The 288358-nt window shown below is 35.1% G+C and overlaps 4 protein-coding genes and 2 pseudogenes across 4 annotated transcripts; 1 reads left to right on the top strand and 5 right to left on the bottom strand.

The window, feature by feature from the left end:
- Positions 1–2960: 2960 nt before the first annotated feature.
- LOC149415830 (uncharacterized) lies at positions 2961–3599 on the bottom strand (annotated as a pseudogene).
- A 20150-nt stretch (positions 3600–23749) lies between these two features.
- On the bottom strand, positions 23750–33663 carry LOC149415829 (uncharacterized). Its single transcript, XM_089641731.1, has 5 exons — positions 33586–33663; positions 30713–30828; positions 29757–29900; positions 29508–29602; positions 23750–23779 (listed from the first exon to the last, which is right to left on the bottom strand). The coding sequence occupies exons 2-5, from the start codon at positions 30777–30779 to the stop codon at positions 23750–23752; spliced, it is 336 nt and encodes a 111-aa protein (XP_089497857.1). The 5' UTR covers positions 30780–30828; positions 33586–33663.
- A 34253-nt stretch (positions 33664–67916) lies between these two features.
- On the bottom strand, positions 67917–266857 carry LOC149415825 (uncharacterized). The gene is made up of 5 exons (XM_089641729.1): positions 266750–266857; positions 266275–266367; positions 256026–256175; positions 67975–68184; positions 67917–67921 (listed from the first exon to the last, which is right to left on the bottom strand). The coding sequence occupies exons 2-5, from the start codon at positions 266339–266341 to the stop codon at positions 67917–67919; spliced, it is 432 nt and encodes a 143-aa protein (XP_089497855.1). The 5' UTR covers positions 266342–266367; positions 266750–266857.
- On the bottom strand, positions 151674–171636 carry LOC149415828 (uncharacterized). Its single transcript, XM_089641633.1, has 6 exons — positions 171039–171636; positions 170693–170905; positions 170256–170408; positions 169449–169601; positions 169012–169274; positions 151674–151682 (listed from the first exon to the last, which is right to left on the bottom strand). The coding sequence occupies exons 2-6, from the start codon at positions 170844–170846 to the stop codon at positions 151674–151676; spliced, it is 732 nt and encodes a 243-aa protein (XP_089497759.1). The 5' UTR covers positions 170847–170905; positions 171039–171636.
- On the bottom strand, positions 209645–211035 carry LOC149415827 (ubiquitin carboxyl-terminal hydrolase isozyme L3 pseudogene; annotated as a pseudogene).
- LOC149415826 (uncharacterized) lies at positions 245451–246776 on the top strand. The gene is made up of 3 exons (XM_089641484.1): positions 245451–245546; positions 245974–246192; positions 246387–246776. The coding sequence occupies exons 1-3, from the start codon at positions 245466–245468 to the stop codon at positions 246774–246776; spliced, it is 690 nt and encodes a 229-aa protein (XP_089497610.1). The 5' UTR covers positions 245451–245465.
- Positions 266858–288358: the final 21501 nt, after the last annotated feature.

The raw sequence follows: 288358 nt of genomic DNA, 5'->3' as shown, positions 1-288358 counted from the left end.
TCAGGACATGGAAATGTGCAAGAAGTCGACTGTTCTCATAGTCTGATTGAAAAACATCTACGACACATATTTAGTCCGTTATCTTTGCTAAGATCGCTGATGAAAACAAAGTCCAAATCTTTCAATTTTGAATTCATTCAATTATAATGTTTCGATTTTTTGTCTTTTAGTCACATAAAAAACAATAAATAAATCCTTATCTAGGAACTACAATAAAACCAACTAGGCACACGACTAGCAATAATAAATGTATTGTTATAATAGCGCAGACCCATAACCCAAATCGCGTGAAAATATTTATAATTTTAGGATTTTAACAGATGAAAGTATTTAAATAAATAATATATTACTCACGATAATCAACATAAATAATAAACTCACGCAAATAAGATTTTCGAAATAAAAAAAAAATCTTTCTAAAATAAATAAATTTAAAAAATTACATTTCTCAAATGTAGGTAACGAAACAATAAAAATAAAAAAAAATCCCACACTCATTTCAAATAAAGAATTACTAATTAATTTATTAGATTTAATACCTACTGATCAGTTCCAATTTTCAACTGAAAATGAACTTGAATAATTTTACACAGCAGTCAGGATTTTTTTTAATGGAATACCGCACACTGTCTCAACTGCTCCCAACCATCTGGAGCCAGTGGGGTATCCACAAATGGGGTATATTAGTATATTGTGAGGTTGAAGGTAGTGCGGAGGGGAAGGAGATGGAGAGGAGAAGGAAAGGAAGAAGGGGGAAGGAGAGGAGATAAGGTAAGTATGTACCTATTCAGATCTGGTCACCAAACACGGCTAAAGCCATTTCAATTCTGATAGTGGTATTTACACCATATCTTCCTCTCTGGAACATGCCGCAAATAAACTATATGTTATTTTAAATGAATAATTTGTGAAATCACACAAATGAATCAAATAAACTTTACTTACGCACGCCGGGGTTTGAACCCGCGACCTCCGGATCTCTAGACAAGAGCGTTACCCCATGGACACGGAGGTCGTAATACGTACTATGTAAGAATATTTGACATCACGCATGCACCGACAACCGTAAGTAGTATATTAGCGGTAGGTATCTTTGTACTTTCTCGTTGTTTTCAAACTTACATAATATTTTAATGATTTATATAGAGCAGTTTTTGTAAAAAATCACCTCACGGGCGCTGTTTGTATCTTTGAAAATAATACTTTAAGTCAACCACTACCTAAGATAAAAGTAAAGTGTTTGAAATCTGAAAATCACCCTGTACTTACAATTTACCACTAAATGGCTAATTGAACAAAAAATACCTCAAACTTATGGGAGCCGAATTGTTCAATTTTGAGACGATATGTTATATATCAAATATATCAAAAATAATCATCGTCATTTTCAAGCCATTTCATCGTTCACCTTTAACCCTAGAGTGGGCGTGCTATGAGCATTTTGCCACCCTCTGCAAAAAACCGTTGATAATTCTTAAATCTATTGCGCGTAAACTTTGCGCTTCTTAGTAGCTGCCCCCGCTATCGTTCGCAACCCGTGCCGAAAGATTGGACGCCATCGGTACGCGGGGGGCTGCTTGACAAGGAAGTTGTTATAGGTCTCGCAAGTTAAGTTGGCTTCATCACAGTACTCACACAGATGCAAAACTTACATGCAGCGTGTTTCGATTTAAGATTGAAAAAAAAAACAATTGATGATTATTTCACAATTGAGAACTCTAAGGACGGGTTGTTTCGGAGAATTTGAACAATTCATCAAATTTCAACGTTCATTTACGGGTTCTGTGAAAGTCCTATTCAAATTCTGTTATTATATCATTATAGGCTAGTTGCTTGACAGAACTGAAATAAAAACAGAACTTAAAAATATCTTTCACAGAACTTGAAAATTAACTTTGAAATTTGAAGAATTGTTCGAGTTCTCCGAAACAACCCGTCCTAAGCCAAAGCGTGTTGAAGTCGGTCACATAAAACTTATTTTGTTTTACGACATCGTTATTGAAATATTGAAGTTTATCATTTTTTTTTCTAAACTAATGTGATAATTTTCAGGATTGAATTCAAATGGGTAGGTATTCTTAAAAAAGACAATGGTATTGCTAACAATTCTTAGTCATTTATGTAAGAATGCTGTACATAACAAACTTCCATCGATAATGACCCTAATTCACGGAAATTACGGCAATTGGAATTTATACCTAATTGTTTTTCGGGGAATAATTATTATTCTGACCAGAAATATTTATTTTACAAAGCATGTTTAATGTTAATTTGATATATTTCCTAGAAGTATAATTAACCCACATTTCCAAAATTTTATCGTTTCCTAGAAAATTTATTTATCTATTTTAACGAAGGGATGGTTTCTTTATGTCTTTGAAAGAATCGCAAAGATGTGATTTTTTTTACAGGGTCATTTCGGAAAACATCAATAATTGCATTCAGAGTGAATGAGTGGTTTCTTCAGTGAGATCATAAGTAGGAGATTCTTTCCATACCATTTTTTAGAGAACATTTATAATTGTATAATTAGAATGTACACATTTATAAACCAATATATTTATGACATATGAGTTCCCAATGTTTATATGACTAGATATTTAATTTTAAATAAAGTACTATAATTTTTAGAATTTCTTAAGTAGTAGATTTTACACATTTATAAACCAAGTATATGACAAATGATTTTTTTTTCAAGCTCGTTTTGGAGAACATTAATTTGTTAGTTGTTTCTTTATTTATTTTGTTTTGCGCCCAGAGGGCTTTTACATAAATAATAAAGGCAGTACATATTAACATGATAAAATACTTTAACATGAGAAAAAAATAGTATAAATAAAGTTATGATGGAGATAAAAAGTATATAAATGAAATGAAAATATAAGCAACAAAATTTTTAAGAACAGTGAGATAATATCAATAATTTACGATAAAAACTATCCCACTGGACCTTTAGCACATTACTCAGAATCATCTAAAAGTTCACCTATACCACTTATTTCCCCACTGATTGAAGATCCCAAAGATGATCCAACGGAGGTATCTTCATCTGATTCCCCAAGATGTATTGTGAATTCATCAGTGTAAGTATCGATCTTGGGTTCTAATTTTTCGTATTTATCCTCTTGTTCCTTGACCTTTCTAAAAATGTCTTTGAATGTCTGGGCATTAATTGCGACAACTTCTTCTCCAAGTAAAGTCTGGACGGAATCCACCGTAAAAGTAACATTCCTGACAGCTACGCGTCCTTTTATTATTCCCCAACAGAGTTCGATTGGGTTCAGTTCCGGGTGGTATGGTGGCAGACGCAATACTGAGTGACCATGCTTTTCCAGCAATTGGTCCAGAATGTATTTCTTGACTCGTATCTTGTGGAGCTTAATAATATCATACAATATTGGTATTGTGTTTTTAATCGGATACGGTATTCCATGCTTTTCCAACCAGGTCAGCATAACTCCTTTTCTTGAACTTGATATCGGGATCCTTTCGCATTATTCATTGTGGTATGACGCATTGTCTATAACAAGCACAGATTTTGGTTCCAGATTTGGCAAAACCTTTTCCGTGATCCATTTTCTGTAATTGGCAGAATTCATAGCACCATGGTAGTCGCCAGTCCTCTGATCAGATTTAAATGTTAACAGTGCGTTGGGTACAAAACCATTTTCACTGCATGCATGAAGTATTATTAGACGTTTGCCTTTAGACACAGGAACTTTAGCTCCTTTATTGGAGTTGTCAGTCCACGCACGCGGTGTTGTATGTGTACTATGAATGTATGTTTCATCAGAATACACAATTGGAAGTCCGTCATTCCTATATTCTTCTAATTTAGTGAGATATGTGGTACGTTTAAGTCGGATATCATTTTTTTCAATAGGCAACTTTCGGTTTGTTTCTGTTTTTCTCCATCGAAAACCCAAATTGTGAACAACTTTCCTTAACGTAGTTATACACCCTGCGTAGTCGATGTCCCCTTTCAGAACTCTATGAATCTTTTTCATCGTTGGCAAAGACTTATGAACTAAATGAAAATCATACACACATCTTCTAATAACTTCCTTATCGAAATCATCTACATCTGATTTGGTTGATAGTCTGCGTCGTTTCTTCCCTGGTGTGCTGAAGGTTGGTCGTTGAGTTGACGATGATGACGGTTGTGTTTCTGCTTCCTTTGCCACTCCAGTTACGATACGTCGAATACTAGTCTGCGATACTCCAGTTGCCTTAGACGTCAAATCATATAAGTCAGTCATGCTTAAAAATTGACCACCGTTTTTTATATGATGCATAAAATAATTAAACACGCGGAATAAAATTTCACGACTTTGTCCATTCAGTGATTTGCCACGTCCCGTTTTGTAACAGGACTCCATGATGTCGTAATAAATATTCACTTGCACACTTTAAAAACACTCTGTAAATCTACTAATTCGAATTAAAATGATGAAAACTATTTATTATTTCAAATTCAAAAATTGGTAATTATTTCACTTGCGATATGTAGGTGCACGTATGTTTAAATCAAATTACGAACTGAATGAATAGGACACCCCGTAAGTATACCCCGTAACGGTATTGTTAAAACTTGCCTCTCTTCTAACTAGTTACAATAAGTGAGCGTAAGCAAGACAGAGAGCCTTATCGCGTTAGTGGGCGGCGCTTGACGTTCACACAGATAGACCAATACATCAATTCTAAGCATTTTTATTGCTTCCTTCTTTCGTTGCGTTACCTATACCATCAAGTGTCGTCCGGCGGCGATTTGCTCACTGCGCGCCTACTCACAGAAGAAAAAAATGTGCTCTATATTATTTACGGTTTAATACATTTATATTCTCAAAATGAAAATTATTCACTTATTGTGAAAAATACAAGTGATACTTAAAACTAAATATAAGAATTACTTGTGAGTATTATAGTAGGTACTTCTATATACAGAAACTAATAAGTAGTCAGACACTCTTAGTTCACCAATAAATTACAGTGTTGTGGATATAATGAAAAGGTGAATGTTCTATTACGTATCATTATAATCGCAAGTCTATAGCAATTGGACATTATATTATGCTAAGAGTAAATAAGAGTTGTTTATTTACAAAGTTTAAATGTACACTATAACTTATGTTACTTTTATTGTAAAAACTAAGAAAGCTCTTTTATTTCAGTGTATCATACGTGTCCAGAAGCATGCTAGAATTTTCAATAAAATTCATATTTACGTAAATGAGTCCAATGATGTTGTTTTTTTCAATTATGAATATTGCCGGTTTAAATAGCCAAATAATTTACAAAGCCAATACTGAACACTTGATGCTACGCTGACAGTACTTGAGGAGATTGCGATGGTCCTGGTTAAGCCATATATGATCGCAAGGTCTTTTAGAGACACTTTAAATATTCCTGAGGAACCAAATTGCTCGCTTTGTTCGTTAGGTATAGAACAAACATCATCTTCAAAGAAGGAAGGCAAATGCAGTATATATCCTTCAAAGAAAAATAGGCACACGAAAAAAGGGTGTTGCAGATGCTCAAAATTGCTGTGCAATGAACATTGGCACATACTTATGTGAAGACTTTTTCGTCAAAGCATATCCTGTAGATTTAGAAAATATTTAATGTGGTTTTTTTTTCCATTTTTATAAATATTATAGAAGTATAATGTAGAATAACTTAAAAAAGTAAATTAAAATGTTAAATTTTATAAAGTCGACTGATAACCAAAGTTCCTTTGAACAGAGTTCAGTAAATATGTCGATTTATAATTCTTTATTTGTGTTTTACTTAAATCCTCAAAAAATAAATTAACTAAATTGCAGTATTCTTACTTAAAATAGTCCACAAAAACGAGCGGCAAAATGCTCCCCACGCTTCCACTAACGTTTTACGGAGAGACGCGCCCACTCTAGGGTTAAGTCATAATATGGGCATATTATAGCTTCAATTTTCGAAAAATGATCTCTAAACATTTCCTGTTACACATTATGTATAAAACGAAATTACCACAATCGAGAATTTTTTAGAATTTGCCTATAAATACAAAAAAAAACATCTCCTGTAAAATTTTCCAAATGGTCTATTGAAAATACAAGCATTAAGGCAGCAATTTGTCAAACTGAGACAGTGCACTTTTGTATCTGCATGTACCTACAGTAATAGATATAAAAATATTATATATCAAATTGAGACATTGCACTTTCACTAAGGAACTGGATAAAACTATTCATATTTTGGAATATATTTGTCCCACTGTAATTTATTGTAATAAAATCGTAGATAAAATACCAAATTCATTCTCAATTTAAATATCAGATTATTAAAACAAAACTTTAATCAATTTCTACAATTAATTCATTTGCTAAATCATAAAACGGATGTTTTTTTTTTATTTTTATTTTTTTATATTAACTCCACACAGGAGGCCCTGAAGAAAATAATTTCCCTCAGGGCCTATGTCATCTTTGGGGATGCTGTGTGGAGGGTCTTTTTGTGGAGAGGAAGGAGTGAACATGGGTCTTGAAGAGTCCCATGTTGTAGGAGGGAGGAAACACAGAGGCCGGCAGTTCGTTCCAAAGCCGAGTTAACCGAAGCATTCGCCAGTGAGAACAATAATTTTGTATTCAGAATTATAGCTACTTTTTAACGTCTTGTGCGATATACATAAACAGTGGTATTGTTGTATTTGTGAAATCGTGTTATTAAAACATCACAGTGGAAGAAGTACCTATGCACCGAGTTAATTGCCTACATTTTAATCTATGTGTAAATAAAAAATGTTTTAATATTATCGCCATTTACCGAACACACGGATTTAACGAATATACTTTTATGCATGAATTCAGACACATTATTTTTTCAAAAAAGAATTTACAAAAACATAAAAATAATTGCCAATTTTAACATTAACATATCAAACGAAAATAATAACGAAATAAAAACTGATTTCATTAATTTTATGTCCGAAATGAATTTTATATTATGAATAAAAATGTATTCTAGAGAAATGACGGGACAACGTCCATTTTTTATAGATCTCATATGGTGTAACACAAAAGATACCGACAAATTACAAACAATAATATCAACAAATAATATTACTGACCATCACACCTGAATCCATATACCTACAAAAACTGTATATTAGTAAGCGTTCAAAGATGGTTGGAAAGGGAGACATGCAAGTACGAATATTAGAGGGAGCGCGCTAATACCGGGTGTGGCAAAAGTAATCACCCTATTGGAAAACGCTATAACTTTTGAAAATGGCGCCAAATGTCAATTCGGTTTTGACATTTGTGAAGTCAACAAACACAGAGTACGAATCGACAAGACATGAATCGGTTTACTTCGCAAGAACGCGGAATAATAAGCAGTACCAAAGTTTAACATAAACAAAAAAAAATACAGCAAAAGAACATTGGTTGATTACTTTTGCCCCACCATGTATTAAAAAAAGAAAATAATTAAGCGAAAATATTTAATAAAACACGACTCGATGGAAAAACAGCAAAAATCCTTCGACAAATGCTTTAGTTTTAATATATCGGAACACGTGCTTATGCACTTGCGTACGTCTTGATAATATATAATGATGAAATGCGAATATGTAACGATTTCTATGAACACGTGTTCTGACATCTGATAATACATTGGTATTTTACTAATAGCTTATCAGGAAACCATCAATTCATTCATTAAGGGCCTGCAATCCCGTTCTAAACCGGATTTCGAATAATTTGAAGAGATTCTGATCCGTATAAGTAACCTGTTATAACCTTGTTTTTGATTCATCGCTTTTCATGGCTCTACATCACTTTTTAAATTTGTGTTGAGTTGTCATCTTTATGTGTTATACGGTCACCACATTTTGTTTGCCTGTCTTGTGCTCCCAAAAGTGTACGGAGTGTTGCGCGTATGTTTGAATAGTGGTTGCTTTGAGTGCCGATTAGAAATAAGTAGGTACTTATGTATTAATAGTAGTTGCTTTGAGTGACGATGAGAAATAGGTAGATAGGTATTTATCAATTTAATTTAAACGCCCCGATGGACGTTAACATTAAACATATTTTACTGCATAATACAGTGACAACAGAAGGTTTTATTATTAAAGCATCAACACAAAAATAACATTTTTTTAATGTATGAAAAGTGGTTGCTTTGAGTGCCGATTGGAAAAAGGCAGGAACTTTTGTAATTGTATGATTATTTGCGTAAGAAAATGAAAATTTCAGTTAGTTTAACATCAGAACACGCGTTCACACTTTATGTTGACTCCACGAGAACGGGTTGTTTCTTCGACTAAGTTTTGTAGTCATGTGAAAAGAGTTTCCGGCATCTGTTTTTTCTTCTTCATATAATTAAATCCTTCCTACAGCCCCTACCTTAAGCCGCCTCTTAACGCTGCCAAAATAAATGACGATATAGTTCCCCTGTCTTAACACTGTACAGACAAGGACGCTCTTGTGAGGTATAACATAAAAAATCATTTTTTTGTCTTAATTTAGTGACTTAATCTATATTATCATTTTACACAAAGAGTGTAAGTGAGCGGGTGGATTAAATAATTTATTAAGTGCGTATACATCTTTTCAGAGGTGTCATTTTTTTATTGTGTCGAGTAAAGTTTAATGTATTCACGTAATTGTTGATTATTTTTAGACGTCTTACATTTCTGAATTGCTTTATTCAAATAATTAATGTGTGTGTTTCTTCAAATCTCCTTTTCGAGAAGATAAATAGTGAATCTGGGTACATAAAAAATGTTTTTCTCCACTGTGAGTCAGCATTTGGCTCTGTAAAGTGCCTTTTAGAGAAAATGAATAATTGCACTCAGAACATAAACAAGAGTTTTACTCCACTGTGAACAAGCATGTGACTCTTTAAATTGCTCTTTTGAGAAAATGAATTATTACGCTGGAAACATGAAAAACGTTTAATTACACTGGAAACATGAAAAACGTTTAATTCCAATGTGTGTCAGCATGTGGCTCTTTAAATTGCCCATTCGAGAACATGTATAGTCGCACTCAGAACATGAAAAAGGTTTAATTCCACTGTGTGTCAGCATGTGGTTCTTTAAATTACTCTTTTGAGAACATGTATAGTTGCACTCAGAACATGAAAAAGGTTTTATTCCACTGTGAGTCAGCATGTGGCTCTTTAAATTGCTCTTTTGAGAACATGTACAGTTGCACTCAGAACATGAAAAAGGTTTTACTCCACTGTGAGTCAGCATGTGGCTCGTTAAAGTGGCCTTTTTAGAACATATATAGTTGCACTCAGAACATGAAAAATGTTTGACTCCACTGTGAGTCAACATGTGGCTCTTTAAAGTGCTTTTTTGAGAAAACGAATAATTGCACTCAGAACATGAAAAACTTTTTTCTCCACTGTGAGTGAGCATGTGTCGCTTTAAATTGCCCTTTAGAGAACATGAATAGTTGCACTCAGAACACAAAAAAGTTTTTACTCCACTGTGAGTAAGTATGTGTCTCTTTAAACCGCTCTTTTGAGAAAATGAATTATTGCACACGGAACATGAAAAAGGTTTTACTCCACTGTGAGTCAGCATGTGGCTCTTTAAATTGATCTTTTGAGAACATGTATAGTTGCACTCAAAACATGAAAAAGGTTTTACTCCACTGTGAGTCAGCATGTGGCTCTTTAAATTGCTCTTTTGAGAACATGTATAGTTGCACTCAGAACATGAAAAAGGTTTTACTCCACTGTGAGTCAGCATGTGGCTCTTTAAAGTGGCATTTTTAGAACATATATAGTTGCACTCAGAACATGAAAAAGGTTTGACTCCACTGTGAGTCAACATGTGGCTCTTTAAAGTGCTTTTTTGAGAAAACGAATAATTGCACTCAGAACATGAAAAACTTTTTTCTCCACTGTGAGTGAGCATGTGTCGCTTTAAATTGCCCTTTAGAGAACATGTATAGTTGCACTCAGAACATAAAAAAGGTTTTACTCCACTGTGAGTCAGCATGTGGTTCTTTAAATTGCTCCTTTGAGAACATGTATAGTTGCACTCAGGACATGAAAAAGGTTTTACTTCACTGTGGGTCAGCATGTGGCTCTTTAAAGTGGCCTTTTGAGAACATGTATAGATGCATTCAGAACATGAAAATCGTTTTTCTCCAATGTAAATCAGCACGTGGCTCTTTAAGGTGCTTTTTGTAAAGTGTACTTCCTTAGTGTGAAACGGCATGTGGCTCTTTAAATCGCTCTTTTGAGAACATGAATAGTTGCAGTCGGAACAGGAGTAGTTAGTATCGGGAGATACGAATAGCTTTTCCGCGAGATGCATCTTCAGCTCTGTAGACAAAATGAAAAATTTCTTTTTTAAATAAGGCTCAGTTAAGACTAATTAGATACACTAAGTATAGTTAAGCGCAGTTACTTCATAAATATGATAGGATACTCAAAAAATGGATATCATTTACATTATTTTCAGATTTTTTTAAATATTACTAGGAAAATCGGTTTTACTTGCTGTCTGGGTAATAGTTTCAATGCGTTCTAAGCATTCGTTTTTAAGATCAGGCAGGTCTATGTCTATTTCCATATAAGGAAAACCCCCCTTATCTTCTTCTCGTGGCGTAAGTTCTGCCTTTATGGTATCAGCCTCAACATTAACGCTACCTGAAAAAACAAATCAATAATACGTACAAGATAAACGACAAAATGCATTTTTTATTTAAAAGCTTTAAATTATTTTTCAACGACTGAGAACGCCTTTATAAACAATGAAAAGCGTGAATTTTGAGAAGAGACTGCATATTTTTGAGAAAAATAATAAATTGAGATGTCCGTTTCAGATCGTCAGATGCATGATTCAAGGAAAAATCTTTTAATCTTGAGAATCTTCAGTACGGAGTTTGGTTGTTTTCAGTCAATGGAAACTTTGTAACCTTGATCATGACCGTGACCGATATATAAGTTGTAAGAGTGTAGTTATTTGGCAGTTTTCTACAAATGTTCATTTAAAAATAAATAAACTTATAAACAAACAGAACGTAAATATGTCCTGTTAACACGATATTTCCAAACGGACATGGATTCCGAACACCCGAATTTAAAATTTAACATTTAATATGTATGGAATGCAACTAACTGACTGTCCGAGAACTCCCGCATATTGCAAGCATTCCTTCTTTACATCTGAGAGGTCGTAAACAATATCCGTATACGGCATTTCACCTCCGCCTTCTTTCTGGGGCCCTGGTTCCCTGATTTTGAAGACAATGTAAATACACCCAGGAATAGCTTGAAATGTTAAATATTTCATAGAAAACAGGTTTTACCTGATGTCTGGGTAGTTATTTCAAATCGTTCTAAGCATTCCTTTTTAACATCTGGCAGGTCTACGTCAATTTCCATGTAAGGATATCTCCCTTGAGCGTCTTCTCGGGGTTCAAGATCAGCCTTGAAAGTAACTGTCTCCACATTATTTCTACCTGCACAAACAATACATATATTGATAATTGATGTACAGTAAAATGTATATATACTATTTAAATATAAATATTAAAGATTGATGATACCATTGACTCACCACGTAGAAGCAGGAATTTGCGAAAGAGACTTTAAAGTTTATTTTATTAATGGAATGATGTTTTCTTCCATCAATATCTAGGTATCTTAAATGTATAAACAATTATGTCGAAAATAAGATAAGGTGAAACCTTATGTCCTGTCTGCACAACATTTCAAAACGGAAATGAATTTCAAACCTCCGAATTTGACATCCTACATACTTTTACAGGTGAAATTCAACTTACTGGCTGACCGAGTTCTCTCCGCATGTTGCAAACATTCCTTCTTTACATTTGGTAGGTCGATATCTATGTCTGTATACGGTTTTTCACTTCCGCCTTCTTTCCGGGGCTCTGGTTCCGTCTTGATGGAAACAGTATCTGGATTAAGTAGATCCATGGCACTGTTCTGTGGTAGCAATTTGTGATTGGTTCAAGCCCAAACAAATGTACCTGAAACTAAATATTGTGATAAAGGAACCTTTGAATATTTGGTTTACAATTCTTGGTTCACAATTTTAGGGAACAAGAATATAATTAGATTATAAAATTTACAACTAAATATATAAATATAAAGATAAAACAGTATTACCTTATATTAGATCCGCCATTCGGCTTTCAACAGAATATCGGAACTCCATATTTTTAAAATATGAGTATTTAAATCAATGCAAACTTAAAACTGTAATCCGCTAATATTATTGGGCGACGTATTTACAAAAACGGGCTACGCCAACGTTGTTCTTATTATTCAGAAAAGGGTTTAAAAAGTCTTCCGTACGCAACTGATTTATTCAGTGCGCGATATGATCAACAACGGAAATTAGTGTGACTGACGTCTCTGCTATCGGACATTTGGGATTAGAAGAAGAAAGTGTGAGCAATTGCTACTGCATATAAACCCTAGACTGTTGCTGGCTCACTCTAGTAAACTCAAGTCAAAGTACCAATTTAATTATTCCACAGAAACTCTGATCTAAAAATAAGTAAACGTCAGATTGACTTTTTTATCATTTTTCCCACCAAAGTTTTAGCATGACGTACCTAGCCCAAATTAAAGAAGGTGTTCGCTCAGTTTGATTCGGAATAACTGCCGGTACCAAAAGGGATACCGATGAATATACGTATTAGTACTTACCGACAACTATCATAAGAATGGGATGATAAAATGAACTGCGTAGGTTAAACAGAGTTTTGAAACAGGGTCAAACCATTTGCTTACATGCATAGTTGCAAGCGGAACATGAAAAAAGTTTTTCTCTACTGTGAGTCAGCATGTGCCCCTTCAGCTGACCCTTTCGACAACACGCATAGTTGCACACGGAACATGAAAATGGTTTTTCTCCACTGTGATTCATCATATGGCTCTTAAGTTGACCCTTTCTATAACATGCATAGTTGCAAGCGGAACATGAAAAAGGTTTTTCTCCCGTGTGAGTAACCATGTGGCTCTTTAAATCACCCTTTCTAGAAGATGAATAGTGGCAACCGGTACAGTAAAAATATTTTTCTCTTTCATGGGTGGGTACGTTTATTGCAAAATTTGACTTAGGAGAGGAGGAGTAGTTGCTATGTGGAGGAGTGAATCCTTTTTCGACAAAATGCGTCTGAAGATCTGTCGACAAATTTGAAAAATAACATGGGTGAAAATGACTCAGTTAAACACATTTTTTCTAAACTTAGAGTAAATAAGCGAAGTAAGTTCGTAGAAAGGTTAAAAAAATAGGAGAGTCCGAATCGTTCAAGTTTACAGTGAAAAATTGGTTTTACCTGCTGCCTTGGTAATTCTTCCAAAGCGTTCTAAGCATTCCTCTTTTACATCTGGCAGTTCTATGTCAATTTTCATATAAGTAAGCCCCGCTTCATCTTCTCGGGGTCCAAGATCCGCGTTTACGGTAACTGCCTCCACATAAATGCTTCCTGTAATAAAAATGACAATAAATAGAATGTATTTTTGCATGGCCAGCCCTGAACCAAACGGCGCCAGGCGCGAGTTAAATTTTGACTGCCCTAACAGTCTCAATTAGTACAAGCCAAAGCAGGATATCACTGTAATGAATAAAATGATGATTTGTGTTTTTTTGTAGCGCGGTATTTATCAAAAATAATATCAAAGGCGATGTGTTAGGTTGAGCACTCGACGCCCGGAGCGAACTGCTCCAATTGCGCCAGGATAGGGCCAGCCCTGTTTCTTCGTAAAATTGATATAAACGAGAATTTTTTTTAAATTGGTAAACAATAAACTATTTTTTACGAATAAAGATACCATTGATCAACGAGGTCAAAGTTAGATAAAAAAATAACCTCAGATGTCCGCTTCAGTGACCGATTCTTCAAAAAACAAAAACTTTCTCTAGAGCACCCGTAGTAGAGAGTTTGATTGTTTTCAGTCAATGGGATATTGTTTTTACAATCAATATTTATGTATTTTTAACGTATAATGAATACGTGTTATTTACATCATGTCCCAAATGAAATTAGGTGAAAATCGAGGAACAGACAACTTATTGTGAATTAATTTATGGTTCTTCAAAGTACAATCCCATTAAACCGCAATTAAGCAGTTTTTCAACCGGATGTTGATGTTTAATTACAATATAACATATTTTCATAATATTATGACTAATTACAATACAACTTATACCTCATATTTATCACCAACCACTGCCATAATCAAAAGTATTCCTAATACAGAGTATCTCTGCTTAGTAGCCATGTTTTCAGCATATATCTGAATCTCTGAGGTTATTCGCATTTTTTTATATTGCTTGTTAACATGTTGAATATTTTGGGCACGTTGTATTCCAGGTTTCACTGTCCGTATTTATTGTTATGTTTTGGTACAAGCATTCCTTCATTTTTTGTGAACCTAGTATTATGTTCATGTTCGACTTTCCTCTAATATTCAGAGTCAGATATATGCTGAATCAATATTTTGTGCCATAATAAGGCCTGTACCGGTGAGACAGTCAAGTTCCGATACAATAATGATATGTTTCGCCTCTGTGAAAATATCTGTTTTGGAACTTTTTTTTTTTTTTTTACAGTAATACCGCACAAGAGTCCCAACTGTTCCCGTCTGGAGCCAGTGAGACTATGGCATCCCCAATTGGGGTATGTTGTGAGGCTGAGGGTATTGGGAAGGGGAGGGAGATGGGGAAGAGGAAGGTGGGGAAGTACCTGGCTATTCAGATCTGGTCACCAAACACGGCTAAAGCCATTTCAAGCAACGTTTCAATTCTGAATGGTGGTCTTACACCAGGGCGATACTGAGAGTATCTTCCACTCTGGAACGTGCCGCAAATATACTATATATTATTTTAAATTAATTAATTGTGAAATAACACAAATTAATCAAATAAAATTTATTTGCGCACGCCGGGTTCGAACCCGCGACCTTCGGATCTGTAGTCAAAAGCGTATACCACTAGACCACGCCGGCCGTCAAAACTAGTAATTTAATCATAGAATTTTATACTAATTGTAGGTAATTTAGGTTAGTTTTGCAAGAGTGTCCCCATGTGGTTATTCCATATCGTAAAGTAGATTCTGCAAGTGATAAGTAAATTATTTTAAAAATATTCACAGGAACGAAACATTTCAATTTGTACAGTTTACCCACTAACGCACTCAGCCTTTTACAAATTTTGTTTATTTGCAAGTCCCATTTAAAGTTGCAATCAACAGTCACTCCCAAATAAAAATATTCATTAACAAGTTCAATACTATCGCATTTGAAGTTCTGCAAAATGTTTTGATGAATACATTAAAAATTGTGGGATATTATTTCAGGCTTATTCAGAACTGAAGCATGTGGAGATCGTATGTGCATCAATTTGTTTTTTTTTGGTATTTATGGTTAGGACTGCGTCGTGTGACCATTTTCATAAAGTCATTCTGCATATATTTAATAGCATTAGATAATTGATCATCAGATATAACAAGAGCAGGGTCGTCTGCGTATACAAAATGTTTTATGTATAACAAAAAGTTTTTTCATTATTGATACAAATATTATATAAAGCGTGGGTCCCAAAATTGAACCCTGAGGTACGCCAACGCTCACTTTTTTTCTTCCCACTCAGTTTTTCTAATATTTTTACACAGATATGTCTATTAAATAAATAATTTTTAAACAAATTAAGTAGGTTTCCTCTAATTCCAATTGCCTCTAAGATTTTTAATAATTTTTGTCGATCAATGGTATCAAATGCTTTGGAATTATCGATAAATAGTACTAATACATGTCTTTTACGGTTTAATTCTTTATGTATATAATTCGAGAAGTCCTGTAATAATTTTTCTGTGGTTTTTTTCTTTTGAAATCCGTATTGTTTGTTGTCTATAATGCAAAATTTATGTAGTAATTGTTTAATTTAAACAAAAAACATACTTTTCTAAAATTTTATCAAGTGCAGGCAAGATACTAATAGGTCGATAGTTGACTATTTCCGAGTTTTTTCCTCCTTTTTATATAGGTCTAACAATAGCACATTTAAGGTCATCAGGCATTTTCCCTTGTACAATAAGTCTATTTACAAAGTTAGTTGACAAATGACTCAAAAATAATAATATCCACTATCAAAAAAATTGATGACATACCAACACAAAATCTAAAAATATACAGACTTGGTGCTAAAAAACCTGGAGTCATCAGACCAATTAAAGTGGAATTTGAAGATTCTTTCCAAGTAAAATACATTCTTCGGAATAAATTAAAAATTACCGATGGAATAAAGATAAAACCGGACTTGATAATAACTCAGCGAAATCACATGAAGAATCTGATAATAGAATTAGAACAACGGAAAAATAGCGGTGAAACAAATCTCACGATAAAATATGTTCATTCTATTCCGAAAATCGTTCAACAGCATACACCAAAAAACTACACAATAAACTAAATCACTGTTACCTATATTATCAAAACGTCAGAGGAATTCGAACTAAGCTGGACACTCTCAGACTAGAAATAACTACTTCAATATTTGATGTGTTGATTTTCACAGAAACTTGGTTACATCCGGATATTCACACTGCAGAACTAGGAATGTCAAGATACAACGTTTTCCGCCAGGATAGAAATCAATATACAAACGATGACATTAAAAACAATAAAAGAAGAGGTGGTGGAGTTCTGATTGCAGTAGCGAAAAATATTTTCTCCAGACAGTTAAATACAAAAAACGTTGAAATAGAGCAATTATTTGTTATGATTAATACAGGTAAAAACATAATTTTATTGGGTAATGTGTACATTCCGCCTAAATCGGATTTAAGTATTTATACTAAGCATTTTGAAGATATTGAAATTTTACAATTAAAATATCCAAAAGTAAAAATAATTATAACTGGCGATTTTAATCTTCCGAACATCATTTGGAATCAAAACTTTATGGAATTGACAGGTATAGAAAACGCTGGCTTGTCAACTATAAACAAAGAAGTTATAAGCATGTCAAATTTTATAAATCTAACACTAACTAACTAACTAACTAACCATCACGCCGTTTCCCCGCAGGGGTAGGCAGAGAGGACGGACCGCCAAACAACTCGGTCTTGGCACACACTCCTTGCCTCATTCACATTCATACATCGTCTCATACATACTCTTCTATTGTTCTGACTCTTGACATGGCCCGACTCAAGTATCTGATTCACTTGGTCATGCCATGTCTTCCTCGGGCGTCCCCGACTTCTGCTTCCATTCACATTTGCATCGTATATTCTCCTTACACTCCTTTCTTCGCTCATTCGCTCTACATGCCCAAACCATCTAAGCGTCCCTTTCTTGATCTTACTCATTACGCTTACATCAGTCTTGCACTCTTTGCGGATATCCACATTCCTCACACGATCATACATGGTTTTACCACACATACGCCTCAGGGATCTCATTTCAACAGCATTCAATCTACTTTCATCCTTTCTTTGCCAGTTCCATGCCTCACTTCCATACATCAGGGTAGGTACCAGCACTCCATTGTGGACTGCTAACTTCGCTTCTTTGGACAATTTTTTGTTAGCGCCAACTGCGTTCAGTCCTCCATGAATGGAGTTACCTGCATTTACTCTTCTTTCAATATCTCTGTCAGCCTTCCCATCTCTCGTAAACATGCTTCCTAAATACACAAATTCATCCACCTGCTCCAAGTATTCCTCATTCACAGCTATATTGCACACTGTTTTCGTACTTTCTCTTTCAAACACCATTACTTTAGACTTACTTACATTCATCATTAACTCATTCTTCACGCATACTTCGTTCATCCTAGACACGAGAGACTGCAGATCATCCATACTATTAGCAATCAGCACCGTATCATCAGCATACAACAGGCAACATACTTTCAGATTACTCAAATTCGCGCCCAATCCCACCTCTTTCAATTCTTGCATACAATTATCCATGTATAGATTGAATAACCACGGTGACATTACGCAGCCTTGTTTAACACCTTTTGTGATATCAAACCACCCCGTAAAACCACCGTTCACCCTAACACATGCAACGCTTCCCTCATATAGAGACGCAATTGCCCGAGTCAGATTCGCATTCACTCCATACTTGGACCTCACCTTCCATAGCTTTTTCCTGTCGACTCGGTCGTATGCTTTTTGTAGATCTACAAAGGCACAGAAAAGTTTCTGTTTTTTTGCCAGAAACTTCTCGGTGAGCAAACGCAATGAGAAGATCTGGTCCATGCACCCCCTTCCACTCATAAAGGCACCTTGCACATCCCATATTTTATCCTTTGTTTCCTTTCTTACCCTTTCAATCAAAATTCTACCATACAGCTTGCCAACTCAACTTAGCAGGCTAATAGCCCTATGATTCCCACATTCCATACGTGACCCTTTACCTTTGTATAATGGCATGATCACTGCCCTTCTCCAATCTAAAGGCGTGTAACATTCCTTTAAACATTGGTTAAAAAGATTGCACAACCATGTGAGAATTATACGGCTACCTCCTTTAAAATATTCAGCAGCAATATTGTCGAAACCGACAGCCTTACCATTCTTCATACACTTAATTGATCTTTCTATCTCATCTATGCTAATTTCAGTAACATTCAGTCCATCATAATTCATATCTGATTCTCCGCTAGAATCACTGTCACTCACTTCGCTTTCAAAGACTTCCTCGAAATACTCCATCCATCTCTCTTTTATTTTTTCCTCATTCGTCAACATTTTTCCATCTTTCGATTTTATCACTTTCATGCTTCCGGTTTCAGGGCCACACCGGGACCTTTTGACTTCCTTCCAAAACAACTTAATGTTTTCTTGGAAATGGTTTGTCATTTTCATTCCTCCTTCCTCTTCCAGGCGTTTCTTTCGTTCTTTCACTCCAACTCTTACTTTTTTCTTACATTCCTTATATACTTCTTTCGCTCGATCCTTCTCTTCGCTGGAAGCACTGCCAGCCGCAATCAGACATAACCATGCTTTCTTCTTCTCTGAGACCAGTGCTTTGATATCATCATCCCACCATGCATCACCTTTCTTTCTACCTTGCGTACTTATTTCACACACCTCTCTAGCAGATTCACAAAGACTCACTTTTATGTGGTTCCATGTTTCGTCTATGCTTAGACCATCCATTTTTTTCTCATTCAATCTCATCTCTGCACAATTCACATACCTACTTACTTCTCTCATTATCGTTTTGTAGTTTTTCTATTTTGATTCTTGTTGGAGTTAGTACCGTTTTCACTTTAGAGCGCCAACCGCGAAAGAGGTTTACTCTCGACACCACCAGAAAGTGGTCAGTTTCAACCTCTGCCCCTCTGAAAACTCTCGTGTCCTCGGTAACGGCTCTCAACCTAGAGTCAATTACTACAAAATCGATAATTGACCTCTCATTTCCTCTTTCCCACGTATATTGGTGGATACCTTTATGATCGAAAAAAAGTATTGGACACAAACAGGTTCCACTCTAAACATACTTCAAGTATTCTGTTCCCGTTGTCATTCGTTCTTTTATCCCCAAACATACCTAAGGCCGATTCAAATCCGTCACGTCTAATTCCTACCCACCCATTCAAATCGCCTGCCATTATAATCCTTTCATTAATATTTTTCAGTCTCATCACATCATTCACACCAGTCCAAAAATCATCTTTCTCTTCGTCACTCTCAGAATTGACAGGGGCATAACAAACAACAAGAAACACCCTTGTCAAACCGATTTTGAACCTAATCCACATTATTCTCGGACTTACACATTCATACTGCAACATACATTCAATCATTCTGGGAGACAGTAGTGCTGCAACACCCTGACACGCCCTCTCTGTATCTGGTCTCCCAGACCAAATGACGAGCCTATCATTATGCTGCATTGTACCGCTCCCTTTTTTCATACTCTCTGTTACACAAAGTATGTCCAAATATTTGTTAACCATCGTGTCACACAATTCATTCATCTTTCTTTCCATACCTCCTCTAATATTCCACGTACCAATTCGACATTGTTCGAGTTCCTTCCTCCTCTTTGCGCCACCGAAGGGTTGGCGATGTGATGGATAGCGAGCCTCATCCACACCTGTGTCGGCCATTCCCTTCTACGAACGGCTTATCTAGTCTAACATACTGATACTTAGGTATAAATCACTAACATACAAATTAGTATAATATTTAACTTACTACATTTTGATTTTCTCATTGTTGCGGCGTGAATGGACTGTAATTTGCGATATTTTGTGAATTTGTTTGATTTGACTTACCAATATCTCCAAGCTGTCGGCACCTTCCACTTTTCTCTGCTTTAATCACCGGTAGGGTAATTTTTAGTATTGGAAGAGAGGTCAGGAAAGGGAAATGGTGATATCGGTTTTGCGAAATGGTCAATGCGTTAGAGATTGCTATTTTTATGCATTTTGTCACGGCGATCTTTTGCGGTATAACATTTGCTGTTTACAGCGCGGCGCGGTGGTTTTAATACCTAAAGATAGGTTATGCGGAAGCGGTAGGTCTGTTGAACCTTGCGGGCGGCGCGGTAATTTTAACACAACTGACTCATGTAGGTAAAATGCGCGGGACGCGGGCGGGAGACAACCGAACCAAAATATTATATGCAACAATTATAACTGGCCCGAGCATGCCCCCCGCCTTGAACAATGGTCAAAGTCACTAATATAACAAAGAAACACGTTATGAAAGGATTTAGTAAACAATTCTGAACCTGCGGTAGAACTAAATTGTAAATTAACTAAATCTAAGATAACAATACTAAACTTGTGGTAGATCTAAATTAACCAACTAAATCTAAGATTACGTTAAAGTTATTGTGAAGGCAGGGGACAGAGTTTAACGACTGCCCTGCGATATGTTCCGGAGTTAGTCTTAACGTCCGCAACGCGGATCACCCCATCTACGCCGGGGTGGACGTTTACCACTACGCCAATAGGCCATTGTAGTGGTGCGATATTGTCACTCGATATTGGATTCGAATTTGTATTCCATTTCTGACGCGATTGCAGCGTGTTCAGATACTCCATTCGCCATCGATTCCAGAAAGTCTGGACAAGATGATGTATTAGTGAATTACGAAAAAAATTTATTAAGCTATGATAATAATATTTTAAATGTTGTAGGTAAAATGTCGGTTAAGGTCGCGTTTAATTATAAATGTGTTGACACATACGATAAATACGATATACGCGGTAAATTAATTCTCTGATAGCGAGCCTATATACGTGCATTTATTTATAGACAACATTACGCTACGTTTTGTGGTCGACACAGGTGCTAGTGTAAATGCAATTTCTTACGAAACTTATATGGAAAACTTTGCTCATAAGGTATTAGTGAATTACGAAAAAAAATTATTAAGCTATGATAATAATATTTTAAATGTTGTAGGTAAAATGTCGGTTAAGGTCGCGTTTAATTATAAATTTGTTGACACGGAATTCATCATAATTAAAAACGGTAGTACAAGCATCGAGGGTAGAAATTTTTTGAGATGTTTTGGTGTTAAATTAAGTGGAATAAATCTAGTGAATAGTGAGGAAGTTGATCATAATATTCCAAGTGTTTTGAAGTTAAAATTTCCTAAAGTTTTTTCTGATAAGCCGGGACGTTTCAAAAACTACGAGGCAAATATTGAGGTTAGGTCAGACTTCAGGCCAAATTTTATTAACCCCAGACCGATTCCATATAGTTTACGTGATAAAGTCGAATGTGAATTGTGAAAAATGTTAAAGGAGGGTATTATTGAAAAAGTGGAAATTAGTGATATAGCTAGTCCGATTGTTATTGTTAAGAAAAAGGATGGTTCAATAAGAATATGTACTGATTTTAAAAATACGTTAAATCCAATGTTAGCACCTTTGAAATATCCTTTACCCAGAATTGAAGATTTAATCTCATCGTTAAATGGGGCGAAATATTTTGCAAAGATTGATTTGCGTAATGCTTTTACATAGATTTCGTTGAACGAAAAGTCGAGAAAACTGTCTGTAATTTCAACTCATATTGGTTTGTTTGCGTATAAGGTGTTACCTTTCGGACTATCAACAAGTCCGGCTATTTTTATGCAGATCTTTCATGTGTGGTTTTAAAAATGTTCGTGTATTTCTAGACGATATTTTCGGTAACTCGAAAGAGGAATTAAATTCTGTTTGCGAAACGGTACTAAAAAATTAAATGATTGTGGTTTGACCGTTAATGAACGTAAATGTTATTTTTATCAAACGGAAATTGAATATTTAGGCTTTAGAATTTCTCAGGAAGGAATTATTCCGTTGGATGACAAAATCAAGGCGATTAAGCATTTAGCCCTGCCGAGAAATGTCTCGGAACTACGAAGTCTATTAGGGGCAATATCATACTATAGAATGTTCATACGGAATATCTCAGATATTTTGTCACCTCTCTACAGTTTGTTAAAGAAAGGAACCGAGTTCATATGGTCGGAGGAATATAATATTGCTTTTAATTTAGTGAAAGAACATTTAGTGTCAGATAACATTTTAGTACATTTTAATCCTAGTTTACCTATCAAACTTATTTCTGACGTCAGCAATATAGGTATTTCAGCTATGCTGTGTCATGTATATGAGAACGGGATAGAACGCCCTATTGCTTTTGCTAGTAGGACACTATCGGATACGGAGCGAAAGTATTCGATATTAGACAAAGAAGCGTGTGCCATCATATTTGGTTTAAAGAGATTTTTCCAATTCCTATATGGAAAGAAATTTATTTTGTCATGCGACAATAAATCGTTGGTACATATTTTAGATACTAACAAGCAAGTACCTGTTTTGGCGGCTAACCGTTTGCAACGTTATGCGTTGATTTTACAGACATTTGATTATACTATTGAGTAAATTAGTTCGGGCGATAACAAAGCCGATTTTCTATCAAGATTGCCAATGCAGGGTTATTATTATTTTTTTAGTTTTAATTAGTGATTTAAATATTGAATGTATAGAATCTGATCATTTAAATACTATATCTACAGAAATGGAAATAAATGCGGAAGCCATAAAGATAAGTTCGGTAAAGGATATAATTATTTCAAGTATTATAAATTATTTAAATACAGAATGGCCAGAAAAGAAAAATTTAAATGCTGATTTATTAAAATTTTGATTAATGAGAGATAAATTGTCGGTTCATAATGCGTGTTTGTTTTATAATAACAAGCTAGTGATTCCAGTGGAATTGAAGGAATCAGTTTTGAAATTTATTCATCAGTCGCATTTAGGTACTTATAGTAAAATCGAAATGTTTGGCGAGAAATTACTGTTTCTGGTTCTTCGCCTTTTTTAAAAATAGGCGAAAGGAAGCTGAATTTTCATTTAGTAGGAAAACATCCTGTTCGTAAAGACCGATTAACAGCAAATATAAAGGATACGCCAGATTGGTAGCACAATTATTCAAAAATACAGGAGGTATTGTATGGTATCTGGTCCACCACTTTTGCTTTGATCTAGTAATTTTAGTTCAGTCAATATATCATTATATTCTATGTAGATAAAAGATAAATTAAGATTATGATCAGTAGTAAAATTTGATACTGTACTAGCAGAAACTGGTGTCTCACATTCATAAACGCTTTTAAAAAAATCAGCAAAAAGGTTAGCAATACTTTGAGTGTCTAGTGATTATATGTAAAAAACAAAAAATTACAGAAATTTAGATTTATTTATTTATTATTTTTATTTATACATATTCGGGCCAGCAGATCTTCAACCTGTTGACTTTGGGAAATCCGGAACCTTGAACACAAATCACAATAAAATATTTACACAAAATTAAAAAAACATTGTTTCTAAAATAAAATTTAGTGCAAGCGATTTGGACACTGACCTTTATACAGTTTTTTTATACATAAGGCTTAAAATCACTTTCAAAACTAAAGGCAAACACATAACTATCCTATTAGTTGTTAACCCTTAACTAGGCAAGGATATCAAAAATGAAATTTTAAAAGTTAAACCGTGTTATTAGGATTCTGGGTCTAAAACAGTTCTTGAAAAAAATAGAAATAAAATAAATAGGTTATTTAAATTTTCAGTAATATCAGAGTTCAAAAGGTAACTACGGTGAACAACGCTAAATGCGGTTGTTAAAGTTAGATTTGAATGAAAAATTGCAGCCAATAAGTAATTATCTGTATTAACTTCTAATAAGTTTCTGTTTTGTAGGGAGAAAAATACTTACATTTTAATGTATCTGAGAGGAAAATCGTCAAATCATTCGAATCAATGGAACTTTTTTCTGTCTGCCCAGGTAGTACATTCTCTGGCGGTTGAAGTGCCTAGGAGATGTGTTAACCAAATAATTCTTGTAGGTACAAGGTGCGATCTCCACAGGGTAAACAGAAAAGGAAATGTTCTAGAACGCACTAGTAGCTGCTGCTACAGTTCAACAGTTTTGACAGTGAATTTAGAAGTGTAAAAATATTATTTGAAAATAATTAAATACATTACTGTACACATATTCATATATATTTTTATATTCGTGTTAGTAGTATGACATAATTATCTTTTTTACACATACATTTACATTTAAGTTACACGTACATTTAAGATTTAAAAAAAATCAAATCTTTTCCAATGCGATTCAGAACAAATTCAACGTAATCGCAAGGTTATAAATATTGTGACCATTATAAAATTATATTAAATTTATATACTGGTAACTCTCTGGTGAAACATATCAGATCTAATACTAGAATTTATTCTGTAAATAGTTTTCGTGAAGGTGAATGTTAACCTTTCCCTTACTGTGCTAAAAAAATACACGCGTTCCGGTGCTGTGTAGTCAATGCACATCTCAAAATAAGCTATTTAATATCGGAAAAGTATGAATATTCATAGCTAATCGATTATTTTTATTATATTTTATATCAAAATTGATAATAATTGTAATTTAATTGCTGAAAACATGAAAAAACCATCGGCGGATGCTAAAGAAACGTGCGAGAGGTCCACATCTAACGACGGTTCGCGGCCAACTGGCTAGCGGCGCGGCTGGCGGCTGGCACAAACACAGCTGTGTGGTCGGTAGGTATCGATGGTCTAAATCAAAAACTACAACTGCAGAAGTGTGGATGTCTCATGTTCCCGCATAGCGAATTAAAGCGGGACATCAATAGCGTGTCATTTCCTCGCACACTCATCGAGTATTTAGTATCACACGGTTGATTGTATTGGTGTATTTGTTCCCGATTTTTAACAAAAAACTCTGATTTCTAATTAAATTTGAAAACTATGTAATATATTATTTTTTTAATTCAGTGTATAAATGTATAACGGAGGAATACCTAAAATCTGGACCCAGAATTTATTATATTTATACAGTTATTAAAGTTATTAGAAGCAATGTGTAGTAAATACACACCACAGATAAGGAAAGGTTAACACAAGGAACAAGAAAAGTGTCCAGTCAAAGAGTCTTTTCGAGAAAATGCATAATTCCATACGAAAAAAATAGTGAGTGCGCACGCGTTTTTTTCAATCTCTCGTCAGCCAGAAAACGGGAAAGTTTTTTTTCAGCTGTCAGTCAGTTTTTTCTATTCAAGGAACATAAAGGATAACTTGCATAGTTGCACTCGGAACCAGAAAAAGGGGTTTTTTCTCCAATCTGAGTGAGCATGTGTTCCAACAAATGTCCTATATGGGGGGTGAGGTGGCCTTTCCTAGAATCTGAATATGTGCACTTGGAAAGTAAAAAAGGTTTGTCGCCACTGTGAGTCAGCATGTGGCTTTTAAGATGTGCGTTTTGAGAATATGCATAGATAAACAAGAAAAAGTTTTCTCCGTAGTGACTCAACGTGCGCATCAGATTGCCTTTACAATAACATAAATATGTGCACTCTGGAACATAAAACAGGTTTTTCGCCACTGTGAGTCAATATGTGGGTATTAAGATGGGCATTTTGATAAAATTAATTGATTCACGGGGGTTGAAAAAGGTTTTTTTCCACCGTGAGTTAGCATGTTGCACTTCAGAAAACATGTATAATTGCACACGGAATATAAAAGAGGTTTTCCTACGATGTGAGAGAGCATATTGCTCTTGAGTTGGCTATTTTGATAACATGCATAGTTGCATACGGAACACGAAAAAGAGTTTTATCCACTGTGAGTCAGCATGTGGAACTTTAGTTGACCCTTACGATAGCACGCATAGTTGCACAGGGAACATGAAAAAGGTTTTTCTCCACTGTGAGTCAGCGTGTGTGCCTTCAGGTTACCCTGGTAATAACTTGTATAATCGCACTCCAAACATGGAAGAGGTTTTTCTCCACTGTGAATCAGCATGTGCCTCTTTAGCTGACCCTTTTTACAACACGCATATTTGCACACGGAACAAGAAAAAAGGTTTTTCTCCACTGTGAATCAGCATGTGGCTCTTTAAAAGACCCTTATGATTACATGCATAGGGCACACGGAACATGAAAAAGGTTTTTTTCCACTGTGAGTGAGCACGTGGCTCCTAAAATAACCCTTTTGAAAACACGCATAGTTGCACACAAAACATGAAAAAGGTTTTTCTCCACTGTGAGTGAGCATGTGGCCCGTTAGGTCGCTCTTTCGATAACATGCATAGTTGCACACGGAACATGAAAAAGGTTTTTCTCCACTGTGAGTCAGCATGTGGCTCTTTAAAAGACCCTTATGAATACATGCATAGTTGCACAAGGAACATGAAAAAGGTTTTTCTCCACTGTGATTCAGCATGTGCCTCTTCAACTGACCCTTTCGACCACACGCATAGTTGCACACGGAACATGAAAAAGGATTTGCTCCACTGTGAGTGAGCATGTGGCTCCTTAAATTACCCTTTTGAAAACACGCATAGTTGCACACGAAACATGAAAAGGGTTTTTCTCCACTGTGATCCGGATTTGCCTCTTCAGCTGACCCTTTTGACAACACGCATAGTTGCACTCTAAACATGAAAACGGTTTTTCTCCACTGTGAATCAGCATGTGCCTCTTTAGCTGACCCTTTCGATAGCACGCATAGTTGCACACGGAACACGAAAAAGGTTTTTCTCCACTGTGAGTCAGCATGTGGCTCGTTAGGTCACTCTTTCGACAACTTGCATAGTTGCACACGGAACATGAAAAAGGTATTTTTCCACTGTGAGTCAGCATGTGCCTCTTCAGCTGACTCTTTTGACGACACGCATAGTTGCACACGGAACATGAAAATGGTTTTTCTACACTGTGAGTCAGCATGTGGCTCTCTAAAAAACTCTTATGATTACATAAATAGTGTCACACGGAACATGAAAAAGGTTTTTCTCCACTGTGAGTGAGAATGTGCCTCTTCAACTGACCCTTTCGACCACACGCATAGTTGCACACGGAACATGAAAAAGGTTTTTCTCCACTGTGATTCAGCATGTGCCTCTTCAACTGACCCTTTCGACCACAGGCATAGTTGCACACGGAACATGAAAAAGGTTTTTCTCCACTGTGAGTGAGCATGTGGCTCCTTAAATTACCCTTTTGACAACACGCATAGTTGCACACAGAACATGAAAAAGGTTTTTCTCCACTGTGAGTGAGCATGTGGCTCGTTAGGTCGCTCTTTCGATAACATGCATAGTTGCACACGGAACATGAAAAAGGTTTTTCTCCACTGTGAGTCAGCATGTGGCTCTTTAAAAGACCCTTATGAATACATGCATAGTTGCACAAGGAACATGAAAAAGGTTTTTCTCCACTGTGATTCAGCATGTGCCTCTTCATCTGACCCTTTCGACCACACGCATAGTTGCACACGGAACATGAAAAAGGTTTTTCTCCACTGTGAGTGAGCATGTGGCCCGTTAGGTCGCTCTTTCGATAACATGCATAGTTGCACACGGAACATGAAAAAGGTTTTTCTCCACTGTGAGTCAGCATGTGGCTCTTTAAAAGACCCTTATGAATACATGCATAGTTGCACAAGGAACATGAAAAAGGTTTTTCTCCACTGTGATTCAGCATGTGCCTCTTCAACTGACCCTTTCGACCACACGCATAGTTGCACACGGAACATGAAAAAGGATTTGCTCCACTGTGAGTGAGCATGTGGCTCCTTAAATTACCCTTTTGAAAACACGCATAGTTGCACACGAAACATGAAAAGGGTTTTTCTCCACTGTGATCCGGATTTGCCTCTTCAGCTGACCCTTTTGACAACACGCATAGTTGCACTCTAAACATGAAAACGGTTTTTCTCCACTGTGAATCAGCATGTGCCTCTTTAGCTGACCCTTTCGATAGCACGCATAGTTGCACACGGAACACGAAAAAGGTTTTTCTCCACTGTGAGTCAGCATGTGGCTCGTTAGGTCACTCTTTCGACAACTTGCATAGTTGCACACGGAACATGAAAAAGGTATTTTTCCACTGTGAGTCAGCATGTGCCTCTTCAGCTGACTCTTTTGACGACACGCATAGTTGCACACGGAACATGAAAATGGTTTTTCTACACTGTGAGTCAGCATGTGGCTCTCTAAAAAACTCTTATGATTACATAAATAGTGTCACACGGAACATGAAAAAGGTTTTTCTCCACTGTGAGTGAGAATGTGCCTCTTCAACTGACCCTTTCGACCACACGCATAGTTGCACACGGAACATGAAAAAGGTTTTTCTCCACTGTGATTCAGCATGTGCCTCTTCAACTGACCCTTTCGACCACAGGCATAGTTGCACACGGAACATGAAAAAGGTTTTTCTCCACTGTGAGTGAGCATGTGGCTCCTTAAATTACCCTTTTGACAACACGCATAGTTGCACACAGAACATGAAAAAGGTTTTTCTCCACTGTGAGTGAGCATGTGGCTCGTTAGGTCGCTCTTTCGATAACATGCATAGTTGCACACGGAACATGAAAAAGGTTTTTCTCCACTGTGAGTCAGCATGTGGCTCTTTAAAAGACCCTTATGAATACATGCATAGTTGCACAAGGAACATGAAAAAGGTTTTTCTCCACTGTGATTCAGCATGTGCCTCTTCATCTGACCCTTTCGACCACACGCATAGTTGCACACGGAACATGAAAAAGGTTTTTCTCCACTGTGAGTGAGCATGTGGCTCGTTAGGTCGCTCTTTCGATAACATGCATAGTTGCACAAGGAACATGAAAAAGGTTTTTCTCCACTGTGAGTGAGCATGTGGCTCCTTAAATTACCCTTTTGACAACACGCATAGTTGCACTCGGATCATGAAAAAGGTTTTTCTCCACTGTGAGTCAGCATGTGGCTCTTTAAAAGACCCTTATGAATACATGCATAGTTGCACAAGGAACATGAAAAAGGTTTTTCTCCACTGTGATTCAGCATGTGCCTCTTCAACTGACCCTTTCGACCACACGCATAGTTGCACACGGAACATGAAAAAGGTTTTTTTCCACCATGAGTCAGCATGTGGCCCGTTAGGCGGCTCTTTTCATAACATGCATAGTTGCACACGGAACATGAAAAAGTTTTTTCTCTAACATGGGTGCGGACGTTTATTGCAAAATTTGACTTAGGAGAGGAGTAGTTGTGATGGGGAGGAGTGAATCCCTTTTCCACAAAATGCGTCTGAAGATCTGTCGACAAATTTGAAAAATAACATGGGTGAAAAAGACTCAGTTAAACTTATTTCCTAAACTTAGAGTAAATAAGCGAAGTAAGTTCGTAGAAAGGTTAAAAAAAATAGGAGAGTCCGAGTCGTTTAAGTTTACAGTGAAAAATTGGTTTTACCTGCTTCCTTGTTAATTCTTCCAAAGCGTTCTAAGCATTCCTCTTTAACATCCGGCAGGTCTATGTCAATTTTCATATAAGTAAGCCCCAACTGTCGGGGTAAGAGATCCGCGTTTATGGTAGCTGTCTCCACATGTATGCTTCCTGGAATAAAAAAGGACAATAAATATAATGAATCTTTGCATGGCCAGCCCTGAACCAAACGGCGCCTGGCGCGAGTTTAATATTGACTGCCCTAACAGTCTAAATTAGTACACGCCGAGGCAGTATATCACTTCAATCATTAAAATGATGATTTGTGTTTTTTTGTAGAGCGGTATTTATCAAAAATAATATCAAGGGCGATGTGTTAGGTTAAGTATTCGACGCCCGGAGTGAAATGCACTAATTGCGCCCACATAGTGCCAGCGCTGTATCTTCGTCAAATTGTTATAAACGAGAATTTTTTTTAATTGAAAAATTGCATTTTTATGTCCGCTTCAGGGACCGATTCTTCAAGAAGGAAAAACCTTTCTCTAGAGCACCTGTAGTAGAGAGTTTGGTAGTTTTCGGTCAAAGATATAATGTTTTTCCAATCAATATTTATTTATTTTTAACGTATAATACGTGTAATTCACATCATATCCCGGTGTAAATCGAGGAACCGACATCTTATTGTGAATAATATAATAAAGTTTAATGAGTGCTGTATTTTTGTATTTTCCGACAAGGACGCTGAGTAAGGTAAATACCCAATAAACCTCATATTTTATAAGAGAGGATGTTGTGCACAAGTGTGTATCCTGTTTGCATGACATTTCTAAAGAGACATTGATTCCGGACATCCGAATTTTTAGTTCTATATTTTACACGTATGCAATGCAACAAACTGGCTGTCTGAGTTTTCTACGCATATTGCGAGCATTCCTTCGTTACAGCTGGGTGGTCGAAATCTAAATCTGAAAATGCAATTTCACCTCCATCTTCTTCCTGGAGCCCTGGTTCCGTCTTGATGGATATAGTAGCTGGCTTCAGTAGATCCATGATCTGCTTTGGTAGAGTTTGGTTACTGGTTTAACCCCAAAAAATATATCTGAAACAGAACATTGTTAAAATAAAATAAAATAATAAAATTAAAAATTTAAATTAAAACAAATTCCTTCTTACGTATCCTTAAAAATTGAATATAACAACCTGCAAATCCTGATACGGGAGAATTATCTTGGGCTGTGCAATGATAAACACTTAACTTTTAATAAAATAAAATAAAATATTTTTTTGTTTTAAAACCACGATATTTATTAATTTAAGAACCGACCGGTTTCGCTTTACTTAAGCATCATCAGGGTACAAATTAATACTAAACAAGAAGTACATAATGTGTGTATATATATAACAAAATATAGAGAGAAAATTTTATCTAGTACCTCACATCTTATAAAAAATGTCTTGTACTGGAAAAGATACGTTGATGATGTTTTGTGTATATGGACAGGGACTAAGCGTCAACTGAATTCCTTCCTCAATCTTATAAACTCTTTTCATAATAAGATTAAATTCACATTAGAAATAGGCATAAATTCAACCTTAAATTTTTTAGACCTTACCTTATCGATCGTTAATAACAGAATTAATTTTAACATTTTTCGTAAACCCTCCTATACTGACGTTGTCATACACAGCACCTCCAATCACCCTATTTCACATAGGCACTCCGCATTCCATTCAATGGTCCATCGTTTAGTCACAATTTCAATGTCCGATAGTAATTTTGATAGTGAACTAAAACTAATTAAAAACATAGCAGTAAATAATGGCTATGAATCAAATTTTATAGATTTAATCTTAAATAAAAAGCTAAAATAAATCGCCATTAATCGCTTCCTCTTTGCTAGTCCTTGTCCTCAAATCAATGATAATAATATTAATTATCAATGGCGGCGAATTTTATTTATTAATCACTTTTCTACCTTAAGTGTAAAAAACCTTCCTTCTGAAGTCAAACCGGCCTTTTATACCAATAACAATATAGGTAAATTTCTAATTAATTCTAAAGATAAGGACGATAAATTAAGTCATTCGGGGATTTATAAATTAAATTGCAATAATTGTTCGGCTTTCTATATCGGTAAGACATCACGTAATGTTAATATTAGGATAAAGGAGCATCTTCGTTGCCTCAATAATAATGGGTTTTCCGAATTCGCAAATCATTTGATCGATAAAGATCATACATTCTGTCATAGCACCGGTGCTAACATCTTACATAAAAACGGGCATGGTAGCAGACTAAACAACTTAGAGGCACTTGAAATTAAAAAAGCTGTAAAAACCAAAAGTGAGATACTTAATAATCAATTAGACATATCAAGTAGTCCAATATTAGGTCTGTTTCCAATAAACCCATAAAAAAATCCCAGTTCTCCTTACCTCCTTACCACCATGCCAGTTGATGCTTTGTTTCTCCCGATTTATTGATATAACCCATTAGTCTACATAATTATCTAGCGGTTTTTCCATTACTTGTGCACTTATGTTAATGTATTTTATGACCGTCTTTGTGTTGCTTATATTTGTATCATGTTGTCTCCCTCTATATTTTGTTATATATATACACACATTATGTACTTCTTGTTTAGTATTAATTTGTACCCTGATGATGCTTAAGTAAAGCGAAACCGGTCGGTTCTTAAATTAATAAATATCGTGGTTTTAAAACAAAAAAAAAATATTTTATTTTATTTTATTAAATATGTCAAACCACAAAGTGATTGCTTTCTACAATAATACTTAACTTTTAAACAGCTTATTCAAGATATTAAAGATAAAATCACCCCTTTAATTAGCGTATTTAGCCGGATATCATATCTGTTACCAAATAAAATTAAAAAAGGTCTATATTACAGCCTCGTAAATTCAAATTTAAACTACTTGATTGAAATCTGGTTAAATGCATATGAAACATATATAAATGAACTACACGTAAAACAAAACAAAATAATCAAAAAGCTATTTCACTTCAAACTAGAACATCAACAGAAATATTATGTATGAAAACAAAACTATTTACATTAAGAAACTTTTTATGAATATAATACATGTCTCCTTATATGAAAAATAAATAATAAACTCATACATCCAAATACAGAAATCGTTAAAACGTACCAAGTACACACACACTTTACACGGCAACAAGAAAAAATACATTTAAACACCATACATACTCATTACGGCAAGCAATCCATTGGTTACGAGGGGAGCAACATACATAATTGCCTCCCAGACGAAATTAAAAATGAAAAAAGTGTAGGTAAATTTTAAAAAAAAGTTGTTCAGTTTTATGATCAATCAACAAAACAATGATCGTGAATAAAATCGTTCTGTAATATATTAATGTGTAATGTATTAGTTTTTTCTAGTTAAATAAGTGAAAATGAAATTTTCTTTTATCTAGAATAAAAAAAACATAAAAAAAAATAAAAAATAAAATGTGGTTTCGCTTGGAATATCCTGTCAAAATAACGTAGTCGTAGCCAAAATACATTTGAAAACCTTGAAGATATGACAACGGTTAATAGAAACGTTGTTTATCGTGGGAAAACTATATATATATATATATATATTTACAATGTTCACCGCCATTCCGCTTTTAACAAAATATCTGTTAACGATATGGTTTTTTTGTGTTCATTGTAATAAATGCCTTCTAAATACTAATCTAATAATAGGTAGACGTCAAATTGACAGTTTAAACATTCTACTGTGACAAAACGCCCAATGATTCCCTAACTAAACTGGAATAACGGCAGCTACCAAATAAATAGCGATGAATATAAGTATGAGTACTTACTTTACCAATAACCATCACAGGCGTGGGATAGTAAGTTTAACAGGAAGAAACGGAGAAGAAAGCACTTGTTAGCACTTGTCAAAAATATTTAAGAATTATGCATAGACAAGAATGAAGTCATAGACAATTATTGTTATTTTAATGGCGACCAGATAACTAAAAAAAAAAATCATTTTTATCGTGTGACCGTTGAACACATACATATTGTTTACATACATATTCATCATATGAAAATTAATCACGGTAATTAATAAGAATGGTTATTATTAAGAACGATCTTAACTAAGAATAATGATTTTAGAAAATTTCATATTCAGCACAATTTGCTAGTCATTCCACGCGAGTGATACCAACTAACAATATATAGGCGGAAAACAAGTTTAGCTATTATGTGTTTCAAAATTAGGAACAATTTTATCGATAGCCCATTCCTCTTGGGATGCTATGATCTATATGTACCAGACCACCACAGCCGATGTCGATACCATGACCTATTCAAAGTACCAAAAGGCAAAACCAACGTTTTGGCAAAGCATAGCATGACGTGGAGAGGTGTGCTGTTAAACGAACTTGCAAAGAATTTGGATGTAAGTGACTGTTCTCTGAATGACTTAAAACAATTATTGAATAGTCACCTAGCTAAATACTGACATATATAAAATTGTACTGTAATTGGACAAAATATTCTGTTGTGCAATAAAAAAAAATATGCCAAACAACACTAAACCAACTGTCACCTTCTTTATGGTCACGTCCGACTAAAGCCTTTTCCCCAAAATATGTTCTTCAATCAATTCATTTTCTAATTTTTTTATTAAAATGCTTAATTGGGACGATTCGATATTTTTGGCGCGATATAGGGGTATTTCAACATTTTTCACTTCAAATTCAAGATGTTATTACAACTGTATTTAGAAATGAATAAAACAAAGTTAGTGAACATTTCCGGTGAAAGAAACAATTTGAATATCGTTCCATATAGACACCTCTCCTGTGCTATTAACGAATTTACTTAAATCAAGTCAGTTACCTGGAAATATTGACATTTACCCTAATGACGTACCGAAATGTACAAGACATTTAGATCTGTTCTGGACATATTAGATATAGATTTAAATAACACGGTATATCACAATTTCATAACAAGAACATTAAGATTGATGCATGAAATACCTAAGTAAACTCTACAACTTTGACATATTTTCATTAATTCATTCAAAATCTCGTTACAAAGTATGGACGTTAATGAACTACGGTACATACTTTTGCAGGCTCGTTCGCATTGGTCGAGTAGTTTAGTCAAGTAGCTCGCTACTCGCCATTTGACTGACCAAAAAGCGTTCGCATTGGTCGAGTAGATTTCACGAGTGAAGTGTCAAATTGTAAGATGAACGGGCTGCAACGCAACAAAGTAAATAGGCTAATTAAGCTGATTGTAATGGATATTTTAGAAGAGGTGGAGGAAGAAATTAGTGAGACGAAAGTGAAAAAACTATAGATACGAAAATGGATTAATAGAAGAGATGCATTAGGAGCTACAAATTCTCTTCTGAAGGAAATGGCATTTGAAGATCCGAAAGAATACTTCGCGACTTTGAGAATGACTGAAAGCTGTTTTAATTTCCTTCTAATGAAAGTGCAGTCACAAATTCAACGCACGGATACCCTTTTCAGAAGTGCAATTCCCGCAAAAACCAAATTACAGGCAGTTCTCTACTTTTTTGCTACAGGATGTAGTTTAAGGACAATCACACATCTCTTTCGACTTGGAAAATCAACTGTTTCGGAATTCATTATAGAAGTTTGTGAAGCTATCTATGAATTATTAAAGGAATTTATCAAGGTAAGATTAAGAGCTGTTTCACACAGCTACAAATATAGTAGATGGCTTATTTCAGCATATCATTCGCCATAAATTCCCAATGGAACGACCACTGAAATAGCCACTAAAATAGGCCATCCCGCTATAATTATAGCTGTATCTAAAACGGTTCTAAATAAATTATAAATATAATTTGAGAAACATTTATTAATTTTCACATGGTTTAAATATTAAAATTTACATTAAAGTTATTCGATGTCATGGTTTTCATGTGTTTCAATTTCATAAGTGTCTTCTGGGGGCTCATCTAAATAAATTACATCATCATAATACGAAGTATTACTACATGGAGAGTCTTGCGAATCATTTGATACTGGTGTGACTATCCTGGTGAATCTATTTTGCTCAGTTGAATTTTGAAGGTGTTGGCGTCGAATTCTGTTCATGTACAGTTGAATATATTCCTGGGTTTCAAGTGCCAATAGCAAGGGCAAAGATTTCAGTTGTAAGCCGACGTGTCTGCCGAAGACCTCAAACTCGTCTTCTTCTGTAGAGTTGGCAACCTCAGTTATCTCCTTTAGTTGACTCACCATACTCGAAAGTTGGGAAAGCCGCTTTTTTTTTGTAGGGGGTTTAGATACGGGTTCACGAAAAGAATTCATAGTAATTCTGCTTTCCTCAGTATCTGTATCCGTGTGTATAATGTCTTCCTGAAAATAAAGTAGAATGTTGTTTATATCGAATGTATACATTATTATAAATCTTTTTTCAGGTTCCCGCCACCACAGACTGGAATATCATTGAGAACGGATTTCGAAAAGAATGGAACTTTCCTGGATGCTGTGGAGCAATCGACGGCAAACATGTCGTCATTAAAGCACCTCCTGAATCAGGAAGTTTATACTACAATTATAAAGAGACAAACAGCATTGTCTTAATGGCAGTTGTAGATCATAAATATTGCTTCAGTTATATAGACATTGGATGTAATGGGCGGGTTTCTGATGGAGGCGTATTTCGAAACTGTAGTTTGTATCAAGCATTAGAAAACGGTATTCTGCCAGAAGGGCATGTACTAGTTGGAGATAATGCATTTCCTTTGAAAGAATACCTTTTAAAACCTTTCCCAGGAAATCGATTAACATCAAAGCAAAAAAAATTTAATTATCGATTGTCTCGGGCCAGAAGAATAGTTGAAAATGCTTTCGGTATACTAGCTGCCAGATTCAGAGTGTTTGAGAAACCGATGCCCTACAGTCCTGAGAAGGTTGTTTGCATTGTAAAGGCGTGTTGCGCTTTACATAATTGGCTCAGAGAGACAAAATTACAGAACAAGCAGTTGGAATATACAGTAGACAAAGACAATTTTGATTCAGGAACTGTTATCCCTGGTAATTGGAGGGTGGAGCCAGAGCCTCAAGGATTGGAACCACTACCAAGTTGTCTGTCCAATCGTTCATCCCGAAGGTCTACAGATCTTCGAGAAAGATATGCAGATTACTTTGTGAACGATGGATCGGTACCTTGGCAGACAAGAATGGTACATTAAAAACTGATGTATAAACGATAGAATAGAATTGAAATGTACTTGCCAAGTTGCTTTCACTTTCTGTTAACATTGTATTAATGTTTCTGAGGGATCCATCTAATAGATTGAACCATTTGACTGATGGTGAATATACTGCGTCAGTTCCGGCACCGGAGGGTTTTGACTCCTTTATTTTTTTTAACTCCTGTGAGTAGGTAGATCTGAAAAGAAATTATTAATGATTAATGACTCTGCTACTACTTTAACATAAATTTATAATAATACAGGCACTTGTAATAAACCATATAAATAAAAAAAACTTCACTAACCTGATGCTTTTAATTTTCGCTCTTATCTCCCTATCACCAAATCCAGGAATATTCATCCCTTTTTCTAATTCAGCGTATGCTGATTCCCTGATTTGTTTGATCTTATATCGGGGCGACTTTATATTCCACAAGCATTCGTGTTGTAAATACAACGTCACGAATTTGACAGTAGCGTTTTCGCTCCAACGACAAGACATTTTGGCGTGTTTTGACGGCTACTAATGCTATACTCGCTATACTGATCACTGACTAATGCAGCCAGTGACAATAGACCATCGATAAACTCTATAAATCTGCCATAGACACATGATGAGGGACGCTACTCGCCCGAAAAAATAGAACAGAATGGATTGACTTGACTAAATCGCTGACTAAACTACTCTACTAAATTTATGGTGTTCGCACGTGTCCAGTTACTAAATTACTCGCTACTTGACTAAACTACTCGACCAATGCGAACGGGCCTTAAGGGCCCGTTCCCACTTCCGTTTTCAAATCGGAGGCGGGTCCCGTTTTAAAAACGGATGCCCTAGTGGCTGTAGTGGATGTATGGAGCTGTTCACACTTGTCCGACACCATTTGAAAACGGATCCGACATTTTTTGTCGGATAGCTCGCCTACGCAGCGCGTCCGTTTTCAAATCGTGTCGGAACACGCTCGCTCATAGTGTTGTATGAAGCTGTTCACACTTGTCGTCTACTCGTTCCGGCAGAGTCCCCGCCAAACCCCGACCCCTCCCCGCCCGCTCCCTGTCGCAAGGAAGCAAGCACGCTGCGTGCTTGTATTTGGTTATTTTGTTAAGTAAATAAATCAAAACTACAATAATGGATAAGGAAATAAATCCCGAAAATTTAATACCACTGGTCGAAGAAAGAGTATGGTAATATTTTATCTTTAACTAAATAAAAACAAAACACTTGGTGTACACAACTTTTGTACATCAAAATTTTTATTTTTTTAAGTTTACTTTTTTTAAATTTTAAAGCTTTAATGAGATGCACGGAAGAGCGTATTAGTTAAATAAACACATAATAAAAAATATTTGAGTGTTTATTGTTTTCTTACTTTAAAATATCGATAGCCTTTCTTCAGGACAAATGCACTTTCTCAATTTTGTATTTTGATATGTTAAGCTCTCTGAAACTCATTCCAGTAGATGGTTAAAGGAAGTGATAGACATTCTCTTAAGCCATTAAGCGCCCTTGAGGTGATTTTTCATGGTGAAAACGGCGCTATATAAATAATCCAATCTTTATTATTCTAAAATAATTAAAGAACTTTAGTTCATCACTTCTCAACTCACCAATTAACACTTGGAAAATTCCTACAGAAAATCATTCGGCTATGATTGGGTGTACCCAAAATTTTCTTTTCACTTTTTTCCTTCTTTTTAATAAGTACCACATGACAACAAGAGCTTCATCGTCGTCCATTGCGCACCATTACTGAAGAATGAGCAAATAACATGTTTTTGTTGAATCGACAATTATTTTTTTTCGTAGAGTATGGTCCGTTTTCAAAACGGATCCGTTTTCAAAACGGAAGTGTGAACAGGGCCATTGGCCATCCGTTTTTAAAACGGGACCCGCCTCCGATTTGAAAACGGAAGTGGGAACGGGCCCTAAGGAGTATGGACGGTTATGGACGACGCATAGTTAAATCTCGAATCTGTAAATATGCATCGTATTGCCATCTATGGGCATATTCCTGTAACTTTACACCATTTTACCAAATTATCGACAGAGATATCGGCCGTTATTCATTTTGCATGACGTCACAGGAACAATTTCGCACATACACAGAAATATTCAACAATTGATTTCGGCGCGTACGTGTTTTTACGTTTTTCTCGCGGATTTCTAATAATTTGTTGGAATATCTGAACATTAGAGTTTGAATTTGATGTATTTTATATTTGTACCGGACAGCAGGTGGATGTTCCTTAATAATTATTGAAATTATAAAGGAAACTAATATTTATCTATTATCACACATTTTACGACGCCGCGCCGAATCCTTTATAATGCTTATTACCGTACACGTATCATGTGTCAAATAGGATTTAAACGAAGTAATTAAATTTCGGTTATTTTTTGTAAGTTCCTTAATGCTCTCATACATCCTATTTCGAGATAAAAATACTTGCTGCATATTAACACGTGTAGAAACTGTTGAATTTTAACTCAATAAATATGCAAACAACTCGCCCAATCAGTCATTTGTCCGACGACATTCGCAAAGTTGTGTTTCAATTGCAAATCCTTCCCTAAGGTACCGCAGAGAGGAAACCGGCATTTTACAGTCGATTTACAGACTGGCATAGATGATCACTACAATGTTTTTGATGATGTAATGTCAAACTGTAAATTCCTTAGTTTCGAAACTTTTCTTGTGATCTAACTGTATTAATAATACACAACTGCTGACCCTGTATAAAGCGCAAGTGCGCCCTACTGTCGAATTTGGCAGCCATCTCTGGTCCGGAGCCCCTAAATACCTGAAAAAAAAACCTTGACTCTGTGCAAAAACGGGCGGTCCGTTTGATACATTCCCCAATCTTAACAAACGGACTGCAATCTTTAGAGCACAGGCGTCAGGTAGGTATGCTGTCCTTGTTCTATCGGTATTACAATGGAAGATGCTCTGAGGAACTAGCGTCATTGATCCCTTCGGCACCGGTGCGTAGTCGGGATACACGCCAAACGCGCGCCCAACATTTGTACACAGTTGACACTTGTCACATGAGAACGGGTCGCTTCTACGATTCGTTCTTAAGTTCAACAGCTCGGCTGTGGAACGAAGTGCCGGCCTCTGTGTTTCCTCCCTCCTACAACATGGGACTCTTCAAGACCCATGTTCACTCCTTCCTCTCCACAAAATGACCCTCCACACAGCATCCCCAAAGATGACACAGGCCATGAGGGAAATTATTTTCTTCAGGGCCTCCTGTGTGGAGTTAATATATAAAAAAAAAAAATTAAACGTATTTTTAGTAGAACAATGTCGTTGTTAGAAATCAACTAAAAATCAACATGGCCGCACATTTTAACTAGCCGGCTCCTGATTGGTTGACAGTGGATATTGAACATTCAAGACCTCAACCTTCTTCGGGATGTTGAAGAAATATCTATGAACTTTAAAAAAAATATTATTTTCATAACTTTGAGTGTTTGAATGTTCAATATCCAGGAGATTGAAGAAATAAGAACTGAAACATTGTTCCGTGAGTGGATATTGGCATTCTAAAAATGCTTAGAATGTTAGATGATACTCGTTTTCGGAATGCTATTTCACCAGCTGAAAAATTAATGAGATTCCTGAGGCGTATGTGTGTAACACCATGTACGATCATGTGAGAAATGCGGAGATCAGCAAAGAGTACAAGCAATCACTTTGTGGTTTGACGTATTTAATAAAATAAATAAAAACTTTTTGTTTTAAAACCACGAGTTTCTAGTAATAATTTGTGCCCTGAAGATGCTTGAGTAAAGCGAAACCGGTCGGTTCTATAAATTATAAAATCTCGTGGTTTTAAAACAAAAATTATTTTATTTTGTTTTGTCAAAATATTTATTCCTATTACCTTTCGATTTTTTTTAATTTGTTCTGAATCGCATTGTAAAATTTTTGATTTTTTACAAATTTAAATGTACGAAGTATGTGTAAAAAAGATAATTAAGTCATACCTACTACTTAGACGAATATCAACATATATACGAATATGTGTACAATAATGAATTTAATTATTTATTCAAATAATATTATTACACTTTAATCCTTGCAATACGTGTTCACACCTCGGCCGAGTCCATTTTTGTGTGCGCGCTGTGCAAAGGGACCTTTCATTTACACTGTGGTGGAGTGGCGGAGAGCTCCTTCCTTTGACTCAGTAAGGAGCGCCGCGCACAGATCAACTGCAAGCAATGTTTAACGGAAGTACCTATTGTTAAAGCCAGCGGTACAACACCCCCGGAGAGTGAACTAATGGAACAAAACACTGTAATTCTAGCCACTCTGGAAACAATGAGTAAACAATACCAAGAGATTCTACTTCGCGTTCACGACCTTGAGGATAAAAATAAAACAATTGAAAAATAGAACTCTAACCTCGAAGCGAGACTTGGAGCCGTTAAAATCCACGTGGAACAGTTGGATAGACTAAACCGATCAAAAAATGTGGAGATTAGAGGAATCCCTGAAACCAACGGGGAAAACCAAAATAATATTATATTCAACATAAAAAAAACCATAAACTCAAACGAAGCTACCAATATCGATGCGGCGTACCGCACCACACTAAAAGTCTCCAAAGATAAATACAGGCCCATTCTAAGGCTACCTTAACACTTGTAAGTTTTTTCCTGTAAGTTGCTCACGTAAGCGACTTACGACAAATTTACCAATGTAAACGACACCATAAGTCACTTACCGTAATTTATACCAAGTTACGGAAGTTTTTTTTACGTAAGTTTTTGACAGGTCTAATCGCTCACGCGGGAATTTACGGCTCTCTCACAGCTTATCAAAACAGATTGATAAGTTGAGACGCTTACAGTAAGTTTTGACGTCACTGTCGGGATGGTAAAACAGAAATCTGCAACACTGACAGGTCTTTCTGCCGTTGCTCCTCGGGACTTGTTTATTTGTCGCCATGAACAGTTTTATGAAATAATACACTGCAATAATCTATGGAGACTAACATAACATTATTTATCATTAACACAATTTCATCTTTAAAAAATGCCTGCGTAAATGTGTGATAATGATTCTAGTATTCGACTTCACGAACTGACGGATCAGCTTTCAAACTTCACAACAAATTAATATCTCCAATGAATGCATACAAAAATGCAATACAAGAATACATAGAAAACATTACCTGACGCCAAAAATCGAGTCACCATTATTTTTTCTAACTAACTAACCATCACGCCGTTTCCCCGCAGGGGTAGGCTGAGAGGACGGACCGCCAAACAACTCGGTCTTGGCACACACTTCTTGCCTCATTCACATTCATACATCGTCTAATACATAGGTACTCTTCTATTATTTTGTCTCTTGACATGGCCCGACTCAAGTATATGATTCACTTGGTCGTGCCATGTCTTCCTCGGGCGTCCCCGACTTCTGCTACCATTCACATTTGCATCGTATATTCTCCTTACACTCCTTTCTTTGCTCATTCGCTCTACATGCCCAAACCATCTAAGCGTCCCTTTCTTGATCTTACTCATTACGCTTACATCAGCCTTGTACTCTTTGCTGATCTCCGCATTTCTCACATGATCGTACATGGTGTTACACACATACGCCTCAGGAATCTCATTAATTTTTCAGCTGGTGAAATAGCATTCCGAAAACGAGTATCATTCTTTTTAATTAGCGGTCCAACCATTTCCAATATGTATTAGAAGTCAGTTTCTCTAATTTGGATAAAATTAAAGAATTTTCGTTGATCCTCAATTATTAATTCTGCCGTTAAACGAACGAAATCCCCATCAGTACTTTTTCTTTGAAGCCAACTTCTAATCCAACGCACTCTGCGGGCCCTTACGTTTTTGTTTGACAAAATTGTGCATATTATCGCAGCGGCAATCCGTTGTGTACGGAAATGGATATTATATGGGGATCCATGATCTAACCGTAAATAAACAAATCCCTTATCAAATATTACTAACTGACAGCTGTCAAAGTCGGCGGCAACGCGTTGTTGTCAGGAAGCCATCTTACCAAAAATAGAATTACTGGTGTAGCGGTTACTGTGAGAAGTTCGTAAGTTAAACTTCCAAACAACTTCCGTGAGCATTATTTACGATAAGTTGGATGCATATGTAATCGCTCCTGTGAGTAACTTATCAAAAATTTACGAAAGTCGTAAATTTTACTTACAAGTGTAAACCCAGCCTAATAAAATTCAAGTCCAACATCGACCGTAATAATTTTCTGGAAGATGTAAAAAGGTTCAATAAACAAGCGACAAATCGAGAGGACACACTTAACACCACCCTAATCGGAATGGCAGGACCAGGTTCCCCTGTATACATTTCCGAACATGTGACATTTCAGGCGAAACACCTATTGTTTCTTGCCCGCAAGGCTAAGCGTGCAATCCTTTTCAAATTTGCTCGGACCAGAGGGGGTCAAGTGTATGTACGGCGAGATATTGGGACACCTGTCATTAATATTAGTGACAAAATTAAACACCCTTTGTCACCCTCACCCATTGTAACGTTTTGGATGGTTCTATTCTCACCTCTGGAAACCTTACTGGCTTACCTTTGATTTGGGTGACTTAATTGCTCCGCGGCTATGCTCGATCTATCAGGGGTGCAGTCCTCAACCCAGCATCATTGTATTGGATAGGTTTGTTAAGAGAAACATGTTATTTTTAGACACTGAAGTATACATATATTGTTGATTTTTATGGACAGGTTATACAAGTACAGTCCCTACCTAGTTTGGCTCTATTACCGTTTAAGGATGTCAACGACGTAAAGGGGGAATCCGTAGTACATTACTTGGTAGCTGTAGTCGATTGGTGTTGGACCCTTGGCGTGGTGGGCGACGCCGTGGTGACGCCTAGGGCTACCTTAGCCCGGTGTTGAAGCCGCAGGCTGGGTTGTCTCGCACTGTGTCCGGGAGGTCCGACTAGTCAGATATTTGTAAAGTGTTCATCACTGCACAAGCTTGTTACTATTTGTACCGTTTAAGCACTGTGTCCGGGAGGTCCGATTAGATAGGTATTTGTAAAGTGTTCATCACTGCACAAGCTTGTTACTATTTGTACCGTTCAAGCACTGTGTCCGGGAGGTCCGATTAGATAGGTATTTGTAAAATGTTCATCACTGCATAAGCTTGTTACTATTTGTACCGTTTAAGCACTTGTCTTGTGTTCACTTGCACTCGTTGTTGGAAAGCCGTACCGGTCTATTGTTATTTGCGCGGGAGCTTGTGTCGTAAATACATCGTATGATCTAGAATTCGCGCGCTAGTCGGGATATCGCTGCGACTCCGCGTGACCTACTTCCTTGGGCTTTCGTACCTAACTGTTGTTGGCGGGCGGTTTACTTTGCTCTTATAACTTCGATGGCCTACGTGCACCTCGCTCCCTAGCGACGGTCCGGTAGAGAGCGGTGTGGAGGGGTTTCCTGTCCAAATCGTGTTGTTATGCCGTTGAATATTTGGTGGGCACGTGTTTGCGAGGGTCCGGGAGAGAGCGGGGGTGCGGGGTTTCCTGTCTTCCGTTGGCCGTTGAATTTAATACATTACAATAATAATGATGAAATGCGAATATGTAAAGATTTCTATGAACACGTGTTTCGACATCTGATAATACATTGGTATTTTACTAAAAGTTTATCAGGAAACCATCAATTCATTCGTTAAGGGCCTGCAATCCCGTTTTAAACCTGATTTCGAATAATTTGAAGAGATTCTGATCTGTATAAGTAACCTGTTATAACTTTGTTTTTGATTCATCACTTTTCATGGCTTTACATCACTTTTTAAATTTGTGTCGATTTGTCATCTTTATAGGTCATACGGTCACCACATTTTGTTTGCCTGTTCTTGTGCTGCCAAAAGTGTACGGAATAGTGGTTGCTTTGAGTGCCGATTAGAAATAAGTAGGAACTTATGTACGAATAGTGGTTGCTTTGAGTGCCGATAAGAAATAGGCAGGTACTTTTGTAATTGTATGATCATTTGCGTAAGAAAATGATAACTTCAGTTAGTTGAACATCAGAACACAGTTGATGTTGGCTCGACGAGAACGGGTTGTTTCTTCGACTAAGTTTTGTAGTCATATGTGGAAAGAGTTACCGGCATCTGTTTTTCTTCTTCATATAATTAAATCCTTCCCACCGCCCCTACCTTAAGCCGCCTCTTAACGCTGTCCAAATGGATGACGATATAGTTCCCCTGTCTTTATACTGTACAGACAAGGATGCTCTTGTGAGGTGTAACATAAAACAACATTTTTTTTGTCTTAATTTAGTGACTTTATCTATCTTATCAGTATACACAAAGAGTGTAAGTGAGCGGGTGGACTAAATAATTTATTAAGTCCGTGTACGTCGTTTCAGAGGTGTCATTTTTTTATTGTGTCGGGTAAAGTTTAATGTATTCACGTAATTGTTGATTATTTTTAGACTTTTTGCATTTCTGAATTGCTTTATTCAAATAATTAATGTGTGTGTTTCTTCAAATCTCCCTTTCGAGAAGATAAATAGTGTATCTGGGTATATGAAAAATGTTTTTCTCCACTGTGAGTCAGCATTTGGCTCCTTAAAGTGCCCTTTATAGGAAATGAATAGTTGCATTTAGAACATAAAAAAAGGTTTTACTCCACGGTGAGCAAGCATGTGACTCTTTAAATTGCTCTTTTGAGAAGATGAATTATTACACTCGGAACATGAAAAACGTTTAATTCCACTGTGAGTCAGCATATGGCTCTGTAAATATCTCTTTTGAGAACATGTATAGTTGCACTCAGAACATGAAAAAGGTTTTACTCCACTGTGAGTAAGCATGTGTCTCTTTAAACCGCTCTTTTGAGAAAATGAATTATTGCACACGTAACATGAAAAAGGTATAATTCCACTGTGAGTCAGCATGTGGCTCTTTAAATTTCTCTTTTGAGAACATGAATAGTTGCACTCAGAACATGAAAAAGGTTTTACTCCACTGTGAGTCAGCATGTGGCTCTTTAAAGCGCCCTTTTGATAAAATGAATAATTGCACTCGGAACATGAAAAATAATTAATTCCACTGTGTGTCAGCATGTGGCTCTTTAAATTGCTCTTTTGAGAACATGTATAGTTGCACTCAGAACATGAAAAAGGTTTTACTCCACTGTGAGTCAGCATGTGGATCTTTAAAGTGCTTTTTAGAGAAAACGAATAATTGCACTCAGAACATGAAAAACTTTTTTCTCCATTGTGAGTCAGCATGTGTCTCTTTAAATTGCCCTTTAGATAACATGAATAGTTGCACTCAGAACATATAAAAGTTTTTACTTCACTGTGAGTAAGTATGTGTCTCTTTAAACCGCCTTTTTGAGAAAATGAATTATTGCACACGGAACATGAAAAAGGTTTAATTCCACTGTGAGTCAGCATGTGTCTCTTTAAATTGCTCTTTTGAGAACATGAATAGTTGCAGTCGGAACAGGAGTAGTTAGTATCGAGACATGCGAATAGCTTTTCCGCGAGATGCATCTTCAGCTCTGTAGACAAAATTGAAAAATTTCATGGTTTAAGAAGGCATTAAGACTAATTAGATACACTAAATATATATAAGCGCAGTTAATTCATAAATATGATAGGATACTCAAAAAATAGGATATTATTTATATTATTATCAGATTTTTTAAAATATTACTAGGAAAATCGGTTTTACCTGCTGTCTGGGTAATAGTCTCAATGCGTTCTAAGCATTCGTTTTTAACATCAGGCAGGTCTATGTCTATTTCCATATAAGGAAAACCCCCCTTATCTTCTTCTCGTGGCGTAAGTTCTACCTTTATGGTATCAGCCTCAAAATTAACGCTACCTGAAAAAACAAATCAATAATACACAACAATAATATACAACAATAAATATCACTGACAGCTGTCGAGTTTTTTCTGTGTCTTACTAGAAACTTATAAATAGAACAAAAAAAAAACAGTGTTTTTAAACAAGTTTCAGTATACTGCAACATAATTTAGTGCACTACGTTTATTTATTAATAATCATTTCGAAATCATCGTAAATATTCACCATTATTATAAAATTTATAAATCAATTTGTTTAATAATCAATTGTGCACAGTGTTCCCTACGTCTCGCTCTAACAAGTAACAGGATAAGGTATTCTCTCCCTCGCACTTACTGGATAACACTTGTGGACGCTCCCGCTACCTACTTGAGTTAATTACCTGTACATTGCGAGCAGGGTTGTCACTCATATTATTTTCTTATAAAAAAAAAAAAATTAAATTTAACTTTCGAAATGAATAATAATGAAGCAATTGCTTTCCTAAACAAAGCTAAGGAGGAGATTAATAGCATCCACAATGCCATTACCGATCCTGTCTTAAAAATAACAAAAGACCAAATGGCAAAAATACTCAGTAAACTTTCTAATCTATCTGGAACTATGCAAGACCTAGGAGTAACTGTTGGAGTTCTTGAAGGAAAAGTTATGACATTCGAAAAAATAATTGAAAAGAAAGTATTACCACAGGAAACAACGCCAATTTGTGAGGTGCTCGCTGAGATAGAGGAACGCAAGACCCGCTCGAAGAACATAATTTTACTCAACGTCCCCGAGTGTAATTCGAACTCAACTACAGTGAGCGTCTTGGAGGATGGAAAAAAGGTATTAGCAGCTATTAGTGAAATTAATAGCGAGTTCAATCTAGAAAATGTGAAAATTTACAGGCTCGGAAGTAAAATTCCAAACAAAACCAGGCCAATTAAATTAGAATTTGATGAAGTCAAACAGGCGAAACTAATACTCTTTAACAAAACTACTCTGTCCAATGGAATTATAATCAAACCTGACAGGACACTACAACAAAGAAATCACTTAACTGACCTCTGGAAGGAATTAGAAGAGAGGAAAGAAAAGGGCGAAGTCGATTTACGAATCAAACATTTCAACGGAATTCCCAAAATCATCAAAACCCAAGCAAAAAACTAAAAAACAAACAGAACAGATTTTCTAGACTTACAGGATATTATCAAAATGTACGGGGAATGCGTACAAAATTGCACCAACTTAAAACTAACTCCCCAATCTTCTCACACGATATTCTGTTTTTAACTGAAACATGGTTAAATGCTGATATCAGCTCGTCAGAATTAGGCCTACATCAATATACCACATATCGTTCTGATCGAAATTCTATTACGAGCAAAAAGTCTAACGGAGGAGGTGTGATGCTGTGCGTATCCAAGAATATATCATCTACTAAATTACCGGTAAAACACAAAAGTGTTGAACAAATTTTTGTATTGCTCAATATACCTAATGGAAAAATTATTATTGGCTGTGTCTATATCCCACCTGCATCGGATTTGCAAACGTATAAAAATCACAATGAGGACATAGAAGTACTCAAATTCAAATATCCTAAAGCAAAATTCATTATTGCTGGTGATTATAACCTTCCTAACTGGACCAGCCAAGATGACAACGGACCTGCTACAAACCAAGCCGATTTACAGTGTGCTAAATGTAGTGAAATTCGTGATATGTCTTTATTTTTGGGACTAACTCAATCAAACAAGATTTTCAACTTTAACAATCGAATGTTGGATTTAGTGTTTTCAAGTGATTCGAAAATAGTGGTTGAGCTATCCGACGAATTATTATTACCATTAGATCAACACCACCCACCGTTGGACATTATCATAACAAATAGGCCTTTAACATCTTCAAAAAAAACAAGTGTCCCATCGTATAACTTTTCCAAAGCTGAATACCATCATATTACGGAGTACCTTGCCCAAACAGATTGGTCCTTTTTAGATGAGGAAAATAATATAAATGATCAATTAGAATACTTTTACTCGATTTTAAATACCTCTATAGAACAATTTGTTCCCAAGGTTAGCTTTACATCATCTAATTATCCGAAATGGTTTACAAGGGAACTAACTAATTTAATTAATAAAAAAAAATGTATCCACAGAAAATATAAACATACCAGAAATTCTAATGATTATATAGCATTTACTAAACTACGAAAACAATGTAAAGAATTATCAATAAAGTGCTATAGTGACTATGTTAACGTAATTGAAAATGAGGTACATCATCACAATGTGAAAAAATTCTGGAATTTTACTAAATCTCAACGAAAAGACAACTGTGGATATCCTAATAGCATGTTCTTTAAAGAAAAATGTGCCGACAGTATTGAGGGTATAGTTAATCTTTTTGCTGACTCATTTAAAAGTGTCTACGACAAAGATATTCCCATCAAAGCAGTCTCCAGTACGTCAGTGGAAGAGTCATTAAACCTAAGTCAATGTTTCATAAAATTAGATTCCATAGAAAGAAGCATAAAAGCACTAGATAGTAATAAATCTGCTGGACCGGATGGTATTCCTCCCATATTTTTAATAACTTGCATTGATAGTTTGATATATCCCTTACATAAACTTTTTAACAAATCCTTAGCGTCTGGCTGTTTTCCGGCTCTGTGGAAAAAGAGTTATTTAACGCCCATTCATAAAAAAGGCGACAAAAGCGATATATCTAACTACAGACCTATTTGTATTATGTGTGCTTTACCCAAACTTTTCGAGTCATTAGTATTAGATACCATTGTAAAACCTATCAACAATATTATTGTTCCTAACCAACATGGCTTTATCAGAGGTCGATCTACCTTAAGTAATTTAACTATCTACAATAATTACATATCTGAATCGCTCAGTCTGAAACAACAAGTGGATTCTATATACACCGATTTCAGTAAAGCATTTGATAAGGTTCGACATCATATTCTTATATCCAAACTCCGACTGTTAGGCATCAAAGGTAGTTTATTGACATGGATTATTAGTTACCTCAGTAATAGAGTTCTTTGTGTCAGGATTAATTTTATAGAATCCTATGTATTCGAGGCCACAAGTGGTGTCCCGCAAGGGTCCCACCTTGGCCCAATATTATTCTTAATATTCATTAATGACATTGTAAACATATTTAAAGATGTACAAGTCCTACTTTTTGCAGATGATCTAAAATTGTTTAAAAGAATACGAAATATATATGATTGCCTAATTTTACAAGCTAATTTAGATAAATTTTTTAAATGGTGCGAACAAAATATGTTATTTTTGAACATTGAGAAATGTCAAGTAATACGATTTTCCAGAACTCATTCTCATATCTTACATGAATATAATTTAAATAATGTTAAATTAACACCAGTATCACAAATTCGTGACTTGGGAGTTATATTCGAATCAAACTTAACATTCACAGCGCATATAGATGATATAACTAATAAGGCTTTAAAGATTCTTGGCTTCCTTTGTAGAACCCTAACTGATTTTAAGTCATTGGATTGCATGAAAACACTCTACATTTCACTAGTTAGAAGCCAAGTGGAATATAATTCACCTATTTGGTCTCCTTTCTATAAAGTACACTCTAACAAATTAGAACGGGTTCAACACAAATTTCTTAGGTACTTAAATTTCAAGCTTAAAATTCCAATAGAAAACATTAATTATGTAAATTTGATGAATGGACTTAATTTAATTACGCTGTCTGACAGAAGAACCATTTCAGACCTAATTTTATTATACAGAGTCATGAACAACCTTATTGACAGCCCTGCCATCGTTGCTGCTATTAAACTCTATGTACCGACAAGAAATACTAGACAAAATACAACATTCTTTTGCGACACATATAAAACCAACTATCAGTCAAACTCACTTACCAATAGGATGCATGATTTGGGCAACAAGTTTGGTGGTATTATAGATATATTCCATGATTCCCTTTATAATCTTAAATTCAAATTAAACCAACACTTTGTGGAATCATACAAATTATTGTAATAGATTTAACGATTAGATATGTTATTGTAATGTTTTATATTATATTTTGTTCTTTGTTATTGTTAAATATTATGTTGTTTAAAATGTTTCTTTACGCCATATTCTTCAAAAACTACTTGTATATTTTTTTAAAATTCTTCACTTTTATAACTCTTAGTATAAATTCTAACTCGATAACTTATGTAAAACTTATTTATAATCTATGTAAAAGCCCCTATGGGCGTATAACAACAACAATAAACAATAAACAATACGTACAAGATACGCGACAAAATGCATTTTTAATTTAAAAGCTTTAAATTATTCTTCAACGAATGAGGACGCCTTTATAAAAAATGAAAAGCGTGAATTTTGAGAAGAGAATGGATATTTTTGAGAAAAATAATAACTTGAGATGTCCGTTTCAGATCGTCAGATGCATGATTCAAGGAAAAACCTTTTAATCTTGAGAATCTTCAGTACGGAGTTTGGTTGTTTTCAGTCAATGGAAACTTTGTAACCTTGATCATGACCGTGACCGATATATAAGTTGTAAGAGTGTAGTTATTTGGCAGTTTTCTACAAATGTTCATTTAAAAATAAATAAACTTATATACAAACAGAACGTAAATATGTCCTGTTAACACGATATTTCCAAACGGACATGGATTCCGAACACCCGAATTTAAAATTTAACATTTAATATGTATGGAATGCAACTAACTGACTGTCCGAGAACTCCCGCATATTGCAAGCATTCCTTCTTTACATCTGAGAGGTCGTAAACAATATCCGTATACGGCATTTCACCTCCGCCTTCTTTCTGGGGCCCTGGTTCCCTGATTTTGAAGACAATGTAAATACACCCAGGAATAGCGAAATGTTAAATATTTCATAGAAAACAGGTTTTACCTGATGTCTGGGTAGTTATTTCAAATCGTTCTAAGCATTCCTTTTTAACATCTGGCAGGTCTACGTCAATTTCCATGTAAGGGTATCTCCCTTGAGCGTCTTCTCGGGGTTCAAGATCAGCCTTGAAAGTAACTGTCTCCACATTATTTCTACCTGCACAAACAATACATATATTGATAATTGATGTACAGTAAAATGTATATATACTATTTAAATATAAATATTAAAGATTGATGATACCATTGACTCACCACGTAGAAGCAGGAATTTGCGAAAGAGACTTTAAAGTTTATTTTATTAATGGAATGATGTTTTCTTCCATCAATATCTAGGTATCTTAAATGTATAAACAATTATGTCGAAAATAAGATAAGGTGAAACCTAATGTCCTGTCTGCACAACATTTCAAAACGGAAATGAATTTCAAACCTCCGAATTTGACATCCTACATACTTTTACAGGTGAAATTCAACTTACTGGCTGACCGAGTTCTCTCCGCATGTTGCAAACATTCCTTCTTTACATTTGGTAGGTCGATATCTATGTCTGTATACGGTTTTTCACTTCCGCCTTCTTTCCGGGGCTCTGGTTCCGTCTTGATGGAAACAGTATCTGGATTAACACGTAATACCCGGAGGTTGAAAATGAAACACATGCGGCGGTGGTGGGTCCAGATTGACCCGGCTGAAATGATGAAATTAAAAGGCTTTTTATGCATTTTTCGTTCATATTCTTACTTTTATATGATATTATTGTAGTTCCTCATTAACTCATAACATATCCCCTGTGTTTCTTGTATGAACATGAAAGTTTTAGAAATTAGTGTTCCGTAAATTTTGCGGTTCGTCGATATACAGCGGCGCGGACAACCCGCGCAACAGCTAATCAACGACTGAATCAGGGGGGGTCGACTCCGACCTAAATTTTGGTCCTAGAATGGTGGCGGTTTGGTGACGTCATAGCAATATTTAAAATGCCAATATCCAATAGGAACACTTTGAACGCCATAGAAGAACTGAGTTGTATAAAATGGGATATCTGTGGTAACAAAAGTCAAAAGTCAAAACACCACATGTTTATGGTTATATTCATGGTTCTTCGCCGACGTAAATATTTGTGAAAAGTGAAAGTAGATTTGTTAAAATGCCTCGCTAATTTCGCTGTAGTGTCGAAAGCTGTGAGGATGTTGTTTCAGTGCGACACGACAATAACGAGAGTCTGTTTCGGGAATGTGCGTGGAGAATTGGCAGAATAGATTATATTTATTACCCGATTTTGGCAAATTATGCACATGTTTGTAGTTCGCATTTTGCAAACGAATTAAAAACGACGTGGCTCGTTGAAAAAAGATGCTTTGCCGACCCTTAATCTTCCAGATATCGGAATATATCGGGATTTACCTGGTGCACAAGGGACCCGGGATGTTAACCAAAATGCAGGTGCGAATCTCCCTCTGTTTGTTTCTTTATTTATTATTAGAGAGATAGAATGAAAGAATAGACGTTGATTTGAGTCGTTATTATGATAAAGATATTCATTCAATAGAATTATTATTTCTTCAAAGCCAGCAACTGAATTACAGATATAATATTCTATGTTTTGTTTGAGTAATGTGATGTTTATTTATTTCAGATTTCTTCCCTGAACCCAGCAGCGGGCTCATTGCTGCCAAAATGGACGTAGAAGCGTATACCTTCATACGCTTCTATATACAACTGTTTTATTTTTCTCTAAATGAAATAATATTCTAATATTCTGTTTTGGTGTGTTAACATTTTAATCTCATTTAAAATGTGTTTTGTGTTTACACAAGCTTGTATGTCCCTTTTTTGTGTTATCTGTGTTTGAGTAATAAAATAATTCATGCAATTACGAGTTTTTCATTTTTAAATAATATTTTAGGCTAATAAATTGGGACCGTATTTATACTGTCTATGGTAGTACCGTTTTTTTTTTTTTACTTTCCTCTATCTTTGGTCGATGGTTTGTGACGTCGTGACAACTATTCCCTTCTCATGCCCTTCTCGCCCTTCTCTTTCTTTTTCTCTTAGTTCCAAAAAAATCCGTCGGACGAAATATGTTCAGTACTAAAAGCACGAAGATGACGATCTAGGTGTAGGTTCATTTATGGACTGAATCGAAGACGGCCCCGATGGCCGATGCGGGTGCCGGGCGACGGTCAGGGGAATGAGGAGGGCAGTGCGGGAGAGGGGGACAGGAAGCGTTCGTCAGCGGAAACAAACATTTTTATTTCTATAATTATTAAAATTTTCGATGGTGTGCATTTACAAGAATATCGTGTATTATTTAAAATACCAGAAATAAATCACTTATTTGATAATTTCCTTGTGGCTGTACCTCTAATAGAAAGTTGTGTAAAGAGAAAATAAATTCAATTTAAAGCCATATTAAACGATGATTGCTTATGCAAATATTAGAAAATATTATATAATGGCATTCAAATTCAAGTTGAGTATTTACTTCCTCACACATTTATTTGTCACAATTAAAACCATTGAATGACACACATTAAAATATACTAAAACTTTTATTTTTCAATAAAACAAATTTAAATTAACAATTTTCATTTAAAAAAAAGGAATAAAAGCAATATTCTAAATACGAAAATACAAAAATGATTCGACGATTAATAAAATTTAAATACATACACAAAACACCAAATGGATTTATTATTACAAATTCAGCGGCAAAATAATTATATAGCACTACCAATTATAAAAAGTTTAACAGTTTTTTATTAGTTAAAATATATTAAAAATGCTAAAATTCACAAACATAATTCATCGATATATTATATCATTCAATAAATGTCATCGAAACGTATATTGCTAAAAATATAGCGGAAGCGATCTCTAGATAAAGCGGAGGGGAAAAAATGCTGCCGGAATAAATCCTCGGTAGTCCAAAGTTCGCTTAGTTCTAACTTTCGGCCGCGATTTCTTCCTGAAGCCAAAAGAACTCCAAAAAATGCATACATTTCTGTCTTCGTAATGTTAGGAAAGCATGAATTTTTCGGATTGAGCTGACAGAATTTATTCGTATTTTCAATAATTTCCTCCACCATTTCATTTGAAATAAACAAATCAAAAGCATCTCTGATGGATACTATGTTCTGGCTACCGTTTTTCAATCCAGGGGTAGAAGAAATAATGTTATGGCTTCTGGTACGTGAGCTGGCTGGTGGCGCAGAATTCCATTGGAATCCGGAATTCGACACGTATAAATGTTGATCTGCAACGGATTCATTCGAATTTCCTACACTAACTTCATTATCACTTCCATTTCCACTTTCAGATATTTCCTCTAGTAATATTTCTTCCGGATCACTTTCAAATTCTGGATCTAATGTTTCGAATTCCAAGTCGCCATCATCACTGATCTCACTGTTCGAACTGTTAAGTAGCTTTTCGATCTCATTATCAGATAAATAATTTTGCTTTGCCATTGCGTTCGTACGCTACGAAAAAAAAATTAAAACAAAGTCACAAACAAAAATCACAATACTAGAAATGTGCCCGAATGGTTGACAACATCTGCGCGGGACTGTGAGAGACAAAGACGGAAGGACAGAGCGAGAGATATGCTGTTTCGTCGGCTGCTCGAATTCAACTGAGAAGAAATGAGTTTTTGCGTGTTTTTAAACACAATTATTCTTATAACTTTTTTAAAACGTGTCCGATTTTAATCATTTTTGAGTCGAAATGTGGGTAAATATTTGATGAAAGAATAGACAAAAGGAAATTAGCCTAAACGAGATATTTGCGGCAAAATCTTTTTTTTTAAAAACACTGGGTCAAACCAGACCCATCACCGGAGTCGAGGTGTTAAGTAGATCCATGGCACTGTTCTGTGGTAGCAATTTGTGATTGGTTCAAGCCCAAACAAATGTACCTGAAACTAAATATTGTGATAAAGGAACCTTTGAATATTTGGTTTACAATTCTTGGTTCACAATTTTAGGGAACAAGAATATAATTAGATTATAAAATTTACAACTAAATATATAAATATAAAGATAAAACAGTATTACCTTATATTAGATCCGCCATTCGGCTTTCAACAGAATATCGGAACTCCATATTTTTAAAATATGAGTATTTAAATCAATGCAAACTTAAAACTGTAATCCGCTAATATTATTGGGCGACGTATTTACAAAAACGGGCTACGCCAACGTTGTTCTTATTATTCAGAAAAGGGTTTAAAAAGTCTTCCGTACGCAACTGATTTATTCAGTGTGCGATATGATCAACAACGGAAATTAGTGTGACTGACGTCTCTGCTATCGGACATTTGGGATTAGAAGAAGAAAGTGTGAGCAATTGCTACTGCATATAAACCCTAGACTGTTGCTGGCTCACTCTAGTAAACTCAAGTCAAAGTACCAATTTAATTATTCCACAGAAACTCTGATCTAAAAATAAGTAAACGTCAGATTGACTTTTTTTATCATTTTTCCCACCAAAGTTTTAGCATGACGTACCTAGCCCAAATTAAAGAAGGTGTTCGCTCAGTTTGATTCGGAATAACTGCCGGTACCAAAAGGGATACCGATGAATATACGTATTAGTACTTACCGACAACTATCATAAGAATGGGATGATAAAATGTGTATATTTTTCTGTTTTTGGAACTTGATTGGAAACACTTTGGTCGTATTTTTAACTGTTTTATTACGAATCACAAAACATGCTTTTTAAATATCTACGTTAACAATAACTATTTATTGATAACGGGCCTCGACCCTGGTACAGATAAACACTGTTTATTGTAAGAAATTTCTGAAGGGAAGAACACTTTTAGACTGAGAACAGGCCCTTTATAGGTTAGAAACACTAACATTGACAGTTGTTGATATACACAAGGATAAAAAAGGGAACTACTTATCGACAAAGTAGAGCTCTAAAATGTTAGCACAGATTCACACCATTTCTAATGATTAACTATTCAAACAATACACAGATGGTGACTGTATCCAGATTATTAAATTAATAAAGAACTTCATTACAAAATTGAACAAAATGAACTGCGTAGGTTAAACAGAGTTTTGAAACAGGGTCAAACCACTGACTGAACAAAACACGTGTCAATTAATCAAATAAGTTATGATTAGACAATAATAAAGTCATAGACAATAATTTGAGTTATCATGAACCCGGCATTTGAGGTTCGTGATAATTTCATCGAATATAATATTACAGAGCTATCATATCTTCAACCTATTGACAGGTGGAAGCCGCAAATCTTGAGAAAAAATTTGCACAGTTGATTTGGTAATTGATGGTGCCAATTGCCTGTCTTACTATATAGGCCAAACAGGTAGATCATTCTTAATTTTAAATTCCATTTGATGAAGTTCATCCATATCACCCAGAAGTTCAATTAACCTTTCACTGTTATATTTTTTATAATTTCTGTATTTTATTAATTTGCTGGTTTTCGTATAAGTTCTTTTTGTGTTATCTGTAATGTGGATAAGGTTATGGTCGGTTATTTTTGGCTCATCTAGAACTTTTACATTCAAATCTAATCTGTTGGATATGACAAAGTCAATTAACGTCCAGAATTTATCTGCTACTCGTGTCTTACTTTTGACAAGTTGTTTCATTCCCGATGCTTGGATAATTTTTTTCAGTCTTTTAGTATATGTATCCTTCAAATTTTTGAAATTTATATTAAAGTCTCCAGTTAGGATATAATCTTCTTCTTCTTCGAGATTTTGGGTGCACCAGTTCTCTATAAATGATAGAAAGTCTTTGGTACTTGCATTTGGAGAATGGTAAACTACTCCATAGCTAGTATCCAGCAGTTCTTTACGTATTGTATGTGAGAAACAACTTCATATAATAAGTCTTTTTTAACACCTCGACTCCGGTGATGGGTCTGATTTGACCCAGTGTTTTTTAAATAAAAGATTTTGACGCAAATATCTCGTTTAGGCTAATTTCCTTTTGTCTATTCTTTCATCAAATATTTACCCGCATTTCGATTGAAAAATGATTTAAATCGGACACGTTTTAAAAAAGTTATTAGAATAATTGTGTATAAAAACACGCAAAAACTCCATTTCTTCTCAGTTGAATTCGAGCAGCCGACGAAACAGCATATCTCTTGCTCTGTCCTTCCGTCTTTGTCTCTCACAGTCCCGCGCAGATGTTGTCAACCATTCGGGCACATTTCTAGTATGTATTGTGATTTTTGTTTGTGACTTTGTTTTAATTTTTTTTTCGTACCGTACGAACGCAATGGCAAGGCAAAATTATTTATCTCATAATGAGATCGAAAAGCTACTTAACAGTTCGAACAGTGAGATCAGTGATGATGGCGACTTGGAATTCGAAACATTAGATCCAGAATTTGTAGTAATAAATCCATTTGGTGTTTTGTGTATGTATATAAATTTTATTAATCGTCGAATCATTTTTGTATTTTCGTATTTAGAATATTGCTTTTATTCCGTTTTTTTTTTAATGAAAATTGTTAATTTAAATTTGTTTTGTTGAAAAATAAAAGTTTTAGTATTTTTAATGTGTGTCATTCAATGGAATAATTGTGACAAATAAATGTGTGAGGAAATTAAATACTCAACTTGAATTAGAATGCCATTATATAATATTTTCTAATATTTGCATAAGCAATCATCGTTTAATATGGCTATAAATTGAATTTATTTTCTCTTTACACATCTTTGTATTAGAGGTACAGCCACAAGGAAGTTATCAAATAAGTCATTTTATTTCTGGTATTTAAAATAATACACGATATTCTTGTAAATGCACACCATCGAAAACTTTAATAATTATAGAAATAAAAAATTTTGTTTCCGCTGACGAACGCTTCCTGTCCCCCCTTCCCCCTCCCGCACTGCCCTCCTCATTCCCCTGACCATCACCCGGCACCAGCATCGGCCGTGCGTCGGGGCACGCTGCCGTCTTCGATTCAGTCGTTGATTAGCTGTTGCGCGGGATTTCCGCGCTGCTGTATATCGACGAACCGCAAAATTTACGGAATTCTAATTTCTAAAACTTCCATCTTCATACAAGAAACACAAGGGATATGTTATGAGTTAATGAGGAATTACATAATATCATATAAAAGTAAGGATATGAACGAAAAATGCATAAAAAGTCTTTTTATTTCATCATTTCAGCCGGGTCAATCTGGACCCACCATCGCACCATGTGTTTTATTTTGAACCTCCGGGTATTACGTGTTAAGTGACATTTCAAGCATTTTTCGAGTGCCAATATCCACTCACGGAATAATGTTTCAGTTCGTATTTGTTCAATCTCCTGGATATTGAACAATCAAACACTCAAAGTTATGAATATAATATTTTTTTAAAGTTCATAGATATTTGTTCAACATCCCGCCGAACGTTGAGGTCTTGAATGTTCAATCTCCACTGTCAACCAATCAGGAGCCGGCTAGTTAAAATGTGCGGCCATGTTGATTTTTAGTTGTATACTAACAACTAAATTGTTCCACTCAAAATACGTTTAATTGCGAATATATATGTACTGTTATTGAACTAAAAAATGACTTCACCGACTCCAGAATCAATAAACCTTAGAACAGTAGCTCAAATAGAAAGGTAAGTATTAAAATTAAGTCATTTATAGGCTTTTTCACCATATTTTACATGTACTTCTTGAATTTCCAAGCAAATATAGATACAGGATGCTTCATTTATTTTTTATTTATTCAATTATTTATTTTAAAACTTAGGACTTTTACCTAAAATGTGTATTAATAAATTATATTACTGCATTAAAACTTATTTTTATTCAAGAAATATAACAAACAGCCAGGACATGGAAATGTGCAAAAAGTCGACTGTCCTCATAGTCTGATTGAAAGACATCTACGACACATATTAAGTCCGTTATCACTGCTGAGATCGCTGATGAAAACGAAGTCCAAATATTTCAATTTTGAATTCTTTTAATTAAAAGTTTCTGATTTTTTTGTTTTTTTTTGTCAAATAAAAAATAATAAACATATTCTTATGTAGGAACTACAATAAAACCAACTAGGCAAACGACTAACAACAATAAATGTAATGTTAAATAGCGCACACCCATAACAAAAATCGCGGGATATTATAATTTTAGGATTTTAAGAACTGAAAGTATTTAAAAAAATAATATTTTATTCACGATAATCAACATAAATAATAAGCTCACGGCAAATAAGACCTTCCGAAAGAAAAAAAATCTTCCTAAAGTAAGTTTTCAGATATATTCTGTTGCTTATTCTGTGGCTTATTTCTGTTGCTTTTATTTTTGTTGATTTTTCGTTGATTTTTGTTGATATTCTGTTTCTATAATTAAATGTAATTTTCTTATTGTACAATATTTTGTAGTATTTTATAGTATTTTTATAAATATTCTTTTTCCATTTTTGTAATTATACATATTATTATCTATATATAGTATATAAGCACATAGACTAGCTCCCCAGTTTGACCCGAGAATATTTCTCTACAAATTGGGTAAACAAAAAAAAATGATGTCTGGTATGTGAGTATCTATTCAGATTTGATCACCAAACACGGCTAAAGCCATTTCAATTCTTATGGTGGTCTTTACACCATATCTTCCTCTCTGGAACATGCCGCAAATAGACTATTTGTTATTTTAAATGAATAATTTGTGAAATAACATAAATGAATCAAATAAAATTTACTTGCGCACGCCGGGATTTGAATCCGCGACCTCCGGATTTCTAGTCAAGAGTACCCCTAGACCACGGAGGCCGTAATACGTACGATGTAAGAATATTTCACATCACGCATGCACCGACAGCCGATAGTAGTATATCAGCGGTAGGTACCTTTGTACTTGTGCATTGTTTTCAAACATCCAAAATATTGGATGATTTATATAGAGCAGTTTTTGTAAAAAATCAACTCAAGGACTCTGTTTGTATGTTTTCAAGTAATACTTTTAAGTTAACTACTAACTAAGATAAAAGTAAAGTATTTAAAATCTGTAAATCACCCTGTATATACAATTTACCACTAATTGGCTAATTAAACAAAAAATACCTCAAACTTATGGGAGCCGAATCGTTCAATCTCCAGACGATATGTTCAATATCCAAAATAATCATTCATCATTTTCTAGCCATGTTCAACGTCCACCTTTAAAGTCATTATATGGGCTTATTATAGCTTCAATCTTCGAAAAATGATCTTTAATAATATCCTGTTACACATATGTATTAAACGAAATGACCAACATCGAGAATTTTTTAGAATTTGCCCGTAAAAACAAAAAAAACGTCTCCTGTAAAATTTGCTAAATTGTCTATTGAACATACAAGAACTAAGGCAGCGAGTTTGCATTGGGGAGAGAAATTTCCTCAACAGTTACCTGAATGTTTTGCTTTATATAGACATCTACTCCATCATTTTGCAAATAGTTCATCTTTGTTTTGTAGACTACATACTCAGGAATGACAGGCATATTAATCAAACTGCCCAGCCAAGCTTCTGTGAAGACTAGTACTTCTAGACGATGATTTGCAATCAAGCATAGTAACAGTTTCATCAAAAGTTTTGCTTAAACTTCTAATATTCATGCACAATAAAAAATTGAATTTTGAATCCCTCAAAATTTTTTTGTAATAATGTGAATCTTCTAATGTTATATTAGGTTCATTATTGTCAGCCAAATCAATTCTGTTGTAAATATCATCCATTTAATTTATTTTTTTAGATAAAAGTGACAGTCTCTGAGTGATGATTAAGACAATTGATTCAAGTCATCCGCGTGTTTAATGATTAGAACTCTTGAGGATTGTTCCGGGTTCTTTTACATACAAATTTTATTGTTATGAAACCGTACAAATTGAAACTTAGCTTCTTTAGCTTTTTGTTTGGTTTTCCAAAGAAGTTTTTTTAAATAAGAGGATAAAACTTCACCAATGAATACTTTACAGTCCTTCAATTGCTTTATTTTTTGCGTGCGTTAAGAAATTCAGATTGGGACTTGTCATCTTTGAAATGAATGATCATCCTCTCAGCTCCAGGTTTATTGATAGATTTATCAGGATATTGAGTAACTTTATTGATTCTACCTGGTTCATTCGGAATGTCAAGTTCTTTTATAAATCTTTCAACGGTTTCCATAGAATTTTCTCCATAGAATTCCATAGAATTTTCTAATTATATTTTATATAAAATATTCGGTTCGCGGCCAACTGGCTAGCGGCTGGCGGCTGGCACAAACACAGCTGTGCGGTCGTAGGTATCGATTTGTCTAAATCAAAAAAAAAACTGCAGACGTGTGGATGTCATATATATCCGCATAGCGAATTAAAGCGGGACATCAAAAGCGTGTCATTTCCTCGCACACTCTTCGCGTAGCAGTGTCACACGGTTGATTGCATTGGTGTATTTGTTCCCAATTTTTAACAAAATTCTCTGATTTTCAATTGAATTTGAAAACTATGTAAAGTGCATAAATGTATAACGGAAGAATACCTAAGATCTGAACCCAGAGTTTATTATATTTATAGAGTTATTAAAGTTATTCGAAGCAATGTGTAGTAAATACACACCACAGATAAGGAAAGGTTAAAATTATTTTGTTTAAATACTAACGGCACGACATGTGCCATTAACATGAAATAAAAATATAATTAAAAGAACAATGTAAGTATACAGCATAAAGATGAATTAAGAATAATAAGATTTATTAGATATTTGATTTGTAGTTAAAAGTGTAATATTTACAATTTTAAATATGTTGATAAAATCCCATGTACAAATGGGTGTTACATTTATTCCTATTTTCTGTAATGTAAGTATACATTATTTTCAAAAAGATTTCTTAAAATTGAACTATTTGTGTCATAAGTTTAAATCCATTCAATGATGTAGAGGAACGTATTATTTTTGTTATTTGTTTTCGGGGTGTTATGCCGTGTCGCGCAACTCCTTCTTTAGCCTAAAGTAAAATAAAATACTAGTGGCCGTGAAAATCTTAAATCATATGGGAACATATTATTTCGTTGTTTTGTTTAAAGATAGAGATCCTTTGATTAATGATTAATGGCATTATTATAACATATTTAACACAACTAGGTATTATTATTTCAAAATAACATGTTAATTGAATTTTGTAATATACAAATTAGTGATCATGCACTAAATAAATCATGGAAATGAAGGTAAATTGAAAAGGCCAAGTCTTTATAAATTGATTATTTCTTACAATATAATGATTGGTAAGAAATGTTTAGTAAATACTCCTTAAAATAAATATTCAACACACTTTAATAACTATAATAAACTTTAAATAATAACAAGGTTTAATAGTTACATGTGCAACCTATATATAGTTACATATTATGTAACTTATTTAACCTAGTTTTTGTTTCATCACTTTTCATAACTAACCATTTTTATATGTTTGTTGAGTTGTCATTTTTATGAGTTATCCGTTCATCGTTGAAGCAGAAAACACCCTTTCCTTTAAGACATATTATGGTTTTTTATCACCTCAAACAAAAGAAAGTAATTTATTTAACATTAAATTTTCATTGCAATGGCGATGCCATCAGTGAACGGCGAACAATGCCAAATGCGGTTGGTAAAGTTAGACGAAAAGTAACGAAGTGTATAATTGCATGAAGGCATTTCGACAACAATTTTCAAAAAGTAAAAAATTGAAAAAAATTTAAAAGTTAAATTATTGTCGGTTCTGCTGTGTACGGAGAAAAAAGTTACATTTTAAAATATCTACAAATATCGACCAATCTTCATTAGTCAAATCAATGGAACTTTTTCCTGTCTACCCAGGTAGTACGTTCTCGAGCGCTTGAAGTACCTAGCGGCTGTGCTTACCAAATAATTCTCTTAGGTACAAGGTGCGATCTCCGCAAGGTAAACAAAAGAGAAAATTTTCTAGAACGCACTAGTAGCTGCTGCTACAATTTTATAGTTTTGACAGTCAATTTAGAAGTGTAATTATATTTTTTTATTTTTTATATATACAATAATATTATTATTGGGTTTATAAAAACAGTTTATTTTTAAACAAGTTCTGCTGTGTAAAAATGTAATTATATTATTTGAATAATTAATTAAATTCATTATTGTACACATATTCACATATATTTTGATATTCGTGTAAGTAGTATGACATAATTATCTTTTTTACACATTTTTTTTATTTTTATTTTTTTATTTATTTATTAAATTTAATAAAATTACATTTAATACAATATAAGATATGGGTAGTCCCACAAAGCTGTGACAATCAGCTTGTCTGTAGGTTCTACCATTTAATGTTATAACATAATACACATTAGCTTAAGTTTAAATATTAATACCAAATATAATGTTTAGGATAGATAAACGTTTTGTTCATTTATTAACCACTTTTTTGTCAGTTTAGGGTAAGGTTCCTCATTTTTTTTCAAGTTAAAGTTTTCGTTAAATTTGTTATAAATCACATGTATCAAATAGTCAAGTGTTCTGCTACCATACTTATTTGATATTAGTGGAATTTTTAGGCCTTTTTTTCAGTAAATCTTGTTTTGTGACTATGCACCAATGGCTTTTTGTACGCATTTTCTCCCGCATTATCCATAATTATAATAAACCAGAGAAGCCCTATAATTGGGAGTAGGCCCTCAGAGCCATACAGTAATTTTAATTTTTTCTTTGTTTGTAAATGCTAGGTTTAACAATTTTTTTTAATTATAGCAGTTTGTAGATTTTGAATGTATTTAATATTAATATTACTCGAAATAGTACATAATTCGTACATTTAAGTTTAAAAAAAATCCAATCTTTTACAATGCGATTCAGAACAAATTTAAATAAATCGAAAGGTAATAAATATTTTGACCATAACAAATGATACATCTTTTATATACAAACTCTCTGGTGAAACATCACGTCTTTAACTAAAATTTATTTTGTAAATAGTTTTCGTGAAGAATGTTAACACAAGGAACAAAGAAAGTATCCAGTCAAAGAGTCTCTTCGAGAAAATGCATAATTGCATATGTAACAAACTAGTCTTCACTGTAAGTGTACAGGTGTTTTTTTAAATCTCTCTTTTGAGAACATGAATAATTGCAGCCAGAAAACGAAAAAGTGTTTTCTTAGCTGTGAGTCAGCATGTTTCTCTTCAAGGTAAACTGTTGATAACTTGCATAGTTGCACTCGGAACAAGAAAAATAGTTTTTCTCCTCTGTTGGTCAGCATGTGATCCATCAAATGTCCAATATTTCCAATAAGAGGTGTTATTTTGAATAGCCCGCTATTTCGGTAGATGTTACTTTTGAAGCTGTCATTTTTTGACATTTGACAAGTAGAAACTAAGCCATTAAAAAAATGGAATGATACACGCTTCAACAACGGGTCCTTGAAATGCGTGAAAATGATCCGTAATTTCATCGAAAAATCATCTTGAGGGATGAGGCCCGATTCCACCTCGGTGGCTTCGTCAACAAGCAAAATTGTCGCATCTGGGGCTCGGAAAACCGTAATTTTTAATTGGAAAAAAGTAATTTTTGAAAAGCCTTTCTATGTCTATCCTCAACGTGTGACTGTTTGGTGCGGTTTATGGTCCGGAGGAGTCATTGGACCTTACTTTTTCGAAAATGAGGCTGGGGCAACAGTAACGGTGAATGGATTGCGCTATCGAGAGATGATTAATGTTTTTTTATGGCCGGAATTGGATGGTATTGAACTGGACAACGTTTAATTTCAACAAGACGGCGCTACGTGCCACACAAGCAACGAAACCATTGATCTTTTACGATTGAATATCAAAATAACAACTTTTATTGGAAAACATAGTGGTAAGATAGCCTTTCCTAGAAACTGAATATGGGCACTTGGAAAATTAAAAAGGTGTGTCGCCACTGTGAGTTAGCATGTGGCTTTTTGATGTGCTATTTTAGAACATCCATTGATGAACAAGGAACAAGAAAAAGTTTTTCTCCGCAGTGAATCAGCTTGCGCTTCAGATTGCCTTTTAAAACATTAATATGTGGACTTACGGAACATAAAACAGGTTTTTCGCCACTGTGAGTCAGCAACTGGGCCTTTAGATGGGCGTTTTGAACATGAAAAATGTTTTCCTCCACTATGAGTCAGCATGTGGCTCGTTAGGTCGCACTTTCGAAAATATGCATAGTTGCACACGGAACATGAAAAAGGTTTTTCTCCACTGTGAATCAGCATGTTTCTCTTTAGTTTATCCTGTTTGGCTCGTTAGGTGGCACTTTTGATAACATGCATAGTTGCACACGGAACATGAAATAGGTTTTTCTCCACTGTGAATCACCATGTGTCTCTTTAGTTTATCCTGTTGATTACATGCATAGTCACACTCCAAACATGAAAGTGCTTTTTCTCTACTGTGAGTCTGCATGTGGATCTTCAGGTTACCGTGTTGATTACTTGCATAGTCACACTCCGAACATGAAAGAACTTTTTATCCGCTGTGAGTCAGCATGTGATTCTTCAGCTGACCCTTTCGACAGCACGAATATTTGCACATGGAACATGAAAAAGGTTTGTCTTCACTGTGAGTCAGCATGTGTCTCGTTAGGTGGCACTTTTGATAACATGCATAGTTGCACACGGAACATGAAAAGGGTTTTTCTTCACTGTGAGTCAGCATGTGTCCCGTTAATTTGCTTTTTTGATAACATGCATAGTTGCACAAGGAACATGAAAAAGGTTTTACACCACAGTGAGTCAGCATGTGCATCTTTAGTTGACCCTTTCGATAGCACGCATAGTTGCACAGGGAACATGAAAAAGGTTTTTCTCCACTGTGAGTCAGCGTGTGTCTCGTAAGGTCACTCTTTCGATAACATGCATAGTTGCACACGGAACATGAAAAAGGTTTTTCTCCACTGTGAGTGAGCATGTGAATCTTCAGTTGATCCTTTTGACAGCACGCATATTTGCACACGGAACATGAAAAAGGTTTTTCTTCACTGTGAGTCAGCATGTGTCTCTTTAGTTTATCCTGTTGATGACATGCATAGACACACTCCGAACATGAAAGTGCTTTTTCTTCACTGTGAGTCCGCATGTGTCTCGTTAGGTGGCACTTTTGATAACATGCATAGTTGCACACGGAACATGAAAAAGGTTTCTCTTCACTGTGAGTCAGCATGTGGCTCGTTAGGTTGCACTTTTGATAACATGCATAGTTGCACACGGAACATGAAAAAGGTTTTTCTCCACTGTGAGTGAGCATGTGAATCTTTAGTTGATACTTTCGACAGCACGCATATTTGCACACGGAACATGAAAAAGGTTTTTCTTCACTGTGAGTCAGCATATGTCCCGTTAATTTGCTTTTTTGATAACATGCATAGTTGCACACGGAACATGAAAAAGGTTTTTTTTCACTGTGAGTAAGCATGTGTCCCGTTAATTTGCTTTTTTGATAACATGCATAGTTGCACAAGGAACATGAAAAAGGTTTTTCTCCACTGTGAGTCAGCATGTGGCTCGTTAGGTCGCTCTTTCGATAACATGCATAGTTGCACACGGAACATGAAAAAGGTTTTTCTCCACTGTGAGTGAGCATGTGAATCTTTAGTTGATACTTTCGACAGCACGCATATTTGCACACGGAACATGAAAAAGGTTTTTCTTCACTGTGAGTCAGCATATGTCCCGTTAATTTGCTTTTTTGATAACATGCATAGTTGCACAAGGAACATGAAAAAGGTTTTTCTCCACTGTGGGTCAGCATGTGTTTCTTCAGGTTACCCAGTTGATAACTTGCAAAGTTGCACTTCAAACATGAATGAGGTTTTTCCCCACTGTGAGTCAGCATGTGTCTCTTTAGTTTATCCTGTTGATTACATGCATAGTAACACTCCGAACATGAAAGTGCTTTTTCTTCACTGTGAGTCAGCATGTGTCTCGTTAGGTGGCGCTTTTGATAACATGCATAGTTGCACACGGAACATGAAAAAGGTTTTTCTTCACTGTGAGTCAGCATGTGGCTCGTTAGGTGGCGCTTTTGATAACATGCATAGTTGCACACGGAACATGAAAAAGGTTTTTCTTCACTGTGAGTCAGCATGTGGCTCTTTAGGTTGCACTTTAGAGAACATGCATAGTTGCACACGCAACATGAAAAAGGTTTTTCTCCACTGTGAATCAGCATGTGTCTCTTTAGTTTATCCTGTTGATTACATGCATAGTCACATTCCAAACATGAAAGTGCTTTTTCTTCACTGTGAGTCAGCATGTGCCTCTTCAGATGACCCTTTTGACGACTCGCATAGTTGCACACGGAACATGAAAAAGGTTTTACTCCACTGCGAATCTGCATGTGTACGTTTGAATTTCGCTTTTGAAAATTCATGGCAAAATTTGACTTAGGAGAGAAGGAGTAGTTGCGGTTGAGAGGAGTGAATCCTTTTTCCACAAAGTGCGTCCGAAGATCTGTCAAAAAATTTGAAAAATAACATGGATGAAAATGATTCAGTTAAACTTAGAGTAAATAAGCGAAGTAAGTTCGTAGAAACGTTAAAAAAAATAGGAAATGCCCAATTTTTCATGTTTACGATAAATATTGGTTTTACCTGCTTCCTTGGTAAATCTTCCAAAGCGTTCCAAGCATTCCTCTTTAACATCCGGCAGGTCTATGTCAATTTTCATATAAGTAAGCCCCGCTTCATCTTGTGGGGATCCAAGATCCGCGTTTATGGTAACTGTTTCCACATTAATGCTTCCTGGAATAAAAAAGGAGAATAAATAGAATGTATCTTTGAATGGCCAGCCCTGAACCAAACGGCGCCAGGCGCGAGTTAAATTTTGGTTGCCCTTACAGTATTAATTAGTATACACCAAGGGTGGATATAAATGTAATCAATAAAATTATGATTTTTGGTTTTTTGTAGCACGGTATTTATCAAAAATAATATCAAGGGCGATGTGTTAAGGTGAGTATTCGACGCCTGAAGAGAACTGGTCCAATTACGTCTACATAAGGCCAGCCATGTATCTTCGTACCATTGATGTAAAACGAAATATTTTTAAATTGTTAACCTTTGTGCTATGCATAAAAATCTTGTCTTAAAAACATTAGTTTACCAAAAAATAATAATTTTTTAATTAAACTATAAATTATTTTTTAACAAATAAAGAACCCATAAAAGCTGGAATTTGGATGAAAGTTTTAATGGTCAATATCAGATAAAAATGACCACAGACGTCCACTTGAGGGACAGATTTAACAAGAAAGAAAAACTCTGATCTAGAGCACCTTAAGTAGGAAGTTGTTAGTAAATGGGATAGTGTTTTCTAAATCAATATTTATGAATTTTTAACGTTAAAAAAATACGTGTTATTTACATCATGTTCCAATAAAATTAGGGGAAAATAGATGAACCGACAACTTATTGTGAATAGTATGATCATGTTAAAATAGGGCTGTATTTTGGAAGTTTCCGGAAAGGACGCATTTTAGGGTAAATACCCAATACACCTTTTGTTTTATAAGAGAGGATGAAACAAGTATGTGTTCTGTTTGCACGACATTTCAAAACAGACATGGATTCCGGACATCCGTATTTAAAGTTCTATATTTTACATGTATGCAATGCAACTACTCTCCGCATATTGCAAGAATTCCGTCGTTACAGCTGGGAGGTCGAAATCTTAATCCGAAAATGCAATTTCACCTCCACCTTCTTCCTGGAGCCCTGGTTCCGTCTTGATGGATATAGTATTTGGCTTCAGTAGATCCATGGTCTGCTTTGGTGGGGTTTGGTAATTAGTTTAACCCTGGAACAGAACAAAGTTGTAACGGAATTCAGTTTTTAAAATTTGGCTTCTCAAGTCGTAACAAAAATACACAATAGAAAACCTTGAAGTTATGACAAAGGTTGAGAGAAACGTGGTTTATCTTGGGAAAACTCTTAATTTATTTACTGTCTATTTCTAGCGCCATTCCGTTGTAATCCACCTGTGATTAAACAACTGTTATCCGTATATTTGTTATCATTTTAATAAAATGCATTTGAAATACTTATCATTTAATAGGTTGATGTCATATTGACAGTTGAAAACATTCTGCTGTGACAAAACTCCCGATGATTCACTAACTAAACTGAAGGGAACGGCCGCTACCAAAATGAATAGCAATTGATTTAAGTATTATTTCTTACCAATAACCATCACATGTACGGGATAATAAGTTTAACAGGGCGGGATAAACAGAGTGTGGAAACAGGAAGAAAGACTGTCGGAGAAGAAAGCACTTGTCAGAAAATATATAGGTTATGCATAGACAAGAATGATGTCATAGACAATTATTATAATTTTCATGAACCTTGTCTTTTAAGAACATAATAATTTCTACTTTAATTTTACTGTGTACGATAAGTATGCCTCTCCTAGTAGTAGTACAGTATATATTAATCATTTACCAACAAAAAAATGTATTTATAAAATATGTATTTATTTATTTAGAATTTACGGCACAAGTGCCATTTACATACAAAGTTTTTTTTTTTTTTTTACATATACATAGTGCAGTATTAAATTTTGATGAAAAAAAATTAAAGAATTAAATTTAGTAAAAACATAACAAATAAAATTACAGCATAGAAAGAAGCAATGACAATAGCACGTTATGTAGTGACCTCATTAAAATAAGTGGCGTTAAAATGTGTTATTAGTGCAGCTTTATATTTTACAAGGGGAATATTAAAAGTATCTGCGATTTTAGCACAAAAGTTCCCAAGTGTGTGCAATCTGTTTATAACTGAGTTATATCCTGAGATTGTGGTATAATTGTCACAATAAAACATACTAGAGGACCTTGATCTAATGGTAGGTACATGAAATTGAATCAACATTAATATGTCAGGGCTGTCCAACTTATAATTTATAATTTTGTATAAGAATATAAGGTCAAACATTTTTCTTCTATCACTTTTAAGCAATTTTAATGAATATAATAAGTAATCATAATCTATTGTTTCTAAAGGAATTCCAAGCCTAAAATTAATACATCTCAAAAATTTGCGTTGGACTCTTTCAATGGTATTAATGTGATTATTAAAGACAGGTGACCAAATTGTACAGTTGTATTCTAGAATACTTCTAACGAGAGATGTGAACAGAATTTTTGATGTGTTGATATTTTGAAAATCCTTGGAAATTCTTACTATAAAACCTATTATTTTCATAGCCCTGTTAGCGATAGAAGTTATGTGAGATACAAAGCAGAGTTTTTGATAAAACATTATGCCTAGGTCAAGTATTTCGATTACAGAGATTAAGTCAACATTACACAATGAATAATTATACATTATTGGGTGTTTGATTTTGTGGAACCTCATAACTTGGCATTTGTTGATATTTAGTTGCAGTTTATTACTAGAACACCATTTGAAAAAGTTGTTAAGGTTCTCTTGCAAGATTATGCAGTCGTACACATCATTAATGACCCTAAACAACTTCATATCGTCAGCAAAAAGTAAAACTTCGACATTGTAGAAAATGCTGGTAACGTCATTGATGAAGAGGATAAATAATAAAGGTCCCAGGTGTGAACCTTGTGGGACTCCACTGGTAGCAATAAATTCATAGGATAGACAGTCATTAATCTTAACAAAAAGTGATCTATCAGATAAGTAACTGATCAACCATGCCAGTAAATTACCACTTATCCCATATTTTACAAGTTTGTTGATTAGTATTTTGTGGCAGACCTTATCGAACGCCTTGGAAAAATCTGTATATACGGAGTTTACTTGTTTCCTGTTAGAAAATGCTGTATTTATGTAGTTTACATTTACTGTAAGGTTTGTGAGAGTAGATCTAGACGAGACAAACCCATGTTGGCAATTGGTAATAACGTGTTTAATGTTAGAGGATATTTTGTTAAGAATGATTTTTTCAAAGAGCTTAGGTATACTAGATAGAATACAAATAGGTCTATAATTGCATACATCATTTTTGGAACCCTTTTTGAACACTGGAGTGAGATAGCTAGATTTCCAGCTATTGGGGAATTGTCCTGTTTTAAGAGATTTATTAAAGATTAAGTACAATGGATAGGATAGACTATGTTCACATTTTTTTAGAAATATGGGTGGGATATTATCGGGACCAGAACTTGTTTTTGGTTCCAAGAGTTTAATATAGGCTATGATATCATTGCGTTCAATTAATAGATCAGATAGTTGCAAGTTAATATCAGTGAAAAATGCAGGAACACTGTCGACAGAGATATCATCCTCATATACGCTTTTGAAAAAGTCAGCGAATAGATTAACAATATCCTCAGTTTTGGAACAAGTCCTTTAAGACATATAAGAATCGTGGCTCCCTTCTTATCAGGACCAAGAAATTATTTTTTTCTGATAAAGAATACATCACCAATAATGATCTTAAATTTAATATCCTAATATATACCTATAAATTTAACTCTTATTAAACGAAATAAAAAATACGATTTGTTTCATTTTTATGTTAAAATCAGAGAAATGTCAAAATTCGATAAAGTCGTAAAAAGCACAACTTCATATTTCATATTTTATAATCTAAATGACGGGTTGTTTCAGAGAATTTTAATTATTCTTCAAATTTGAAAGTTAATTCCCATGTTGTCTGTCAAGCTACTAGCCTATAATGATATAATAACATAATTTGAATAGGACTTTCACAGAACCTTCAAATGAACGTTGAAATTTGATCAATTGTTCGAATTCTTTGTAACAACCCTTTCTTATTTATTTAATATCAACGGTATAAATATACCATAAACAATGATAACATGTCACAGTTAAAATCGTAAAAATATTTTTAAAAAGAATTACATATATATGTGGCATCTGATTGTGAAATAACAATAGAGAGTATGTAAGTAAGTAAACAAGAGATACAAGTACATAAGCTTCTATAGTGCAAATAAGGTAGAATTAGATTAAATTAATATTGATTGAAAAGATTTGATAGCATAGCCCTCTTGTACCTACCTTGCGTGCAGTTAAATAGATCTGCCACATCTGCGTATCTATTACTAACTTCACGCAACCTAGGTACAAGCGAGTGTTTGGAATACTCAGTCCTGATATTGTTGCATTTAAACAAAATTTTAGAACGAGTAGCTCTCGTGGGTATATGAAATTCAATGAGGTTAATTAAATCAGGACTGTCTATACTACCATTTACAATTTTGAACATAAATATTAAGTCGGATATAATTCTTCGATCTGAGAGTTTTAATAAATTTAGATTTTTCATCAAGTAATTATAATTTATATTTTCAATGGGAATACCGAGTTTAAAATTAATGTGTCTTAGGAATTTATGTTGAATTTTTTCGATTGAATCTGAATGTAATTTTTAGTGGGGGGACCAAGGATGTATACAAAAATTTTAATGTTGAAATATTCTTGAAACCTCTAGAATTTCGAAAAATGAAGCCTAGCATTTTCATTCCTTTATTATTAATACAATTTATATGCGATATAAAGTTTAATTTAGAGTCGAAAGTTATCCCCAGGTCATTAATTTCTTCGACAGAGGTAAGGATTGAGTTATTGAGTTTATATGAATGAATAATTGGTTGATTTATTCTGTAAAATATTATTGAATAACACTTATTTATGTTCAGATGAAGTTTGTTAAGAGAACACCAATTAATTAACCGGTTCAAATTATTTTGTAGACAGATACAATCTTCAGCGCTTTTGATTTTAAATCACTGTTTTTTTAAATTAGTACATCTAATGTACCACCAGCATCATGAGTTGGGACGTCGACCTATTGGTGGCATCCAAAGCTGGCTAATAGTTCTAAGAATTTAACAGTGTTTGGTGATGTCACGCGCTCAAGACGAATACTGATGTCGCCTGTAATAATGAGTGCGTCGGAGAGTCCGACTGAAAGTTCCAAAAACTGTGAAAACTCATTATAAAATTTGACAGAGATTGGTTTCGATCCGGGCCTATAAAGGGTGCACAACATGAACGACGTTCCTGAAGAAGAAACCCTGCATCCAATATATTCAAACGTGTTAAATATACCGAGAGCTACTTTGTTTAGCCGTAATCCTGGTCGGGCTATTATCGCGACACCCCCGTGATTCACGTGTGAGATATTGTTTGATGGTAGGTCCCCACTAGGTCGGGCTTCTTCAAGAACCACATACCCTAAAGCTCGGAGTCTCTTAGTTGAGTACGAATCACTGTTCTTGTGCCAAGTTTCTGTGACAGTAGGGATATGGAGTTTTTGGTCTCATATGAAAATATCGTCCACCACCTCTAGTTTGTTGTTAAGGGATCGCGCATTCCAGGAACCAATCGCAAGCTTCTGCTCCTATAGTTGGCATGTCGTTCTAATCTCATTTCATTTAAGTTATTGTGGAATTCATCGGAATCGCGGAGGGCTATAGACGGTAGGTAATTCTGTTTGTCGATCGGTTCGACTACTTGAACACCCTGGGACTAATGCGAAATATAAAATTACAATTTTACCTACAAATTCAACAATAACTTTGAGTGTACATTTGAGAGTATGAATGAGGGACCTCAACCTCAACCACCTCATTCATATGCATTACTGATGTACTACCGGCGGGCGCTCCTTGGCGAATCACACGACGGGGCGCGTGCCGCACTTTGTGTGATGTTTCTAAAATCCAATTTTTTCATAAAAAAATCATCATATTTATGTGGAAAACTAATGCTTAAGACGAATAAAGTTGTTCTGTTTAATTCAAATTTATATTGGTAATCATAAAATTCAAAGTTCTGTCATAAAACCACGAAATGAATGCAATTTCCATAATGAAAAAACAACTGAAATTAGAAATACATCGGATACATTCACAGAATTATTGAAACAAATTTTGTGTAAAAATGAAGTAAGTTGTACATTTCGCTGTGGCAATGTAGATTTGGCAAACCAACATAATGATTTTCGCAAACGTGCTTAATACATTCAGACAGCTGATAAAAAAAACTTGCTTATAAAACGTGCCCGGCAAAAATAAACCAGTAAAATTTTCTTAATATTCCTACGAGAAAAATATAACAAAAAGCTAAATTTTCTCATTTTTTTAGACGTGAGAAAGAGTAGAAAGTTTACCCTAATAAGAAATATACTTAGGTACCTACTAGACCGAAATATAAGATAAAAATAATGAAGATACCGAAAGTAACGCTAAAGGGCGGCAATTCGTGACATCTCATTCGAGTACTTAACCTGAATATACATGATATACATATTCACATTGTGCGGAGATAAATGAACCAAGTGGGGGTATACACACCCCGGTGGGTCACGGGAAGGTGGCGGTGCAAAGCGGTTGACTCAGCACTACTCAAATTAATAACAGTAATAAGTGCAGTCATAGATGCTTTTTTCTCTGAAATTCTTCAGCCCTTGTTCACGGATACGAAAATATTGTGACACCGCACCTCATTACAGAAATTCATTATCTCATACAAACTCTGTTTGATATCACTTGAAGAAAAAATATAAATTTACCAGGTAATGGAAGACAAAAGGAAACACTAGTCTAGTGTCTAGTTAGTGGTATATATATGGACAACGAATTTAACTTCAAGATTGCCTTAGTTTAAATTCAACAGGTGGACGATCTACGAACCATTTTTAAATAAGACGCAATTTATATAATATTATTATGAATCTGAAATGCCAGATAAATGAAAATTAAAATCATTGTCTCTGATTCCATTATTGTCTATGCATAGCTTGAAAATTTGTTGAGCCATGCTTTCTACACCGACAGTCGTTACTTCCTGTATCTAAACTCTGTTTAACCAATACACCCTGGATCCTCCTACTGTCTCGGGGGTACCGGTTCAACCGACGCGTTAAACTTATTATCTCAACTAGTGATAGTTATTGGTAAGTACGATTGTTTATATTCATTCCTTTTAAATTCTGTAGCGGTCGTTATTCATTTAACATTTAACAGCCGAACGTTTAAACTAACGATTTTACGTCGACCTATTTTAAGATAAGTATTTCCAAGGCATTTATCAAAATAATCACAAATATACGGATTACCGATATTTTGTTAAAAGCGGAATAACCAATTATCTTTAGATATACGAGTAGATATATTATATAAATACTGAGTTACCAGAATATTGTCAATGATTCTCTCAACCGTTGTCTTTACTTCAAGGTCACAATTTGTATCATTTTTTTCCAAATAAGTGTCTTAGCTACGACTTCATTGTTTTGACAGAATATTCCAACCGTAAAAAATATTAAAAACTCATTCAAATTACAGTTCCGTTACAACTATGTTCTGTTTCAGGTATGTTTGTTTGAAGTTAAACCAATTACCAAACGTTACCACAGCAGTGCCATGGATCTACTAAATCCAGAGACTATATCTGTCAAGACGGAACCAGGTCCCCAAGAAGAAGGCGGAGGTGAAATGTCGTATACGGATATGGATTTCGACCTCCCAGATGTAAAGAAGGAATGTTTGCAATATGCATATGGTACTCTGTCAGCCAGTAAGTTTCATTGAATATAATAAAAATGCAGGATGTTTAATTTCGATGTTCGGAATCCAAGTTCATTTTGAAATGTCTTCTCGTTTTATTTGGGACATGATGTAAGTTTCAAGTGTTATTTTACTGGGTTACGTGCGGGAACTTTCTTCTTTCATACGAAAATAAGTATGAAATAAGGAAGTAGAATACTTTAAACGCACTTGTATTTGTACTTTAAATTACGTTTATTGATCCATCGACTTAAAAAAACCGTCTTGAAACATCGTTCCCTGGGGAGATCTGGGGGCTTTCTTATTCATTTATTTATACGCCTAAAAAGGTTTTTACATAAAATTGATACAAGATGCAGTGTACCTTGTGGAATATCTGTATTATACAGGAAAAACTAACAGGATATAGATGTAATGGATTATAAAGTAGGTACAAAATAGTTCTATGAATACACAATTTTTTTTTTTTAATAAAATTATATTAGTAAAATTGTGATGACAATTATAATATAGTATATTTAAAAATAATAATTAAAGTGCTAATATAGATTATGGTTTATTTAATTAATGGAATCAATAAATATTTCAATAGTACCCCCTTACTTGTTACCCAGATGATGCACCCTATTTGTCAGTGAGTGTGTCTGTGTTCTTATAGTATCGTCAATTGACCTTAAAGACTTTTATACAAGATCTGCATCTACGTGGTTAATCAATGGTATCTTTATTCGTTATTTTTACGGTTATTGCTTTTTTAATTAAAAACTATGTTTCGTTTCGTATAAATTATCAATGTACAAATTATTATTTTGTTTATCCAGGTAGCTTAAATGCGGGGACTGTTACCATCAAGGCGGAACCAGGACCCCGAGAAGAAGATGAAAGGGGATGTCCAAATATGGAAATTGACATAGACCTGCCGGATGTTAAGAAGGAATGCTTAGAACGTTTTAAAAGAATTGACAAGACAGCAGGTAACACCGATTTTCATGGAATGATTTATCAATTTGTGCTCTCCTATTTAACTAACGTTTACGTTTTGACGAATTAACTACGCTTATCTAAACTTTGTGTTGGTAATAAGACTTATTGAGCCTTAATTCGTATTTTTTTCAAATTTATCGACAGATCTGAAGACGCATGCTGTTGAAAAGCGATTATCATGTCCTCATTGTAACTACTCATGCTCTCATAAATCAGATTTGTCAAGACACATGCCTACTCACAGTAAAGAAAAACCATTTTCGTGTTCTGACTGCAACTATTCATGTAGTCAAAAAGGAGGTTTGAAAAGACACATGCTGAAGCACAGTGAAGAAAAACCTTTTTCATGTTCCAAGTGCAACTATTCATGTTCTCAAAAGGCTTATCTGTCGAGCCACATGCTGACACACAGTAGAGAAAAACCTTTTTCATGTTCCGAGTGCAAGTTTTCATGTTCTCGTAGGGGTCATTTGAAGATACACATGCTGACTCACAGTGGAGAAAAACCTTTTTCATGTTCACACTGCAACTATTCATGTTCACGAAAGACATATTTGACGAGTCACATGGTGTCTCACGGTGCAGAAAAACTTTTTTCATGTTCCGAGTGCAACTTTTCATGTTCTCGAAATAAAAATTTGAAAAGACATATGCTGACTCACGGTGGAGAAAAACCTTTTTCGTGTTCTGACTGCAATTATTCATGTTGTCAAGAGGGAACATTGACAAGACACATGCTGACTCACAGTAGAGAAAAACCTTTTTCATGTTCCAAGTGCAACTACTCGTGTTTTCGAAAGAATAATTTGACGAGACACAAGCTGACTCACAGCTGAGAAAAAGATTCCCAGTGCATTTCATAGTTATATTTATTCATTTACAAAGTGATTTTTTTATTTGTTTAACTTTGTACAATAAAAAATAATGTATTCAATTAATAAAACTGATTCGTCACAAAGTGTGTTTTAAAAAATTGAATATTGTTATAATTTAATGTCAAAACCAGACGTGGAGAAAAAAGTCAAATTATCATATGTTTAGCTAAATAGCTATAAAATACATTATTTTCCTTTTCCAGAAACAGAAATACTTACTGCTCTTTATTGTCTACCTGATAAAAAGTATTTTTTAAATAAATATGCGTATTAAGTGAGTCCTTATTTTCTAAAAATTTTCAATAATCTGTTCATAAGCGCGGCCTCTTAGTAAAGTGAAGAAGTATTTTCAGATCTTTATGTTCAGTACCTACTCGAATGAATTAATTAAAAAATAATTATATACCATGACTTATTATGTCTATGTTATTTACACAACCTAACATTGTGGACAAGCATGCTTTCGTCATCTTTCAATCGTTTCATCCTGTTTCTAAGGGCTTATTTTACATAATATTCCTTACATTGTTTAACCCAGTTAGTTAGTCAGCAGTTAAATTAATCATTCCATATGTCGCATCCGAAATAAGTTATGAAAGCAGAAAAAAAGGGAGGCCAATCACTGACCGCAAAGAAGCACACATCATAATAAAGTTAGTGCAAGCACAACACAATCACATGAGTTCCACCGCAATAGCTCGGGGTAATAATTGTGGCCACAACGAATGTACAAGTACTTTCAATATAGGTAAATATTATACACACGATAAACATCAACGACTTGCTTACAATTCTTCTTCTGGTCTAGCCCAAACAAATGCACTCGAAATTTTCAAAGTGTTCTTGTCCTTGTTCTTCATTGCAAATCCTTATTCAGCAAGGTGGAGTTTGGAGACGGAGCTGCGAATTGGATAAATGACAATCTGGTTAGAACTATGCATATTGTCATTTCAAAAGCAAATACCTACAATGCTTGTGAAATTTTTGTTGATAAGTTTTGATACAGATATTTTTTAGTCAAGTATTTTGCATGCTGAAATGCAGAACCGCGCTACGTAACTAGTTGCGCTCAAGTTATTTCATGACATTAGTTGCACTTCTGGTATCACGTATTAACATAGTTAAAAGCAACAAAATAAGAATCGCGCCACCGCGAAATTATGGCATCACACACTAATGCAACTAATTATGTAGTGTAAAAATGTGATGCAACTAGGAAAGTGGTTTATTTATGACAACTAGTGCCGTGAAAGCATTTCAGCTAAGCGGACGTATGGGTTCCTTGTAATTACCTTAGAGCTTTACCACCATTTTACCATCGAAAATAACAAATCAACGCTGTGGTGCTGTTTAAAATTTATAGTTTATCAATGAATACCAGCAAAACGAGTGTCTCTGGGATTTAAAGCAGCCTCAGAACAAAAACAGAGATTCCCTTGAAGCGCCCTTCAAGGAAATTATTAGAGCCGTGGAAATGGAAACTGTAAAAGATGTTATTTGAAAAATAACATTTATTTAGTGAAATAATATTCCAGAGCACCTCATGCAAAAATATTGAATCACTACATATTACGTCAACACTAACTATTTCCAGTTGTTAAATATCTTAGCGTAATTTAGAGTTTCAATTTTTGTAGCAATGCTTCCCGACATTTTTTATCCTGTCCAATATGTTGTCGGAAAATTTGTTCAGTTAAATTATAAAAAGAAGTTAACACGAACTTAGATTTTATAGCTTTCAGGATCTTCATATGCTTATTCAAAGCTTAATCCAGACGCTTTTTTCATTACCATCCGAGAATCCAACACCGTATTTTCTTTCGTGACAGTCTTTTCCTTATTTCGTACATCGCCATATGTATACAAAACATTATTCATTGCAGAAAAACTTTAAACGTAGATGGTTGCATGGTTGCTGTGATACTGAAGGTTGTACGACACTAAGTTTGCCCAATTTACACCAATTTTTTAATGTCATGCAATTATTTGGAACTTAGCTAAAATAACATTTATCTATTTTTAACAAAATAGCCGAATTTAATTCGTTATTTAATGTTTTATTGAATACTCTTGTGTTTTATATACTTATATTATAAAGATGTCACCTGTGACAGGAAAAAACATGTTTTTTTAAAACCAATGATATATAACACCCATAGTGGACTAGATCGCCAATCACCCTACCTCCCGTATAGCAGCGCCCGTAGTGATTTGAAGAGCCGATCCGCCATCTTGTAAAGGTCAGCCGTGATTTGCCTGCTTGTGTACAGTGGAGAATTGGTTTATCAGGTTAAATGAAATATTTAGGATTGGAGACCTGTTGTCAAGCGGACCACCATGTTGCCGGCAAAGCTGGACCAGATGTAGCCGCAAACATCGGTGTCGGTAAAGAAGCGCCCAGTGCCTAGGTGCTGGCCGCAAAGCCGCCTTTGATTTTATTCAAAGGATTTCATTTTGAAAATTGTCTGCTCTGAACAAGTCTTTATGAAGCAAATGTAGGTCTATGTGCAAATTCACTTTTTTAATATAATCAGGTTCCAATTGCTTAGGTAATATTGCCTTCAATTTTTTTTATCTACATTGATTTGTTTATATTTATAAGATATATATGTACTGTATAATGTTTTATTTACATTAATTTTAGGCAAAGACTGATATAGGCCTACCGGTATTCCAATATTTAATCTGAGCGGTAACTTATGTTTGCCTAAGAAAGTCACTCCCTATCAATTATTACAATACATCTGTAAATCCTGATTTATTTACGTTACCAGTCTTAAACCTGTAACTATATGACTATGGCTAGGCCTATGTCTTATGTGACTATATACGTTATTGCAGCATATTGTCTTATCCCACTGTAAACTTTCTAAGTACAACGTAAAAGCAGAAATCATTCAAAACAGTATTTTTTTTTGGTAAACTAATGTTTAACACAAGATTTTTTATGGATAGCATAAAGGGTAACAATTATTTAATAAGCAATAATTATTAGCCTGAAACACTCATCCACATTGAAAAATCTCCTGATAAAAGATACATGACGCCAACGCAACAAATAAAATAAAGTTGGCTGTTTTCAGGTGAAAAAATATAACAAGCAGTAATTGTTGAATGAAACACTAGTATAATATGTTGAATTATTTCGCGGATAAAAAATAAGCCGCCATAGCTCAGTGGTCAGAGCTATCGACCGGAAATCGAAAGGACACGGGTTCAAGTCCCGTTGGCGTCATGTATCTTTTATCAGGAGATTTTTCAATGTGGATGAGTGTTTCAGGCTAATTATTATTGCTTATAAAATAATTGTTAGGGGGAGGGGGGGCACATTGATACACAAAAATTCAATCTCTTTTCTGAGGACCATAAAGCATTATATTTAAATATTTGTTTTGATGTGTGCATTGGCTGATATGTCAGCTTATATTTTGGCTGCGCTAAAACCGCAAAAACTGGCGACGTATAGAGATAAACTGATTTTAAGAAAAAATCATATTTGTATCATTCTGCCCCACTAGTGGGGCACTTTGATTCATGGGGTGGGGCAGTTTGATAGGTATTTTAGATCCATATGAAATGCAAATTTAAACTGACTAAAAACCCAATATAAACTGTATTATTACTTAAAATTAAGAAATAAAACAATTTTATTGATTGAGATCGCAAAATACTTTTTATTAAGAGTGCACATTAGCCATAATCAGTCTCTTAAGTTACTTAAGGAATATAATCACAAAAAAAAACAAAATTGTCATCATAGAACAAGACTAATTCTCTGTTATTTTCTTAATTATATAATCAGTTATATACTTACTAAGTAATCAGACTTTAACATTGAATATTGTTAATGAAAATATAAAATTAGAATCTCCTATCAAAATGAACAATGTTTTTCTTAAAAAATTAAACAAACATCAAAAATTTAAAAAAAAATAATCAAAAAAATTCTCATATAAATTACAAAACAATCTACTGGATATTATATCGAGTTAAACCTACCGAAAATGAATAAAGCGACGATGTTCGAGATGTGCCTTTGTAGAAAGTTGGTTTTGGTTATTGCAAAACTACATCTCTAACATCCACATTTGCTTTGTGTTCCACAATTGGAAATATAAACTTAGAAGACCCTGCTTTTTTTCTGAGATATAATACTTCATATTCTGTCACATTATACTTAAATACAACTTTGGCAACGTAGTGAATCACAGTTTTCTTCTTCTCATACTTAATTAGCAGGAAATCTCCAATATTTATGTGTTCAGGATTAACTGGTTCTTCATTAATTACCTCTTCTTCCGATTCCGACGGCATTTCAATGTCTTCACTATCACTCGTCATCACGACTTCATCTTGACTAGAATCGGCATCTATTTCTGCAGGCAAAGAAGTCACTCTCTTTTTCTTTTTTGGCTCAGTTAATCCCAACAGATTTTTCACTGTTTTCAATTCTTTTGCATGCTGTTTTGCTTTTTGTAATTCTCTTTTCCTGTTCTTTTCATTACGTAAGCTTTCTAATCTATTTTTTTCTAGTGTTTCAGTGTATATTCTTGATCGTCCCTTTTCTCTTCCTTTTCTTTTTAAGACACTGTCAGTAATCGCCTTTTTTGGATAAGGTCTAACCACTTCAGGAGTAAGAATAGCCTTTGATGAAGAAACATGTAGAGGATCGTCAGCATCAGACGCTGAAACTGGGTCGGCATCCAAAGTAGGAGTGTTGTAGGGTTGCAGTTTTGATGCCATATTTGTCGGCTGCTTTGCGTATAGATAAAGTCTTTGACAATACTTCACGTATTGCATCTTCAATGTTTTCTTCATTGATATTTTTTCTATCAGTTTTGGGTTTGTACGTGCGCACCATTTTCTGAAAAAAAAAAAAATAATAATAAAATAAACTATTATTTTTGACGGGGCACTTTAATACAATAAAGGGGCAGATTGATACGTATCATTGTACCCCGCACATTACCGTATCAAAGTGCCCCAAAGGACTTTTTCCACAAACAATTAATTTTTTCAAATATATAATAATCTTGCAATCAAAAACATTTTAAAATACAATAATAACTATATTTACTTACCTTTAGTGACAAAAAATAACAAAAACAAATAAGAGTATCCTCCTGAGACACAATTACATTTCACGTATTTTTTTTGTAGGCAGCGGCGCACGCCACTTCCAACACGTCAGTGACCGTTGAGGCCCAACGGCAAATCGGCGGCGAGCGGTGTCACAACTGTCATTCTTGTGAATGTCCTTGAGCATTCTAGTGATGTGCCGGACTGTGTAGCGTTTATCGGTTTTGAGATATAGATACTGTACCAATGTGCCCCATGAATCAATGTGCCCCCCCTCCCCCTACCATTCAAAACAGTGTTTGCTATGCTTAGTTGTGTTGCTTTTAAAAATGAGTGTACATATTCTAGTTTCTAATAAAAACCCAGGAGCTTATCCTGTTAGTATATAATACGTCATTTTTTCTCTTTTCCCAATTCCCAATCAAACTTTTGTCAAATCCAGTCCTTTTTCTTTCACAATAACTTATTTGAATATATTTGGCAAAGTTTGAGTCCTAAAATGATGGTGCGGTATGTATTAAAACCATAATTAGAAAAGCCTTTTGTCACACATTCCGTGAGTCGGTTAATAATCCGTTTATTTATTTACTAATCATTTACTCAATATTTAATTAGAAATAAAGTATACATTTCATAAAGAGGTGTTTAAACAAATATGTTCTTAATGTACGATAGAATGCATGTATTTTGAATTCCCGCCGTGATCTGACTCTTTCAAGATGGCTTCAAATTCCTACGGCAATGGCCGCTAGGTCGGCTATCTAGTCCACTATGGGTGTTAAATATCATTGTTTAAAACAGTGCCATATGTGGGACGTAAAAGTATAACGCACCATTGTTTCTCTATCACAGACAGAATGATACAGACAGGGTTACAGCAAGTAAAAAAACTATATATATATATTTATACATATTGCTACATTGGTTCATTTGATTACATATAATATTTAATTATTGAAGACAATATTGCAATAGCAATTTCTAAACGAATATTTGAAAAAGAATAATCAGAAAAAGATAAGTCACATCTATGATTCAAACACAGGACCCTTGCCTTGCAGGAGCACTGCTCTATTAACTGAGCTAATGGGACCCTATCTAAATAAAAAAACTAATATCGAAAAAAAACTACAAACATTGCCTTCATTCTGGAATAAATTCTTATTATTATTTAATCACCGCACATTTTTCTGATTTTTCTGATTTTTCTATTTCAAATATTCGTTTAGAAATTGCTAAAACTGTCTTCAATAATTAAATATTACAAATTGGAGTTTAACTTTCTGTAACTTTCTAAACTGTAGTACATATTGCTTTCTATTTACTTTTTATAATAACTAAAAAAAAAACCTTTTCGTACTTATTTAATTAATAATTTAGGTACTTGGGAATATAGTAATCGTTTTTATACAAGGTGTCCGGAAACTCGTAGTACAAGCGGGAAACTGGTGAATCTACAATATCTACATCACATTTGGAGTCGATTTTGTAGTATATTTTTTTTTGATTTGAGCTTTCGTTATCGAGTAAATCGAGTTAGAAGTTGATTTTTTATTTTATTTTTTTTTTTTTAATCAAATTCTTATAAATTATCACTGAAGATCAAAGTACCCAACTAATTAAAACTATTTGAAAGTAAAACAAATGAAGAAACTCGGATTTGAAGCATTATTTTGAAATCACCCTTCATTTAATCCGGTGTAATCATAAAATATTTCTGCTCTGCAGGGTTAAAACATCTGTTGTTCAACCCTAAACACCAGAAAAAACTTTAACCCTAAAATAGCCGAAAAATATTTTTTTTTGGTTTTTTTTTTTTTTTTTTGAAAATGCTCAAATCAAAAAAAATTATGTTTATTTGGGTTCCCCATGTGGTGTAGATTCTCCAGTTTCCCGCTTGTACTACGAGTTTCCGGACACCGTGTATAACCCACACTCAGGCAGTGCCTTAGTGGGTTTTCATTTCTCGTTTATACTATTTGTTTTTATGTATTATATGTGTAAAGAAATGAGAAAAAATAAAGTTTTAAAAAAATCATTATAGATTTGCAGATAAAGTCAATACATGTCGCACATTAAAAACAACTATGTATTTTTATGTAGCTTCTATCTAACTGTCTAGATTGCATTTAGTTCGGGTTGAATCTTGCGATCATACATAAAGATAGCAGCCAATAAAAATGGGCGGTGATAAAAATGAAGGCAATTTCGGTAGTTCTTATTCGAAGTATGATACATTTAAATATGACCGAAGGGTCCCATGTGAGCTGCGGGGCAAATCCCCGTTATCAAGGTATTGTGATTGGGTCACATTAATCTACAATTTGTTTTATCAAAACGGGCATTAAGTCATATATTAAGGTTTACCTTATATTCAAATATTTTTTCTTAAAAACGAGAAACGGACGCAAGTGACAAATGCGTTTGAAATTTTAAATGCCAATGGTTCTATAGATTATGAAGAATCCATTTCGAAGTGTTGGCAATAAAACGTTTTTACCAATATTTACGAATGAATTATTGTTAACAATCGGCGTTGTGATATTTCTAAATCGCGAGTGGTGTTGGACCCGAAAAGTTTAATGCGTTGTGGGTTCTTTGAGAACTATCATAACAAAGGAAAATTTTCGTCATAAGTGTATTATATTGAAAAAAAAATCACACCCATAAGACTGACCAACTTCTTAATATAAAATAATTTAAAAAAATTTCAATGGAACGACTCGACACAATGACTTTTCAATACGCCTAAAAAGTGATATTAAGTCATGAAAAGTGATGAAATAAAAACTAAGTTAAATAGGTAATATAATAATAAGTTTTATTTGGTTAAGTGTATAAGAAAAAGGGACAAACTCCATCAACAATTAAAAAATGCCTTATTACCTTTCCCTAAAACTATTCTACAAAAACTATAGAAACATTTGCTATTATCTTATTAAATCGGCTAAACAAAATTACTACAGAGCTAACATAGTTCCCATTCAATTCATAATAAATAGATCCATTATTGAAAGTTTATTCCCATCATTACTTAAACAAGACAGAGAAATACCAGTGTATAAAACAGGTAATCAAAGGAATATTAGTAACAACAGACCAATCACACTTCTGAATACCCTATCAAAAGTTTTAGAAACAATCATTGTAAACTAATGAATTTACCCTGAAAAAAATTACTTACTATCACTAAATCAATTTGGTTTTAGGAAAACTCGAGGTCCATCTAACACCATTGCTCTAGTTATCATAACATTAAAAAAAATCTAGATACAGGTAGAAAATTCATTGGAACATTCATCGACCTTTCAAAAGCCTCTGACACCAAACTACAAGTACCCTTTTAAAAAAACTTGACATCGTAAGAATCACATATAAAAAATTACGATTATTCCAGAGTTATATGACAAATAGAAAACAAATTATAACAATTGGTAATAACACTAGCCAACCACTTGAAAATAAATTTTGTTTGCCTCAGGGTAGTGTTTTGGGTCCGATCTTGTTTTTAATTTACATTGATCACTTGTGCAATATAGAAACAGATGGTGAAATTATAAGTTTTGCCGGTGACACCGTTATCCTCACAAATGAAGAAAACATTTAAAAAAGCTGTAGCTGCTTTATACAATATTAAGGAATGGATAAACTTAAACACACACAAATAAATTGCTTTCAAAATAAGCAACACGGAAGATGAATTATCGAACTTAAATATAAAAATCCATAATTGCCAAGATATAAAACGTCTATGCGACTGTCCGTCATTACAAAAGGTCAACTACATAAGGGCATAGAAATCGATAAAAATCTGAAATGAATAGAAAACAACTATAAAATTAAAATACTTATATACTTTACAAAAAAATCAAAAACATTCTTGACAAAAGAGAACTAATTAGAATTTACATGGCCAATTGTCAAACTTAATTAGAATAAGGAATAATTGGATGGGGAAGTTCAAATAATGCCACATTAAATCCCTTAATTGTAATGCAAAAAGCCATCTTGACAATACTTCTCAAAGTAATTATCAGAACTTGTGACTTTTAATAATCTAAACATCACGTCACTTATACAACTCTATGCCAAAACCATATTTATTTGTATTCACAAAATGACACACTTGACCTACTAACGAACATACCTTTCAAAATCACAAGATATTTCAATCAAAAATACATCCAACGAGCAAAAACGAAGACAGGAAATTCTATAAACTACAGCATAAAACTTTGCAACAGATTACTAATCTCCTACACAATTTACAAATGTCAATAAATATTCAAATATTCATAAAACAATGGATCAGGGAAACAGGAAGACACGAAATTTATAGAACATTTAATCTAAACACAGACTGATTGAAGTCAAACAACTTGTGTAATATCCAAGTGATAAAAGTTTAATTTAAAATATCTATATTAGCTATATTAAAGATCTACATTGTAAACTCTAAGTTTTAAGAAATTAAAATATTTCAAAAAAGGAAGCACACATTTTAACCAGTGTAGTAGGAATTGTATTATATAAAAAGGTTAATTGAATAAAATACAACAAAATGTATTTCCTAGCACGGGAAATCCCAGTGTGGAAGACATTGTTAACTCTTAAACCCTACCACTCTGGGAATGTAATTATTCCTATCACGGGGTACTGAAGTACCCCGCGCAAAAAAATTGAATAAAATAAAAGTCTTTGATATTTTTAAAAAATATTATTTTATTATGGCAAAGTAATAAGAAAAGACAATAAAATTTATTAATAAAAAGTAATACAAATTTTTGTCGTTACATTAAGGACAGACTTTGAATTGATGGTCAACACAAATATGGTGGCGACCAGTGTTACAGACAGATCGAGATATTCTGTCCTTTGTGCGCGTACAAAGGCAGCAGCGACCAGGTTTGGGATTATCAGAAACCGGCCTATGATCTTCACTATGAATATTCAAGACTGCACGTATAGTTTCTCTGATATCCCGGGGTAAACTTGGTTATTGTAATTTTGCTCTCATATGAGGCTTTATGAGTGCCATTGACAAACTCTTAAGAAATTCACGCTGCTTGGTTATTTTCTCTTTATCAATGTTAGTTGGCAGCTTGAATAAGACCCAAGAGTTGACACCAACGGCATTTAGCAACCCGTAGAAGAGACACATGGGCCACCTTTTGAACTTCCTGGACGTCGAGTACTTCTTACAAAGTTGGTCGAACACATCCACCCCACATTTGGTTTTATTATAGAAATGTATTATTTCTGGAAGGTACACTTCATTATCCTTATCAGGGCTGTCACGCATGGTGGACAGCATGGCAACAACTTTATTCTTAGCTGACTTCAGAGGACAATACGACAAAAGTATGATGTGCATCTCTCTCGATTTTTAGTGTCCATGAAAACAGGAGGAATTTGTCGTTTATTCTTCTTTACAGTTCCAACTAATGTTATACCCTTTTCCAGTAACTTCTTGGCTGTGGGTATAGACGTGAACCAATTGTCACATTTCAGGTTTCTGTTAAAACGTTACCAGTTGGGTGCAACAAAATATTGCGGCGAGGCATTCTTGAGCGAGAAGGCTTAACACCAGTCCACTTATGTCGATTATTGTGACCTTTTCCGTACAGAACTAATGGAGAATCTAGCACACGAACCAAGCGCCTACCTAAATACTCTTCATCTCCTTTCACACTATCTTGATCACCGTCTTCGTGAGATGCGACTTCAGAATGGTCCCGGAAATCCTCGATTTCACACTAACACTATTCCTACCACGGGGTACTGGGGTACCCCGGAACACCTGTGGACGCGACTGCACTTGCCAGGCGGTCACGGCTTACTGATGTACTTACGCGCCAATTATCGAGAGTAGATTAGCTAGAGCAATTTTTGCAACAGTGCAATATTGTTAAAACTGTTGATATTTTAAACACCAGGGGGTACTCCAGTACCCCAGGTAGGGTTAAAGAGTTAAAAATAATTATCTAAACACAAATTAAAAAAAAAGGGTTTTTATCGACTGTGAATCAGCATGTGTCTCGTCAAATTTCCCTTTCGAGAACATGAATAGTTACAGTAGGAACATGTAAAGGGTTTTTTTCCACTGTGAGTAAGCACGTGTCTCGTCAAATTTCCCTTTCTATAACACACATAGTTGCAGTCGGAACACGAAAAAGGTTTTTCTCCACTGTGAGTAAGCATGTGTTTCGTCAAATATTCCTTTTGATAACATGAAAACTGACAGTCGGAACATGAGAAGGGTTTTTCTCCACCATGGGTCATCATGTGTCTCGTTAATTTTCCCTTTCGAGAACAAGAATAGCTGCATTCGGAACGTGAAAAAGGTTTTTCTCCAATGTGAGTCCACATGTGCGTCTTCAAATCTCCCCTTTGGCGACAAGAAAACTTACAGTCAGAACATGAAAACAGTTTATCTCCACCATGAATCCGCATGTGTTTCTTCAAATGTCCATTTTGAGAACACGAATAGTTGCAGTCGGGACATGAAAAAGGTTTTTCTCCACTATGGGTCCGCATATGTTTATTTAAATCTCCCTTATGATAACACGAATAGATGCAGTCGGAACATGAGAAAGGTTTTTCTTCCTTGTGAGTAAGCATATGTATCGTAAATTGTTCCTTTCGAGAACATGAATAGTTGCAGTTGGAACATGAAAAAGGATTTTCTCCAGTATGAGTGCGCAAGTGTATGTTTAACAATGTCGTATTAAAGAAAGAGAAATTGCAATGGGGGCACGAGAATCGTTTTTCCGGAGGATAGTTCTTCAGATCTGTAAACAATTCTGAAATAATTACGGATAATGAAAGTTTATAAGCAAGTACAGCTAATTCTAAGAGGTAAAAATTAGGATGGCACGAAGAAAAGATATCGGTTTTACCTGTTTTCTGAGTAATTATTTCAAAGCTTTCTAAGCGTTTCTCTTTAACATTCGGCAGGTCTATATTAATTTCCATATAAGGAATGCCAACTTCATCTTCATCTCGGGGTCCTGCTTCTGACTTGACGGTAACAGTCTCCACATTAATGCTACCTGGAAAAACATCAAATTGACAAGATACAATGCCTAAAGAAGCCACGAAAATGATGGATGACCTCAAGACATCAAATACTTGTGGGCCAGATACTGTTTCGGCTAATCTGCTGAAATTACTGAATTTAGTTGTAGAAAATCCGATTGGGTTCATTTGTAATTTAAGTTTCAAATCAGAAATATTACCGAACCGTGAGATACAAGAATGTAGTTCCAGCGCCTTTAACCCTGTCACACAAATTTGTAATTAAAACGGGACGATTTTAACAGTCAATTGGTTATCTTTTTTAGCAAGCCTAAACCTAATACTGGATATGCGAGTATATAAAAATATAATCAGGGAAATTTGGTTTACCCGTTGGTTGGTGAATTTTTTGAGAAGGTTCAAAGTTTTCTTTTTTAATATCAGGAACCTCGAGATCAATTTCAGTATATGAAATTCCACTTGCTTTGCTGGTGACTCCGTCTAGATTTGCTTTGCTGGTGACTCCCTCTAGATTTGCTTTGCTGGTGACTCCCTCTAGATTTGAAGGTTCCGTTAAAATCATTTCACCTGTTAATTAAAAAATACTAATAAAATGGAACAGATGATAGATACAGTCGAAAAATATCATCGAAAATATAACTAAAGGTTTTATAGCTCGAGGTCATTGTTCTTTGTTATTATTTTTTTAATTACTGTTTGTCGATTTGATCGTTTCACCGGATGGTGTTTGTAAAAAAATGGCAAGGATGTGGAACGCCCTACCAATAAAAAAATTAAAACATTTAATAAAGGCCTCTTCAAGGAACCAATTACAGATGTCCCTGCCAATGCTCTTGTCCCAGATCACTCTTACAACGTTGCCCGACCTAGAGGTGATATTATAGTACCTACATCTTCATGTGTAACCCTCTCCTGAGGTGTTAGGTACCTCATAAGAATAACCAAGCAGAATAGCGTATGTAAGATCGATATATAGGTATGAATGAGCATGTTGATATAGCCAAGCAAGAAATCTGCAGTTACATTTTCGATTGTATTTTGCATCTGTATAACAGATATGCACCAATAACAGACAACAAAATACCTGTATTATTTTCGGAAATGGATTCCGGACTTTCTTTTTTGACGAAAGGATATTCCATATGGATTTCCGTAAAAATCACCGCAACACTCTCTTCCGCACTTGTGCCTGGTTCTAACTTGATAGCGGCGGAATCCATGCTTTTACGTAAGGATTTGGTAGTTCTGTTAAACTACAACTTTATAATGAGGTTGAAGGATTTCTTCCGTCCAAGGTGTAGAAATTGTAAAAAGGGGTAAAGCAAAATAACATAACCAACAAAAGTGACAGCTAACAGTTTATCCATAGAGACTTCAGAAAAGAAGATAATTTTATAAAGTTTATATGAAATCCAAGTATTGCCATTTTAAATCTTCAACTTCGGTAAAACAATTTTTTGGTGACCGGATAAATCATCACATCAAAGTTATATAAAGTCATGGAAAGTGATTAAACAAAAACTTTATTAACTGGGTTAAGTAGTTTAGGTTAGGTTATGTTTAAATTTTTTTTCATCGTTTCTAATGACGGACGGGTTGTTTCGGAGTATTTGAACAATTCATCAAATTTCAACGTTCATTTTCAAGTTCTGTGAAAGATTTTCTCTCTCTAATTTATATTACTATAGCACTAACACATGGGCCAGCCTGTGCTGATGTAACAAAAAAATTTACCTAAAATATTATCAATTAATTGTTTTTTATTCAATGTTCTAAATTATATTCATTTTCATAGTACTCTTGTTTTAATGTACAATTATTGAACTCCTTTGTACAACAGAAACCTCTATGACAACATGTATTGTACCTGCTTATATCTTTCATACTCAGTTTATTATGAAATAAACGTTATGTCTTCCTGAAAAACATACCTGTAACATACATGTAAAAGCCTTCAAGGCATGAATACATAAATAAGTAAGTCCAACAAGGAGGAATTGTATACCAGATAGGTAAGAGCAAAACATTATGAAATCCCAAATTATATAAAAAATTTACAGCTCATATCTTTACTAAACGAAAAATTCCTTACATCATATTTAAGTTAACTTTTAATAGCCTATACAAGGTTTCCGGGGGTAAAGTGCACTAACTTCGGGAGTTGATTCTACATGGTAGAAGTAATAAAAGTAATTGTAAAAATTAAATATATTTTCCTTTCAGGTTTTTAAATATTTTTACCAACGACAACGACATGGTGAAATTTATGGAATTTCGGAAACCTCCCGAGGTATCTAAAATATTCTACATACATATTGTTAATTTTTAAATTTGTCATTAAAAGAAATACTAATTAAAAACTATACTTTCATGTTTGATATTAAAAATAAATTTTTAATATCAAACATGAAAATGTTAACAAAAAAACTTACTAGGACGTTTTGACTCGGAACGTTCATAATTTTGAAAGAATTCGATATTTATAAAACAAATTCATTTTGTGTAGGTAATGAATAATAAAACTTATTTTTTATACAACTTGTACAATAAAAAAATAGATTTTTTTTTTTTAACTTTCAACTGTCAATGAAAAAATGCCAAAATTCGTAATCACCCACTTTGAGAATTTATTACAATTTTATCCATGTATAAATATTTGATACAAACTGTGAAGAATAATTATTTATCTTTCCAATGACGAACATATAACATATCTACGCATTAAAGTAAAAATACTTTTATAATGTTATAAAAGTATAATTTATAATTATAATTTATTACAATTTTTACTATATTCAAAAAATATTTTATTTAAACTGAAAAAAAACATATTCGAATACTCCACTGCCCAACATAAATACACAACCAGGGCAAAAAGCGAAAATATCCTGATTTCTCCCAGTTTGAACACATCCTTTGGACAGAGAAATAATAAATTCCATGCTATAAAATTGTTCAATGCTCTACCAAATGAAACCAAAAAAATAAACGAAATGAGTATATTTAAAACAAAAGTCAAAACATGGCTTAGAGATCAAAGTAACAATCAACTTACAAACATTATGAAGACAATGTAAAGACAATTCAAAACTAAATACAAAAATTTAAGAAAAACTACAGGCCGCCTCAGAACAGGAAACCCTAGTGAGGAGGACTGTGAAAAAAATACAAAAAATATACTTATATTATACTTTAAACCTACATAATGTACAAATTTTGCTATTGATATTAATAAAAAAAAAATAAAAAAAAATGTATTGACGCCCCGGTTAGATCTGTCTTCAGAGGCTATAATGGAGTATGATGTTTGTGGCTAGTAATGTCCTTCCAAGGCCCGAAGGCTTCAAAACACACGTTTAGTTACCTTCAGAGGCGCAAAAGAGATATATGTCAATATTGATTTATGTTTATGAAATATGTTATACAACTATTTTTATAAAAGTGTACTGGAATTTTATTTCACAGTAATTTTATTATGTTTACCATTCATGGGTTAGTGGCCGAATTGTCCATATCTACTGGTTCCCAGCGTGGTGTAGCGCGTTCAGTCCTCTGTTAGCTGCAGTTCTCCATTTTGCACATGCTACATTTTCAAGTATTTTTATCATTTGTCCTTTGTTTCTAGTCTGAAATATTGTATACTTACCAAGCGTTTAAAATAAATAATTCCATTTACCTGAGTCAACTTTGGCTATGCTGTGTGGAGGGTCTGGCTTTGAGGAAAGGAAGGAGTGACGTCTGTGATCCAAATATTGCAATCTGTTTGTCAAGGTACATCTTATCGACAGACCGCCTGTTTCTGAGGCTCCAGACCAGCGGTGAGAGCTTGCGATCTGTTCAGGATGAACAATTGTCTACTATCTGCAGTATAAGCGGGCCCTGTATAATACGCCCAGCTTCTGCTAATTATTTGACTCCGGCTTCGATGGTGCCCATAGTAAATTAATTTATAACAAGTTTCTCTTTAACTCTTTTAAGTTTTCAAGATAATATATTTACCTTAGTTATGCCGAAACGTTAACTATATGAAATTCGCACAATTCGAGCTCCGAAATTATTAAAAAACACGTTTTGTTCTGTTATTTAATATGTTATAGGCATGAAAAAAATCACAGTTTTTCAGTCAATCTTTAAATACAACTTAAGCATTTTTCGAAAGATTTTGCTCTATTTCATACGAGTTGTGTTTTATTAAATATTATCACCATTTTCAATTAATTACTATCGTTTTTTTTTATATTAATGCGCTCCCTCTAACATTCGTATTTACATCTCCCTTTCAAACCATCTTTGAACGCTTACTACGGGGCCTTAAGCTATTTTGGTTGGAACATATGTGTGTTTATGTTCGGCAGCTATATGCAAAAACTATCCGAACTCATCTATACTCAAACATACATAATTACTACGAAAAAAGTTCAAAGACACGATGTACTCGAAGCAACAACAAAAACTTACTACAAATACCGATAACACATAGTACGTTTGGTCAACGAAACTTTAAATACTTTGCGACAAGATCTACAACATTCTTCCAGAAAGCATAAAACAATGTGATTCACAAAAAAATTTCAAAGACAATGTAAAAATTTGGATCAAAAATAAGAATAGGGCCTTTACCGGTGCATTCACCCAAATTCGCAGGAATACCGGAAACTTAAAAGGCTATAAGTGCCAAAAACACCTATAACGATTTTATTTAAGAAATGGATAGCATGTGCCAAGTCCAATGTCCTACAGAAGGGTACAAGTGCAACAGATAACGTAAATAATTCTAAAAAAAATTGGAAGATGGCGTTGGTTGTAAGTACCGAACGTCATTTCCCCTTTAAAAGGGTCCAAGTGCCATCGCCAGTCAGACGCATTAGTATCAAAATGGGTGACAACGAGCCGGTTTCTGCGCAAGGCGGTGGCATAAAAAGGCGTCAAAATGGTGAAAAAAGTGTTCAAGTGGCCAGAAAGAAGTTGAAGGATTCTGGACAAGAATATACTTCATCAAGTAGAAAGTTGATTCCTGCAAAACGACCGCCAAATCAAGAGGTTAGTACGTTGTTTTAATCTCCAACGGTTTTCTATGCTAGGTGACCAATCACTCTATAAGCGCTAGTGATGTGCTGACCTGTAATTTTTTGTCAATACCTATAAATTTACATAGAATATTAAAAAAATGTGTTATTAACTCATTATTATACTATCCAAATTATGGATAGCACTGGCGTAAGATTTTGTTAAAGGGAATGCTTTGGTATTTTATCTGTTTTGCTTTCATTTACGTAATTTTTTTTTTCAAGTGTATCTGCAAATGCCGCTACAAATGCAAAGAAATAGCTGCCGACCAAAAGCTGTCATTGTTCACGGATTTTTATGGCTTGTCGAATAATGAAAAGCAATCTTCTTTTCTCATGGGGCTTATTCAACTGACGGAAATTAAAAGGAGAAGGCACGGAACCTATGAATCTCCTGCATTAAGTAAGCGACAGTGCACGGCATATTACATGCTTCCAGATGGCAAGGATGTCAGCGTGTGCAAAGCAACATTCATGAATATTTTTTCCCTTTCTCCGAAAAAGATTCAGGTTCTCATTAATAAAAAAAACAAGACCACACAACATTTACGGAATCAAGGGGAAATATTAGTAAAAAAAAAACGAATATATACCAATGAAGATGAGGATGACATTAAAAAACATGTAAATATGTTTCCCAGACTTGTAAGCCATTACGGTCGTGCAAGATCAGAGAAAGAGTATCTAAGTCCTGATCTTAACAAACATCGGCTGTTCAAATCATTTCAAGCATCATTCCCGCAGTCAAAAGTTGCCTATAAATTCTATTCAAAAATTTTTGAGAAGGAATTTCCAAGCTTAAAATTTGGCCAGAAACGAACTGATACGTGTGCAACTTGTTACCTCTATGTTGCTAAAATAAATGCTGATCCTTCGAATAAAGCAACATTTAAAAACCAACTGGAGCTTCACCATCGAAAAGCCGAAAAAGCTACAAAACAGATGTCACTTGACATTAAAAAATCTCAAATTCCGAGTAGCAATACATGCACTGCCGCCATGGACTTGCAACAGGTTTTATTGACGCCATCTTTAACGCATGGGCCCATGTATTACTCTCGACAATTGTCAAATTTTAACTTGGGTGTGCACATTGAAAATACTGGTGATGGGTATATGCACATGTGGCATGAAGCCATAACAGGAAGAGGGGGAAATGAGATAGCATCATGCATTTATAAAAAAATTTCCAATAACTTCTTACGAAAGGAGAATCTAATCATGTGGAGTGATAATTGCAGTGGGCAAAATAAAAATAAAATGATGATATTCTTATGGGCCTATCTTGTATATAAAGGAGTTTTTAATACGATAGAACATACATTTTTAATGAGCGGGCACTCATTCCTCAGCTGCGACAGAGACTTTGCTCTAATTGAAAAAAGGAAACGAGTGACAAATTCCATGGTTCCTGCAGATCTTATAGATATGGTGCAAAGTACTCGTCACAAGCAGCCTTTCCACGTCATTTCAATGAAAACAGATGATTTCTTGGATTTCAAATTGGCCGCCGAAACATTTTTAAACACCACCACCATGCAGCTAACGAAGGCTCATCGCTTGAAATTTGTAAGCGACAACCCTTTTGTTGTCAAAATAAAGGAGACGCACAACACTTTGGAGCCCTGGAAAATCGTAAAATTATTGAAAAAAAACAAAAAATTATCCGATTTAAATAACTATTCCATACCAGTGCTGAATTGCAGAAGCAGAATAACGGAAGAAAAGAAAAAAGACCTAACCAATTTAATTCCTTACTTACACGCGCAGGAACACAAAAATTTTTACAACAACATTTTATAATTTTTATGTCTTATAAATTGATTTTCATACCTTGCTTGTATGCGCAGGAACACAAAAATGTGTACAACATTTTATTATTTTTATGTCTATTGAAATTATATCTTACTTGCAAGCGCAGGAGCACAAAAAAATTCACAACATTCTATATTTTTTATGTCTTTTTATGTCTTCTATGGAATAAAAATGAAACCGGATAGGACCCTCCAACAAAGAGAACATTTGACTGACCTCTGGAAGGAAATGGAGGAGAGAAAAGAAAAGGGTGAAATTGATTTGCGAATCAAACATTTTAATGGAATTCCTAAAATTATCAAAAGCCACGCAAAAAACTGATAAACAAACATAACACACTCTTAAGAATCAATGGATATTATCAAAATGTTCGAGGAATCCGTACGAAATTGCAACAACTTAAAAGGAATTCACCCACCTTCTCATATGACATATTATTATTAACTGAAACATGGTTAAATGCAGATATCGGCTCGTCAGAATTAGGCCTAAATCAATATACTATCTATCGCCTTGATCGAAGTCCTAATTCGAGCAAAAAGTCTAACGGAGGAGGCGTGATGTTATGTGTATCTAAAAATATCTCATCCTGTAGACTACCGGTCAAGCACACAAATGTTGAACACACTTTTGTAATGCTCAACATACCTTATAGTAAAATTATTATAGGTTGTGTCTACATCCCACCTGCATCGGATTTGCAAATATATAAAAACCACAATGAGGACATAGAAATGCTGAAATTCAAATATCCGAAAGCAAAATTCATAATTGCTGGTGATTATAATCTGCCGAACTGGACCAGCCAAGATGACATCGGATCTGCCACAAACGAAGTTGAATTACAGTGCGCTAAATCCAGTGAAATTCGTGATATGTCCATATTCCTAGGACTAACTCAATCAAACAATGTGTCTAATTCTAATAATCGAATGTTAGATTTAGTGTTTTCAAGTGATTCAAAAATAGTGGTTGAGAAATCTGACGAATTATTATTGCCTCTAGATAAACACCATCCACCATTAGATATTATCATAACAAATATGTCTGGAAGATCTCCAAACCTAACTACCACATCGTATAATTTCTCCAAAGCCGAATACCATAATATTAATGAGTACCTTACCTCGGTAGATTGGTCATTTTTAGACAACGAAAATAATTTAAATAATCAATTAGAACAATTTTACTCAATTTTAAATACCTCGATAGAGCGCTTTGTTCCTAGGGCCAACTTCACACCATCTAACTATCCCAAATGGTTTACGAGGGAATTAAAAAAACATATTAATTATAAAAAACATATCATACTCGACCAACTATCAGACACATTCACTGACCAATAGGATGCATGATCTGGGCAACAAGTATGGGGGTGTTATTGATTTATTTATTGACTCCATATATAGAATTAAGCATAATCTACATCAACACTTTGTTGAATCCTACAAATTAGAGTAGCTTTGGTAAATTAGTTATAATGATTTGTTTTATATGTAATATTGTTGTAATTTTTTTTACTTTATGTTATTTTTTTCCTTCTTTAAAATGGATTACATCTATTTACTGTCAATATCTCCTGTATAATACATATTCTCTTATTGTACTGCATCATGTATCACTTCTATGTAAAAGCCTTTTTAGGCGTATATATATATAAATAAATAAATAAATAAATAGTTGAAACGGAACACTAATTTGAATGACTTTTTAAAATTTGGTTTCGGTTGGAATATTCCAAAGATATTAGAAAAACGAGATGTGCTATGAGCAGTTCGTACTGTGCGGAATTGTTTTGCCGAGTGTCGCCGGTTTTGTTCACCAATACTACTGCACACCTTCGCTTACGCTAAGGCATCGCTAAGGTATCCGCACTAATACATAGAACAGATTTCTGTGCGTACACGTCCCGATACCGTTCAAAGTACCCTAATTAGTTAGTACTCCGGCTACGGTCCGGCGGCCAACATAGCATATCTCGTTCTTCTAATATCTTTGGAATATTCTGTCAAAACAATGAAATCGAGACACTTATTTAGAAAAAAATATACAAATTGTGACTTACAAGTTATGACAAAGGTTGAGAGAATCGTTTTTAATATAAACAATGCTTCTTACTAATAACTATCACAATTTGGGATTAAACAGAGTTTAGTTACAGGAAGTAAAGATGGTCGGTTTGGAAAACATACGTCAACAAAATTTGCAGGTTAAGCTGCTGCCACACGCAAAGCTCACATCAAAAGTTAATGTACAGCGCATCATCTTTTCTACCGACACACGACGCTATCAAATATTTCTTCCTATGGTAGGAGAGGGGGTCAGTTGAATTCGAGAGCGGCCGAGGAACATAATTTCATCTGTCAAAGTGACAACTTTACTTACTGACAGCTTGAGCACGTTTTCGAAATGGATGATACTTGTCGCCTATTGCTGGATCTGTTGGACAGCTCATCCTCAGATGATGATGCCGCCAACTATATAATTATAAATGCTATTCTTAACTTTTTAGATTTTAAACAATCTGCGCGTAAATAGCGCATTTTCACATAACCTCTCCGTCGAATCAGGAAATTCGCAGTTCGCACGCCGATCGACGAAAGCGACATATAATAAATTATTGTAAAATAAGCTCACGTCGATTTCCAAAAATGTCGAAGGCAAAGGCGGCAAGGACCAACACCAGGGCAGGGAACGAGAAGAGAGCACGAGAGCTGACGAGAGCAAACCAGATTACACAGGAAAACAATTGAAAACAATCAACAAACGAACAAACTAGAAGCTTCTCTATGTAGGTATCAGGCCGTCCAACTTTATCAAAAAACCGAATGATATTACCATATAAACATACTCAGCCTTACTCATAATCGAAACACTACGATAATACGGACAGGTTAAGTGAATTTTTTACTCATAATAGCGCCAACTCGCGCGCATGCGCATTGCCTAATCTGACCGTATTAGCAGACGTCAGAATTTAACCCACCCGAAGAGCAGGATTAGGCAGTATTATGAGCGTATTAAATTCGGAAATGGCTGACTTTGACAATTTTGACGTTTTGACTGGAGCTTTGGCAAATCTTGACCGTATTCATCCACCACGGGCACGGAAAACATACAAAAAGCGGTATGACCCATTTACGGCGCTAACGGAAGGAGATTTTAGGTCCAAATATAGATTCACCAAAGCAAATATGAGACGTTTGATCGACTTGGTACGGCCATATTTGCATGTCAATAACAAACGGGGTGGAAAAATATCTACCGATCTCCAAGTTCTTTGTGCCATACGATACTGGGGCAGAAACGAGGTAAGGATAGTGTTTATAGTTGCATTCCTGTGAAACAAATCAGCAAAATCGATAACTAAACAGTTTTTAAATTATTATAACATTTTTTTCGCAGATACAAGATGATTGTGCAGATTTACATGGATTTAGTCAACAGACAATGTCCCGTATTGCCAAAAGGGTCGCAACTGCATTTGCCCGCCTTTCTCCACAGTACATTAAAATGCCACAATCTATTGAAGAGCAACAATCAACAGTTGCAAAGTTCCAAGGAATAAAACGTTTTCCTGGAGTAATGGGTGCCATTGACTGCACGCACATTAAAATAAGGAAAGTTGGGGGTGATGCCGGCCAATATTACATCAATAGGAAGGGGATATATTCCTTAAATGTCCAGGTTTGTAAAGTGATAACCTCAATACGTGTCTGAAATATAAACATTAACCAACATTGATTGCATGAATAAATTCATTCCAGGTGGTGTGCAATGCAGAACTAAAAATTATGGATATTGTTGCTCATTGGAGAGGCAGTACTCACGATGCTCGTATTTTCCGGGAAAGTTCCATCAAGCAGAGGTTTGAAGAAGGTCACTTCAACGGACGACTGTTGGGAGACGGAGGTTATGCCTGTACACCATATCTGTTCACCCCAGTTAGGAACCCAAGAAACCCCAGAGAAGTGGCGTATAACAGGGCTCAAATATCTACTCGCAACACGGTGGAGAGATGTTTTGGGGTATGGAAACAGAGATTTCGTTGCCTGCTGCGGGGTATGTCAGGATCTCTCGATACCATCAAGACAACTATCGTAGCTCTTGCTGTTCTCCATTGTCTTGCCATCGATATGAATGATCCTCAGTTAGGTAAGAAAACAACTCAAAATAAAAGATGTGTTAAAATGAAACATAATATAATATGTCAGTTTTTAGATATTCCTTACATTAGAGTTTTGTATGTACTAATTCTATGATTTGTAATTTGGCATAGATGATGGATGAAGAACATGATGAGGGTGAAGGAGCATAAGCAGGTGGTGGTGGTTTCATGGAAGTAGCCCCAAATGAACAAGTAGCCCCAATCAATCATATTGGAAATGCCACTAGACAGGTGTTCATTGATCAACATTTTTAAATGTATTAGTATGTACTCGATATGATTGTATCTACATATATAATTATATTACACTGAAAAAATGTACATACTCAGTAGTATAATGTACCTGCGACACAAATGCATATTACACAATAATGAAGATATAATAATAAGACTAAGGTATGATCAATATTGTTTATTTATTTTTATTTTAGGGAAATCAGTTTACAACGTGCTTAATTTATAGTCATGTGTAATTCACCTAACTGAGAAACCATTTATAGATTTCCTCATTATGTTTACATGGGCGTTGAGCTGGTCTATTTATATTACAAGGAATTCAATTCAACTTAACTTTAAAATGAATGTGTATGATTAATGGGTACTTTATATTTAATAGGTAAATGAGAGTGTATTTGGGAAGCATGTTTATGAGAATTGACAAGGTTGTAGAGATATTGAAAGAAGGGATAAATGCAGATAACTCGATTAATGGTGGACTGACATGCTTCGCTCTAACTCTCTTAACGTTCCAAACTCTTCTCCCATTAGCTTATTCGGAGAGTCATTTGTCATGTTTTCAGTTGGTTGTTGGTCATTCACTGACCCATAAGGGTTGGGAAATGGAAGGTTAGGTACATTTATAAATTAAACAATCTCTTCTTGCTATACAAATGTCAAGCATGGCTAAAACCATAGTATATTTAATGAACAGTTTGTGGAATAACACAAAGTAATACAAATATGTGTACTTTTTAATCTTTCTTTGGTTTGCTTTCATGTTGCCCACATCTTCGAGTCTCTGTTGCCGAGGGTTACGACTCCCACTCCACACGCTCTGATGAACAAGGATACTCCACTAGATGCGCTCCTTCACGGCATAGAGAGCTGCCAACACCAACGTTCCGGATGCCTGTGATTGGTCACTCCGGTTTATTGGTGTTGCTTCCATACTATGTTCCTATAACATTCCATACTAACACATTCCATACTATGTTCCTATAAACTGTAAACTATTCTATTATTTATGTAAAACTTGTAACTTTCTGCCTAGTTTTTTAATGCTGAATCTTTATGTGGATGATGTTTTTTTCTGGAGTTTTATCAAAGGTTACAGTTAAGAGTTTAGATTCAAAAAACCTTCATTAACAAAACAGTTTTTTCTTTGTTTTTTTTTTTTTAATTTCCTGAAAGTTCAACCTCGTAACACATTTTACGTCGAGTACTGAATATTTAATATTTGCTCATCAAAACCTAACAAAACTGCATGTATTTTCATTGGCCGACAGTTTAGAGAGACATGACAGCAAAAATAGATTTAAAATCAGTAAATTAACTGCCAAATCCATCCACAAAGAGAATAAAGCTTTTTCTAGTAGCGTGGATTCATTTATTGCAATATATGAGACATTTGTATAGCAAGAAGAGATTGTTTAATTTATAAATGTACCTAACCTTCCATTTCCCAACCCTTATGGGTCAGTGAATGACCAACAACCAACTGAAAACATGAACAAGTCATAAGTAATGTGCGCTTTCCAGCTATTGTTGAACTACAATGACAATGCATTGACAAGCTTTTGGATTCCACTACGTAATGGTAGTACTAAAAGTGAGGGTTACGAGAAATCAATTGGGATGTATACAAATTCTAATTAACCAAACATTGCACCCTTCCTAGAAAGGTTACGCAGAGAGGACAGTCTGTCAAACCACTTGCCTCGCCCACAATCACACCATATATCATACATACTCTTAAAATAAAATAATTATTGGCTATCCATCCATCTTTCAGCATCGACATTTTAATTTTGTGTTCCTCCTCCATGAACCTAATCCTGGTCTGCGACTCTTCATCCTGTAGACAATTTTTAAGGTCACTTTCCTTCTTCATCAAGCTAACCCTGGTCTGTGACTCTACTTCCTGTAGACGAATTTTAGCCCTGGATTCGTCTTTCATGAGCCTGAACAAGTGCTCCATTTTTTTTTGGTGCTCAAGGTGCATTATTTTTTTTGTTTCTTCAAAGACGTTCGCCTTCATTTGGGCTAAGTCGTCTTCCTGAAAATAAAAACATTAAATGACAAAGTTTTCATAACTGGTTTAACATAATTATTATTAATTATTCTATCAGAGATCATTTCAATGTAAAAAATCAAAATAACCAAATTCGTCAATTAAATAATGTAACGTCATAAATCGTTAAATTGTACATTGTTGATATACACTTATATTTTTAATATTCTTAACTCCTTAAATTATTAATAAGGATACTTATATAAATAATGTTCATCTCGATACTCAGCATCTCTTTTAAACACAAGCGTCTGCTTCCATAAAGGAGAAACATCAAAAAAATTCAAAAAAAAAATTGTGAAAACTAATTTTTATATATCATTATTGTTAGCAAATATTATTATACATTGTAAACTGTAATTATTACATAATAAAAAAATTCCAACTTTCTATTATAATTTTTCCAATTTCCAATCCAGGTAAGTATGTTTATGTATCTTTGTAAATAATAAACTTAGATAGTGCCTATATATAACAAAGTGTACAGCAGAGGTGATTTCTCACAAAAACGGCGCTTTACAATTATTATTTTTATTAATCCATATGTCAACACTACATACAAAATAACTATATTCAACTTTAGTCACCATGAAACAGGCAGTCACCTAGTACGGTGTTTTAATCTATTCTCTGCAAATCTCTTAATTATCGTGCATTTTATACATAAAAAAATAATATTCATATATGAGTTATTGTTTTTCTTAGTAAACTTTCAGTTTTGGTACGACAATAAAGTCAGTTGAGCAAACAAAAATGTGGTGTGAAGAAATACTTACTTTATGGCGTGGGCGCCTCCGAGGTGGAGGTGGAGGGCAAGCATGCAGCGGGACATGCTGGATGGTGTATGCTTGTGGTGATAGTGGCGGTGGTGGCGAATCAGCTTCACTTGTTTCCTGTTGATATAAACAAAAGATTATGTCCAACTGAAAAGTTACTGCTTTAAATATTGCAAATAGTTAGCACTCATTGTTGCGCTGATCATTTAAGTAGGTTTAGGTATATTACCTCAAAAGACAACTTCCTATTGGGAACAGAGTGTGGCAGTGTGGAGTGAGGGGTTGATGTAGGAAAATTCATCTGTAATAATAAAACACAATTACCAATATAACTCCCACAATTAAAGCAAGATTTACATGAGTTTAAATATAGACAGAACCATCAATATTTCAATAATATTACTATCAACTTATCTTTTGAAAAAAAATGCTGGTTGGCTGTTAAATATTAATTCATATAAAAAGTTGTGTTTTACAAAGTGTGTGTTTTCCATTTAATATATAATGTCACACCACAAAGTATTTGCTTCCTTCGATAAAAAGATATTTACCTTTGCTTTAAATGTTGAATCGCTATCGTCAACATTTTTGTCCGTTACGAATTCATGTGGTAACAAATCCACCATCGAGAGAATATCCTGCGAAGGACTTGGTGGTTGGGGACCTCCACCTGTTGCCATCACTTCCCTCCTATACCGGCTCAATTGGCTCTTACAAGCCAATTTGAGCATCTTCCATTGAGCTTGTATCTGACCCATGTCTCTTTTTTGGTCACTTAGTGTGTTAAATCTGAAAAATAGTGTGCTATTAATTATGTGGTATGAATACCTTTACCTGATTAATTTTATACTATGATATTTTTTTATTTGAAATGGATGTCAAAGCTACGAAGCGACAAACTTAAAGTTTAATCTGTAGAAAAGTTAACAATGCGGATATATTATGGAGGTATACTTACTTTAATAAAACAAGCTTCCCTCTTGGCAATTAGGGTGTTACCGTCCGAGTTTTTGTTCTCTACAGCCCTCACGTGTTCAGTCACACAGTCCTTCAACAAGGCCTACAACGAAAACAATCATTATACTTACACTAATTTCAAACAAGTAAACAAAACATTAGAGCCAAGATAAAAGTTAACAAACCTTTTCAACGTCACCCCAATTTTTGTTACGCTTGCGCCTTTTTAATTCTACCTCTTCAACAAAATTAATCTCAACATTATCCATTTTTAGGTTATTCGAAGATAAACAAACCAATTCTTGGATTACTTTTTTGACGTATGAATAAACGTGAAGTTGGCAACACGCCGCAAAATGCCAAATTTTTCAAGTGTTGCTACTGTAAAAAAAATCATATTCCATAATCCAGCGGTCGAGCTATATTGGGAAAATTTATGATTATGAGTAAATATTTTTAATCTGACCAGTATAGGCCCCCACCCCTGTATAGCTAATACGGAGTATTATCGTCGTATTAGGGATTTCATTATGAGTAAGGCTGACTGAGTTAAAAATATGATTAATTTTGAAAGGGCGAAAATTTGTTTACTTCAAATTCAAATATTGATTATATTTATATTTTAAATATATGTTAAGTATGTTTGCCAAATAAAGTTTTTTTTATGTTTCTAAATTTACTAGCACACATGACGATATGAGCTAACATAATAAATAAGAAATGCATTATTAGGCTGCTTATGTCATGGCTGTCAAAGGGAACACGGAACTTAGTTGGTAGCTCCGTAATTAAAATGACCCCCTCTCCTTTTTACGGCGGAGAGGGGGACGCATAACTTTTCAAATATCGCGTCGGGAGCGGTTACGTAAAATAAATTCGGTTAGCGAAGTTCAGAACCACACTTATAGCGCGTTATCTTTTTACGTGTGTCGGGTCTGTATGGGATTGTATGGCGAGCGCTATTGTGCTTTATATTATCTGTTGATGTGAGCTTTGCGTGTGGCAGCAGCTTTATCGATATTTCCAACCACAGAGCTGTTTGACTCGTTTAGGGTTCTTAGCTTAAACAAAATTTTTAAAAAGAATGCACTGTTACAAATTCATAAAGACCATTTCAATTCAACAATTTCTACAAAAATAAGTAACCGATCTAGATCACGTGGTAACTTAGAAATTCCTAAATGTAATACTAGTGCTGGTCAACACCATTATACTTATCAAGGTATAAAATTGTTTAATGCCCTTCCGGATAAAATTAAAACTGAAAAAAATTACAAAACTTTCAAATCACAAATCAAACAACTTTTAGATAAACCCAACGGTAATCACAAGTTTTAATTTCATTGGATACATTTTTCAAAAAATTGTTTATATGAACTCATTTGTAATTTTTATTGATTAAATTTTCCTAAATTCACGTTATGAATTTAGGAAAATTGATTAATGATTAATAAAAAAAAATAAACAAAAACAAAATTTAATATTTAAAAAAAAAATACAGATCCTCTAAATTTATATTATCCGCTTCCTAATATGTGCTAATATGCGTTTATTGTTGTTGCATTTTATTAAGTACCCATTTCATACAAGATTGCCAGCTCGGTCTTTGAACAATCTACTATCAGTACTGTACCTACCTACTATTATTTCGTACCTAATAAGTACATTTTTATTTTTATATCTTATTTTTTCTAAGTTTAATAACTATTATATTATTTAATTTATATTTTTTATTTTTTAGTTTGTAATTAAATTTCTTATTTTTCTTAATTATGTATTTTTATATCTTATTTTTTCTAAGTTTAATAACTATTATATTATTTAAGTTATATTTTTTATTTTTTAGTTTGTAATTAAATTTCTTATTTTCTTAATTATATAGTGTTATCGAATTTATCATCTAGTTTTATAGCTATTTTGTTAATTTTTAGCTACATCAACTAGTGAAATTTTACAACCTATAAACCATAATGACTCACAACACTCCCCAACTCAAACACGAGAAATAATTTCTCAATTGAGTTGGGTAATTTTTTGTTAAAAATTTCAAATTTTTTCGCAATCAGCCTCAAAATATCTACATTTGTAAATTATTGTAATGTGTTTGTATATTCAATAAAAAAAAAAAAAAAAAACAATACTGAAGTTATAGATAGTGATTATAATTCCATGGATCTGGCTTTTCAGGTTCATATTAATTTCATTCACATTGCGTTTTATTTATTGCAGGGACTGCAGATCTTCAATTTAATGCAATTTAAGAAAAAATGACATTTATTTATTTATTTATTGCATCTCATTATACATAAAACACTTTTTTTTTCACATAAAAATCAACCTCATTAGGACTAAGCCTGTATCGAGGTTAACAATTTACATTTTAGTGAAGCAAACATAAGAGTATCACAAACATGAAGTAATTTTACATAAATACATAAAATATTTCAAAATTAAAGAAAAAATGAGTATTAGATGTGTTACCAGATGGGTAATTAGACAGTATATTGTAACAATATTTGAACCATAACTAATCATTATTCAAAATAAGAAGCAAAGTAGATAATAAAGACAGATAGGGTGACATTCGGTTTTTAGTAAATGGGACTTATATAAAATTTTATTATTTAAGAAAGGACAAGGATGAAAAAATATTAAGACAATCGTCTGTCAATACATAAACCTTAAGTAACTTTTTAAATTTAACTAAGGAATTGGTAGACTTAATATGATTTGGAAGAATATTAAACATAAGTGGTGCCTGATATAAATAATTTCTTTGACCAAAAGAAGTTTTAGTATGTACCGCCACAAAGTTCAATGTAGAGCTAATTCTAGTTGTACGCATTTGTTGTATTCTTTCAGCAAATTTAATATTGATAAAAAATCGACAAAGTATTTGTGTGATATATAGCTGTTTTATGCACATAACATTACATTCCTTATAAAGTAGGTTGGATGGATAACAGAATTTTTTTTGTACATCACTTTAAGGATCAATTTTTGAGTAATATTTAGTGGTTCAACAATGGACTTTAGACATGATCCCCAGCATACTAGAAAGTCGAGATTGGACTAAGGCAAAATAGACAGTTTTTAATTTCTCTTTGTCCAATATGTGTCGAAGTTCTTTAAAAATAAATGTAAGTCTCCTGATATTCTTTGTTAACATATCGATATGATCATTCCATCTTAAAAATTTATCAATCTTTACACCTAGATACATGATACAATCTACACTTTCCAAGGGGTGGCAATTACAATTTAGCAGACAATTATGTATAATTAGATTATGAGTGTCAGAAGGCTGACTTTTTGATGATATACTAAATGTGATGTTCTACCCTTCAGGGTAGTCAGCCGTGGACTTCTTGCCACAGACTTCCAACACTCCTTGGATGGAAGATACCTCTTTCAGTAATAAATAGGTTACTTGTTATTTACTGGTTTATTTAGAATATCGCGTGTAAAATATAACCGCGTTGGTCAACCTTTATCGGTCCTAGCTAGATTCGGTCTGCCAGAGGGATTCCAAATGAAACCTAACCTGAAGCTGAGACGCCCTCTGTCGTCGGAGGCTAAAACTAAGAGCACTGCCATCTGTGTCTAAAAGCCCGAAGCTTTATACACAACATCTCCCCCCTGCTAACTAGAAACCTGTCTACGATATTTCATTGTTACAGTATTATTTTTAAAATCACGAATCTATACAATCGCAAACAGATGTCACTAAAATCAATATTATTAAAATCAAGAACTAAATATTTGAAAATATATCATTACACACAAAATTAAATAATTCATTAAGCACTGACTCTAGTCCAAAAAGATGTTGACTCTATAAGTAGCTGATTCTTTCCCTGGAGGTCATTTCAAAGACGTCTGGGACGAAGTCGTCCCGCCCATGGTGCTGGTTCATTTTGTGGTGGGCTTCTGTTTCTCCCCGGAGAGCTGAAATCAAGAGAACACCGGTTAAAATCTCTCAAAAGGAGTGACGTGTCAACCTCATCTGCCCAGCATTTCGTCATATCAGACGCGAAAGGTTCACTCTCTGCCTCTTCCTCTCTGTGCTGCGGACATCCTCTCAGTTGATCAATATGCCTTTTCCACGACATCTGTGTCCCCACAATTTTAATAATATACAGTTTTTTTCCCAGTCTTTTTTCAACAATTCCTTTTGCCCAAGAAGATTTATTCACTTGTCTGAAGTCTCTCGCTAAACACTTCTGACCTATCTGAAAACTTCTACAAACAACCCCACCGAAATTCCTAAACTGATTTTCTTGACCTTTATTAATATTCGCATTCGCTAAATTCTCTGTCGAGGTTGCTACGTTTCCTTCAAAACTTTTAGGTAAAAGGCTACTAAAGGTTGATTTTAATCTCCTACCAAACATTAGCACTGAGGGTTCAATTCCAGTTGTGGAATGTGGAATATTTCTATAATCACTTAAAAATTCATATAATCTATCTCTATAATTTGACTTAAATAAGTTATTAACAAGAATTTTCTTTAAAAAATTCTTCACTGTTTTTACCGAGTTTTCTGCCTGCCCATTGCTTTGGGGATGGCGCACTGGCGTTGTTAAAAACTCAATATTATTATACTCTAAGAAATCTTTGAACTCCTGACTAGTAAAAACGGTTCCATTATCAGTTACAACACAGTCCGGGTACCCAAAATTTGAAAAAATTCTCTTCAACTCATTAATCGTATGACTTGAGTCTGCTTTCGGTATTTCCACGCAATCTACCCATTTTGAGAAAGCGTCGCAAATAACTAAAAACATTTTCCCCGAAATTGGCCCACAATAATCCAGATGCAGCCTCTTCCATGCTGAACCTGAATTAGGCCAGACTGATAAATGACTCTTAGGTGGTAACGGCCTAACTGCTGCACAATCTTTGCAACTTTGAACGATTTTCTCTAAGTCCTTGTTCATTGACGGCCACCAAAAATAACCTTTGGCTAATCCCTTCATTTTTACAATGCCCAAATGCGATCTGTGTAACAAATCTAAAACTATATTCTGAAGCGAACTTGGAATTGTAATTCTATGTTGCCAAAACAAACAATCATTTTCAATAGATAATTCATTCCTTTTCATCCAGAATTTCCATAAAAAAAACTATCGCGATTTACCCACTTGGGCCACCCTCTACGAAGATGCCCTAAAATTCCTTGAATTTCTGGGTCTGAGCCTGTCGCTGCGACTATACGCTTTACATCTAAGTGTTCACACTTTTCTATATAGCCTATGAAATCGGAACCTAGATCGTCTACCGATTTTTCCTCTGAGTTTTCCAACGGCAAACGCGATAAATAATCCGCATGATTATTAGCTGATTTGACGTACTCAATTTTGTATGAGAACCCTGCCAAGATGATCCCATAACGTTGAAACCGATTAGCTGCTAACACCGGTATATGTTTATTTTCTCCTAAAATCCTCATTAGTGGCATATTGTCTACACATAATGTAAATTCTCTTCCATATAAATAGCGAAAAAACTTGTTTAACCCAAAAACAATAGCCAAAGCTTCCAAATCAAGGATGCTGTATTTTTTTCCGCACTTGTTAAACTTCTAGACGCAAATTCAATTGGTCTCAACGATCCGTCCGCGAAACTATGGAACAAGGAAGCTCCGAGCCCCGAGCTACTTGCATCAGTATATAGCTTAATAGGTAAATTAGGAAAGTAATTCGTTAGTATCCTATTACTACTCATTAGGCATTTAATCTTGTCCACAGCGTCTGAACACCTCTGATCGAACTCAAACCTCGTATTTTTCTTTAAGAGATTATGTAACGGTTCGCAGATTGAAGACATATTCGGAATGAAATTCCTATAAAAATTAAAAAATCCTAATAACTTTTTTAATTGTTGAACATCTGCTGGATACGGTGCTTTTTTAATAGCTTCTAATTTGTCACTTTGAGGTTGAATACCCTTTACCGAAATTACGTATCCTAAAAAATCAATTGTTTTAACAAAAAATTCACTTTTCTCCGTATTGACGCATAAACCACATTCTCTTAAGCGATTACACACCGCGCGAATATTATTCTCGAGATCCCGCTCATTGATCCCTGAAATTATAATGTCATCTAAATAAAATGCCACGCCTTTTAAATCTTGCAAACAACTTGCTATAGTTCTCGCAAAAATTGCCGGTGCCGATTTAAAATCGAAGACCAGCCTACTGGAATAATCCCAAATGCGTATTAATGCATGTAAATCTTTTACAATGTTCCTCCAATTCTAACTGACAGTGTGCTTGTTTTAGATCCAGTTTCGCAAATAATTTACCTGAACTTATCTTATGAATAACCTCTTCTATCTTGGGTAATGGATATTTTTACAAATTCGTAATCAGATTAAGACTTCTTTTGAAGTCAGCGCAAACCCTAATGTTACCGTTCTTCTTTACGACAGGTACTATCGGTGATGCAAAATTGCTACTCGTGACCGGTGATATTATCCCGTCTTTTACCATAGACTTTAATTCCGCCTCAATTTTTTCTTTAATTGAAAAGGGAACCGGCCTAGCATTAAAAAAAATTGGACTCGCATCTTTATTAACCTTAAAAGACACCTTAAATTTATTAAATTTACCCAGCTTTTCAGTAAAAACATCCGGAAATTCACGAATAAAATTATCCTTATATTCCTCTTCAGGGTCCACCGAATTAATTGTATTTTGTACTGAAGCGATTTCTAACCCAAAAATATCCATGAAATCTCTACCTACAATTAGATCTGAACCTCCCGCAACAATTATAAATGTAACATTATTGTTTTTATTTTTGAACTTCACGTCAAAAATAACTTTGCCAATAACTTTCAAAGGATTCCCTGCGTACCCAGTAATGATACGGTTATCCGCCAATAATTTGAATGAACCAAAATGACGCTTAAAGATTTCTTCCTGCATTACACTTAACGAAGATCCCGAATCGACCATCGCTCTAAAATGCTTGTCGTTAATTATAATGTCTGCTGTGAACGGTTTGATTGAAGCTATCACATGATTATTACAACAAAAATCCTCAACAATTGGATTTACACTATTTGAAAAGTTATTATTCACACAATATTTTTGTAGATGACCTACTTCATTGCATTTGTAGCATCTCGCATTGCGAAATTTGCATGAATTAGTACAATGACCCGTTTTCTTGCAAATTCGGCACTGGGTTTTCGCACCCGATAGTACTGTATACGTCGGTTTGTTTACAGATGAACTCGCGGCAAACTTTTGTTTATTGCCCTTAGAAAAATGCCTATTGCTAGTATTCTTTTTTTTTTTTAATTCTACTGATGAAGTTAACCTCTGATTTAACTGAATTATTTGGAACGTCTAAAACTGACATACTATTAGCTATTTCCTCTAGTTCGCTAAGTGACAATTTCAGCCCTTCCAAGTAAATCTTGTCTTTAATGCGACCCGGTAATAATCCAATGGCAAACATATCTACTAAATTTTTCTCCAACCTAGCTTCAAATTCACAATAAGTTGACAAAGACCGTAATCTAACCCCAAAATCTTTAATGGATTCGCCCGCCTCTTGTCTTGCTGAAAAAAATACTTCGCGTTCTTTGAATACTGAACGCTTTTTACTGCAATGTTTTTCAAGAAGTGCCCATAATTTTTCAAAAGATACGTCCGTAACTCTAAGTGGAAAACACAAATTTATCAACAAAGAGAGTGTATCCGGCTCCAAAAGATTTAACAGAAACGCCCTTTTTTTATCCGCGTTAATCTCATCATTTATAACGAAAAACTGTTCTATACGAAGCTTAAACACGAACCAATCTCCCTCGAGATGATTAAAACTCGGAATTCTTCCCGATTCCATATCTACTCGAAGCACAGACCACAATAAAAACACACAAGAAAAAAAAAAAAAACAAAACCCGGAACAATAACCTCCAACAAAAAAAACAACTACTTAACTCAGGAACTCTTCTTTCCGCCGCCAATCTTCCAGAAATTCCTTCAAAAGTTGTTATTATCCACCGCTCGCCTTGGCAATAGATAGATGCTGCAAACACCGCACGTCCTGGCAATGTTTTATTGTTCCAAATTAGCTCCACCGCTCGCCTTGGCAATGGATTATTTTCCTTTGTTAAAATGGTCCTCTGGTAAATTGCCTCTTAATTCCTAGAACAGAAAACGTCGATCCTAGGCCTCCACGGCCCTGGATAACCAATCTTGTCTCCCTTCTCCACGAAGGAAAACACAATTGGAAGTCACCCCGTGACTTAGCCCTCACGTTCCCGGTTGACAAAATTTTGCTGCCGTGTGACAACAAAAAAAAATTCTCCAGTTATCCTTCGACTGCGCCAGCTGTGATGTTCTATCCTTCAGGATATTCAGCCGTGGACTTCTTGCCACAGACTCCCAACACTCCTTGGATGGAAGATACCTCTTTCAGTAATAAATAGGTTACTTGTTATTAACTGCTTTATTTAGAATATCGCGTGTACAATATAACCGCGTTGGTCAACCTTTATCGGTCCTAGCTAGATTCGGTCTGCCCGAGGGATTCCAATGAAAACTAACCTAAAGCTGAGACGCCCTCTGTCGTCGGAGGCTAAAACTAAGAGCACTGCCATCTGTGTCTGAAAGCCCGAAGCTTTATACACAACAGTTTTATATTCTGGGTTGAGTATATTTATTAAAAAAAAAAGATTTTTTTTTTGTTCGCCGGTCTGAGGATGGAACGAGGAACGACAGAATAGCGGTGCTGACGTTTTAGACCACTGAGCTATGGAGCCTTGGGTGAGAGCTGTGGGATACGTTTAAATATACTTGTGTAAAGTTCATTAAGAACTTGTTTATATTTTGTTTATGCTCTTGCGTATACACATGTATTTATTGTCGCACTTGTTACGTTTTTAGCACTTTTTATTTTGTTATTTCACTTTTTATCTTCACCGAAAAACTGTGAATTATTTACTATTGTTCTCTTTGTTTTGTTTTGCTTCTTGTCGAAATGCAGTCTTTATAACTTTAATTTTTAATGAGATTAAACTGTGCATCTAGTAGGCAGTTTTTTGTTTTAATTTCAAAACACTATTATGATACTTTCGGGTGTTACAGTTGAGGATCTAAGATCACTCGATGATAGTGCGCAAAAAACTACACTGTACCTATTTCACAAACTGAAGTGATCCACTTAACTTTTTTACTACACTTTTGATTAGATTAACGTTGGAGCAATCAAATAGTCGTCTGACGTTTATGATTGTTGTTGTTGTTCCAATCTAGACTTTCCGTTCCATCTGGACTTTCTGTTAATTGTATATTTTCTGATGTCACTATTAATAATTTACTGTATATGGTATATTTTATACCGTTGATATTAAAATAAATAAATGTGACTTTATTCAATAACAAACCTAACAAATCGACAGTCCCGAAAAACAATGTCACAAAGCTGTTTAAAGTTTCATTTGTGTATTTTAACTGTTTTTGAAATCAAGAAATCTTGTGTTGTTAGATATATTGGCTATTTATTTAAATGGAGAAATACATTATCGAAAACAATAAAAATGCAGAAACGAAACTTTTTTTCTTATACGATTGTTTTCACACAAAAAACAAATCTCTGCCATGTAAATGCCCAAACATAGAAAAAGTTTACCAATATACATACCTTGGTCTTACAAGAGATGTCAATTTTAACTGGTCAAATCACATTGAAAATGTATGTAATAGATTAAGATCCATATTAGGGAAATTTTATTACCTCAAAAACTTTGTTAATAAAAATATATTATACTGTATATATAATGCATTAGCGGAATTAATTATAGGATACGGAGTAAATATTTACGGATTAACGTATAAAATGTACTTAAATAAAATAGAACAATTACAAATTCGTTTCCTAAAATTGATATCAGGCAAAAAAAAAATACAATTATGTGAAGGCGATTATAAAAAAATGTTTTCTTTGTGTAATGTGCTCTCTATACATAGTAGGATAGATTACCAACTAACGCTAGATGAATTCTGGAACACAGAATTCAAAAAACCTGTAAACCATAACTACCCTACTAGGCATAGAGAAGCACAAATGTTCATTATTAAAATATCGCAAAATGTATACGGAGTAGAACAAAAAGACATAAAATTCCGGAATTATTTAACTCATTACCAGAAGATATTAAAAATGAGACATGTTATTCGAAAATAAAAACGAAAATTAGATTGTTCTACCTCCGTCAAACATAAAAACTATTAATATTGTGGATCGAGATAAGTATCAAGTTCAAATTAAATATATTATTATAAGCTAATAAATAGAAAAAGTGAGAGATTTCTTACAATTAAACTGATTGATCAGTTTTGTAGGATCTAAGCAAGAGAAAATAACGTACAAATAAATAAAAAAACTGAATAAACACATATAAAAAAATAAAAAAACTCTCCTGCCAAACTAAAAATATGCACATCTGACATTTTTTTTCGGTACCGTCGAAATGTTGGGCGGCAGACATATTTTCTTTTTTAAATTTGAACATTTTTAGTTGTAATAATTTCATTCGGCATTTTATGATGTTACCTAGCATAGAATAAATTATAACAAAAGAAATGCCTTGGGGGCGTGTTTCGTGATCCAAATATTTGCTTGTCGGTGCCTATATTTTCATACAAACATCTTTTGATATTCAAATTAGATGGAGATCTACTATGTCAGGCTAGTGTAAGAGAGACGGAATGCTAGGCAGTTGTGCAACATGTAACACTTGTTTCAATGGGAGGAACTCGTAATGTTATATTGTTTATTCTATGGTACGTAGTGTTATTCCTTGTTGGCAATCTAACAATAAAGATTAGCGTTTCTTACTCCATGTCCATGTAGCTCGTAATTGTTATTTAATTTTCTTTTTTGGTTCCTTAGAAATCATCCCTGTGTCATTTTTATGTAAAAAAAATCATTAAAGATATCATTATACCTTCTTTAACTTTGACATTAGGTCCTAGATATTATACTTTATGTAGAAGATTCGTTTGAGATGTAAGTATGCATGTAATTGCTATAGGTACTATATCAGCAAGCAGTAGTAGCCCAAACAACACAACAATCACATCGCGAACGGAGCATGCGGCGCAACTCAGTGTTCTGTTTGGGAGAACCAAAAGACAAGAACAATGGTGGTTACCAAACAGGAACCCAACAACATCAACTAAAGATACTCCAAGGGTTCATAGTAAAATGAAGATAAATAAAAAAAAATCATAGAGATAATATATTGGTAATCTAATGCCCCCACTAACTAATCCAGCAAATGGGTGCGTTGGCACTGGTAAGGTATTGTGAATGAAAGCGGCGAACATATTCATCTTGGGTCCGGGTCAGGAGTGCGGTTCAGTAAAATCACCTCACTACCCTCCAACCAGGATTCGCGATTTTTTAAATTATTTTTCATTATAAAAAGTATGTAACAAATATGAAAAAAGTCACTTTGGTAATCAATGTATACAACTATATATTACACTGGGAACATGTTTTTTTTCAGTTGTGGGTAATCATGTGTTCCTTCCAATCTTCATTTGCACTCGGAACATGAAAAAGGTTTTTCTCCACTGTGTGTCAGCATAGGGCTCGACAGAAGACCCTTTTAAGAACATAAATAGCTGCACACAGAACATAAAAAAAGGTTTTTTCACACTGTATCACACCATGTGGCTCGTCAAATGTGTCTTTCGTGAAAATTAATAGTTACAGTCGGAAATGGTATTCCTCTACTCTGAGTCAGGTACATGTTTATTGACAAAGATCCCATTTGAAAACATTTTCTCCACTGTGTGTCGTCAAATGACCCCTATGAGAAAATGAATAGTTGCACTCGGTGCATGAAAAAGGTTCTTCTCTAGTGTGGGTCAGCATGTGACTTGCCAAAGCTCGAGAACATGAATAATTGCAGTCGGAACATATAAAAGGTTTTTCCCCACTGTAGTTAAGCAGGTGCCTTGTCAAATTACTCATATGAGAACATGAATAGTTGCACTGGAAACATGGAAAAGATTTTTCTCCACTGTGGGTCAGTATGTGGCTCAACAGACTACCCTTTTGAGTACATGAATAGTTGCACTTGGAACAGGAAAAAGGTTTCTCTCCACTGTGGATTAGCATGTGTCTTATCAAATTACTCTTTTGAGAACATGAATAATTGCACTGGGAACAAGAAAAAGGTTTTTCTCCACTGTGGGTCAAAAGGTGTTTTGTAAAAGCTTTCTTTTGAGAATGTGAATAGTTGCAGTCCAAACATAAAAATCGTTTTTCTCCACAATGAGTAAGCAAGTGTCTTGAAGCTCCCTTTCGAGAAAATGAATAGTTGCAGTCGGAACATATAAATGGTTTTTCTCCATTGTGGGTAAGCGTGTATCGTGTCAAATTACTCTTATGAGAACATGAAAATTTGCACTGGGAACATGAAAAAGGTTTTTCTACACTATGGGTCAGTATGTGGCTCGTCAGACCACCCTTTTCAGGACATGAATAGTTGCACTCAAAACAGGAAAATGGTTTTTCTCCACTGTGGGTAAGCATGTGTCTTGTTAAATTACTCTTATGGGAACATGAATAGTTGCACTGGGACCACGAAAAAGGTTTTTCTCTACTGTGAGTCAGCATGTGTCTTGTCAAAATAGACTTATAAGAGCAGGAGTAGTTACAATGAGGACAGGATGATCGTTTTTCCACAGGATGTGTCTTCAAATCTGTGAAAAAAAAGCGATTAAGGCTCAACAAGTTTTATCATCTACACAAAGTAAAATCGTAAAAATTCGTTCATAAAATAGGAAAGCACGAATGGATAAATTATATAATAAAAGTCGGTTTTACCTGATGTTTGGGCATTTTTTTCAAAACGTTCTAAGCATTCCTTTTTAACATCCGGCAGGTCTATATCAATTACCATATTTCGACATCCTCTTTTATCTTCTTCTCGTGGTCCTGGTTCCACCTTGATGATAACAGTCCCCACATTAAAGCTACCTGGAAAAACAAAACAATAATTAGCGCATTGATCATCGATACGAAACGAAACATATATTTTTAATTAAAAATGCATTAACCGTAAAAATAACGAATATACTATTGATTAACCACGTAGAAGCGGTATTTTATATAAAAGTCGTTAAGGTAAATTGACGATAACATAAGAACACAGACACACTCTCTGACCAATAGGATGGGCAACAAGTATGGGGGTACTATTGATATATTTACTGACTCCATTTATAGAACTAACATAATCTTTACCAGCACTTTGTTGAATCCTACAAATTAGAATAGCATTGGTTACGTAGTTTTAGTGTTTTGTCTTATATGTAGTGTTGTTTTAATTTCTATTGTGTATGTTACTCATACGTTTTACTTTTACTGTTTAGTATTTAGTATTTTTTTTTATTATTTTTAAATATAATTTATTATACTTGTAATCACAATTTTACATTTATGTATGCATACCTATATCCATTTTGGACCTACTTTATGATGCATTACATCGATATACTGTTAGTATTTCCTATATAATGCATATATTCTCAAATGAACACTGCTCCTTGTACCGATTTTATGTAAAAGGCTTTTAGGCGTATAAATAAATGAATAAGAATGACCCCAAATATCTCAAGGGGTCGATGTTACGAGAAGGAAAAGCGCTGCTCTTGAACGCTTTCAATTGATTGTTTTAAGTCGATGGAATCTCGCATCAATTAATGTAATTTTTAGTAAAAATACACGTGTGTTTAAAGAATTCTACTTCCTTATTTCAAAATAATACTCGTATAAAATAAGGAAGTTTCCAAACTGCAACCTGTAAGATGACATTTAAATTTTACAATATGTCCCAAATAAAACGAGGTGAAAAATTGAGGAATCGACAACTTTTTGTGAGCAATGTAATTAAGTTAAAAGAGTACTGTATTTTTTTTCTGGCAAGGACGAATTTTAAGGGAAATACCAAATATACTCATCTACGACAATAAAGGGTGTTGTGAACAAGCATAGTCTGTCCTGTTCTCACGACATTTCAAAACAGACTTGGATTCCGAACATCCAAATTAATCATCATACATTTTTAATATATTCAATGAAACTAACTGGCTGACCGACTACAATCCGCATATTGCAAACATTCCTTCTTTACATCTGGGAGGTCGAAATCTATATCCGTATACGACATTTCACCTCCGTCTTCTTCTTGGGGACCTGGTTCCGTCTTGATAGATATAGTCTCTGAATTTAGTAGATCCATTGCACTGCTGTGGTAACGTTGGGTAATTGGTTTGACCTCAAACAAATATACCTGAAACAGAACATAGTTGTAACGGAACACTATTTTGAATGAGTTTTTAAAATTTGGTTTCGGTTGGAATATTCTGTCAAAACAATGAAGTCGTAGCCGAGACATTTATTTAGAAAAATATATACAAATTGTGACTTTGAAGTTATGACAAAGGTTGAGAGAATCGTTTTGAATATAAACAATCCTTCTTACTAATAACTATCACAATTTGGGATTAAACAGAGTTAAGTTACAGGAAGTAAAGATTGTCGGTTTAGAAAACATACGTCAACAAAATTTGCAGGTTTTTTTTTATTTTTTTTTTTATGTGACACGTCACAAGAGTGTCCCTGCCTGTGCAGTGCACAGACAGGGGAACTATGTCACCACCCGGTTGGGCGGCGTTGTGAGGCGGAGTAAGGTAGGGGCTGTAGGAAGGGATTTGTTAATGCGGGCCTTGAAGAGGCTCGGATTATAGGAGGGAGGAAAAACAGATGCCGGTAGCTCGTTCCACATACGAGCCGACTTACATAAAAACGAGTCGTAAAAACGGCCCGTTCTCATGAAGCCAACGTCAACCGTGAATAGGTGTTCAGTTCGTGTCCGTCGAGTTTCGCGCACGTGCACCGGTGCATCAGGAATCAATGCTGCTAGCTCCTTGGAGCAGGCTCCATTGAAATACCTGTAGAACAGACACAGCATGCCTACATTGCGTCTATGCATCAGAGAAGGCAATCGGTCTGTTAACAACGGATTGTCAATCAGACGGATCGCTCTCCTTTGCACAGATTCAAGCAGGTTTATCAAGTATTTTGGGGCACCAGCCCAAAGGTGGCTCCAAAATTCAATAGTTGGGCGGACTTGAGACTTGTACAGGGTCAGCAGCTGGTCACTGTTGAAGAATCTCCTAGCCCTGTACAAGACGCCCAACTTTTTGGAGGCCTGATTTACTCGGGCTTCTATGGATCCCCGATACTTGAGCTGGTCTGATATAGTAACTCCAAGCATTTCAATGGAGTCTTTATTGGGGAGAGTGCTCCCATCAAATTGCACCAGACAGTCATTGATCTATGGTTATGCATAGACAATACTCAAGTTATAGATAACGATTATAATTCCATTAATCTGGCCTTTCAGGTTCATATTAATTTCATTCAAATTGCGTTTTATTTATAGCAGGGACTGCAGATCTTCAATTTAATGCGATTTAAGAAAAAATGACATTCAATTCGCTCAATCGTCCATATACATATAACTCCCTAAATACTAACAAGTATTTCAGAAAAAAAATCCATAATCCGAGTATTCTATACTTCTAGTGTAGGGTAAGACACGATATCAGAATAAGGTTATCAATTTCCGAAATGGAGTGAGGAAATGTCCAACCTCAAATGAAGTGAGGGAGGTGAGATGTCACAATATTTTTGTATACGTCAGGCGGGGTTTGTCTATTGAATTTTAGAGAAAACATTTTGGGTCGTTTGGATCCCACTGAAAAAAATAAATAAAATATCAGAATTACTAGCCATGAAAAGAAACGATTTCAATGTACTGAATGCATAATGCTGTCATAAATGCATCAGCACTCATCTCATGCACACGAAATTTGGAAAATGATTTTCAATGGATATCGGTAGATTTAGTTCCTCGTTCGTAGTGATGGGAAGTGTCGAAACATTAACATGATCAAAACATTTATATGATCGAAACATCAAAAGAATCGAGTGATTAATCGATTTAATTGGTCGGATTTCCGCGGGAGTACTAGCTGTGGACAGAGTCAGAATTTGAAGGGTTGGAGTGAGGGGGGGGGGGCATATAGGCAAAGCATGGTACATAGGTATGGCAACATTTTGGTAGTTAGGTCTTCATTCTGACAATCAGGGGCAGGGGCATAACTAAGCTTTAGCCTTGAAACTCATTTCAAATAGCCACGCCCATTTCAAAATTCTTATAGAAAAAGGAAAGTGTGGCTAAAAGCTCAGATGTCATTGGTTAGAGCAGAAGGATTAGTTTGATCTCTCGCTCTCTACCATAGTAACTCGTGTAACAGAAAGAGATGACGGAATGTTGTCGTTTTACTGTTTTCAATCATTTAAACAAAATGAGACAGGCTTATTTATACACACGGGTTGTCGTTTGCTGCCGAAATATTATCATTTTGATATGTCCCTAGGTATCTACGTGACTTGAATTCACAGAAAGACCAAAGCGAACACGTGCTCCCGCATCTGTCTCTGTGATTTTACACGCAGATGGAGGCGGCAGTTCGAATTATTAGACCTTAAGTATTTAGTAAATAGCCTGGCCGGAAATCGCAATAAAAATTTAGAAAGCCAACTTAGAAATACACCCATTAGTCGGCAGATTTAGCTCTAGCCCCTCATCAAGTAGTAAAACTGAAATGGGTGTATCGTTAAGCCAGCGACCCGGCAGTAAAAAAAACCTTCGCCCAAGGCTAGGCTATATTGTAATTGTTTGAAGGTCGTATTAAAAAAAAACGTAATTTTAAAATATTTTACATTAAGTATAAATCTAGATGTAAGAGTAATTGTCAACTTAGATTAGAAATTTAATTGCAACCAGATACCAATTCAGTGTATGCATGCATAATATTAAGAAACCTAATATGATTTTGAACCGTAAGATAATCCGAATCAGCCAGACAGCGCAATCTAGCGGTAAGAATGGCGATGCCAGCGCCATGGACTCAAACAACGTACCGAAGTGGTGTAAAGCGGAACCACTATAGTCCAGCACCCACCACAGGCGCTACGGTCGCCAGATCGCGCGGGTGAATACAACTGATTCAGAATGCTCAACAGTCGCGATCATACACGCGACTGTCAAAAGTCAATTTTGTGCAAAATGGAATCTGTCAAAGACAAAGCGTTCTTGGCTTTTACGTTAGCTTTATGTTTGAATAAAAATAATAAAAAGAAACGAATTTGGTGTGAACAAGCGACTGGTATAGGCGATTTTAGGTGCGACAATTTCAATCGCTCCTATTCGCTCGTTGCGGTCACACATACAGACCTAGAGCTAGCGCGTGTTATACTCGCTGCTGACGGGGAACAAACCAGTCTGGTCTTGTCGCTCTATTCTATTTATGTGTTTTAATAATAAGTATCAATATTTTAGAATGTCATAGTCTCACTGGCTCCAGATGGAAGCAGTTGATACTCTTGTGCGGTATTCATACAAAAAATATGTTTTCTCCATTGAAAATTCAGAAAATTATTTATTCTACAGTTTGATTATTAATGACCTTGAAAACCGCTGTCATAATTATTAAAAAATACTTCCAGAATTTTTAAATTAGATGGATTTCTAAAAATTGAACACAAAAACAATAACTAAGTACCTATTTTATAATAATTTTATTCAATTTATATCATTGTTTATTAGGGTGTATCGATTTTTAACTTTTTTTTTGTTTTCAAATTCCAAGTTGAAAAAAAGTTGCTACTAGGTACCACAACTTACCACAAAAAGTTTTGGATTTTTAAAAAAATGTTTAGGTCTCCCGCACAAGGCCTAAAGTTTTAATTTTTTTCAAAAAATATCCAATTTTTTAAAAATAAAATCGTAACTTTTGTGTTTATTCCAAGTTAAAAAACAGTAATATTAGGGCACAAAAATAAGTAAGAAACGATTTTTTTTATAAAAAATGGATTTTAGGTCTCCCGCACAAGCCCTAAAGTTTGTTAATTTTGATGAAATTTTGTAATTTTGTGTACATATATGAACCATGTTTTTTTTTTAAGTTTAAACTACCGGAATTAATTTTAATTTTCTTACAGAAGGCATAAAATGAGTTCAGAACACAAAAGTTACGATTTTATTTTTTTAAATTTAATTTTTTTTTAATATTTTTTGAAAAAAAATAAAACTTTAAGCCTTGTGCGGGAGACCTAAATTTTTTTTTAAAAATCCAAAACTTTTTGTGGTAAGTTATGGTACCTAGTAGCAACTTTTTCTCAACTTGGAATTTGAAAACAAAAAAAAGTTAAAAATCGATACACCCTATTGTTTATGATACGTGATATTTATTTGTCTATTTTCGTTTGTCTATTCCCACAAAAATATAAATTCGCATCAAGCCCCGCCACCAGCACGTAGTATTGCGCAATGCTTGCAAGCCAGCTTTGGTACACGGTCAAAATGCTTGTCACAAAGTGCCATAGACAAAAAACTACGTGCTTGCGATCATGCCGCTTGCCCGTGTCCCAGTCCCTTTACAGATTCGAGATTTAACTATGCGTCGTCCATAGCCGTCCATACTCCTTTGGCAAAAGTATGTACTTTCGTTCATTAACGTCCATACTTTGTAACGAGATTTTGAATGAATAAATGAAAATATGTCAAAGTTGTAGAGTTTACTTAGGTATTTCATGCGTCAATCTTAATGTTCTTGGTATGAAATTATGATATACCGTGTTATTTAAATGTATATCTAACATGTCCAGAACAGATCTAAATGTATTGTACATTTCGGTACGTCATTAGGGTAAATGTCAATATTTCCAGGTTACTGACCTGATTTATGTGAATTCGTTAATAGCACAGGTGAGGTGCCTATATGGAACGATATTCAATTTTTTTCTCTCACAGGAAATGTTCACTAACATTGTTTTATTCATTTCTAAATACAGCTGTAATAACATCTTGAATTTGAAGTGAAAAATGTTAACATACCCCTATATCGCGCCAAAAATATCGAATCGTCCCAAATAAGCATTTTATTAAACAAATTAAAAAATTAATTGATTGAAGAACACATATTGGGTAAAAGGCTTTAGTCGGGCGTAGTCGGAGGCATGACTGTAACCATAAACAAGGTGACAGTTGGTCTAGTGTTTGGCATATTTTTATATATATTTTTTTTTGTACAACAGAATACTTTTTTCAAATTAAAGTACAATTTTACATATGTCAGCATTTAGCTAGGTGACTCTTCAATATTTGTTGTCATTTAGAGAACAGTCACTTACATCAAAAGTCTTAGCAAGTTTGTTGAATATCATAGCATCCCAAGAGGAATGGGCTATCGATAAAATTGTTCTTATTTTGAAATACATAATAGCTAAACTTGCTTTCCGCCAATATATTAGTAGTTGGTACCACTCGCGTGGAATGACTCGCAAATTGTGCTGAATATGAAATGTTCTTAAAAATCATTATTCTTTGTTACGATCGTTCTTAATAATAACCGTTCTTATTAATTACCGTGATTAATTATCATATGATGAATATGTATGTAAACAATATGGTTGTGTTCAAAAGTCACATGATGAAAATGTTTTTTTTTTTAATAATCTGGTCGCCATGAAAATTATAATAATTGTGTATGACTTCATTCTTGTCTATGCATAACCTATAAATATTTTTGACAAGTGCTTTCTTCTCCGAGAGCCGTTTCTTCCTGTTAAACATACTATCCCACGCCTGTGATGGTTATTGGTAAAGTAAGTACTCATTCTTATATTCATCGCTATTTATTTGGTAGCTGCCGTTATTCCAGTTTAGTTAGGGAATCATTGGGCGTTTTGTCACAGTAGAATGTTTAAACTGTCAATTTGACGTCTACCGATTATTAGATTAGTATTTAGAAGGCATTTATTACAATTACACAACAAAAAACATATGGTTAACAGATATTTTGTTAAAAGCGGAATGGCGGTAAACATTGTAAATATAAAAATATAGTTTTTCCACGATAAACAACGTTTCTCTTAACCGTTGTCATATCTTCAAGGTTTTCAAATATGTGTTTTGGCTACGACTTATTACGTTACTTTGACAGGATATTCCAAGCGAAACCACATTTTATATTTTAATGTTTTTTTTATTCTATATAAAAGAAAATTACATTTTAACTTATTTAACTAGAAAAAACTAATACATTACACATTAATATATTACACAACGATTTTATTCACGATCATTGTTTTGTTGATTGAGCATAAAACTAAACATTTTTTTTTTAAATTTAACTACCTACACTTTTTCATTTTTAATTTCGTCTGGGAGGCAATTATGTATGTTGCTCCCCTCGTAACCAATGGATTACTTGCCGTCATGAGTATGTACGGTGTGTAAATGTATTTTATCGTGTAGCCGTGTAAAGTGTGTGTGTACTTGGTTAGTTTTAATAATTTCTGTAATTGGATGTATGAGTTTATTATTTATTTTGCATTTAAGGAGACATGTATAATATTCATAATAAGTTTCTTAATGTTAATAGTTTTGTTTCCATATATATTTTTTCTGTTGATTTTCTAGGTTTGAAGTGAAGTTAACGCCGAAGTTAACATTTGGCGTGAATTTATCTTGAGCGCCACCTGTTTTTTTGTTTGAATAAGGGAAACAGGAAACCATTGATGGAATTTCAGGGTTTAAGTGGACAACGAGTGCTGGCATTCATAGGTTAGGTTATTGTAATAAGAAGATAAATTTATGAGTGTAAATTAGATAGATATAATTTAAAGATATGAGTCGCACAAAGTACAGAGAAGTGTTATACATCCTAATCTAGCTTTGGGCAAGAAGTTAATACGTTACTCGGGCATTTCAAGTCTTGAAATTATTGCGAACTGCGCCTTCCAGGTACGATGTCATCTTGTCAAAATAATTATACCGCTCGGGCGAGCGATGGCTTCAAATGGATTCTCCTTGTGAATCCATTTCATCGGTAAGCAGGTAGCAATTATGAATATTATCTGAGGTTCCAGAATTAGCGGAGGGTAGGCAAATTTACATCTTACTTGAGGATTTGAAGTGTGGCTTTGTATTGCCAATCCATTGGTCTTATTAGAGTTATCCTCGCCGGGATATTTAGATTGCCATTTTAATCCATCTGCCTTTTGTAAGTTGAAAATGGCGATCAGGCTGTGATCCGTCGTTTTTATGATTCCACGGTGCTCCAAGCCGTTGAACCAAAAAATAAAGAATGACCGCTTGCTTCCTTCCGATTCCAATCTTGCCACCTTGAAGAAAAGTGTTGCCAGGCACACAGTTCCTTTTATGTGGGGAAGGTGAAGTTCTTACTTTGTTACGATTATATACGTAACATTTCCCCGGTCGCCGCTGAAGAAAATTTGCCCACAAATTTTCTTGACAACTTGAAAACTCTGCCCAGAGAAAAAAAAACTAATCTAAGCTGATATAGAAACATAAATTATTACAATGTATTTTCTTGTTTTATTTCTAACAAATATTTCTTAAATATCAATAAATCTTGTAGTAACAGTATAAATTATTACAATTTTATTTTATTTTTATTAACCATACAAATCCTACTGTTAATTAACTTTTTATAGTCTCAAAGGCAACTACTTATGCTAATATTTACTCAAAATTAGCCAAGACTCAAACCAAATTTTTAACCAAAACTCTGTTTTTTATTTAATTGGTATTGCATCTTAATTGACAAAAAAATATTCATGCAATTATTTGATTAAGGAAAATTTAGAAAAGAATTTATATAACAAACCGTAATATTTACAAATTTTCTCGCACAGCGAAAGATAGATTTGTCCAACACCATCTCGATATCCTCTAGGGTTCCGGAAGTCCCAAAACATACCCGAAATGGTATTGCAGCAAACCACCTTGAAAAAAAAATTTTTTTTTTTTTTTTTATAAACAAATTAACATACTTATATTACATCAGAATTACCAAGTACACAACATATATATCATGGCTTTAATAGTTTAAAAAATTGTTTCCTTTTTTAATGGAAATAGAAAAGTTCAACATTTTTCGTGGACATAGGTACACTTTAAGACCTAATCAGTTCATGATATAAATCACTGCACCAGTCACTTCACTTATACTCAAATTGTAAATGTTCGGAGAATATTGCCCACATAAAGAATTCCTCCCTAATGCCCATTGAAGTAAATCTAATGCTGCAGCTAGAAATGTTATACATTAATGCTTCTGATGTTAAAGTAATAATGAGTTTAATATTATACAGTCTTAATTCAATAATACTTCGTCATATTTAACAACTATAAGGAACAGAAAACTCGTTTAGGAGTTTAATAGTAAACGATAATGATATAAATTAACCTATATTTATTTAAGCAGTAATCTGCCCATCACTCGGAAATCAGAGTGTTGAATCAATATAGCACTAAAGCTAAGCAATTATCATTAAAATTATACAACTCTATTTTAATTTAGTAAAATTATCATATAAAATTATGCTACACATGTGAATACGCTATATAAACATAAAAAAAACAATCGCGTAGACACAATTTATTTATGTATTTTTTTTTTTTTAAAGACACTTTTTCTCGATGCAATCACGGAGAATTGTTTATTTTAATTTTTTTATTTTATTATATATTTACCTTAGCGATTTAAGTTTACTTTATATTATTTCTTATACTAATTTGTAACTTGTCTCGATAAATACATAGAGGCAGGAATTTACTTTTTACATAAAATTAAAGAAAAGACAATTCTCTTTACATCAATTTTGCGATGCACTGAAGCAAATGTCTTTGTTAACCTAATACATAGAAATATCCTAAAATTTATTAGTTTTAGCAATCCATCAATCCAATCATCCATGTTTTATTTATTGATATAAAAGAACCCACGACCAAAACAATAAATAAACCGAGAGTCATCTATACCCCACATATAGAGGATAGCTACTTCTCTACGTGCTAGGTTAGATGTCTTCCATTTAATTTGACTTAACTATGTCTTTTACATGGAAATCACCAACGATTTTCCCGTTCAAATCTGCTAGTTTATATACTAAATCAGAAATTTTCTTTACAACAACGTTACATACGAATCGAGGCGCGAGCTTCTGCGCAAAATAATTAATCGCGCTAGACTGTACGAAATTTCGTCTCCAAACTATATCGCCCTCTGCATAAACTACAGACTTCCTACGCAGATTGTAGTGATTGGCACCTTTTTTATATGCTTTAAATAGAGAATCAGTAACTTGTTCATATATTGGGATTAGTTCTTCTAATTTTTTCCCATACGTTTGTCTTGTATCCTGCGCCGCAGTATTAGAAGACTCTATAAGTTTGTGTAAGTTACCATCTATGATTTGTTCTCTACCATGCATGAGAAAATATGGCGTAAAGTTTGTAGAAAAATTTACGCAATTATTTAAAGCTGTTTGTACCCGTGGTAAAACTTTCGCCCATTTACGATGATCATCTTCTACCAGAATTGAGAGAGCGGTACCTATTGTCTGGTTGTAACGCTCCACGACATTATTTTGTGGCGTATACAAAGTGTTATAAAAAGGAGCTGGTACATTGTATTCAGCAAGTAAGTTTTTAAAGTTTTTGCTAACAAATACTTTTCCGTTATCGCACACTAAAGAATGCGGAACTCCGTGCACCAAGAAAATGTTTTCTTCAATATTTTTAACAATACTAGGAGCGGTACCGTTCCTCAGTGGAAACAGCCAACAGTATTTAGAAAACACATCAACGCAACTCAAAATATAATTATGACCAGAATATGAACGAGGTAACGGACCTACCAAGTCAACCGATAGCATCTGCATTGGTTTTGTAACCACTTTATGATTAGTTGATAAACCTAATGGGGGAGACGTACTAATTTTATGTGCCTTGCAAACGGAGCAGTTATTTACGAAGGACTTAACGTTTTGATATAAATTTGGCCAATAATAACGCAGTTGTACTTTTTTGTACGTTCTGAATACACCAGGATGACAGGCTAAATCAGATTCATGTTGATTTACTAAAATTTCCTTACGTTTCTCCTCTGGAACAACAAGTTTCCACGCCGTGTCCTCACATAAGCTATAACGTGTTTTACTATGTCTGTACAACTCATTGTCACGTATTTGAAAATTTAAATAGCGCTGAGGGAATTTTTTACAACCGGACCATAAGTCTATGTACCATTTATCTTTACTAATGGGTACTAACGTATCATTAACTAAAGCCACCTCTACACGTGATAGAACATCGGGAACCGTATTTAAAGATCCCTTCTTATGGACAACGTCAAATGAATATTGGGATAACCGTGTCGACCATCTCGCAAGTCTCCCACTCGGATTACTCAGAGTAGTTAACCATTGTAGACTTGAATGATCTGTGACTATTTTAAAATGTGAACCTTCAATATATGAACGAAAATGCGTAACTGAATCTAAAACCGCTAACAGTTCTCTTTCTGTGATTCCATAATTACGTTCATGTACATTAAGACTACGTGAAAAATATGCTATAGGATGTTCCTCTTCGCCGAACACCTGCGTTAAAACACTTCCAATTGCCACCCCAGAGGCATCACAATGTATTGCAAATGGCAATTTAAAATCTGGACAAGATAAAACAGGAGCAGATATCAACGCATTTTTTAGCAAGTTAAACGCATTCTCTGCTTCCGGCGACCAAATAAATTTACTTATACCGTTCTTTGATCCAGAAAGTTTTGTAAGCGGAGCTGCTATAGTAGAAAAATCTTTTATAAATCTTCTGTAGTATCCACTCAGACCCAGAAAAGATTTGAGTTGTTTAGAATTTTTTGGCACCGGATAATTCTTAATACACTCGATTTTTGAAGGATCAGTTCTCAAGCCTTTCGAGTCCACAATATAACCTAAGTACTTAAGTTCATGCTTACAAAACTCGCATTTCTTTAGATTTACTGTTAAACCAGCTTCTTTTAATCTAAGAAATACCTTTTCTAACAGGTTAAAGTGAGAGTTTAAATCTTCAGAAATTAAGATTAGATCGTCTAGGTAACAGAACACATTCTCGTCAAATTCCGGACCGAATAAAATATCTGCCAGGCGCTGCATTTCACTAGCTGCGTTTTTTATACCAAAAGGCATACGTACAAACTCAAATAGACCACGACCCGGGACAACGAAGGCCGTCTTTTCACAAGAATCCTTATCTAAAGGTATCTGCCAAAACGCGCGTGAGAGGTCAATTGAAGAGATGAACCTTGCTCCCCTTAATTTATCCAGAATGAGTGATATATAAGGTAAGGGATAAGCGAAAGGTAATGTATTCTTATTTAAAGCGCGACTGTCTAAACATAATCTCCCCGAACCATCCTTTTTAGTAACAATTACAACAGGGTTTGACCACGGCGACCGGGACGGTCTGACAACTCCTAATTTTAACATTTCATCCAACTCAGCTTCAAGCTGTCTTTGCCGTGCCGGTGAAAGAGGATAATATCTTTGTTTAATTGGATTACAATTGGTCTCAATCTTATGTTGGACCAGATGCGTTAGGCCTAAACCTTTTTCTTCAAACGAAATACTACGGAATTTATCAATAATATGAATTAATCTAGAATTTTCTTTTGACGATAACTTAGAAGCAGGCGTTATAGAACGTACATCATTTATTTCACTATAAACTACTGTATTAGACAAAGTATCGGAATTAATTGATGTAAACAATTCTGGAGCAATTTTGAATTGTTTCCAGAAATTAATTCCCAGTATAAACTTTTGCGTAAACGCTGGAATTATATAAAATAAAACTAATTTTGATGTTCCCTGATACACAACGGGAAGCAACATGGTACCCAGGACCGTCTGACGCTTACCGTCAGCCGTCGTAACGAATGTTTTGGATTCTTTAAATTTAATACCTAACTTAACAAAGTTTTTATACATAGTATCACCTATACAACTTAAGGAAGCACCCGAGTCTAACAAACCGCAAAACTCCTTATTTAATACAGTAAAACTGGCATAAGGACGATTATCCTTTGGTTGTTCCAACTTTCGAGGCAGGCCATTACCTTCGAAGTCAGGAACAACTTCAGGAGAATTCACCAAGGGCAGCCAACCAGAACAGACATCATTCCGCTGATCAGACGGAAGACGCTGCGCAGATCGACTGCTTCTTAGTTTTTTGACTTGTTTGAGTTTATAAAAAATTTATTTTTATTATTGGAATTATTTTTATTACCTTCATTCGATGAAGCAGAAGAATTTCTTTCATTAAATTTACGTTTCCAGCATCTCTCAGAACTGTGCCCTGGTTTGTTACAAACAGAACAAGATGCTGTGGTTGTGGTGTTTTGATTATTATTATTATTTGAATTAAAATTCTTGTTACATAAGTTTTTCTCATTACTACGCACAACTCTTTCCGGACAAAATTTATAATAATGACCAGGTTTGTTACAATTATTACATTTCGGTACAAATGTCGATTTACATATTGAACTTGAATCATTGATATCCCGTGATTTGATCGATTTATGTGTGTTACTTTCATCCTTGACTGACAGTCTCTCAAAGTCAGTACAAAAACGTTCCAGTTCATCAATATCACCCACCTGAACTGTCACTAAAAGTTTAGCATATTCCGTTAAAATAGCTTCCTTTGCAATCTCTAACAATTCATCCTGCGGTATAGGATTATATAACTTCAAATTTGCTATTTTGAGATCTAAAAAGAAGTCGGAGACCAATTGATTATTTTTTTGCTTCACGGAGTAAATAAATTTACGCGTTTGTAACTGTGCATCGCGAGGTTGATATCTACTAATTAATGCACACTTCAATTTTGGCCACGAAAGAGTTTCCGTGTAAATTGTACGAAACCATAACAAAGCTGTTCCGTCTAGAATATCCGGAAAACATCGTATCAGATCCTCATTTGATATCAAACGTATTCTACTAAGTTCTTCGACTCTGTCAATAAACACTTTCACATCAGTTTTCCCGTCAAATTTTAGATCCCAATTAATCAGGCCTTTACATTTTGAGAATTCACGTGAAGCGTTACAATTTACACGAAATACTTTAGTCGCAGAAGTACCTGGATCACTACATTTATCAGACAACGCAGGGTCTTCTGAAGATTGTTTAGCATCACGTTTTTTCTCTCACTGATTTATTGAACATTATTGCCTGTTCACGCATTCCAGCTAAAGTCAGTAAAGGCACAATGTTTCGGTCCGTTAATTTTCCAGCTAATTGCACTTTCGTATGCGTATTAATCTTTTTAATCGTTTTAAACTCCATTTTTTTTCTACTTTAACAAATTACGCAAGCAAAACTAGTTCTTTTACATCTGTCAAACTAAATCACCATAGAAAACTGCACTTTCACTTCCTAATGTTGCCACTCTATCGAACAGAAACTGCAAAATATTATTCGCAAGTTCCAAAGTGTCAACTTAATAATCCGTTTCAACAGACCAGTATGATTCAAGATTTCATATCACATTGTTACCAACATAAAAGCAAACTTCTACCTTCGAATACGAATGTCACAATAATCGCAAAATTAACACTTAGCATATGAGGAGTGTTATTCGCACATTTTAGAATTACCGCAATTATCGCAAACAAAATTACATGTTAATAAATATTTGATGGATCGATGGATTGCTAGATCGCAGATCGCCAAACACAACAAGACAAAATAAACCCAATCCATGAATGCCAATTCGAACCAGAACACAGTTGGTGCGCCATTGTTAACGCCGAAGTTAACATTTGGCGTGAATTTATCTTGAGCGCCACCTGTTTTTTTGTTTGAATAAGGGAAACAGGAAACCATTGATGGAATTTCAGGGTTTAAGTGGACAACGAGTGCTGGCATTCATAGGTTAGGTTATTGTAATAAGAAGATAAATTTATGAGTGTAAATTAGATAGATATAATTTAAAGATATGAGTCGCACAAAGTACAGAGAAGTGTTATACATCCTAATCTAGCTTTGGGCAAGAAGTTAATACGTTACTCGGGCATTTCAAGTCTTGAAATTATTGCGAACTGCGCCTTCCAGGTACGATGTCATCTTGTCAAAATAATTATACCGCTCGGGCGAGCGATGGCTTCAAATGGATTCTCCTTGTGAATCCATTTCATCGGTAAGCAGGTAGCAATTATGAATATTATCTGAGGTTCCAGAATTAGCGGAGGGTAGGCAAATTTACATCTTACTTGAGGATTTGAAGTGTGGCTTTGTATTGCCAATCCATTGGTCTTATTAGAGTTATCCTCGCCGGGATATTTAGATTGCCATTTTAATCCATCTGCCTTTTGTAAGTTGAAAATGGCGATCAGGCTGTGATCCGTCGTTTTTATGATTCCACGGTGCTCCAAGCCGTTGAACCAAAAAATAAAGAATGACCGCTTGCTTCCTTCCGATTCCAATCTTGCCACCTTGAAGAAAAGTGTTGCCAGGCACACAGTTCCTTTTATGTGGGGAAGGTGAAGTTCTTACTTTGTTACGATTATATACGTAACAAGCTTTTTGATTACTTCATTTTGTTTTATCTGTAGTTCATTTATATATTTTTCATATGCATTTCCCCAGATTTCAATCAAGTAGTTTAAATGTGAATGTACGAGGCTATAATATAGACCTTTCTTTAATTTTATTTGGTAACAGATATGATATCCGGCTAAATACGCTAATTAGGGTTGATTTCATCTTAAATATCTTGAATATGCTGTTTAAAAATTAGGTTTTTATCAATGCACAGCCCAAAATATTTCTCCCGTATCTAGATTTGCAGGTTGTTGTATTCAATTTGTAAGGGTACGTAAGGAGGAATGATTTAACGAGTTGAGCTAAAAATCATGTATCCTGTTTCAATTTAACTTTTAAATTTTATCATTTTATTTTATTTTAACAATGTTCTGTTTCAGATATATTTTTTGGGATTAAACCAATAACCAAACTCTACCAAAGCAGACCATGGATCTACTGAAGCCAGATACTATATCCATCAAGAAAGAACCAGGGCTCCAGGAAGAAGATGGAGGTGAAATTGCATTTTCAGATTTAGATATCGACCACCCAGCTGTAACGAAGGAATACTCGCAATATGCGGAGAGTACTCAGACAGCCAGTTTGTTGCATTGCATACGTGTAAAATATAGAACTTAAAATTCGGATGTCCGGAATCAATGTCTCTTTTGAAATGTCGTGCAAACAGGACACACACTTGTGCACAACATCCTCTCTTATAAAACATGAGGTGTATTGAGTATTTACCTTAATATGTGTCCTTGCCGGAAAATACCAAAATACAGCACTCATTAAACTTTATTATATTATTCACAATAAGTTGTGGTTCCTTGATTTTCACCTAATTTTATTTGAGATATGATGTGAATTACACGTATTATCTATACGTTAAAAATACATAAATATTGATTGTAAAAACAATATCTCATTGACCGAAAACAACCAAACTCTACTACAGGTGCTCTAGAGAAAGGTTTTTCCTTCTTGAAGAATCGGTCCCTGAAGCGGACATCTGAGGTCATTTTTTATCTGACAGTGACCTTGTTAATCAAAGGTATTTATTCGTAAAAGAATAGTTTATTGTTTTTAAATTTAAAAAAAATCTCGTTAATATCAATTTGACGAAGATATAGGGCTGGCCCTATGCGGGCGCAATTGGTGCAGTTCGCTCCGGGCGTCGAATACTTAACCTAACACATCGCCCTTGATATTATTTTTGATAAATACCGCGCTACAAAAAAACACAAATCATCATTTTAATGATTACAGTGATATCCTTCCTCGGCGTGTACTAATTTAGACTGTTAGGGCAGCCAACATTAAACTTGCGCCTGGCGCCGTTTGGATCAGGGCTGGCCATGCAAAGATTCATTATATTTATTGTCCTTTTTTATTCCAGGAAACATTAATACCATAAATGCGGATCTTGTACCCCGACAAGATGAAGCGGCGCTTACTTTTATGAAAATTGACATAGACCTGCCGGATGTTAAAGAGGAATGCTTAGAACGCTTTGGAAGAATTACCAAGGAAGCAGGTAAAACCAATTTTTTACTGTAAACTTGAACGATTCGGACTCCTATTTTTTTAACCTTTCTACAAACTTACTTCGCTTATTAACTCTAATTTTAGGAAATAAGTTTAACTGAGTCTTTTTCACCCATGTTATTTTCAAATTTGTCGACAGATCTTCAGACGCATTTTGTGGAAAAGGGAATCACTCCTCACCATCACAACTACTCCTCCTCTCCTAATACAAATTTTGCAATAAACGTACGCACCCATGTAAGAGAAAAAACTTTTTCTTGTTCCGACTGTAACTATGGATGTTATAAAAAGAGTCGCCTAATTGGCCACATGTTGACTCACAGTGGAAAAAAACCTTTTTCATGTTCCGAGTGCAACTATGCGTGTTTTCAAAAGGGTCATTTAAACAGCCACATGCTCACTCACAGAGGAGAAAAACCTTTTTCATGTCCCCTGTGCAGCTATGCGTGTTATCGAAAGTGGCAGCTTAAGAGGCACATGCTGATTCACAGTGGAGAAAAACCGTTTTTATGTTCGGAGTGCAACTATGCGTGTTGTCAAAAGGGTCAGCTGAAGAGGCACATGCTGATTCACAGTGGAGAAAAACCGTTTTCATGTTTGGAGTGCAACTATGCGTGTTGTCAAAAGGGTCAGCTGAAGAGGCACATGCTGACTCACAGTGGAGAAAAATCTTTTTCATGTTTGGAGTGCAACTATGCATGTTATCATGAGGGTCATTTAAAGAGCCACATGCTGACTCACAGTGGAAAAAAACCTTTTTCATGTTCCGTGTGCAACTATGCATTTTATCGAAAGAGCCACCTAACGAGCCATATGCAGACTCACAGTGGAGAAAAACCTTTTTCATGTCCCCTGTGCAACTATGCGTGTTATCAAAAGGGTCAGCTAAAGATTCACATGCTGATTCACAGTAGAGAAAAACCTTTTTCATGTTCCGTGTGCAACTATGCGTGTTGTCGAAAGGGTCAGCTGAAGGTGCACATGCTGATTCACAGTGGAGAAAAACCTTTTTCATGTTCCGTGTGCACTTATACATGCTATCGAAAGAGCGACCTAACGAGCCACATGATGCCTCACCGTGGAGAAAAACCTTTTTCCTGTTCCGTGTGCAACTATGCATGTTATCGAAAGAGTGACCTAACGAGCCACATGCTGACTCACAGTGGAGAAAAACCTTTTTCATGTCCCTTGTGCAACTATGCGTGTTATCAAAAGGGTCAGCTAAAGAGGCACATGCTGATTCACAGTAGAGAAAAACGTTTTTCATGTTCCGTGTGCAACTATGCGTGCTATCGAAAGGGTCCGCTAAAGTGGCACCTGCTGATTCACAGTGGAAAAAAACCGTTTTCATGTTTGGATTGCAACTATGCGTGTTCTCAAAAGGGTCAGCTGAAGAGGCACATGCTGATTCACAGTGAAGAAAAACCTTTTTCATGTTCCGTGTGCAACTATGCGTGCTATCGAAAGGGTCCGCTAAAGAGGCACCTGCTGATTCACAGTGGAAAAAAACCGTTTTCATGTTTGGAGTGAAACTATGCGTGTTGTCAAAAGGGTCAGCTGAAGAGGCACATGCTGATTCACAGTGGAGAAAAACCTTTTTCATGTTTTGTGTGCAACTATGCGTGTTGTCAAAAGGGTAATTTAAAGAGCCACATGCTCACTCACAGTGGAGAAAAACCTTTTTCATGTTCCGTGTGCAACTATGCGTGTTTTCTAAAGGGTAATTTAATGAGCCACATGCTCACTCACAGTGGAGAAAAACCTTTTTCGTGTTCCGTGTGCACCTATACATGTTATCGAAAGAGCGACCTAACGAGCCACATGCTGACTCACAGTGGAGGACAACCTTTTTCATGTTCCGTGTGCAACTATGCATGTTATCGAAAGAGCGACCTAACGAGCCACACGCTGACTCACAGTGGAGAAAAACCTTTTTCATGTCCCCTGTGCAACTATGCGTGTTATCGAAAGGGTCAGCTAAAGAGGCACATGCTGATTCACAGTGGAGAAAAACCTTTTTCATGTTCCGTGTGCAACTATGCGTGCTATCGAAAGGGTCAGCTAAAGAGGCACCTGCTGATTCACAGTAGAGAAAAACCTTTTTCTTGTTCCGTGTGCAAAGATGCGTGTTGTAAAAAGGGTCAGCTAAAGCGGCACATGCTGATTCACAGTTGAGAAAAACCTCTTCCATGTTTGGAGTGCGATTATACAAGTTATAACCAGGGTAACCTGATGGCACACATGCTGACTCACAGTGGAGAAAAACCTCTTTCATGTTCCCTGTGCAACTATGCGTGTTATCGTAAGGGTCAACTAAAGTTCCACATGCTGACTTACAGTGGAGAAAAACTTTTTTCATGTTCCGTATGCAACTATGCATGTTATCAAAAAGGCCATCTGAAGAGCCATATGCTCTCTCACATCGTAGGTAAACCTCTTTAATATTTCGTGTTCAACTATACATGTTTTCTGAAGTGCAAAATGCTAACTCACGTTGGAGAAAAACCTTTTTCAAGTCGCGTGTGAAACATTTAATTTTATCAAAACGCCCATCTTAATACCCACATGCTGACTCACAGTGGTGAAAAACCTGTTTTTCGTTCCAAGTGCACATATTTATGTTATTGTAAAGGCAATCTGAAGCGCACGTTGAGTCACTACGGAGAAAACTTTTTCTTATTCCTTGTTCATCTATGGATATTCTCAAAACGCACATCTTAAAAGCCACATGTTGACTCACAGTGGCGACAAACCTTTTTCATTTTCCAAGTGCACATATTCAGTTTCTAGGAAAGGCCACCTTACCCCCCATATAGGACATTTGTTGGAACACATGCTGACTCAGTGCGGATAAAAACCCCCTTTTCTTGTTCCGAGTGCAACTATGCAAGTTATCAACAGTGTACCTTGAATAGAAAAAACTGACTGAAAGCTGAGAACTTTTTTTCTTTCGTTTTCTGGCTTAAGAGAAAAAATTGAAAATATAAATTATAATAAAAAATAGAAATTTGAAAAAACTCGTGCGCACTCACAGTTTTTTTTTCATATGCAATTATGCGTTTTCCCGAAAAGACTCTGCCTGGACACTTTTCTTCTTCCTTGCGTTAACATTCACCTTCACGAAAACTATTTACAGAATAAATTCTAGTAATTGATATGATATGTTTCACCAGAGAGTTTCCAGTATATAAAATAAGTATAATTTTATAATGTTTACAATATTTATAACCTTGCGATTTCTTTGAATTTGTCTTGAATCGCATTGTAAAATTTTTAATTTATTTTTAAACTTAAATGTACGTGTAACTTAAATGTAAATGTATATGTAAAAAAGATTATTATGTCATACTACTTACACAAATATCAAAATATATATGAATATGTGTACAGTAATGTATTTAATTATTTCTTCTAATAATATTTTTACCCTTCTAAATTCACTCTCAAAACTGTAGAACTGTAGCAGCAGCTACTAGTGAGTTTTAGAATATTTTCTTTTCTGTTTACCTGCGGAGATCGCACCTTGTACCTACTAGAATTATTTGGTAAACAAAACTGCTAGTTACTTTAATCGCTCGAGAACGTACTACCTAGGCAGACAGAAAAAAGTTCCATTGATTTGACTGAAGACCATTTTCCTCTTAGATATTTTAAAATGTAAGTATTTTATTCCGTACATAAAGTAACAAATTTTAACCCTAGATTTTTTTAATTTTTAAAGTGAGGTTTGTAATGGCTGCAATGCCACAATATAATCTATGATTCTATTCGAAAAAACGAAAACTCTTTCATTTAAAAAAAAAGTTGGAATGTTCTTGTTTTTGTAATTATTAGTAGTAAATACAGATTACTACTTATTGGCTACAATTTTTCATTTAAATCTAACTTTACCAATCGCATTTAGCGTTGTTCACCGTAGTTAACATTTGAACTCTGATATTACTGAAAATTTAAAAACCTATTTATTTTATTGCCATTTTTTCAAGAACTGTTTTAGACCCAAAATCCTTATAACACTGTTTAACTATAAAAATTTCAGTTTTGATATCCTTGCCTACGGGTTAGCAACTTATAGGATAGTTATGTATTCGCCCTTAGTTTTGAAAGCGATTTTAAGGCTTATGAATAAAGAAACTGTATAAAGATCAGTGTCCAAATCGCTTGCACAAAATTTTATTTTAGAAACTTTTATTTATTTATTTTTTTATTTATTTGTTTTTATAAACTGCACTAAACAAAATATGTATACCCACGAACTGGCGATGCCTATGTGGGATTTTTTTTTTTGGTATATATGCATACTATTCTATTATATTTTTTATTTAATTGTATCATTTTTATTTTTCTTATCTTAAAGCTACCTTTTTTATTTTTTACAGAACCTTGATGCAATACTTGTTTTTGTAATACTTGATTTTTGTAATTATTTTTTTATGCATGTAACAAAAGAAAATTTTTAATAAAAAAAATAAAAAAAAAACAATGTTTTTTAATTTAGTGTACATATTTGATTGTAATTTGTGTTCAAGGTTCCAGATTTCCCACAGTCAACAGGTTGAAGATCTTCTGGCCCGAATATTTATAAATAAAAAACGTTAACACTAGAAAGACCGAAGCGGTCATTTTGACCGTTTCTAGATTTAATATGACGATATTTTGCTTAAAATTAATGGTAATGATCTGATTTTTTTTTCTTTTCATGATTCATGATTTAACGACCATGGTGAAAAAAACAGGTTCGTACCTTATTTATTTATCTAAATATAATGATTTATACCTACAAAGACCGCCGCGGTCAATGTGACCGTTAGGGCCATTTTTAGCTGGGTTAGTTTAGGATCTTCTTTATCCAAGTTTAAATATACCCATTCCACCTTACACATGTAAGTACTAATTTACCTTTCTCTTTCTTTCGGTATCATTCTTACTTGATCTGTATTGTGGGTGTCAGTTGTTACTATTCTACAGCATGTTGGTATGTGCGTACGTATTTCAAGTCACCGAAAATTTCGTTTTATTTTTTTAGATTGTGTTCTAATTATTTTTGCTATAGTTTTATTGAAACTTTGGAACATAATATCATATCGATATGAGTGCTCGTAGAAATCTTTCCGAGTCGGATATAATAGAAGAACTAGCAAGACTTCAAAACATTGCAGAGGATCAGTCAGTTGAAGAATGTTGTGCTACAGAATCAGTTGTGCTTCAGATGACATCGACATCTTTTCCTAGAAGTCCGATTTCAAATCGTCGTGGTCGATAGGTAAGAATAAGAAGAAGCCGTGGAGGGAGATCTACACAACTTGGAGGAAGTTTTGCTGCAAGAGTAACAGAGCTTCCAGAAATTGGAGATATTCAGGTTGCAGTTGACGGTACTGAATGGACGTGTACATCACATACTCAGAGTACTTCCAGCCAGCAAGGACGACGTAATCGACAAGATGTACCCAGAAAAGTTGCAATCCCAACACCTTATGCGAAGAGATATGTTGAAAACAATAATGTTCTAACTGCTTGGCGATTATTCATCGATTAACCGACCCTTCGACATTTAAAAATGTGCACCGAGACAATAGACTCATCGTCAGACAAACAATGATAATTAGGGCATATATTTGGATTAGCTTGATGCATTTATTGCTGTTGTTTATGCTCGCGGGGCTTATAGTGCTAGCCACCTGGATATTGACTTATTATGGTCTACATTATGGGGACCCCCCATATTCAAAGAAACTATGAGTAAGAACAGGTTCAAAGAAATTATGAAATATTTGCGAACTACGAGATCTTTACGACTGGTGACTGATAAATTTGCACTAGCATCGGCAATTTGGAACAAGTTCATTGAAAACTGTAATCTGTGTTACGTTCCTGGTGAAAATTTGAGGGGCGATGAACAGCTATTTCCTAGCAAAACTCGATGTCCGTTTACTCAGTATATAGCAAATAAGCCTGACAAATTTGGAATAAAGTATTGGCTTCTGGCTTCTGGTGGACGTAGATACTAAATACTTATGTAATGGATTTCATTGACAAATGAGTCATTACCAGAATATGTAATAATGAAACTATTACAACTGTATCTTCAAAAGGGACGAAACATCACAATTGAAATTTTTTTCTTCGATGAAGCTGGCAGTGAAATAATGAACTGAACGAAAAAGTATTGTCGGAACTATGAGATGGGCCAGGACAGAAATAACAGCAGTTTGCAAAACCATTTGTACTCCACTTTATGAATCATTTATTTTGAAGGCTAACAATGGTACTACACTAACTGTTTATCAAGGAAAACCGAAGAAAAATGTAATGATATCGAGTACAGGCAACGGAACAAAGAAAATTTCCGAAACGATTGAGTTTTTTAATTCTACAAAATGGTGGTGGTGTCGAAATATCTATGGTGTCGAAGTGTCTATGGTTTCGAAATTGACCAAATGGCTCGTAAATATTCCGTAAGAGCTGAAAGTAGAAGGTGGTTTGTGTACGTGTTCTACAACATGCTTGATCTAGCCGCTATAAATGCATGGATAATTTATAAAAAGATAACAAAAAAAATATATCTCGTCACAATTTTATTCTACAGCTTGTTGGAGAACTAAGGTCAGCATATACAAATACCAGAGCTGGTCTAGTTGTGTTTGCTCCTGAAGAATTGAAAGAAAGGGAACCGGAAAATAAAACTTCTAAAAGACGACAGTTGCCAAATTAATAAAATATGTAAGCAAAATAAAACAACTGAAATTGAATTGTATGAAATCTGTTTGCGGAAAGTGCCTCGGATATTATAAAAAACAAAGGTTTGTACTAAATGTGCACCTAATTGATTAAAGTAAATCCTTTTAATATATAATTATTGTTTTATTTATTTAATATTATGCCAAATATTACACAATTACAATAATAATAAACTCGCATGTTATGAGCGGTCAAAATGACCGTTGTGGTCTTTATAGGTATGGAGCAGTACCCGGTCTTTCTAGTGTTAAACTATATTATTCCTATTTGTTTTATATGTTACCTGCTGAAATTAATAACTGTGCCCAAAACAAACAATTGGTGAACTTACTGAAGACTTGGCTTACTGAAAGAATTCATTTGTATTAGCTTACAATGATATATTCTTCTAAAGACTTTTAAAATTGATATTTATCTTTTTCATAATTTTACTTTTGCTATATTTCTGTAATTTTTTTGTTTTATACATGTAATTGTAAAAATGTAACTGTAAATCCAGTATAATAAGATATATATTATAATGTAAAGAACCCGTTAGAAAAACTGCTGAAAAGCAGTTTATCGGGACTTTTACCTTATTTGTAAAGTGTATTGTCCAATTATCCGTGCTTTCTTCACCGTTCAAACAAGTATTCAAACAGAAAGCACGTCAAAAAATCGCTCCTTAAAAATCACCCACATTCAGGGTCTAGAATACATAATAATGATTTACTGTTGAACAGTAAAGCGAACTAGCTACGTTAGCTATGTCTAAACGGTCGTACTTATTCTTATTTCAAGGGATTAGTTCAAGTTCTGTGAAGTGACAGTTAGTGTTGTCGCCGAAATAAACATTAATTTACTTATTATAATACCTGTGCTAAGTCAATTCATACTACACATATTTCACGGTACCTCACATGCGGATTTTAGTACAGTGGTGAGAACGTCCGCTAAACCTGCACTGAGATTGGAAGAACCCCAGAAATCCCAAAGATTCCAAGAAAAAAATACAATTATAATATCTTTGACTCCAAATTACGCTTCTTGAATCACATTAATAACATTACCAGTAAGGGATTACAAATGCTTGGATTTATTCTAAGAATCGCTAAAGACTTTAATAACATAAAAACTATAAAATAACTATACACGTCTCTGGTTAGAAGTCAGGTTGAATACAATTAGACCATTTGGTGTCCTCATTTCAACTCTCATTGTTTACAAATTGAAAAAAATCAAAATAAATTTTTACGTTTTATTAATTTCAAAATTGTTATTCCTATTATTGAAATCAATTTTGTCAATTTACGCAGTATACTTAACTTATCGAAATTATCTGAAAGGCAAAAAATATTTGATCTCCTTTTACTACATACAATTTTTCATACAAGATTGGACTGCCCTGATACTATAAATTTGCTATCTTTACATATACCTCCAAAATATACTAGACGGAACATTTTATTCTACAACAATAACTTTGCTACGAATTCTGTGTTAGAAATAATATATAGGTTGGGCAATGAAATAAGTGAAGTCGCTGACATATTTAATTTAAACTTCAATAGGTACCTACCTACATTTAAAGCCAAATTAGTCCACCACTTTTTAAATGTAAATAATGTATGAGAAATCATTATATTTTATTTCGATTTTCTATTGTTTGTTTTATACTGTTGTTCAAAATCAAATTTGTATTTGTTATGTACTTAAAAGCCCAATAGAGCGTCAATAAATAAATAAATATAAATATTTTTTACGCCGTTCTAAATAAATACACAAAATCCTTGTGCTAACACTATTCTTACTAAAATATTTTACCCAAATACAAAAGCGGCTTTTATCCCAGTGGTGATAGCGCCCGCCATTACTTTGTAGAGTTTCGGAGAACCTCAGTTCGAATTCTACTGGCATTAAATAAAAATAAATATTTGATTTTTATTTTTATTTTCACATTTTGGCGTTAAAAAAACATTAAATAAACAAAATGTCTAAATCTCGTAGAGTGGTTTGCAGTGTGAAGAAAACACCATCATCACCTCTATTGACTGAATCTGGCCCCATGGACTCACCGTCGGCAACGCACCAGTCAATAATAAACTGACTCCCTTATCAACATCTTTGAGTCGAAACTCGAAAAAATGCGCACTGAAAGTAAACTCGCAGTTGACGCCATTCATCAAAAATTGGACGCGCTGTCAAATGAGTGGAAGGACCGGTACACCAAAATAATGGGATGTGTAACTGTTCTCCAGGAAGAAAATGCCAGCCCAAGACAGGAAATGGAATCAATCGGAGACGCTCACGATGAAATGGAGCAGCGTAGCAGAAAATGTAACCTGAACATTCACGGCATTCCTGAGGCAAAAGGTGAAAATTTGTTAACATTACTGGAGAAAATGGAGACCATCATTGACGTCCCGGTTCCGAGTGGGGCTGTGGTGGCGGTGCACCGCGTCGCTCGCGGTCACTCGTCGCCCTCCAACCGGCCACGTAAAATAGTCGTCCAGCTCACGACAAAGTAAACTCGCAGTTGACGCCATTCATCAAAAATTGGACGCGCTGTCAAATGAGTGGAAGGACCAGCACACCAAAATTATAGGATGTGTAACTGTTCTCCAGGAAGAAAATGCCAGCCCAAGACAGGAAATGGAATAAATCAGAGACTCTCATGATGAAATGGAGCAGCTGATGTCATCGCTGCGGTAAGGACTAGCCGCGGACTCACAACAAGCCTAATAGGACTTGGCGCTCCCACCACTAACTTCTATGTAAATGAACACCTGACAATAAAAAATAAAATACTCTTTGCAAAAACAAGTGCCGCCGGAAAAGAAAACGGCTATAAATACGTGTGGGTGCGGAATGACAGTATCCTGGCAAAAAGGATTGATCTCTCTCGAGTGGTCACCATTTGTCGTGAGGGAGACCTTAACAAAATTAGCACTCATGATCAACAAAATATGTGACTTCTACAACAAAGTTGTTACAGCTGCTGTCGATGCCAACTCTTTCACACTATCCTGTACCCTTGTTCATTCGTCTGTTTCTTGGAAAATTGCTTAATATTTTTGTTTACAGCGCAATGTCTTCATAATCATATAGCACTATCATATCTCTTGCATATTGATTCACATCTTACAATATTGACATATTTTACACTAAGTAATCTTTCTTTCATATATAATTTTGATGCTTCGTACTTTCTACTTAATGTACCGCTCTCGCGATTGTGGAATAAGTTGACAGGCACACTAACACTTATAAAATGACCTCATCATCTTTATCCGTTTATTACCAAAACTGCGGTGGTATGAAGACCAAAACTCAGGAGCTACTTACTAATATTTCATCGAATAACTATGATGTTATGATTCCAGTTGAAAGATGGCTTGTAGCAAGTGTAAATACGGCCGAATTCGTTGATTCACGGTACACGGTGTTCCGACGAGATAGGGACCGTAGACTTACTGGTAAGATGGACGGAGGCGGTGTGCTAGTAGCAGTGCGCAAGGAGCTCTCAGTTTCCCGTCTCGATGACTGGAAAAAAATCAGATCGCACAAATCTTCGAATCTATTCCGGTAAGTTCTCTCAATCTCATCATATGTGCTGTATACATACCTCCTGTCTTGCCAACAACGTTTTATGATATTTTCTCCCACCATAATATGGGAAATGCATGATTCAAACTTAACATCTGGAAACTTAAATACAATTAGTTCCTCACTTACTGACACAATTTATTACTCCGAATTTAAAAAAATATAATCACATAAAAAATTCCAATAACCGAATCCTAGATTTAATCACCTGTAACGAGCAATCCTCTTGTCAGTGAAGACTCGCACCACCCATCGCTTAAAATTATATTACAAATCGATACACTGCCAATTATCAACGCTCCTCCTAAAGTACTTTGCCTGTTTGAAAAAGACGACTATGAGTTAATCAACCGACATCTATCGATGATAGACTGGTCATTTACTCAAGAAATTGCAAACGTTGACGAAGTAGTTGATTCCTTTTATAACATCTTAAATAATACCATCAACCAATTTGTCCCCAAACGCCTCGTCAAAAAGAAAAATTTTCCAAACTGGTATTCATAGGTATACGGCCGGCATAGTCCAGTGGTAACGCATTGGACTGCCATTCCGAAGGTCGCGGGTTCGAACCCGGCGTGCGCAAATTAATTTTATTTGATTAATTTGTGTTATTTCACAATTAATTAATTAAAATAATATATAGTATATTTGCGGCACGTTCCAGAGTGGAAGATACTACCAGTATCGCCCTGGTGTAAGACCACCATTCAGAATTGAAACGTTGCTCCAAATGGCTTTAGCCGTGTTTAGTGACTAGATCTGAATAGCCAGGTACTTCCCCACCTTCCTCTTTAACTTCCCCACTTACCTTAAGCCTCACAACATCCCCCAATTGGGGATGCCATAGTCTCACTGGCTCCAGACGGGAGCAGTTGGGACTCTTGTGAGGTATTCACTATAAAAAAAAAAAAAAAAAAAAATTCAGCTCCTCTAATCAAAATCATCACAGAAAAACAAAAACTTCATAAAAATTTAAAATCCTCTAATAACCCAATAGATTACATAGAATTCGCTATCAAACGTACACAACAAAAACACCTACAGAAGCATTGCTATAATAAATATATATGTTTAGTTGAATCTAATATTCAGAATAATAATAGGCAACTCTGGAATTACGCTAAGAACAAAAGTAAAACAACTGGCATCCCGCAAATCATGCACCTTAAAGACGAATCAGGCACCGGCGCTCATCAAGTATGTCAATTATTCTCTAAACACTTTCAGTCCACCTTTGTAAGCGATATGGGTACGAACAATATCAGCACAATCGATAGTTCTACTTATGTAAATAATGATTCTTCGATTGGTTACATAAATATTGACAATCCAATGATCAATAAATACCTGAAAAATTTAGATTTTAGTAAGGGTGCTGGTAGTGACGGTATCTCGCCATCTTCATCAAAAAATGTGCCACAAATCTTACTTACCCTTTAACTAACATATTTATAATGTCACTAAAAGAAGGTGATTTCCCACAAAGTTTGAAGAAGCTATTATAATCCCTATTCATAAAAAAGGGTCAAAAATTAACATTGAAAATTACCGCCCAATCTCAATACTCACGGTATTAAGTAAACTTTTTGAGCGAATTGTCCACGATCAAATGTTCACAACAATTGTTCGTAATATACAAAACCAACAACACAGATTTCTTCAAAAAAGATCAGTATTAACAAACTTGGTAAATTTTACGGAATATTTAACGTGCAATATGGACAATAGAAACCAAGTAGATGTAATCTACACTAATTACTCTAAGGCCCTCGATAAGGTAAACCATTTCATTCTAATTCAAAAATTAAAACAATCAGGCATCCATGGTGACTTACTCCAGTGGCTCACTTCATACCTTTGGAGTAGACTTCAAAGTGTCTTAGTTGAGGGAACAAAGTCCAACTTCTTCTCTGTGCCCTCCAGTGTACCTCAAGGTTTTTATTTAGGCCCATTATTATTTAATGTGAAATACGATATTCACAAATGTTTTTACATGCTAATTACCTAGCATATGCAGATTATAAAAAAATTTACTTAGTTTGTAAATCAATCAACGACTGCATTAAACTTCAAGAGGACCTCAATCGTCTTTTTGTCTATTGCGAATTAAACAAACTTGTTATTAACATCGCAATGCAATAAATTAACATTTACACGTAATAAAAATAAAATATTTTTTGTATACACACTAAACGGCACACACATCAATGAAGTAAAATATATCAGGGACCTTGGGGTAACACTGGATGTTAAATTAAACTTTATCCAACACACTGATGACATCATTAACAAAGCCAATAAAATGCTGGGATTTATAATTCGCATAGCAAAACCCTTCCACAACAAAAACACTCTATATTCCCTTTACACCTCATATATTCGCCCGCACCTGGAACACTGTACGCCGATCTGACTCCTTTATACCAAGCCCATATCGAAAGAATAGAAAGAATTCAAAAGAAAAATTTAACACATAAATTATAAACTAAACTTACACTTCTCAAATTATACCGAATCCATTAAATTTCATAATTTTAACTCCCTCCAAACACGACGTCTAATTTTTGATTAAATCTTATTATTTAAAATCCTAAATAATGGTCTGGACTCACCAAAACTTACCAATTTAATAAATCATCCATAGATAAACCCGACAATCTGATTCGAATCAGTTTTAAAATCAATTTTATCTACCCTCTTGTAGAACAAACATTATAAAAAATTCCATAATTCCTGTGTGTGATGCTACATCTGACAATTCGCCTTTGTCATTCACTAAGTTTACGAAGTGTTCTTTCATTCGGATTTTGAATGACCTCCCAGTTTGACCTGTGTAATATGACGGGCAATTAGCGCAGTTCACTTGGTAGACGAGAGAGTTTTCAAGATTTTCTCTCTTAATTTTATTGTTGATTAAAATTCTCCCTGGAGAATTCACATTATTAAAACCTTTTTTTTTTCCTTAATCATTATTAGTTAATCTGGAATTTTTGTTGTTATTTCTCTGCTATTTATCTTTCTATGATGCTAACTCATTGTTTAGTGATATCTTTTTAATTTTTATTTTCAAGGCCTTGTGAAATAAATGTTAATGTAATTTTTTTATTTCTTTTCTTTAAAATACTTTCAATAGTTTCGCTCTGTATCCATTGTTATTTGCTATGGTTTTTATAATTTTTAATTCGTTAGTGTAATTTATATAATTCAAAGGTACGTGTAAAAGTCTGTGAATGTGTGAATAGAAAACTGATCATTTATGTGAAATGTGGTGTCTAGATGTGTTGTGTATGATGTTATCGCTGTATGTTGGTTTTCTATAAATTCAGAATTCTAGTTTTTGGTTAATTATTTCAATACCTATGTCAAGAAAATGTATCTTATTCCCCCCTATTTCCATTGTAAATTTTAGAAAAATATCTAATTGTCTGTGTATTCCTGTCCAGATAATGAGAATGTCATCTAAATATCTACGATAGAAGGTAAATTTTGTAAATGATTTTTATATTTCGATAGATTCTTTGATATAATCCATAAAAAATCCGTAAACACCGGAGAAATAGGGCTCCCCAAGGTTAAACAACTTGATTGACTGTAATAGTTATTATTGAATCTAAAGAAATTTTCTTCTATACATGTATTTAGTATTCTTGTTATTTCATTACATTTGATCAGAATAATGTTTATTTTTTCCATGTAATTAGTGATAATTCGTTTGTTGGTATATTGGAGAACAAACTAACAACATAAAATGAAACTAAGGTAGCATTATTAGCTGTCTTTAATGAGGTTTATAAGTTGTAGGGAGTTTATTATTCCTAACGTTTAAAATAAAGAGTGTTTTTTATAATTTTATTTCCAATTTTTGCTAATTTATTTGCAGGGGCTGAATTACATGACACTACTGATCTTACTGGAATATTATTTTTATGTACTTTTGGATGTCCGTATAGGCGTGGACATTGCGGATTCATGACGGAGAGGTTATTTTTATGATATATTTTTTTTAATCTTGGTTTGGCATGAATTTAGTATTGCATTTTCGTCTACTGCATATTTAGGGTCCTTTTCAATAAGGTTACATAACTAATATCCCGCACATCTTGGACTTTTTTTAAATAATCAGATTTATTTAAGATAACTGTACTGTTTCCTATATCTGCTTTAGACATAATTAGACTGTTTTGTTTAATTTTATTTTTTTATTGATTTTACAGTACGTGCTTCGCCGGAAATTTTTTTTCATTGAGTGTCGGCAGGTAACTATTAAGTTCAGCCTTTTCTCCACTGTGAGTCAACATGTGGCTCTTCACTAGGCTTTTTCTAGAATATGAATAGTCGCACACAGAATATGAAAAACGTTTTTCTCCACTGTGAGTCAGCATGTGGCCCTTAAGATTGTCCTTTCGATAACATGCATAGTTGCACTCTGAACACGAAAAAAGTTTTTCTCCACTGTGAGTCAGCATGTGGCTCTTCAAATTTCTCTTTTGAGAACACGAATAGTTGCACTCAGAACATGAAAAAGGTTTTTCTCCACTGTGAGTCAGTATGTACCTCTTTAAACTGCCCTTTCGAGAAAATGAATAATCGCACTCAGAACATGAAAAAACGTTTAACTCCACTGTGAGTCAGTATGTGCCTCTTCAAACTGCCCTTTAGAGAAAATGAATAGTTGCACTCAGAACAAGAAAAAGGTTTTTCTCCACTGTGAGTCAGCATGTGCCTCTTCAGCTGACCTTTTCGACAACACGCATAGTTGCACACGGAACATGAAAAAGGTTTTTCTCCACTGTGAGTCAGCATATGGCTCTTCAGTTGATCCTTTCGACAACACGCATAGTTGCACACGGAACATGAAAAAGGTTTTTCTCCACTGTGAGTACGCATATGGCTCGTTAGGTCACACTTTTGATAACATGCATAGTTGCACCCGGAACATGAAAAAGGTTTTTCTCCACTGTGAGTCAGCAAGTGTCTCTTCAGGTTACCCTGTTGAAAACTTGCATAGTTGCACTCCGAACATGAAAAAGGTTTTTCTCCACTGTGAGTCAGCAAGTGTCTTTTCAGGTTACCCTGTTGACAACTTGCATAGTTGCACTCCGAACATGAAAAAGATTTTTCTCCACTGTGAGTCATCATGTGCCTGTTCAGCTGACCCTTTCGACAACACGCATAGTTGCACACGGAACATGAAAAAGGTTTTTCTCCACTGTGAGTCAGCATATGGCTCTTCAGTTGACCCTTTCGATAACATGCATAATTGCAAGCGGAACATGAAAAAGGTTTTTCTCCACTGTGAGTCAGCATGTGGCTCTTTAAATAAATCTTATGATTACATGCATAGTTGCACACGGAACATGAAAAAGGTTTTTCTCCACTGTGAATCAGCATGTGTCTCTTCAGGTTACCCTGTTGAAAACTTGGATAGTTGCACTTCAAACATGAAAAAGGTTTTTCTTCACTGTGAGTCAGCATGTGCCTCTTCAGCTGACCCTTTCGACAACACGCACAGTTGCGCTTGGAAAAAATAAAACGTTTTTCTCTTACATGGGTGCGTATGTTCATTGCAAAATTTGACTTAGGAGAGAAGGAGTAGTTGCGATGGGGAGGAGTCAATCCTTTTCCCACAAAATGCGTCTGAAGATCTGTCGACAAATTTGAAAAATAACATGGATGAAAATGACTCGGTTAAACTTATTACCTAAACTTAGAGTAAATAAGCGAAGCAAGTTCCTAGAAACGTTAAAAAATAGGAGTGGCCGAATCGTTCAAGTTTACAATGAAAATTGGTTTTACCTGCTGCCTTGGTAATTCTCCCAAAGCGTTCTAAGCATTCCTCTTTAACATCCGGCAGGTCTATGTCAATTTTCATATAAGTAAGCCTCGCTTCAACTTGTCGGGGTAAGAGATCCGCGTTTATGGTAACTGTCTCCACATTTATGCTTCCTGGAATAAAAAAGGACAATAAATAGAATATATCTTTGCATGGCCAGCTCCGAACCAAACGGCGCCTGGCGCGAGTTTATTTTGGCTGCCCTAACAGTCTAAATTAGTACACGCGAAGGCAGGATATCACTGTAATTGATAAAATGATGATTTGTGTTTTTTCGTAACGCTAAAAAAATAATATAAAGGGCCATGTGTTAGGTTAAATATTCGACGCCTGGATCAAACTGCTCCAAATGTACCCACATGGGGGCAGCCATGTATCATCGAACCATTGATATAAAACGAAACATTTTTTTAATTGAAAAAAAATAAACTATTTTTTTACGAATAAAGATACCATTGATCAACAATGTAGAAATGGGAATTTGGATGGAAGTTTTAAAGGCCAATGTCAGATAAAAATGACCTCAGACGTCCGCATAAGGGAACTTCTTCAAGAAATAAAAACCCTGCTCTCTACACCGTAAGTAGAGAGTTTTAAGTCAATGAGATAGTGTTTTCTAAATCAATATTTATAAATTTGTAGCGATCGATACTGCTAGAGTATTCGAGAAAGCCGACCGGTTTAAAACGCATGGGATGAGAATGTACGAGTCTTTTTATGCAACAAATTTCATCGCGTAATGTAAAAAGGTTCCAACTACCTGTCTAAGAGCTACCTATTCGCGACGTCCAAGCGAGCTACCTACGACAATATTTTGAGAGTTGAACTATGTACATTTCGCCATCGCCATCGAAACTACCAGAAGAATCTCGCTGAAGCGAGGGACCAGTAGTTTACCAGCGGTCTCGCGTACTTACCACCGCCGCCGGCTGGGCTATATGAATAGGCCCAACGCAGCTAGTAGTCAGTAATTTTTACCCAGTCAGCCAACGTATAACGCCGCGTTTGTAACCTTGATCTAAATTATTCACGCGCATTCCGCGCCAAAAATAATATAGTGCCTCTTCGTATTTATCCCGTAAAATAAACGCGTTATTGTGTGTAGTAATTGTTATTTGTGCATTCTTAAATAAACGCTCCAACTGAATAAATCGAGACGTTAATTTAGTACACCAAGTTAACCACAAATTTTTAACGTATAAAAATACGCGTTATTTACTTAATGTCCAAAATAAAATTAGCTGAAAATCGAGGAGTCGACAACTTATTGTAAATAATATAAAACATTTAAAAGAGTGCTGTATTTTGATGGTTTCCGGCAAGGACGCATTTTAAGGTAAATACTATATACACCACATGATAAAGTGATATCCCTATAAGTGATGATTAAGTGATATCCCTATTCCAGTTAGAGATCATTTCCCTATTCTAAAAACTAAGTACCAACTCCAATGGTCTTCTGAATGGAAAAAATCCTCTGTGATAAAAGCTCACCAGTACTCATTAATTCAACCTTCTATTCCTGTTAAGCCCTGGTTTCACAAATACAATACCATGCCTAAAAAATATATTTCTTCCTTAACCCGAATGCGGCTGGGTCACACTTGTTTTCTTAGCCATCTTGCCAGGTTCCACATAGTCAGTTCGCCGTACTGTGATTGTGGGTCAGAGGATACTCTGGACCATAATTTTTTTGAGTGTCCTATCAATGACCAATTTCCAAACTTCATGCATGAATTGGTAAAACTTGATATTAAATTGCCTACCAGTATACCCTGCCTTCTTAGTCTAAGCACTCCTGAAATTTACCATTTGTTGGCAAAATTTATTTATAAAAATGGCCTTAATATCTGACCATAATAATAAATATAAACCAAATTTCTTTCACTTTCATTTGTATTCATTTGTTCAGGTTCCTATTTTCATCTTTATTTTAATCTATTTTTACTAATCCCAACTCTGCATATTTTGACTGAGATAAAACACTATTCTTTATGCATTTGTATATTTTTCTTGATTATTTTATTGTATTATTTGTTTATATTCATTTCATAGTACTGTTTAAAAAAATAATGCTTCTAATTTTGGAAAAAATCTGTTCTTTAAAATAACAAAAAATGCCCACTACTATTGTGCACAGGTTCCTATTTTTACAATTTTGTCATTACCTATTATTACCAGCTGTTTTGTTTTTTTTTAAGTTATGTTTATGTTACACCCATGTTATATTTATGGTAGGTTCATTTTTAGGATATGTCATGTTCATGTTATGTTATGATATGTTTATGTTATGTTCATGGTATGTTTGTGTTATGTTTATCTTTATGTTTTATAATCACATTTGTTTACTCCCATTTGCTGTGTTTGTTGATAAGATTGCCAATATCATAATTCTGTTAAAAAAAAACGCTACTAATTTTAGAAAATCTTTGGTTAAATAACGAAAAGCTTCCACTTATATTGTACACAGGTTCCTATTTTTATAATAATCTACTGTTACCAGCTCTGTACCGTTTATGTTAAGTATGTTATGTTATGTTTATGTTATGTTTATGTTATGTTTATGGTATGTTTATGTTATGTTTATGTTATGTTTATGTTATGTTTAGTTTATTTATGTTGCGTTATGTTATGTCATGTTGTGTAATCAATTTTATCCTGTAATTTGTTGTATTTATTAATAAGAAAAATGTTGTAATGTATGGCCAAGATCACTCTTAATGGGTGAAAGCCAATATAAAGAATAAAAAAATAAATATATACACCACATGAATTAAAAGACAGGATGTTGTGAAAAAGTATTTGTCCTGTTTGCACAACATTTCAATTCAGAGATGGATTCCGGACATCCGAATTTAAGGTTCTACATTTTACACATATGCAATGCAACTAACTGGCTGTTTGAGTACTCTCCGTATATTGCAAGCATTCCTTCTTTACAGCTGGGAGGCCGAAATCTAAATCTGAAAATGCAATTTCACCTCCATCTTCTTCCTGGAGCCCTGGTTCCGTCTTGATGGATATAGTATCTGGCTTCAGTAGATCCATGGTCTGCTTTGGTAGAGTTTGGTAATTTTTTTAACCCCAAACAAATATATCTGAAACAGAACAAAGTTCTAACGGAATTCTAACATAATAAAGTTTTTTAAATTTCGCTTCTTAAGTCGTAGCAAAAATACAAATTAGAAAACCTTGAAGTTTTGACAAAGGTTGAGAGAGACGTCGTTTATCTTGGGTAAATTCTTTATTTATTTACTGTTATGTCTAGTAGGGCGGAGTGAAAAAACTTTTTTTCAAATTTCGTGTTTCCTATATTAGCAATGGGTGCCTTGGTAGTACCCTATAAAGTACACAAAATATCATCAAATTCCAACTTCATCTTCAGGTGGCGCACTGACCCTAAAGTTCTACAAAAAATTGTGTTTTTTTCAGATTTTGTTAGTAAACAAGGACATCATCTAATCCAGCTGAAACGTCACAAAATGTATTTTAGTTTTAGCCATCTAACTTACCCCTCTCCCCCCCACCCTTTGACACTATTTTGCGTATCAACAGCTGCAGTCAATCAGTAATTAACAGACATTAGCGTGGAGTGCACGTTCGTTGGAACAGCTGCGAAAAGTTGATTGTGATTTCTTTGTAATATGCCTTAAATATGAAAAAATTCAATGTGTTCTATGTTTGGTGGCCCAGAAAAATTAAAAGACAATGTCTTGCCAACTTATTCGGATGTAATAAAGTATTATTTGTGGATAAGAAACTTGCAGTGGTTATCAAATGGAAAAGATCCTTCTGTGAAAGATATATGTGAAATAATTGCAATTGATCTAATTACGTTGTGGAATAAAGCGTCTATTCCTATTGTAACTGAACGTCAAATTGTAACTGAACTTACCCGGTATTATCACAAGTACAAATGCTTAAAGAAATGTCGAGTACCTAAAAAGAAAACTGAATTTTATGAAGATGCAACAAAAAAACTCTTTGATATTGCGGTTTGCAAGTGCATTTGTGTCGATTTTTGTAAATGTTTAGTGAAAATACCCAAGAAGGAGCTAGAATTCCTGCAAGATCAGAAAAGTAGCCGCAAAATGTTTATCGGCTCAAAAGATACAGTGGCAACCAAGGCTTTGGAGCGCAGGCAATTACGACTGATGAGGCAAAATAAATTACTTCAAAAACAGACTGTTGAGAAAACTCTGAGCCCATCACCAGAGACTTCAGAGACCTCGGATGATAGTGTAAGATTATCAGACAGCAATCAAGATCCAGACTTTTATACACTTTTTCCGGCATACTCCACGCCGTCCACATCGAATTCACAAACAAATCAGATAATAATAATAATAATAACATGGAATTTATATAGCGCAGTTTAGTGGCATTTCACTTCAAGTGCGCTTAACTACTCGTATAACAAACTTAAAAAAAAATGGTAATTCAGTATTAATGGTTCTTAAAATTATTCCTACAGTGTGCCTTACCCAATACAGATCTAATATTATAACACTAAATACACTGTTTATACAAAGTGATGACAAAACTTAGAATAACAATAACAGTGAACAGGACAAAACACGAATATTAAAACTAAAACATAACATAAAACAGGAGGCAGTTTGTGCTCAGAAATGAGAATTTTCTGAGCAGACACTTTAAAAAGGTACAATAAGGAGACAACCGAAACCAAACAATTACCGGAAGTTTTAGAAAATGGCTTATTATAAAATATTGAAAAGAAGTTAAAATTTATAAATGGTAAGATTTTTTAAATAATTTTGTTTTTAAAGCTCGTTTAAATTCAGCCAAATTCTGGAGATTAGTAAGAGCTGAGGGAAGTCTATTCCAGATGAGAGGGCCTGTTACACTAAAAGAACGATCATAGTAAACAGCTCGATTTGACCTAGAAATTTCGATTAGACGATTACTAACATCTAGATCTGCTGACCTTAGAGTAAGCTGTCTATTACTTAAGTTTTGTCGGATACATAGTTCCGATATATATGCTGGCGCCATTCCTTGCAATGCTTTAAAGGTCATTAAGCAGATCTTAAACTCTATTCTTTCAGGGCATCGAAGCCAGTGAAGGCGATCCCTTAGAAGTGGGGTTATACGGCAATACTTAGATTCACCAAAAATCATTCTTGCCGCAGCATTAAAAACTGACTGGATTCTATTGATTTGTTTCTGAGGTAGGCCGGCATATGCACTATTGCAATAGTCCATACGTGAGACGACGAACGAATTTATGAGTGACTTTGCTCCATCAGAGAGAAGGCATCTCCTGATTGATTTTATCTGCCTTAAATGGAAAAAACCAGAACTCACAGCTTTTGAAATTTGCGATTCAAGAGAAAGAATATTGTCCATAGTGAAACCTAGAAATTTTATTTCTGCAGAAGGGATTATATCCGTATCCTGAATACGGATTGGACTGAAGTCAAGGAGAGCTTGCCTTCCAGGGGAAGCTATCCACATAAATTCTGTCTTTGTGGGATTTAGTTTAAGTTTATTGACAGACATCCAACTTGAGATTGTGTTAATGAGGCTAACCACCTCGTTTTTAAGGACGTCTTTTTCGTCCGGAGAACAAAACTTGAAAATCAAACGATCATCTGCGTAGCCTTGTGATTCAAAGCCAGCTGAGTGAAATAGTCGTTCAAGGCGATTCGTATAGAGAATGAAGAGAATGGGGCCTAGGACAGAACCCTGAGGAACTCCAAATTCTATGGGAGTTTCAGGTGATGTACGTTTATTGAAAGTTACTGAGGCTACTCGTCCAGACAGGTACGATGTCATCCATTGGAGTGCATCACCTCGAACGCCAAATTCGGTTTCAAGCACATTTAGTAAAATACTATGATCTACTGTGTCAAATGCCGCACTCATGTCAAGAACAGATATCAAACCCAACTCACCTGCTTCCATCCCGATGATCAAGTCTGAAACAACCCGCAAAAGAACAGTTTCCGTTGAATGAAACCGTCGATAAGCGGATCGATTTTTGGCAAACAGACCAGCGGAGTTCAAGTACCCCACTAATTGTTTGGCAACGATTTTCTCAAGCAGTTTTGATAGGAATGGTAGGTTGGATATTGGCCTGTAATTATCTGTTTTATCAGTATTAAGATTTTGTTTTTTTAGAATTGGAGTTATAATTGATTTTTTAAGTGATCCCGGTACAAGTGAATTTACAAGAGACTTCCGGATAATTTCGGTAATTACAGGTGCTATATCCGGGAGACATTTCTTTAAGAGCCAGGTCGGTATGGGGTCTTGAGCGCATTGCTTGTTTGGGCAAGACTTTACAGCACGTACGACATCTTCTTCCGTTACTGCTGCAAAAGTAGTGAAGTTACCAGTGAGCGGAGTTGTTGCTGCGACAGAAGGCAATCCTACCCCACCGAGAGCCCGAATTTTTTTGACTTTACTCCTAAAATATGTCGCAAGACTATCCGCTTCGAGAGAGGAATCAATCTTGATGTTGCTCTCTTCACATAAAGTTTTTATATTTTGCCACAGTTTTCGAGGGTCCTTTTCTGCCTCAATTTGTTCACACCAAAAGTTAGTTTTTTTTTGCGTTACTTCTTCCTTGTAAGCATTTTGTTTCGCAATCCAAAGTTGCCGATTGCTGAAAGTCGGGTTTCGTCTGTACAACCTCTCGAATTTTCGCATTTCCCTTTTCTTCTTGAGACATTCAGCATCGAACCATTTGCAGCCATTTCGAATGCGGCAGACCTTCTCTGTGAAAGGCGCATTTTTGTCAAGTAATGCCAGTAGCGTAGAATTATAAAGAATTACTAACTGTTCTACCTGGTATTTACAAAACTTTTCCTTATCACAGAGCGGTGAGATTTTCAGTTCATTGCAGAATGCCTCGAAGTCGAATTCTCTCCAATTTCTAGAGATAACGGATTTAAACTCCAATTTTGGAGGATCGAAGGCAAACACGGATGTGACGAGACGATGATCCGATAGTCCAATGTCAGTCACGTGAGTTCTATTCGGGGGAGACCCAACTCGGGAAATGATTACATCAAGTGTACCTCCTGCATCATGAGTAGCTGAGTTTACCCACTGCTCGCAGCCGAAGTCACACAGGATTTTGGTGAATTTTTTGGACATGAGATCAGTTTTCTTTTCTAGGTGAATATTTACATCTCCTAAAATGATAACATCACAGTTGTAGTTGGAGGTGCATTCTAGGAGAGACCTGAATTCATTAAAAAAAATTGCAGTCGGTGCGCACGACCCGGGACGGTAGATGGAGATTATGACGAGGGATGCACCATTGGCAGAAGCCTTGCAACTGACGAACTCGAAAGTAGTATAAACCTGACGTATCCCTATACTGTCTAAACGAATACCACTTTGCGCTACAATTGCAACTCCCCCATGATTTGTAAAATTAATGTTCGTTGTATCATCTTTAATGGGCCTTGCAGCTTCATAAACCGAGAACCCGCTTGATCGAAGGTTTTTGATTGAAAGTGAGTCTGCATTTTCGTGCCAAGTCTCCGATAGCGCCAAAATGTGAATACCTTTGTCACGTATCAGATCCACAATATCATCGTGTTTGTTTCCAATGGATCGCGCATTCCAGGCGGCAACGGTTAAAAACTTAGGCGGACGAGCATTCCTGGTTTGTGCTAAACGCAAGATTTTAACTAGCTTAACTTTCCTCCCGGCTCTACACCCTCGTTTTCTTCCCTTACGTCGGGGAAATAGTACACAATTGTTATTATCATTATTACTATGGTTTTTGTCATTATCACTGCCATTATCACTATTAATATTGTTTTTAACTGGCAAGGGTCGTAAAGCACACAATTCGTCCAAAGATGAGGCATCGATTAAAAAATCTTGCCACTGCCTGTGACAGGACTGGTGTCTCCGACAGATCAGCATCAACCATCGCCAGTGCAGTTTTTCTAGATATTGGTTTTATTTCTAAACAAGATTTCTCAAAAGTAATAGATAGAAGTAAATTACGACGCGAGCGCCGAAAAGTTCGAGAAGAGTTGCAAAGAAGGCAGATTTCGAGCTTCGGGAGTGGGTTATATTTTGATGGTCGGAAAGACAAGACCATTGTGCAGGAATAACATGATAACAAGTACCACAGGACAACCATTACTGAAGAAAATATTGTTTTGCTCTCCGAGCCAGATTCTCAGTACATTGGCCACGTCGCGCCTCCTTCTGGAACCGCTAATTCTATTAGGGATTCAATGGTAGAATTTTTAAATTTGCACTTCTGAGATTTATCAACCATCGTAGCCATTGGATGCGATGGAACGGCTGTAAACACGGACTTCAAGAATGGAGCAATCGCATTGATTGAAAGACATTTAAATAGACCATTACACTGGTTTATATGTTTTTTGCATGCCAACGAATTACCACTGCGTCATCTTTTTAATACTTTGGATGGCAGTACTTCAGGTCCCAATACGTTCGCAGGAGTCATTGGCAAGATGTTACAGCACTGTGAAGACCTCCCTGTGGTGAAATTTGATAAAATTACGACAGTCTTACCCGATATCGACGTGAAAATTCTAAGCAATGATCAAAAATATCTGTATGAAATTTGTCAAGCTGTAACACAAGGCAGCGTAAAAACTGATTTGGCTAATAAGCAACCAGGAAAGCTGGCACACTCTCGTTGGCTAACCTGTGCAAATAGAATATTGAGAAGATATGTAGCAACAAAGTTTCCAACTCATAGTCTGGTTGAGATTGCTACGTTTGTGATAAAAGTGTATGCGCCAATGAAAAACAAAACACCATAAAAACAAAACTTTCATGTAAAGATGGTCCGAAACATGTCCTTAGTATGATAAAAAGATGCTCCTATTTAAAATATGAGCTGAAAACAATTGTTTTTCGAATAATCGAGCGGAACTCTTTCTTCGCTCATTCTGAAAATATTTTATTAGCGATGCTACAAGACGAAAGACAGCATATAAAACAATTAGCAGTAAGAAGAATTCTTAAAGCCCGACAAAATGCAAAGGAGAAAAAAGTAAGGACATTCTTGACTCCAAAACTAAACATCGAAGCTAACGATTATTATGATTTGATAAACTAGAAGACAGAAAAAATATTCGAGCCACCATTCACAAAAAAATACGGTGACAGTGAATTATGGGACAAAATTATGAACGAAGATATAAATATCCGGATTGAAAATTTTCCCTGTCACATACAGACTGTGGAGAGAGGTGGTCACTGAAACTAGCTTTGCTCTTTGCGGAAGTACAGCACGCGATGGATATATTCGAGCAAGAATAAAATCGAGAAAAGAAATGCCGAAATTCGAAACAAAATTACACTTTTCCTCTGGAATTCAGGGAGCTACCTCATACGCACATGACACGACTGAAGGCTGAAATGATTAAAAATTATATATATTCTTAATGTTCCTTATATTTTAATGCAAATAATAAAGTTAAATATGATAATCATTTTGTTTTAAATTTTTTTTAAAATTCCAGAATCGATCATTTTTTTAAAATTTCAGGTCCTCTGCGCCACCTGAAGATCATATGTCAAAAAAAAACATTTTTCAACAGCTATTTATCTACAGCAACATTAAATGATATAGGGTTTTTGAAATTCGAAGAAAAATTTTTTTCGACCTCTTTCACTCCGGGGTCACATGTCTACCGCCATTCCGTTGTAATCCAAATGTAATAAAACACCTGTAATACGTATATTTGTTGTAATTTTTTAAAATGCATTTGAAATTCTAATCTAATAATAGGTAGATGTCAAATTGACAGTTTAAACATTCTGCTGTGACAAAACGCCCAATGATTCCCTAACTAAACTGGAAGAACGGCCGCTACCAAAATGAATAGCGATGAATTTAAGTACTATAACTTACCAATAACCATCACATGTATGGGATAATAAGTTTAACAGGGCGGGATAAACAGAGTTTAGAAACAGGAAGAAAGACTGTCGGAGAAGAAAGCACGTGTGAAAAAATATATAGGTTATGCATAGACAAGAATGAAGTCATAGACAATTAATATAATTTCAATGAACCTTCAATGGCCTTTTAAGAACATTACAATTTCTTTCGACTTGCGTCTTGTAAATATAATAGCTCTAGCAGATCTTCAATCTATTAACTGTGAGAAATCCGTGACCCTTAAAAAAAACACAACTAGAAAAACGAAATAAAATCGTTTACTGGCTACGATAAAAACGCCTCTCCTACTAATAGTTCAATATATATTAATTTTTTTCCAAAAAAAAATTCATTAATAAAATTATATTTTATGCAAAAAATATAACAATCGTGACTCTCTTTTATCAGGACAAAGAAATTTTCTTTTCCGATAAAGAATTCATGACAAATAATGATCTTGAAGTTAATTTCTTAATATAAATGTATAAATGTAACTCTCCAGTAATGCGAAAGATTTTTTCAAGTTCTGTTATTATTTCAGTTCTGTCAAGCTAGTAGCCTATTAACTTTAGAGTGGGCGCGCTATGAGCATTTTTCCGCCCTCTGCAAAAAAACGTTGATAAATAATTCTTAAATCTATTGCGCGTAAACTTTGCGCTTCTTAGTAGCTGCCCCCGCTATCGTTCGCAACCCGTGCCGAAAGATTGGACGCCATCGGTACGCGGGGGGCTGCTTGACAAGGAAGTTGTTACCATCAAGTGTCGTCCGGCGGCGATTTGCTCACTGCGCGCCTACTCACGGAAGAAAAAAATTTGCTCTATATTATTTACGTTTTAATACATTTATTTTCTCAAAATGAAAACTATTCACTTATTATGAAAAATACAAGTGATACTTCAAACTAAATATAAGAATAACTTGTGAGTATTATAGTAGGTACTTCTAAATAAAGAAACTAATAAGTAGTCGGACACTCTTAGTTCACCAATAAATTACAGTGTTGTGGATATAATGAAAAGGTGAATGTTCTATTATTATTACGTATCATTATAATCGCAAGTCTATAGCAATTGGATATTATATTATGCTTAGAGTAAATAACAGTTATTTATTTACAAAGTTTAAATGTACACTATAACTTATGATACTTCTATTGTAAAAACTAAAAAAGCCCTTTTATTTCAGTGTATCATACGTGTCCAGACCCATGCCAGAATTTTCAATAAAATTCATATTTACGTAAATGAGTCCAATGATGTTGTTTTTTTCAATGATGAATATTGCCGGTTTAAATAGCCAAATAATTTACAAAGCCAATACTGAACACTTGATGATACGCTGACAGTACTTGAAGGAGATTGCGATGGTCCTGGTTAAGCCATATATGATCGCAAGGTCTTTTGTGGACACTTTAAATATTCCTCTGAGGAACCAAATTGATCGCTTTGTTCGTATAGAACAAACATCATCTTCAAAGAAGGAAGGCAAATGCAGTTTATATCCTTCAAAGAAAAATAGGCACACGAAAAAAGGGTGTTGCAGATGCTCAAAATTGCTGTGCAATGAACATTGGCACATACTTATATGAAGACTTTTTCTTCAAAGCATATCCTGTAGATTTAGAAAATATTTATTGTGTTTTTTTTTTCCATTTTTATAAATATTGTGGAAGTATAGTAGGAAAACTTAAAAAATTAAATTAAAATGCTAAATTTTATAAAGTCGACTGTAAACCAAAGTTCCTTTGAACAGAGTTCAGTAAATATGTCAATTTATAATTCTTTATTTGTGTTTTACTTAAATCCTCAAAAAATAAATTAACTAAATTGCAGTATTCTTACTTAAAATAGTCCACAAAACGAGCGGCAAAATGCTCCCCACGCTTCCACTAACGTTTTACGGAGAGACGCGCCCACTCTAGGGTTAAAGTCATAATATGGGCATATTATAGCTTCAATCTTCGAAAAATGATCTCTAACATAGACATATGAATATTAGTAGACCTGCCCTAAGTGATTAAAAGCGTATTATCCCCACTCCCCATACCGGTTCCATTGAGCCGGCTGTGCTCGCATATGGCCTCAAGTGAAATTTGAAAACGTGACGTCATCATTCTTGTGCGAACTATGGTCGAGGCATCATCGGTTCATTTTACGAAATAACACGGCCAAATGTTGACTTGTGATATGAAAACTTGTAAAAATAGATGTGAAAAAGAGAATAAACCCAATTGTCGTATTACATTCCATAAGTAAGCATTATTTTACTTTATTTTAAGCTTATTCACACCGTATTATATGGATCAGTTTTAGAAACATATACTATCACATCACAATGTAGCGATTCTCAAGTGTGCTCATCGTTGTTTACTGGGGTAAGTAAATTATGAGACATTTGTAAAAGTGTCTTAACTAAATACTCTGAAACTAACTACGACTCTGAAAATAGAAGCTGCCTTACTTTGCCGAATTTGGACTTCGCAAATTAGTTCATAACGTGGCGAGTAATTTGCGCTCCCATGTAGAAATGTCTATTCATTCAAAAGCAGGTTTTACTTTTAAGAAGTAAATGGTGATATTATAATGCGAGATGCCTATTTACTGTCAGATTGATTTATTGACGAATCACAGTCAGCCTTACTTCCTTCGTTCTTCAACAGTTGATTTTACCCCTCGCCATTAACTTCTCGTCTATTAATTCCTATGTCTGTGATCTCTAAACATTTCCTGTTACACATTATGTATAAAACGAAATTACCACAATCGAGAATTTTTTAGAATTTGCCTATAAAAACAAAAAAAACGTCTCCTGTAAAATTTTCCAAATGGTCTATTGAACATACAAGCACTAAGGCAGCAATTTGTCAAACTGAGACATTGCACTTTTGTATCTGCATGTACCTACCTACAGTAATAGATATAAAAATATTATATATCAAATTGAGACGTTGCACTTTCACTAAGGAACTGGAAAAAACTATTAATATTTCGGAATATATTTGTCCCACTGTAATTTATTGTAATAAAATCGTAGATAAAATACCAAATTCATTCTCAATTTAAATATCAGATTATTAAAAAAAAACTTTAATCAATTTCTACTATTAATTCATTTGCTAAATCATAAAACGGATGTTTTTTTTATTTTTATTTTTTTATATTAACTCCACACAGGAGGCCCTGAAGAAAATAATATCCCTCAGGGCCTATGTCATCTTTGGGGATGCTGTGTGGAGGGTCTTTTTGTGGAGAGGAAGGAGTGAACATGGGTCTTGAACCGTCCCATGTTGTAGGAGGGAGGAAACACAGAGGCCGGCAGTTCGTTCCACAGCCGAGTTAACCGAAGCATTCGCCAGTGAGAACAATAATTATGTATTCAGAATTATAGCTACTTTTTAACGTCTTGTGCGATAAACATAAACAGTGGTATTGTTGTATTTGTGAAATCGTGTTATTAAAACATCACAGTGTTAACCTATGCACCGAGTTAATTGCCTACATTTTAATCTATGTGTAAATAAAAAATGTTTTAATATTATCGCCATTTACTGAACACACGGATTTAACGAATATACTTTTATGCATGAATTCAGACACATTATTTTTTCAAAAAAGAATTTAAAAAAAAACATAAAAATAATTGCCAATTTTAACATTAACATATCAAACGAAAATAATAACGAAATGAAAACTGATTTCATTAATTTTATGTCCGAAATGAATTTAATATTATGAATAAAAAAATATTCTAGAGAAATGACGGGACAACGTCCATCTTGTATAGATCTTATATGGTGTAACACAAAAGATACCGACAAATTACAAACAATAATATCAAAAAATAATATTACTGACCATCACACCTGAATCCATATACCTACAAAAACTGTATATTAGTAAGCGTTCAAAGATGGTTGGAAAGGGAGACATGCAAGTACGAATATTAGAGGGAGCGCGCTAATACCGGGTGTGGCAAAAGTAATCACCCTATTGGAAAACGCTATAACTTTTGAAAATGGCGCCAAATGTCAATTCGGTTTTGACATTTGTGAAGTCAACAAACAAAGAGTACAAATCGACAAGACATGAATCGGTTTACTCCGCAAGAACGCGGAATAATAAGCAGTACCAAAGTTTAACATAAACAAAAAAAAAATACAGCAAAAGAACATTGGTTGATTACTTTTGCCCCACCATGTATTAAAAAAAGAAAATAATTAAGCGAAAATATTTAATAAAACACGACCCGATGGAAAAACAGCAAAAATCCTTCGACAAATGCTTTAGTTTTAATATATCGGAACACGTGCTTATGCACTTGCGTATGTCTTGATAATATATAAAGATGAAATGCGAATATGTAATGATTTCTATGAAAACGTGTTCTGACATCTGATAATACATTGGTATTTTACTAATAGCTTATCAGGAAACCATCAATTCATTCGCTAAGGGCCTGCAATCCCGTTCTAAACCGGATTTCGAATAATTTGAAGAGATTCTGATCCGTATAAGTAACCTGTTATAACCTTGTTTTTGATTCATCGCTTTTCATGGCTCTACATCACTTTTTAAATTTGTGTTGAGTTGTCATCTTTATGTGTTATACGGTCACCACATTTTGTTTGCCTGTCTTGTGCTCCCAAAAGTGTACGGAGTGTTGCGCGTATGTTTGAATAGTGGTTGCTTTGAGTGCCGATTAGAAATAAGTAGGTACTTATGTATTAATAGTAGTGGCTTTGAGTGACGATTAGAAATAGGTAGATACGTATTTATCAATTTAATTTAAACGCCCCGATGGGCGTTAACATTATACATATTTTACTGCATAATACAGTGACAACAGAAGGTTTTATTATTAAAGCATCAACACAAAAATAACATTTTTTTAATGTATGAATAGTGGTTGCTTTGAGTGCCGATTAGAAAAAGGCAGGAACTTTTGTAATTGTATGATTATTTGCGTAAGAAAATGAAAATTTCAGTTAGTTTAACATCAGAACACGCGTTCACAGTTTATGTTGACTCCACGAGAACGGGTTGTTTCTTCGACTAAGTTTTGTAGTCATGTGGAAAGAGTTTCCGGCATCTGTTTTTTCTTCTTCATATAATTAAATCCTTCCTACAGCCCCTACCTTAAGCCGCCTCTTAACGCTGCCTAAATAAATGACGATATAGTTCCCCTGTCTTAACACTGTACAGACAAGGACGCTCTTGTGAGGTGTAACATAAAAAATCATTTTTTTGTCTTAATTTAGTGACTTAATCTATATTATCATCATACACAAAGAGTGTAAGTGAGCGGGTGGATTAAATAATTTATTAAGTGCGTATAGAGGTGTCATTTTTTTATTGTGTCGAGTAAAGATTAATGGATTCACGTAATTGTTGATTATTTTAAGACTTCTTGCATTTCTGAATTGCTTTATTCAAATAATTAATGTGTGTGTTTCTTAAAATCTCCTTTTCGAGAAGATAAATAGTGGATCTGGGTACATGAAAAATGTTTTTCTCCACTGTGAGTCAGCATTGGCTCTGTAAAGTGCATTTAGAGAAAATGAATAATTGTACCCAGAACATAAACAAAAGTTTTACTCCACTGTGAACAAGCATGTGACTCTTAAAATTGCTCTTTTGAGAAAATGCATTATTACACTGGAAACATGAAAAACGTTTAATTCCACTGTGTGTCAGCATGTGGCTCTTTAAATTGCCCTTTCGACAACATGTATAGTCGCACTCAGAACATGAAAAAGGTTTAATTCCACTGTGTGTCAGCATGTGGTTCTTTAAATTGCTCTTTTGAGAACATGTATAGTTGCACTCAGAACATGAAAAAGGTTTTACTCCACTGTGAGTCGGCATGTGGCTCTTTAAATTGCCCTTTCGACAACATGTACAGTTGCACTGAGAACATGAAAAAGGTTTTACTCCACCGTGAGTCAGCATGTGGCTCTTTAAAGTGGCCTTTTTAGAACATATATAGTTGCACTCAGAACATGAAAAAGGTTTTACCTTACTGTGAGTCAACATGTGGCTCTTTAAAGTGCTTTTTTGAGAAAACGAATAATTGCACTCAGAACATGAAAAACTTTTTTCTCCACTGTGAGTGAGCATGTGTCGCTTTAAATTGCCCTTTAGAGAACATGAATAGTTGCACTCAGAACATAAAAAAGTTTTTACTACACTGTGAGTAAGTATGTGTCTCTTTAAACCGCTCTTTTGAGAAAATGAATTATTGCACACGGAACATGAAAAAGATTTAATTCCTCTGTGAGTCAGCATGTGGCTCATTAAATTGCTCTTTTGAGAACATGAAAAGTTGCACTCAGAACATGAAAAAGATTTAATTCCACTGTGTGTCAGCATGTGGTTCTTTAAATTGCTCTTTTGAGAACATTTATAGTTGCACTAAGAACATGAAAAAGGTTTTACTCCACTGTGAGTCAGCACGTGTCTCTTTAAATTGCTCTTTTGAGAACATGTATAGTTGCACTCAGAACATGAAAAAGGTTTTACTCCAGTGTGAGTCAGCATGTGGATCTTTAAAGTGGCCTTTTTAGAACATATATAGTTGCACTCAGAACATGAAAAAGGTTTTACTCCACTGTGAGTCAGCATGTGGCTCTTTAAATTGCTCTTTTGAGAACATGTATAGTTGCACTCAGAACATGAAAAAGGTTTGACTCCACTGTGAGTCAGCATGTGGCTCTTTAAAGTGCTTTTTTGAGAAAACGAATAATTGCACTCAGAACATGAAAAACTTTTTTCTCCACTGTGAGTGAGCATGTGTCGCTTTAAATTGCCCTTTTGAGAACATGAATAGTTGCACTCAGAACATAAAAAAGTTTTTACTCCACTGTGAGTAAGTATGTGGCTCTTTAAATTGCTCTTTTGAGAACATGTATAGTTGTACTCAGAACATGAAAAAGGTTTTACTTCACTATGAGTCAGCATGTGGCTCTTTAAAGTGGCCTTTTTAGAACATATATAGTTGCACTCAGAACATGAAAAAGGTTTTACTCCACTGTGAGTCAGCATGTGGCTCTTTAAATTGCTCTTTTGAGAACATGTATAGTTGCACTCAGAACATGAAAAAGGTTTTACTCCAGTGTGAGTCAGCATGTGGATCTTTAAAGTGGCCTTTTTAGAACATATATAGTTGCACTCAGAACATGAAAAAGGTTTTACTCCACTGTGAGTCAGCATGTGGCTCTTTAAATTGCTCTTTTGAGAACATGTATAGTTGCACTCAGAACATGAAAAAGGTTTTACTCCACTGTGCGTCAGCATGTGGCTCTTTAAATTGCTCTTTTGAGAACATGTATAGGTGCACTCAGAACATGAAAAAGGTTTTACTCCACTGTGCGTCAGCATGTGGCTCTTTAAATTGCTCTTTTGAGAACATGTATAGGTGCATTCAGAACATGAAAAAGGTTTTACTCCACTGTGAGTCAGCATGTGGCTCTTTAAATTGCTCTTTTGAGAACATGTATAGTTGCACTCAGGACATGAAAAAGGTTTTACTCCACTGTGGGTCAGCATGTGGCTCTTTAAAGTGGCCTTTTGAGAACATGTATAGATGCATTCAGAACATGAAAATCGTTTTTCTCCAATGTAAATCAGCACGTGGCTCTTTAAGGTGCTTTTTGTAAAGTGTACTTCCTTAGTGTGAAACGGCATGTGGCTCTTTAAATCGCTCTTTTGAGAACATGAATAGTTGCAGTCGGAACAGGAGTAGTTAGTATCGGGAGATACGAATAGCTTTTCCGCGAGATGCATCTTCAGCTCTGTAGACAAAATGAAAAATTTCATGGTTAAATAAGGCTCAGTTAAGACTAATTAGATACACTAAGTATAGATAAGCGCAGTTACTTCATAAATATGATAGGATACTCAAAAAATGGATATCATTTACATTATTATCAGATTTTTTTAAATGTTACTAGGAAAATCGGTTTTACTTGCTGTCTGGGTAATAGTCTCAATGCGTTCTAAGCATTCGTTTTTAAGATCAGGCAGGTCTATGTCTATTTCCATATAAGGAAAACCCCCCTTATCTTCTTCTCGTGGCGTAAGTTCTGCCTTTATGGTATCAGCCTCAACATTAACGCTACCTGAAAAAACAAATCAATAATACGTACAAGATAAACGACAAAATGCATTTTTTATTTAAAAGCTTTAAATTATTTTTCAACGATTGAGAACGCCTTTATAAACAATGAAAAGCGTGAATTTTTAGAAGAGACTGCATATTTTTGAGAAAAATAATAACTTGAGATGTCCGTTTCAGATCGTCAGATGCATGATTCAAGGAAAAATCTTTTAATCTTGAGAATCTTCAGTACGGAGTTGTTTTCAGTCAATGGAAACTTTGTAACCTTGATTATGACCGTGACCGATATATAAGTTGTAAGAGTGTAGTTATTTGGCAGTTTTCTACAAATGTTCATTAAAAAATAAACTGACATACAAACAGAACGTAAATGTGTCCTGTTAACACGATATTTCCAAACGGACATGGATTCCGAACACCCGAATTTAAAATTCAACATTTAATATGTATGGAATGCAACTAAGTGACTGTCCGAGAACTCCCCGCATATTGCAAACATTCCTTCATTACATCTGAGAGGTCGTAAACAATATCCGTATACGGCATTTCACCTCCGCCTTCTTTCTGGGGCCCTGGTTCCCTGATTTTGAAGACAATGTAAATACACCCAGGAATAGCTGGAAATGTTAAATATTCCATAGAAAACAGGTTTTACCTGATGTCTGGATAGTTGTTTCAAAACGTTCTAAGCATTCCTTTTTAACATCTGGCAGGTCTACGTCAATTTCCATGTAAGGATATCTCCCTTGAGCGTCTTCTTGGGGTTTAAGATCAGCCTTGAAGGTAACTGTCTCCACATTATTTCTACCTGCATAAACAATGCATATATTGATAATTGATGTACAGTAAAATGTATATATACTATTTAAATTTAAATATTAAAGAGTGATGATACCATTGATTCACCACGTAGAAGCAGGAATTTGCGAAAGAGACTTTAAAGTTTATTATCTTAAATGTATAAACAATTATGTCAAAAATAAGATAAGGTGAAACCTGAGGTCCTGTCTGCACGACATTTCAAAGCGGAAATGAATTTCAAACCTCCGAATTTAACATCCTACATACTTTTACAGGTGAAATTCAACTTACTGGCTGACCGAGTTCTCTCCGCATGTTGCAAACATTCCTTCTTTACATTTGGTAGGTCGATATCTATGTCTGTATATGGTTTATCACTTCCGCCTTCTTTCCGGGGCTCTGGTTCCGTCTTGATGGAAACAGTATCTGGATTAAGTATATCCATGGCACTGTTCTGTGGTGGCAATTTGTGATTGGTTCAAGCCCAAACAAATGTAACTGAAACTAAATATTGTGATAAAGTAACCTTTGAATATTTGGTTTCCAATTCTTGGTTCACAATTTTTGGGAACAAGAATATAATTAGATTATAAAATTTACAACTTAATATATAAATATAAAGATAAAACAGTATTACCTTATATTAGATCCGCCATTCGGCTTTCAACAGAATATCGGAAATCCATCTTTTTAAAATATGAGTATTTAAATCAATGCAAACTTAAAACTGTAATCTGCTAATATTATTGAGCGACGTATTTACCAAAACGGGCTACGCCAACGTTGTTCGTATTATTCAGAGAAGGGTTTAAAAAGTCTTCCGTACGCAACTGATTTATTCAGTGCGCGATATGATCAACAACGGAAATTAGTGTGACTGACGTCTCTGCTATCGGACATTTGGGATTAGAAGAAGAAAGTGTGAGCAATTGCAACTGCATATAAACCCTAGACTGTTGCTGTCTCACTCTAGTAAACTCAAGTCAAAGATACATTATAATTATTCCATAGAAACTCTAATCTAAAAATAAGTAGACGTCAGATTGACTGTTTAATCATTTTTCAAACAAAAGTTTTAGCATGACGTAGCCAAAATTCAAGAAGGTGTTCGCTCAGTTTGATTCGGAAAAACTGCCGGTACCAAAAGGGATGCCGATGAATATACGTATTAGTACCAACAACTATCATAAGAATGGGATGATAAAATGAACTGCGAAGGTTAAACAGAGTTTTGAAACAGGATCAAACGACTGACAGAACAAAACACGTGTCAATTAATCAAATCAGTTATGCTTAGAGCATAAATAAACCACTCTCTAGATCGATATCTTCGGGCTTTTTGTATGGCCCCATTTTGTCACCCCCTTAACCACAGACGACCACAAATAAAACGGTCTTTTGGTCCAGACAGGTAAATATATCGTTGACCATAAAGAAATCTCAAGGCCATTTAAAAAAAGTGTAAACATAGACAATATAACTGCACCCAGCTAACATGGTTCATTCACTAGCCCAAAAAAATTATATTTTAAAAATAAAAATATTGGAATGCAGGAAAAGGAAAATAAAAAGAAACCCACAGCTATGCACACATCAAAATATTTTTTATTTTCAAAAAGATAATGGATAGTAATACAAAACAGGGTCAGTACAACCGATGTATTGAGCATTGATTTATTATTGAAGTAGAAGATAATACTAATATATCTAAACAAAACATGAAACAGAACAAGACACAGAAAAAATAAAAAGTAACGGTCTCAACTAGGAATCGAACCCAGGATTTCTGTCTTACTGCAACAACTTAATAGGATTTAATTTGACCTTGCACAAAAATACAAGAATATATACACAAAATACATATTCAACGTGTTGAAAGATATTCATTATGTCAAGTACCTAATAGTAACGCCTTTTGACTTTTACATGATATTTAAATCATAATACATAAACCATAATATAAGAGATAAAAATCGTGTACATAATAAAAGCTTGTAAAGAAATATAGCTTGTAAAACAACAAAAGATATTGTGAAATAGAAGTTAAGAACATTCATAAGTACAAAACCCAAGAAATAACAACAAACACGTTCAATAGAAACACTAGATCATGGTCATAAACTTATCCAACAAATAACTACTAATACAACTTTTGGGCAAAAAAGCTTCTTATATCATAGTATTAAACTCTACAACAAAATACCACTATCACTCAAAAACCTCAACACTTTAACATTTAAATCTGAAATAAAAAGCTGGATACTTAACATAGGGAGATCTGAAATAGAAAATTTACTGAGATCAAACACAGACTAAAACAGAATCAACTGAACTATACTAAAAAACACTTCATATATATAACTATACAAAAAAACCTCTCATATATACATATATATATATCAAAAAACATCTTACTTAATTTAAAATTATTAAAAAAAAAAAAAAAAATTAAAAATCGATACACCCTAGTGCAGAGGTCGGCAAACTTATTTGCCAAAGAGCCAAATATGTACATTACAACGATTTTAAAAAAAAATAGTAAGATCCAATTCTTTTTTTTTGATTTAGCAAACATTTATTATAATTTCAGCACTTTATTAAATTACGGGTACCTACACTAAATGAAACTTGATATCATATTTAAAAAACATTTTATTCGATGATAAAAAAATAATATTCAATTAAAGAATCCGTAATGACGCATCTCATTCAAAAATCAAAACTAAAGTTAGGTCATTCTACCTCCGTGGAACATGAAAACAAATATCTAGAACTATAACAAATACCTAGATCTGTGAAAAACAAATAATATCCAAAACCAATAATATTATGGACAAACACCTAGATCTGTTAACCATTGTTAAAAATAAAATAATTACTATCGTACATTATGAATATTATGATCAAAAGCATTATAAGAATTAGTAAAATATTTTAATATTAAGTACCTATTACACTATTACGTAATTATGATGTATTACCTATTAAAATATTAAGTTGAGATATAATTTTTTTATTACAAACAAATAAACAGGAAAATGAGAAATTTCTTACAATCAAACTGATTGATCACTTTTGTAAGATTTAAGTAACGTAAAATATTGTACAAAGAAAAATTTGAAAAACAGATTAAAAATAAAATATATTAAACCATGACAATGACAATCATAATAAATACTTAATGCGAACCATGCCCTTGCATCTCCTTCGAAAGTTTGAGTAAGTCAGGTTTGTATGTTGTTGTTCTTAATTTTAGGCACGATTCCAAGTTGTCATCAATAAGACGACTTCTCAGTTTACTTTTGATAAAGTTCATGCTTGAAAAAGATTGTTCGCATGAATATATAGAACCAAAAAGGGATAGTACAGAAAAAGCGAGTTTTTTCAGCTGGTCATAACAGTTGGTAATACTATTCCAAGCGTTAAATATGATCATGTCTTCCTTCTCTAGGTCTTTCAAGGTAGACCACTTGTGTTGTGAACTAAGCTCACATTTTTTCTTCTCCAGTATTTCTAAATCAACACAAAGGCGTTGAAATTAAAAGCTCTATAATTCATTGTTTTTTAAATCCAGCAATTGTATTTCAAAGTTACCAACGTCAATGCCAAAAGGAGAAAAATTCAAATCTGTTATCGAAGCATTAAGAGGATGTTTGACGAATGCTAAGGTCGCTCTGCTGTTTTTAAATTCCTGAAACCTGCTGAGAATTGCTTCCCTCATATTTAAGATGGTTGTTTTGAAGTAGTGTTTGTCAATGAAATAATTATTTTCTTGGCGATGCTTCAGCAGACTCGGAAAGTGAAACAATGTTTCCCTTGGAAAATATTCAGCGAAGAGGGATAATTTGTTTTCAAATGAAACGACTTCTTCTAAAATCGAAAATTATTGTATTTCCTTTCCCTTGTAGTTTATGATTAAGTTGATTTAGATGAGACGTAACGTCTACCATGAAATAAAAGTTTTGAATCCACTTATCGTCTGTTAGTTCTAGATAGTTAACACCCTTCTCGAGGAGAAATGCTTTGATTTCTGGAAACAGCTATTCGAAACGCTTTAAAACGTTCCCTCTTGATAACCAACGTACCTTGTTATGAAGCAGAAGATCACTGTACTCACTCTCCATTTCAACTAAAAATTCTTTGAATTGGCGATGATTAAGAGCTTAAGCTAAAATGGAGTTAACAATCGTAATCACCAATTCCATAACTTTACAAATTTCCAATAAAAACACATAAATTTGTTTTTGACCACTATAGTTTTATTTTCACTCTACCGGTTTCGGAAGAACCCTTCCTTCGTCAGGAGAATATTAAAAACTTACACAACTTAAATTTTAGGGAGAACCAACAGACAAGCAGTTGTGTGGCAACTTTACTGAGCTACCTCTATTTTAGGGAGAACCAACAGACAAGCAGTTGTGTGGCAACTTTACTGAGCTACCTCTATTTTAGGGAGAACCAACAGACAAGCAGTTGTGTGGCAACTTTACTGAGCTACCTCTAATTTAGGGAGAACCAACAGACAAGCAGCTGTGTGACAACTTTACTGAGCTACCTCTATTTTAGGGAGAACCAACAGACAAGCAGCTATGTGGCAACTTTACTGAGCTACCTCTAACTTAGGGAGAACCAACAGACAAGCAGCTGTGTGGCAACTTTACTGAGCTACCTCTAATTTAGGGAGAACCAACAGACAAGCAGCTGTGTGACAACTTTACTGAGCTACCTCTATTTTAGGGAGAACCAACAGACAAGCAGCTATGTGGCAACTTTACTGAGCTACCTCTAACTTAGGGAGAACCAACAGACAAGCAGCTGTGTGACAACTTTACTGAGCTACCTCTATTTTAGGGAGAACCAACAGACAAGCAGCTGTGTGGCAACTTTACTGAGCTACCTCTATTTTAGGGAGAACCAACAGACAAGCAGCTGTGTGGCAACTTTACTGAGCTACCTCTATTTTATACTTAAATTGTGTGAAACGATTGTATTAAAATAAAATCTTATTCGGCTGTGAGCACTTTTGGTAATATACAGGTTTACTTAAAATTGATAAACGTTGTACATGTAAATACATTTAAATTTATACTATACAATAATGTAGAAACTATACGACAAATTTTCGCGTGCGATATGTTATACCGCTATTCGATTTAGTATTTTCATCGCTTTTGTTAGAACACGAAATGATGAAAACAAAAAAAAATCATTTTTCACTCAAAAGAACAAATCACGGCAGACAAATCAAGCAACATGGCGTAAAGACAAACTGCAAGCGAATGATGTATGCACAAGTTATTTAGCCCCAAATTTCAAACTGCCTGACCTTGACCATAAGTATGCCTTAGAAGCTGCTTACCAAGCTTTCTATACAGATCACATTACTTAGGTTCTCACTTCCATGTTTTTTCTCGATTGTGGTTTAGCATGTGTTTGGTCACTCTGATCTCCCTTTCGAGAACATGAATATTTGCAGTTGGAACACGAAAAGGGTTTTTCTCCACTGTGGGTCAGCATGTGTTTCTTCAAATCCTCCTTTTGAGAACATAAATAGCTGCAACTGGAACATGAAAAAGGTTTTTCTCCAGTGTGGGTCAACATGTGTCTCTTCAAATGTGCCTTTCGAGAAAATGAATACTTGCAGATGGAACACGAAAAAGGTTTTTCTCCAGTGTGGGTCAGCACGTGCTTGTTCAAACACCCCCTTTGAGAACATGAATATTTGCAAACGGAACAAGAAATTTTTTTTTCTCCAGTGTGGGTTAGCATGTGCTTCTTCAAATATTCCTTCAAAGAACATGAATATTTGCAGTCGCAACATGAAAAAGGTTTATCTCTAGTGCGCGTTAGCATATGAGTAGTCAAATGTTCCCTCTGAGAACATGAATAGTTACATTGAGAACACAAAAAAGGTTTTTCTCCGCTGTGGGTCAGCATGTGTGTCGTCAAATGACCCCTCTGAGAACATGAATATTTGCAGTCGGAACATGAAAAAGGTTTTCCTCCAGTATGGGTACGCAAGTGAAGTTCTATGTTTGCCTTATAGAAGCAGGAGTAGTTACAATGATGACAAGATAATAGTTTTTCAGTTTGTGTCTTCGGATCTGTCAATGAATCTGAAAAAGATTACGAATAAATCAATAGTGTAAGCACCGTTGATTCATAAAAATGAAAAAAAAAATAGAATGCACGAATTTGTATTTACCTGTTGTCTGTGTTATTCTTTGAAAGTGTTTTAGACATTCTTTTTTAATATCCGGCAGCTCTATGTCAATTCCCACATAAGGAATTCCCCCTCCGTATTATTCTAAGGGTCCTAGTTCTACCTTGAAGATAGTCTCCACTTTAATATTACCTATAAAAATAAACAACAATGCAATCCGAAGACGACGAGCGCGTTAAAATGAAATAACAGTCGTCCCTTTTCCAGAGAGTTTTACAACAATTATTATAAAATAAATGTTTTATATGTGTCCAGTGTACCACTGCACAAACAAGCGTTTTAAAAAAATGCTTAACCTGTTAGTACAAAGTACCAACCTAAGTAGCAATCGCACTGGTCGGATGTCAGTGGCTTCACTACAGATATTATCAAAACTTATATTAAAAAGATTTTTAAGAAATTTTCGAGAAAATAAGATTATTCATTATTTTCAACATATTTAAAGATTCCTTATGAGCCCATGATTATTTGCAATTGGAACATGAAAAATGTTTTTCTCCACTGTGGGTCAGCATGCGTTTCCTTTAATCTCCCATTCGAGAACATGAATTTTTGCAGTCGTCATATGAAAACGGTATTTCTTTAATGTGATTCTGCATGTGGTTCTTTAAATATACCTTTTGAGAACATGAAAAATTGTAGTCTGAACATGATAAAGCTTTGTATGCTCAAATGCGGTTATACCATTGCCTTATAATTGGACGAATAGTTACAATGGGGACAAGCTAATCGTTTTTTCGTATCATGCTTGTCCAAGAAGCTGAATTAGTACAGATACTTACAAAGTAAATCGGCTTTACTTTGTAAAGCTTCATCTTCTTCTCGGGGTCCTGGTTCCTTCTTGATGGTAACAGCCTCCACATCAACACTACCTGGAAAAACAAAACAACAGTAGGTACAGTGATCATTTGCATGCCAATATGAACAATTCACCTCCAATTACTTCACAAAATACATTTCAAATAATTATGATTGCTCTCTTCCAGAGATCCTGAACATGACTTAAATTTTTATTTTAAGAGAAAAGATTTACAATAAAAATATCATTAAATAACCATGTATATGTGTGAATTTTGATAAGACACTTGGAGAAGCATTAGATTTAAAACTTAATTTAAAATTATTTTTAATATATAAACATAAATTAATTAATTAATTTTTAAGATATAGAATGGACATAAAGAGACATCTCTTGTCAATTTCGGATAGTATTTTCTCTGCAGGTGAATGATAAGCAAATTGCGATCACCTTTTACATCTGTTCAGTAGATTCATCTGAGATTGTGATATTTCGTCAAAAGAGGTCTATTTAAGATAAAAATAATTCAAATATATTTTTTGACAAAATAAAATGTCACAAAATCGGCTGTGTGTATTATTACAATGAGTGTGCTGATTCATCTCAGACATTAATAATTCTTCTCTCTTGTGAGCTGGTTGTTCCTTATAACCTTATCTAGTGCAAATGCAAAGTGATTGCTGATTGCTGCCTGAAACCGAATCTGATGACAAAATAGAAGACCTAAATTGCGATTACCATTTATCTGGGTGAGTCTTTCAGTTCATTTGTATTTTGGTGACTGGTTTGTTATTTTTCTCCCTGCAGAGATAGTTTATTAATCCACATAATATATTTTCATAGGGAAATATTATATTCCCTAGATGATCTGTGCTACCTACACGCCGGGTCATCATCCATAAGTTTGGTCCTACGTAGCTCGGATATATTGCTAGCGAAAATTGATTAATATTTAGTGATTTAGATTTGGAAACATGATAAATGGATGTTCTATTCACGTAATTTTTTTGGTGATTTAAGAAGTACCTATCAGTACCAATTTCTAGCATACATAAATAATTTTTCTAGCATTAGAAATTTGCGTATTTTTTGGTAAATTTCATTAAAGCTCAAATTACTTAATATTATTTAGGTATAGTGAATTTAGTTTCGTTTTTTTACGTATTCTTTGGAAGATTCGAAACATATAATATATTGGAATTGTCGTAATTTTTGGAGAATTCTAATTTACAATACTTACAACATTATTGTATACTTTTTTTTGGTTAAGAATATTTTGTCATCTCATTAAAAATGCCGAGAATTACTGAAGAAGTTTCTGGAGATATTCAGGATAGAACGTTGACTCTTTTGACGGCAAAAAAGGAAAATCTTTTTTTGCGGATGAATGAATTGTATAATTTATCAAATAATTTATCTACCTTCGAGTCAAGAAAAAACGAAGATTTCATGACAAGGTCGGATATGATTGAAGACTTGAGAGTTCAGTTTGAAACTGTTATTGACAAACTTATCGACCGTCAGTTGACTTTGGACGACTCATTTAAACCGGATTTCCAACAATTAAATGCATTTGATGATATTTATTTGAAGGTCAAACGAAGTCGATTTAACCTTCAAAACGCGTCACGCAACGATTCGCGGGATCATTGTATTATTAAATTGCCACCTTTGGAATTACCATCATTTGATGGTAAATTGGGAAATTGGCCTACTTTCTACCAAGCTTTCAAATCTAATGTACATAATAATAGACAATTAACCGACGCCCAGCGTGTTCAATATTTAATTGGTAAATTGACACACGGCGCTTTAAAGGTTACTGCAGGCATTGTACCTGGAGGTGACACATACAATATAATCTGGAATGCTTTGGTAAACAAATTTCAAAATAAACGTGCACTAGGCACACATTATTTAAATAATATTCTTGATGCAAAAAATTGTACAAATACATCTGGCAGTCTTGATTTTTTTATTGAAAATTTTTCTGCATCAGTAGCAGCGTTAAAACAATTAGAGATTGATAATTTAACTGATTTTATCTTATTTCATTGTGCATTTAGAAAAATTGATTTTCAAATCGCACAGATTTTCGAGCTGTCAGTCAGGAATAAAGAGATTCCGACATATGACGATTTAGTCTCGTTTGTTCAAGATCAGGTTAAGATTTTAGAACGTTTAAGCAATTCAAATGAAGCCGGTAAAAAACTGTCCACCACGTCATCATTTCGTTCTAATAAAAATTTTAAATCGTTCCTTGCTAGCAACGAGAATGTACCGCGGTTTACGGCTTCGCGCACAAATTGTTGTCTTGTTTGTAATAAAACTAATCATACAATTAAAGATTGCGTTAAATTTAAAAATATGAGCTCTTCACAGGCGCGTTTTGAATTTATAAAGTCAAAACATGCTTGCGTAAATTGCCTTAGTGGAGGGCATACAATAAACGCGTGTAAATCGGTTTTAACTTGTGAGTTTTGTAAAAAACGTCATCACACTTTGTTGCATTTTGGCAGTGCTGATAACAATGCTAAAACTCCATCAAGTACCCACGCACACACGTCGCGAACATCTACAGGGACATCCGAAAATTGTGATACACAATTTGAAGAACCTCCGCTAAACATAAATAACTCATGTTCCCTTTCTGTGAAAGCGACACATAATACGATTCTATTATCAACCGCGCAAGTATTCGCAAAGAGTAAAAATGGAAATAAAGTTATTGTTCGGTGCTTAATGGATAACGGTTCACAGAACAATTTAATTACTGTTGATTGTTGCAAGATCCTCAACTTACCAATAATTCCTTTAAACAATTCCTTTGTAAAAGGAATCGGTTCAGCATCCAAACCAATTTTGGGTTACGTTTATTTGGACATTGAGTCCCGCGTGTACCCGAATAATAAATATAATATTTATGCGCTTGTCATTGACAGTATTACAGATCAGCTATCTAATCACTATATAACCAAGGGTGATATGAGTTACTTAAAGGGTATACCTCTTGCTGACTTAACGTGGAATATTCCTGGATGCGTGGATATAGTATTAGGTGCACAACTGTTCCCATATATTTATTTAGGGAACCGGGTTGAATCTGGTAACGGCGAACCTCCGGCATTAGCAACAGCTTTCGGTTTTGTGTTAATGGGTGACTACCCTAGTAATGTGCTTAATACAAGTACGTCATTTTCAGCACTTGCGCTTAATGACTTAGTACAAAAATTTTGGCTGTTAGAGGAAATACCCAACATGCAATTTCTAAGTCCGGAAGAGACGGAATGTGAGAATTTATTTATATCATCCATTTCTCGCACCGTCGACGGGAGGTATTCTGTTGCTTTACCTTTCTGTAAAGACCCGAAGCAATTGGGTAATTCCCTTGCTACTGCTCAGCGCCGATTTATGGCTTTGGAGCGAAAATTTAAACATTCACCGGCTTTGCGGGAGAATTATAATAAAGTTATTCATGAGTACATTGAAAACGGTTATTTAGCAAAAGTTTCAAGGTCGGATATTACCGATGACGGATATTACATTCCGCATCACGCTGTCACTCGCCCGGATAAACCTATGCCTCGGATTGTACTTGACGCGAGCGCTAAGACACATACAGGATTGTCATTAAATGACGTGATTTATACTGGTCCGAATTTGCAAGCCGATCTGTTTTTGCTTCTGTTAGACTTTCGTCTTTTTCCCATTGCTATTACTGCAGACATAAAGCAGATGTATTTGCAGATTGAGGTTCCAAGCAAGCATCGCAAATATTTGAAAATTCTATTTCGGTTCGCGGACAACGATCCCATACAAACCTTTCAATTCAATCGGGTCCCTTTCGGACTAACAGCTAGTCCATACTTGGCAATGCGCACTGTTCGACAGTTGGCCCAGGATATGAGACAACATTTTCCGGACGCTGCCAATGTGGCAGAGTCTAAGTTGTATATGGACGACCTGGTATATTCTATTGTAGATGAACCCAGTGCCGTACGTCTGTCGCGAGAATTGATCTCGTTGTTTAAGTCCGGTGCCTTTGATTTGGTAAAATGGACTAGTAATTCTTCGGTGGTACTTGAGAATCTTCCAGATTCGCACCGAAGCCCTGTGGACTTTACTGTTGGTTCTAACAATGCCGCTAAGGTGTTAGGCCTTTCGTGGGAACCAGCTGATGACAGCTTCTTCTTTACGTCTTCTTATGTTCAGGAGAAGTGCACGAAGCGGAACATACTCTCCATAGTAGCCCGCTTGTTCGATGTTCTCGGCTTGGTCGCCCCTGTCATTCTGTATGCGAAATTACTTATTAAGGAGCTATGGCTGTGTAACATTGGTTGGGATGATATACCCCCTGAGAGCGTTATTCAAAGGTTTTCGGCTCTCACACAGGAATTTCCTTTAATTTCGACAGTAAAAATCCCCCGCCATGTTGGCGTCCTAAAGGACAGTACAGTGCTCGTTGTCGCCTTCTGCGATGCGAGCATGAATGGTTATGGCTGCGTGATTTATTTGCACACCACTGATCTCTCTGGAAATATTTCAGTGAGGTTATTGTGTGCAAAATCAAAGGTTTCTCCCACGAGAGTGACAACTCTCGCTCGTTTGGAGCTTTGTGCCGCAGTTTTGATGTCAAAATTAATACGGACGGTGCAAGAGAATTATCGTGCGCGTCTTTCTATTGCAGGAACATACGCGTTTTCAGATTCTACCATTGCGCTCTCCTGGATACATTCCTCACCGCATCGTTGGTCGGTGTTTGTTAGCAATCGTGTAGCTCAGTGCCAGGAAAATTTGTCTCCGGAAAATTTTTACCATGTCGCCGGTATTGAAAACCCGAGCGATTGCCTTTCTTGTGGCATGCTACCCTCTCAACTCGTTTCACATGATTTATGGTGGAACGGCCCATCATGGATTCGCCACCCACCTTTGGAATGGCCAGTAAAACCGTTTCGCCCCACCAATACCGGTGAAATGCCTGAACACAAAGTTAATGTGCTCACTGCAATGGTTCTGGGTGAACAATCGGTTCTGGGTGAACTGGCCCAGCGTATATCCACTTGGGATAAACTACTAAGGAGTGTCGTTTATATTCTCCGATTCATAAAAAAGATATCACCTTCCTCTGGAATTGTCAATAATCTTGTGACTGCTGAAAAGGCTGTACTTCGTTCCGTGCAAAATGCTCATTTTTCAAAGGATATTGCTGCACTTCAGAAAGGCAAATTCCACTCCAAAAGGCTTCAGGGTTTGTCTTTATTTCTTGATGAGGACAATTTGTTACGTATCGGGGGACGCCTTTCTAAATCGGACTTACCTTTTGAGGTTAAACATCCGATATTACTACCTAAACATGACTGTGTTGTAAATCTTATCATAGATCACTTTCATGTCATGAACTGTCATACCGGTCCAGGACTTCTTATGTCTATATTACGTCAGCGCTATTGGATATTAGATGCTAGGACGGTTATTAGGGCAAGGGTGCGGAAATGCAACTGCTGCTTCCGCTCAAATCCATCACATCCTACCCCAAAGATGGCAGATTTACCTTCATATCGTATTACTGAAGCAAAAGCCTTCGTTCACACCGGTGTTGATTACGCGGGTCCTCTACGTATTACGCTTGCTCGTCGGAGAGGACAACATTCGCAGAAGGCATATATTTGTCTGTTTGTATGCCTTGTGACTAAGGCCATTCATATTGAGTTGGTCTCTGACTTAACTTCAAATGCTTTCCTGGCTGCTTTCAGCCGTTTTATTTCACGGCGTGGCCCTGTGTCGTGCTTGTATTCGGATAATGGTACCAATTTTGTGGGTGCAAAGGCACAATTGGATGACCTTTACAAGTTTTTAGTTGAATCGGAATATGAGCCCGCGTTAAAACGAGAACTCGCCAAGCGTCGTATCGAGTGGAAAATGATTCCACCACGCGCACCCCATTTCGGAGGTATGTGGGAGTCTAACGTGAAAAGCATGAAAACTCACTTATACCGAGTGATCGGAAGTCAGCTTCTCACTTATGAGGAGCTTCAGACTGTGTTGGTGCAAATAGAGTGCATAATGAACTCTCGCCCGCTCACAGCCGTATCTTCCGACCCTGATCCGGAAATCATAACACCTGCGCATTTTTTAATGACTACACCATTACAATACTTACCTGCATCTATCCCGACGGGCAGTAAAATTAATTTCGCTCAGCGCAAACGATTATTGGATAGTATGGTTCAGTCTTTCTGGAAAAAATGGCGTGTGGAGTATCTGCACACTTTGCAAGTCAGGCAGAAGTGGGCTACCCCTGATCATCCGATTGAGATCGGAACTGTCGTTCTAGTGGGACAGGAAGATTCCCCTCCGTTGAACTGGCCTTTGGGTGTAATCACTGAGGTCCATCCCGGATTGGACAAAATTGTTCGCGTTGCGACGGTGAAGACACGATTTGGGTTCTTCAAACGACCGGTTATCAAGTTATATCCCCTTCCGACTCAATAATTTGCTTACTTCTATTTTTTGTTTTTATTTTTTGTTATTTTTTTTTTGGGAGTTCAAATTATCTCCGACTATGCCATGATATTCCGTTACAGTTAATTGTACTCTTGTCAGTTGAACTTTATTAAGTTTATACTTTTCGTTCTGTTGAAAGTTTTTTTTTTTTTGGTGACCTTCCGACGTAATTCTTGGATATTATATGTGAATAGAGTCACTTGAAATGATTTGACGTTTATTTATTTGTACGTTGTTCTCTTACTCCTTTGCAAGTTCTGAGAACTTCCAAGGCGGGGAGTATGGAGAAGCATTAGATTTAAAACTTAATTTAAAATTATTTTTAATATATAAACATAAATTAATTAATTAATTTTTAAGATATAGAATGGACATAAAGAGACATCTCTTGTCAATTTCGGATAGTATTTTCTCTGCAGGTGAATGATAAGCAAATTGCGATCACCTTTTACATCTGTTCAGTAGATTCATCTGAGATTGTGATATTTCGTCAAAAGAGGTCTATTTAAGATAAAAATAATTCAAATATATTTTTTGACAAAATAAAATGTCACAAAATCGGCTGTGTGTATTATTACAATGAGTGTGCTGATTCATCTCAGACATTAATAATTCTTCTCTCTTGTGAGCTGGTTGTTCCTTATAACCTTATCTAGTGCAAATGCAAAGTGATTGCTGATTGCTGCCTGAAACCGAATCTGATGACAAAATAGAAGACCTAAATTGCGATTACCATTTATCTGGGTGAGTCTTTCAGTTCATTTGTATTTTGGTGACTGGTTTGTTATTTTTCTCCCTGCAGAGATAGTTTATTAATCCACATAATATATTTTCATAGGGAAATATTATATTCCCTAGATGATCTGTGCTACCTACACGCCGGGTCATCATCCAACACTAAAGAAATAAGAAAAACCCCAGATGTCCGCTTCAGGGACCAATGTCCCTAGAAGGAAAACCGTTAGCTCTTGAGCTAAATTTTGAAATTTTGTTGTTTATGGCAGATGGAACAATGTTTTCTTGCAACACTGTTATGTGTATTTTCAATGTATAATACATGTAACTTATATCACGTCCAAATAAGTTTAGTAATTTTCTGTAAGATAAGTAAAAAGGAATAATACCAAACGACCTTACGTATGGCGAAAGAGGTTCTGAATAAGCGTATTATGCACTGCCTGCGATACATCTCAAAAAATAGATGTATTCCAAACATCGGAATTGAACATTTAGATTTTTGTACATATACAACCGAACTTACTGGCTGTGCGAGTATTCTCAGCATACCGCAAGCATTCCTTCTTAACATCTGGGAGGTCGACATCTCTATCCGTATAGGGTATTTCACCTCCGACTCCTTCCTGGTGCCCTGGTTCCGACTTGATGGAAACAGTATCTGAATATAATAGATCCATGACACTGCTGGGGTGACGATCGGTAATTGGTTAAAGGCCAAATAAATATACCTGAAAAGGAATATTGTGATGAAGGAACTAAAAATTGCGTGAGCTTTGCATATTTTGTATCGGTTGGAACATTCGGTCAAAAACTGTGAAGGCGTATGCATTAAAAACATTAAGAAATCCACCACATTTGACCCCACCGAGAGACAGTCTGGGTTCTCACTGCTTCGCAAAACCTGGTCCGCCATCAATAGGTTAAGGTGCTCCCATAGCCGTTGTGCCCACATGATTTTTTTTTTACAGTAATACCGCACAAGAGTCCCAACTGCTCCCGTCTGGAGCCAGTGAGACTATGGCATCCCCAATTGGGGTATGTTGTGAGGCTGAGGGTATTGGGGAGGGGAGGGAGATGGGGAAGAGGAAGGTGGGGAAGTACCTGGCTATTCAGATCTGGTCACCAAACACGGCTAAAGCCATTTCAAGCAACGTTTCAATTCTGAATGGTGGTCTTACACCAGGGCGATACTGAGAGTATCTTCCACTCTGGAACGTGCCGCAAATATACTATATATTATTTTAAATTAATTAATTGTGAAATAACACAAATGAATCAAATAAAATTTATTTGCGCACGCCGGGTTCGAACCCGCGACCTTCGGATCTGTAGTCAAAAGCGTATACCACTAGACCACGCCGGCCGTGATGCACAGATGGGGCCTTAAAGAGTCGGCGATGTGTGAATGTGGTGCGGTGCAGACTACCGAACATGTGGTTAACGAATGCCCGCTCCATTCATTCCCCGGCGGGATTGATGAGGTTCACATGGCGACGCCTGAGGCCCTAAAATGGCTCGCACATCTAGATGTCCCCCTCTGACCCCCCACCATACGAAAGAAGAATTAAAAACATTTGTCCTAATTGAAATTGTGACCTTGAAGTTAAATCTTTTGAGAACGGTTAAGACAGTAGTCGGATTACACTAAATGAGCAGGTATTGCAGTGTATTGGATCCGCCATACCATTTTTAATTAAAAATCTGCAATCCATATGCGTTATAATTTGAATCAAAGTCTTGAAAATACTAAAAATAAGTAGACGTCAAATTGACAATACGTTCCTCAAACAAAAAGCTAAGTGAATTCCCTTGGGCCAAATTTTCCGATTGGCGCAAGTTAAGCTAGTTTACATTTAAAACTGTGCAATTTTGCACAGTGCAGCATTTGAGCAAACCGTAGTCTAAATTAAAGAAGAGTGGCCGCTTGGTTTGATTTGGAATAGGAGCCGCTGTCAAAATGAATACCTACCGTGATTAATACTCGTGTAGAAAAAAGTCAGCATTAAAACTTACCAGTAACTATCACAAGCTTGAGATGATACATATAACTGCCAGGGTAAAAATAGTGCACGATTATTTTACTATAAATGGAAACAGGGTGAAACTATTTGCAGTGAAGTACAATGCATCAACCAGTTTAATATAAAAAGTCAGTGTTGCCCATTAGATTGTCAAAAATCCTTAATCGGGCACCTTGGTATGAACAACATGGAATTTCGTAATTCCTAAACGGGCAAGCACTTCTGGGCATTCCGAAATTTATTTTTTAATTACGTCAGTGAATATAATATGGCAAATAGTCAGTGCTGTTTTGTAAGAGCTTTTTTATGTGTCTGCTGTCAAATGTGGGAGTCGCTATATGCACAGCGACTAGTCGACAGGGGGCGCGGCCAACATATCCGAGCAAACCCGAGCTGTTCCGAGTTAATTGTTCCTACTGCCTGTGATGCAAAATCAGTGAAACGCGGTGGGCGGTGAAACGAAACGTCAGAAATCATCAGAAATGGCGTTTTTGAGTGCCAGTTTAGACCGTCTTTTAGAAGTTTCGTTAAGTAATTTCAAAAAGAATTCAGAGACGGGTGTTATCAGTGAATACATTGACAATGAAGCAAATGATGAAGCATTTCTGTGTTCTGTGAACGCGTTGGGGCACTCTTTTTCAAAGAGAGACAGTATGAAAAAGAAGTTGGGAGGTAAGTTCTAAACCTTAGGACCTAGGTCTAGGGTACGCCTTCCCATTTCTTCAGTTCATAAGCAGCTGCTGATATTTACGAGTTATTCGAAATAAACATTTCCAATCTTTCAGATGCAGTATACACGTTCTGCCCGCCTACAGTGGAGTTCTTTGGGATGCCATTTACATTCGGTATAAATGCGTACAGAGAGTGCGCCCAAGGCCCCCGACTACACCGCCCAAATAACAGCAAGGAGAGAGTTGAGTTGGTATGTTAATACACCCTAGAACCACATCAGCTAGGCCTACTCCCCCTCGTCTTTCAATAGTAGCATTGACAGAGCACCGAGGACTCGGTGGTCCAAGATCAAGGACGGGTTGTTTCGGAGAATTTGAACAATTCATCAAATTTCAACGTTCATTTTCAAGTTCTGTGAAAGATTTTTTCAAGTTCTGTTTTTATTTCAGTTTTGTCAAGCAAGTAGCCTACAATGATAACAGAACTTGAATAGGACTTTCACAGAACCCGAAAATGAACGTTGAAATTTGATGAATTGTTCAATTTTTTTGAAACAACCCGTCCTTAGGTCTATAACCCCAAAATGATCACCGTATCGTCGGTGATGTGTTTAAAATAAAAATAAAAGTGATGAGCCTGGGCCAAGTAAGCTAGGACTAGATTACACCAGGGGCCTTCCTAATATGGCAGTTGGAGCTCCGTCTCATTTAGATTAACACGACAATCACACCAATCACATTTCATCTTTGTGTGTTAAAAAGTGTGCCGTGGCTCGTAACTCATCCTCATGTCGTGTTAGTCTAAAGAAGACCGTGCTCAAAGTGCCAAATTAATAAAAGCCCCTGCAGCTATATCTCATTTCACAATTTTAATTCATATCACACTGGATTATAACCCCCCCCCCCTCACCCCCGAATACTGAGAGAAAGGGACACATGCACCTCAGCCTGATAATACCTAAATAAAATTGTCAAAATCGAGGTTTTGTAGTCCTCATTTTTCTACTCCAAAACTGAACCGATTTCCAAGATTTTTTTTACCAAATGTATTGGAAGAAAACATTCTATGTCTGTATTTTTTGCTTTTTTTAAAAATACATCGTCTTATTTGTATACTGAACGTTTGTTGATGGCGTTAAAAAAAGGCAATTTTAACAATTTTTGAAGGGTTATAACTCCTATAAAAAGTTACTTGTCAAATAAATCAAAACGTACCAACACGCTTGCGGTCAATATTCGTATTATGTAAAAAAATTATTTTCTCTAGTGTCAAAATCCAGAGAGGGAAATGAGGAATACGTTTGTATGGAAAAAACACCACCCGGTTTCCTCTTAAGGTTTTGCAGGACACCGAAATGACACCGAATCAGTAATGACAGTCACGGGTTTAATTTCGAAGTAGCCCTGAGTTATGGTGCGTAACGATTGGAAATAATATTTTCCCTGATGGATACGAACGCGAATAAATCATTTGTGCGAATCTCCAATCTTTTGGGCATTCGAGTTTTACGAAAAGGAACGTAATGGCGTCGTAAGCCGCGTGTCGGTACACTTAGATTCTTATAGTTATCACGGCCATCTCAGTGTTGTTCCTGGTGGAATTCTATTTGTTGCCTTCCTCTACCTCGTGGGAGTTATTACCCAAAATTCTGGGCCGAATCACGAATAATCCGGATGGCCGGAACCTGGACTAATTCGGCTGGGAGATCACACGGAAGCCATCTTGCAGCCTACCATTCCCCAAGGGCGCTGTGGTCCGCATGGAGGCGGCCCACATCATATCAGGACGTACGGAGACGTTCCATCACCATCACTAGCTTTCTACGGACCTTACGGAGCTCGTCAACGCCAGCATCTTCCACATTCCTTTGCCTGGCCTACGATTAACATAGCTAGATAGATAAACACAATGGTCGATCTCGGGTGAGTCGACACAATCAAATTATGAAATAAGCAATGATAACTATATTTTCTTGGGATCAATTTTATCTAATTTTCATTTTAAACCTGTTCCCTGACTCCTCTACACGGTGTCCCTAATGAAGATCACAACATTGCCCACCTCCTGATGATGTAGTTAATTATTTTGCTACCCTGAGCTGGTGACTCGTCAGACAGACAAAGCCCGATTAAAAATTGGGTTTTGGCGCACTATTTATAGGAAATTTTGTCAGATGAGTCGTCACCTTATAAACCATAACAACGGAGTTTGGAAACAGGAAGAAATGCCCGACGGTGAAGAAAGCATGTGTCAACAATAATGGACAGTAATGAAGTCATAGATTTTTTTTTCGTGAAGTTGGCAGTAAATCTTTCAAATTAATTTACATATAGGCCCAGTGTGTTGGTATTTTTTTGTAATGATATCACTTGCCAGGGCTCCCGCCAGGGAGCAACTTGATAGAAGGAAAAAATATCTCTCATAGCGATCATAGGGATTGACTGATATACGGGCCATACTAAGAAGACTATAATCTTTACACATTATTAACATTCTGCTAATATTAATTATTCAAGTGCAACAATATAATGATATAAGATATGTTGAGGGTGTGGGAGGGATGGGGGATATAGGTATAGGATAAAGAAAAGCAGGACTGTAGTAGATTTAAAGGAAGATTGTGTCTACCCTTTTGGTGATGGGCAGGACACATTTACATTATCGAAAAATTTCGACTCTTATCGTTAAGAGATAGACGAATATTAAATGATTTAATTTAAAATGAACTGTAACTGATTTGGATCCCCTGAACTAGTCTCGATGATAAATAATCGAAAATAGACCAACTCGACTCCTATTATACTCATATTATTGTAACAATACTGCCACTAATGCTTAACAAAATTTTCTAATATATCGCCTGCGTAGATTGAGAAATGATTATTTTGATATTGATGATGAACGAAGTCTGTTATCATATATAAGATGCATAAAAAATATGTTTAACATACGCAAAAATAAAATCGGAAATTTTTGTGGGGAATTACATTTCACAGAAAACTTTTATGGAAACCCCTTTTCTAACTCGCCTGAAGTGAGTGTTATGATGATTTTTTAAGGAATTTTGACCCATATGTGTAAAAGAAATGTAAAATGGACAAACTCAAAATCGGTTGACCTAAATATTCGATTAAAAACGATTTTATTTCGTTTTTCTTGTTGTGTTTTTTTTTAACGGTCACGGATTTCTCACAGTTAATAGATTGAAGATCTGCTAGCGCTATAATATTTACAAGACGCAAGTCGAAAGAAATTGTAATGTTCTTAAGGCCAGGTTCATGAAAATATCTTAATTGTCTATGACTTCATTCTTGTCTATGCATAACCTATATATTTTTTGACATGTGCTATCTTCTCCGACAGTCTTTCTTCCTGTTTATCCCGCCCTGTTAAACTTATTATCCCGTGCATGTGTTGGTTATTGGTAGGTAATAATACTTAAATTCATCGCTATTCATTTTGCGGCCGTTCTTCCAGCTAAGTTAGGGAATCATTGGGCGTTTTGTCACAGCAGAATGTTTAAACTCTCAATTTGACATCTACCTATTATTTGATTAGAATTTCAAATGCATTCTTAAAAATTACTATTTTTCATTATTATTCATTTTTATAAATATACGTATTACAGATGTTCTATTACAGGTGGATAACAACGGAATGGCGTTAATAACATTTGAGGCTCCCACCACTTACGGTAGACATAACAATAAATAAATAAAGAATTTACCCAAGATAAACGACGTCTCTAAACTTCAAGGTTTTCTAATGTGTATTTTTGCTACGACTTTAGAAGCCAAATTTTTAAATCTGATCTGTTTTGATTGAATTCCGTTACAACTTTGTTCTGTTTCAGATATATTTGTTTGGTGTTAAACTAATTACCAAACTCTACCAAAGCAGACCATGGATCTACTGAAGCCCGATACTATATCCATCAAGACGGAACCAGGGCTCCAGGAAGAAGGTGGAGATGAAATTGCATTTTCGGATTTAGATTTCAGCCTCCCAGCTGTAAAGAAGGAATGCTTGCAATATGCGGAGAGTACTCAAACAGCCAGTTAGTTGCATTGCATACGTGTAAAATATAGAACCTTAAATTCTGAAGCTGGGTAAAAATGACTAACTACTCGCTGCGTTGGGCCTACTTATATAGCCCAGCCTTTGCTTCAGGGCTGGCAATGCAAAGATTTATTCTATTTATTTTTCCTTTTTTATTCCAGGAAGCATAAATGTGGAGACAGTTACCATAAACGCGGATCTCGGACCCCGACAAGATGAAGCGGCGCTTACTTATATGAAAATTGACATAGACCTGCCGGATGTAAAAGAGGAATGCTTAGAACGCTTTGGGAGAATTACCAAGGCAGCAGGTAAAACCAATTTTCATTGTAAACTTAAACAATTCGGCCTCCTATTTTATTAACGTTTCTACGAACTTACTTCGCTTATTTACTCTAAGTTAGGGAAATAAGTTTTACCGGCTCATTTTCATCCATGTTATTTTTCAAATTTGTCGACAGATCTTCAGACGCATTGTGTGGAAAAGGGATACATTCCTCCCCATCGCAACAACGCCTTCTCTCCTAAGTCAAATTTTGCAATGAACGTACGCACCCATGTAACAGAAAAACCTTTTTCTTGTTCCAAGTGCAACTATTCAAATGCTCAAAAACGAAATTTAAAGAGACACATGCTGACTCACAGTGGAGAAAAACCTTTTTCGTGTTCCGCTTGCAACTATGCGTGTAATCAGAAGGGTCGACTGAAGAGCCACATGCTGACTCACAGTGGAAAAAAACCTTTTTCATGTTCCTTGTGCAACTATGCATGTTATCTAAAAAGCAACCTAAACGGACACATGCTGATTCACAGTGGAGAAAAACCTTTTTCATGTTCCGTGTGCAGCTATGCGTGTTGTCATAAGGGTAAGCTGAATAGGCACATGCTGACTCACAGTGGAGAAAAACGTCTTTCATGTTCGGAGTGCAACTTTGCGTGTAATCGGAAGGATAACCTGAAGAGCCACATGCTGACTCACAGTGGAGAAAAACCTTTTTCATGTTCCTTGTGCTACTATGCATGTTATCAAAAGAGGGACCTAATGAGCCACATGCTGACTCACAGTGGAGAAAAACCTTTCTCATGTTCCGTGTGCAAATATGCGTGTTGTCGAAAACGTCAGCTGAAGAAGCACACGTTGACTCACAGTGGAGAAAAACCTCTTTGATGTTGAGTGCAACTATGCAAGTTATCAACAGGGTAACCTAAAGAGACACGTGCTGACTCGCAGTGGAGAAAAACCTTTTTAATGTTTTGTGTGCAACCAAGCTTGTTATCAAAAGGGCCAACTGAAGAGCCATATGCTCCCTCACTTTGTAGGAAAACCTCTTTAATGTTCCGTGTGCAACTTTACATGTTATCTGAAGTGTAAAATTCTTACTCACGGTGGAGAAAAACCTTTTTCATGTTCCGCTTAAACATTTCATTTTATCAAAATGCCCATCTAAAGACCCACGTGCTGACTTACAGTGGCGGAAAACCTGTCTTTTGTTCCAAGTGTACATATTCATGTTATTGTAAAGGCAATCTGAAGCGCATGTTGACTCACTATGGAGAAAACTTTTCTTGTTCCTTGTTCATCTATGGATATTCTCAAAACGCATATCAAAAAAGCCACATGTTGACTCACAGTAGCGACAAACCTTTTTCATTTTCCAAGTGCACATATTCAGTTTCTAGGAAAGGCCACCCCATATAGGATATTTTCTGGAACCCATGCTTACTCACAGCGGAGAAAACCCCCTTTTTCTTGTTCTGAGTGCAACTATGCAAGTTATCAATAGTGTACCTTGAAGAAAAACTTGCTGACTTACAGCTGAGAATAAACTTTTTCGTTTTCTGGCTGCATTATTCATGTTCTCATAAGAGAGATTTGAAAAAACACGTTCGCACTCACCTAATTTTTTTCATGTGCAATTATGCATTTTCTTGAAAAAACTCTTCGATTGGACACTTTTCTTGTTCCTTGCGTTAACATTTACCTTCACGAAAACTATTTACAGAATAAATTCTAGTAATAGATATGAAATGTTTCACCAGATAGTTTCCAGTATATTAAATTAGTATAATTTTATAATGTTCTAAATATGTATAACCTTTCGATTTCTTTGAATTTGTTCTGAATCGTATTGTTAAAGATTTGATTTAAAAAAAAACTTAAATGTACGTGTAACTTAAATGTAAATGTTTGTGTAAAAAAGATGATTATGTCATGCTTCTAACTCGAATATCAAAATACATGTGTACATTAATATATTTAATTATTTTTTCAAATAATATTTTTACACTTCTACATTCACTGTCAAAACTGTAGAAGCAGCTACTAGTGCGTTCTAGAACATTTTATTTTTTGTTTACCCTACGGAGATCGCACCTTGTACCTACTAGAATTATTTGGTAAACACAACCGCTATGTACTTCAACCGCTCGAGAACGTTCTACCTGGGCTGACAGAAAAAATTACATTGATTTGACTGATGATGATTTTCCTCTGATATTTTAAAATGTAAGTATTTTTCTCCGTACATAACAGAACCGACAAAATTTAACTTTTGAAATTTTTTGAAATTTTTTACTAATTGAAAATTGTTGTCAAAATGCCTTCATGTATGAACATTTCGTTACTTGCTTAAAGCAGATATAATGCCGTTAAAGCGTTTTCAACAAATTCGTAAATTTTTACACTTTGACAATAGTTATTAAGATTATTCTGGTAAAATATATTGCCAATTGTAGAGAAAGTTAGGAGGAACTGCGGCACGAGAATGAAAATTAATTAAGTATTCATCCTGTGTAATGTAGTGAAGCAGGGAACTGAAAACAGTATAGTGGGGTTTGTAAGGGAGGAACTGTCTGCGGCACGAGAATGAATTAAGTATTGATCCTGTGTAATGTAGTAAAGCAGGGAACAGAAAACAGTATACCATGAGGTAAGTTTTTAGATTCTCACGGCCAAAAGCATTTTTGTTGTTTGTTTTTGGGGTGTTATGCCGTGTTGTGCTGACTCCTTCTTTAGCCGACGTTTCGGACAGCGTTGCAGTGTCCATCATCAGGGCAGATCCGGTAGATCCGAAGATGTGTAATTTTTGGTTGTCGAGTTTGTGCTTATTTATTTGTGGCCTGGGCCCGTCCAAGTGCGAAATGCAAGCGAAAGTGGCGACATCTTTTGGCGAATTGTGAAAGCACAGTATTTATGTTAGCCTGGGGCCCATCCAAATGTGAAATGCCAACGGAAGTGGCGCCATCTTGTGGCGAATTCTAGAATTAGAAAACCGATTGACAGAGGTTTAGAGTAGATGTACCCAGTATCAAGGTTTAAATGCAATGGTTTTATATTGTATTATTATATGGTATTGGAGTATACTTAGACATGTTATTTGCGTTTAGCTTTGGTGTAGCCGTCAATTACCGGATACCAAGAGCTGTTGAGCTTAACTCCGTCGTCTCTATTGATATTAAATGGATTTTTGTAGATTTCAATTGCCTCCATAATCAGGCGTGATTTATAAGTTTTGGGTCTTCCCAGGACCTCGGGAGCAAATCCAAAGTAATGGCCGGTTTCAATTAAGTGTTCGGCGATTGCCGATTTATCAGGGTGGCCAAGTTTACAAGCACGAAAATGTTCTGCTATCCTTTTGGAAATCGTCCGCTCTGTCTGGCCTATATAAACCTTGTCACAACCAGAGCAGCTGAGTTTGTACACTCCATCTGCTTCCAGAGGAAACTTAGTTTTTGCAGACCTCAGTAGGTCTTGGATTTTGGTGGTGGTTCCGAAGACAGTTTTGATGTTTTCTTTTCTCAACAGCCTGGCAATTCTGTCTGTCACATTGTGGACGAAAGGCAGGAAAGCACAGCCTTTTGAGTCTTGTTCAACTCTGTCTTCGTTTGTTGTAGATTTGGCTCTTAAAATTTGCCTTGTCTGACTTGCCGGGTAACCGTTGCGCTCCAGTGCATCGGTCAATTTTATAAGTTCTGCTCCAAGTTTTGTTTCTTCACATATTCTGGTCGCTCGGGTCACCAACGTATGGATAAGTCCTCTCTTCTGCGCTGGGTGGTGGTGCGAATCAGCGTGTAAGTATCGATTCGTATGAGTTGGTTTCCTATATACGGTATGTCCTAGGCTACCATCGTGTTTTCGTATCACCTCCACATCTAGAAAAGGCAGGATTTTATCTTGGTTTTCCAGCTCCATTGTGAACTTAATTTTGCTGTGGAGAGAATTAAGATGGTCCAGGAATTCGTTAAGTTTCTCCGTTCCATGAGGCCAAATGGCGAAGACATCGTCGACGTAGCGCCACCATACTTTAGGGACAGCTGAAGCTGTATCAAGTGCCGCTTCCTCAATAGGGTGGATCGCCATTGTATGGAATTTTTTTTTTTTTATAAATCAGATTTCGCGGGGTGCGGAATAGATGCTCTAGGTACATACAATTAAGCAGACAAAATATCAATTTAAAATTTTGATAGCAAGTACTGCCCCAAAGCAGTTGAATTATTTAAAATCTGGTAAAAAATTGTCCCTTTATAAAACAGTTTTGTGTCAATATTAATACTTAAATTTTTTCTTTTACATTTCATAATGAATAAAAATTGCCGCGCCTTAAATAATATTATTAAAAAAATGTGATAATATCTATTTTCCTGCGAAAATTCGACAAATTGATAAGTCCACTTTCGTGCCTCGCTCGCGCACCGCGCATTCCCGCGCGCTGTGACGCGGGCCCGCGGGGGTGTTGCATACGTTATTGCAATCATCAGTAAACAATTGTAATTAGCAGCTAGTGTGTTACCAAGTTATGAAGACATGATGAAATATTTTATTCACGTCTCGCAAAGCACAGAAAAACGATTCCAGGATTTGGTAAGAGATACTAGTGAAATTGTTGCTACTAAAATAGAAAATATTTGGAAACGAGCATCTCTACCAATTGTGGAACATCTCACAATTTTGGCGCGAATAAAGGACTACCATGAAAAATATCGGGCGATTCTTAAACCATGCAAAGGTAGAAAGCATAGTGAGAGTTACCTTAAAAATCTGGATGATTTCAAAAGACGCAGCCAGACGTTATTTTATATCGCTGCTTGCAAAAATGAGGACCACGCTAGGACCACACTGACTCCCATCAATGAACCCCATTTTGATTCGTGTATTTGCATATCGTTTGACGGTCGAAAGTATAAAACATTAATCATGGAGGATGGATGCAGAAAAGTTGTGATAGAAGAACATATCAGTCTTTTGAAAGAACCTGGCTCACAATACATTGGCCACATAGGCGTTTAGTTCGGTGATGCTAAAACAATAGCTCACAAATTTTATGCATATTTTGTGGCAAAATCCATTGATTTAGCGTGCATCGTGGCCATCGGATGTGACGGGAACAACAGTTAATACTGGAACCAAGTCTGACATTATTCGACTTCTTGAAGGAAAGCTCTATCGTCCACTTCAGAGGTTGGTCTGTCAGTTACTTGCTAACGAGTTAAGTTTGAGACACCTTTTCGAATACCTTGATGGAACGACAACGTCCTAGAAGCTTTAGCGGTCAACTAGTAAAGTTACTCAAGAACTGTGAACATCTTCCTGTGATAGAATTTCAAGCAATAAAATGCAAATTACCGGATGTTACAAAATCCCGTGACGACCTTAGCACAGACCAGTTTTTGGAAATGTGCCGAGCAATCGCCGAAGAACAATGCAACGAAAACTGGTTAACAACAGCCAATACATTACTCCGAATTTATATTTCAACCAAGAATCCGACAGAAAATCAGGTGATATTGACTGAATTTGTGCTAAGAGTGTATGCTCCGATGTGGTTTAAAATAAAAACACAACCTTCGTGTGTTTACGGGGCGCGACACCTCCACGAAACCATAAAATTGTCTCGTTACCTTCCAGAGCATTTGAAAAAGATGGTCGATCCCGTAATTCAACGCAACGGGTATTTTGGACACAGCGAAAATATACGTATTAGTATGTTAAACGACGAACGAAAACAAATTAGAGAGTTGGCTCTGAGACGGATTCTAAGTATCCGAGAACTTACGTCAGGGTTCTCTCCAATAAGAGTATTTAAGCTACCTACTTTTGATTTCAACGCAGCAGACTATATTGACTTGATCTACTGGGAAAAACTATCAGAACCACCTCTTCCAAATATAAATGATATCTAGCGAGACAATAATTGATGCAGACCACGAAATTATCGAATCCAACATTTTGTGAAGGTTCTGATTGATACCCTGTCACACGGAAGCCACGTAAAGATGCATCAAAGTGGTAACGGCATCATGCTCTGCTGTTTGAGGCCCTGAAAGATGTGAAGGGTGGTTACAAAACAAGCTAGAATCTTGTCGTATAATGCCAGTATTCAATTCGAAGAAGGACTCTAAAACACAATAAATTTTATGATTTTTGACTTTATTTTTTAACATTGTTTGAGATTTTTTGTGTAGCAATGGTACTTTTATTGTTTCTTTATTAGTAGATAATATTATTAGTAAATTAAATGTTATTTAAAAAAAAAATTTAACTACTTTTATTGAGCAAAGATTAAACCCTTCTTTTTCTAGTTTCTCGCTGTTTTTTTTTTATTTGAATTGACTTGGGGCAGTACTTGCACTCGAAATATCTTGATGCTGTCATAATGACTTTTAAAGGTATCCCCATAGAGCATCCATTCCACACCCCGCTGCTAAGAAAAGCAAAAAAACAAAAAATCGATCCACCCTATTCCTCAAACTTCTCCATAAAGAAGTTGGCTATTACTGGCGATAACGGACTGCCCATTGCAACTCCCTCCACTTGCTCAAAAAGTTCACCCTGAAACGCAAAGTATCCCGTTTTGAGGCAGTGTTCAAAAAGTTTGCAGATGTCTTCCTCATATATCTCACTGAGCATTGTCATTGAGTCTTCTAGAGGCACATTTGTGAAAAGAGACACGACGTCAAAGCTGACCAAAATATCTCCTTCCTCAGTCTTAACCTGCTTAAGCTTACTGATCAGATCTGTTGAATCCTTAATCCACGATTCGGTTTTTCCAGTTTGCAAAATTTGAAATCTTTTCAAAATATGGCTAGTCTCTTGTCGTATGTTCTCTGCTGAAAAGGGCTGAAATACCCCGCCCAAACATCACAAAAGGAGAGTTTGCGGCCCTAAAAGAATTGAATGGAAAAACCGAATCGTGGATTAAGGATTCAACAGATCTGATCAGTAAGCTTAAGCAGGTTAAGACTGAGGAAGGAGATATTTTGGTCAGCTTTGACGTCGTGTCTCTTTTCACAAATGTGCCTCTAGAAGACTCAATGAGAATGCTCAGTGAGATATATGAGGAAGACATCTGCAAACTTTTTGAACACTGCCTCAAAACGGGATACTTTGCGTTTCAGGGTGAACTTTTTGAGCAAGTGGAGGGAGTTGCAATGGGCAGTCCGTTATCGCCAGTAATAGCCAACTTCTTTATGGAGAAGTTTGAGGAAGCGGCACTTGATACAGCTTCAGCTGTCCCTAAAGTATGGTGGCGCTACGTCGACGATGTCTTCGCCATTTGGCCTCATGGAACGGAGAAACTTAACGAATTCCTGGACCATCTTAATTCTCTCCACAGCAAAATTAAGTTCACAATGGAGCTGGAAAACCAAGATAAAATCCTGCCTTTTCTAGATGTGGAGGTGATACGAAAACACGATGGTAGCCTAGGACATACCGTATATAGGAAACCAACTCATACGAATCGATACTTACACGCTGATTCGCACCACCACCCAGCGCAGAAGAGAGGACTTATCCATACGTTGGTGACCCGAGCGACCAGAATATGTGAAGAAACAAAACTTGGAGCAGAACTTATAAAATTGACCGATGCACTGGAGCGCAACGGTTACCCGGCAAGTCAGACAAGGCAAATTTTAAGAGCCAAATCTACAACAAACGAAGACAGAGTTGAACAAGACTCAAAAGGCTGTGCTTTCCTGCCTTTCGTCCACAATGTGACAGACAGAATTGCCAGGCTGTTGAGAAAAGAAAACATCAAAACTGTCTTCGGAACCACCACCAAAATCCAAGACCTACTGAGGTCTGCAAAAACTAAGTTTCCTCTGGAAGCAGATGGAGTGTACAAACTCAGCTGCTCTGGTTGTGACAAGGTTTATATAGGCCAGACAGAGCGGACGATTTCCAAAAGGATAGCAGAACATTTTCGTGCTTGTAAACTTGGCCACCCTGATAAATCGGCAATCGCCGAACACTTAATTGAAACCGGCCATTACTTTGGATTTGCTCCCGAGGTCCTGGGAAGACCCAAAACTTATAGATCATGGAGGCAATTGAAATCTACAAAAATCCATTTAATATCAATAGAGACGACGGAGTTAAGCTCAACAGCTCTTGGTATCCGGTAATTGACGGCTACACCAAAGCTAAACGCAAATAACATGTCTAAGTATACTCCAATACCATATAATAATACAATATAAAACCATTGCATTTAAACCTTGATACTGGGTACATCTACTCTAAACCTCTGTCAATCGGTTTTCTAATTCTAGAATTCGCCACAAGATGGCGCCACTTCCGTTGGCATTTCACATTTGGATGGGCCCCAGGCTAACATAAATACTGTGCTTTCACAATTCGCCAAAAGATGTCGCCACTTTCGCTTGCATTTCGCACTTGGACGGGCCCAGGCCACAAATAAATAAGCACAAACTCGACAACCAAAAATTACACATCTTCGGATCTACCGGATCTGCCCTGATGATGGACACTGCAACGCTGTCCGAAACGTCGGCTAAAGAAGGAGTTAGCACAACACGGCATAACACCCCAAAAACAAACAACAAAAAAGTATACCATGAATTAAAAATCGAACAAGTGGGGTTTGTAAAGGCTGCAATGCCAATATATTCTATGATTTTATTCGAAAAAAAAACGAAAACTCTTTCATTTAAAAACAAAGTTGAAATATTCGAGTAAAAAACAGATAACTACATTTCAGATTACAGATTCTCTACAATTTTTCATTTAAATCTAACTTTACGTTGTTTACTGTAGTTAACATTTGAACTCTGACATTACTGAAAATTTAAAAACATAATTCATTGCCATTTTTTTCAAGATTTCTTTTAGACCCAGAAACCTAATAACACGGTTTAACTATTAAAATTTCATTTTTGATATCCTTGCCGAGTTGAGGGTTAACGACAAATAGGATAGTAATGTCTTTGCTCTTGGTTTTTAAAGCGATTGTAAGCCTTATGTATAAAGAAACTATACAAAGGTAAGTGTCCAAATCACTTGTATTAAATTTTATTTTAGAAACATTTTTTTTTTTTTAAATTTTGTGTACAAATTATTGTGATTTGTTCTCAAGGTTCCGGATTTTTCACAGTCAACAGGTTGAAGATCTGCTGGCCCTATAATGTTTATAATGCCCAATTGTCCGTGCTTTCTTCACCAACGTTCAAACAATTATTCAAACAGAAATTAAGTCAAAAAATCGCTCTATAAAAATCATCCACATTCAGGGTCTAAGGTTTTTCCTTCTTGAAGAATCGGTCCTTGAAGCGGACATCTGAGGTCATTTTATATCTGACATTGACCTTGTTTATCAATGGTATTTATTCGTAAAAAAATAGTTTATTGTTTTTCAATTTAAAAGAATCTCGTTTATATCAATTTGACGAAGATACAGTGCTGGCCCTATGCGGGCGCAATTGGTGCAGTTCGCTTCGGGCGTCGAATACTTAACCTAACACATCGCTCTTGATATTATTTTTGATAAATACTGCGCTTGATATTATTTTTGATAAATACGCTACAAAAAAACACAAATCATCATTTTAATGATTACAATGATATCCTGCCTTGGCGTGTACTAATTTTGACTGTTGGGGCAGCCAAAATTAAACTCGCGCCAGGCTCCGATTGGTTCAGGGCTGGCCATGCAAAGATTCATTCTATTTATTGTCCTTTTTTATTCCAGGAAACATTAATGTGAAGACAGTTACCATAAACGCGGATCTTGGACCCCGAAAAGATGAAGCGGCGCTTACTTATATGAAAATTGACATAGACCTGCCGTATGTAAAAGAGGAATGCTTAGAACGTTTTGGAAGAATTACCAAGGCAGCAGGTAAAACCAATTTTTCACTCTAAACTTGAACGATTCGGACTTTCCTATTTTTTTAACCTTTCTACGAACTTACTTCGCTTATTTACTCTAAGTTTAGGAAATAAGTTTAACTGAGTTATTTTCACCCATGTTATTTTTCAAATTTGTCGACAGATCTTCAGACGCATTTTGTGGAAAAAGGATTCACTCCACTCCATCGCAACTACTCCTCCTCTCCTAAGTCAAATTTTGCAATAAACGTACGCACCCATGAAAGAAAAAAATATTTTTACTGTACCGATTGCCACTATTCATCTTCTCGAAAGGGAGATTTAAAGAGCCACATGCTGACTCACAGTGGAGAAAAACCTTTTTCATTTTCCACGGTACCTTGAAGAGAAAAAACTGACTGACAAAAAAGCTGAGAAAAAACTTCTTCGTTTCCTGGCTGAAGAGAGATTTGAAAAAACGCGTGCGCACTCACAGTATTTTTCATATGCATTTTCTCGAAAAGACTCTTTGCCTGGACACTTTTCTTGTTCCTTGCGTGAACATTCACCTTCACGAAAAGTATTTACAGAATAAATTCTAGTAAAAGATATTATATGTTTCACCAGAGAGTTTCCAGTATATAAAATTAGTATAATTTTATTATGGTCAAAATATTTTGTTATGATTAGGTATTCACCACTATGTTATGATACTTACTTAGACCAAAGTTGTGTTAATAGGCTGTTTATGTGTTAGGTTTTTTTAATTATTGATTTGATAAGGGTTATAATTAATTTTAATTATATTTTTATTTAAATATGATTTAAGATTTTTTTATTTGTATTTGTAAGATATTTTTATTTGTTTTCACGAGTTTCAGAAGAAAAAATTAACAATGCTGTTCGCAACTGAATAATTTTTGAGCTTTAATGTGAACATGTTTTCTATATTTGCAAGTACATTGTTTATTTGTTTTTGACGCTTTTATGTAAATATTTTGTTTGTGTATTTATTTGCAGGTATCGACACTTGCAGAGAGCCATTTATTTGTGTTTCTCTTTCGACGAGACCAATCCAAGTTACAGTACTGCGCACTTGTCTACAACTTACTGTCCCATAACTTTTTCGTCCATTGACATTATTTTTAAAACCTTCAATAACAAACCTAACAAATCGACAGTCCCGAAAAACCATGTCAGATGTGCATGAATTGTATTTTTGCAATAAAGATGTTTTTAAGTTTCATTTGTGTATATTAACTGTTTTTGAAATCAAAAAATGTTGTGTTGTTAAACATATTGGCTTTTTATTTAAATGGAGAAATACATTATCGAAAACAATAAAAATGCAGAAACGAAACTTTTCACCTCTCCTGCCAAACTAAAAATATGCACATCTGACATTTTTCTTCGGTACCGTCGAAATGTTGGGCGGCAGACATATTTTCTTTTTTAAAATTGAACATTTTTAGTAACAATAATTTAATTCGGCATTTTATGATATTACCTAGCATAGAATAAATAATATCAAAAGAAGTGCCTTGTGGGCGTGTTTCGTGATCCAAATATTTGCCTAATCGGTGCCTATATTTTTATACAAACATCTTTCGAAATTCAAATGAGATGGAGATCTACTATGTCAGGCTAGTGTAAGAGAGACGGAATGCTAGGCGGTTGGGCAACATGTAACACTTGTTTCAATGGGAGGAACTTGTAATGTTATATTGTTTATTCTATGGTACGTAGTGTTATTCCTTGTTGGCAATCTAACTATAAAGTTTAGCGTTTCTTATTCCATGTCCGTGTAGCTCGTAATTGTTATTTAATTTTCTTTGAGGTTCCTTAGAAATCATCCCTGTGTTAATTTTGTGGTAAAGAATTCATTTAAGATATCATCATACCCTCCTTAGCTTTGACATTTGGTCCTAGATATTATATTTTATGTAGAAGATTCATTTCAGATGTAATTATGCATGTAATTGCTATAGGTATTATATCTACAAGCAGTAGTAGCCTGCCGCATAACTCAGTATTCTGTTTGGGAGAACCAAAACACAAGACCAATGGTAGTTACCAAACAGGAACCCAACAACAACAACAGTTCTGGAAAAGATACTCCAAGGGTTCATAGTAAAATGAAGATAAATAAATTAAAATCATAGTGATAATATATTGGTAATCTAATGCCCCCACTAACTAATCCAGCGAATGGGTGCGTTGGCACTGGTATGGTATTGTGAATGAAAGCGGTGAACATGTTCATCTTGGGTCCGGGTCAGGAGTGCGGTTCAGTAAAATCACCTCACTACACACACACCGCCACTTCCCAAGGTTCGCCATTCTGAGTGTTGTTTCTTTTAGTCAAGCCCATTATTTATTTATTTATTGATTTTCGGGAAATCGACAGTTAACGTTTATTTCAGTTTGTACATAAATATTATATAGCCAAAATACAACCAATTATATATTGCCTCATTGTGTCTATACCTCTACTGAGACAGCATAGTAAGGAATAAGTAAATTAAATTTTGTAAGAAAGGAATATGAATTCAAAAATTTATACAGAACAAAAGTTTTTTTTGTGTTTTGTTTTTGTGGTGGAAAGCATTGCAGTGCTGCACTGCAATGCTGTCCGAAACGTTGGCTATAGAAGAAGTTAGCGCAACACGGCAAAACACCCCAAAAACAAATAACAAAAATACTTTTGGCCGTGAAAATCTTAAATCATATAAAACAAAAAATTATATAAAACGAAAAATGTACAAAACAATACATTTATAGCCATGGAGAGAGGTTGTAGATATAAATCAAATCATAATAGAAATATAAAAAATAGAGACATAAGTCACAAAAAATTACTGTACAAGCTTAACAAAATAGGAATTATAGATAATGCTAAAATGTGGATAGAAAGTTTCCTGAACTCTAGAAATCAATAAGTAAAAAATATTGATTTATATAATATTGTATGTAATTAATGTAAAAATTGGGAAAAATAAAGGATAAAAAAAAAAACCCCGATTTATCATTGAAGTAGGAGATAATAACAATAAGTCTGTATAATATAATGATACAAAATGGTTTTCCATGCGTTTAGCATTAAATAATTTTTTTTATTTTTATTTTTTTTTTATTTTTTATTAACGACAATTATAATTACAAAGTTAAGTATATTATTCGCAGTCCTCCTCACTAGGTATTCCTGTTCCGAGGCGGACTGTAGGTTTTTGTATAGGTGTAGATCGTGATTTCCTTGTTAATTTCTACAAAAAAATTTAAAAAATTGTCTTCACATTTGTTCAGTTCATAATTTTATTGATTTCCTCATCTTCGTGTTTACTTAGCCATAATTTGATGTTGTTTTTAAATTTTTGTGTCTCCGTTGTGTTTTTGAGTTCAATTGGCAGGGCATTATATAGTTTTGTAGCATGGAAATGATGATTTTTCTGGCCAAAAGACGTATTTAATTTTGGGATGTTCAATAGTTTTAAGGATTTCTTCCTTGTAATATAGTTGTGTTGGTCAGCAGGGTACTCATATTTTTCTGTAAATTTGATTAGAGCATTTTTTGAGTATAGTTTTATTATACTGAACACTTTAAAAATTTTAAAAATGTCTTTTGATGGAGTTCTTATGGGTACTTTAAGGATTATTTTTATTATTGCTTTTTGAGTTTTAATAAGCTGCTTCATGTGGATGTTTGAGGCAGATCCCCATCCAATAATCCCATATTCTATGCGTGATTGACAGAGAGCATAGTATACCTTATATAAATCATTTATACTTAGTATATTGCGTATATTTCTAAAGTAGTATATAAGCTTTGTGAGTTTCTTTGTAATACTATTTATGTGGGAGTCCCATCGAAGATTTTCATCAATTTCAATGCCGAGATATTTTATACTTCTAGAGTGTATTATGGTGGGGCAGTGGCATGATTGCGTTTCGTTTTTTCCTTGACAATCATGTAATTTGAGAGCATAATCCTCAGCTGGTTGTCCTCTAGCCGTTATAGAAAACGTTAAATATTTAGTTTTGTTAACATTAAGTGTGAGTGAGTTTTGCATAAGCCATTTTTGCAGAAGGATAAGCCCGTTTTCAGCTTGTTTGTAGGTGGTTATCCAATCACTTTCATTAAATAAAATGACAGTGTCGTCGGCAAAACTAATGATTTTTCCGTTGGTGTGTAAGTTGCAGATATCATTTATATATATCAGAAATAATAAAGGTCCTAGGACACTTCCTTGCGGTACACCGTAATTGATTGGGAGAGGTTTACTTTTACACTTATCAATTTTAACACACTGTGAACGTTCTGACATGTAACTTATCAGTAGATTTAGAGTTGTGTTTGACATCCCAATTGTTTTAAGTTTCTTGAAAAGGATTTTATGGTCTATCGTGTCAAAGGCCTTTTGCAGGTCTATAAAAATTGCGAAAGATTTATTTCCCTGGTCTAAGCTTTTCGTGATCGTATTTATGATATCGTCTATGGCGTCGGCAGTACTAAGTTTTTTCTAAAACCGTACTGAGATTTCGATATTAGGTTATTATCTTCTAGGTACATCATAAGTTGTTTTTTTAGTACTTTTTCCAATATTTTAGAAAAGGTACTAAGAAGGCTTATTGGTCGATGGTTATTGATAACATTTTTACATCCTTGTTTATAAATAGGTATAACAGTAGCTTCTTTAAGGGATGTGGGAAATACGCTTTTAGCTATAGATAGATTGATAAGGTGTGTCAGCGGGAAGGTAATTTCTTCACTGAGATGTTTTATTGCATTGGTTGAGATTACATCATCCCCTGATGACACATTTGGTTTTAGGGAAGTAATTATGTTTTTGATTTCGTCAGCGGTTATTTGTTTGAAATTAAGTTCTCTTTCCAGATTTCGAGCTTCATTTGGTTTGTCTGCATCATTTTCAACACGTAATGTAATTTGTTTGGCTAATTTTGATCCAACATTTGTAAAAAAATCATTAACATGATCAAGAATTTTGTCAGGGTTTTCGGCATATAGAGTGGGAACCTTGTTTATGTTCAGTTCATCGATTTTTGATGTATTACTGGTGGATTTAGAATTCGTGAGTTCATTTATGATTTGCCACATTTTTCTGGGATTATCGTTACATGCTTCTATTTTATTTTTATAATAGGACTCTTTTGTGGTGTTTATGATGTTTTTGCAGATGTTTCTATATCTTTTATAGTATCGTAGCTTGTGTATATCATAAGGATTTTGTTTAAGTTTTTTATGTAATTCTTCTCTTTTTCGTATGCAGTTTATAATATTCTGTGAGATCCAAGGCTTTATGTGTATATTCTTGTGTGAAATTTTCTTCGTAGTTTTTTTGGTATTGGACACTATGATATGTTGGATTATATCGATGAAGCTATTCCACGCATCATTTGTGTTGTCAATATTTTGAATTTTTTCCCATTCAGTACTTTGCAAATTATGCTTAACGGCATTCCAGTTTGTTTCTGTTTTTTCAATTATCGACGGTCTATTTTGAATGTTCCTTGCTTTGTTTTGGTTTATTGCTAGGATTGTTGTAAAATGATCAGTTATTGTTGATTCGTATATGACAGATAGCGTATGTTTTTTAGTTTTACTCATTATATGGTCTATGCAGGTTTTGGAATTTTCAACTTTTCGAGTGGGTTCATTTAGAAGACTTTTAACCCTTTTGCTGCCCAAATGTAAACACAACATAGATACTCTCACGCCAAGGGTTTTTAGAATTTTTTATATTGCGTCATTATTTATTATCCTCAGCACTTAGAGATTGTAAATTATTACCAAAACAAAAAAAAATTGTTTACGTTACACTCTTGAAAAGTCTAAGCAAGATATCTTTATAAATTGATGCATTATTTGACGAATAAAAACTATCTATGAAACATCAACAAACTTCGACCCGCCGCCATTATCAAATCAGTAATCTCACCAACACATACAGACGTACTATAGTAATATCAGTAGTCACGTCTCTGAAGTGGGACCTCTGCGACGGCTCACCATTTTTCACGATTCACTTGTGATAATATTATTGTTTAAAACTTCATTATTTATTCAACTTTTATTTACAGTTTCTTATCGTATTATTTATGTTTATAGTTTTTATTCGAATGGTAGACTTAAAAACAGGAATGAATACACAATGCCACATTACACTGGGAACACATATCGAGCCATTTTTCTGCGGCTTTTTTTAAGTTTTGTATTCGCACAAACATGGCCGGCTCTGTATGGCTTGGATTGTTTTGATGTTGCCGGTATTGGCTCAGACGTAATGGTGTGTCATGATGAGACGAATGAGGAGTTGAGTCGAGTTGAGTATTTTTGAGGTGTTTTGCGATTAATTGTCTTATCACACATAACTGATAATCGGAGAAGCTCATACCTGAATTTTTTATGCTGTTGTGTACAATAAAAGAATTTAACAGATATAAGATAGAGACAATATTCCCTTATTTGGTCATCAGACAAGTCGCGTCGAGCCATGATAGAGGGTTACACAAAAAAAAAATATTAGGAAAAACGACAAATTAACACAATAATTAGTTTCTAAACACAGATAATTAAAATAAAATGTATATGATTATTTTTTCACTCGAAAGGCGGATATAACAACTTATTTCATTTAAAATTACAAAACATGTTGATTAACACAAAACTTATTTGCACTAAAAATATGAGTAGTTAATAAAAACAATTTGTTAAAATAATAACGTTAGAACCACGATTCGTTGCAGATTCTAAGTATTCGCGAACCGTCGAGATAAGAAGGAACCACGTGATTCACTAACACAACTACGCGCGCGCGGGGAATTCAAACACTGAGAGGGGAAATATTGTAGTCTCCAGTTTGACGAGGTCTTTCATAATATAAACAAAATCATTTGTCACATCTGTGTAGAGATGTCGCTAGATAAAGGTTCAAATTATTTTTTAAGCCCGAGTTTTGCGCCATCTATACAGAAAGTTCCGAGATATCGCAAGACGAAATTAAAATCACGTATATTTGCGCGCGGCAGCGAGGGCCCGGAATCTTGAATCAAACATAGATGCGCACGGCAGCCTCCGGGTTAAGACCCTGAGAGGCTAATGTCTGCAGATATTCATTTTTTTGGGGGTGACCGTTATCGAGAATATTTATATTTAGATCTCCAATAAGAAAAACATATAAGAAATGTTTCATTTTTAGATAAAACAATAAAATTATATCCCATACATAGATAATAAATATTAGAATTATACTTACTAGTCCGAAATATAAGATAAAAATAATGAAGATACCGAAAGTAACGCTAAAGGGCAGCAATTCGTGACCTCTCATTCAAGTACCTAACCTGAAAATACATATTCATATTGGCGGAGATAAACGAACCACGTGGGGGGATACACACCCCGGTGGGTCGCGGGATGGTGGCAGTGCAAAGCGGTTGACTCAGCACTACTCAAATAACAGTAATAAGTGCAGTCATAGACGCTTTTTTCTATGAAATTCTTCAGCCCTTGTTCACGTACCTATACGAAAATATTGTGACACCGCACCTCATTACAGAAATTCATTATCTCATTTTGGGGTGCGCCTGTTCTCACATTGCTGGAGGGTTGGGGGCGGAGCTACGAAGTTTGCCGAGTGAACACGAAGGCTCAAAGCGGCTCGGAACTACGAAGTTTGCCGAGTGTACACGAAGCGTGTCACATAAAACAACTTATTGTAGGTAGATATAGAATTGACAATAATGTTATGGACATGGACCATTTTACAAAAATTTGAAAAAATAGTAAAACTTTTACAATCGAATGTGTAGGTAGAACATTAAGGTAAACTTATTAACACATATTTTCAAGAAGACATACAAGTTCATCATATTAATGTCAATTACAACTGGTTACTACCTACTCCTATAATCCAAATAAAAAATGATTTTGGCAGAGTAAATAACATTCTGTAAACAAATATTTTGTGCATTCGGAAAGCTGCTTCTTACTGAAATTTAATTTTCTTATACTACATATTAGTTTAGATTAGATTGAAACAATATTATGATGATTACATAAACAAATCCATCATCACAGTACTTACTGTGTAAAGAGCCAAAAGTGTAATCAGAGGATAGACTGCACATTAACTATTGTCTAACCATTTTTCAAGTTATAAAATGAGGTCCCTGAGGCTGTTTTCCGAATTTTGATTACCTATTTGTGAAGATCCAGACAGAATGTAAAACTAATGTAAGCTTAATGAATAAGTTTATAAAAGGGATGCCATTAAATACTATGGTTGGGACAGGTCAAAAGGATAAATGAAGGAAGTCACTTGAATCAGGTCATGACAAGAGTCAGAAAAACATAAAAGTAAGAATGTGAAAGAAGCAAGAAGTGTGTCCCAAGACAGAGTTGTGGTTCAACTTATTCGGTAGATTACAAGTTGTTCAAAAGAAGTAGTGTTTACAGAAAATATCAAGACAAATAAAATAATCAATCATATTCATAAAAGCGACTTTATTAGGTAATAGAAAATGTAAAAAATATAATATTAAGTATGACAATCATTTACCAGTATCACAATGCCATGAAATACAATATCCATCATATTCCTAGTACTAAGCAGAATCATGCAGAAATCCAACCAAAATAAAGAGTTTTTTTCACAACATAAAACAAAAAGCTAAGAATAGCCATCAAACCTTACAACTATTGTGACTTGCACAAAGTGATATAATTATTGAGATTTTTAAAATTATGAGTTTGAAGATGACAAGCAGAAAGCAGTTTTAATCCAAGCCACAAACATTGAACAATGGCGATAACTTAAAAATAGCATTTAAATAATGGCAAAACTAATGTGATTTACGTACATACATAATGAATCACATAAATAAAAATAATAAAAATCAACTGGCTCAATGTTAATGGTAAATACGGTGGAGGTAAATTCAGTCACGCTTGATTCTTGTCATCCTGAAGATATATAATTTATTCAGACAAATCGGCAGCGCTCAGAGCAACCACCGTGAAGTTGACATTGTTGGGATCCCTTTCCATGAAGGTGCGGCAGACCTTGGCAGAGTCTTCCAGGAGCGTCTCGGGGGTCGTGTCTCCATGGTTAATCGGGAAGGACTTGCGCCCGTCCAGCTCGTACAGTTTGCCATCTTTGTGCACAAACGCAATGAAGTGGTGGTTGACAGGATCGTTTTCTCCGGGAGTGTTGGACTGGCCTTCCTTGGCAAGCTCGAAATGGGCAGAGACTACTCCCTCGCAGTTTTTAAGCAGAGAACCTCTGGCGGTGGAGTCCAGTTCTTTGGCATCGTCCAGGAATTGCTTCAGCCAGCCGTCGAAGAGTTGGATATTGTCGGTGTTGTTCGCGATGCTGTGAAGCAGGGCGACGGTTCCACACGCATTCTGAACAGTTTGCTTCATGTGGAAAACGTTCTCGGATATAATTTGAGAATTTTCAGTTAGTTCAGATTCCTCCTTCTTCCTTAAATAATACAAACATAACCTTCAAATATCAATACAAACTACCAGAGCTAGCTACCTTCGTGTACACTCGGCAAACTTCGTAGTTCCGAGCCGCTTTGAGCCTTCGTGTTCACTCGGCAAACTTCGTAGCTCCGCCCCCAACCCTCCAGCAATGTGAGAACAGGCGCACCCCTCATTTTGATATCATTTGAAGAAAAAATATAAATTTACCAGGTAATGGAAGACAAAAAGAAACACTAGTCTAGTGTCTAGTTAGTGGTATATATTTGGACAACGAATTTAACTTCAATATTGCCTTAGATTAAATTCAACAGGTGGACGATCTACTATCCATTTTTATTATTATTAACCTGAAATGTCAGATTAATGAAAATTATAATCATTGTCTCTGATTCTATTATTGTCTATGCATAGCTTGAAAATTTGTTGAGCCATGCTTTCTACACCGACAGTGTCGTTACTTCCTGTATCTAAACTCTGTTTAACCAATACACCCTGGATCCTCCTACTGTCTCGGGGGTACCGGTTCAACCGACGCGTTAAACTTATTATCTCAACTAGTGATAGTTATTGGTAAGTACGATTGTTTATATTCATTCCTTTTAAATTCTGTAGCGGTCGTTATTCCAATTTAGTTAAGCAATCATTTAACAGCAGAACGTTTAAACTGTCGATTTTACGTCGACCTATTTTAAGATAAGTATTTCCAAGGCATTTTTGAAAGTAATCACAAGTATACGGATTACCGATATTTTGTTAAAAGCGGAATAACCAATTATCTTTAGATATACGAGTAGATATATTATATAAATACTGAGTTACCAGAATATTGTCAATGACTCTCTAAACCGTTGTCTTTACTTCAAGGTCACAATTTGTATCATTTTTTTTCCAAATAAGTGTCTTAGCTACGACTTCATTGTTTTGACAGAATATTCCAACCGTAAAAAAATATTAAAAACTCATTCAAATTACAGTTCCGTTACAACTATGTTCTGTTTCAGGTATGTTTGTTTGAAGTTAAACCAATTACCAAACGCTACCACAGCAGTGCAATGGATCTACTAAATCCAGATACTATATCTATCAAGACGGAACCAGGTCCCCAAGAAGAAGGCGGAGGTGAAATGTCATATACGGATATGGATTTCGACCTCCCAGATCTAAAGAAGGAATGTTTGCAATATGCATATAGCACTCGGTCAGCCAGTTAGTTTCATTGAATATATTAAAAATGTAGGATGTTTAATTTCGATGTTCGGAATCCAAGTCCATTTTGAAATGTCTTCTCGTTTTATTTGGGACATGATGTAAGTTTCAAGTGTTATTTTACTGGGTTAAGTGCGGGAACTTTCTTCTTTCATACGAAAATAAGTATGAAATAAGGAAGTAGAATACTTTAAACGCACTTGTATTTGTACTTTAAATTACGTTTATTGATGCTAGATTCCATCGACTTAAAAAAACCGTCTTGAAACATCGTTCCCTGGGGAGATCTGGGGGCTTTCTTATTCATTTATTTATACGCCTAAAAAGGTTTTTACATAAAATTGATACAAGATGCAGTGTACCTTGTGGAATATCTGTATTATAACTAACAGGATATAGATGTAATGGATTATAAAGTAGGTACAAAATAGTTCTATGAATACACAAATTTTTTTTTTAATAAAATTATATTAGTAAAATTGTGATGACAATTATAATAAAGTATATTTAAAAATAATAATAAAAGTGCTAATATAGATTATGGTTTATTTAATTAATGGAATCAATAAATATTTCAATAGTACCCCCTTTCTTGTTACCCAGATGATGCACCCTATTTGTCAGTGAGTGTGTCTGTGTTCTTACGGTATCGTCAATTGACCTTAAAGACTTTTATACAAAATCTGCATCTACGTGGTTAATCAATGGTATCTTTATTCGTTATTTTTACGGTTATTGCTTTTTTAATTAAAAACTATGTTTCGTTTCGTATAAATTATCAATGTACAAATTATTATTTGTTTTTCCAGGTATCTTTAATGCGGGGACTGTTACCATCAAGGCGGAACCAGGAACCCGAGAAGAAGATGAAAGGGGATGTCCTAATATGGAAATTGACATAGACCTGCCGGATGTTAAGAAGGAATGCTTAGAACGTTTTGAAAGAATTGACAAGACAGCAGGTAACACCGATTTTCATTGTATGATTTATCAATTCGTGCTCTCCTATTTAACTTACGTTTACGTTTTGACGAATTAACTGCGCTTATCTAAACTTTGTGTTGGTAATAAGACTTATTGAGCCTTAATTCGTATTTTTTTTTCAAATTTATCGACAGATCTGAAGACGCATGCTGTTGAAAAGCGATTATCATGTCCTCATTGTAACTACTCATGCTCTCATAAATCAAATTTGTCAAGACACATGCCTACTCACAGTAAAGAAAAGCCATTTTCGTGTTCTGACTGCAACTATTCATGTAGTCAAAAAGGAGGTTTGAAAAGACACATGCTGAAGCACAGTGAAGAAAAACCTTTTTCATGTTCCAAGTGCAACTATTCATGTTCTCAAAAGGCTTATCTGTCGAGCCACATGCTGACACACAGTAGAGAAAAACCTTTTTCATGTTCCGAGTGCAAGTTCTCATGTTCTCGTAGGGGTCATTTGAAGATACACATGCTGACTCACAGTGGAGAAAAACCTTTTTCATGTTCACACTGCAACTATTCATGTTCACGAAAGACATATTTGACGAGTCACATGGTGTCTCACGGTGCACAAAAACTTTTTTCATGTTCCGAGTGCAACTTTTCATGTTCTCGAAATAAAAATTTGAAAAGACACATGCTGACTCACGGTGGAGAAAAACCTTTTTCGTGTTCTGACTGCAATTATTCATGTTGTCAAGAGGGAACATTGACAAGACACATGCTGACTCACAGTAGAGAAAAACCTTTTTCATGTTCCAAGTGCAACTACTCGTGTTTTCGAAAGAATAATTTGACGAGACACAAGCTGACTCACAGCTGAGAAAAAGATTCCCAGTGCATTTCATAGTTATATTTATTCATTTACAAAGTGATTTTTTTTATTTGTTTAACTTTGTACAATAAAAAATAATGTATTCAATTAATAAAACTGATTCGTCACAAAGTGTGTTTTAAAAAATTGAATATTGTTATATTTTAATGTCAAAACCAGACGTGGAGAAAAAAGTCAAATTATCGTATGTTTAGCTAAATAGCCATAAAATACATTATTTTCCTTTTCCAGAAACAGAATTACTTACTGCTCTTTATTGTCTACCTGATAAAAAGTATTTTTTAAATAAATATGCGTATTAAGTGAGTCCTTATTTTCTAAAAATTTTCAAAAATCTGTTCATAAGCGCGGCCTCTTAGTAAAGTGAAAAAGTATTTTCAGATCTTTATGTTCAGTACCTACTTGAATGAATTAATTAAAAAATAATTATATACTATGACTTATTATCTCTATGTTATTTACACAACCTAACATTGTGGACAAACATGCTTTCGTCATCTTTCAATCGTTTCATCCTGTTTCTAAGGGCTTATTTTACATAATATTCCTTACATTGTTTAACCCAGTTAGTTAGTCAGCAGTTAAATTAATCATTCCATATGTCGCATCCGAAATAAGTTATGAAAGAAGAAAAAAAGGGAGGCCAATCACTGACCGCAAAGAAGCACACATCATAATAAAGTTAGTGTAAGCACAACACAATCACATGAGTTCCACCGCAATAGCTCGGGGTAATAATTGTGGTCACAACAAATGTATAAGTACTTTCAATATAGGTAAATATTATACACACGATAAACATCAACGACTTGCTTACAATTCTTCTTCTGGTCTAGCCCAAACAAATGCACTCGAAATTTTCAAAGTGTTCTTGTCCTTGTTCTTAATTTCAAATCCTTATTGAGCAAGGTGGAGTTTGGAGACGGAGCTGCGAATTGGATAAATGACAATCTGGTTAGAACAATGCATATTGTTATTTCAAAAGCAAATACAATGCTTGTGATATTTTTGTTGATATGTTTTGATACAGATATTTTCTGGTCAAGTACCTATTTTGCATGCGGAAATACAGAACCGCTCTGTTTAAAGCTGCATTTTCAACTAGTTGCGCTCAAGTTGTTTCATGACATTAGTTGCACTTCTGGTATCACGTATTAACATAGTTTAATGCAACAAAATAAGAATCGCGCCACCGTGAAATTATGGCATCACTCAATAATGCAACTAATTGTGTAGTGTAAATATGTGATGCAACTAGGAAAGTGATTTATTTATGCCAACGAGTGTCGTGAAAGCATTTCAGTCGAGCGGACGTATGGGTTCCTTGTAATTACCTGAGAGATTTGCCACCATTAAACCATCGAAAATAACAAATCCACGCTGTGGTGATGTTAAAAATGTACAGTTTATCCATGAATACCAGCAAAACGAGTGTCTCTGGGATTTAAAGCAGCCTCAGTACGAAAATAGAGATTCCCGTGAAGCACCCTTCAAGGCAATTATTAGAGCCGTGGAAATGGAAACTGTAAAAGATGTTATTTTAAAAATAACATTTATTTAGTGAAATAATATTCCAGAGCACCTCATGCAAAAATATTGAATCACTAAATATTACGTCAACACTAACTATTTCCAGTTGTTAAATATCTTAGCGTAATTTAGAGTTTCAATTTTTGTAGCAATGCTTCCCGACATTTTTTATCCTGTCCAATATGTTGTCGGAGAATTTGTTCAGTTAAATTATAAAAAGAAGTTAACACGAACTTAGATTTTATAGCTTTCAGGATCTTCATATGCTTATTCAAAGCTTAATCCAGACGCTTTTTTCATAACCATCCGAGAATCCAACACCGTATTTTCTTTCGTGACAGTCTTTTCCTTATTTCGTACATCGCCATATGTATACAAAACATTATTCATTGCAGAAAAACTTTAAACGTAGATGGTTGCATGGTTGCTGTGATACTGAAGGTTGTACGACACTACGTTTGCCCAATTTACACCAACTTTTTGGTGTCATGCAATTATTTGGAACTTAGCTAAAATAACATTTATCTATTTTTAACAAAATAGCCCAATTTAATCCGTTATTTAATGTTTTATTGAATACTCTTGTGTTTTATATACTTATATTATAAAGATATCACCTGTGACAGGAAAAAACATGTTTTTTTAAAACTAATGATATATAACACCCATAGTGGACTAGATCGCCAATCACCCTACCTCCCGTATAGCAGCGCCCGTAGTGATTTGAAGAGCCGATCCGCCATCTTGAAAAGGTCAGCCAGCGTGATTTGCCTGCTTGTGTACAGTGGAGAATTGGTTTATCAGGTTAAATGAAATATTTAGGATTGGAGACCTGTTGTCAAGCGGACCACCATGTTGCCGGCAAAGCTGGACCAGATGTAGCCGCAAACATGGGTGTCGGTAAAGAAGCGCCTAGTACCTAGGTGCTGGCCGCAAAGCCGCCTTTGATTTTATTCAAAGGATTTCATTTTGAAAATTGTCTGCTCTGAACAAGTCTTTATGAAGCAAATGTAGGTCTATGTGCAAATTCACTTTTTTAATATAATCAGGTTCCAATTGCTTAGGTAATATTGCCTTCAATTTTTTATCTACATTGATTTGTTTATATTTATAAGATATATATGTACTGTATAATGTTTTATTTACATTAATTTTAGGCAAAGACTGATATAGGCCTACCGGTATTCCAATATTTAATGTGAGCGGTAACTTATGTTTGCCTAAGAAAGTCACTCCCTATCAATTATTACAATACATCTGTAAATCCTGATTTATTTACGTTACCAGTCTTAAACCTGTAACTATATGACTATGACCAGGCCTATGTCTTATGTGACTATATACGTTATTGCAGCATATTGTCTTATCCCATTGTAAACTTTCTAAGTACAACGTAAAAGCAGAAATCATTCAAAACAGTATTTTTTTTTGGTAAACTAATGTTTAACACAAGATTTTTAATGCATAGCATAAAGGGTAACAATTATTTTATAAGCAATAATTATTAGCCTGAAACACTCATCCACATTGAAAAATCTCCTGATAAAAGATACATGACGCCAACGCAACAAATAAAATAAAGTTGGCTGTTTTCAGGTGAAAAAATATAACAAGCAGTAATTGTTGAATGAAACACTAGTATATGTTGAATTATTTCGCGGATAAGAGATAAGCCGCCATAGCTCAGTGGTCAGAGCTATCGACCGGAAATCGAAAGGACACGGTTTCAAGTCCCGTTGGCGTCATGTATCTTTTATCAGGAGATTTTTCAATGTGGATGAGTGTTTCAGGCTAATTATTATTGCTTATAAAATAATTGTTACCATTCAAAACAGTGTTTGCTATGCTTAGTTGTGTTGCTTTTAAAAATGAGTGTACATATTCTAGTTTCTAATAAAAACCCAGGAGCTTATCCTGTTAGTATATAATACGTCATTTTTTCTCTTTTCCCAATTCCCAATCAAACTTTTGTCAAATCCAGTCCTTTTTCTTTCACAATAACTTATTTGAATATATTTGGCAAAGTTTGAGTCCTAAAATGATGGTGCGGTATGTATTAAAACCATAATTAGAAAAGCCTTTTGTCACACATTCCGTGAGTCGGTTAATAATCCGTTTATTTATTTACTAATCATTTACTCAATATTTAATTAGAAATAAAGTATACATTTCATAAAGAGGTGTTTAAACAAATATGTTCTTAATGTACGATAGAATGCATGTATTTTGAATTCCCGCCGTGATCTGACTCTTTCAAGATGGCTTCAAATTCCTACGGCAATGGCCGCTAGGTCGGCTATCTAGTCCACTATGGGTGTTAAATATCATTGTTTAAAACAGTGCCATATGTGGGACGTAAAAGTATAACGCACCATTGTTTCTCTATCACAGACAGAATGATACAGACAGGGTTACAGCAAGTAAAAAAACTATATATATATATTTATACATATTGCTACATTGGTTCATTTGATTACATATAATATTTAATTATTGAAGACAATATTGCAATAGCAATTTCTAAACGAATATTTGAAAAAGAATAATCAGAAAAAGATAAGTCACATCTATGATTCAAACACAGGACCCTTGCCTTGCAGGAGCACTGCTCTATTAACTGAGCTAATGGGACCCTATCTAAATAAAAAACTAATATCGAAAAAAAAACTACAAACATTGCCTTCATTCTGGAATAAATTCTTATTATTATTTAATCACCGCACATTTTTCTGATTTTTCTATTTCAAATATTCGTTTGGAAATTGCTAATACTGTCTTCAATAATTAAATATTACAAATTGGAGTTTAACTTTCTGTAACTTTCTAAACTGTAGTACATATTGCTTTCTATTTACTTTTTATAATAACTAAAAAAAAAACCTTTTCGTACTTATTTAATTAATACTTTAGGTAGGTACTTGGGAATATAGTAATCGTTTTTATATAACCCACACTCAGGCAGTGCCTTAGTGGGTTTTCATTTCTCGTTTATACTATTTGTTTTTATGTATTATATGTGTAAAGAAATGAGAACAAATAAAGTTTAAAAAAAATCATTACAGATTTGCAGATAATGTCAATACATGTCGCACATTAAAAACAACTATGTATTTTTATGTAGCTTCTATCTAACTGTCTAGATTGCATTTAGTTCGGGTTGAATCTTGCGATCATACATAAAGATAGCAGCCAATAAAAATGTGCGGTGATAAAAATGAATGCAATTTCGGTAGTTCTTATTCGAAGTATGATACATTTAAATATGACCGAAGGGTCCCATGTGAGCTGCGGGGCAAATCCCCGTTATCAAGGTATGTGACCCAATACATTAATCTACAATTTGTTTTATCAAAATGGGCATTAAGTCATATATTAAGGTTTACCTTATATTCAAATATTTTTTCTTAAAAACGAGAAACGGACGCAAGTGACAAATGCGTTTGAAATTTTAAATGCCAATGGTTCTATAGATTATGAAGAATCCATTTCGAAGTGTTGGCAATAAAACGTTTTTCCCAATATTTACGAATGAATTATTGTTAGCAATCGGCGTTGTGATATTTCTAAATCGCGAGTGGTGTTGGACCCGAAAAGTTTAATGCGTTGTGGGTTCTTTGAGAACTATCATAACAAAGGAAAATTTTCGTCATAAGTGTATTATATTGAAAAAAAAAATCACACCCATAAGACTGACCAATGTTCAACTTCTTAGTATAAAATACTTTAAAACAATTTCAATGGAATGACTCGACACAATGACTTTTCAATACGCCTAAAAAGTGATATTAAGTCATGAAAAGTGATGAAATAAAAACTAAGTTAAATAGGTAATATAATAATAAGTTTTATTCGGTTAAGTGTATAAGAAAAAGGGACAAACTCCATCAACAAGTAAAAAAATGCCTTATTACCTTTCCCTAAAACTATTCTACAAAAACTATAGAAACATTTGCTATTATCTTATTAAATCGGCTAAACAAAATTACTACAGAGCTAACATAGTTCCCATTCAATTCCTAATAAATAGATCCATTATTGAAAGTTTATTCCCATCATTACTTAAACAAGGCAGAGAAATACCAGTGTATAAATCAGGTAATCAAAGGAATATTAGTAACAACAGACCAATCACACTTCTGAATACCCTATCAAAAGTTTTAGAAACAATCATTGTAAACTAATGAATTTACCCTGAAAAAAATTACTTACTATCACTAAATCAATTTGGTTTTAGGAAAACTCGAGGTACATCTAACACCATTGTACTAGTTATCATAACATTAAAAAAAATCTAGATACAGGTAGAAAATTCATTGGAACATTCATCGACCTTTCAAAAGCCTCTGACACCAAACTACAAGTACCCTTTTAAAAAAACTTGACATCGTAAGAATCACATATAAAAAATTACGATTATTCCAGAGTTATATGACAAATAGAAAACAAATTATAACAATTGGTAATATCACTAGCCAACCACTTGAAAATAAATTTTGTTTGCCTCAGGGTAGTGTTTTGGGTCCGATCTTGTTTTTAATTTACATTGATCACTTTGCAATATAGAAACAGATGGTGAAATTATAAGTTTTGCCGGTGACACCGTTATCCTCACAAATGAAGAAAACATTTAACAAAGCTGTAGCTGATTTATACAATATCAAGGAATGGATAAACTTAAACACACACAAATAAATTGCTTTCAAAATAAGCAACACGGAAGATGAATTATCGAACTGAAATATAAAAATCCATAATTGCCAAGATATAAAACGTCTATGCGACTGTCCGTCATTACAAAAGGTCAACTACATAAGGTATCTGGGCATAGAAATCGATAAAAATCTGAAATGAATAGAAAACAACTATAAAATTAAAATACTTATATACTTTACAAAAAAATCAAAAACATTCTTGACAAAAGAGAACTAAATAGAATTTACATGGCCAATTGTCAAACTTAATTAGAATAAGGAATAATTGGATGGGGAAGTTCAAATAATGCCACATTAAATCCCTTAATTGTAATGCAAAAAGCCATCTTGACAATACTTCTCAAAGTAATTATCGGAACTTGTGACTTTTAATAATCTAAACATCACGTCACTTATACAACTCTATGCCAAAAGCATATTTATTTGTATTCACAAAATGACACACTTGACCTACTAACGAACATAGGCACCTTTCAAAATCACAAGATATTTCAATCAAAAATACATCCAACAAGCAAAAACGAAGACAGGAAATTCTTTAAACTACAGCATAAAACTTTACAACAGATTACTAATCTCCTACACAATTTACAAATGTCAATAAATATTCAAATATTCATAAAACAATGGATCAGGGAAACAGGTAGACACGAAATTTATAGAACATTTAATCTAAACACAGACTGATTGAAGTGAAACAACCTGTGTAATATCCAAGTGATAAAAGTTTAATTTAAAATATCTATATTAGCTATATAGTCCAGTCAGTGCGGAGTTTTACCTTACAAAAGGTTAGGTAGTAGCGATTTTGATATATGTTGTTAAGATTGGGTCTCTAAGGAAAAAAAAATCTTTCGACCTTGGGAGGGTCGAGCTCGACCCGCCATCTTGGATTGAAGGTGCCAAAATTTGTTTTTTTCAAAATAATTGTGAAGTGGTCGTTTTTACAACCAAATTGTTCAAAACAAACTTAACGACAACTATATTACCTACATTTTTCGGAGAAAGTTTTTTTTTGTAAGTCTAATAGGTAACGAGTTACAGTGGCAAAAATGTGAATATTTTTCTAAAAAATGATGAAATTCCCAACTTTGTAATTTTTTCGGGTTATTCATTGCATAATTATAATAATTTTGAACTCATTTCCACACCACCATGAGGTAGAGAACATGGCGCATTTTTTATTGTGGTATCCCCAGTAGATCTACTCCACAGATATACCAGCGATGGTAGATTTCGAAATTATGTTACATTACTATGAATTATGTTACTATAAATTATGTTACTAACAGTCTTCGTCATCAATGTCATCATCTAACTCATTGCCTGTGATACTGAGATTCTGGGCTTCCATTGACAAAATCTCTTCTTCTTCGTCCTCGACATCGATGTGAACCTCTGGCGAATTTCGGCATGTTTGACCATTACAGCACCCACATACAATAGAACACTTCAATCCAGCTTTCCTGCAGCTACATGCAACGCCGCATCCTTTTTTACAATTGCATGAAAAAAATAAATCTCGGGTGCTGGTTTATTTGTCATTCTTACTGAAACAAGCCCGTTGGTGTCACGTTTCCAGCCCCAGTTTTCTGGATTTTTTTGGATTCCATACCATTTTTGGACTTGATAGTACGTTCTAAATGCATGGTACCATGCAGCGTCGTTCGTTGGTGGCAAAGAGGCAAGATTGAATTTGCTTTTTGGTGTCGACTTTGCGAAACGTTTGTAGCGGACTTCTTCCAAGGTTTCCTTATCCATGACACCCCCGTACAAAGCAACAAGAAAGCGTGTTCCTGCAACTGCTATGTCTTCTGGTGTTGCATCATGTTGTTTGAAGATTCCTATCATGGCATTGAGTCTTGTGTCGTTTTGCACAAGCGAACAAAATTTTTATTTTTCGGAATAACTTTATTGAGTAAAACCTCAAATTGTAATATTTAAATATTGAAGAAAATATTAGTGATTTCTAAACGAAAATCTGAAACAGAAAAATCAGAAAAGAAAACGGTCACATCTGGGACTGATTCTGATTTTTCTGTTTCAGATTTTCGTTCAGAAATCACTAATATTGTCTTCAATATTTGAACAAAATTTTGTATTTCCTTGGTTGAAGAAGGACGATGTTGTATCGCAGCCGCTAAAGGCATGAAGAAACAGAATATTCTCAGCCGCCTCTTTGTATTTCACACTATTCGCGGAATACAGTATTTCAAAAGTTTTGCCTCTCCCGGGTTTGCGAAGATATATACTACTTTTGGGTGGTGATAATGCTGTCAGCAGAACTAGGAGATCAACATCTTCGCCAATAATGAAAACAGCGTCATATGATGAACACAAGGAAATCCCAGTATTGACAATCAACTCATCAGCGTCTTCTTCAGCCTGCTTAGCTGTAAAATCATCCTGTATAAATTGCTTTGTAAGCATCGAAATCAGACGGACTTTGTTATTTTCATTGGCTAAAAATCGTTCTTTTGAAACTTGAACTGGCATTGTTTCATCGAAAAAAACATCTGCAGGCACGTGCTTCTTCAATCGGCGAAGTCTTTTTGCGGTTTTCGTATTTTTTTCACCATCATCAAGCGGATATCCATCGAAAACAATGACTGTATGTGATCCATAGTGATTTCTTACATAGTGAACGTACTTGTCGCAAATTGACCCAAAATAATCATTCCGATTCCATACAACTTTATGTAAAAGATATCCTCCATCCACAACATTATTTTTGCTACCTTCAAGTTGCACGCCTTCTGGAAGTTGTTCGAAAACACCATAAAATGATGATTTCGTACCTTTGTGCATTCCTTTTTCAGCGACAAAGGAAATGGGGCGAGTTCGAATTTAAGGAAATCCTTCAATTCTTCGTCGGATTTCTTCACAATACGCATTCTCTGTAACAACATTTGCGGGTTGATGGAAATAGTTGTTTCGCCGACCTTTGCTGCTGTTGACTGCTACTAAAAGAATAACTTTGTCCTTACGTTTAAATTTTATAGATTCAAAATTTTCAGACGTGGTAACCATGTTCGACATCCTCTCGGTACCTATTTCTCTGGATAAATGACAATTAATCTTTTCATCCCCGACAATTCCAGTACTGATAGAAAGAAGTGAATTGATTTTGGGGAAGGGACAATGCTGAGAAAACCAATCCAACAGCTTTTTATCAACAAAATTTATCAAGAAAATTGGAGTTTTACAATTTGTTGTCAAAATTTTCTTCTTTCAACCGCTGTAACTCGTTACCTATTAGACGTACAAAAAAAAACTTTCTACAAAAAATGTAGGTAATTTAGTTGTCTTTAAGTTTGCCTCCAACAATTTGGTTGTAAAAATGACCACTTCATAATTATTTTGAAAAAACCAAATTTTGGCACCTTCAATCCAAGATGGCGGGTCGAGCTCGACCCCCCCAAGGTCGAAAACTTTTTTTTCTTTAGAGTCCCAATCATAACAACATATGTGAAAATCGCTACTACCTAACCTTTTGCAAGGTGGAGCCCTTTTTAATCCCCCACTGACTGGACTAATATTAAAGATCTACATTGTAAACTCTAAGTTTTAAGAAATTAAAATATTTCAAAAAAGGAAGCACACATTTTAACCAGTGTAGTAGGAATTGTATTATATAAAAAGGTTAATTGAATAAAATACAACAAAATGTATTTCCTAGCACGGGAAATCCCAGTGTGGAAGACATTGTTAAAAATAATTATCTAAACACAAATTTAAAAAAAAAGGTTTTTATCGACTGTGAATCAGCATGTGTCTCGTCAAATTTCCCTTTCGAGAACATGAATAGTTACAGTAGGAACATGTAAAGGGTTTTTTTCCACTGTGAGTCAGCACGTGTCTCGTCAAATTTCCCTTTCTGTAACACACATAGTTGCAGTCGGAACACGAAAAAGGTTTTTCTCCACTGTGAGTAAGCATGTGTTTCGTCAAATATTCCTTTTGGTAACATGAAAACTGACAGTCGGAACATGAGAAGGGTTTTTCTCCACCATGGGTCGTCATGTGTCTCGTTAATTTTCCCTTTCGAGAACAAGAATAGCTGCATTCGGAACATGAAAAAGGTTTTTCTCCAATGTGAGTCCACATGTGCGTCTTCAAATCTCCCCTTTGGCGACAAGAAAACTTACAGTCAGAACATGAAAACAGTTTATCTCCACCATGAATCCGCATGTGTTTCTTCAAATGTCCATTTTGAGAACACGAATAGTTGCAGTCGGGACATGAAAAAGGTTTTTCTCCACTATGGGTCCGCATGTGTTTATTTAAATCTCCCTTATGATAACACGAATAGATGCAGTCGGAACATGAGAAAGGTTTTTCTTCCTTGTGAGTAAGCATATGTATCGTAAATTGTTCCTTTCGAGAACATGAATAGTTGCAGTTGGAACATGAAAAAGGATTTTCTCCAGTATGAGTGCGCAAGTGTATGTTTAACAATGTCGTATTAGAGAAAGAGAAATTGCAATGGGGGCACGAGAATCGTTTTTCCGGAGGATAGTTCTTCAGATCTGTAAACAATTCTGAAATAATTACGGATAAAGAAAGTTTATAAGCAAGTACAGCTAATTCTAAGAGGTAAAAATTAGGATGGCACGAAGAAAAGATATCGGTTTTACCTGTTTTCTGAGTAATTATTTCAAAGCTTTCTAAGCGTTTCTCTTTAACATTCGGCAGGTCTATATTAATTTCCATATAAGGAATGCCACCTTCATCTTCTTCTCGGGGTCCTGCTTCTGACTTGACGGTAACAGTCTCCACATTAATGCTACCTGGAAAAACATCAAATTGACAAGATACAATGCCTAAAGAAGCCACAAAAATGATGGATGACCTCAAGACATCAAATACTTGTGGGCCAGATACTGTTTCGGCTAATCTGCTGAAATTACTGAATTTAGTTGTAGAAAATCCGATTGGGTTCATTTGTAATTTAAGTTTCAAATCAGAAATATTACCGAACCGTGAGATACAAGAATGTAGTTCCAGCGCCTTTACGGGACGATTTTAACAGTCAATTGGTTATCTTTTTTAGCAAGCCTAAACCTAATACTGGATATGCGAGTATATAAAAATATAATGAGGGAAATTTGGTTTACCCGTTGGTTGGTGAATTTTTTCAAAAGGTTCAAAGTTTTCTTTTTTAATATCAGGAACCTCGAGATCAATTTCAGTATATGAAATTCCACTTGCTTTGCTGTTGACCCCCTATAGATATGAAGGTTCCGTTAAAGTCATTTCACCTGTTAATTAAAAAATACTAATAAAATGGAACAGATGATAGATACAGTCGAAAAATATAATCGAAAATATAACTAAAGGTTTTATAGCTCGAGGTCATTGTTCTTTGTTATTATTTTTTTAGTTACTGTTTGTCGATTTGATCGTTTCACCGGATGGTGTTTGTAAAAATGGCACGGATGTGGAATGCCCTACCAATAAAAAAATTAAAACATTTAATAAAGGCCTCTTCTAGGAACCAATTACAGATGTCCCTGCCAATGCTCTTGTCCCAGATCACTCTTACAACGTTGCCCGACCTAGAGGTGATATTATAGTACCTACATCTTCATGTGTAACCCTCTCCTGAGGTGTTAGGTACCTCATAAGAATAACCAAGCAGAATAGCGTATGTAAGATCGATATATAGGTATGAATGAGCATGTTGATATAGCCAAGCAAGAAATCTGCAGTTACATTTTCGATTGTATTTTGCATCTGTATAACAGATATGCACCAATAACAGACAACAAAATACCTGAATTATCTTCGGAAATGGATTCCGGACTTTCTTTTTTGACAAAAGGATATTCCATATGGATTTCCGTAAATATCACCGCAACACTCTCTTCCGCACTTGTGCCTGGTTCTAACTTGATAGCGGCGGAATCCATGCTTTTACGTAAGGATTTGGTAGTTCTGTTAAACTACAACTTTATAATGAGGTTGAAGGATTTCTTTCGTCCAAGGTGTAGAAATTGACAAAAAGGGTAAAGCAAAATAACATAACCAACAAAAGTGACAGCTAACAGTTTATCCATAGAGACTTCAGAAAAGAAGATAATTTTAGAAAGTTTATGATGAAATCCAAGTATTGCCATTTTAAATCTTCAACTTCGGTAACACAATTTTTTGGTGACCGGATAATTCATCACATCTTAAAAAGTTATATAAAGTCATGGAAAGTGATGAAACAAAATCTTTATTAACTGGGTTAAGTAGGTTAGGTTAGGTTATGTTAAAAAAAAATTTCATCGTTTCTAATGACTTAATATCACTTTTTAAAGGTGTGTTGAATTGTCACTGTGTTGAGTTATCATGGAACCCAATTTTTTAAATGCATGTTTTTAACAAAAGTCTTAATTGTAAAAAAAAAAATTATCTTTATTATTTTGTAATCTTGAAAATTATTGAAAATTTTGAAAAAATTATAAAAACATTTCTTTTTAGTAGACAAAACTTACATTTTTATAATTATTATTGATGCACTAATGTGCAGATTTCATTATTACATCAAGAGCAGCATAAACATTACAAAATTACCGAATGCTAATCTTATGCAATACCAGATTTAAAAGATAAAATAATCTTATGCTAAGTTATTTTTAATGATTAATGGTGTTTAAAAGACAAGATTTTTTTATGTAAATTACAAAGAATAACATAATATTATTTTTAAGGGGGTGACAGATTATGCTATAAGTTTTGTGTAACTCTATATTGCTCGCCATACAAACCCGTGACACTTAAAAATACGCTGTGGTCTGTATTTGAAAATTATGTGACCCCCTCTCCTACCTATGGCAGCAGAGGTGACCGGATAAATCAACACTTTGACTATTCAACAAACATTTTAAAAGTGATATAAAGTCATGGAAAGTGATGAAACAAAATTCGAATTGATAGGGCGAATTTGCCCTATCAAATCTCTAAAATTAAGTATGATTCTCATAAGTGATGAAGTCGTGTAAAAACAATATCCGGCGCTCGGCCCGGCGTTATTGACGGACCTACGGTCGACTTTGCCCTAGCAGTGCTGGAAAATCGATCGTTCCGTCAGGGTTTATTTCAATTATTTCTGATGAACGTATTACTAAAATCTCATTTTTTCTAGAGGGATCCCTCGGGAAGGTACTAATTCATCGTCTAGAAAAATAAAATCTGGTGCTCACCGCTAATTTTACAGCTGAAAAGGGTTTTATAAAATGTTTAAAGCGGTATATATCAAATTATTTAGTGGCAAGGTACTGTTTTATTAATCTTAAATATAAATAACTAATATAACATAAGGATCCCTCTAGAAGCATTTGAGATTTTAGTAATACGTTCATCAAAAATAATTAAAATGTTATCTTCGAGCAAACCTCTGTTGTTAGAGCCTAATGTCGCCTTAAGTAAAATTATATCTCCCTAATCCTTCTATAGCAGTTATTACAATAATTAAAAAAACATATACATTTTCATGAAAAAAACCTAAATATTATTATTACACAACCAAGTGAATCAGATACTTGAGTCGGGCCATGTCAGAAGTCAGAACAATAGAAGAGTATATATGAGACGATGTATGAATGTGAATGAGGCAAGAAGTGTGTGCCAAGACCGAGTTGTTTGGCGGTCCGTCCTCTCTGCCTACCCCTGCGGGAAAACGGCGTGATGGTTAGTTAGTTAGTTATGTCCTCCTGAACAACTTACCATGTACAATGTATACATTTAAACAACAATGTACACATGTAAAAGCTTTCAAGGCATGAATACATAAATAATTAAGTCCAACAAGGAGAAATTGTATACTAGATAGGTAAGAGCAAAACATTATGAAATCCCAAATTATATAAAAATATTATAGCCCATATTTTTACTAAACGAAAGATTTCTTACTTAAAATACCCTTTTTAATAGCCTATACAATGTGTCCGGGGGTAAAGTGCACTAACTTCGAGAGTTGATTCTACATGGTATAAGTAAAAAGGTATTTGTGAAAATTAAATCTATTTTCCCTTCAAGTTTTTAAATATTTTTACCAACAAGTCAAGAAATTTTTGGAATTCCAAACTGTGAAGAATAATTATTTATCTTTCTAATGACGAACATATCACATATCTACGCATTATAGAAAAAAAAGTAAAAATACTTTAATAATGTATTGACGCCCCGGTCAGATCTGTCCAAGGCCCGAAGGCTTAAAAATTCACGTTTAGTTACCTTCAGAGGCCCAAATGAGATATATGTCAATATTGATTTATGTTTATGAACTATGTTATACAACTATTATCATAAAAGTGTACTGGGATTTTATTTCACAGTCATTTTATGATGTTTACCATTCATGGGTTGGTGGCCGAATTGTCCATATCTACTGGTTCCCAGCGTGGTGTAGCGCGTTCAGTGCTCTGTTAGCTGCAGTTCTCCATTTTGAACATGCTACATTTTCATGTATTTTTATCATTTGTCCTTTGTTTCTAGTCTGAAATATTGTATACTTACCAATCGTTTAAAATAAATAACTCCATTTTCCTGAGTCAACTTTGGCTATGCTGTGTGGAGGGTCTGGCTTTGAGGAAAGGAAGGAGTGACGTCTGTGATCCAAATAATGCAATCTGTTTGTCAAGGTACATCTTATCGACAGACCGCCTGTTTGTGAGGCTCCAGACCAGTGGTGAGAGCTTGCGATCTGTTCAAGATGAACAATTGTCTACTATCTGCAGTATAAGCGGGCCCTGTATAATACGCCCAGCTTCTGCTAATTTGACTCCGGCTTCGATGGTGCCAATAGTAAATAAGACAGACCGCCTGTTTCTGAGGCTCCAGACCAGTGGTGAGAGCTTGCGATCTGTTCAGGATGAACAATTGTCTACTATCTGCAGTATAAGCGGGCCCTGTATAATACGCCCAGCTTCTGCTAATTTGACTCCGGCTTCGATGGTGCCAATAGTAAATAAGACAGACCGCCTGTTTCTGAGGCACCAGACCAGTGGTGAGAGCTTGCGATCTGTTCAGGATGAACAATTGTCTACTATCTGCAGTATAAGCGGGCCGTGTATAATACGCCCAGCTTCTGCTAATTATTTGTCTCCGGCTTCGATGGTGCCCATAGTAAGTAAGACAGACCGCCAGTTTCTGAGGCACCAGACCAGTGGTGAGAGCTTGCGATCTGTTCAGGATGAACAATTGTCTACTATCTGCAGTATAAGCGGGCCCTGTATAATACGCCCAGCTTCTGCTAATTATTTGTCTCCGGCTTCGATGGTGCCCATAGTAAGTAAGACAGACCGCCAGTTTCTGAGGCACCAGACCAGTGGTGAGAGCTTGCGATCTGTTCAGGATGAACAATTGTCTACTATCTGCAGTATAAGCGGGCCCTGTATAATACGCCCAGCTTCTGCTAATTATTTGACTCCGGCTTCGATGGTGCCCATAGTAAATTCATTTATAACAAGTTTCTCTTTAACTCTTTTAAGTTTTCAAGATAATATATTTACCTTAGTTATGCCGAAACGTTAACTATATGAAATTCGCTCGATATAAAAAATTCGCAAAGAGAGCTCCGAAATTATTAAAAAACACGTTTTGTTCTGTTATTTAATATGTTATATGCATAAAAAAAATCACAGTGTATCTTTAAATACAACTGGACCCTCGTTCTGCCGACGTAGCACTGCCTATCTGTTTTACCCCCTTTGGGGCAATTATTTTAGATTGCTGTTGGACTGTGCTGAGGCCCGTTTCGTCCAAATTCCAAATTTTGTCATGTGTAATAGGACCATACTTTCTATGGACGTATTTTATATTGTTTAAAAAAAGCTCGACATTGGTTCTGTTGAAGCTTGTCATGCGACTCAAGCTTGTCGCCTCTGGTTTTCGAACTGACAAGTCTGTGTGCCTCTTTAAAAACCCCCTCATCCATTTTTCACCGGCAATTTCTTCCTCACTCCAATTGTCAGGCATTTTTTTCTTATTAGCCCTAGCATATTCAAAAGCTAAGAGTCTCACACCCTTTATCGTCATTCCTTACTGCATGCGGGCGACATTTTTAATATAGGTCACTAGGCCATTTTCTTCTTCTTCTGTAAATACCTGCTTTACCGCGTACTTAGGTGAACAGTACGCTGATTCATTGGGATTATCCGCACTTTTAAATTTAGTTACATATCTCAGTAGGGTAGTTTTACTTATTCCAAACACTTTTGTAGCCTACCTGTAGGACATTTTCTTTTCTGGGTCATTTGAGATTACAGCCTGAATAGCCTTTTTTAAATAAACTTCATCTACCGGAGCTCTTTTCTTTCCTTCTTTGCTTCGCGGCATGATAGATTTCCCTCCAAACACCTGTAACATAAATACAAAACACATGTCCTGTATGGAATAGCCCTTTAAAGTACGGCTATCCCAACCCTTGTTCGTTTTTCGAACAATACCACTGTAGCATCCCATCTGAATTATTTTACAAGTGTAATATTTCTAAGTAACAAAACCCAAATTAAGAGAATGGAAGTAATCCAGAACAGAGGCATGAGGTCAATACTGTGTTGTAGCAGGTACACCAGAATAAAAACCATGCAACTTCAACTCATTCTTTTAAATGTGTGGGAACGATTAGTTTATAATACCTTAGTGTTTATTTATAAGTTAACAAAATAAAATGTTACCTGACTATATGTAAAAGAATGTTAGAATTAATAGTACAGTTCATTTATATCCTAAGAGAAACTGCAACGATTTTAGGCTTCGTAAAACACATTTATCCGGAACACGAAACAATATTTATTATAAAGGTTTTAAAATGTTTAATGAACTCCCGGTAATTGTTAAGGAAGCTAAAAGTCTTGTAGTTTTTTGTGGATTATGTATCAATGTTGTGAAGTCCAAATTTTAGTATGTAAGTAGTAAATAATATTTTAGTAGTCATAGTAAATAATATATTAGGTAAAAGATGTAAAATTTTATAACTAAATAAAATATACATTAATAAAAATAAAATCTTTTTATATTGAATTTACAGTTACATTTTTAACATTATATGTATAAAACAAAAAAAATACAGAAATATAGCAAAATTAAAATTATGAAAAACATAAATATGAAATTTTAAAAGTCTTTAGAATAATATATCATTGTATGCGAATATTTTCAGTAAGCAAAGTCTTCAATAAGTTCACCAATTGTTTGTTTTGGGCACAGTTTTTAATTTCAGCAGGAAATAACAACTGGGAATCATATAATTTAACGTTCTTTATTTATAAATATTCGGGCCAACAGATCTTCAACCTGTTGGCTGTGGGAAATCCGGAACCTTGAACACAAATCACAATAAAATATGTTTACAAAATTAAAAAACATTGTTTCTAAAATAAAATTTATTGCAAGCTATTTGGAAACTGACCTTTATACAGTTTCTGTATACATAAGGCTTAAAATCTCTTTCAAAACTAAGGGCAAACACATAACTATCCTATTAGTTGCTAACCCTAAACGAGGCAAGGATATCAAAAATGAAAAATTCTGGAAAATTATCAAAACAATAACCAACAAAAGCACAAAACAAAAATTTCCAAAAGAAGTTACTCATCAAGGAATCAATACTGACACAGAAAAAAACCCAAAACTTTGTGGTGATATCTTTAACGATTATTTTGTTAATGTCGGCGCTAATCTTGCTAGTAATATTATCCTAGACAAAAAACAAACTCAACAACCAGAGCTAAACCCAACTTTTGAAGAAGGTTTCCACACATAGGCTTCAGTAACTGATAAAGAAGTTGAAAACGCTATAATAAGTCTACGAGGATCAGCGAGCCCTGGCTACGACAACATAACTTTTTTTTTTTTTATCTTTTTCACAATGTCATTCAATGTATTGAAATATTTTATGTATCAAAAAAAAGTAAAAAATAATTCATGTAACAAATAAGTCTGTCTCGACTCAGGTTTATCCTAGTGAGACAGACATCGAAAAAAAACCTGTAAAAAAAAAACTTTATATTGATAATAAAAAAATAAAAATAAACTGTAAAAACATTAAAAACTGTACGTGAGATAATCAGCAAACCAATTTCTCATATAATAAATGTTAGTCTGAAGAAGGGCATATTCCCGAACAACTATAAGAAGACTATTGTGACCCCTGTTTTTAAAACTGGTGACGAAAAAAACACTTCTAACTACCGTCCCATAGCACTCACATCAAATATAGATAAAATCTATGAAAAAATTGTTAAAAAACAACTCAACAACTACATAAAAGATAAGAAGATAATGAGCCCCAACCAGTTCTGATTTAGGGACAATCTCAGTACACAGGATGCGATTGCTAAATTGACATCAACAATAATGAAAAAATTAGATAATGGAGAAAAGTGTCTTGGAATCTTCATTGATCTCCGCAAAGCATTTGATAGCATATTACACTCAAAACTCACTGAGAAACTAAAACAAATTAGATTGGACGGAATAGTACTATCATGGTTCCAAAGTTACCTAAAAGAGAGATTCCAATATGTCAAAATCAATAATACCCTTAGTGAACCCAAAACCTCATCTTTTGGCATACCGCAAGGAACTGTCATCGGTCCAATCCTTTTTATTATATATGTAAATGAATTGTTCACTCTTCCCATTGTTGGAGATATCATATCTTACGCAGACGACACTGTAGTTATCACAAAAGGAAAATCATGGGAGGAAACAATGAGTATAGCCAATATCAATAAATACACATTCAAAACATGGTTCGACCTAAATTGTCTCTCACTAAATACCGAGAAAACATATTTCATCCCATTCTCTTTGCAGGATAAATTTTTTGAAAACAATATAACCATTAAAATCCATTCATCACAATGTGAAAATAAAAAAGAATGCGGTTATGTAAATTGTTTACCAATAACATGCAAAAATAGTATAAAGTATCTGGGTATCATAGTAGATGGACACTTAAAATGGAACGAACAAGTCCAAAATACGGCAACCAGATTAAGAAAACTTATTTACTTATTCATTAGATTGAGAAACATCCTTTCATATAATATGATTAAAATTATATATTTTTCTCTTGCCCAATCCATATTACAATATGGTATAATCGGTTGGGGAGGGACTTTCAAAACTAACCTTTCACCGGTAGAAAAGGTTCAGAGGTTAATTTTAAAAGTCATCCTAAGAAAACCATCGATATTTCCAACCACGGAACTGTTTGACTCGTTTAGGGTTCTTAGCTTAAACAAAATTTTTAAAAAGAATGCACTGTTACAAATTCATAAAGACCATTTCAATTCAACAATTTCTACAAAAATAAGTAACCGATCTAGATCACGTGGTAACTTAGAAATTCATAAATGTAAAACTAGTGCTGGTCAACACCATTATACTTATCAAGGTATAAAATTGTTTAATGCCCTTCCGGATAAAATTAAAACTGAAAAAAATTACAAAACTTTCAAATCACAAATCAAACAACTTTTAGATAAACCCAACGGTAATCACAAGTTTTAATTTCATTGGATACATTTTTCAAATAATTGTTTATATGAACTCATTTGTAATTTTTATTGATTAAATTTTCCAAAATTCACGTTATGAATTTAGGAAAATTGATTAATGATTAATAAAAAAATATATATATAAACAAAATTTTATATTTAAAAAAAATACATATCCTCTAAAGTTATATTATCCGCTTCCTAATAGGTATGTGCTAATATGCGTTTATTGTTGTTGTTTTTTTTTTTTGATTCATATCAAAGCTCTCGAAATTCAATTACACTAATTAAACTTGGTTGATACTATCACTAATTACAGACAAACACAACATTGATGAACACAAAACTATAAGTAAAGAATAATGTACATGTATGCACCTACATGCATACATGTATACACAAATGTTGTTGCATTTTATTAAGTACCCATTTCATACAAGATTGCCAGCTCGGTCTTTGAACAATTTACTACCAGTGCTGTACCTACCTACTATTATTTCGTACCTAATAAGTACATTATTATTTTTATATCTTATTTTTTCTAAGTTTAATAACTATTATATTTTTTATTTTTTAGTTTGTAATTAAATTTCTTATTTTCTTAATTATATAGTGTTATCAAATTTATCATCTAGTTTTATAGCTATTTTTTTAATTTTCAGCTACATCAACTAGTGAAATTTTACAACCTATAAACCATAATGACTCACAACACTCCTCAACTCAAACACGAGAAATAATTTCTCAATTGAGTTGGGCAATTTTTTGTTAAAAATTTCTAATTTTTTCGCAATCAGCCTCAAAATATCTACATTTGTAAATTATTGTAATGTGTTTGTATATTCAATAAAAAAATAATTTAATAGTTAGACCGTGTTATAAGGATTGTGGGTCTAAAAGAGGTCTTGAAAAAAATAGCATTAAGATATGTTTTTAAATATTCAGTAATATCAGAATTGAAATGTTAACTACGGTAAACAACGCTAAATGCGGTTGGTAAAGTCAGATTTTAATGAAAAATTGTAGCCAATAAGTAGTTATCTGAATTTACTACTAATAATTTCAAAAACAAGAACATTTCAACTTTTTTTTTAATGAAAGAGTTTCCGTATTTTTCGAATAAAAAATATATTATATTGGCATTGCAGCCTTTACAAACCCCACTTAAAAAAAAAAAAAATTAAGGTTAAAATTTGTCGGTTCTGTTTTGTACAGAGAAAAATAATTACATTTTGATATATCTGATAGGAAAATCGTCAAATCAGTCAAATCAATAAAACTTTTTTCTGTCTGCCTAGGTAGTACGTTCTCGAGCGGTTGAAGTACCTAGCACATGTGTTAACTAAATAATTCTAGTAGGTACAAGGTGCGATCTCAACAGGGTAAACAGAAAAGAAAATATTCTAGAACGCACTAGTAGCTGCTGCTACAGTTCTACTGTTTTGAGAGTGAATTTAGAAGTGTAAAAATATTATTTGAAGAAATAATTAAATACATTACTGTACACATAATCATATATATATTTTGATATTCGTGTTAGTAGTATGACATAATATTTTTTTTATCCATAAATTTAAGTTTAAAAAAAATCAAATCTTTTACAATGTGTAATGTATGGTGTATTGAAGCAGGTGAAGGTCGTACTCAATAATGATACTTGATCTATGTACTGATATTTATTAGGGAGCTGCTTGCAACAAAACAGGACAATCCTTGTATGCATCGCTTTATATAGCTCTCGCAAGCATGCTATCTCGCTCGCACTTACACACATTCATACAGACATAACACAAAGCGATTCAGAACAATTTCAAAGAAATTGCAAGGTTATATATATTTTGACCATAATAAAATTATACTAATTTTATTTACTGGAAACTCTCTGGTGAAACATATAATATCTTTTACTAAAATTTATTCTGTAAATAGTTTTCGTGAAAGTGAATGTTAACGCAAGGAACAGGAAAAGTGTCCAGGCAAAGAGTCTTTTCGAGAAAACGCATATGAAAAAAAACTGCGAGTGCGCACGCGTTTTTTAAAATCTCTCTTCAGCCAGGAAACGAAGAAGTTTTTTCTCAGCTGTCAGTTAGTTTTTTTTCTTCAAGGTACACTGTTGATAACTTGCATAGTTGCACTCGGAACAAGAAAAGGGGGTGTTTCTCCGCTCTGATTCGGCATACGTTCGAACAAATGTCCTATATGGGGGGTAAGGTGGCCTCTCCTAGAAACTGAATATGTGCACTTGGAAAATGAAAAAGGTTTTTCGCCACTGTGGGTCAACATGTGGCTTTTTAGATATGCGTTTTGAGAATATCCATAGATGAACAAGGAACAAGAAAAGTTTTTTTCGTAGTGAGTCAACATGCGCTTCAGATTGCCTTTAAAATAATATTAATATGTGCACTTGGAACATAAGACAGGTTTTCCGCCACTATAAGTCAGCACGTGGGTCTTTAGATGGGCGTTTTGATAAAATGAAATGTTTAAACGGAACATGAAAAAGGGTTTTCCCCACCGTGAGTAAGCATGTTACACTTCAGATAACATGTATAGTTGCACAAGGAACATTAAAGAGGTTTTCCTACGAAGTGAGAGAGCATATGGCTCTTCAGTTGGCCCTTTTGATAACAAGCATAGTTGCACAAAAAACATGAAAAAGGTTTTTCTCCACTGCGAGTCAGCAAGTGTCTCTTCAGGATACCCTGTTGATAACTTGCATAGTTGCATTCCGACCATCACAGAGGTTTTTCTCCACTGTGAGTCAGCATGTGGCTCTTTAAATTACTCTTATGATAACATGCATAGTTGCACACGGAACATGAAAAAAGTTTTTCTCCACTGTGAATCCGAATGTGTCTGTTAAGGTGGCTTTTTTGGTTCGATGCATAGTTGCACACGGAACATGAAAAAGGTTTTTCTCCACTGTGAGTCAGCATGTGGCTCTTTAAATTACTCTTATGATAACATGCATAGTTGCACACGGAACATGAAAAAAGTTTTTCTCCACTGTGAATCCGAATGTGTCTGTTAAGGTGGCTTTTTTGGTTCGATGCATAGTTGCACACGGAACATGAAAAAGGTTTTTCTACACTGTGAATCAACATGTGTCCGTTTAGGTTGCTTTTTGAATAAAATGCATAGTTGCACAAGGAACATGAAAAAGGTTTTTCTCCACTGTGAGTCAGCATGTGGCTCTTCAGTTGACCCTTCTGATTACACGTATAGTTGCAAGCGGAACATGAAAAAGGTTTTTCTCCACTGTGAATCAACATGTGTCCGTTTAGGTTGCTTTTTGAATAAAATGCATAGTTGCACAAGGAACATGAAAAAGGTTTTTCTCCACTGTGAGTCAGCATGTGGCTCTTCAATGACCCTTCTGATTACACGTATAGTTGCAAGCGGAACAAGAAAAAGGTTTTTTGCCACTATGAGTCAGCATGTGGTTCTTTAGACAATACTTTCTATAACATGCATAAATGCACAAGGAACATGAAAAAGGTTTTTCTCCGCTGTGAGTCAGCATGTGGCTCTTCAGTTGACCCCTCTGATAACACGCAAAGTTGCACTCCGAACATGAAAGAGGTTTTTCTCCACTGTGAGTCAGTATGTGCCTATTCAGCTGACCCTTATGACAACACGCATAGCTGCACACGGAACATGAAAAAGGTTTTTCTCCACTGTGAGTCAGCATGTGGCTCTTCAGATGATGCTTTCGATAACCTGCATAGTTGCACAGGGAACATGAAAAATGTTTTTTTCCACTGTGAGTCAGCTTGTGGCTCTTCAGTTGACCCTTCTGATAACACGCATAGTTGCAAGCGGAACATGAAAAAAGTTTTTCTCCACTGTGAGTCAGCATGTGGCTCTTCAGTTGATCCTTTTGATAACATGCATAATTGCAAATGGAACATGAAAAAGGTTTTTCTCCACTGTGAGTCAGTATGTGTCTCTTTAAATTTCGCTTTTGAGCATATGAATAGTTGCACTTGGAACAAGAAAAAGGATTTTCTGTTACATGGGTGCGTACGTTCATAGCAAAATTTGACTTAGGAGAGAAGGAGTCGTTGCGAACGGGAGGAATGTATCCTTTTTCCACAAAATGCGTCTGAAGATCTGTCGACAAATTTGATAAATAACATGGATGAAAATGACTCGGTTAAACTTATTACCTAAACTTAGAGTAAATAAGCGAAGTAAGTTCCTAGAAACGTAAAAAAAAATAGGAGTGGCCGAATCGTTCAAGTTTACAATGAAAATTGGTTTTACCTGCTGCCTTGGTAATTCTCCCAAAGCGTTCTAAGCATTCCTCTTTAACATCCGGCAGATCTATGTCAATTTTCATATAAGTAAGCCCCGTTTCAACTTGTCGGGGTCCGAGATCCGCGTTTATGGTAACTGTCTCCACATTTATGCTTCCTGGAATAAAAAAGGACAATTAATAGAATATATCTTTGCATGGCCAGCCCCGATCCAAACGGCGCCTGGCGCGAGTTTATTTTGGCTGCCCTAACAGTCTAAATTAGCACACGCGAAGGCAGGATATCACTGTAATCGGTAAAATGATGATTTGTGTTTTTTTGTAACGCTAAAAAAATAATATAAAGGGCCATGTGTTAGGTAAAATATTAGACGCCTGGATCAAACTGCTCCAATTGTACCCACATGGGGGCAGCCATGTATCTTCGTACCATTGATATTAAACGAAACATTTTTTTAATTGAAAAAAAATAAACTAATTTTTCACGAATAAAGATACCATTGATCAACAATGTAGAAATGGGAATTTGGATGGAAGTTTTAAAGGCCAATATCAGATAAAAATGACCTCAGACGTCCGCTTGAGGGAACTTCTTCAAGAAATAAAAACCTTGCTCTAGAGCAGTGCTCCGCAACCGGTGTGCCGTGGCACACTGGTGTGCCGTGAGCCGGACACAGGTGTGCCGCGGTCAAATTCAATGTATTTGAAATTTTACAATATTTCATTATGTATTTAATACACAGTGACAATATATTATTCATTGTCTGCAGATGCTGTTAAAAGACGTATTCACAATATATTAGAAACACTGATTAGAAAACTGTTATTGGCTGAAAAATTTGCGCTTCAGATCAACGAAACAACCGATATTAAAAATAAAGCACAGTTGATAGCTATTGTACTTTTCGTTGACGAGGACTTTATTAAAGAACATTTTTTATTTTGTAAGGAGGTTCCAGAGCGAACTACCGGTGAAGATTTTTTTCAAGTAACCGATGATTTCTTCAAAATATATAATATTAAATGGAGCAATTGCATTGCTGTTTACACGGAACAGCGCTGCGGCAATGACGGGTAGTAAAAAGGGTTTTGTCTCTTGTGTAAAACAAAAAAATCCAACGTTACAATTTACACACTGCTGCATACATCGAGAAGCATTGATGGTCAAAAATTTACCGGAGGAACTTTTGAACACGATGAATGAATGCATTAAAATCGTAAACATAATTAAATCAAGAGCCCTAAACTCGCGAATCTTTGGAATACTCTGCGCAGAAATGGGAGCCGAATATGAATCCTTATTGTTTTATACTGAAATTCGTTGGCTATCCCGAGGCAAAGTTTTGGCTAGATTGTTTGAGCTTCGTCACGAGGTGTGTCAGTTTCTTTTAAATCAAAATATGCCCAAACTATATCAGCACCTCAGAAATCAGAAATTTGGTCAATATTTTTATTCCATTAATACGGAACAATACGATTGGATTCGAAATCCTTTTGCAACCAATGCAATAAATTCTACGGAAGCACTGCCTCTGCAAATTCGAGTGGAATTTACAGATTTAAATAATGACATGACATTAAAACTTGACTTCTCCGAAGATCAATTAGATGTTTTCTGGATTTACGTTAAAAAAGAATATCCTCACATTTCCGTCAAAGCATTCTTAACACTACTTCCATTTTCAACGACATATTTATGTGAGCAAAGGTTTTCAACGGTTTTATTAAAATGATAAGCGGTCATGCTTAAAAGGTCTTGACCAAGAACTTCGGGTTACGCTGTCAAAAATCGAGCGGAATATAAAACTTTTGTGTTCATTGAAAGAAGCGCAGGTTAATTAAACAATGAATCGCTCATTGATTTATTATTATTTTATAATAATTATTAAGATTGCGTAAAAATAAATATCTTATAATAGTATGTATGTATGTATACTTTTCAAATAAAAAAAACAAAAATTATTGTAAATTTTGCGTATCAATTTAATATCTATATATTTTAGCTTTTGGTGTGCCGCGGAATTCTAGGAAGAAATTTGGTGTGTCGTAGGTGAGAAAAGGTTGCGGAGCACTGCTCTAGAGCACCGTAAGTAGAGAGTTTTAAGTCAATGAGATAGTGTTTTCTCAATCAATATTTATGAATTTGTAGCGATCGATACTGCTAGAGTATTCGAGAAAGCCGACCGGCTTAAAACGCATGGGATGAGAATGTACGAGACTTTTTATGCAACAAATTTCATCGCGTAATAGGTTACAACTACCTGTCTAAGAGCTACCTATTCGCAACGTCCAAGCGAGCTACCTACGACAATAATTTGCGAGTTGGACTATGTATATTTCGCGCATTCTCTAGAAGGTTCTAGCCTATTGCCTAGGCATAATTCCAGCGCCATCGAAACTACCAGAAGAATCTCGCTGAAGCATACAACTAACTGGCTGTTTGAGAACTATCAGCATATTGCAAGCATTCCTTCTTTACAGCTGGGAGGTCGAAATCTAAATTCGAAAATGGAATTTCACCTCCACCTTCTTCCTGGAGCTCTGGTTCCGTCTTGATGGATATAGTATCTGGCTTCAGTAGATCCATGGTCTGCTTTGGTTGAGTTTGGTATTTTGTTTAACCCCAAACAAATATATCTGAAACAGATAAAAGTTGTAACGGAATTCTAATATAAATCAGTTTTTAAAATTTGGCTTCTTAAGTCTTAGCAAAAGTACACATTAAAAAACCTTGAAGTTTTGACAATGGTTGAGAAAGACGTCGTTTTATCTTGGGTAAATCTTTTATTTATTAACTGTTATGTCTACCGCCATTCCGTTGTAATCCATCTGTAATAAAACATCTGTAATACGTATATTTGTTGTAATTTTAAAAAAATGCATTTGTTATTATAATCTCATAATATGTAGATGTCAAATTGACAGTTTAAACATTCTGCTGTGACAAAACGCCCAATGATTCCCTAACTAAACTGGAAGAACAGCCGCTACCAAAATTAATACGATGAATTAAAGTATTATTACTTACCAATAACAATCACATGCATGGGATAATAAGTTTAACAGGGCGGGATAAACAAAGTTTAGAAACAGGAAGAAAGACTGTCGGAGAAGAAACCACATGTCAAAAAATATATAGGTTATGCATAGACAAGAATGAAGTCATAGACAATTAATATAATTTTCATGAACCTGGCCTTTTAAGAACATTACAACTTCTTTCGACTTGCGTCTTGTAAATATTATAGCGCTAGCATATCTTTAATCTATTAACAGTGAGAAATCCGTGACCCTAAAACAAAACACAACAAGAAAAACGAAATCAAATCGTTTCTAATCGAATAGGTATTTAGGTCAAGCAATTCTGATTTTGTCCATTGTACATTTCTTTTACACATATGGGTCAAAATTCCTTTAAAATTCATCAAAACACTCAATTGAGTCAAGTTAGATAAGGGGTTTCCATAGAAGTTTTCTGTGAAAAGTAATTCCCCACAAAAATTTCCGATATTTGCTTCCCCACAGTAATTTTTCAAATCCATGTAGGGGCAGTTATTTAGAAAAAAAAAATTCTGAAGGAAGTAATTTACGCCAATATTTATTCGACTCCATGGGGGGGTTGTAAATAGCTCATAAGTATTTAATTCTTGGTCCCAGTATAAACTACTTTTGAGTTTTTTGGAACAAGGTATTATGTTGATTTGTCCAAAGTACAAAGTACCACATGAAAATGCCCGGTTCTTTTACTGGCTACGATAAAAACTCCTCTCCTAGTAGTAGTTCAATATATGTTAATCATTTTCCAAGAAAAAAAATGAATGAATAAAATTATATTTTAATCAAAACATAAAAGAATCGTGACTTCCTTTTTAGCAGGACAAAGAAATTCTATTTTCCGATAAAGAATTCATGACTTATCTTGAATTTAATTTCTTAATATAAATGTATAAATGTAATTCTAAGTAAACGAAATAAAAAATTTTGTGTTCTTCAATTTTCTGTTAAAAGTAAAGAAATTACATAATTTGATTACGTCGTAAAAAGCACGTCTTCATATTTCATATTTGATAATCTAAATGACGGGTTGCTTAGAAGAATTTTTAGTATTCTACAAATTTCAAAATTAAATTCATGTTCTATGAAAGATTTTTTTCAAGTTCTGTTTTATTTCAGTTCTTTCAAGATACTAAACTATTAATATATACTTACAGAATTTGAATAGGACTTTCACAGAACCCGAACATGAACGCTGAAAATGATTTCTCAATAACAACCCTTTCCGATGAATGATAAATCAAATCCTTTATTTAAAGAGTTTCAAATTTCAAGTCATCGTAGATTATTTAAAAAAAAAAAAAAAAATTATTTTTTTAGACAGATTGATTGTTCATCTTGGAGCAAGATTTTACATTACTTGCGCTGTCCTGAAAAAATGAGCACTAAAGAAAGATACTTTAAGCTCGTTTTTGCAGGACAGCACTTTGTTTTAACCCTAAAAAGATAATCATATTGTGTAGTACGGAAAAGAAACTCACGCGTAAAATTGACGCATATGTTTTATGCAGCTGCAGGTCGAGGTTTATTTATTTATTTCAATAAATTTTATGTGATTATTTATTAACACATATTTAAGAATATTTATATTAAATATAGTTTACTTATACTCCTTTATTTATTAAAAAAGAAAAAAAAAACTTTATACTTCTTCTATAAATCAACGAAATTTTTGAACACTTACTCATTCATACGAAACTTATTTTTTACTACAATAATCAGCCTTTTTAGTACAAAAGCAACAATTAGCATGATATCTTATTTATATTAGAAACATATTATATGGTTATATAAAAATCAGTTACAAACAGCTTTGGCACATATCATCAAAGTAACGTAATAGATAATCATGCGTAATTTTGACTCACGCGTTCGTTATATTTCAAAACAGGTGACACTTACCTTATCGACACTTACGGCCGTTGTGGCCAACAATTTCGATGGATTATCAAAGGAATTCTGAGCCTGAGCCAGGCGCTGCTCAGTTAAGTGATCGTAGTGATTTGCTCCATTTCGCCTGAGGCTAACATTTTGATCATAACACCTCGTGTGTAGCACTGTTTATTTACATAGACAAAAAAAATGACGTCAAATTAGAAACTTTACATTTCAAATTAATACCGAAGCATTAATTAATTGTATTTATTATTTATACAGATAATTTACTTTAAATAGTGTAATACATAAACCGACATTTCATATTTTTAAAACAAACGTATTTAATATGTAAAAAATAAGGTGTTAATTGACTTAACTTTTTTGTTTACGTCAAGTTTGACGTTTTATGCAGTTGAAACTTTAGATTCAAAATCATAAATATACAAAATGGACAAAGCAAAACGCTCAAAAAATTTCACCCCAAATGAGAAAATGCGACTTGTCGATTTAGTTACCTCGTCGCGGGTCATTTTGTCTAGGTCTACAGGCGGCCCAAATTACGCCACACTTTTGAAATCTAAAGAAACTGCTTGGAACGAAGTGGTTCTCGGTTTTAATAGCAGCAACTCAATTAACCGGTAAGTTACATACTGATTATCTCATATAATAATGTGTTCTTCAAATGCCATTGAAGCTCGATTAAGAAATATGGTTTGGGCACGTAGAATGAACGAACTAAGGAGTGTAAGGAGAGTATATTATTACGCGAATTTGGATGGTGGAAGAAGTCGGGGACGCCCGAGGAAGACACGGCAAGATAAAAAAAAAACTGATATTTGAGTAGGGCTATGTTAATAGTCCGAATAACAGAAGAGTATGTATGATATATGGTGTGATTGTGGGCGAGGCAAGTGGTTTGACAGACTGTCCTCTCTGCGTAACCTTTCTAGGAAGAGTGCAATGTTTGGTTAATTAGAATTTGTATACATCCCAATTGATTTCTCGTAATATTTTATATATGATTGCAGACCCCTAGCAGCTCTAAAAAAGGCGTGGGACAACTTGAAACGAGATGCCCGAACACAGAGGGCAAGTGTTCGTTGCCAAATATTTGGAATTGGTGGAGGGCCCAGTCAAGACATAGAAGATCCAGTGCTGCTGAAGGTTGAGGCAGCAATTGGATTAAGTTCCTCCGGGATGGTAAATTCGTAAGTTAAAATATCTTGTTTTTAATTAAATTGGTATTTGGTGATGACTGAACATGTCCACTGAGTCAGCATTAGTACCCGGAGCAATTAGGAATACATTATGTTTACGGTATATGGCAGTAGACCCAGAATTGGCGCACTCAAATAAACCCTCACTTTTAGTACTACCATTACGTAGTGGAATCCAAAAGCTTGTCAATGCATTGTCATTGTAGTTCAACAATAGTTCGAAAGCGCACATTACTTATGACTTGTTCATGTTTTCAGTTGGTTGTTGGTCATTCACTGACCCATAAGGGTTGGGAAATGGAAGGTTAGGTACATTTATAAATTAAACAATCTCTTCTTGCTATACAAATGTCTCATATATTGCAATAAATGAATCCACGCTACTAGAAAAAGCTTTATTCTCTTTGTGGATGGATTTGGCAGTTAATTTACTGATTTTAAATCTATTTTTGCTGTCATGTCTCTCTAAACTATCGACCAATGAAAATACATGCAGTTTTGTTAGGTTTTGATGAGCAAATATTAAATATTCAGTACTCGACGTAAAATGTCTTACGAGGTTGAATTTTCAGGAAATTAAAAAAAAAAAAAACAAAGAAAAAACTGTTTTGTTAATGAAGGTTTTTTGAATCTAAACTCTTAACTGTAACCTTTGATAAAACTACAGAAAAAAACATCATCCACATAAAGATTCAGCATTAAAAAACTAGGCAGAAAGTTACAAGTTTTACATAAATAATAGAATAGTTTACAGTTTATAGGAACATAGTATGTATTATTGATCATAACAGTAAGTAGCAACACCAATAAACCGGAGTGACCAATCACAGGCATCCGGAACGTTGGTGTTGGCAGCTCTCTATGCCGTGAAGGAGCGCATCTAGTGGAGTATCCTTGTTCATCAGAGCGTTTGGAGTGGGAGTCGTAACCCTCGGCAACAGAGACTCGAAGATGTGGGCAACATGAAAGCAAACCAAAGAAAGATTAAAAAGTACACATAAAAGGCATTATTATTGATATTGGTCTGCGAAGCTAATGAACGATGACCAATAAACAAGAATAATAAATCATAAAGAAAATAGTTCCCACAGTGCAAAACTAGCAATTAACAGAATATAGAGAGAATTTAATATAATTTAACGTGACATACATATTTGTATTCTATTTTGAAAGGTTTGATTGCAATGGTCCTGCCGTCCAAGATGATCAACAGGCAACAGGTACAGCCGGGAGGAAGTAGAGCAGCCGACTAATTGTCAATAATGGCATTGTTCGCATTGGTGTCTCAACTGCTCCCAACTCCGGGGAGTCAGTACGGTGAGACTGCGGCATCTCCAATTGGGGTGTGTTGTGAAACTGAAGGTATTAGGGAAGGAAGGGGAAGATGGTTATACAAGTACTTGGGTATTCAAATCTGGTCACCAAGCATGGCTAAAACCATTTCATTCCATCTTTCAATTCTTTAATGGTGGTGTTACAACAAACAGGGTGATACTGAGAGTATCTTCCACTCTGCAATGTACTGCAAATATACTATTTATTATTATTGAACAGGCGACCTCCGGATTGCTAGTCGTGAGCCTTACCGCTCGGCCATCAATAACTTGAAATAACTAATCTGCAAAATATTTTAATTTCTTCATTTTCCCATAGATACTTGTGTAAAATGTTATTTTATTACACGGTCTTTTGAAAGGTTTACACATTATTTGTTTTTAAATTACTTGTGGCTGGTTATAAAACTTGATATTCATTTTATATTTTGTTCAGGATGAAAATCCAGTTTTCACACTTCCTGAAAGTCCAGTGATGCCAGTGGTATCAACTGTTCGACCCGTAGTTCCAAGGAAGGCATTCAAGAGGCGACTGTGCTTGGGAAAATCAACAAAGGACTCGCTCTTTAGTGACCTGCAAAATGTTGCTACCACCCAACTTGCGACGGAAAGAGTGTTATTAGAGACCCAGACTGAAAACTTTCAAATGCAAAAGGTCCAGTCTAATGTATAAAAACAGTTTATTATAAACAAGTTCTGCTTTGTAATTATTATTATGCGTTACAGCTGTTTCGCCCTCTGAAGGCATTATCAAACTGTTTTTATACATTAGATAACAAATTATTGAATATATAAAATAAATAAAAATTGAAATGGAGTTCTACAAAATTAACTAATAACAATAAACAGGTCCAGTCTCTTTTGCAATGCGACCTCCTGAGTATGCAGACTGCCCACTTGAAAGTCCAACTGGAAATGCTCGATGCGGCGAGGGTCTCAAAAGAAGCCCAATCGGATATACAACTGCAAATCCTTAGTGATGCCAGGAAGCAGAAGGTCGCAGAGGCAGCCCGAGCAGAAATCCGATGGGAAATCCAACTGGAAATGCTCGATGCGGCGAGGGTCTCAAAAGAAGCCCAATCGGATATACAACTGCAAATCCTTAGTGATGCCAGGAAGCAGAAGGTCGCAGAGGCAGCCCAAGCAGAAATCCGATGGGAAATCCAACTGGATATATTGAAGTTGGAGAGGAGAGCTCAGGAGGCAATTACAAAGAAATTAGAAAGTGGTAATTGTTAATATTATAATGCTTGTACATACATATTATTTGCAATAACGTCTCTATTTAAATGGGCGATGTTGTTCCCTGCATTGTTCCTGAATGCCACATTGTTGGGTTCATCACCAACACCGTGGATCCAATCTTGTGGATATTCCTCCCCACGATTGATGCATATGTTGTGAAGAACTCCACATGCAACTATAACTGCCATCGTGGTGTCGATGTTTAGTCGTAGGCCATTGGATAAGACCGGAAATCGTCTTTTCCACAATCCATATTGTCTTTCTACCACGTTCCTTGTTTTTATATGTTTTGTGTTGTAGTTGTTCTGGTTGGGTGTTTCCGGATTTCGATATGGTGTCAGCAGATATGTCTAAAATATGAAATAAAACATACATTTGTAATAATGTTATACTGTTTTCTTTTGCAGAATGTCCTTAAAATCAAGTAAATCCACGTTCGGCTGGAGCACTCAAGAATGGTGCACGCGCTAAGTATTCCCGCACTAAAGGATTTTTTTCTTGTTTTTTTTATTATTTCCTATATTTTCATAATGTGCGTATATATGTATGTCACAATTTTCTTAAGTTATTTTCAGTTGTTTCAAATATTCTCATAATGTGCATATATATGTATGTCACAGTAAACAATATCAAATTCTCCCTATATTCTATTAATTGCTAGTTTTGCTTTGTGGGAACTATTTTCTTTATGATTTATGATTCTTGTTTATTGGTCATCGTTCATTAGCTTCGCAGACCAATATCAATAATAATGCCTTTTATGTGTACTTTTTAATCTTTCTTTGGTTTGCTTTCATGTTGCCCACATCTTCGAGTCTCTGTTGCCGAGGGTTACGACTCCCACTCCAAACGCTCTGATGAACAAGGATACTCCACTAGATGCGCTCCTTCACGGCATAGAGAGCTGCCAACACCAACGTTCCGGATGCCTGTGATTGGTCACTCCGGTTTATTGGTGTTGCTTCCATACTATGTTCCTATAACATTCCATACTAACACATTCCATACTATGTTCCTATAAACTGTAAACTCTTCTATTATTTATGTAAAACTTGTAACTTTCTGCCTAGTTTTTTAATGCTGAATCTTTATGTGGATGATGTTTTTTTCTGTAGTTTTATCAAAGGTTACAGTTAAGAGTTCAGATTCAAAAAACCTTCATTAACAAAACAGTTTTTTCTTTGTTTTTTTTTTTTTTTTTAATTTCCTGAAAGTTCAACCTCGTAACACATTTTACGTCGAGTACTGAATATTTAATATTTGCTCATCAAAACCTAACAAAACTGCATGTATTTTCATTGGCCGACAGTTTAGAGAGACATGACAGCAAAAATAGATTTAAAATCAGTAAATTAACTGCCAAATCCATCCACAAAGAGAATAAAGCTTTTTCTAGTAGCGTGGATTCATTTATTGCAATATATGAGACATTTGTATAGCAAGAAGAGATTGTTTAATTTATAAATGTACCTAACCTTCCATTTCCCAACCCTTATGGGTCAGTGAATGACCAACAACCAACTGAAAACATGTCAAATGACTCTCCGAATAAGCTAATGGGAGAAGAGTTTGGAACGTTAAGAGAGTTAGAGCGAAGCATGTCAGTCCACCATTAATCGAGTTATCTGCATTTATCCCTTCTTTCAATATCTCTACAACCTTGTCAATTCTCATAAACATGCTTCCCAAATACACTCTCATTTACCTATTAAATATAAAGTACCCATTAATCATACACATTCATTTTAAAGTTAAGTTATAAAAAAGGTATTTGAATATTTAAACAATAAATATACTTTTAATGGATATCCACTATCTCCTACGAGTGCTCCATTTGGGTACTGCTCTGTCTCGAACATTGCTCTGGCTCGGCAGCCTTGAAAGAGTCATGTGTAGATCCTGGCCATCTTGCTACAATGTCTCTTATTCTCATTCTGGCATCTGAAATGGTCTGCACGTTAATGGAAAAGTAGCCCTTCCTATTTCTGAACGTTTCAGCTTCTGGTCCACCTTTCGGAGAAATCAGATGGTCAACACAATACTTAATTGGTACAGTACAGAAAAACATGCAGACAAAACTAAAACACATGCTTGTCTGGCACTTACCCACGGATTGAATTTTGACATGAGTGCAATCAATTGCACCTATTACGTTGGGGAATCCGGCTATTTCGTGGAACTCCCTTTTTACTACTTCCACCTCTTCCCCTATTGGTAATTTAATGTGGACAGGCCTTAAACTTGCCAAGGCACGAGAAACATTTTTTACGATTTTGCTGGTCGTAGATGGGGAAATTTTAAAAAAGTCTCCATTTGTTATGTGGAAACTTCCAGTTGCGTAGAAACGCAAAGCAACAAGCAATTGATTGCATGGTAAAACTGGGCAGTTTCTAAAAAAGAAATAAACAAAGCATGATAACATTAGATAAAAGGTTTTCAGACCTGATAAGTGCTAAATATATTCAATGACACTCGAATACCTAAGTAAAAATTTTCCCTTTCGCTTGCGTAAGTCAAGTTATCCTCTATTTGGCTCAAAATGTATAAAAAACACGTTTTTAATATATGTATAAAATTTATATCGCCGTCTTGTCGCCGCCTATATAATCCAATATTATTATCAAGCATATCGGCCCATTCCACCGCATCTACTATATTCAAAATGTTCATAATTCGAATTAAAAAACCGACAAGAGCGTGAACTGATGACAGATGACAGCGATGACAGATCGATTGCTTTCGCGTATTTCGCTCTGTTGTCGGTTTTTGTAAGTAGGTCTTCCTTAAGCGTCTTTAATCCACGAGGTTAGCTTCCTTAAATTTGAGTGGTGTGGCGATCAAATGCTTTGGGCAAAACGGATTTGGGCATTTCAGCAGGGTTGAGTCGAGTATTCGGCTCAGATTAGATTGGCCACAACGGCCGTAAGTAAATTAAATTTTGTAAGAAAGGAATATGAATTCAAATATTTATGCGGAACAAAAGTTTTTTTATGTTTTGTTGTTGTGGTGGACAGCATTGCAGTGCTGCACTGCACTAATTTGACTATTTTTATATTAACACTAGTCGTAGACTGAAATTGGGCTGCAGACTAATACGGCCAAACTGAAAAATGTAAACGCCGCATCAGAGAATATTTGGCTTAACATTACAAACGATAACAATATTTGACTTATATATTTATTTTTTCGTTATTATTCTACCACTCATACCTATAGAGATGTCAATAGAAAATGAATTGGCAAGGATACACCACAACCATACAATGGACCTAATTTAATGAGGAGCATGGCAGTACTACGATATTTAAAAGACGCTTATAGGAAAAAATTGTGGTCCTAATTGGTTTTAACTTATAAAGAAATTAGTTATGACAACCATTTCTTCCTATATTTAGCATATTTTAAATGTCGCAGTACCGCCATTTTCTTTATGGAGTCAGGTCCATTGTATGGTCGTGTATCTTTGCCAATTCATTTTCTATTGACATCGGTACAGCATGCATTGATTATAAATGGTACAGTCATTAAGATAATGAATTAAATCAAATTTTTTTATGTTCGTTACAATTAAGCCAATCAAAACATATATATTTGGCAATGGTTTCTTTAATAATGGGCACAAGATATAAATTTTCGCAATTATGATTTAGTACATAGGTACTCGACGACATAATGAATTTCAAGAGCGTTGATAGCAAATTTCTTAGTGGGATAATTTAAGCAAAACCTCTCTGTGGGACGGTACTCGCTTGCTAGGATTGATGAATTTATGGGATCATATGGGTCACCTATACAAGATATTTTACATCTATGTTCTGCCATCCCCTGTGCAGCAAGAGCAACGCTGCTGGTTGCAGAGAAGACATGACTGGGTCCTGCACTTATTTCTGGAAAAAAATATATCATAGTTATTGAAGAAAAGATTGAAATATTATAGGAACAAAACTATTCCCTTTTAAGTAATATAAAACAGATATGTACCTTCATTTTTTACTAGCATCCCCTGTGCAGCAACGGGTACGCTGCTGGTTGAGATTTTACGCTCTGAAATAAATATAATTATTACATAAACCGAATTAACAAAACATATTATTATTATTATAGGCTGATGCAGTATAGAATACCTTTTAGGATGTAGTCATGATACGTGCTGAACACCATTCTCGAAATGGACTCTCAGAGGTTATGGTTGGAAACTTGTGTCGAATAGTCTCTGTCCGTACATCCTTTCACACAACACGTTTTAAGGACTTTATCGGTAGGCATTTTCACACATAAATCAACTTTACTGTTTCACACAACCAGATATTAAAAAATGTTTAGCAATGTTATGATGACAAACAATGGCGTCCGTCAATCTTTGTTTACAGTTTTTTCGAGGAAGTGAAATGGCGGGAAGCATGAGTCGGCCACCTAGCGGCGAGAACACGCATTACACGGTTTGCGAACTCTCTTTCTGGCACACGAGTCTTATGGTAAAGTGAGCGAGAAACAAAAAAAACATCGTTGACGTAACAAATATAGATTTTCAAAATGGCTTCAGTTTGTGTTGACGTTTTTAAGCGGAGTTATACCCGTGACTGTCTGACTGAGTGCATCGCGCCCCGGTCGGCAGGGGCAGGGGCGGGGCGGGGAACATCTGCGGGACAAACATTAGAATGGAAACAATAGCACAGCTCAGTCAGCACAAACAGCAGTGTTTTATGCTTTCTTTTTTTAAATTTCAATCATAGATTATTTTCGATCGTTTTTCTATTAAAAGTCCCTAGTTTTGAAGTGTTTTGATTTATAATTAGCATAATAGAAGACGGAGAATCAAAATCGAAGAAAAAAAGTACGAATCTAATTTACAACAATCGTGGCCAGAAAATGAGACGTAAAGAAAATGGGTGAGAAAATTAGATGAAAAAAACGCGAAATGTGTATTTTGGAACGTGAAATTTACTTTGACCAAGAAAAAGGTATTCAAAATAAATAATGGATTTTTATCAGGAAAATTAATTAAATTAAAATTATTAAAATTAATAAAATTAATTAAAAATAATTAATTAAAATTATTTTTATCAACGAAACATTTCAAAAGATTTTTGAGAACATTGAAAATGTCATGCTTCAACACGGCTTAGACACAACTTTGTTGTCTGCATTCGCTGCAGACAATTCATCTGTGAATTATGGTGCTCACAATTCGGTGTACCAAAAAATGAATGACAAATATTCTGACACCAAAGTCGTTAAAGCAAATTGTAATTGTCACCATCTTCACAAAGCTGGAAGAAACGCCATCAAAGCTTTATCAAAGTGTATGCGGAATTTTCGAACAGTGCAAAACGGACGAGAGAATTACAATAATTTTTTGAAATTAAATACAGAAAAGTTTTACGACATGGGCCAACTAGATGGTTAAGTTTGGGGAGAGCTGTTGACCGATTGATATTGTCGTGGCCTGCTGTATCAGCGTATTTTAAAAGACGTGGTGAAGCAGCATGCCATAAAATAATACGGGAATTTGCAAAAGAGTGTGGCGAAGGCGAATCCAATGACGCTGGAAGTTTATCTATAAGGATCACACTACAGGAATGTTATTTATATTTCATTCATCATTACATGAATATGCTGACAGAAGCTATACTATTGCTCCGTGACAGCTGCTGAGTTGCACCCAATTATGAGAAACATAAAAGACAAGGTTGAAAGCCGACTGCATGATGAATTTTACGGTGCCAAAATAATGAGAGTTTTTAAGGCCTTCTGATCAGGATCAATTAAAAAAAAGAAGCCAATGAGGTTTACAGAAATATTGTAATTTTGAGGATTCTGTATTCAAAATCTTTTCCAAATTCGATCTAACAAGTGCAGTAAGTTACAAAGATACTGTGGAAGCTGTCGAATCACTTGGTTTGAAAAATGTCGACGAAGATAAACTTTATGACGAGACCCGAAAATTAAATCAAGTATTTCCTCAGTTCGTACAATCTAGTGATTCAATATTGCCTGTTGATTAACGATGGGTTCAGTTATTCAAAGTCACCTGAACCTTCACCGAACTGCAAAAAATAATTGGATATTTTATTCAATCCCTATAAACAATGCTTTTGTTGAACGCGTGATTTCTTTAATGGGAAATTTGTAGACAGACGAGCAAAATTACTTGTCAGTGGACATGGTGAAGGCAGAGATAATTTTGAAGATTAATTACAATATGAATTGCCAAAAATTTTTGAAGTTTTTGAAGAAACCTGTTTTTGAAAGGTGGCAGCCCTAAGTGTGCCTCAGTTGTTTGGTCTCCAATTTACAAAAACCAAATAAACAACATCGAAGCAATCCAAAACAAATTCCTTAAATATATTTGTTACAAGTCATTTGTAAGATTTAATAATTATGCAGAAGCAGCTTCATACTTTAAATTGATTCACTGTGTGTACGGAGGCATCATAATTGTTAGGCACTATTCCTGTATAAAGTAGTTAACAATAATATTTAATGCCCAGAGGTGCTAAACAAGATTCCATTCAATGTACCTGCGCGTTCAACACGCTCTTGTATCCTATTCAGGTTGATCATAGCAAAACCAACTCTAAGCAGAATTCTTGCCTGAACAGACTATGCAATAATTATAATAGCGTATTAACCAAGGTTGATATATTCAGTTGCGAACTAACCAAATACAAGAGGTCCATAAAAAAATATTTCTCTGATGGTTTGTGCATAGTGTTTATGTCTTTATTGTTTATATCTCTATTTTGATTTGATTTATATCTACAATCTCCATGGCTATAAATGTATTGTTTCGTAAATTTTTCGTTTTTTTTATTTATTTATTTTTTCATGTTCTCCATAAAACGGTTATACACCAATATATTATGGAGAAGAATACAAATTAAAGGTTTACACAGGCAGTTTTACTATTTTGTGACATATGTTATAAGATAGTTACTGAATTGTCTGTAAGTGACATTGAAAATGGCGATGGCTAATGCAGAATCGTTAAGCAGTTGAGTCGCTCTCTTTATTGGAGCGTTCTGACAGGCAGAAGTCCTCGCTTTATGTAATCTTTTGGTAAATATTAAATTTGTAATTAAAATTATACAAATTTAAATATTAAATTTGTATAATTTTTAAATTCAGGTTCCTTTCTCACAAATTTAAATTATGTTGTCTCAGTTAAAGTCACGAGGAGGAAATCCATAATTGATTTTATTTTACTAAATTACACTTATGTACAAACTGATTAAATGTAAACTGTCGATTTCCCAAAAATGAATACATAAATAAAAAACATTAATATGTGACTTTTGGAACATGAAGAAGGTATTTCTCCACTGTGAATCCGCATGTCTCCGTGAAGGTCGGTTTTTTTCATAAAATGCATAGTTTCACAAGGAACATGAAAAAGGTTTTTCTCCACTGTGATTCAGCATGTGTGCCTTCAGGTTACCCTGGTTATAACTTGTATAATCGCACTCCAAACATGAAAGAGATTTTTCTCCACTGTGAATCAGCATGTGTCTCTTCAGCTGACCCTTTTTACAACACGTATATTTGCACACGGAACATGAAACAGGTTTTTCTCTACTGTGAGTCAGCATGTGGCTCGTTAGGTGGCTCTTTCGATAACATGCATAGCTGCACACGGAACATGAAAAAGGTTTTTCTCCACTGTGAGTCAGCATGTGGCTCTTCAGTTGACCCTTTTGACAACACGCATATTTGCACACGGAACATGAAAAAGGTTTTTCTGCATTGTGAGTCAGCATGTGGTTCGTTAGGTTGTTCTTTCGATAACATGCATAGTTGCATACGGAACATGAAAAAGGCTTTTCTCCACTGTGAGTCAGCATGTGGCTCGTTAGGTCGCTCTTTCGATAACATGCATAGCTACACACGGAACATGAAAAAGGTTTTTCTCCACTGTGAGTCAGCATGTGGCTTTTCAGTTGACCCTTTTGACAACACGCATATTTGCACACGGAACATGAAAAAGGTTTTTCTGCATTGTGAGTCAGCATGTGGTTCGTTAGGTTGCTCTTTCGATAACATGCATAGTTGCATACGGAACATGAAAAAGGTTTTTCTCCACTGTGAGTCAACATGTGGATCTTTAGTTGACCCTTTCGATAGCACGCATAGTTGCACAGGGAACATGAAAAAGGTTTTTCTCCACTGTGATTCAGCATGTGTGCCTTCAGGTTACCCTGGTTATAACTTGTATAATCGCACTCCGAACATGAAAGAGATTTTTCTCCACTGTGAATCAGCATGTGTCTCTTCAGCTGACCCTTTTTACAACACGTATATTTGCACACGGAACATGAAAAAGGTTTTTCTCCACTGTGAGTCAGCATGTGGCTCGTTAGGTCGCTCGTTCGATAACATGCATAGCTGCACACGGAACATGAAAAGGGTTTTTCTCCACTGTGAGTCAGCATGTGGCTCTTCAGTTGACCCTTTTGACAACACGCATATTTGCACACGGAACATGAAAAAGGTTTTTCTGCATTGTGAGTCAGCATGTGGTTCGTTAGGTTGTTCTTTTGATAACATGCATAGTTGCATACGGAACATGAAAAAGGTTTTTCTCCACTGTGAGTCAGCATGTGGATCATAAGTTGACCCTTTTGAGAGCACGCATAGTTGCACAGGGAACATGAAAAAGGTTTTTCTCCACTGTGAGTCAGCAAGTGTCTCTTCAGGTTACCCTGGTTATAACTTGTATAATCGCACTCCAAACATGAAAGAGGTTTTTCTCCACTGTGAATCAGCATGTGTCTCTCCAGCTGACCCTTTTTACAACACGCATATTTGCACACGGAACATGAAAAAGCTTTTTCTCCACTGTGAGTCAGCATGTGCCTTTTTAGCTGACCCTTTCGACAACACGCATAGATGCATACGGAACATGAAAAAGGTTTTTTTCCACTGTGAGTCAGCATGTGTCTCTTTAAATTTCGCTTTTGAGCATTTGAATAGTTGCACTTGGAACAAGAAAAAGGTTTTTCTCTTACATGGGTGAGAAAGTTCGTTGCGAAATTTGACTTAGGAGAGAAGGAGTAGTTGCGATGGGGAGGAGTGAACCCCTTTTCCACAAAATGCGTCCGAAGATCTGTCAACAAATTTGAAAAATAACATGGATGAAAATTATTCAGTTAAACTTTGAGAAAATAATCGAAGTAAGTTCGTAGAAACGTTATAAAATATAGGAGGGGCCGAAGTTTTCAAGTTTACAATGAAAATTGGTTTTACCTGCTGCCTTAGTAATTCTTCCAAAGCGTTCCAAGCATTCCTCTTTAACATCCGGCAGGTCTATGTCAATTTTCATATAAGTAAGCCCCGCTTCATCTTGTCGGAGTCCAAGATCAGCGTTTATGGTAACTGTTTCCACATTAGTGCTTCCTGAAATAAAAAGGGGTAAAAATAGAATGGATCTTTGCATGGCCAGCCTTGAACCAAATTCACTTAGTCGGCATAGGAGAGGTAGGAGTTGGGTCGATGGGCAACAACAATATTCATAAAGGAGATAAAAAGGAAAGGTGTAGGTAACACGATGCTAGGTACCAAGATTTCCGCCCAATTAAAAATTATGATACAAAATTTAATAATAGCTAAATTTCAAAATACATAGGTAAATTGTTCATTCAAGTTGAATCCCTGAGGCTTGGCAGAAAACCATTTGAAAAAAACTTTTTACTAAATTAAGTATAAAATTTCGAAGAATGGTTCCTGGACCATAACAAACATTTTGTTTAAGTGGCCTGGGGTGAGTCCATTCACATCCTCGGGGTCTGAGCTCATTGAAAACAAAGGGCGGGAGTTGAGGATGGCCTCAATTCTAGTGAGAACTGTCGCAAATTCTTCATGAGTTAGAATGGTCTCACATATCACCCGTTTTAAATGGTATTTTACAGATTTTATCCCTGCCTCAAATAACCCTCCGAAATAAGGACTTGCTGGAGGGTTAGATGATTAGATAATAACATCACGCTGTGATGCCAAGAATTTATTTATAGCGAGTAGGTACCAATTTGTACCGACGAAATTGGTTCCGCTTATGATTTCAGAACATAACCCTCGACGATCTGTAAGCCGGCTAAAGGCTGCAATAAATGCTTCAGAAGATAAATCGGACACGATCTCTAAATTAACTGCTTTCGTCGCCATTCATACAATAGACATAAATAACCCTTTGACGTTTTTGCTCCCCTACGTTTGTGATCTTTTAAAGTGAAAGGACCTCCGAAATCAACACCGACTCGAGAAATAGCACGGCTTTCTTGCACTCGATAGGGAGGTAAATCATCCATTAGGGGAGGAAGCGCCGAAGATTTCATTTTATGGCAGACAATGCATTTCGACAGTTGTGAGCGAATTTTATTCCGTGCAGCCACTTTCCAAAATTTACGCTGAATAGTGAATTCAAGGCTTCGTGGCTTAACATGAAGATATGTTTTATGATAATAATCTACAATTAAATAAGCTAAATGACAGAATTTCGGAAGTAAGATCGGAAATTTATTTTCGTATTAAAAATTTGAATACTTGAGTCGACCTCCCACCCTGATAATACCGTGATTATCAAGAAACGGTTTCAGGTTTTGAATTTGCGTTGAACATGGACTGCCATTTCGCATATTACGTATTTCAACAGAAAAATAAGTTTCCTGTTCGATGCGTACGATTTTCATAAGCGAATCGTGATCTAATTCACGAGAACTAAGATAAGTCGAGTTTGAATTTCCACTACCAGGACGTTTCTGACAATTATTTACGAAACGCATTATCCAAGCGACAACGCGTTGTAGTTTATAAAATGAAGAATATTTACTAATAGTCGAATTAGGTACTATTTGAGATGATAAAAACGTTTTAAGGTTGCGTGTTTTGATTTCGGGTATTTCTCCGTCAGATTGATTGTAAGGCCAGAGTGCTATTGGTTGGTGAAGCCATTCAGAGTGCTATTGGTTGGTGAAGCCAAAAAATCTATGGAATTGAACTCTGAACATAACAATAAAGTTGTCCTTAAATTATGTTAAAGTGTTGCTATATTGGTGTTTCAAAATAATCAAGCAATATATCGTTTTAAAAATAAGTGGTAAATGAATGTATTCAAATAATTGGTTTTTCGTTGTCTTGAGTAAACAAGGTGCAATATATCTTTAAAGTTTACATTAAAAGTTTTGACAGAAGAAAACCACAGAAAAACATTAAAATAGACAGGTGATCTGAGATAAACGGACATAAAACTTGATTTTTGCCGTGAATAGTGAAATAAATAAAGTAACTCAAGATGGATCCTAAAAGTTTTATTGATAAAGCCACAGATGCAGTTCTAATTCTACAAAATTGCATTAATGACATTTCGACAAAACTAAACAATGAACAAATTAATAAATTAATCCCGAAAACAATTACAATTTTGGGGTTAATAAGCGAAATGGCAGCAAAAATGGCCGATATTTCTGGAGAAAATAGAATACTTAAGGAAATTACGGGTAACAATAAGCAATACCAAAATTTGGGGAAGAAAATTATTATCACTCCGAAAGAAGAGCAGACCACGGAGAAAACCGAAGAGGATATTAAAAAACAAATTGATCCAATTGAAACAGGAGTGATGGGAATAAAAAATGCAAAGGATGGTAAAATAATTGTTACATGTAGAAATAGTCAGCATATTGAAAAACTACAGGAAGACATAAAAATAAAGTTCTGTGAAAAATATACAACGAAGATCCCGAATAAAAGATTCCCATCAATAAAAGTCGTTGGAGTAACACATAAAATGGATGAAAAAGAAATCGTTCAGAACATAAAAATTCAGAACGAGTTTCCAGAAGAACCACAAAAAATGGAAGTAACTGTAATAAAAAACAAGAAATTAAAAAAGGAGAAGAATATATAATATATTTGGAAGTAGATACACAAACACATAGAATAATGTTGCAAATGCAAAAAATAAATATTGGATGGGAAAGGGTCAGAGTATTTGATGCATTTGACATTAAGCGCTGCTATAAATGCTACGGGTTCAACCATAAAGGGAGCGAATGTAAAAAAGACTCCTTTGTATGCCCTAAATGTACAGGTGGTCATAAAAGTGAAGAATGCAAGGCTATTAGAGGAACAGAAAAGTGTAATAATTGTATTAATACTAAAAACAAGTTGAAGATAAACCTAGACTCAAATCATCCAGCGTGGAGCTTCGAATGTCCAGTATACAAAAGGAAATTGGAATTGGAGAAGAAAAAGGTAAATTTTTTATAAAAAGCAACCAACTGCAAGGAATCATTTATTTAAATATTCAGAGTCTAATAGCGAATAATGAAGAAATCCAGATACTGATTCAACGAAATGATCCTGCACTTGTAATGTTAAGCGAGACTCACATAACATGCGATATTGAAGACAGCGAAGTTACTTTTCAAGGATATACAACAATACGCTGTGATTCCTACAGTAGACACACAGGGGGAGCAATAATAATTATCAAAAAAGACATAATATATGAGGTTATTTCTAACACAAAATAAGAAAAGAACTGCTGGATACTAGCGATCAGGATAACTTCTGGATATAAGAAAGGAGTATACGGAGTAATTTACCATTCTCCAAATGCAAGTACCAAAGACTTTCTATCATTTATAGAGAACTGGTGCACCCAAAACCTAGAAGAAGAAGAAGATAATATCCTAACTGGTGACTTTAATATAAATTTCAAAAATTTGAATGATACATATACTAAAAGACTTAAAAAAATTATCCAAGCATCGGGAATGAAACAACTTGTTAAAAGTGAGACACGAATAACGGATAAATCCAGGACGTTAATTGACCTTGTCATATCCAACAGATTAGATTTGAATGTAAAAGTTCTAGATGAGCCAAAAATAACCGACCATAACCTTATCCACATTACAGATAACACAAAAAGAACTAATACGAAAACCAGCAAAGTAATAAAATACAGTAATTATAAAAAATATAACAGTGAAAGGTTAATTGAACTTCTGGGTGATATGAATGAACTTCATCAAATGGAATTTAATGAAAAGTCTAAATCATTAATAAATAACCTTCAAGAAGTAATCGACCAGTTAATACCAATCCAAACTACTAAAATAAGAGGAACAAATAAATGGTATAACATAGAACTACAATCAATACAATATGAAAGAGATATACTGTACAAAATTGCAAAAATCTCAAGAAACTCACAAGACTGGAAAGCATTCAAAAATGCAAGAAATAAATACTCAAAACAACTGAAAGTTTGTAAGAACGATTACTTCAAAAATAAAATTATCTGTGAAAAAGGAGACACTAAAAAAATGTGGAAAACCATAAAAGGATTAATGCAAACTGAAGATAAAGAGATGAAACATGACATTGAATTTCCACATCAGATACAGGGTAGCATACAGAACTGCTTCAACAAATATTTTGTAAACAGCATAACGGAATTACATCAGAGTATACCAATACTGAAGGAAGACAACCGCGTGAGAAATGTTCCCCTAAACCGAGAAAAACTTGTGTTTAAAGAGATTGATGAAACATATCTTTTACAGATTCTAAACAGCACCAAATCAAAAGAGAGTCCAGATGGAATAAGTTTTACAGTTTTAAAGGATGCAATGCCAGTGATAGGACCTCATCTACTGAACATAATAAATGAATCGTTAAGAAGTGGAAAATTTCCAAACACATGGAAAACATCTATTGTGATCCCGATTCCGAAAGTTGTGAATACCAGAAAATGTGAAGAATTTAGACCTATAAATATGTTACCAAAATACGAACAGGTACAAGAAATTGTAATAAAGAAACAACTCGTTGAGTATTTGGAAAAACATCATATATTATGTGACGAACAATCAGGATTCCGAAATAATAACTCTTGTGAAGCTGCAATAAACATTGTGATTGATACATGGAAGAAAGAAACAGATAATAAAAAAATCACCATTGCAACATTTTTAGATTTTAAAAGAGCATTTGAAACGATAGAAAGGAAAAAACTTTTGGAAAAATTAGAAGATATAGGTCTTTCTGAAGTAGCTCTAAATCTTTTCAAAGAATATCTCCATGAAAGAAAACAGGTAACAAAAGTGGAAAGCTCAGAATCAGAACCGATAGAAAACAACCTCGGTGTTCCACAAGGGTCGGTATTAGGTCCAATTCTATTCATTATTTACATTAATGATATAATTAAAACCATAAAACATTGCAAAATTAGATTATTTGCAGAAGATACATTAATCTATATTTCATGTGAAGAGTACATAGATGCAATCAATAAATTAAATGAAGACCTACAAAATATAGCGAAATGGCTGAAATTAAACAAATTAAAACTGAATGTCAACAAAACAAAATATATGGAAATAGGCAACAAAACGCATAACACAGAGTTAAAATTGACAATTAATGACGAAAAAATTGAAAAAGTAAATGAAATTAAGTACCTGGGTGTGATACTAGATTCAAAACTAACTTTCGCAGCAAATTTTGAATATGTGCTAAAGAAGGTATCTAAAAAAGTCAATTTTCTTAGAAGATTAAGAAATAAACTAAATGGAAACACTACAGAGCTGATTTATAAAACTATAGTTGCTCCACATTTAGATTATTGCTCTACTATGTTGTATTTGGCCAATGAAGGAAACTTGAACAAGCTAGATGTTATACAGAATAGAGCTATGAGATGTATACTAGGAAAAGGAAAATACGCAAGCATAGATCAAATGAGAGAACAGCTAAATTGGATTTCTATAAAAAAGAGACTATTATTTAATGTGTTAATTTTTGTACATAAAATCATGAACAACCAAATGCCAAAATATTTTAAGGATGAAATTGTTTTTAATAGAGATGTTCATAATTACGAAACCAGAAATGTAAATAGGATTAGATTGCCACATATGAAAAAAAACAAAATCACAGAACTGCCTAATGTACAAAGGAATAAAAATGTATGATGAAATGCCTGAAAGTCTGAAGAATGAAGGAAGAATGAATGTATTTAAAAAGAAATGTTATATTTATTGTAAAAGTATGTAAAATTACAAAATGAAATATTATCTTGTTTATATTCAAATGTATAAACTAACTCAATAAATAATAAAAAAACAAAAAAAAAAAAAATTTGGTGCCGTAAACCACAAAGGGTGAGATATAATGTCTGCTGGGAAAAGCCCTTTTGAACCGGAATCGGCACAATTTTCCTCAGAGACAACTTGCTTCCAAACAGCATTTGGTGTATTTTCCAGTATTTGTACAACCCTATTAGCAACAAATGTTTTCAATAAATATGGCGGCGTTTTTAACCACGCTAGTACAATAGTCTAATCTGTAAATAAAAAAACGTTTTCTATTTGTTCGGCAAATTTTACAGATGACATAATATACTTTACAAGTTTCGTGAGGAGAACAGCCCCACATAATTCTAGTCGTGGAACTGACAGGGTTTTCAAAGGAGCGACCTTCGATTTCCCAATAAAATGTGAGTGGTATTGCTATTACGCTCTAATAAATATACTTCTTCAGCATAACCTAATTGTGAAACGTCACAGAACCCTACGAGGAAAAGAAGACTTGTGATCACCGTGTTATAATATCTAGGGATATTCAGTGTTCGAAGTAATGAAAGCTGACTTACAAATTTACTCCACGTATTATGAATATGTGGTGGAACATCACGATCGTCTCAATCGACACTTAACTTCCATAGTTCCTGTAATAGACATTTTGCAAAAAATGTCACTGGGGTGATGATCCCAAGTGGATCGAATAAACGAGCTACCGTTGGTAAAATTGTTCTTTTTGTGTATATCTCATTTGAAGGTAGATCGACCTTGTGGGTCGATCAAATTATCAGTCGTTGGATTCCACTGAATGCCTAATATTTTAAGAATTTGATCAGTTCCGGCGTTATCAAAAGAATGACCATCCTGTTGGTGCTCTTGTGAAACATGATCCAAAAGTGAAGGTGTATTAGATTGCCATTTACAAACCATTTACATATTTTAATTTCCCAAGATTTATCAATCCAATGATATATTGTTTGATTTCTAGGGCTGTGCTAATCGTTTCTGTCCTCGTTACCAAATCATCTACATAAAATCATCGCATAGAACCTTGGCAACGTCAGGATACTTTGATCCTTCATCTTGTGCTATCTGGCGAAGGCTACGAATGGCCAAGAATGGTGAACTAGACAACCCGTACGTTACAGTTTGTAACTCGAAATCAATAAACGGTTCATTCTGAGATTCTCTCCACAAAATATTTTGGAATTTACGCTGAGATGGAATAATTAATATTTGCCTATACATCTTACGAATATCAGCTGTAAATACATATTTATGAAAATTTAAAATCATACGTTGAATTTCAGATTGCAATTTTGGACCGTTCAATAAAAGGTAATTTAGAGATAAGTAATTTGGTTGGGTTTTTGCCGACCCATCAAAGACCACACGTAGTTTTATAGTTTTACTGTCAGGATTCAAAACACAATGATGAGGTAAATACATGAAAAATGAATTTTAATTCCGAGGTACCCGTGTCATGTGTCCCAGACACTCATATTCTTATATAAAATTTCCGTAATTAATTGCTAACATGGGATCCCTTTTAAAACGAATTTCTAGTTTGTTCAATCGCGATTCCGCAAGTTTGAACGAATTTTGAGAAGGCATTATTTCAGATTTTGTTAATAATGGCACAACATATCTACCATCACATTCTCGATAGTGATTCAAAGCGTAGATTGTTTCGGCTAATTCGTCGTCCGGATTACTCGTCATAATTGAAGGTGTTTCTTCAATTTCCCAAAATTTTCTAAGAGTATTGCTTAACGAATTTGTTTCAACAAAGACGAAGGCGATTTCAATAACAAATTTTCCATCTTCCCCATTATAATGTAACCGAATACACTGTTTACAGCAAATGGATAGCCGTGAATTATTTCATGGCCACTATTAAATATATCCAAGTACACGTCAGCTCCTAACAAAAGGTCTATTTTGCCCGACATGTAATATGATTCATCAGCTAATTTTAAATTTTTAAATTGTGACGTCACACTCAATGGTAAATCATATGACGGATGAGTAGAATTGATTTCCGTAATCACGACAGTTTAACATTGAAGAATAGGCCCTTTTTTTAATTCGAGGTTTTATAAAACATTTTGTTTTTCCATGACAAGAATTTATACTAGAATTGCCTAAGCCATTCAGTGAAATACGATGTGCCTTAATAGACAAACCTAAGAGCTTAGCACATCTTTCCGTAATCAGAGAGACTTGACTCCCACAATCCATGACGGCGCGAATAGGAATAAAATCATTATATGGATTTCGGACCTCAAGTTGTACAGTTTCTAACAAAATGGTAGAAACGCTCGGAATCGTTGTTGCGGCCAGGGTTGGTTGCACTTGAATTACTTAGTTAATTTTCGCCCGATGGTTCGGCGGTAATGTGCAACATTGAATGGTGTTTTTTATTACAAACCAAGAATGTTAAATTTGATACACAATCTTTTACATGGTGCTGTTTCAAACAATTGAAACAACGGTTTAAAGTTTTAATTTCGTCCCTCCTTTGATGGGACTTAAAGATGTAAAAGATCGACATTTGGAAAGAAAATGTGCACCTTTATATAATGGACAATGAAGGTTATTATCGAACCCTTTTTTCTCTTTTGTAGTATGTGGAGATAACATTTCTAAAATACGCGTTTGATTTCTTAGAAAACTCGAAAATTGAATCCAACCCTGGAATCTCTTCACCGGGCAATTTGGATTCAAATTGTCAGATCCATCGATCGTATCATAATATGACCAACAAATTTATCAAAAATATTTTCTATCTTCATCGCCTTTATAGCGGCGCAATTCTCTTGAAACGTACTGAGTAACCGCGCTATACCTGACGCTGACTCGTTTTGTAAAATTTTGAAATTAAGAATTTCATCAACATAATGCGTGAAAAGAATTCTAGAATGTTGGTATTGATTTACCAGAATATTCCATGCAATGTCATAATTTTCTTCTATAAGAGGCAATGATTTTATAAGTGCCAGTGCCGACCCTGTAATAAATGATAAAAGATAATGGTATTTTTCTACATTAGTATATATGGATTGCTGTCATGTATAAGACTTTTAAATAAGGAATGAAATGAGCACCAACTTTTAATGTCACTATCAAAAGTGGGTAGCTTTATCACTGGTGCACGAATCACCGAATTACTTGCCGTTTTAGGAATTGAATTTTCATTATTATTAGTGATAACGCTTTTCATTTGCATGATCTCGAAATACATTGAATCAACATTATTCGCAATGATTCCTAGTTCTGACATTTCTGTAATCTTGTCTAACGACATTAATTGTTCCTCAATCTCGTTATGAACCGTTAAAAATTTTTGTACCCAATCTTTTATCTTTTCACATCTAGCAAGAAACGTATATTTTTTCTTACTATCATCATAAATGCTCGCTATAAGCTCTTGCGTGATACGAGTACGTGATACTATTCGCTCACGTCGGGCTTGCAACAAAAGTACTTTTTTCTCAGCCATTGTATTGAGAAATTAATTTGCACAAACAATGCCGAGAGAATACAACAATTTATTTTAAATATTAACAAATTTGTAACCAGTTAAGTATTTTTTATTACCTACAGGCAATTATCGCTAACAGCACGGCTGACGCGAATTTCACGCATATATCAACTTTAATGAACAATTTAACCTTCAAATAATTAAATTAACAATAATTTTTTCAATTAATAAAAAACTTCTATCCTTTGCGCTGGTTCATACACAAATCACTAAATTTCACCAAAATGCGCGAGCTCACGATGGCGTTTAAGTTTCGACACGGTCGATAAAGGGGGCTCCGTAATCAAACGTTGTTGACAGGACGATTTTTTCAACTCAACTAAAGTTCACTAAGTCGGCATAGGAGAGGTAAGAGTTGGGTCGATGGGCAAAATTAATATTCCTAAGGGAGATAAAAAGGAAAGGTGTAGGTAACACGATGATAGGTACCAACAAGCACCTTAAGTAGGGAGTTGTAAGTCAATGGGATAGTGTTTTCGCAATCAATATTTATGAATTTTTAACGTATAAAAAATACGTGTAATTTACATCATGTTTCAATAAAATTAGGGGAAAATAGAGGAACCGACAAATTATTGTGAACAGTATAATTATGTTAAAATAGTGCTGTATTTTGGTAGTTTCCGGCAAGGACGCATTTTAGGGTAAATACCCAATACACATAACTATAAGACAGGATGAAACAAGCATATGTCCTGTTTGCACGACATTTCAAAACAGACATGGATTACGGACATCCGTATTTAAAGTTATATATTTTACACGTATGTAATGCAACTGGCTGTATGAGTACTCTCCGCATATTGCAAGATTTCCTTCGTTACAGCTGGGTGGTCGAAATCTAAATCCGAAAATGCAATTTCACCTCCACCTTCTTCCTGGAGCCCTGGTTCCGTCTTGATGGATATAGTATTTGGCTTCAGTAGATCCATGGTCTGCTTTGGTAATTAGTTTAACCCTGAAACAGAAAAAAGTTGTTACGGAATTCAGTTTTTAAAATTTGGCTTCTCAAGTCGTAACAAAAATACACAATAGAAAACCTTGAAGTTATGACAAAGGTTGAGAGAAACGTCGTTTATCTTGGGAAAACTCTTTATTTATTTACTGTCTATTTCTAGCGCCATTCCGTTGTAATCCACCTGTGATTAAACAACTGTTATCCGTATATTTGTTATCATTTTAATAAAATGCATTTGAAATACTAATCATTTAATAGGTTGATGTCATATTGACAGTTTAAAACATTCTGCTGTGACAAAACGCCCGATGATTCACTAACTAAACTGGAAGAACGGCCGCTACCAAAATGAATAGCAATGAATTTTAGTATTATTTCTTACCAATAACCCTCAAATGCATGGTATAATAAGTTTAACAGGGCGGGATAAACAGACTGTAGAAACAGGAAGAAAAATTGTCGGAGAAGAAAGAACTTGTCAAAAATATACAGGTTAAGCATAGACAAGAATTAAGTCATAGATAATAATTAAATTTTCATGAACCTAGCCTTTTAAGAACCAGATAGTTTCTACTTTAATTTTTCTGGGTACGATAAATACGCCTCTCTTAATAGTAGTACAGTATACATTAATCATTTTCTAACAAAAAAATGCATTAATGAAATTATATTTTGTACAAAACAAAAAAGAATCGTGGCGCCCTTCTTATCAGGACTAGGAAATTCTTTTTTCTGATTATATAGAGAATACATGTTCAATAATTATCTTTAATTTAATATCCTTATATAAATGTATAAATTAAACTCTTAAACGAAATAAAAAATAATGAGTGTTTCATTTTCCTGTAAAGCAGAGAAATGTCAAAATTCGATGCTGTCGTAAAAAGCCCATCTCCATATATCATATTAAGTAATTAAAAAAAGGGTTGTTTCGGAGAATTTTCATAATTCTTCAAATTTGAAAGTTAATTTTCATGTTCTGTGCTATATTTTTTCAATTTCTGTTACTATTTCAGTTTTGTCAAGCTACTAGCCCATAAATATATGAAAACAGAATTTGTATAGGACTTTCACAGAACCTTAAAATGAACCTTGAAATTTGATCAATTGTTCAAATTCTCTATCATAATGCTTCTCTATAATTGATTTCAAATATAATTCTTTATTTATTTCAAATTTCAAGTAATCTTAAATTATTTTTGAGACAGATTGATTATTCATCTTGGAACAAGATTCTACCTGACTTGCGCTGTCCTGAGAAAATGAGCAGTAAAGAAGGATACTTAAAGCTCATTTTTGCAGGACAAGACTATGTCATATACATTTTTCATGTTGTGATGGAATATTTCAACATTTTAAACATTTTTTTTTAAATATATATTTTTTTTAAATAATATTTTAGGATAATGAATGGGGTAGGCTGCGAATGAGAATTATATTGTCTATGGTCGCGCCTTTTTTTAGTTTCCTTTATGGTGGAAACACATTATTAAAACCCGACGCGACCCGATGAAACGCGATGCGTGTTGAGCCGAATCAAATTAAAGGTGGAAACACATTATTAAAACCCGACGCGACCCGATGAAACGCGATGCGTGTTGAGTCGAATCAAATGTATCGTTTTCTATAGACCAGAATCACACTATGAACATCCGACGCGACGCCATGCGCGCACACGCCACCCGATCCAGACGTGCCAGGTCGGTGTGTTGCCCATGGTGGGGGTTAACTCGCCACCCGACGCGGCCTGCGCAGTATGTTTCTAGACAACACCCGACGCCACGCGTCAGTCGTTTGAGAACTGTCACAGAGCATATACGGAATTTATGCCAATTTAATATTATTTTTGCATTTATTTAGCGAAATGACCGACGAACAATTAATTGAGTTGGTAAAACGATATCCTGTTCTATATGACATGAGTTTAGCTATATACAGGGATCATACTGTGACAAATAATCTTGTGTATGTCACTTTGAATAAATTCGTGTTTATTCTTCAAATTGTGTTTTAGTAACCTGAAAATACATATGAAATCTTTCATTATCTTGAAGTAAGTCTGGATACATGAGTATGATATTCACCACACATACTTCTCTTTTGATTTATTTCATGAACCCAGTAACGCCTAGTTATTCTCTTTTTCTTGAGTCGTTTAAGTATCATATATGTACCCATAATTTGCATCAAATCTTCTTCAAAGTCTTCATCTGACTCGTTATTTATTAAATCCATAGTAGAAAACCATTCACTTCCACTGCTGTTAGCTAACTGTATAACCAGATTTCAAGGTTAAGGGCACGTTGCGCGCCATTATGTCGGGATATAATCCCGCAATAGGAAACATGATGATAAAAAAAGTAGTAATAAAAAGAGTCATGAATTACAACATATTATTTATTTCTACAGCGTACAAAACCAGAGCAATCTAGAGATCTCTATAATTTTCATAATTGAATTTAATCTCAGGGCATGTGCGTCGACCGAAGGTCGTGCGCATCGGACTTTTTAATAATAGGTAGCAATGATAGATAGTGTGACTAGAAAATGATTAAGAATAAATAACATAAGAAAACGTGTGTGTGTGTGACAAAAGTATTCTGACCTGTTATAAAGAGTAGAGGGCGCCAAACATCATTTTACATGACGTTAAATTTAGATGAGAAAGCAATGACCAGCAAGACGATTATAATATGTTGCGTCATTCTTCCCCAAAAGATCGATGTCTCGAATGTTCGTCCAATGTCGTTTGTAGCGTTCGCTGTGTCTTCCGGGATTGCGTCCACAGCCGGCGGGAGCCGTATTGGTACTGGCCGCTCGGGCTCGCTCGAGTTGCCGTCCCCTCTCTTCTTGCCAGTGGAGTCCAGTGTTTACACACTCCGAATAATCTTGAAAATGTAGCGGGTAGTGAAGAACTGCTACAATGCCCCCTCAGCCAAAAGACTTATGCCCATAAGTCTGAGGTTCGCCTGACACCTCGTGGCCAACTGGCCTTGGAACCACTCCTGCAGTATAAATCAGTAGTTGCGTAAAGGAGGGCAGCAAGGGGCTTCAAAATGACGATGTGACTTCCGACGTGCATGTGGTAGAGCACCTCAGGCTCCAAGTTGTCCAAACAAGCCCGTCCATTTCAGTATCAGAAGGTTGCCAGAGAAGGACAGCAAAGACGGACAGCATACGAAGATGATTAGTGATACTTCAGTCGCACTAGCACGAAATGAAGAAGAAGCAAAGCAATCCAGATGATCCTGATGAGCGCATCATGTAGTACGTTCAGGGAATATGATGATTGACTTGTTCAGTAGGACAGCATGGCGATGAAGAAGAAGCAAAGCAATCCAGATGATCCTGATGAGCGCATCATGTAGTAAGTTCAGGGAATATGATGATTGACTTGTTCAGTAGGACAGCATGGCGATGAAGAAGAAGCAGAGCAATCCAGATGATCCTGATGAGCTCAATATGTAGTAGGATGAGCGGAAGCAGAAGAAGTCTTCGTGAGAATGTTCGATGTCTAGCCTACCCGAACTGGTCATTGATGAAAGAAGCTAAAATTTATTAAAATAGCAAGCCCTTTTCAAGGAAAGAAGGTACACACCTAAAAAGCAAGAATTATAATATATTTACTAATTGAAAAAGGTGATGCTCAAGTTGAAAACCTGATTAAAAACTCTAACAAACTGTTCTGTACTAAAAGTGACAGTTGTAAAATAGGCGAGGTAACCTACAATGAAAAATAAATTCCAAGGCCCAAACAAAAGAATAATAGTAAAACGTCATGATGACAAATGCAATTAATATTCAAAGGGAAATTTTCTTAAATAAGAAGAATTTACCGTGATATCGAAGATACCAGCTAAATAATGTATAACCACACAAGTGAAAGAAGCTAATAATCAAACCAAAAGCAATGGTAATAAAAGTTTTGTACTACTTGACAATAGATGGCAGTAGTGTAGAGATGAATATTAGATATAAAATCAATAATAAATCTTCTTGTTAAAAGATATTGAATGAGAATACAGAATTTAAAGAAAAATTATAAAGAAATTAATCTAATCATTATATTATTTTCACGCACATATTCTTCCGTCACAGAGCGAACCAGTGAGTGACTGAAGAATACCGTAGAAAATTGACGAAACACCTGATTCGTTCCATACTTTTCCGAGCTCTAGAAAAGCAGGGAAGGAATCAAATTACGAAGAAAAATGTAAGGACATGCACTATGATTAAATATGTAAAACATAAAACCCATGAGAGAACCAACCACCATAAACCTGTGAATGTGATAATGGCTTACCGACTATTGATATTGAAATTTTCATAAAAAAATCAACAAAAATATCTTGATTGTAAGCCTGATGAGGGCTATCATGTGCTAAAGAGCCTAAGCCATTATAACCCCACAACAACTCTCCAAAATAAGTGCTGAAATGACAGCATCTAGATAGAAGGTATATTTCCTTCAACATACTGAAACACAACAGAAGAGCTGGTAAGCTAATGTGTGAAACAAAAGCTCGAAGCTCATAAGCTTATGATAAGGTCATTCAACAAGACATGACAACTTAATAAGTAAGGTAGAGCGCAAAATAAGCACAACTTAATCAATGATACTGAGAAAACAGCGGGAAACAATAATCATAACGATGAGAGCGGATCCTCTTAAGAGATATAGATGTGTATAACAAATTTTCAGACAAAACACAAATAACAATAGATACATAATAATCATTAGAAATGACGACATAGTAACATACAAAGCAGGTTGAAAAGAGGAATGGAATTCTCCAGGGAAAAGAAAACCATTACTCCCAATCAACAAGGTAACAAAAAGGAAATAAGTTTCCTATACCCACGTGATCAGTGTAGGTACCAGAAACCCGTTCACTTTTCCCATTGTAAATAATAATAAAAACAATTAATTTTCTGCCCTAATTAAATCTTTAATATAGAATGTTCCAATAGGCTTTCCCTTCATATCTGCCAGTTTGTAAACGACAGCCGAGACCTTATCAATAATTTTGCTTCTTAAAAATTTTGGAGCAAGTTTAGCGGATAAATGCTTAGAAGCATCGGACAACACGAAAGAGCGTCTCCAAACAATGTCACCAACTTTGAATTCCACATTCCTTCTACGAAGGTCATAGTGAACTTTATTCCGTTCGTAAGATTGACGTAAACACGTCCTAACTTGGCAGAAAATGTCATTAAGCTCAGAAACATCTTGAGCCCATGTGTCACGTTTCGAGAATGTTAAATCTTCCGAAGAAAAATCAGGTGATTTGTAATCTTTGCCTGAAATAATGGCTTCCCTGCCAAAATTTAAAAAGAAAGGGGTGTAACCCGTTACCTCATGTACAGCAGTGTTAATAGCAAGCTCTATTTCAGGTAAATGATTTGCCCAAGTTCGATGATCCGTTCCCACGTACGAACTTAAGGCTGTAACTAAAACTCTGTTAATTCTCTCTACAGGATTATTCTGTGGATGATATCTACAGTTAAAAAACATGTGACGTACATGATATCTGTCAACTAAATGTTTCAATTCTTTCGAAATGTATTGGGGACCATTGTCTGCGATGATGCAATCCGGAACGCCAAATTTTAGGAAAATTTCATCCTCTATAATAGCAGAGACATTTTTCCCATTCGCACTTCTCAGCGGAAAAATTTTTGTAAATTTAGTGAAGAAATCAGCGACAACTAATAGATATTTATAACCTTTCTTGTAGGAGCTGGGAAGAGGTCCCAATAAATCTGTCGAGATAACCTGCCAAGGACGCTGGACCAACTTAGGATCTCCCATAAGACCGGGTGCAGCCTGATTTGAACTTTTCTGTCCTAAACAAGTGTGACATTTAGATACAAATTTCCTTACGTCTGAGGACATTCTAGGCCAGTAAAATTTCAAACAAATCCTATTCAGAGTTTTCATAATCCCAAAATGGGCAGATGTAGGAGGTACGTGATGTAACGCAATCAACTCTTGTCTTTGATCCTTAGGAACAACTTCCTTCCAATCATTAGGCTTATGCAGGGCTTCCATACTCTGCACATGCTTATATAAAACTCCCTCTACAAGTTTCCACTTAGAAAATATCTCAGGTTTAGCTAAAACGTCACGACACATTTTATTGTACCACCGATCAGTACTAATAATGGGAGATTGAACAATAGATGAAATAACTAAAGGATCGCGAGATAAAGCATCTGGCACAACATTTTCCTTCCCTTTCCTGTGTTCAATAATAAAGTTAAATTGCTGCAATCTGACAGCCCACCGAGCTAATCTTCCAGAAGGTGATTTTAAGTTTACTAGCCACTTCAGACTATAATGATCCGTAATTACTTTTACAGGGATAGGTGACCCTTCAATGTAACCCCTGAATTTCTCCAAAGCAAAAATTAACGCATTAAGTTCTTTCTCAGTAGTAGAGTGGTTCCTTTCCTGAGCCGATAACGATCTACTAATGAAGGAAATAGGGTGTTCCCTGTTTTGTTCATCTAATTGAGAGAGTACTGCGCCTAAACCTTCGTTTGATGCATCACAAGAAATTGTAAACGGTTTATTAAAATCTGGGCATGCTAAAACCGGAGCCGCGACTAGAGTTTCCTTTAACACTCGCGCACCGAACAGGGGTAACACTGGTACACAAAAGAGTGTTTTATGTTTTATCTCAGTTGTTTTTTACACCACATACTCTTTAATTTAGGTAATCCTAGAAAAACTATTCAGTTATCGATCTACATTTGAAAAAAACATATCGCATTTATATTTCTTTAGATATTAAATAATTTACAACAAATTCTGGAAATTTACTCCCCCTTCCGTCTCACTTCAGCTCAGTAACATTGCTGTAGTTGCCCCGCTCGTATCCCTTCCATTAAAAATATTCGCCGAGCTATGCAGGTGGCGAGATCCCGCGAGATACGAACTCGACCGTAAAAGTTGCATTTTAATAGAAAGGGCGGTGTCGTAATATTTGAGTCACGTTTGCTTTCCTACCATTACTTTTTACCTTTTTGCATTACTTAAATGATTGACCACTAGTTGAAATATGGGCGTCGGCATAAATGGACAATACTAACTGTAGCTACTAATTTCGAAGTTATACAGAAAGGGCTAAATTCCGGTCGCTTACACTGCATATTTCGTATGTCCTTTTGCTATACTAAGATGTTCTTTTGCCGGGCCAAGATGTCGGCCTGTCTGGAATACATCCGGTGTGTGTCACAAATTTTATGAACAAGATTAAAATTATATCTGTCTCTATTTCTCACATGAAAAACACATGGACCAGACAAAGACATTTATTTTATATACAAATTTTGAAGGAAAGTGTAAACAAGGAGTTTGAAAAAAGTACAGTATGGTTTTAAAAAGTTTATCGCAAACGTGTGTTAGCAATAATTGTGTTTTAGTTTATGATTCCTAACTTTATCGTAAATAATTATAATCTGTGAGACCGAACCAGTTTCTCTCTGTTACATCTTCAGACTGGTAAGTACATTTTAAACTTTGGCAATGGTGTTTTTTAAATACTCTTAAAGGGGTGTAAAACATTTATTCTATACGATATTAAATTTGAATGAGGAATGTGGAGATCCGTAAAGAGTGCAAGGCTGATGTAAGCGTAATGAGTAAGATTAAGAAAGGGACGCTTAGATGGTTTGGGCATGTAGAGCGAATGAGTGAAGATCGAAGTGTAAGGAGGATATATGATGCAAATGCGAATGGTACCAGAAGTCGGGGACGCTCGAGGAAGACATGGTATGATCAAGTGAATCAGATACTCGAGTCGGGACATGTCAAGAGTCAAAATAATAGAAGAGTATGTATGAGACGATGTATGAATGTGAATGAGGCAAGAAGTGTGTACCAAGACCGAGTTTTTTTGGCGATCCGTCCTCTCTGCCTACCCCTGCGGGGAAACGGCGTGATTAGTTAGATATTAAATTTTGCAATTTAGTCGTTTGATTTTATTAATGAAATAAGGGTCGGAATTTCCATCTCGGTATCTAACTGCATATTTTCGCAGCTTATTATGGCATCTTTACATAAGTTGTAAATTTGGTTCGAGATTCATATTTATTTCATGAAATGATTAGATACAGATTATGATTTCCTTTATTCATATCAATAAAGTACATTTACTTTTTTAAGGCATTTTTATTTGGTGTGCCGCGGAACAAATCACATTCATGGTTAGGAGCAGTTGGGACTCTTGTGGGATATTCACACAAAAAACATCAAAAACAGGTATTTCTGAGGTTACAATAAAATATAACTATAACAGTTTTAAAATACCTTGTTTTTTCACTGTTTTAATCCGTTTTATTTCGAACCTTGACAGAAGGACGCGTTCCCAGATGATCGCGTTGATTTGATGTCATCTGCGGTTCAAAACCGTTCACCGTTAAAAATATAAGTGTCCTAAAATGAAAAACTTTTAACTGAATATATAAATATGTATATATATATTTTTTTAATTATCAATTTTACGCCCGTAATATACCTTCAAACGAACCCATCATTTATCGTAAGGTAAACACTACGATTTGATCCTAAATGTAAATATAATATATCAAATCATAAATTAGGAGAATAAAGAATTTAATACCTTCATTAATATCTAAATATGCTATAATATTCGCAATAACATCCGTAACCAGTTTAGTAGTGGTAGATTTGTTTAAAAAATATATAATAAAAAAATATATTCATCATTTACAGACCATCCTATGCAAGAAACTAGCCACCCACGTCGACGCTTAATCGCCAATCGGCAGTCGAGATTCGGAAACGAGGCGCGATGCTTGCTACGTACCCGCCTTCTCTGTTTTCTTTGAAAACATATGCGTTATGGTCTAAATTCATTAGAACATTAATTATGACTTTATTTATGAAACGATTTTGATAATGACTACTGAAATATGTAATATATACTTCCCTCTAATTATAACCAAAACAAATTTCATCGAATTATGTCATTAACACCTTTTAATAAGCAAAACAAATTGGGGGACTGAGTGACCCCGCTTCGGATCCAATGTGATTTTTTTCTTTCCGGGACGAAAGGGTTAATTTAGAGAACGCCGCCTGCGCTTGATTATTCCAAGAAAATTTTTTTACCAATGAACTCTTTTTTTGTTAAGTTGTGTAACGGAGCAGCAATAATAGAAAAATTTAAAATAAAACGCTTGTACCATGATATAATACCAATGAAACGTCTCAGACTCTTTTGTGAGGTAGGTACCGGAAAATCAACCACAGCCTTAACTTTGTCTGGGTCAGTTCTCAGACCATTACTATCTATGACATAACCGAGATATTTAAGCGATTCTCTACAGAATACTGACTTTTCAATGTTAATCGTGAGACCCGCCTCGAACAGTTTACGTTTCACAAGTTTAAGTAATGCTAAATGCTCTTCAAAAGTACTGGAAATTACAATAATATCGTCTAAATAAAAGAAAACTTTACCATCAAATTCTGGGCCAAAGATTTTACACATGAGCCGCATCATTCTCGAACTGGCTCCATGAAGACCGAAAGGCATAGAAGTAAATTGAAAAAGACCCCTTTTAGGAATAGTAAAAGCCGTTTTTTCCCTTGAACTACGTTCTAGTGGAATTTGATAAAATGCATCTTTTAGATCAATAGTGGACAGAAAACGAGCTCCCCCCAAGCTGTCTAAAATATTTGAAATGTAAGGTAACGGAAATGCGTCCCTCTTAGAGATCGAATTTATTCGTCTGGAATCCAAGCAAAGGCGGTAAGTGCCATTTTTCTTTGGTACAAGTAAGATGGGACTGTTCCAAGCACTACTGCTCGATTCAACGACACCCATCTCCAACATTCTATCAAGTTCCTTGTGTACAACCGGGAGCAGGTGAGGTGAAATCGGATAGTAACGCTGTTTTACAGGTATACTATTACCAGTGTCTATGACATGTTCCTCTAAATGTGTACGACCAAGTTTGTCCCCAGAAATTGAAATATAATCTTTAACTACATTATCAAGTAAATTTTGTTGATATTTGGATAAATGATGTTTGTCCACAATACCTCTGACTTCAGAAGTAACCCGAGGAGCAGATTTTACTACCTTCGTATTCATAAACTTAGAAATATCCGGACAAATGTTAAAAGATTTCCAAAAATCAATACCGAGAATAACATCCGTCTTTATATCTGGCATGACAACAAAAATAAACTCTTTTACAACATTATTACATGTTATAGGAAGCGAGATTTTCAAGTTACAGCAAACGGAATGACCCGTCGCAGAGGTTAAGGAAAATGAATTATTGAGCTTAGCCAACCTGGCACCAAGTTTTAAAAGTTTTAAATGAAAATTATTACCGAGAATAGAAACATGTGAGCCTGAGTCCAACAGGCCAGAAAAAACAGTTCCGAGTGTAGAAAAGGATACGAAAGGACGGCCGTCCCTGTCAGCCTTCCCTCCGTAACCTGATGAATCTCCTCCCTGGAATTCACGTTATAACGTTTGAAAGACATGTTTTTATGAGAAGAATTCGCATGCCTGAAAGAATTAGGTTGAGAAGGAGCATTTGTAATTGGTGGCGCCTTTATGCTAGCAGTTGAAGGGGTTTGAGGGGACTTTGAACCTTTCCTCTGGTCAGAACGACTGTCTGCCAATTCAATAAGTTTGCCCAATCTTTTTAGGGTAGTTATGTCCGGAATGGAGTTTAATGCAAGTTTCTGAATATATCTGGGAAGCATATTGCACTGGAGAATTTCCAAAATTTCTACATCAGGCAATTTCTTGTTTAATCTTTTATTTAGGATGAGAACATTCGTGATAAAGGTACCAAGTGAATCATTAGGTGCTTGCATAGTTGACCTCAACTGTGCAAGGAGTCTACGGTCATAATCGATAATTTCATATTCCTCCTTGAGGCCTCCCACAAGGTCATCCCAGGATTCAAAAAGAGAGCGATTGACCCTCAGCCAATCAAGGGCAATACCATCAAAAAGTTCAAACTTTTTGTTGAGTCGACTATGTCATATACATTTTTTATGTTGTGATGGAATATTTCAACATTTTAAACATTTTTTTTTAAATATATATTTTTTTTAAATAATATTTTAGGATAATGAATGGGGTAGGCTGCGAATGAGAATTATATTGTCTATGGTCGCGCCTTTTTTTAGTTTCCTTTATGGTGGAAACACATTATTAAAACCCGACGCGACCCGATGAAACGCGATGCGTGTTGAGCCGAATCAAATTAAAGGTGGAAACACATTATTAAAACCCGACGCGACCCGATGAAACGCGATGCGTGTTGAGTCGAATCAAATGTATCGTTTTCTATAGACCAGAATCACACTATGAACATCCGACGCGACGCCATGCGCGCACACGCCACCCGATCCAGACGTGCCAGGTCGGTGTGTTGCCCATGGTGGGGGTTAACTCGCCACCCGACGCGGCCTGCGCAGTATGTTTCTAGACAACACCCGACGCCACGCGTCAGTCGTTTGAGAACTGTCACAGAGCATATACGGAATTTATGCCAATTTAATATTATTTTTGCATTTATTTAGCGAAATGACCGACGAACAATTAATTGAGTTGGTAAAACGATATCCTGTTCTATATGACATGAGTTTAGCTATATACAGGGATCATACTGTGAGAAATAATATTGTGTATGTCACTTTGAATAAATTTGTGTATTTCTTCAAATTGTGTTTTAGTAACCCGAAAATACATATGAAATCTTTCATTATCTTGAAGTAAGTCTGTATACAGATTATGATATTCACCACAAATTCTTCTCTTTTGATTTATTTCATGAACCCAGTAACGCCTAGTTATTCTCTTTTTCTTGAGTCGTATCATATATGTACCTACCCATAATTTGCATCAAATCTTCTTCAAAGTCTTCATCTGACTCGTTATTTATTAAATCCATAGTACAAAACCATTCACTTCCACTGCTGTTAGCTAACTGTATTCAGAAATTGCTAGTATGTCGTGGCGTCGCGTGTTGGTAATGTGCACGGTGCACATCGGGTGTCGAGACGTGGCGTCGCGTCGCGTTTTAATAATGTGTTTCCTCCTGTATTGTTTTTTATAGACCAGAATCACACTATGAACATCCGACGCGACGCCATGCGCGCACACGCCACCCGATCCAGACGTGCCAGGTCGGTGTGTTGCCCATGGTGGGGGTAAACACGCCACCCGACGCGGCCTACGCAGTATGTTTCTAGACAACACCCGACGCCACGCGTCAGTCGTTCGAGAACTGTCACAGAGCATATACGGAATTTATGCCAATTTAATATTATTTTTGCATTTATTTAGCGAAATGACCGACGAACAATTAATTGAGTTGGTAAATCGATCCTGTTCTATATGACATGAGTTTAGCTATATACAGGGATCATACTGTGAGAATATCCTGTTCTATATGACATGAGTTTAGCTATATACAGGGATCATACTGTGACAAATAATCTTGTGTATGTCACTTTGAATAAATTCGTGTTTATTCTGCAAATTGTGTTTTAGTAACCTGAAAATACATATGAAATCTTTCATTATCTTGAAGTAAGTCTGGATACATGAGTATGATATTCACCACACATACTTCTCTTTTGATTTATTTCATGAACCCAGTAACGCCTAGTTATTCTCTTTTTCTTGAGTCGTTTAAGTATCATATATGTACCCATAATTTGCATCAAATCTTCTTCAAAGTCTTCATCTGACTCGTTATTTATTAAATCCATAGTAGAAAACCATTCACTTCCACTGCTGTTAGCTAACTGTATAACCAGATTTCAAGGTTAAGGGCACGTTGCGCGCCATTATGTCGGGATATAATCCCGCAATAGGAAACATGATGATAAAAAAAGTAGTAATAAAAAGAGTCATGAATTACAACATATTATTTATTTCTACAGCGTACAAAACCAGAGCAATCTAGAGATCTCTATAATTTTCATAATTGAATTTAATCTCAGGGCATGTGCGTCGACCGAAGGTCGTGCGCATCGGACTTTTTAATAATAGGTAGCAATGATAGATAGTGTGACTAGAAAATGATTAAGAATAAATAACATAAGAAAACGTGTGTGTGTGTGACAAAAGTATTCTGACCTGTTATAAAGAGTAGAGGGCGCCAAACATCATTTTACATGACGTTAAATTTAGATGAGAAAGCAATGACCAGCAAGACGATTATAATATGTTGCGTCATTCTTCCCCAAAAGATCGATGTCTCGAATGTTCGTCCAATGTCGTTTGTAGCGTTCGCTGTGTCTTCCGGGATTGCGTCCACAGCCGGCGGGAGCCGTATTGGTACTGGCCGCTCGGGCTCGCTCGAGTTGCCGTCCCCTCTCTTCTTGCCAGTGGAGTCCAGTGTTTACACACTCCGAATAATCTTGAAAATGTAGCGGGTAGTGAAGAACTGCTACAATGCCCCCTCAGCCAAAAGACTTATGCCCATAAGTCTGAGGTTCGCCTGACACCTCGTGGCCAACTGGCCTTGGAACCACTCCTGCAGTATAAATCAGTAGTTGCGTAAAGGAGGGCAGCAAGGGGCTTCAAAATGACGATGTGACTTCCGACGTGCATGTGGTAGAGCACCTCAGGCTCCAAGTTGTCCAAACAAGCCCGTCCATTTCAGTATCAGAAGGTTGCCAGAGAAGGACAGCAAAGACGGACAGCATACGAAGATGATTAGTGATACTTCAGTCGCACTAGCACGAAATGAAGAAGAAGCAAAGCAATCCAGATGATCCTGATGAGCGCATCATGTAGTACGTTCAGGGAATATGATGATTGACTTGTTCAGTAGGACAGCATGGCGATGAAGAAGAAGCAAAGCAATCCAGATGATCCTGATGAGCGCATCATGTAGTAAGTTCAGGGAATATGATGATTGACTTGTTCAGTAGGACAGCATGGCGATGAAGAAGAAGCAGAGCAATCCAGATGATCCTGATGAGCTCAATATGTAGTAGGATGAGCGGAAGCAGAAGAAGTCTTCGTGAGAATGTTCGATGTCTAGCCTACCCGAACTGGTCATTGATGAAAGAAGCTAAAATTTATTAAAATAGCAAGCCCTTTTCAAGGAAAGAAGGTACACACCTAAAAAGCAAGAATTATAATATATTTACTAATTGAAAAAGGTGATGCTCAAGTTGAAAACCTGATTAAAAACTCTAACAAACTGTTCTGTACTAAAAGTGACAGTTGTAAAATAGGCGAGGTAACCTACAATGAAAAATAAATTCCAAGGCCCAAACAAAAGAATAATAGTAAAACGTCATGATGACAAATGCAATTAATATTCAAAGGGAAATTTTCTTAAATAAGAAGAATTTACCGTGATATCGAAGATACCAGCTAAATAATGTATAACCACACAAGTGAAAGAAGCTAATAATCAAACCAAAAGCAATGGTAATAAAAGTTTTGTACTACTTGACAATAGATGGCAGTAGTGTAGAGATGAATATTAGATATAAAATCAATAATAAATCTTCTTGTTAAAAGATATTGAATGAGAATACAGAATTTAAAGAAAAATTATAAAGAAATTAATCTAATCATTATATTATTTTCACGCACATATTCTTCCGTCACAGAGCGAACCAGTGAGTGACTGAAGAATACCGTAGAAAATTGACGAAACACCTGATTCGTTCCATACTTTTCCGAGCTCTAGAAAAGCAGGGAAGGAATCAAATTACGAAGAAAAATGTAAGGACATGCACTATGATTAAATATGTAAAACATAAAACCCATGAGAGAACCAACCACCATAAACCTGTGAATGTGATAATGGCTTACCGACTATTGATATTGAAATTTTCATAAAAAAATCAACAAAAATATCTTGATTGTAAGCCTGATGAGGGCTATCATGTGCTAAAGAGCCTAAGCCATTATAACCCCACAACAACTCTCCAAAATAAGTGCTGAAATGACAGCATCTAGATAGAAGGTATATTTCCTTCAACATACTGAAACACAACAGAAGAGCTGGTAAGCTAATGTGTGAAACAAAAGCTCGAAGCTCATAAGCTTATGATAAGGTCATTCAACAAGACATGACAACTTAATAAGTAAGGTAGAGCGCAAAATAAGCACAACTTAATCAATGATACTGAGAAAACAGCGGGAAACAATAATCATAACGATGAGAGCGGATCCTCTTAAGAGATATAGATGTGTATAACAAATTTTCAGACAAAACACAAATAACAATAGATACATAATAATCATTAGAAATGACGACATAGTAACATACAAAGCAGGTTGAAAAGAGGAATGGAATTCTCCAGGGAAAAGAAAACCATTACTCCCAATCAACAAGGTAACAAAAAGGAAATAAGTTTCCTATACCCACGTGATCAGTGTAGGTACCAGAAACCCGTTCACTTTTCCCATTGTAAATAATAATAAAAACAATTAATTTTCTGCCCTAATTAAATCTTTAATATAGAATGTTCCAATAGGCTTTCCCTTCATATCTGCCAGTTTGTAAACGACAGCCGAGACCTTATCAATAATTTTGCTTCTTAAAAATTTTGGAGCAAGTTTAGCGGATAAATGCTTAGAAGCATCGGACAACACGAAAGAGCGTCTCCAAACAATGTCACCAACTTTGAATTCCACATTCCTTCTACGAAGGTCATAGTGAACTTTATTCCGTTCGTAAGATTGACGTAAACACGTCCTAACTTGGCAGAAAATGTCATTAAGCTCAGAAACATCTTGAGCCCATGTGTCACGTTTCGAGAATGTTAAATCTTCCGAAGAAAAATCAGGTGATTTGTAATCTTTGCCTGAAATAATGGCTTCCCTGCCAAAATTTAAAAAGAAAGGGGTGTAACCCGTTACCTCATGTACAGCAGTGTTAATAGCAAGCTCTATTTCAGGTAAATGATTTGCCCAAGTTCGATGATCCGTTCCCACGTACGAACTTAAGGCTGTAACTAAAACTCTGTTAATTCTCTCTACAGGATTATTCTGTGGATGATATCTACAGTTAAAAAACATGTGACGTACATGATATCTGTCAACTAAATGTTTCAATTCTTTCGAAATGTATTGGGGACCATTGTCTGCGATGATGCAATCCGGAACGCCAAATTTTAGGAAAATTTCATCCTCTATAATAGCAGAGACATTTTTCCCATTCGCACTTCTCAGCGGAAAATTTTTTGTAAATTTAGTGAAGAAATCAGCGACAACTAATAGATATTTATAACCTTTCTTGTAGGAGCTGGGAAGAGGTCCCAATAAATCTGTCGAGATAACCTGCCAAGGACGCTGGACCAACTTAGGATCTCCCATAAGACCGGGTGCAGCCTGATTTGAACTTTTCTGTCCTAAACAAGTGTGACATTTAGATACAAATTTCCTTACGTCTGAGGACATTCTAGGCCAGTAAAATTTCAAACAAATCCTATTCAGAGTTTTCATAATCCCAAAATGGGCAGATGTAGGAGGTACGTGATGTAACGCAATCAACTCTTGTCTTTGATCCTTAGGAACAACTTCCTTCCAATCATTAGGCTTATGCAGGGCTTCCATACTCTGCACATGCTTATATAAAACTCCCTCTACAAGTTTCCACTTAGAAAATATCTCAGGTTTAGCTAAAACGTCACGACACATTTTATTGTACCACCGATCAGTACTAATAATGGGAGATTGAACAATAGATGAAATAACTAAAGGATCGCGAGATAAAGCATCTGGCACAACATTTTCCTTCCCTTTCCTGTGTTCAATAATAAAGTTAAATTGCTGCAATCTGACAGCCCACCGAGCTAATCTTCCAGAAGGTGATTTTAAGTTTACTAGCCACTTCAGACTATAATGATCCGTAATTACTTTTACAGGGATAGGTGACCCTTCAATGTAACCCCTGAATTTCTCCAAAGCAAAAATTAACGCATTAAGTTCTTTCTCAGTAGTAGAGTGGTTCCTTTCCTGAGCCGATAACGATCTACTAATGAAGGAAATAGGGTGTTCCCTGTTTTGTTCATCTAATTGAGAGAGTACTGCGCCTAAACCTTCGTTTGATGCATCACAAGAAATTGTAAACGGTTTATTAAAATCTGGGCATGCTAAAACCGGAGCCGCGACTAGAGTTTCCTTTAATTTAGAGAACGCCGCCTGCGCTTGATTATTCCAAGAAAATTTTTTTACCAATGAACTCTTTTTTTGTTAAGTTGTGTAACGGAGCAGCAATAATAGAAAAATTTAAAATAAAACGCTTGTACCATGATATAATACCAATGAAACGTCTCAGACTCTTTTGTGAGGTAGGTACCGGAAAATCAACCACAGCCTTAACTTTGTCTGGGTCAGTTCTCAGACCATTACTATCTATGACATAACCGAGATATTTAAGCGATTCTCTACAGAATACTGACTTTTCAATGTTAATCGTGAGACCCGCCTCGAACAGTTTACGTTTCACAAGTTTAAGTAATGCTAAATGCTCTTCAAAAGTACTGGAAATTACAATAATATCGTCTAAATAAAAGAAAACTTTACCATCAAATTCTGGGCCAAAGATTTTACACATGAGCCGCATCATTCTCGAACTGGCTCCATGAAGACCGAAAGGCATAGAAGTAAATTGAAAAAGACCCCTTTTAGGAATAGTAAAAGCCGTTTTTTCCCTTGAACTACGTTCTAGTGGAATTTGATAAAATGCATCTTTTAGATCAATAGTGGACAGAAAACGAGCTCCCCCCAAGCTGTCTAAAATATTTGAAATGTAAGGTAACGGAAATGCGTCCCTCTTAGAGATCGAATTTATTCGTCTGGAATCCAAGCAAAGGCGGTAAGTGCCATTTTTCTTTGGTACAAGTAAGATGGGACTGTTCCAAGCACTACTGCTCGATTCAACGACACCCATCTCCAACATTCTATCAAGTTCCTTGTGTACAACCGGGAGCAGGTGAGGTGAAATCGGATAGTAACGCTGTTTTACAGGTATACTATTACCAGTGTCTATGACATGTTCCTCTAAATGTGTACGACCAAGTTTGTCCCCAGAAATTGAAATATAATCTTTAACTACATTATCAAGTAAATTTTGTTGATATTTGGATAAATGATGTTTGTCCACAATACCTCTGACTTCAGAAGTAACCCGAGGAGCAGATTTTACTACCTTCGTATTCATAAACTTAGAAATATCCGGACAAATGTTAAAAGATTTCCAAAAATCAATACCGAGAATAACATCCGTCTTTATATCTGGCATGACAACAAAAATAAACTCTTTTACAACATTATTACATGTTATAGGAAGCGAGATTTTCAAGTTACAGCAAACGGAATGACCCGTCGCAGAGGTTAAGGAAAATGAATTATTGAGCTTAGCCAACCTGGCACCAAGTTTTAAAAGTTTTAAATGAAAATTATTACCGAGAATAGAAACATGTGAGCCTGAGTCCAACAGGCCAGAAAAAACAGTTCCGAGTGTAGAAAAGGATACGAAAGGACGGCCGTCCCTGTCAGCCTTCCCTCCGTAACCTGATGAATCTCCTCCCTGGAATTCACGTTATAACGTTTGAAAGACATGTTTTTATGAGAAGAATTCGCATGCCTGAAAGAATTAGGTTGAGAAGGAGCATTTGTAATTGGTGGCGCCTTTATGCTAGCAGTTGAAGGGGTTTGAGGGGACTTTGAACCTTTCCTCTGGTCAGAACGACTGTCTGCCAATTCAATAAGTTTGCCCAATCTTTTTAGGGTAGTTATGTCCGGAATGGAGTTTAATGCAAGTTTCTGAATATATCTGGGAAGCATATTGCACTGGAGAATTTCCAAAATTTCTACATCAGGCAATTTCTTGTTTAATCTTTTATTTAGGATGAGAACATTCGTGATAAAGGTACCAAGTGAATCATTAGGTGCTTGCATAGTTGACCTCAACTGTGCAAGGAGTCTACGGTCATAATCGATAATTTCATATTCCTCCTTGAGGCCTCCCACAAGGTCATCCCAGGATTCAAAAAGAGAGCGATTGACCCTCAGCCAATCAAGGGCAATACCATCAAAAAGTTCAAACTTTTTGTTGAGTCGACTATGTCATATACATTTTTTATGTTGTGATGGAATATTTCAACATTTTAAACATTTTTTTTTAAATATATATTTTTTTTAAATAATATTTTAGGATAATGAATGGGGTAGGCTGCGAATGAGAATTATATTGTCTATGGTCGCGCCTTTTTTTAGTTTCCTTTATGGTGGAAACACATTATTAAAACCCGACGCGACCCGATGAAACGCGATGCGTGTTGAGCCGAATCAAATTAAAGGTGGAAACACATTATTAAAACCCGACGCGACCCGATGAAACGCGATGCGTGTTGAGTCGAATCAAATGTATCGTTTTCTATAGACCAGAATCACACTATGAACATCCGACGCGACGCCATGCGCGCACACGCCACCCGATCCAGACGTGCCAGGTCGGTGTGTTGCCCATGGTGGGGGTTAACTCGCCACCCGACGCGGCCTGCGCAGTATGTTTCTAGACAACACCCGACGCCACGCGTCAGTCGTTTGAGAACTGTCACAGAGCATATACGGAATTTATGCCAATTTAATATTATTTTTGCATTTATTTAGCGAAATGACCGACGAACAATTAATTGAGTTGGTAAAACGATATCCTGTTCTATATGACATGAGTTTAGCTATATACAGGGATCATACTGTGAGAAATAATATTGTGTATGTCACTTTGAATAAATTTGTGTATTTCTTCAAATTGTGTTTTAGTAACCCGAAAATACATATGAAATCTTTCATTATCTTGAAGTAAGTCTGTATACAGATTATGATATTCACCACAAATTCTTCTCTTTTGATTTATTTCATGAACCCAGTAACGCCTAGTTATTCTCTTTTTCTTGAGTCGTATCATATATGTACCTACCCATAATTTGCATCAAATCTTCTTCAAAGTCTTCATCTGACTCGTTATTTATTAAATCCATAGTACAAAACCATTCACTTCCACTGCTGTTAGCTAACTGTATTCAGAAATTGCTAGTATGTCGTGGCGTCGCGTGTTGGTAATGTGCACGGTGCACATCGGGTGTCGAGACGTGGCGTCGCGTCGCGTTTTAATAATGTGTTTCCTCCTGTATTGTTTTTTATAGACCAGAATCACACTATGAACATCCGACGCGACGCCATGCGCGCACACGCCACCCGATCCAGACGTGCCAGGTCGGTGTGTTGCCCATGGTGGGGGTAAACACGCCACCCGACGCGGCCTACGCAGTATGTTTCTAGACAACACCCGACGCCACGCGTCAGTCGTTCGAGAACTGTCACAGAGCATATACGGAATTTATGCCAATTTAATATTATTTTTGCATTTATTTAGCGAAATGACCGACGAACAATTAATTGAGTTGGTAAATCGATCCTGTTCTATATGACATGAGTTTAGCTATATACAGGGATCATACTGTGAGAATATCCTGTTCTATATGACATGAGTTTAGCTATATACAGGGATCATACTGTGACAAATAATCTTGTGTATGTCACTTTGAATAAATTCGTGTTTATTCTTCAAATTGTGTTTTAGTAACCTGAAAATACATATGAAATCTTTCATTATCTTGAAGTAAGTCTGGATACATGAGTATGATATTCACCACACATACTTCTCTTTTGATTTATTTCATGAACCCAGTAACGCCTAGTTATTCTCTTTTTCTTGAGTCGTTTAAGTATCATATATGTACCCATAATTTGCATCAAATCTTCTTCAAAGTCTTCATCTGACTCGTTATTTATTAAATCCATAGTAGAAAACCATTCACTTCCACTGCTGTTAGCTAACTGTATAACCAGATTTCAAGGTTAAGGGCACGTTGCGCGCCATTATGTCGGGATATAATCCCGCAATAGGAAACATGATGATAAAAAAAGTAGTAATAAAAAGAGTCATGAATTACAACATATTATTTATTTCTACAGCGTACAAAACCAGAGCAATCTAGAGATCTCTATAATTTTCATAATTGAATTTAATCTCAGGGCATGTGCGTCGACCGAAGGTCGTGCGCATCGGACTTTTTAATAATAGGTAGCAATGATAGATAGTGTGACTAGAAAATGATTAAGAATAAATAACATAAGAAAACGTGTGTGTGTGTGACAAAAGTATTCTGACCTGTTATAAAGAGTAGAGGGCGCCAAACATCATTTTACATGACGTTAAATTTAGATGAGAAAGCAATGACCAGCAAGACGATTATAATATGTTGCGTCATTCTTCCCCAAAAGATCGATGTCTCGAATGTTCGTCCAATGTCGTTTGTAGCGTTCGCTGTGTCTTCCGGGATTGCGTCCACAGCCGGCGGGAGCCGTATTGGTACTGGCCGCTCGGGCTCGCTCGAGTTGCCGTCCCCTCTCTTCTTGCCAGTGGAGTCCAGTGTTTACACACTCCGAATAATCTTGAAAATGTAGCGGGTAGTGAAGAACTGCTACAATGCCCCCTCAGCCAAAAGACTTATGCCCATAAGTCTGAGGTTCGCCTGACACCTCGTGGCCAACTGGCCTTGGAACCACTCCTGCAGTATAAATCAGTAGTTGCGTAAAGGAGGGCAGCAAGGGGCTTCAAAATGACGATGTGACTTCCGACGTGCATGTGGTAGAGCACCTCAGGCTCCAAGTTGTCCAAACAAGCCCGTCCATTTCAGTATCAGAAGGTTGCCAGAGAAGGACAGCAAAGACGGACAGCATACGAAGATGATTAGTGATACTTCAGTCGCACTAGCACGAAATGAAGAAGAAGCAAAGCAATCCAGATGATCCTGATGAGCGCATCATGTAGTACGTTCAGGGAATATGATGATTGACTTGTTCAGTAGGACAGCATGGCGATGAAGAAGAAGCAAAGCAATCCAGATGATCCTGATGAGCGCATCATGTAGTAAGTTCAG

Source organism: Hesperophylax consimilis, chromosome 17, assembly GCF_061612785.1.
Source record: "Hesperophylax consimilis isolate HC1 chromosome 17, BYU_Hcon_1.0, whole genome shotgun sequence".
Taxonomy (NCBI): Eukaryota; Metazoa; Arthropoda; class Insecta; order Trichoptera; family Limnephilidae; genus Hesperophylax; species Hesperophylax consimilis.
Note: the sequence above shows the minus strand (reverse complement) of the source record. Positions and strands in the feature narration are given on the sequence as shown.

Excerpts from the sequence above, each read along its gene's own strand:
- LOC149415829 (XM_089641731.1), bottom strand. The coding sequence starts at position 30,779 with ATGGATCTACTGAAGCCAGCTACTATATCCATCAAGACGGAACCAGGG. Across the intron at positions 29,901-30,712 it reads GCTCCAGGAAGAAGATGGAG|GAAGCATACATGTGGAGACA; the intron begins GTGAAATTGCAT and ends TTTTTATTCCAG. Across the intron at positions 23,780-29,507 it reads CAATAAACGTCCGCACCCAT|GTTCCGGATTTCCCAAAGTC; the intron begins GTTAGAGAAAAA and ends TTTGTGTTCAAG.
- LOC149415828 (XM_089641633.1), bottom strand. The coding sequence starts at position 170,846 with ATGGATATACTTAATCCAGATACTGTTTCCATCAAGACGGAACCAGAG. Across the intron at positions 170,409-170,692 it reads GGAGAGAACTCGGTCAGCCA|GTAGAAATAATGTGGAGACA; the intron begins GTAAGTTGAATT and ends TTGTTTATGCAG. Across the intron at positions 169,602-170,255 it reads AACAACTATCCAGACATCAG|GTAGCGTTAATGTTGAGGCT; the intron begins GTAAAACCTGTT and ends TTGTTTTTTCAG.
- LOC149415826 (XM_089641484.1), top strand. The coding sequence starts at position 245,466 with ATGGCATTGTTCGCATTGGTGTCTCAACTGCTCCCAACTCCGGGGAGT. Across the intron at positions 245,547-245,973 it reads CTGCGGCATCTCCAATTGGG|GATGAAAATCCAGTTTTCAC; the intron begins GTGTGTTGTGAA and ends TATTTTGTTCAG. Across the intron at positions 246,193-246,386 it reads AAAACTTTCAAATGCAAAAG|GTCCAGTCTCTTTTGCAATG; the intron begins GTCCAGTCTAAT and ends AACAATAAACAG.
- LOC149415825 (XM_089641729.1), bottom strand. The coding sequence starts at position 266,341 with ATGGATCTACTGAAGCCAAATACTATATCCATCAAGACGGAACCAGGG. Across the intron at positions 256,176-266,274 it reads GCTCCAGGAAGAAGGTGGAG|GAAGCACTAATGTGGAAACA; the intron begins GTGAAATTGCAT and ends TTTTTATTTCAG. Across the intron at positions 68,185-256,025 it reads AAGAATTACTAAGGCAGCAG|ATCTTCGGACGCACTTTGTG; the intron begins GTAAAACCAATT and ends ATTTTTTGACAG.